Genomic DNA, 246,322 nt, shown 5'->3' with positions numbered 1-246,322 from the left:
CCCAGATGAAACTAATCAGTTAGCTAAACTTCAAGCATCCCTTAAGGACATAAAAACCTGGATGACCTGCAATTTTCTGATGTTTTCTAGATGGCATTCCCGTGGCCTCCAGTACCACCGTAAGGAACCTCTGAGTTATCTTTGGATAACTTTAGAGTCTCCAAAAGTAGATTGGGAGCCAGAGTCTTCAGTTATCAAGCGCCTCTACTGTGGAATCTGGTCCCAGTTTGGGTTCAGGAGGCAGACACCATCTCCACATTTAAGAGCAGGCTTAAGACCAAGAAAATGTTTTTCTTCACCTCTTGGAACAGTTCTGTCACAACTCTCTGGGACGATGCTAAGTCAAAAGTGAATCACACAGATGCAATACAATTAAAAACCTTGATTGCACTAAACTTGCATGAAATTGCCAATCATGTACATGTATGTCAATCATGTATGTTAGTGCATTGGGGAATAGATAGTGTCATTCTTTCTAAAGAAGAAATATCCAGCAGAGAACACAGAAAGCTACTGCAGTATATATTAATGTTTTATCTTGTTCCTTGTAATAATTCAGCCAACTGCTTTTTTTAGAAACTAATTTCCATATTAAATATATTCAAGTCTGAGGTGCCTGCAGTACATGAACAACATCCTAGGACTGTAGTATGGTAGCTTTCCTGCAGAGAGCCAGTTGGGTGTGGGTTCACAGTGTTAAATGATTTCAGAAAAGTGCTCTCTTGCATTAAAACACACTTTAAAGCTACTATGTTAAGGTAGAATATGAGGCATACAGTGGTAGTGTGATACATAGTTGCAAAGAAAACTCTCTACTTTCATTACATACAGCAGAAAAAAGACACATATGACAACAAAAGATGTGACATGAAACAATAGAACTGGACTGACCTTAAATAAGAACACAAATTACTTTTCCCACACCCACACTGTTGCTCACCATGGGCCAAGCACAGAACCAACAAACACTGACCCAACACAGCCCTCTTTGAGTGTAAAACACAGTCCCAAACAGAGCAAAAGCCTCAAACACTTTACATCTGACACAACCATTTAGTGTAGACAAAGGTGGGCAAATCAAGCAGCTCCTACTCAGATCTCCCAGCAGTATATATCGAGAGATATACATCAGCTAAACCCCAAAAACCAGCATAATAGACAGAACAGAATTGTGTTAAAACAGGAAGAGAGGGACAGTGGGAAGAACTAGTGACAGATCTATGAAAATAGAAAAAAGAACCAGACAGACAGAGAGAGATGTTAGTCCATGACCAGTAGACACAGTGAAATGATGTGGCTGATGTGAAATGAGGCAAGAGAGGGCAAAGGGAAAGCAATGGGGAGCACTTTGGCCTGCCATCAGAGTAGCTGCTGGAGCTTTTAAAAGCCTGAATGAGGGGTGGCGTAACTTCATTAGTGTCCCTGAGCAGCAGTGAGAGCAGGTGGGGAGTATGGAGGGACTCGAGGGAGGAGGGATGATCCCATCTGCAGCCAAACAAGCAATTAGACACTCTCTGCCGCCTGTCTCAGCTGTGACGAATAAAAGGTGGATGAAGATTGCAGTGTAATTATGATGGCTATCTAAGCCATCTATTTAGGTGTGTGTGGTGTAACTGTGTTGTTCATGTTTGCTTTTCATGAGTGTTTGTGTGTGTGTGTGTGTGTGTGTGTGTGTGTGTCAGAGGGATTTTATTATTCACATGTGTGCATCAGAGTAGCACATCAAACTACTGTCTACAACAACAATGTGAGCACAATGAGGACACTCATTGATCTGGACACTGTGGACACACACGCGCGCGCACACACACACACACACACACACACACATGCGCACACACAGAGGAAGTTAACTGCGTGGAATGGAAAGATGGAAAGATTGCCTATTTGTTGCTATAACAACAGTTTGATTAAGGTCTTGCCGCTTAAAGAGTCTACTCAAAAATACAAATGTCCATTAGTACGTTTCCAGTAAGCACAACAAGAAGTCATAATAGATCATAGAGATCTCTGACATACCTAGGAAAAAAAACCTTTCACTAAGTATCAGCTGGATACTTAGTCATTACTCTAGCAAAGAACCCATCAAAGCTTTTTGGTCTAAGAAATGTTCAAGTAAATACTCAGATGTAAGGTTACAATAAGAGGCCTCGAGGTAAATGCAGAGACGCTGTTAAGGGCATAAACAATATTTGATTGTTTTAGCTGAAGAACCACAACAATCAAACCCTTAATTAACTTTGCATCTACAGTGACTCTTCTTAAACTGTTCAGAGGAAACTTTTGTATGTAGTCTATTTTTGTCTTTAGCACAGATTCACTTTTGAAATTCAAAATAAAAGGAACAGGTTTATATAGTAGGGCTGTTGATAGAGTGCTCTAAAGGTCTGTTTTTCTGTGGCTGGAGCAACAAAATTGGGTCACAGGTCTGTTTTTGTTTGGTGCCGTCATGAAGGGTTCAAATACAAAAACAATCTCTTGTAACTGCTCTCTAAGATTCAATGAAGGAAGCTCAGGAGCATTTAAATCTTATGGATTCAGTGCTGTAGACAATACTGTATTTGAGCTCTGGAGGACTTACATATAATTTGTGAGACCCACAATAACATTTCTAAACACATGTAAACCAATTGCCAGGATGGCTCACTGATACTCTTGAGTGTGTTTTGTCTTGTAGCATCATCTGGTGGAAAAGTATTGTCATAGCAGCTCAATGTCTCTGTTTCTAAAGTTAATTATAATGAATGAAGTGTACAGTGAAATGATTGTACATGTGTGATTTGCAAAATCTGATTAGGGGGATAAAAATACCAAAAAAAAAAACATATAAGGGTCATATATAGGGACATATTTTGACAAACATAGCTAGACATAACAAAAGGACATATAGCATCAGAGACAGTCACAGCCATCACTTAATAGATTTGAAGATAAAAGTTTATATTATATTATTTGGTCTTATGGAGATGGTGGTGAAGGGCATTGTCTTACACGTTGGTCCAAAATCTTTCATGTGTGAAACTGGGTTGAGATCTGGTGGCTGTAGTATTTTATTCACTATTTTATCATTTTCATATTCAGCAAACCATTCAGTGAGACCTGGTGCATCTGCATTTAATATGTTCCTAAACTCTTTTATTCAGGTTTTTCCTTTAATTTGTCCCCTGTCTGTATGTATGGGTGCTTTCGGAATAGTGAGAGATTAATGCAGTGACATTTTCTTAGGTTAGATGTACTCTGACCTAAGTAAATGTCACTGCATGCTTGGGTGACTCTTTGCGTGAAGGCAACACAGAAATAACAATGTAGAACTGAAAAGGAAGCTTTAAATTTTTTTTTTAGGATAATTTTTTGTTTGTTGTTGTAATACTCAATTCAGCCAAAATAGGCTGAAGTGCACCACTACCCCATGTTCTAAATAGGACTAAAAGCATATATGTTGATGTTTTTTACCTGCCAAAACTTTTTTTAATGATCCTGGCAAAATTCATTTCCCCAGCTGTTTCACAGATGAACATTTTTTAAGGACCTTTGAAAGATTATCCTGGCAAAACCTTTTTTTTAAACCTGTACTTAAGTCATAAACACAAGAGAGAAAACAATTTAGAACAGACTTTTTTGTCTCTCAGGGCTTCCATAGCTCTTCTTGCCCTTTATTCTTTTTATTGTGCGTATCACACTGTGTTCTCTTTCCTCTTTAATTTTCTTCTTCTTATTATTATTATTCCATACTACTTGCACATGCTCTCAGCTAGAAACTTCACATTTCACCACATTCAACTTTTTTTTATATGTACTGTGGTTTCTAAAATAATTAACTTTTTCAAACATGTTATATGGGCTTTTCCCAAAAAATGTTCTCTAAATGGTGAAGGAACTATTTACTGTATGGCACGCAGATATTTGACAATGATACTAATAGTGCCATCATGTGGCCATTGATAAATAAATTTACATTTTGGCTTGCAATTTCCTGACAGACTGTAAGTGCACTCCACTGGGTGCATTATCCACTACCTTTGTGCAGTCATACTGTCACAGATATGACTTCTATCTTGGTGGCTTATTATGTGGTCAGTGCAGCTTCAGAGGAAAACAGCCCTCACCTTCAGTTTTGACCAAAGACCACTAAAAGGTGGAGTATGTATTAAATACAAACAGAGGTTACCAAGATTTAACTTTGATTCTATGAATACTCCCCCCCCAGTTGTTCCTGGTTCATTGAGTTTAAGGAGTGAAGCAGCAGACTTGCCAGTCATCTCTATACAGGGCATCCTACCAAGTGATTGGGCAAACCAAGTGAAGTCTGTTCAAGCACTATTTATATACTAATAATAATACGTAACTAGTTACATACAGATAAATTCTGTTTACGTATGCAGGCATTTTCTATACAACCAATGGCGCCACATGGAAACAGCATTTAAATAAATAGTCACAGTATTTTCCCCATGTGAGTAATCAATCTGAAATGAAATACATTATGAGATTAATTGATCGGTAAAAAGACAGAAAAAATAAAGTCATCATTCCTAATTTGCATGTAGGCTACAGTTTGCAGACTAGTGATGCATGTCCTCATCTTGTGTCATTTACTCACATATGCATGAATGCTAAAATAGACCCACATGCAATGCACCTCTCGTGTAAGTTTCAACACACAAATGCCCCAGCAGCCCCCACTGCACACCCGCTCAGTAACAGTGGTAAACCATGTGAAAATCCATTGAAGCAAAATAATGTGGTCTTCTTAATATATTAATCATAATCATAATTATAATATGAATGCACATCACAGGATAATATGGACAATTTAAATTAGAACCTTGGTACAAATCATCAGGTGCAACTCTAAAAAATCCTTAAATCTTTTGTGAATCATCCATGTAAAAATGCATTTAAAAATGGATACAATGTGAGCAACAATGCATTTGATTGGCAATAATGTTAAGATGTCCTGTGGCATTCAGGTGTGACTCCCCTTTTATCAAGGGGCCCAGTGTTTCTAGAAAACACCGCTCAGACTGTCACACAGTCTGAACGACATGATCGATATGTTCTTGCCTGCAAGGCCTGCTGTTAGCTTGTTGTTAACTGGATGATTGGCCATTCTTGAGACCCGAGGGAAACTGAACTGCAGTTCCTGAAGTCGAATTGAAACAACTAGCAGCTACCGCTACTATGATTCAATTCAAAGGCACTAAATTCTTTTGTATTGTTCATTTTAACTGTACACAGATACAATCTTTGTCTTATTAATCTAGTCTGTAGATGTGGTTTTAAAACCTGTCTTCTCTCCATCTGCACTAGCTGAAGTAAATTAAACATGCAGTCAATAAGAGATTATACTGTTGGTTGTACCTGGTCCGTGGCTGTATTTAATAAAAAATGCAATGTTTTGTAAAATGCATATCATATTTTATTTTATAGAAATGTTAAACTTAAGAATCCAGTGTTGGTGATTCCCTTGGAAAGGCTGAACTTTTGCAGTCAGTTTGTAAATGTAGCACATGAATGAATCAGTGGGTGGCCAGTTTTTCCAGCTGTATAGTAACTTAATTTCTAAATGCCAGAATAAAGACAATGTACTGTACAAGTCTTTTATATATGTTCTGTCAACTTGCAGTGAATTTAAGGTTCGGCTGTACCCCTATATATATCACTACAGTATGTATTGTTATCCATGATATGATTGTATAACTTGTGTGTAGAATGTTTTGGTAGATAGTTTTGCACCCAAACTCCTGTGCATTCATTGTACTTGGAAAATAAAGAGATACTGACCCCCAAAACAATCAACTGATCAATATTTAGTTTGAAATGTTTTTAAAATCATGAATAATAATGATTTACGTGCTGTGATGATAGTGGTTCCACATGATTTAAGAAGTTTGAGTAAATGTGAGTAAATTTATTATGTGTTTTAAGTATTAACAAATACTCCTGTGATCACTCTATAAAAATCTTTCTGGTGATATCATAGATTTGCCTGTTGGTAATATAATGAAAATACAGTTGGTCATTGAATTGAATGCAGAAGTAAATTTAATGTTGTACATCCCGTTTCACATTTGGGCCAGGTGGAGGTCAATTAAGTTGTGGGAGCTTTAATCCAGAGTATGGATACTCCCCAGTTTTACCATTTCGGATTTAACCTTATCATTGGCTCATGTCTCATCCATGCTTGTAAGGACTTTTCATGAAATGGAATAAAAGGAAGGTTGCTACCTTAGAACGGGTTGTTTTCATATTATTATTATTATTTGTTTTGCTGTAAACCCAGCTTTGTTATTTAATTGACCTTTTTGCTGCTATCTTATTGAAGGCCCCTCTGGCCTTCACACAATAAAGAATATTATAAGGAATGAACTACAGAAAGAAAAGCCCCCACAACCACACACATAAACACGCACACACAGATTAAGAGGTATGATGTATGCACTTATCACCACCTGTGCTCATGGCTCTCCTTTGTGATGAGAACTGTGATATAGACAAACGCTGGCACCCACGCACACACACATATGAGGTCTGGCTGTATTGAACTCTATTCCTGTTTCTGACAGCTACACGCATCACTGGCTGGTTTTGTCTGAGCCAATCAGCAAATGGCTCACTGGGTGTTTCCTTTTGCAGTTAAGAAGAGCAGGGTAGAAACAAATGACTGAAAAGGAAAAAGAAATGCTGAAAGGTGTGTGTGTGTGTGTGTGTGTGTGTGAGAGAGAGAGAGAGAGAGAGAGAGCGAGAGAGAGATCAGACCACTTACTACAGTGACGTAAATTTGTTAACTGTACGTCAAACAGGAGAGCAGTGTCACACTGGATGGACCAATAGGGGGCAGAGAAATGGGGCCACTTATGACATCAGTGCTGGCATGGGATGAGAGTTGCCTGCATGAGGGAGCTTTCCAATGAGTAGACAGACGGAGTGAGCATACAGTGATACTCCAGTCATCAGCAATACAAAAACACAACCCATATGCTTTATGCTTTACAATCCATGTTTGGCTCATTTTGCACAAGCCAAAACATTTTCTTTTTTCATTCACGCTTATGTGTACATATAACATACAACAACTTGAAAAACATTCACAGATGGTGATTCCTGCAAAACATTAGACACTGTGGATATAGCATGTCTGCTCTGTAAATGTGCTGATCCTGCCTGAAAATTAAATTTCACCACATGGACAAAGTGAAGCTTATTGTTAATGATAGTGATATGGTAAAATCCCTCATATGAAAACTGAAACCATATCCCATAGAAAACATATTCATGTGCAACTATTTTGCATATGAATGCATGCAGAGTTAAGCATAATTGCAGTGGGATGTCCTTTTTTTCAACATAATAGGCAGAACATTCATATTAGGACATATGCAAAACGTTTCTCCATTGTTATTCACACAATATTCAAATAAAGGGAAGTAATGTAGGGTTAAAGAGCAGTAATGGTCAAGAAGCTAAAAACCACTTAGTTAAGGTTGTGGAAAGATTGTGGTAATGGTTAAATAATTAATTAAATGTTAATAAGTATCACATAATTTTTTTAGGCAATAGCCATTCAATGTATTTACATTCTGTATTTACCTCGCTTTATAGAAGTTTATATTTTTTGTGGCAGAGTCTGCCATTGTAGCGCTGAATTCAACATGGTGTTATAATTATTTTGTTCTCATTTACTTATTTATAAAGAGCTAACTAATTATTATTCCTGGTGGAAATTACAAATTAACTTGCTTTTTTTTAATGAATATCCCTGCATTGTAACATTCAAGTGATTGTTTCTGCTATTGAAGTGCATGTTCAAAATTGTGTAATAAACTTTACTGCAAGTTTAATCACAAAAGCAAACCAAAGGTCTAACCTTGTAAGGCATAGCAACAGAAAAAGCTGAAATACACTCCTCTGGACCAAGGCCACAGATGTTATACAGATGCACCTTGGAAGCCCTCTAGTGGATGGTTTGTTGGGCAGAATACGAAACCGTAAGGCAAAGATCTCTACTCCAACTTTGGGATGCAAGACACACAAGCATAGACCTAATGCAGGTTTGTGAAATAGATACACTTGCACACATACACATAAAGGACCATGGAGAAATCCAGGTAGCAAGATCATGTTTCTTTCCAACAAAGAACTCTCTTTCTGTGTCTATCTCTTTCACGCACACACACATTGCTCATGCCATCCACATTCCACAATCATGTTACTCATCAAGAACAGAGCAGAACAGAGTATTAGTTGTAGGTGGTAATTCTGCTGTGTAGTGAAATTACAACAGATTATTGTTAATTTAGATTTTTTTCTTGGGAGGGCTCAGCCCCCCTTAATGACCCTTGAGCCTCAGGTATGTATGCAAGTCTGTATGCAACGCAAATCTGAAGGCATGAACGTGTGCACATACATCTTTCAAGAGTATTGATGGACATGTGTACACATACTAGGTGTATAGTATGTACTCTATGTTAGGTAATTCAACAGTCCCAACACTGGTGATGGTAAAATTTTGTTGATCCCAGACAGGATAATATAGAGGGACATGTTCCCATTCACAAACACAAACACACCTTGTGAATAAGCTCTGAATGATCTGAGGCCTTCACTTCTGAAGATATGGAAATCACTAACAACTTTTAATGATTTTTAAATCCTACCTATTATGCAGAGATAAGTAACGTGTTACTCCCTGGAGTACTGAGAGTGACACTCAAACATAAATGCTGTACTGTATGTCTTTGTGTACAGACACAATACATGCATGCAAACACACACTCACTGACACTTTTCTGGTCTCACTGAGCCCCACAGCAGGGATTAAGCACTGGCCTAAAGAAAAATGTGTTGGATCAACCATCTGCATAACAAGGAGAGTTAGATGACTAGTGGCCTATCAGTACCATATCAACTTTAAGGCTGACATATTTAAAAAGGCATCTTTTGTGGTTCATTTGGTTATTCCAACCACATTGGGCCACCATTTTCAAACACCGAAGACATAACTTTTGGAAAAAGTTCTCCAAAGGGAATACATTTTATCTCAGATCTGCCACCTACTCCATCCAAATACTCCAACTTGTGGATGAGGTATGTGATGCTCTACGAAAATGCTGGCTGTGACTGTTATTTGAGTCATGAACAAGCTGCACATTCAAAGTGTGCTGATGCACTCCATTCTTTAGGCTCGGTCTGCAAGCAACAAACTTCACCAGAAAAACAGCAGAAAGCCATTTGAGAGACGTGGTGTAATGCTGCTGGAGTGGCCTGCAAATGCTCATATCAAATATCAAATTAATCCACATTAACAATTCCTAATATTCACTATTCATTATTATTATTATCTTTTCATAACAACCTCATCACCTATTGCAAAGAGTGTAGGAGGGGATACTGCTATAGGCGGCGTGTCTCTCAGGAAACAGCAATGAGAGAAACATTTAAAAATTTAGCATAGAAATACCTCTGGGAATTGAGGGAAATGTATGACGTCATGACAGACTGCTGTGAACCAGCCATTCTTGAAGGACTTGCAGAGTCAGAGTGAGGCTGGGATGTGCAATCAGAGGGGCTGGCCAACATGTCCACTTTTGTTCCCACATTTTTTGACGTGATGGGCATTAAAATGTTCTAATACACAACATGAATTTGAAGTGTAGGGAACAAATTGCACATTGACCATCTGGCTGCACTCATGCTGGTAAAAACAATGTACATTAAGCCCAGACCGACTTCCATATGTAAAATAATGATGTGAATTTTCCATGGGTACTTATTTGCCCAAGCTGCTGTGATTGTTACAATCTCCTGGGATTTTACTGTACATTAATCTTTCTTTCTTTCTTTCTTTCTTTCTTTCTTTCTTTCTTTCTTTCTTTCTTTCTTTCTTTCTCACCCTCCCTCCCGCTCTCTGTTGCTGTAAACTCACAACTCCTATGGGAAGGTGTTGGGAAGATAAGAAACAGACAGTCTGGAAAGCAGGGAGAGGCAGGAAGGGAGCGGGGGAGTGGAGTAGTGGAGCCTTTTCAGCTGTGTCTAGTGCTTTATTCTCTTTCTATTTATGATTCCCATTCCGATGTTTATTAGGCAAATCCTGGTTTAGTGGAGGTACACATGCACACAGACACATAACGCACATTCCAGCATAAATTGCTAAATATAAATACAAATTACATACAAATTGTATGTTAGAATTGAGTTAGAACACCAGGTGGTGCATTTTGTTGCATAACTTTGACATTGTGCGTTGTTCAGGGACTACTACTACTGAGAAAAGAGGCAGAAGGAATGAAAGAGACACAGACTTTAAAGAGAAACAGGAAGAAGCATGTGAGGTAATGACATCACCAGTGACTTTGTAATATCTTTATTTATCCAGGTTAAAAAGCATAGTTACCTGGAAGCTGCCCAGCACAGCCACATTCTTTTACCATTTAGTTAGTGCCATCATGATGGTAGCTGTGAGGCAGCGGGGAGTGTTGCTCATTTACTCATCATAGCTTCTCTGTAGCTTTTTGCTGCTGTTCTGAAACGTCAAACCAACGACCTTCTGGGCACAAGCCCAGTGCTGTAACCTTGTGTCTACCTTCAACTCCTACTTTACAAATTGTAGAGCATTAAATCCTTTATGTCTGTGTGTGTGTGTGTATGTGTGTGTGTGTGTGTGTGTGTGGGGCATACTCTTACTACAGATTGCAGACACAAGATGGAATAATACAAACCACACAAGCACAAAAACAAAAACAAGACTTGCTAGTAAACACTAATTTATGTGGCTGTGGAGTATATGTTCTTCTCTTACATCCTCCTTGTCTCACTTACTTAAAAGCTGCACTAATTAATAATTTCATATTTGCTCACAATGATAGATAATTATTTGACTCTGCAGTTCCCTTCAGCTGTTTTTTTTTAAACTTTTTTCAGCTCACTCGTTTTTTCAGTATGCCACATGCCCAGCGCCAAACAGCAGACAGACAAAGTTAGCGACTAGCTTGTGAACATAGTGGTAAACATAGTGGAGCATTTAGCAGCTAAAGAGACAACCATTTCCCTCAAGATTTGGTGGAAACCAAAACAGAGCTAAAAGGAGAGTGAATATTGGACTTACATTCACCAGGTGGCCAGAAAAATGACTCTAAATCAATGCTAATGTTGCTAGATGTCTAAATAGTAAACTGTTTGCTAACATCCATCCATCCATCCATTTTCTACCGCTTGGTCCCCGTTAGGGGGTCGCGGGTGACTGGAGCCTATCCCAGTGACTTCGGGCCTTAGGCAGGGCACACCCTGGACAGTGGCCAACTCGTCGCAGGGCGAACACAGACACAGACAAGGACAGACAACCATTCACTCACACATTCATTCAATACGGGCAATTTAGAGTTATCAATTAACCTACACATGCATGTCTTTGGACGGTGGGAGGAAGCCGGAGAACCCGGAGAGAACCCACGGTAACACGGGGAGGACATGCAGACTCCACCCAGAGAGATTGTGTGATGTTGGTCCGGTCCGGGAATCGAACCCACGAACCCACGATCTCCTTATTGGGAGGCAGGAGCTGTAGCCGCTCTGCCACCGTGCACCCCCTGTTTGCTAACATGTTCACCATAAAAACTTAATAAAGTGATAAAATGTTAATGTTATGTTTACAACTTCTACTGCTTCCAAGTGGAAAATTCGATGAATTCAACTTTAATATACTATTAGAGAATCATATCCAAATAAGATTTTTCATTGTTTTTGTTTTTGCCTCTGAATGTCCTGAGAGAGAGATAGAGAGAGACCTGCTAGCTTGAAAAGATAGTCCAAATTTTTGTTTGTAATTTCTACACATCTGCAGTAAAGACAACTCATTGACAATTACAATTTTGTGTATTATTGTGCTGTCTATGTGCATGTATGTTCTCCTTCCATTACATCTTATCAGAAGATATAACATTCCAACTCTGTTCAAAATGACTTTCAAGGGTCTTTCTCCTCATCTCTCAGTGAGGTGGATGCCCACTGCTGGGTTTATGGCTTTACAAATACGCAATTACATGTGCTTCCGGGTACGCCTGCTCACTGTGAGCCAGTGTGACACTGGTACAATGGGCCAATAATGGCTCTCTTGCTGGGCAATAAGCCCATAAGGATGATGACTAAATGGACCAAGCGTTTCCTTATGCCTCTCCTCCACTTGCTTGCTCTCTCTGTCTCGTATTGAGTGTTTCTATGCATCTGTGCATACAGCTTGGGTATGTGTACATGTGCATATCAGTATGCATACATGAATGTACAATATGTAAGTGTGCAAATGTATATGTGACTTGCCACTGTTTTTAGAAAAAAGATTACCTCTGCATCACATGCATGTCTGTCTAGCTGACCCTCTTACATTAAACCTGCAGATTCTTGTGCGGTATTAGGCAATTTCCAGGCCAGCTGGGAAATGTAGTTCATCCATTTTGTCCCACATTTCCTCCCAATTGGTTGTCCCCTCTGTATCTCTAGTGAGGAACCACATGGGAGCCTCTTTGTCAATTGCCTGAAGAACAGAAACAGACCAGCACGCCTGCAGGGAAATCTCAGTTGGGCAGTGTGTATCCACAAGCTCATTCTTTTGGTCACTACCTGGCACCACTATAGCCACTTAATTGGTGATTCATGTCACAACACGCCTCACTGTCACTTGAATAAGTCAGGTTATGCTCTAAAAGAACTAGTTTGTACAAAATGTTGTCCCACCTTGTCGGATGGCAAAAGTGTTTACAGCTGTCCCAAGGGGGGGGGGGTCCTTCACTTGGGATAAAAGTCTACCCTTCCAAGGGAGGGGAATGCCCCTGTTTTCTCAGTTTGGATGTGCCAGAGCTGCTCTTTATCTTGACTGTATCTTAGAGATCTTAGTCCAAAAATACAAGAATGCAAAAGCCACCCTGATGAACATCAAAAATGAGAGAGGGGATAAGGCAATTTCAAAATTCTGATAGCTACCTTGAATGTCATTGAGGTTGTGCACCAATTACCAGGATGGAGTCTGCATCATTAATTTGGAATCTGAGGCTCAGCATTTGACCAGAGTACGAATAACATTTATTTTTCAACAAAGACATCAGGTTCTGTATATGTTGTGTAGAGAGTAGTTCCATATTATGACTGATAAAAGATAACTGTAGTATATATATATTATTATGCATCTTCCTTTCTTTTAGTAGAGGTTGTCATGGTATAACAAATTACTGTAATAAATAACCATGCATATGCATTTCAAAGCTCTCATGTGGCAAAATGTGGGGCAATTGTTAAAGCCCCTTGAGGCAAATTGTGATTTGTGATATTGGGCTATATAAATAAAATTTACTTGACAATGTGACAAATAAATTTAATAGAGTAGTAGAGATGAATAAACACAAAAGAAGAATAGTGTTTTCTGCAACATCCAAATAGTTCTACCAGATTGTACCAGAAAGTCACTCATTAGAAGGTCATTCACTCTACAGATTTGGCCAGTGTCGACCATCAAAGCCCTGCTTGCTTCCAAAGAGTTGACTTTTTTTTTTTTTACTGACTAATCTATACCATACTAGTATTGCTAAAAGTCTGATCCACCATGGCAGAATTTTACGCCTGGAAATCAACTAATTTAAAACATCCGTAGGCCAGTTTCATAGCAGTGCTATTGGTTGCTGTCCAGAATAGAAAGTTCTGCAGAAGCTTAACCACTACACTGTCCCTCAGGAATAATTTCTATTTCAGTGTAAGAACACTGTTTGCCAATGGATATGGATGAGATGATTGGAGGGGGGTTGTAGAGGAGAGAGACAGGAATATTTTATCCCAGAGCGAACCTGTTTGGCAAGTCCTTCTGGCTGTTAAGCTTTGATCGGCTTGTGCATCCTTGATTGGAATGCTTAGAGCTGAACAGAATATATGTATGATTTGGTACAGTACAATAAGGGAGATATAAAATATTAAAAAGCGCAAAAAGAAAACTACTTTGTTCTCTTTTATGTCACAGTGTGAGGCAACACCCCATAAATTCCTGCTCCATTGTAGCTAAAGAGCTCCTCTAATCTGATTTAAAGATGAAACTTCTCCTTTTTTCAGTTACACATTGATTCTGACGATCATGACATATGAACTTTGCATCACTTCCCAAGTCTTATTGGAGCATTAATTAACTTATCACCTCTCTTCTTCACTCTATCCAACATGTATGTGACTGTGGCTGGAGTCATTTTCAAAGCAATATAGTAATAGTGACCTGTAAAGAAAATCTAATTCCTATTTTGCCTGTTTCAGTAAAACAATAAAATACCCTGGCTTTTCTCTGTAGAAGTTGCACTCTGACCCCTATTTACTAGAATCAATGCAATTCATAGAAACCACTAGTTGATGTAGTGGTAAATAGATTGCCCTAGGAGGCTTGTAGCATCCCTCAACCTCTGTATTTACAGAGGAATTGAGGCAGCCTGGTGTATAGCCATGATTGCATTTTTGTATTGTGCCTGCCATTCAGGATTTCAGTTCTGGGCCCCTCGTTTCATTTTAGCAGTTGTGATAAAGCTTGCAGTGGGATGGGTTATGGAAATTAGTAATAGCTTTTCCTGGAACTATTTTCTTGGAATATGGATGAGAGTGTGTGTGTGTGTGTGTGTGTGTGTTAGCAGTGTCAGTGAAGTAAGAGCAATGTGTGCTAACATGCTGTAAGTGCCATGGTGCCACATGGGGAGGGTTGGACGTGAGTGGGTGAGAACCAGAGGATAACAGTGGAGTCAGTGAGGTAAGACAAACGAGGACAGGGAAGGGTCAGCATTGTAAAGACGGACATGAAGGCTTGGACTGCTGATCTGACTTGACCAGAGTTCAACCAGGGACAGCAAGAAGGGAGGATACGATGTTAAGATGAAGGGAGGATTGAGCTAAATGGACTGGTTCAGTCACTTACAGTAAGATCAGCAGGGATGTGAGGTCTGGGCCTTCTCAGTGAGGATGAATGTTGTCTGAAAATATCCATGCCCCCATACATTATTATCAAAAGTTAACAGAAGAGGAGTTATACATTAAAACCTAAACAAAATTACCATAGCTGAAATAGCACAACAAAATTGGACTCTGGAAATGTGGACTCTCAAACATCAGATCTCTGTCATCTAAACCTGTACTAGTGAACGATTTAATATCAGAGTATCATATTGACTTATTTTGTCTTACTGAAACCTGGCTGGGTCATGAAGAATATGTTAGCCTAAATGAATCCACTCCGCCCGGTCATATTAATACTCACATTCCTTGAGGCACCGGTCGAGGAAATGGAGTTGCAGCCATCTTGTTCTTAGTTTTTCACACCCAACCTGGAAAACCACACCCATGATCTTGTTCTGTTATATAGCACTGAAACTGAACATTTAATAGTCTTTCCACAGATGTTACAGACACGCCAGGTTCCCCCATCAGCCAGCCTCAGCGCATTCCCTCAACAGAATACTAATCATACACACCTGCTCCCCATCAGCACCTAATCACAACCGGGATAAAAGCACTCCACTCACCTCTGTCAGTTGTCTGGTCTCGTTAGTAACAAGAAGGACTCTTCTCTACTCCACTCCAGCGTGGTCCTTCTCCAGCATGTTTTCACCGTCTCCGCACCTTCATCGTCTGTGTGGGATTCTCCAGCCTTCCTCGTGTGGTCTCCTGGTTCCCTATCAGCTACCCATCCACTATCTCCAAATCAGTAAGACAAAGGACAGCATCTGTGGACAGTCTGCATCCTATTTGTAACCCATAACCTCTCCTCGTACCTGCATACTGTGTTGACCTTGCTGCAATCCAAATAAACCAACATCTGTTTCCATATCAGTGTCTCCTGCCTCTCTGTCCGTAACAACAGAATCCTTCATTATCGGACCATTATTTAATAACTTATGAACTTCTATTACTGGACTACATGCTATTAGGCAAAAACTCCTATTCTAGATGTCTATCTGATAGTGCTGTAGCTAAATTTAAGGAAGCGATTCCATCAGTGTTTAATTCAATGCTATGTCTCAATATAACAGAGGACTCCTATGCTGATTTCAGCCCCTCCCAAATTGACTAACTTGTTGATAGTGCTGCAGGCTCCCTGCGTACGACACTCAATTCTATCACCCATCTAAAAAAGAAGAAAATAAAACAAAGCAGGTTAGCTCCATGGGATCCAGGGGTTTTAGCCAACTATAGACCTATATCTAACCTTCCCTTTCTCTCCTTGAGATCCGTCAGAAAGCAGTCGCCAATCAGTTGTGTGACTTTCTAAAACAATAGTTTATTTGAGAATTTTCAATTAGGATTTAGAGTGTATCATAGCACAGAGACAGCACTGGTGAAAATTACAAATGACCTTTTAATTGCATCAGACAATGGACTTGTCTATGTACTTGTCTTGTTAGATCTTAGTGTTGCATTCGACACCAATGACCATCACATCCTAAACTTTCATTGTTATGCGGATGATACACCATTATATCAATTGATCAAGCCAGATGAAACCAATCAGTTAGCTAAACTTCAAGCATGCCTTAAGGGCATAAAAACCTGGATGACCTGCAATTTTCTAACGTTAAACTCTGACAAAACTGAAATTATTGTACTTGGCCCCAAACACCTCAGAGACACGTTATCTAAATATATAGCTGCTCTAGATGGCATTGTCCTGGCCTCCAGCCCCACCGTAAGGAACCTCAGAGTTATCTTTGATCAGGATATATCCCACATGAAACAAACTTCAAGGACTGCCTTCTTTAGCCTATGTAACATTGCAAAAATCAGGCACATCCTGTCTCAAAATGATGCCGAAAAACTAGTCCATGAATTTGTTACTTCTAGGCTGGATTATCGCAATGCCTTATTATCAGCCAGCCCAAATAAGTCCTTTAATAAGTCTTTGCAGTTGATCCAGAATGCTGTAGCATGTGTACTGACAAGAACTCGGAAAATAGATCATATTTCTCCAATATTAGCTTCTCTGCACTGGCTCCCTGCATAATCCAGAATAGAATTTAAAATCCTTCTCCTCACTTACAAAGCTCTTAATGTCTTAATGGTCAGGCACCATCATATCTTAAAGAGCTCATAGTACCTTATTACCCCATTAGAACACTGAACTCCCAGAATGCAGGGTTACTTGTGGTTCCTAGAGTCTCCAAAAGTAGAATGGGAGCGAGAGTCTTTAGTTATCAAGCTCCTCGCCTGTGGATTCAGGTCCCAGTTTGGGTTTGGGAGGCAGACACCATCTCCACATTTAAGAGTAGGCTTAAGACTTTCCTCTTTGATAAATCTTATAGTTAGGGCTGTCTTGGGTGAGTCCTGAACCATCCCTTAGTTATGCTGCTATAGGCCTATACTGCCTGGAGACTTCCCATGATGCACTGAGCTCCTCTCTCCTCCTCTCCCTCTCCATCTGTATGCATTTTTATCCCATTAATGCATGTTACTAACTCGACATCTTCTCTCTCCTGTAGTTTTGTGCTTTCTTGTCTCTCTCTTCTCACCTTCTGTCGCTTTCAGCAGGTATTTCTGCCTCCAGAGCTGCAGAGTCTGGATCTGTCATTGTGGGCCACCTGCTGCTCGAGAGCTGCTACTACAATTGTTATTATTAGTCATGTTGTTATTATTATCATTTGTAGAAAAGGTTTCAGTCGTAGTCATCTGGAGACTGTTTTCAGAATCAAGACGTTTCGGCTCCCATCCGGAAGTCATTCTCAATTGTGAAAATGGTCTGAGAACTCAGAAATGTATTAACACCATGTATTAACACCATGGTCAAGCCAATCATATGCTAATCAGGTACTTAACATTGATGAGGGAGGTGCAGCCAGAGAACAATAGGCCTGATTACTGGGCCATCATGGAAACAAAAGGTCAGTTTCAGGTGAAACTAGGCAGGGTAAACAGCAGACACTCAGGAAGACTCCTCCCTCAGGGCAGGGCCTAAGAAACACAGAGTAGCTTAAATTTCTGAGTTCTCAGACCATTTTCACAATTGAGAATGACTTCCGGATGGGAGCTGAAACTTCTTGATTTTGAAAGACTCCAGATGACTACGACTGAAACCTTTTCTACGACGGAACACTCCTGGACGAATGAGGGACTACACCGTATTATTATCATTATTATTCCGATCACTATCATTCCTATTATTATTATTTTATTAATATTAATATTAATATTACCACTACCATTACATTATTATTATTTTAAAATTCTAGGTGGAATTTGCATTGTGCTTCCCCTTCCCCTGAGTCTGGTTCTGCCCAAGGTTTCTGCCTCTTAAAGGAAGTTTTTCCTTGCTACTGTCGCCAAGTGCTTACTCGTGGTATGATTTGTTGGGTCTCTGTAAATACTATTATAAAGAGTATGATATAGACCTGCTCTATAGAAAAAGTGCAATGAGAACTTCTATTATGAATTGGCGCAATATAAATAAAATTGAATTGAATTGAATTGAATACACACACAAAAGCACACATGAACAAAGACTGTCTGGAATCAACATGCCAACTCTCTCTGTAAGGATAATTGTTACTGTCATGGTTTTGAGTTTGTGTTCAGCTATTTCCTGTTTTATTTTGTAGTGTGCTGCCTCATGTTTCTTGTGCATTTTTACTTCCTATCTTTGTTTGATAAGTTTCACCTGTGTCTCATTTTCCCCCTCACTTGAGTGTATTTAAGTCTGTGTTCTTCCTTTGTTCTTTGTCTTCATCCATGTGTTGAGTGTTCCAGGACTTTCCCTGTGTTATTTGTGTTTGGACTTAGAACCCTGGTTTTTGGATTTTCTGCCTGATTGTTTGATTTTTGTTTACTGGACAATCTGCTTGGCAGAATTTCGGTTATTTGCCTGGATTTTACGTTTGCCTGTTGGACTGCTTCCCTGGTTGTCACCACTGCCTGCCTGTATCCCATGTTAGGCTTTTCACCATTAAATCATTGAAATCATCCTGTCTGCCTCTGCTTTCTGGATTTGGGTCCTTCCCCTGTTCCCTGCTTGACACATTGTGACAGTTACGTAAAGACATACGTTTAGCATCCAGGCCCTCGGCTGTTTCTGACCTTACAGCAGGAGCTGTTTGTATTGATGCTGCATCTCCATTTTTTTTTCTTAGAGAGAGTGTGTGTGTGTGTGTGTTGTCTCCACATCTGTGTGTTGTTGGCTGTGTATTTGTGTGTACTGGTGTTACTGTTCAAACATGTGCAACCATGCATAAACAAGTGTTTTCCCTGTCTGCCTGAATACATCTTAATTTTAGCACTTGGTCTTTGTCAGGAAATGCTTCAGAACTACGATCGCCTGCTATGACTTCATCATGTTATGGGGATTATTTTCATTGGACATTTAAGGGAAGATTTTTGCACCTTGTTGGAACATTGTTAAAGGCAACCCTTCAATGATAATAGAGTTATTATAAAAGGAAATTTGAGGGAATCAAGTTACATGGCTAATAGGTTGCTTTTCATAATTGGACAAATCACTGATGGAAAATTAGAATATATTACAACCACTTGCCCCAGTTCTGCTGTGGGGAATAGGCAGTAGTAGGAAGGATGTGATGCAAATGAAAGTGCCCTCTGAGTAGTGGATTTTACAAAAACTGATCAGTGATAACCAAAAGTAGTAGTAATGATGTTTATCCAGTGTGTGTTTGTGTGCATAAGTGTGTATGTGCTTGGGCAGTATGTAAAGGACACCTCCTTTAGGCAAAGTGAGGTGGTTTGATGTTAATCAAGCTTGGCACTGTTACACTAACTTCACTGGCAAATGTTACTTACAGACTCAATGATAATCCAGCTTTGTTTTGTCTTTTGGAATTTCATATGATTTTGTTTGATAAGGCATTGTTACATGTTTCAATGAAATTGGTATTGGGAACTGTTATAATTATTATAATGTTATGCTCTGAGTAGTGAAATCACATTATAGGTAAGTAATGACAATTATTCAATCAGCTGCTCACATACAGTGGAATATGCTGGAGTGGGACAAACAACAAACAAAACATTGTTGTGAATAGCAAACCGGTATAAATAGAATATTAGCATAAGGTTCAAAGCAAAGAACAACTCACACTAGATGGGATACTTGTCTGGAGGACAACAAGAGGCCCTTGGAGTTGCACACGTAAATACACACAAACACACAGAGATGTAGCCTATGAGTCCCTACCATATCTCTCTCCTGCTTGCCTCATCTCTTTGAGCCCAGATTAACCCAATTTGAGATTTTGTGTTAGGCCACTTAGACACATGTTCCAAACAAATGCTAAATTTTAATTTTCATATTGTAATGGGAGAGTAGGTGCAGCATATTGTTCATGTTTGGTTTTGTTGTATTAATGAATTGATGTATGGTATGTGCTGTTGCTTGCTCGTTGCTTGTGTGTGTGTGTGGACATAAATTTGTTTACACAGTCACATTGTGGAGACTTCCTTTTAGGACAAAATGCAAGTTCCCATAATGTAAATCATTCAATTTCAGGGTGAGGACTTAGTTCAAAGTTAGGATTAAGGTATTTATAGGGCTCTGGCTCAGGTTATCTTTCTATTGTCAGTTTTCTACCATATGGAGTAGATTTATGGAGTAGATTTAGGGAGAAGTGTACAACTAACGAGACCAAGATAAAATGAATAAGAGAATAGGGTAAGGCAAGTAGTTGTTGGAGTATGTCTCCAGGAAATGAACAAGGCAATGTGATGTCCCCTGAAGTGATGGAAACATGCGTGTGTGTGTGCAGGATGTGTAAGCAAGATGTAGCTTAGGCATATGCTTACATGCATGTGTGGTCATGCGTTTGTATGATTTACGTGTTGACATAAACATGTGTTTTGGGGAATAACACGCGTGCTCTCCGATATTGCACTACTCTCTCTAATCAGATGGAAGAATAGGAAACAGTCACTTTCTCTTCCATCATTCTGTTCACTGTGAGGTGAACTCATAAACAGCTATCTGCATGTGTGCACACACACGAACACACAATACATGCGTGTACTGAACCCTTACAGATTTTTACACCAGCAGCTCTGTTCTTTCATGATGACAAGCTTCAGTGTAACAAGCCAACACAATACCAAGGCATCCCAAAAAAGGAGTTTCTTGCAAATACTTAATTTTAAATGCAACTTAACAATTACATTTAGGCTCAAATTGCATTATACTTTTGGAACTATGCTGGATAGACAAGAGAATGTGACATTTAAACATCAACTGCGTCCTTCTATCAGACTTTAAGCAGCTAAAATAAATATGTTTATGTTAACAATGGATCACATGACTACTTGTAGGTGTCGCTTGCAGTGACAAACCCACAGAGAATTACCACCCGACTCTGCAGTTCCCCTCAGCTCTAAAGATCTTTACAACATCTTTCAGCTAATTGATTTGTTTTTCCGGTCCGCAACATTACTGCTTACATCGTTTTTAGTTACAACAGGCAGTTGTTTTCAGCGAAAAACACCACTTTAAACCCACTGTAGGCTACCTGCTCAGCACCAGACAGACAAAGTTAGCGATTAGCTGGTGAACATAATGGAGCCTTTAGTGGCTAAAGAGCGGGATACCTCCCTCAGGAGTTGGTGAAGACCAAACCAGAGCTACAAGGAGAGCAAACATTGGGCTTAGATTTATCTCGTTGACACAAACAAGACTCCAAATGAATGCTTATGTTGCACTCTATCTGCTGGATGTGGCAACTGTTTGCTGACAAGTTCGCCATATTAACTTAAAAGGATAATATGTCTGCAGCTTTTTTCTGCTGCTCCCAAGCAGCCAAAACAAACATCTGTGTAGATTTAGGTAACAGTATTCTTGTACCTTGTTCATCTTAGCTTACTCATCTTGGAGTAAAATTCATTAATCCTACAGATTCACAAAAGACTCTGCACTACCCCACCAGGCCTACTTGATAAAAACACACTGATCCTTTTCTTTTTCTTTTTTTACATTTACTTAAAATATCGACACATTTGGATGGAAACATGACTTGTGTTTGTGAGGGCCTCATACTACATAAAATAGTAAAAACTGTTCAGCAGCCTCATCCTGTAGTATCAGCAGTCTGATCTTGTAGCTAATAAAGGGTGACAGGCCTTGCTATATAATTCATTGGTATTTCCTATAGGCAGCCACATCTCACATCTCTTCAACTCAAACCACCAATACTGCCACACCAGGTTAGACCTTATATTTGTTCTGTTTAAGTGGGATTTGTAAAGCACAGTGGGATGAGTAGCCTTTCTTTGTGTGTGTGTGTGTGTGTGTGTGTGTGTGTGTGTGTGTTTTATCCCAGCGGATCACAGGGGTTTGTCAATACCTAGACAAACACACAGCGAGAGAGGGTCAGTCAGAGGTGGCAGATGTAAGAGGGAGACACACAAGAATGGAGGGAGTGTGTGCAAATAAATTGGACTGAGACCACTGTTGAGGTACAGGTACAACTGCTGATAACACATCTGTCCTTTTCTCTGTCTCTTAGTACAGTGAGGTCACACAGTACCATGCATACAAATAAAGGAGCGGACGAATAGTCACACTCTAACCACATCTCCTTTCACCTGTAATTCTATAGATACTGCACACATATGACATACCTACATACATGCAAACACATGTGTACAATGGCAGGCATGGAAGTGCTCTGAATTTCTCAGAGTCAGGCCCTTTCCTGTTCCCAGACCTTTGAGTTAAAGTCACACACACACACACACACACACACACACACACACACACACACACACACACACACACACACACTAAGGCCGCTATCACAGTCCTGATAAGCAGGTTTTTATCCACGGATTCCTGAAGGGTTAGCAGACACAGCTTATCATGCTGCTGACGCAATGCCATCCTGCTGCCCAGTAAAGAGACTCTTTCTAGTTTGACCAACAGGGACAGACTGGTTTGGTTGTGTTTCCTGCTCTGGTCTGATGACATCAAGCAACAGCAGGAGCCTGTATTAGGCTGGGCGCCTGTTTCAGTTTGACAGAAAAGGTTGAGCAAAACATACTGTGGCTGTGGAGTCACAGATTTATTGAAAGTTTTTTCCTCCTTGTGAAACTTACTGGTGCAAACAGGCCACTGTTGGAGATTTATCCCTGGTGGAGAGTAACAAACAGGATATGGTACATTTTCTGCTCATAAACAACTCCTAATCTATCATATGGCAACAATTAGGGAGAGACCAAGCTAGACTGAACAAGGTGTTTGTATGTGTGGGGTGCGGGTTGGGGTATTGCATGTGTGCATATCAGTGTAATTTTGATATTTTCCTGTTTAGCAAAGCAGTTCCAATCAAATGAAATCAAAATAAATTCCATAGTTTGGCAGTGATCCCACCGAGTAATTTTGCATTATTTGCCATTTAAAAGACAACCACATAATTGTAGATGTCTCAGCTAAATTAAGGCTCCACGAGGTTGGAAAATGAAATGTTTAATAGATTTAATAGAATAGGTCTAAATCTTATAATACAGTGCATGACTTCTGGAGGACATAACAATAATTAAGCTTCAACTACAGCTACAAAACAGATGTCTATCATTACTTCATTTTTAAGGTACCAGTGTATACAATGCCATAATAGCTGAATAATAATGAAAATGAAATTTCTACCATGCATCCTGTTCATCTTGCTGTCTGTGGAGAATCAGTGATGCCAATCTTCCTATAGTGCATTTATGTATTTTGATTTTCTGTATCAGATCTCAGGCAATATTGATTAGCTAACTGAGGTATATGTAATGAGGTATAGGTAATTTAGTGTCATTGCTTCAAAATGCGTGGGACGTAATTATCAGTAATTGAGTGAAAATCAAAGAAAGGTTTAATGTGTCTGGCCATCCAAACTATAATAGTACAATCTCATCATTGTAGCTGATTGTAAAACTGTGAGTAACAATTCCTTGACTTTTTTCACAGGTTATCTGACATGTTTACTCTCTAAAAGAAAGGAAAATGTTTTCATGATCAACAGATTTCTGGCTCTCCAGACTTTCTTCATGCTGTCAGTTTCGCATCACGTGCATTTTCAGCTGCTCAGAGATGGCAGATGGTGCTAGTGACCACCATCACAACACATTTTGGTGTCGAGCCAAAAGGAAGATGACATGAAATATTACTGCACTTCTTGCCTAGATGGCTCAGTTAGTCACTCTATGCTGAAACCATCACTTTTATATTCCATTTCTGTGAATAGCTACTAAACAATATTATTTTTATCTTCCTTGGTTAATGATAAAGAATCAAAAAAATAATAACAAATCAAATGACTAATCTTTATTGCCCCCACCCCACATACAAAAACAAACAGAAAATCATTATAACTGCACTGCCCCCCCCCAGGAGCAGGAAAGGGTCAGAGCAGCACCTTCAAATAACATTTCTGATGTTTAACCAAACACGGGGGGGCAGAGGGAAGAAGTGAGAGAGAGCAGTCATCACTGCTGCACAGCCCCCAGAGACACATTTACACACACTAAAATGCATGTGAGTCACTGGTATATATACACACATATGCACATACAGGGGCAGCAGCAAGGCCTGCGTTCTCCTTCAACAGGCGCAAGCACAGGCAGTCTGTTGTCTCTGGCAGCCAAACAACTGGCCAATGACGTCTCTCTGGCCCAGTGTGTCAGAACATGATGAATAGTTTTATGTGCCATTATCCAAAAAGGTTATGACAACGGGAACACATTCTATAATATATAGTATGTCTAAAAAGCAGAAGTTTATTCAAGAATACAGTGGGACGAGGCTGTAAACTTTACCCATGTACTTTTGATTAGAATTGGCCCATGACCCTGTAACATTCCTCTTGGTGTCCTTCTGTGTAGTGCAGAGGGTATTTTTAGTTTCTTAAAATACGTAACACTGCATCTCTCTCTGCGCGCGGCCAAATCTTCCGAGCCCAGAGGTCTAAGTTAACCATGACAAAGCTAATTAGTCAACCATAACAAAATAAAAAAAACTGTTATCATTATGAGTCACGCCATAATTTGGAAACTTGCAGTGTTAAGAAAATTCTGGCTGTTTTATAGTACTATTCATGCTCATGATTGCACCTGGTATACTTTTTATCCACTTTCACTGTGTTACAACAATAAATGCGAGCCATGTGTCAAGAAAATATTTGGAGTTCTATTTTTGGGGGCTCTTATTTTTGAATTATCTTTAAGATTGTAGAGCTACAGCATACAGCATATACCATAGACATTACAGCAGCTTACTGGAACATTCTGTGAAGAAGTCCTGTCATCCACTCTGATAGGTCAGAACAACATAAACAAATACTATCAGGATGTATAAGTGTGGTTGTGTAAGCAACCACAAACAGATAACCTGATGAAAGCCAAAAATGAAATACACACACACACACACACTCACACACACACACACTCATATCCAGTTCTCCTCAAGCATTTCACAATGATAGATGGCACTGTTACAACACTTCCTCAGTACAGCTTGAGGACTGTGTCTGGACAACGTCTCTGATGGCAAAGGTCAGAGAATGTTATTATCATGGTTACCTTTGCCAAAATGTGATTTACAGTGTGTTAATGTTGATGTACAACAAAGACAGGGCTGAACACTGCTGGAGCTGGTCCAGAGTCCACTCCTTTATTGCACCTGTGGGTCACCATGTATAAGACCATGTCACAGTTCAGTGATTTTCTTTTTTCTTGTGACTGTAAAGTAATTTGTCACTTTGGAAAGTTGTCAACCAGTATAAAAAATAAAACAAAAGAAAGCTAAAACTTTGGCCTCTTAATGTTCCTCTCTGAACCCCCCTGACATCCATACCAGGTTTCTACAGAGCTTGAATAAGAATGAGCAATTCATACTGGGAAATGTCCAATGTCCATTGTGATGGGATGACTAAAACATGAGATTTATGCCCTGATTGCACTCACACTGATTGTACTGACCCATGTTGTATCACACCACTATAATAAAACACGGTTCTTTTGTAATCATAACTACTAATGGGGGAAAGGATAGACCTCATACATTTCTGATGCATATATACACAAAACGAACTATACATGATCTATTAGACAGATGTTTTGACAGATGTTTTTGATAATTCAGACATAATGCAGCATTTGTCAAGTCAAGTCTATTTTATTTAGAGAGCCTAATATCACAAATCACAAATTTGCCTCAAGGGGCTTTACAATCTGTACAGCATAGGACACCCTCTATCCTTGGAGCCTTGATTCAGATTTGGAAAAACTCCCCAAAAAAGTCCCTTTACAGGGACAAAATGAGAAAAGAAACCTCAGGAAGTGCAACAGAGGAGGGATCCCTCTCCCAGGTCGGAAAGACATGCAATAGATGTTGTGTGTGTACAGAATAGACCAACATTGTAAAATTACAGTATGGACAATGAGGGTGACAAAATTATAGATAGATTCTTCATATATTCTTCATATGAAGAATATGGATCATGTAGGAGGTTGAGCAATTTCAGGTATCCCGAAACAGACCTGAGCCACATGACCTCCTCTCCACCTGGAAGACCTGGAAGAGGACGGACTACACAAACACACAAGAGGCAACACTCAAGCACACCATTCACACAGACAGGAGAGAGAAAGGAAACAAACACACACACACAGACACAGAGGGAGAGAGAGACAAGGACAACATGCACACAAAGGAGAGAGAGAGAGAGAGAGACAAGAGGAGATACTGAATCTCCTGGAGGACGAAGCTCCAAATCCAAAACATCTGGAGAGAGGTACCGACAGCCAGGAGGGAGAGAGAGGTCCCGGGATGGCCGATGGTCCAGCACAGAGAGGTCTGAGTGAAAAGAGAGGACACAGAGGAGAAACTAGGGAGAGAGAGATTGGCACACAGATTGGACGCTCATGTACTTGTGGGACACAAACAAACAGGGTTAGAGAGATGCAGTGGTTTTGTGTACAGTTTTCTCATCTGCAGGACAAACATGGACAATAGTACTAGGCTTAATAGATTCATTGAGACTGAGACCAAGATTACCAGATAATGGTAACAGGTACAAGTCATGAAGTAATCAAAGAATAAGCAACTAACTGACTTGGGTAGGGAGCCAATGAAGGGATGTCAAAACTGGTGTAATGTGATCAAAGTTTTAGTTTTAGTTGAAATTTTAGCTGCAGCATTCTGAACCATTAGAAGACTTTTAGTACTAGCAGGCCTGAGAACAAAACATTACACAAACATTGTAATACCTTTCCTTTCACAGAACCAGTTTATATGATTTAGTTGAATTAATAATACTACAGAAAGAGATGACAGACTTGAAATAGCTTTCTGTGATTGCAGCGCATCCTTTTAAATCCTCTCATAAAATGTAGGGCAAACAGGTGAAGGCTTCTAACTTGTCCTCAGCCAGTCTGCCACACAGGAGGCAGAGGATGATGTGATTTAGGATTTTAATCCAGAAAAACAAATCATGGGCAGCAAGATGATTACTACTAGAGCAAAATTCTGCTCTTTGTCGTTTGTAGGATTGTGCTTTTCATTTTATGGTGTGTCTGATTTTTTGGAGTACATCCATGAAAATGGCCACTGGGTCCATGTCACCAGGCTGAAGGAAAGTGAATTAGCTTCCTGTGGCAGTGAAGACACTGGGTAAATAATAAATTCATCATACAGGTTTCTATGAGTAAACATGTGAGTTTTGAGTGACCTTAGACTGATAAATGAATAGTCCTGTGGTACCAGTATTTTGGTCTCCTGTCATATTTATACAGTGGAGTATACCTCTAAAATGTATTACAGGATTACTGTAGTTAATTCACATAATAGGCTGCTCCATCTTCCAGAACAAGCCAGGAAATCTTCATGTAAACATGGCATCCATCCACTGCAAAGTGAGTCACATCCAGGGCAGACTGCAACTTGCTGAATTAAGAGAAACAGGGGAAGAGCTGAAACGTGGAGGAATCACCGGAGCGGCACAAAAAAGGGATAGTGTTTAGTGGGAGGGGAGAGAAAGAGAGAGAGACTATATGGGGGAGTGGAGGCAGTGGCCTAGATGTGTGAAACGCCAGGGGTTGCTTTTTTGGTTCACTGGTTGACTACCAGGGGCAACTCAATAGTAGACCAAATGTAATGGGGAAGTTCTGAACCACAAAACTAAAAGAAAAGTTGTGAACCCCATAATTTGACAGTTTGAAAATTATATGTGTAGCCTACTTATTGAACTTTTGTTTTGGAGGCAAGCATCACTGACCAATAGTTTGGTGTCAGCTGCGCGCAGAAAACATGCATTATCATGGGAATTATAGGTGGAACATGTAGACTGAGACACTCACACAGAGGCTAAGTCTATTATTTTCCCGGCCGATCAGCGCACCATTCCGCTTGACTGATAGCGATGGCCTTGGAGGCAGACAGCGACAGAGGTTCATCAAGAAGCGCTCATGAAAAATATCCCCGGGCAGCGTTGGAGCGCAACGGCTACGTGAAGACATGTGTCACCCCGTTGTACCAGGACGCAGGGAGCCAGTCGTGGCTAAGACTCGCCGTGACATGGACTTGCCGAGGAGTGTCGTCTGCGGTTAACGTTGCCTCCGTCTCCGTTATTCTCGCTCTGCTGCTCAGATTGGTCGACTGGGATGCAGGCAGCAGCAGCAAAGGAAATAGCAGCGACTCCGGCTCTTGTCCTCATTTCGCGGCGGGCTGCGCTGTGGAGCTGCTTTTGACTGTGTGTTACTGCGTCTCCCCCGTCTTTACACTCGTATGTGCCTTCTTCTGGGTCGGGCTCTATCTGCTTCGCTGCGGGGTGCTCATCCGTACCGCGTTTTTTTTGTTAGCGGTGTGCCACTTGGGCGAAGCCGCGGCGCAGTCCCTCCTGCGCGGCGCCGAGGAGCAGCTGCTGTCCCTCCCCGCAACCCTGGTAGTCCTCGGCTGCCTGGGCAGCGGGGCTCTGCTGGTCGTCCGGCTGCGTCAGGGAGTGTCCATCCTCGTCTTTATTAGCGTCATCAGGGCCGTTTCCCTCGTCTCTCTGAGCAGAGTCCGGGCCAGCTGGAGACCTTACCTGGCCTACCTGCTGGGGCTGCTGGGGGTTTTGCTTGCGAGGTATGCTGACCGGCTCCTGCCGGCCTCAGGGACCAGCGGGACGGGGTGCTGTGGCTCTGTGACCGGGGCGAAGGAGGAGGACATCCCTGTCTTCAAAAGGAGACGGAGGTCCAGCTCCATAGCGGCCTCGGAAATGATGGCTCACAGTCAAAGCAACAGCAAGTCCCACCGCAGGACTTCGCTGCCTTGCATTCCGCGGGACCAGGTAATGCATGTCCAACTTTGGAACCAGTTCCTATTGAATGTTTTGTTATTGCTTTGCTTATGACCTTTCAACTACTGTAGACCTGTAAGGATTGGTGTCCTCTCTCTTTCGCTGATGGCATGTGTGACATCTTTACGCGCGGGTGCTTCATAGCAGTGGGATAACATAGCTTGTAATAACAAGCTTTATCATTATGATACAAATGATTTATTTGCTAGACTTGCATCTACAGTTCCCGAGACCCATTACCAGTGTAGTATTTTTGTGAATTACGCCTGCTATGGCGTTTTGAATTGCAACATCGTCTACAAACACTGCTGTTTACCTTCGCTCTGACACTGCTGTTAATTTGGTCATCATCATTGTACTGTGCGCTGTGTTTGTGCTGCTGATAAGCAAGTGGATAGTGCACTTAGCATGCCAAGATACTGTGTGCCTGTGTGTGTGTGTGTGTGTGTGTGTGTGTGTGCGCGCGCGCGTGCATAGGTGTGAGGTCACATCTAAATATTTGTAAAAGTCAATGTTTATCCTGGGTGCTGACCAGCGGTGTGGTGCACGTGTTCCCAAACTTTACACATGATGCAGCCACATTTGATACAACTGTGTCCTCTTGTGTTGCATGTTATGATTATAGCGTCAGTGGAAATAACAGCAGAGAGGATTGTGAATAGTCATATCACTCTGTTCTTATTCTGATGTGTCAGTTAAAAAGAAACCTAAGTATCCCTGTTATTTAAGTAATTGATCCTGGAGGTCCCTGGACTTTTTTTGGACAACTCTCAGCGTAGAGAATGGGTATATGAAGATGAAGGTGTAGTGATAAGGGTTGATGTTTACAGTGTGACCCATGATAATTAGCTGGATGTGACCAAAAATCCATGAATGAGGTGTGTGTGTGCTCTGCCTGCCCTGAATACTGGTTCAGTGAACTAACTTAGAGCTTGAAGCTCATCTATGTTTTTTATCCAACTTGAGCTGCTCACATCCCAAAATAGCACTGATTTCAGCTTCTGAACATTCAATTGTGCTGGTTTACTTTTCTTTGAAAAATGTTTATTTTTTGGCATGCAAGTGTGACACTGTTTAGGATTATTTTCAATGAATCAGGGTGTCAATATCGGGTTCATGTTCTGATTTAAATGCGCAGGTGTAAAGATGTGTATGTTACAGAGCAATCTCTCGTCAAATGCTTCTGAATATGTTTGACTCCTGGTTGTGGACTGACTGGCAGACCATAACATAGCTATATTTATGGTTTACGGAGAGAATTGTGCTTTCATGAATGCTGATTGCTTTGCAGCCTAATGGATACTAGCCATATAGAAAAAATAATGCTTTTTAAAACTGAATGGTACATCTGTTGCCTTTCCTCTGCATATTCAGCTTTGATTTACACAATTTATAGTAGCCTACATGTCCTATATACTGAGGTTCTTTGCCTGTTGAATCTACAATATTTAGCTTAACCTCAATACTGAGCCTCTACTGACTATCCTTGGACTACCTAAAATGCAATTACGGGTATCAAGTGAAAGTTAGAACACTTTTTAGTCTGTTTTTGTCAGAAAGTTGAGTGTTCACTAAAAAAGTGTGACCCAAAAGCACTTTTCAGACGTGGCATGCCCTGCATGTATTTTATAACACAAATGTGTGGAGGGAAACTTAAGACCATAAATACATGGTTAAAATGAAAAAAGTAAGGAAAACATTAATAATCTTGTAGGCCCAGCGTGTGGTCCATGATTTCTGTTTTCAGCTTATATTAAAGCATTTTTCCACAACTGACAATAGCATCTGCATGGCACTCACCCGCTCACTAACTCACTTACTTTTGCATATCATGAAACTATATCAAATCGTATTTGGATATGTTGTTATTTGCAGCCTCTTGCTGAAACAAACATTGCTTCCCACTGATCATCCTTTCATACCAATGAATGCCCCTGCACTGAAGGTTGTCCTCCTGCTGTCTTTGCCCCTAATTGTGCTCATGCCCTCTAGTGACAAACTCAGATAAACACCAAGAGATTTGGGGGGAATAAACAAGGAGCTGGCAAAGTTGTTGCCACATGGGAGATAGAGATGGTGATCCACACACATGCACCTGTACAGTGGGGATTCACAGCGATCATCCTGAGTGGGTGAGCTTGTGTCGTACTCACCCATGTATGGCTTAGCTAAAGAAGCAGCGTAATCCTAATTGATTACACTGGTCTTTTTCCTCTGTTGGCAACTTTGCCCTGATCTCATTTGTAGATTTTGAGACCAGACAGGGAAAGAAAATGTGAGAAAGAAAAGCTTAATAGCAGTAATTACATGGCTCATCAATTATCTGCTTTTGATTTGTGGTGTAGTTGTAGCTGACAGGGTAAATGCTCAGGGGTATATACACCTCACAGTGGGATGATGGGTTACTCTGTTCACTCATTGTTAGAAGTGGGTATGTTGTGTGTATCTGCATACAAGCCTTCACACATTATAGCTACTTTAAAGTTGCTTTATAGCCTTGTCACTTTCCTCGATATTTAAAAAGAAGCAAATCAGATTCAAATCGATCAGATTTTTTGCATTATTATTATTTTATTCCATCTAGATTTTTGTATTATTAATTGTCTTAAAATGTGTTTTTCTCATGCTTTTTAGTAATCAAAATATTCACAGATACATTTCCAAGACCATAGAGTTAGATTTAAATTTATGAAGAAGCCTAAAAGTTAGTGTTTCCATTGTAGATGCAGTTTACCTGAAATTGCACTAGTCTGCATGGGTGATGGTGAGTCACCAATGGTCTACTACGGCAGATCACATACACCTTTCAGAGTGCCCTGATCTCACACATATTGTCCCATCTCACAAATTTAATTCTCTCATTTGGAAAATGGAGCTGATCCCACATCAGCTGCCCGACTCTTAATGCTTGGTTGTTCATTGCTAATTGGTATCCAGGGAACGCTGAGTTAGTGGACTATCTGTACTATTAGAACAGCTCCATTACCTGTTCTACCCCATCATGTCTGGAACAGGACTGATGACAAATTAAACTTTGAAACTTAAAAAAAACTCACAATTGACCAGATGCTGAGGACAGCGTGTCCTCCTGTGGCCTGTCCTGTGTAATCTGTAGGACCAGTGAGCGGAACATGGAGATTGATGTAGGGCACATAGAGAGAGAAACACAAACAAACCGATTGCACTTTGGGTTTCAAAGTAGTTAAAGCAGTGACTAAAATGGTACAATTTTCTAGATGATTGATTGATTGTACTTACAAGTTTTTGCAATAAGTGTAAATATAAAGAGTTTTATAGTATATATAATACAATAATACATGACAAGGGGTGCTGATATCCAAAAATCATGGATGATTCCAGTTTCTGGCCCCTTGACGAATGGAAGTTCAATGTAAATCCTGTCCTATAACTCTGTTATTGTCTTTACCTTCCTAGACATTCTACATTCTTCACCAGCTAGTCGCGAACTTTGTCCGTCAGCTGTGTGGTGCCGGGCAATTAATATACAGTACTTTGTCAGAGCAAAACAATAAATGTGCAGTCTGTAAAGCCACAGCAATTAGCAAATCTTAAAAGATGCTAGAAAGTTACATAGAGCTACAGAGTTGGGTCCGTGCACATGAGAACACAAAAAACGATTCCAAACGATTCCAAAAGACTTTAAACTGCGGATGTTGAAGTGGACCAAGTAACATTGGGCACAGCAGATGCCTCTGCACGCCAGTGAAGTGGTTGAGTTAAACTTGTAATAATTCCAACCTCCTACTAGAAAAGACAATGGAACGCCACTCAAAGTCAGAGTTCCTACTTGTAAACTCGGGGCAAATCCATCTACCCCAGTTGACGTCACACAACAATGGCAGGACCCATGGAAGTGCACATTGTAAATGGTAAACCATCTGCTAGAAGGCCACGTAAAGTATATTTGTCTGTATTTAATTTAAATAAGTAGTGTAAATTGATGTCAAAATATGTCGCCAGTGTTATTAGGTAGCTGGTTACAGTAAACAATCTCTGAAAGTCATCTTCTCTGCACAAAAGGCTGCACTGCTGAGAGTTCATTTTTGTGTACACTTGCCAAAGAAACATCAGTTTGTCATGGTCAGCCATGTTTTTTGTTAACGTTTGTTGTCGTGCACCTGGAACGCTTGGAGGTCAGAAGTTGGAAATTTCAACTGGGAAATTCCGACCTCCGACCCTGACTGGAATGCAGTGTTAGACCTAGCGGTGCTAACCAAATGTAAACAAACCAATGGTCCGCCATTGTTGTTGTTGTTTCAACGAGGCAGCCAGCCAGGCAGGCACGGAAGTGAAAGCAAAGTGGAGGAAAAACTGTTATTGTGTGTGTGTCCAATTTCCCAGAATTGTATAACACAAGTTTGCGGTTGTATTGAGACCTCGAGAGGAAAGCTGTATCTAGGAAACACGTTTCCAACCAAGTGGGCGTATCAGGTGATATTTAACAGGTAGCTTTTATGTAGGCAATATTTGTAGCCCGTATAATAAACCTAGAGCTGCTGGAAACAACAAAATGCCACTCCCTCAAAGTTTTGAAACCCCGCCTATTTTGCGCTGTCCTCTGCGACTTCCCCGAAAACCCTATCAGATGAGAGCTGAACCCAACGGCAAGCACAGTGCAAATCGCGTTGTGTCTGAGAGGGCCTTTAGAAGGGTGGTTAAATCATACCATGGTCTTCTGTGACCATGGTATGATAGAGATACTATGTATCAAAAATAGCAATATTATCACATAGTTAGTTATAGTTGTAGAAATATTCTATGACCCAGGCTGTCTGAAATCCTTCCCTATTTGCTTCCTAGTGCACTAGATCTACTTGACATAATTTTATTTGAGTGTCTAAATTGTAAGTGTAAAGTATATTCAATATATGTTGTCCTCAAAAGTTTATATAATGAAGTAAAAAATATGTACCATGTATATTACTTTTTGCTAAGTATTCCATAATGCAATTCTTACTAGATGTGTAAATTAAAGTTATGCAACACTACACCTGTCAGTGACAATGCTGTAAAATGATGATGATTCATTAGTGTCAAAAAATGTGCTGCTCACTTTTAGAGTACGCTACTGAGTGTTTATTATGAAGGGAATGGTGAATGAGTGAACAAGGGAGTGTTTTCAGACGCTATCTGCATATCCAACCACCCCATTTGGGATCACGACAAAGTAAGAAACGCTGCCACAATTATCTATTAATGCTTCTTACTACTGCTGCATGTTGTCAAACTGAAATGACTGTACCTTTGCATGAACACACTTAAACACACACACACAATTTATTTGTGTGGTCTAGTCAGTCATGGACCATTTTGGAACCTGCCATTTATCCATTTGCTTGAGGTATTACAGAACAGACATTTAAAAACAATTAACAAATTAGTCAAATCAGTTACTCACGTTTTCTTTATCTTCTCCTTCTGTCTCTCTTAAAGTCTCTTTCTGACACAAACACACACAGTTTGTAGGTACAGTTTATCCATACTGTAGATAATGAAGCTCTCCAGAGTGCAGTTGTACCTGAGAGAAGCAGGGGTTTTCACCAAGCGTTGGTTGTGCAGTATTTATGAAGCAAGCTGGTGCAGCCTGCCAAGCCAGAGGCAAGACAGGCACTCTGCTGAACTGGAAGCTGGAAAATAGCATCGGCTCGGCTCCGTGGCTTTATTTCTGTATTTTTTTCTTTTTAAGGTGAAAGAGATTTATTGTTTTGCTGTTTTACTGCTATGCAGAACAAATGAGCTTCTATTAATGTAATGAGAGGTTTCTCAACATGATGCGATGTTGAGTCTTAATATTGGAGGATAATAACATGAAATTTACTCCGTTATGATCTTTCTGGACTAGCTCCACACAGAGGCCTTGTGTTATGGCAGAAGTTGTTTGTGTTTCAGCCAGAGTCTCAGTGGGATGGGGATTTCAGGGGGAAAAGGCCTCTGTTAGTGGTTTTTGGGTCACATGCATTTGAAAAGCTCCTCGCTCTATACAAGATAACGACAGCCATAAATAGAATGTCTAAAAAAAGGAACAATATTTCAAAGTGTTTTGTTTTTTAATGTTTCATCATACAGTTTGCTTTCTCTCTCTATTACACCGTCACAATAGTCCATTACAGAAATCTCAGCACTTGTTTCATCCAAGGCCATCACATGGCAAAGTTATGATAAGTTGCACTACATTGTAAACATGTCAGTGAACAACGCCTTAGCAGGGTGAAACACATGAGTTTTCTTGTAATTTTGAAATCTTTGGTCATTTAAAAATGGAGGTCAGACCTTGAATAAGGTTATACTGTGTTGCATAATGTATTCATCATCGCATCATCATATACAGTATCTGCGTGAGAGAGGAGGGGGAAAGGAGGGAGGGAGACAGATTTTAAAGCAGAGACATGTGCTCAGAGATCTATTTGAGGGAAGGCCCACATTCTCTCATTGACGCAAATACATTTCCAGGGAGACACGCAACCTGTTCTGATTGCCAGAGCTGTCTGACTTTGTGTGGCACAGAGGCTTATTATACCTTTAGTGAGATAATGGACAATATTGTTCTTTATTTCTAATGAATACATAACACAGTGAGGTTTTAACAACCCTTTTCACCAGAGAGAACTGTGATATTGAACGATTCTACAAAACCCAGGATTGCTTTCAATGACAACATTTTTTAAAAGTTTTTTTCCTACAACATCTGTGCATTGCAACTACGACTAAGGTTATGGTTAGATAAACACTGTGATTAGGGCAAATAAACTATGGTTAAGGTTAGGCAACTAAGACACTTTATAGAAACATTATGGTTACAATTAAAAATAGAACGAACATCAGTTGCAGGTCTGTGACCATATAAATGGCACCAAGACCACAACTGTGCATTGTTTGTATGGTTGTATATGCTGTTACTTTACCACACTGTACATCTAAACAACAAAACAGCTTAATTTGTTTTTGTAATGTTAGTTTTTTTATATCGGAACTGTGGCAAGCACCATTTCATCTGCTGGACATGGTCATGTTTAGGTTGTCCAGTTACTGTGCAGAAACACAGTAACAGCAGGAGTGAAAGAAGACCTAAAAGTAGTGGACTTTTATTTTCATGAAATTGGGCACGTGAATGCATGAATGCATACAAACAACATAAGGCATTCCTCATCTGCATATTGTAACCATCACACTAAGATATGAAGGTATGAAAGGGACATGCATCTGCTTGTGTGCGTGTTTGTGTGTGAAACGTGTGACAAACCCAAAGAGACAGAGAGAAGTAAGGAAGGAGATATCTTTACATATAAATCACTGTATAGTAGTCAGATATTTTATGTGCACATGTATGGAGTTCAACTAGGCAACTAATCTCATCCTTTATATATATCATGCATCATGCAGTTCTAAGCCATCAATAGAGGTGTGCTCTATTGATGGCTTGGAACTTGGTCTCTCACTCAGTATGAAACGGATGATATATTTGATATTTGATTATATATGATATTTTCATCCAAAATACATGTAAATCAGTTTTAGATAAAACTCCTTGTATTAATTTATGAGTTAAAAAGACCAAAAGCAGCAGTACATAATCGGATGAAATATCAACTGCCTGCTCTGTCCTACTTGATTGTTCATTGCTAGAAGAAGGGAATGCATACAAATGTGAGGTAGATAAAGTGAGCCTTCAAAGAGTAGTGTTGAGCAGAGAAAAAGGGGGAAAGCAGTGGAGTTAGATGTGCAGAAATTAAATGAAAATAATAGTTAAAAAGTAAGAATTTAGTAGCCAGGTCTGTATTGCCAGAAGTGCAGCTGTAGCCCTCTTGAATGGATCATTTCATTCAGAAGAAATACTAAGAAAAACAGGAAAGGTAGACCAAAGATAGTGGAACAGAGAAGGAAAGATGGGTTAAAAAGAACACAATGGCACTAGCACAGGCTGCATCCAGCCCCAAGCAGCCGTCACATAGCCAAATGTGTGTGAGTGAGTGTGTGTGTGTGTGGGGGGGCAAACTAGCTTGAGGGGACCTAATGCAGGAGCTACTGCGTGAGAGAGGAGCAGGGAGGGAGGGAGGGAGGGAGAGGAGGGGAAAGATAGAGTGTTGAAAGATTTGCTGGGGAGGGTGAGGAAAAGAGGGGGAGTGAGAGGAGGTTTGCTGCCAAGCACAGCAGAAGTGTTGATGGTAAAAGGACAACTATCTGGTCCCTGTGTTCAACCTCTCTGCTGCCGTTCTTTCACTGTTGAGGCAAGTTTGTGTCGATCGCATACGGTTTGTGTTTTGTGTGTTTGTCTCCATGTAATGTGAATGTGGCTCTATGCCATATGCTCCCACAGAGAGAGGAGAGGGGCCGGGAAAGAGAGCAAGAACAAAAAAAACAAAACAAAAATGTGTGTGTGAGAGTAGCCTCCACAGCTTGCTTCTGAAAGGCAGCAGCAAATAATTTTAACCTGGCCTGGCCAATACTGTATACACGTGCTTACACATTCACACACACACACACACACACACACACACACACACACACACACACACACACACACACACACACACACACACACACACACACACACATATACAGTGGCTTCTCTGCTGGCTGTCCACATGAGGTTTGGTGGCCTTGGACAAGGATTGCCTTGTTACTCGATTCAATGGTGTGTTTTAGCTCCAAAATATGCTTGGTGAGAGGTGAAGGGGGGAGGGTGGTTGGCCTGGGCAGGGGGCAGCATCGACGAGCAAAATCTAGATCTGTCCATACGTCTGTCTGTCTGCTTTTCTCTTGCACTACAGTAAACACTCTCACCCATGTAGCGGACAGTCAGCAGGTGAGAGTTATAAACAGTTCTGCTCTACTGTTCTACTGTTTTGTGTGACTGCTTTATTTTCATTTGTCAGTTGGAGCTTTTAAGAAAATCAAAAGTGCAGGTCTCATTTCACACAGCATAGTTATGGATTCCCAGTTTGTACCTATTCTTTTACTCTGTGGGCAGTTTGGGAACACTAAAATCAGTTAGGGGAGAAGAGGCAACACTTATTTAAACTGTATTTATGCAGGAATGGTTGGAATTTACTTCTCTGTGTGTTGTTTCACAGCTATGCCCTTGGTTTGCAGACTTAGTTAACACCTACTGACCTACCTGGGAGCTGCTCAATAGCTACAGTGTAGCAGTGTTACTCACTAAGCTACCTAGCATAAAATAATGATTTTATTTGATATTTTTTATAATAATCAGCAAATCCCCTTAAAAGACCAAAGATTCTATCCTGTTAAGCAATAGTAGCCACATACCATACATACCAGTGCCACTGTCATCCAAAAACTATTCAAAACACATTAAAGAGCCATTACATTGCACTGCGTTTTTCTTCTATGATGAACATATGTATTTCCTCTACTATATGGCACTGTTGGTCCACGCAACCACTCTTTCTTCTTGACTGTTGTTGAACATAAGCTCAAGGCAGCTATAATAAGTAGGAAAACAAAATAGCAAAGCACTGTAAACAATGAACACCATCTCTGAGCTTGGGCAACTCAACACGGAAATGCTGTACCTTACTAAGATTAGACATTCGCTGTTTATGTTGGTTTTCTTTCATCATGAATAAATATGTCATCCATATGCCAATAGGTTTTGGAAGACAGTGGAATTACATGTTATGGAAGAAGCTATATTAGGCTGTGGCTACACAGAGTTGTTAGCGGGATAAATTAATTATTTGTTTTTGGTATTTTCATGTGTTTTGTTGAAAAATAAAAAGATAAAACAACACCAGCCTAATCCTTTAAAAGCACAACTAGTTGATCTTGGGGGAGAGGGCATTACTTATTCAGTAATCTGACACCATTTCGGGGGACATTTGCAAGAATCCTCATTTAAATGTAGAACCAATTAACAATTCTGCCTTTGGCCTTTATTATCCAGCGTTTTTTGACGTCAATTTCTCCAAACCTCTGTTCCAGATTATTTATTCACAACACTTTAGCACTCCCACCTCATTTGGAAAGTTTAAGCAGCATTACTTACGTCAGTGTTTCAGTAAACTTTAGGACCACTAGTGAGTTGAAGCTGTGACTCTGTTAGTCCAAAAACATATGATTGAAACCAGGATGACAGAAAAAACATCTCAAGCCTGAGACTGGACTCGTGTGCTACAGCACTGCGTGAATGGAGCTACACGGCTAAAGTGACAATTCATGAGACTGTGAGACCTTGTTCCCTAAAATAATGACAGCTGATATGGTCCTAGCTGTCATCATTTAAAGCGGCACTAATTAATCTTTTTAATAGTGGATCAAATGACTAGGCATAATGTGACGGTATTGCTCGTAATGACAAACTCACTCACTTCCCCTCAGCTCTATGGGGAAATTTTAGTATCTTTTAGCTCATTGTTTTGTTTTTACATCACACAACTTTACTCTTACTAGCAGGCAGCTGTTTTCTGTGAAAAAGCTCTGTCTGCTGGATACTTTATAAGGTGATAATATGTCAGTGTTGTATTTACAGCTTGTTCTGATGCCTCCAAGTGGCTAAAAAAAGCAGTGATTGATGAATAATTGTTCCCAACACATCTTCTCCAAGCGTGTGTTTAAAACACTCTATTCAAGAGATTACACCACCTTTTAGATGCTTTGATTTCTTTGCAATAAGCACTTAAAAAGATAAATTCCCTTATTTTATCTTGAGTTAGTCATTAATAGTGAATTTGTATAAATCTATAGTTTATTTTATACATACTGCACTTGAAGCACCATCTATTGGCAACTTAAAGATAAACCTCTTTCCTTTACTAGACCCTATTTGGTGTGAATTCTGCACAGCTAATGATGCGTGTATAACAAACATTGCACAAAGTCACGTGCGGACACAAACTGTACACACACGTGCACACACACACACACACACACTGAGTCTGGCTTTGGTGAAGCTCCCAGATGTGCTGTGTCCTCGTAAAGCAGGACCTCTATTCAGATTGAGTTGAAGTGTCATTGTGGGTTAGATCACTGACCCAGTCAAGCGATGTCTCTCTCTCTTGGTCACACACACACACACATGCGCGTTCACACACACACACACACACAACACATGCTCTCAGCTGCCAGCCTCATATGTACTATATGTATGTTTGTCACAGATGTTGCAATACAATCAGCAGCTCAGTTTCCCCAGCGGCCTCCATAATACATAGCTTCCAGGAAAAACACACTCTCTTTCCCTCTACCTCACACACACACACACACACACACACACACACACACACTGTACTGTGCATACAGACGACACACAAATACACATTTCTTGTGATGAATACAAATCACTGCTGCTTTCATTACTGCCTTTCTGCTTGGCGTTCACTATATCTATGCATCGTTGAGCACATACTCAAATACAGGTTTGTGTGCGTGTGTCCCCTTCCTAGTGGTTTACGCTCAGTCAACAGTCTGCCGACAGTGTGTTTGTCTTGGACGCCTCGAGCCTGCCTGTAGATTACCCAATCAAATAATCAAGGGTATAATTGCATCACATGCATCTCGGAGTGTTTTTCCCTTCCATTATCCCTCATAATGCACACATACACCTCACACTCATTCACACACACACACACACACACACACACACACACACACACACACACACACACACACACACACACATGCTACAGAGACACATAGATGACGTACGTACAGCAGCTAATTGCCAGAGATTGTCTGTGTTGAGAGACAATAAGTCCACTTGTGGTCTCATCTGGACATAAAAATGCAAAAGCTGCATCTTTACATGCTGTACTCTGTTTTTACAGGAGAGCATCACTGAGAGAGACTCTGGCATACCTGCTCCTTTGAAACTGGGTATGAAGTTATTATAATGATGGGGAAGTGGACCGTGAAATGATGGATAAGAGAGTACAATGTTACTTTGCCTCTGATGTTTAAAATAACTCGCTAGGGATATTTTGGTATGAAATGGGCCCTATTTTCTAACAGCTGATCCAATGGACTAATTTTACTGATGATGCATTGTACTATTGAACTACTGTAGGTTTTTACACAGTTTTTTTTAATAGTTTTTACATTTTCACCATATGGTCCCTTACTGGAAGGCATTTATTACTGCAGTTGGATGCTTATCTTATCACATGCATCATTAATTACCAATTTAATGTCATTTTCTGATGTAATGTAATTAGCTTAGTAGTGTATTAGTTTGATGAAAGTTACATAACTTTATTATTAACTTCTCATCCCATATAGGGAATAAATGTCCAAATTGTCAAAGCCCAAATCTTGATACAAATGAAAAAAGAGGGAGCTTCACCACAAAAACACAAAACACAGGATTGGAACCTCATTCCCAAATCTGTTGGTAGGTCTTTTAATACTGGGACCAACACTGGGATATACACAAAAGTACTTATTTGTTCCCATGCATATTACACACCACTGTAAACTCAAAATGTACCTTGCTGATGTAAATGCAGAGCAAAGCTAAGCAGATATTAGATAAGCCTACATCAGAAATCCCTATGGTCTAAGTTGGGATCCGTCAGATCTTATGTCTTAAAATGAAAAGGAAGTGCTTTTTCAAGGGGACATGCAAATTAAAACTGCAATAAAGCATTTATGAGAAGTAATTTTAAATGAAAAATTTGCATGGCCCAAATTTGTAAATGAATAGCGTTTCCCCAGTAACTACATCTTGCGTTAGGGGAAATGCACACACCTGAATACATCCAGCCATTTCTGAGCTGTAAATTGGTTGTTTAACAGTGGACAGAACATGTTGGGAAGATGCCGCTCCATATATTTTTAGTTTCTCCTTTACAAACCTTGATTTGTGCTGGAAGTGCGGATACTTTAAGGCTGCTTACCATAACATTTTTTGAGCATCTCTTATTCATTTGAAACAAAAGAGACCAACCAGAGACAAATTTCATCCATACATTATCTGACACAGTATGCTTAATATATTGTTTGCATACTATTGTTCCTTTTTTAAGTGTTTTTAATTTGATTGCAAATCTATCATCCATGCAATATAGTTGACCCCTCCCCCCGATAAAAATATGCAAACCTTACCTCAAAGGTTACTTAGTTTATATTTGAGTGTGAACTTGCTTTAAGCTTTGAAGGGTATTCAAATAGTGCATGAACTATAGGCATGTAAAAACTTTGGCGCATTATTTAATGGTGTTGAACTGCAGTACATAGTCTAAGGGGAAAGGCTGTAGCGACTCTTGATGAAATAGAAAACTGAGAAGACACGAAAATGACTGGATTGCAGCATTAATTTGGGTAATATTTTCCCTTGGGGCATTTTGCCTCAGGCCATGGGCATCTGTAGTCAAAAAAATCTCTCTCTCTTTCTCTCTTTGTATCTCTTTCATTCTCTTAGCCTTTCTCTGCCTCCCTCTTCACTCTCTGTCTCTTTTTTGTCTGCTTGTCCCTCTCTGTTTTCTCTCCCACTCACCCGATTTCCTCTCTGTCCAACTTTCACAGGACAAATGCCAAAGGCAGTATTTTTGTGTCCTCAGCTGCCATCACTCACTGTGTTATGTAAGACACTGCTGATGTGTTTGTGTTTGCGTGTGTGTCTGTGTGTGTGTCTCTTTGTGGATGAGACATTCTGAGGCTCAGTAATTTAAAAATTTTTTTTTACTGTGCAACATGAAAGAAACCTTAATATTAATGAATTTTGTCATGCTTATTATTATTCTTAATTCTAGTTTTATTTGGTAGATAATCATATATTAACTTTTAATAATAAAGTTCCCATAAGGCTTTGGGAGATGTAAACAGGAAGTGTTGCTATGTGAGTTATGCTGTGGGCTACAACTTGAGCCCATTTTTTTAGCTCATATTTGTTTACATTTTGGCAAATTGGTACCATTAAATGTATGCTGAATTAGCTATTAGCAATTCTTGTTTGCACTGTAATCATGGATCTACAGACAATTTCATATTCATACATGTTTACGTGGCAGCATGGTTGCTGAAATTGCTTAATTAATTGGGAATATTAAGGTTAAGAAAGGGGAATATAGATAAAAAAGGGGGAATATAGATGTCACATTCAACTGCATTATAAAATCATTTGTTTTAATAATGCACCACTTTGCACCAGTTAAAACTCAAGATCAACAGAGACCATATCTGCTATGTGTTTTATCAGGACTTCGCTTTCAGGGTATGTTTAACCAGTAATGGAGCAGAGAGTTTATTTTAGGTCAAGTTTTTAATATTTAGAAATAATTGGATCTGTTCTATAAATGGCACCCTGTTTCTCTGAGCAGTGGTAAAGCATCACGAACTGAAGGCTTGGTTCTCATCTGAAGAGCAGACGAAGGAGTTGGCCTTGGGCTGTGATGTGTATACAGGATGGTACACACGCTCTCTCTCTCCCTGTCTCAATCGCTCACTCACACACACACACACATACAGAGCCACACACACACACGTATGTGTGGCCGGTTTGGTTCCTTTAGGCCTGACGCAGCTTGTGCTAATGTCAACATGTTCCCTTATTTCATTCAGCTTATTTTCTCCAACATCTTTCTCTCCCTTTATCCTCCTAACCACTTTTTTCCTTCTCTACCTCTCTCTGGCCAATCTCATTCAACAAGGAATTCAATGAGCAAATCCTTATTGGATGAAGCTGCTCTGGTGTGAAACATGCTGAGCGTCTTTGGTTTAGCCTGAAGACAAGGCTACCCAGAAGAGCTGCTTTCTTTCTATGGATTTGTTCTCCTTCAAGTTTCCTACTTGGTGTCTTTCTTTTTGTTGTTGATCTCTCAGACCAGTGTTTACTAAGTGTTATCTTTTGTGTACACACACAAAACACACACAAACACCAACAAGAGTCATAGCCTTTGTATGGACTATATACCAGCCCCTGTATGCATCAATGGATGAGACAAGGACAGCATAATGAATCGATATAGAGAAATAACCATATCATGTCATGTTTTTTAGTGGATACTTTGCATTTACAAGCCTCTATTAGGGGGTCTGAGTTAATGTTTCCCAGGAGAAATTACTCAGATAGCCAGCCATAAAATGATTGTTTCCTGTGGGTTTTGCAAATGGCAAAAGGCCTAAAATGGTGTAAAAGGTTTTTGTTGCAAAGATTATTGGTTTAAACAGTTTATAACTTTGGATATAGACAATTTTTTTGGCTTAGATATCAATAATATTAAACCCTCTACACATCCATTGTCCACCTACACAGGTGCTTTCAGTTATGTTGCCTGACTAGACCTCCTCTCAAGACTGTGTGGCCGTGTACGGACTGCGCTTGATTGACGGCTCTCTCACTCTTCTGTTCGCTTAGTTTGTTAGTTTGTTATTAGGCCATGGCATAGCTCCACCCAGCTTCAACCTGACTGGAGGTCTAATTAGCCAGAGTAATTGAAAACACCTGTGTGGGTGTGCAGGGCCTTGAAGTAATCCAAACAATTTACCACACAATGATCCTTATTTACTTGTATTTATTTATACCCAAGGATTTCAGTTTTAAACACAAATCATAATACTCTTTGTATATAGCAAATCCTCGTAAAATCATACATTAATGCAAAAAAGAAGGCAACATACACTGTGTAATTTAAATTAGAATCTATATATTGACACAAAAAGTTGAATTTAAGACTTAATGTTGTTGATCAGAGAGCTTAGTTCAGAGTATAGCCAATCCTTTCCCATCATGCACTGAGCTCCTGCATTTGATGTAACTGACTCTGAAAACTGCAACCACCATAAGTAAGATGAACACAAATGTTTTACTGGCATACATTATACTGAGCCATGCACTGGTGATCGATTCTAACAACCAACACTCTCTGCCAGCTCTTTTTGCATGTCTCATGATTCTAAGCTTTTTATTTTATTTTGCATCATAAATCAGAGAGAAAATAAATACATAAATACAAAATATTTACATAGCAAGGCTACTGTCAATTAAGGGGTCTAAAAGACCCTATAGTAAGTCTAGTGGCAGTAGGGAAATGTTTGTGGAGGGTTTTGATGTGGTTTTGGTTCTTCCTCTTATCATTGCATCCATGTGATTGTGCAGGTAGCTCTCACACACTTTTTCCACCTGCTTTTATGGTCATTACCATCATTGCTTTTACATACTTTTTTTAACCTATTGATTATGTCTGTGTTTTTAATAGAACAGCGATCAAAATACTTGTTTATTTAGCTCAAAGCTGAAATGTTTGCACCACAAATCTAAGTCTAAATCTAATCTAAAAGTATGGCAGAAAGTGTTCAGCTGAAAATGTCTGTTATCAGCTATCTTCTTTTAAAAAGTATCATCTGGAAGATTTTGGAGGGGAAACACGAAAGAGCAAAAGTACAGACAAAAAATGGGATGTAAGTCATTACGCATGCAGCTCCAAATGGAAGACCAGTGTCTGGACGCTTACGTTGTTCCCATGGGACTCAGCCTGAAATGCTAACGCCCGCCAACGTCAGTGTCAATCAGCAAGAGCAGGAAGCTGACAGAGAGAAGTGGGTTGTGGGAGCTGTGACGCACTCCCCTCTCACAGTAATAGGAGTAGAGAATGACAAGCTGGCGTCAGTAGCTTAACATGGGTACAACAACGCGAGGGAAAAACACTCCACTTAGCCGTGGAGCCTGGGGGGGTGGGGTGGGGGTGTGTGTGTTTTAGATGAGTTTTGTACATGAGGGCCTGTTTGCATGTGATGCAGCTTACTCAGTCAAGTAAAGATGAGAAGTAAATGGTACAAGAATATAAATGCACACTGTTTCATTTCATTCTCTCTGTTTGGAAGGGTATACATTTAATTTGATTTGTTATTATTATTAGTACTCTTATTATTATGCATTATCATTATTTAATTCATTCACTCACTCATTTATTCACTGTAATACAGTCATATCAGTTGAACAGGATTTAGTTGTTTTGGTGTTAGTTTACTATTGTTTCCTTAGTAATATTTTGTTTAATTAGTAATACCAAATACTTACCATGGTATATGTAATTTGATATTGCAGTAGTGAGATATCATGATATAGTACATCTGGAAATTCAATTGAGAAACATTTTACAGATAAAATAACCAAATGGAAATGTCTGTTTTTCGCTAATCCAGTGAATTGAAACTCTGGAAAAAACAAATATTTCATGCAATAATGCTTTGAATCTACTATTGCCATAAAGCAGTCCTGCTCATTGATTTGAAACATTGTCCATAATTAACATAATAAAACTAGATATATTACATAGATATTGGGGAAAATGGTGTAGCAAAATCAATTTACTGATTGGCACATAGTGTCATATTGCATATCAATATGAAAATATGCTAAAAACTTAGTTTAGATACAGGGGAAACCTTTAAGGCACTCACTGTGTAGAAATTACTTTGAAATAAATTTCTTGGAGCATATTTATCAACACAAGTTTCTCCCCTTCAGTCCAATTTGTCTTTCTTCTCTGATTTTTGTTTGACATTTTAATGACATCTCCATCTTCATAATATGGCTGGGGGGTGTTTTCTGGTAACTTATTAAATGGTCCAATATTTTCTGGCGTTTCTTTCCCCGTTTATTCTGTCATCTCCTGAAAAACATCTTTTTTTTGTTTTGCTAAATGTTTGACTTTCTTTACCAGTCCCTTTGGTTCTCTGCTGTGTTAGCTTCTGTGCTGGGAATGCATGGTTTTATATGAAGCAGTATTGTGTTGATTTTGTTGGTCCAGATAACCAACCATTTAGCTGAAACTGGGTGTTGGGTGTTGATTCTCAGTTGTATTGACAATACTAGTAACCCTTTAATTTGTCAAGTATCACTTCATTCAATGTTAATTTAAAAATATACCACTTAATACATCATTAAGTGCAGTGTTAAGTGGTAAGGAAAAAGGTGTGTGTGAAAATTACAAGGATAGTTTTAGTGAAGCATTATGAGAACTTCTTAAGCTTATTGGTCAAAAATGAAAATATCAGTCCGATATGCATTTGGGAAATAATTATTCCTAACCTATAAGCTTGAATTGACTTTTTAGCTTGAATTTACTTTTTAAAGTGAAATATAATTAGTAGAAAAGTTTTACTAATCTCAAAAAGTACATTTAAATTCCCTTTTTTTAGCAGTATGGCTGCCAAATGTCAGTCAATTGCACTTTGGTCCAGAAAGTCCAAATACTTTATATCAACAACTTTTGGATGGATTGCCATGAAATTTTATGAAGACATTCATGGTGCCAAGAAGATGAAGCCTGCTGACTTTTGTAATCCCATGATTTTTCCTATTGCGCCACCATGAGATTGACGTTTGTGTTTTTTTTTTGTGAAATGTCTTGACAACAATTGATTGATTGATTGCCATGCAATTTCATTCATGTCAGAGGATGAATTTCTGTATATTCTAATAACATTGGTGATTCATTAACTTCTCTATCTTGGCCATAATCAGGTTGAAATTTCACTTAGCCCAGTACTTTGGTTTATGACCAAATAACAGCAAAACTAATAACATCAGCCTCTAGGGGATAGGGATGGGACAATATAAGACTTCATCACAGCTTGCAATAAAAAAACACTCAAGATAAGTTGATTGTGGTGAATTTCCATTATCGGGATAATCTGAAATTGGGATAATCATGAATATCCTCACATGAGTGACTCATACTTGCTAGCACTCCGTTTTTCCTGTGTTTCTCCCGTATTTCAACACCATCTCCCGGTGCCCTCTCGTTTTGTTGTTTCTCCCAGGAAACTCCTGTAATTTGCATGGCCCTCAAACTTTATTATGAATAATCATCATACTCGGATCCAAGTTTTGTTTGTCTGACGTCACCCAAGTTGCCAGATTGTCTATGAAACACAATCTACACACAAAATCCAGACACTAATTACAATTTCAACCCATCTGTCAGCGCAACCTGGTAATCCACAATCCGATCCAAGGGGTGTGCGCAGCTGCTCTCTGTGCAGGCAGATGGGCCAGCTAACTTAACGTCAGCAAATTAAATTTTAGCTATTGTCAAAATGTCAAGGCAGGACGACCCACCCCCAATTATTATTATTATTTACTGTGATGCAATAAAAATATTTGTTTCTTAATAAAATGTAAGGTAAAGTGATTCCAGCATGTTTTAGTGCCATTTTAAGTGTTTTAAGCATATTTTGATGATTATCATGAATCACAATTATTTTGGCCAGGATAATTGTGACATCAAATTTCCATATCATCCCTTGCCTATTAACTGATGAATATTAGTTTATGCCAGAGATTCAAATGCCAAATTATTCTGTATTCTTTCCTTAGAATTAAAAGTAAAATGAAAAGTATTTAACATAAAAATGCTGTTGCTGTGTACTTATAATTTTGTTATTTTCATTCTTTAAAAGTCACCTGAATGCAGGAAACAAAGTCTCAAAGAAATTTTTCGCATTTATTTTTTTTGTGTGCATTTTTTAAAAGAAATTAACTGTTTGTTTTGGTGGTCTCTCACCTCGTTGCTCGTTGCATTTGCTGGCCTAAGTTAGTGTCTTATTCTGGTTTCAGAGCTGGAATTGTCATAGGTTACTTTTGAGTAGCTACTATACGAGAGGACAAAGTTGGGCTGGTAGTTTGCATTATTTCTTGACGAGGGAAGGGGGGTCAGAGGGCCAAGGTTTAAGAGTCGGTTTGCTATTAAACCTAATGGTTGGAACATGTCAGCCTTTGCTTTTTATTTTCTCCAATACTATGTACCTTTACCTTTAGTGCTAATTAGCACATGTTAGCATAGCATGGTGACAGTGGTAAACTATCACCATCTGTCAACTGCCTCACATAGCTGCTAGCAGGGCGGCAGTCTTATTTCAGTAAATAAAACAGATTTTGCATGTTTTATATTGAGTACATGTTCAGATCATCCTTTGTTTTAAATAGCTGTAGCGTTGGGCTCAGTTGTAGAGCTCTGATAGATGTGTCAGTGGACCCCTCACACATGTGCTCACAGACACACAAACACTTGCTTGACGGAGAGTGACGTTAGCATGTAATGAGATCAATAAGCAATTGCTTGTGTGGTCTGGTTTCACAGTGCATTGACAGGACCCCTGATGCGCTGATTGGGAACAATTAGCATCAGTGAGCAGCGCTAACATGGTTTTGAGCGATGACGGTGATGGGTGCATGTCTTAATTCACGTGTGTGAGTGTGTGTATGTGTGTGTGTGGTTGGGTGAGTCATCATCATCCAGCCCAGGAGTGCCCCCACCCTCACACTCTCTCTCTCTCTCTCTCTCACACACACACACACACACACACACACACACACACACACACACACACACACACACACACACACACACACAGGCAAACCATGCATACACAGGCAGCTCTGCCAAATCATTTTGGCAAGCTAGCTGTGATGAGTGGGTAAACTGTGATTCTCGGGGTCACTATGAACCAGTTTGTATAGAAAACATTATGCACTGTACCATCAGTGAAACTATCTATAGGAATTAGCAGAATTAAGGTATGAGTATCAACACTACAGTACAAGCAAACTGACTTCAATGATGAGCCTTTGTCAGAAGCCTGAAAAGTGACATGCTACAACATGAAGCTGATTGGATTTAAGATGAGATGAAAGGAGATGTTCCCTCAGATCATCTCACCTTATCCTATCAGAGTAGAGAAGGGCAATACTTCAGTATGGTCGTATTATTGACTTGTGGTGAATTGGATTGTGACAATTCGATCATATCGTGTTATCATTCAACTTTTTTGTTTACATGTGTATTTGCCATATCATTGATTTCTTGAAAAAATATTTGTATTAATAGCGTAATACTTATTTTGGGCCATATTGCCCAATCTTACATTGCAGCTACTTGTTGTAATCAAATACTGGTTATTAAAACATTAATCACTTGCATCTGTTAAGGTAAAACAGAGATTTACAAATATCTATAAATACCACTATATCACCAGATGAGATGAAAAGAGGTTATTATTATTATTATATCCTGCTTCTGTGTCTGTCATTGTTTTCCGTTCAATTATTCACGTTATACAGTAGTTCATTATGATAATGTGATGATAGAGGAACCATTTATGTATCCATCTACTAAATTTTGATTTGTGATCATCTCTCTCTCTCTCTCTCTCTCTCTCTCTCTCTCTCTCTCTCGAGCTTTGTCTCTCCCTCCCTCCTGTCTCTTTTTCAGCCTCAGCTGGGATCTAGTAAGAACAGTTGCTGGCCAGTAGGGGTTTTGGTCTGGCTTGCTGGGTTCTTCAGGACTGGAGTGTCTGAGTCGTGACAAACGGAGAGCGTGTGTGTTAATGTGTGTGTCGGTGCACGTGTGTATTGTGCACTCATGTGTGCCTGTGCCTCTGTGTGTGTGTGTGCAAGTGTGTGAGTGTGTATGTGTAAAGACAGACTCACAGACATTCATCCAGGCAGATCTTTTGTCCCTTTAGCGCTTACATGGCTTTATCATAGTGCATCATAACATGGACACACACACACACACACACACACACACACACACACACACACACACACACACACACACACACACACACACACACACATACACACACTGCTGTTAGCTTAAATAAGAAGCCAGGGTTAAGGACAGTCATGCAGTGGTTATCAAACTTTTTTATGTCAAGGAACCCTAAAATAGACCACGGACCCATATTTAATAAGATTTTGAGCCAGGGTCCCCCATTCATATTACAGAAAGTGTATGAAACCCATGACCAAAATAGTCATACATTCTGTCATTGTGTTACTTATGGATGGAATTATAATGAAAATAAATGATTCCCCTTTTTTGCTGGGGACCCCCTGGAACCCCCTCAAGGACCCCTGGAGGTACCTGGATCCCACTTTGAGAACTACTGATGTAGAGTACTTAAAGAGCAGTTCAAGAAAAAAAAAAAGGGATCTGCCTTACACACATATACATTGTATTTACATGTTGCACCTGGGGTGGATGAAAGTTGTAATTTTTACAATGCAAAACAAGGATGTTTTCTCTAAACTCTCGTTTTATTTTTAGCTTTCAGGCATTTGCTTTTTATAAGAAGTGGGTCACACCATCTGAAAAGCTGCTTGATTATGGTTTTGAATTGTATTTATCTTGTTAAAATAATGAGATTTATGAAGAACATGCACCACTAGACCTCATTTAGGAGTAGTCAAGATTAACACAAGTCATTTATAATATAGATAATAGACTGCAGTGGTTCATGTATTATTTCTTACATTCTACTTTAATTGGGGGAGCCTGATCAGTAATGTGTCTCTAGGACAAAGCTCTAATTTGAAATTGATGACAATTTGGGTCAAGTTTGGATCACTGGTACTAGTTTAGTGTTTTTGCGTGTTTTAAAATTCCAAATACAAGTCAGGTGAAACTAAAGGTAATAAGGTATAGAGTTTTGGTGTCTGTGTTAGTACTATGATGGACTGGTGACCTGGCTGTCAAGGGTTCAGTGCTGTAGTCTGTCCAGTGCATGCTGGGATAGAATCCAGCCTCCTTTGAACTTGAAAGATTATGTGAATATAAGATATCAGATTTTCCTGTCTAATGACATTAAATATGTTAACTTGTGTGAATTCAGAGAGAATTTGTGTCCATTCAGGTTATGTATTAAAAAAAAAAAAATTGCACAATTATATAAAATAATGCTTGTTTTTATGTAGGGATTTAACACGTAGGGAGGCTTGTCCCTCTGAACAGATTTAAGTTCTGCATACCACAAAAACACCCGAGACCAGCAGTGTTCATGTAAACAAAAAGAGCTCCCCCTGCAGTGTGTAGTGTGTTTATGCATGTGTTGGCCATCCCAGCAAATTAAAACACTCAGGTGTGTGTGTGAAGATGAACTGTCCTTACTTGCACACAACGTTGACTTTTTTTTTGTAGCACAAATAGCTAAACGGATATGAAGCTATGCTTACATTTGCATAAGTGAAATTAGTAGCAGTCTACTTAAGACTGAATGATGGAGCTGTCAAAGATTATGTGGCTCAGACGTGCATTAGGCCTCTGTGATTTCCCAGCCTCTTATGGACTTGACATGAGAAGTGTATTTGAGCCGTAATGGACACTGTCAAGGGACAGCAGAGCACAACGGAGGATTTAAGGGCCAAATGATAGAAGCTGAAATGTTTAATATAGCACCTTGCTTACTGGCCTGACTTTTAAACAAACATTGTCAACAAAAAAAGGAATGGTACACATAGTATTCCAAAACGAAGTATACATTTACATGATCAAGGAGTTCAGTGTGATTCAGTATTACAGCGCTTTCATTCTCCCAAACAACCTTCCTCCCATCCTGAGGGGCTCACATAAAACATGAATCCGCTGTATTAGGCAGATTATCTCATCTGCCATTCAAGATGCAAAGTCATCTCCAGTGGATGACAGTTGCACTGTCAGGTCATCTTCTTTTATGCTATTTTATATATCAGCCTACAAACTATGACAGCTAGGGCTGTCCACAGACGCAAAACACACACAGACATGCATACTAGACCCATAATTAAATAGTAATTATTATTATCAAGAAGGAAGCAGTATTATTAAAATTATCCATTTATTTTTACAAGAAACATTCTGCACATTGACCTTATGACGTCAACTAAATGAAAGATAAAAGTAAATGCAATGTTAAGCGTCATTAAAAGTTCAGTATAAATAAATTGAATAGGGTACATGGTAGTCTTTATTTTATGTCCAGCTGAAAGTACAAATGAGCTGAATGACCAGCTTGAACTAATTAACAATTCTGTGAGTTTGGCAAGCTACAAAATGAAACTTTTTTGTCTAGTAAACTTGCAAGCCAGGTAGCAGTAAAGTATATTTACTGACTGTAGGTTTAACAATGTACCTGCAACAATGCTAGAAATTCATAATTTTTTCCACAACCACTTTTAAATGTTGCCATGATTTTTTTCAAGAATAATAATTAATATTAAAGGTTATATTGATAACATTTTTACGTAGATGAATATTTAAAAAATAATAATACATCCACAGAGCTTTTAGAAATGTGGGGAATAAAAGTATCACTTTTCCTAAAAAAAAAAATGCTTGTGAATTAATCATTTTTAAAATTTTGACGGGTCCAAAATTAATGTGAGATGTCTGACGTTTGGTTCCTGCTTCTAACAAGGCTTGTGAACTAATAGTATAACGACGTTGGTATCACGTAGTATAGTTGCCAGTTAGTTTGGAAAGAACGGACACTGACATTAGCACATATTAGCTATCTTAGCTTAATCCTCCGAACAAAAATAACCCATACAATTACAGTTCTGCATATTTAAACAAAATAAACAACAACTACCAGCAGCCATAGTCCTTAAAACCTTAACTAATGTGTTGTCACTGGTTAGATTGTCAGAATTAGAAAAATAACAGCGTCAGTCCCTGAGGAGCTACGTTAGCATTAGTGACGGGGCGTCTAGTTACAGTACCTAACGTTATAGTTCCCTCAAACAATGTAACATTGATACGAAGATGCGTATCAGAGGGGATTCAGAAGTGGGCCAGGGTCCAACATAAGTGATGGCCTAGGGCCAGTACAAGTTTATGCAGGGCAACTTGATTGTGTCGGACTGGTCCACTTACTAAAGACAGTCTTTAAGAAAAGAGTGGATGTAGGATCCCAATATATTACCAGTATGGCATGTCGAAGGTAAATTAAAGTTCCGAACTACTGTAAATCTGCTCATTATAGTGTTTAGACCCAAGACATGACTGTTATTGAGGGTGTCATCTCATATAGCAGTCTAACGTTAGCCCCATTATGCCTTATTATGTTGAGCTCAACTCAGCTATGTTACTCACGTTAATATGAAAATCTGAAAATACTGACATGATCAAACAGTTGTCCTTTCTGCCTGTAGCCATGGTTGCTGTGTAGCGCTTAGCTGTTTTTTATAATCCGCTATGAGATTATATTTTCAGCAAGAAAACACTTTGACTAATGTTAGGTCGACACTACGCGCTAGCTAACGTCAACTTTTACTGTAGCTGTCTGTCTAATGTCGAGTGCTGTGGGTTTTAATAGCATCCCTACAATGTACTGTACTGTACTATTTTACTGGATTAAAATTTAAATATTTACCTAATGTCTTATAGTGAAAGGATGATTGAAATGTCATTTTACGGGAAGTGTTGCAATATAGGGCCCCTGTAATTATTAAATAATGGGGGAAAAAAGGTAACCTAAAGCTAGCTAGCCATATTACAAGATTACCATAGATAACTTTACATGAAACGCCACAGCACAAAGTAACCTAAATCTATAGCTAATGTATAGTTACATGTTGCAAAATGAATTTATTACTCTATCACGAAAGATTAATCACTTGATATGACTAAGTCGGAGTCTCGCTCCACTGGACCATGAAATATGCAGGTTGTGCAACACACTGGCAACCAATGGAATGGAAGGGGGGAGGGAGAAGGGGAGTGTGCCATCTAGTGGCTGGATGTTATCAGTGTTATCAATAGCACCTTTAAGTATTGCACTAATGTACTATCTCACTAAATTAACTTTGTCACGATTAATTGATTTTTAAAAACATACTGTATATATATACATATTGTCGTGGCTCAAATGCACTCACATTTGAGCTACACGCTAGCAGGTGTCCTCTTGTGCAGTTGTCCTCCATGTTCAGTCTCCTTCACTGGTTCAACAGTGTTCACCCACAAAAAACTACAATGCTTGCATTGGCTTTGTTATTTAGTTGCAGTTTTAAATCTAGTGACAGAACCTTAACATTGTCACATGCCTGTGATTATTGTGTCAACCTTTGTTCTCAGTTGTGGTGAGAGGCCCTGTAAGACAAGGAACAAAAATAATTTAATGCAGTGTTTTTTAAAGCTGCGCTAAACAGATTGTTTTTAATGCAAAAATAAACTCATTTTATCTGTCCGCATCCAGCAATGGGGATGCAACAGAGAAGAGCATCCTGTCGACCCTAAATGAGTTGCCATAGCTTCCAATTTAACCTCTGCTGTCAGGTATGATTCCGAGTGTGAAGCCCTCTCATGTGTACATGAAATAATTAATCAAAACTATAGTGCAAAATGCTGAATGTTCTCCAACACAATTGTTAGTTCTTCATTCAGCCTGAGCTGGATCCATTTCTGGCTCTTCTTCACCTTCTTCTTCCCCACTACACCAGCTGTTAGTAATGAAATGTAGGTCAAAGTAGTGCATTCCCTGATTTCTGCATTGTCTTGAAGTGTACAAATTCAAATAGTTACCTCTCGCTGTCATTTGGGGCCACTAGTTGTCTACTGCAGCTTTAAATGATCCCTCTTATATTTTGGGAAATACTCTTGCTGGCCATCTTGTCAGTTGAGATTATCAGTTTCATCTTTGTGTGTAAAGTACAGAGATTTGTCTGGGATGTGTTGTGTTTAGTCTAGGTTAGCACAAACACTGCAAGCAGGAGGAAAGGGCTAGCTCTGTTAAAGGTGTATCCAAAAACTTCAAAGCTGTCGTATTCAGGGAAAGCCACTTGGAAACATACGTCTGACTATGAAATTAAATTACAGTTTTCTCTTATTGAACAAAAATGGAAAATCATTGCAGCGAGGGGACAGATAGAGGGTGGCTGTAGAGGGGAGCCGTATGTAGATCAGCCCTCCAGCATTAAGTGTGATGTGTTCTTTTCTTTTTCTTCATCAGCAGCGCCTGCTCTTCTTTTATTTTTAGATGGGTCAACGGAGAGAGGGATGAAGGGAGGCGGAAGTAAAGGAGGGACAGCAGAAGTAGAGAAAAGAAGTTCTGGGCTTAGATAGTACTGTATGGTGTCACATAGTGGACAGGTCTCTGACAGTAGCTTCTGTTTGTATGCTTCTATCTCCAGATTATGTGCCAGCCAGAATGGGACTACAAGAGAGTTCTGAGCAGATCCCAGGTCAGTGCAGAACGGGGAGGAAGGATGTGTGCGTGTTTGGCATGATTTTTTCTCAGCTTAGTGTAGTCGAATAGCACTTGACTCGTTACTGTGTAACATTTTTAAACTGCTCATTTTAATTAGTTTGTGAGTTCACAGATATGTTCAGATTTGAAGATTGTTTGGCTGAATAGTTGTAAAGTAGATTTTTGTTGTGGCAACATTAAGCCCATGAGCTTTTTAGTAGCCATTGTGAAGGTTCCTACTCTCCAAAGCCTTCTCCTCTTATGCCTTCTACTTTGGCTAGTGAATTTGACTCTCCAATCTGTACCTAAAACTCTTTAAATTAAATAGCTCTGTTTCCTCAAATGGGAGTTAAGTGCTCAGTGATGGGGCTTTTTTTCATTGTATAATTATTTCACTTTCAATATTTCGATTGCCATTTTGCAGCTGGAGGATCACCTTTTAATTCTGCCTCCTAGCAGCCAGTCACTAACATTAGTGTACCTAATTTTATCCAAACCTTTTTTACTTTAAACGATATTACCACAAATAACATTAGAACATTTTTGGTCATAAATGGACACTGTTTAAAGCTGTTTTATGTAATTTTTTACCACAAGGGGGCAGAAAAACATCACAACAAACTCACAATATTGTATGTAGCTTGTCGAGTTGTTATGGCTAATGTGTTAGCAAACAACTATCTACTTACACATCAAGAAAAAGTATAACTGTATAACATTGGCATCCGGTTAGAATCAGCTTTACACCTACCTATTAAAATTTAAATCCATCACTTGCCTTTTTGCCATGGTTTGGTTCATGAACTAATGAGGAAAATATTTAGCTTTTTTTGGCTTGCTAAATGGTTGAGTCAGTTATTTAGTCTATTTATGCCATTTTGTGCTGGGCAGGTTGCGAACAGTGTTATCTCATGTGTTGCTAGTAGCTGGTCAAGGTTTTAGACAAAGCAACATTGTTTTGGCTTTGGCTTTATCTTGTCCAGATGACTAAAATAATGAACTAAAAGTTGATGAAACTTGCATAAAGCAGCAAAGTCGGGTTTTGATTGTCAGTTATATCAGCAGTGCTAGCAAAACAACTGGGAGTCTGCTGATTCAATGTTAATATAAACAAATTACTTAATGTATTACTTAATTCAGTGGTTCATAACTGTGGGGCCTAACCCTGTGAGAGGCGTAGAGGTATTACAGGTGGGACAAATACAAGAGGGCTTTCACACTAGCAAGCCTATCAAGATTCAGGTTAGGAAAATTTAGAGAGAAAAATCACAGTACAAGACTGACTGATTTTTCACAGAGAAGAGGTGATGCTCAGTAAGGACACATGTCAGTTAAAAAGCATAATGATGAAAAATTATGATGATGATGGTTTACTGTCATTAATATCAGGAAAGCCTTGTGTCTTTTGTGTATGTATTTTCACAAATTTTCAAGGTAAAAGGAAACATGCAGTTCATCTTCATGATGATGCTATTTCAATAAAAAGTAATGGCTTGTTTTGTTACAGAATTCCCCAATATTGTTGGTAATTTTTTTCTGCATCCAAAGGGGGAAATGCAGCAAAAGTTTGAGAATGACTGGATCAGCTTTTTTTTATTAATTTCCTGTCACCTCTCATGGTTTTTATCACCTCTTTTGTATTGCCACATGGTTTGCATTGTGTCATATTTTCAGTGGGATTGCAAATTAAGTTTACCCCATTTTTTAAATTCCAATAACTGGTATTGTTATTGTTATTGCTGAAACACAAGAAGCTGCTTGTTGAACAGGCCATGCATCCCCCTCTCTGCTAATTTGGGAAGGACAAATTATTTAAATTGTCAGAAGAATGCAATGCAAAGTAAATACAGACCATTGGTTAAGAAAGAAAATCATAAAAGTTAATTCATACACATTTCGGGAAAAAGGTCATCAAAGAATATTTTTCACCATAGATGGTTTGATTTTTTCCACCAAGGTTCCCAGATTATAAAAGTCAGCATGATCTTTTCAACAAACGATTGACGACCGTCTTTATGTTATACTCACCACTTATGTATTATATTGGTCGATTTGATATTTAAATCATCCATCATTTTCTCCATACTGGACATGCAGCTCCAGCTTTAGCCATCAACAAACCTACCAGCTTAACAGACTTTTAATGAATCAATATGTACCTCAGTTTCCTGAAGTAGAAAGCCCTGTTCTGATAATACACGTTACTCGCTGCTTGGTGTCATGCATCACCTGCTATCACAGGAAACACTTGACAAGTAGTGGGCGTAGTATAGCCATGGCCAACTGAGCCACGAACAACTATTTTATGGTTCATAGACGAGTCACTTTGATCTTTGTCCCGATGTATCCTAGCAACCAGGTATTTTCAATACAACTGATTTCTGTGTACTGCAGGTCTTCTCATCCCTGAACCACCAGTGAACATTTGCAATTGGCAGATGCAGAGGTAGGGGCGGGTGAGAGGACAGAGGGAGGTTTATGAAGCAGCAGAGAAGAGGAGAGGAGAGGGCGAGGAAGTGTTTGTGGGCTACATTATTGTTAGTTGCTTTGGATTGAGATTTTAATGACTGTGATATTTGAACTAGGGTTAAAGGAAGGAAAGAGAGCATAAAGCTATTGTATCATATCTATAGGAATCTAGATAGCAAGATCGGGATTGAGTGGCTGTCTTCAAATTGAACACGAATGATGCAGAGAAGGCACTCAGCAAGTATCATGGGACGCCATCAGGACAATACACATCATCCTAAACAGGTTCGGTATTGGTTTAACTGGAGTCTCCCCCCTTCAGTCTGGGTGTGTGCTGTTGTATTTGCATGTGCATGTACATGCGCTTTGTCTGTGTGTGTGCGCACATGTGTGCAGAAAAAGGAAAGCCATTTAATCAGCAATGATGAGATGGTTTAAATAGGACAACTTGAAGCAATGTCTAAATTAAGCTTCTTGATACAGCCTAGTTTTAGGTCAATTACGCATGTGAGAGACTGGTGTTCGTAAGCAGGAGAGTGAAGCCACTGTTGAGAGATTCAGTGTCACTATCGTTCTTAGATGGGTACTATTTGTTGAGCAGCATGTCCTATAAGGGTGGCTGTGCATTAGGGGCATCTCACCAACAAAATGATTTGCATAGTTTCATTATCTTCAACTCAAACTTAAAGAGCATCGATGTCTATTGATTTTGTGTCAGCATCAACTTAGCACTTTGTGAATGTGAGAGAAAGGTAGATTTATTGCAAAACGAAAACAAATTTTAGTCTCTGGTGTTCATACATCTTGACCAGCTCAGAAAACGCCATTATTACCAAATCAATAGGTACATTTGTAAATGATTAATAGCTGTGCAACTGTGAGGCGCTGCTGCTCTGAAATCTTGCAACTGTTTGCAATTCTGCAACCTTCCTCCTGTATCCAGAACATGAACTTGGCCTCTGGCATGCTTTGTTGGCTACTACTGCTTCAGCATTAATTCTTAAAGCTGAGCGAGGTGTAAAGACTTTTCACATATTTTACACTTTTCTGTACTATTGGTGTAGTAGAAAAGAAACAATGGGCAGCTCCCCACTGTAGTGCTGTATGTACAGTTGTTGCAGATTAGGTTGTGGAGGAGCTCAGCTGGCCTGCTAGAGTGAGTTGTTCTCATTTTCACTTGACTGGCCACGGCCTGCCTGTGGACTCAGCTCCTCTCTTTCTTTGTGTCTATCACCCTCTTTCTCTCGCTCTATCTCTGTCGCTCTTTTTCTCTTTATCTCTCTCTCTCTCTTTGCTCTCACCATCTGCCTTTATGCCTGATCTGCCCACATATCCTCTAACGGTCTCTCAGGAGAGGGCTGGGGGTAAAGAGGTAAAACTAGAAATAGTGCGAAATAGCAGATATGAGTGGAAGAAGAGGAGTGAGAAAGGGGAATTGTCAGTGTCATTATATTTCAGAGACAGTGTCAGCAGTGAAAATCTGGTTTGGTATCTGTGTCATGTCCATTTGTTTAGAATTAGCTTCGAACTTGGGTTTGGCGATAGTGTGCATTCCCATGATAATAACACAGACATACATCTGTGCTCGAAGGGAATAGGCCCATAATGTGCGTGGTTCAGGCATGATAACCAAATTAAATTACAAGTCAGGCTACCTTGTTTTTTATGCATGTGTGGACTTCCTTATTCGAGTTTCTTGCACTAGGCTGCCTTTTATGATGATCAATGATCAAAGATTAAGGTAATTTAAAATAGAAAAATTATTATTAAGGGGATTTCCAGTGGATTTTCATTTTCATTATCATGGTAATTTTGTAATGTATATAAAATTTTAAGGTGTGACCACATATTGTACGTATCCGTCTAAATGCCCAACGCTACTCTGAATGGATATTGGTTAGTGAAGCTACATAACATTGATGATGTTATGTAGCTTCACTATCAATCCAAATCAGTAGTTCTATTCTTAGGAGCTTGATATACAGAGATCTTATTTTACTTATCTGTGTACATCATCATAGACCAGTGTTTAATATTGTCTTCTGTTACAGTGCAATGCATTTGTTGAGGGATTATGACCCATCGTACTGTATAACCCTGAAAGCCCGACAGACTGATGCCAAGTCGCATTTCTGGTACATGCATGCCTGTGTGTGTGTGTGTGTGTGCACATCTGCGTGCATTTGTGTGTCCACTGTTGATTTTCTCATTGACCATCGCTTCCCCGTGCTGTCTCCTGTGGGCCTTTATGCTGGGAGCAATCGATAACCTTCTCCCTCGCCTTGCCTCTCCACTGTGTCTCTACCAGAACAGCACTCTGTAGCGCTCCATCAGCTCAAATGCTGCACTGTATGGACACATACTGTAGGTTTTTAAATGCTAAAATATCAGAATTATAACAGAGAAAAGTACCATAAAAACAGCCGCAACCCACACACACACACACACACACACACACACAGGCACACAGACACACATTCAAGCTCTCTTTATCTCACTGTGTCCCTGACATTAGCTGAACAGAGTCCATTACTGCCAGGTAATGGGTGAATGTCACAATAGCAGGATGTCAGAAAGCTCTGGAGTGGTCTAATGGGTTTTGTTCAGGTTGAGGTGACACATGCACACTCGCACATGCACACATACAGACACGCTCTCTTCCAGGAAACTATCTTCCTGTGCTTGATACATTTACTCATCAAATCACAGCCCAGAGCTCTGACATGTTTAAAGAGCTAATACAATCTGTTTAACGAAAGCAAATTATGCGAATCATTTGTCACTTGGTTTAAATTCAGAGGGGTTCTTTCCGCTGTTACCTTATATGTTTCCCCCTCTACTCCACCCACATATCTTTATCTTTTTCAACCTAAGATTAAGCTCTGTATGTAAGCTAGAGGAACAATGATAGCTTGAGTTAAGTGAGGACCCGAATAGAGTGGAACTGTAGACAAACTCCCAAGCTCAGGATCCACTGAATGAAATCACAACCAAAGTGAAAAAGTTAGGCACAGATACAAGCAAAGTGGCAAAAGCAGAGGTTGCTGCCGGTCGCCAAGCCTAGTAGTCTCAGGGAGCAGGCAGATGGGAGAGTGAAGGCTTATGGATGGAGTGATCACGTGAGCTTATTTGCTTCATGTGTTAGCACAGTGGGGGAGAGAAGGATGCAGGAGGAGAGCAGGAGTGGAAGATGAGAAAAGATCCGGGCCAGTTTGAAATCCTCCATTGTTCCATGAGCTCTCCTCTTATTTTCATCTCAGAACCTTTTACATTTACATTTACAGCATTTTATGTTTGACTGTGATTTGTTTTCCACAATGGTGTCTAAAGTACAGACTGTCATCATTAGGCTACATAGTTTTTTCCAACAGATTTGTTTCCAATACTGAACAGCAAATGAGGAGCTGTTGATGTTGATGGTAAAACTGCCAAGTACTGAAAGCTGGCATCGAATGTGTGGTCAGATTTGTAATCTTCTTTACATATTTTTTGATCATATAGTTCATGATTTTAAATTAAAATTTAAGACTTAAATTTTAATTTTACAAGTTTTACTTGTTGCTTTACATTACAGCTGCTTGTGTTGAGACAACATGTAACAAGATTTTTTCTTGAATAAAAAAGGATTGTTGCTGTATTGGTACCAAGACTTGGGTATTGTATCAGCACTAGTAACGGCAAGCAAACAATGTCCAGTGCTAATGCACGTCCAGTTGATCAGAATCAGAAATACTTTATTGATCCCCAAGGGGAAACTTTTGTTACGGATGTTGCCAGTCAGTATAGAGAAAATTAGGCAGTGTGCAATGTTTAAGGATTCAAATGTGTCAAAAGTTTTGCTTTCTGGTCCAGTCACTGCCAGTCATTCCCATTAAAATGATTTTGAACATGTTTGGCTTGTACGATTGAAACTAGAAGTCACAGGCATGAGTGGGAGAAATAATAATAATTTGAAAAAATGTCTTAGACTGGCAAGTAAACAGAAAAATTGTGTGATCTGCCATGAGTTTGACAGTATTATTTTATAACACAGTTCATCCAGGGTTCAGTGGAGAGCCACAGCTCAGCTGACTCTTACAAAGTTCACTCACCGCCAACTCTCTCTGCAGTGTACAGTCCTTGTTGCCTCTGTCTCTCCTTGTTAACCAAATTGTGTCTTTTGCTTTAATTTTTAAACCGTTTCCACAGAATTTGCAGCAGAAATGTGTAAAGCTAAATGCTTTTTGCAAATACATTTCTGTTTAGGTACAGTCATAAGAGTATTTGTGTTCTGGCAAGGTTTTGGGGGGTTGCCAATTGACATACCTCTAATCACAGTTTACTCGTCGTCTAGTGTGTAGTCCGCTGTATCCAACCTTACTCAGTTGTTCGAGTTGTGCCTTTCTGTGGCTGAAAAATCTGTAAATTAATGAAAATAAATTGTAATGTGTAGGATGTCTAGTCTTTGTAGTTACTGTAATATTAATAATAATAATAATAATAATGTATTTATAGAGCACTTATCAAAACAATGTACAAAGTGCTTTACAGACAGAGAAATAAAATACCACAGTGAATGATAAAATACATAAAAAACAATAAAATAAACACACAGCTCAGGTAAAATCAGGATATGCCTTCCGATAAAAAGCGTTTTGAGAAGAGACTTAAAAGAAGACACTGACTCAGACAGCCTAATTTCTTCGGGCAAGTTGTTCCAGAGCCTCAGGGCCCTGCAAAAGCTCTGTCCCCTCAGGAACAGAGGAAGAGACGGAAGACCCCTTCCCGAAGATCATAAGGGATTAAAAAGTCTAAAATATAATCTGGAGTCAGGCCATGAAGAGCCTTAAAAGTAATCAGTAAGATCTGTTCCCCGCTTTATGTATTCAAAGGTTATCAGTGACATTATTACATTACTGTCCTTTTAATATATTATTGTTTTGGAAATACTGTCCATTCATTATTTCAGATTCTCTGATTTTAAACACTTGCCTTGCACCTTTTCAATGGGAAAAACTCTTTATGTTAATAACCACATTTTAGTTTTCAATGATTGTATTGTTGCAAGATTTGTGAATTACATCCAAAGGCTACAGTATCAACTCCTTTTTCTCCACATTTACATGCATTGACTTTGCTAATTACAAAAGCTATTTTTTGCATTCATGCACTTATATGCAAATATACATGTTAGTGTGTGTGTGTATGTGTGTGTGTGTGTGTGTGTGTGTGTGGACACGTTTCGGAGTGTGAGGTTATTGATTATAAGCTAAAGAGGAGCTGATTAGAGCACATGTTGACATTAACGGTGGAATCCATTACTGAAACCACACATGGTTGACCTTTGACGCTTATCGGTCAATATGTTGAATCAATGACAGCTAGGTAGGAGGGGGTGGCATGGGAGTGATGTGTGCTATTCTTTAACAGAATATTGTAGGATGTCTGTTAATGATGTTTTTTTAGCTATGATTTAACACTGTCATTACTCATCATCATCATCATTGCATGATCATCATGCATTATGCCAGAAAAGATGAACAAAGAATGATTATCTCATTCTCTATCTCTTCCTCTCCTTTCCTCTCTTCTTTTTTCCAGTCTTCCGGCACCAGCGTGGTAGTGGACATCGCGGTGATGGGTGAGGCCCACGGTTTGATCTCAGACCTGCTGGCGGACCCCTCGCTGCCCGCTAACACCTGCAGCTCTCTGAAGGCCGTCAGCAACCTCCTCAGCACCCAGATCAGCCTCCAGCCGCTCCACCGGCCTCGCGTCCCTGCAGACACACACACCTGCTCTGACTCCGAGGAGGGGCCTGAAAAAGCAGAGAGACTGGCCATTCCAAAGGTAAAGTTTGTCTTTCTTAAAAATCTGTTTTTGCTCATTCTTGTGTCTTTGGTTTGGCTAATTAATACAGATACAAAAATCAACACCTGGGCCATGTGTAGCTCCCCCATAGGATCCCCAAATAAATCTTAGGCATCACAAGATGAATGATTAAAGAAAAACAAGAAAGAAATTCTGTTACAATTTTTTTTTGGACGTTCCTCAATAGTAACAGTAAAGGAAAATATCTCTGATTTAGTGAGTTTAGATGTATTACCATAAGTGTGTTCATAGAAACAGAACCAGCTGTATCAAAGTTTTCTTTCAATTTTGTTTTATGCTGCCATACATGTCAACACACACACACACACATGCACGTATGCCCAGGTATGCCTCTTCCTGAATACATCACCCCCATTTCCTCCCTCATTGCTGGCAGAGTGTGGGGCTCTGATGTAGCTAACAATGACGCACAGGCTTCCAGAGGGCTTTTTAATGTTTTACAAGGCCAGTGCTTCAAAATGTATGTGCACTTAAGGCGGCAAGGAAACTAAATAAAGCGTGTGATGCAATGCAGGATAGCCCACCAGGAAAGTGACAAGCAGCTTTAACACTGCCTGAGTGCACTCAAATGCTTGACGCATGTAGTGGAACTCAACGAGATGCTACCTCATGCTACCCTAACCCTCATTTTAGCTCATTGAGGATTTTTGAGTCTGCATGTGGCAATGGGTTAAGTTGGTGATTCAGTTCATTTGTGCTGCCCTGTTGTATGGTTCTGAACTAAGGACAGAAATAGCAGTTACGTAAAGGCAATAAGAAATGTTGGTGACTGAGGTGCATTTGTTACTCAGGTTTTGACTTAGCTTAGCAGGACAGCAAACCACTTTGTGTCATTTCCTGTTAAAAGCTCTTTTTCTTGGTTTAACTCCAGTAGTTCTGGCTATTTGTCGAGTTTATAACAGCTTCCAGACGTTGAACCGTGTTCTGCTGCACATAATTGTTTTTCTAATACTTCATATCACAGCCAAACATTTTCCAAAGCATACCATTGTGTTATAATAATTTAGAAGCCGTGGTTTATATTCATTTCACTATAGTATGGACATAAAATTACAGAGCCTTAATGTAAAACTTGCAGCAATCCATCACAGCCAACATCATGTCTACTTATATTTTTGTCAGCTACATTATTGTTGCATAATAATATAGTGCAGATGTTTCAGATCTGCATTTCCAACTGCATTTCCACACAATAATAAAATGCACAATAGCAAAAGCAGACATGTTGTTCACAGTGATTGATTACCACCAAATGCCCTTTTCTCTCACTCTCCCCATCTCTATTTTACTCTCTCTCCTCCTCAATCATTATTTCAAACACTATTAGATGCCTTTGATTAGCTTTCCTTCACTGAGAGAAGTATACCACAGAGCAATGTAGGACTGTGTGTGTGTTTGGATGGCAATGATGCTTCTGTGTGAGTGTGTGTGTGTGTGTGTGTGTGTGTGTGTGTGCGTGCGCGTGTGGTTATCTGCCTGAGCAGTGAACAGACAAAGCTAGATGTTCATGGTTGTTTTTCAGTAGTATGTGAAATTTGATCCTCTGCTGCCCTCTATATTCATGTGTGTGTGTGTATGTGTGTGTGTGAGAGAGAGAGAGTGAGAGAGACCCTTTTAGAAAAATACACCAACTGTACAAAAATACAAACTGAAAAATAACTGAGTTTAGCTCATGGCTTTACAACAAAATTTACAACACTGGATAGATTGACACCACAGGGGATACAAGCATGACTCCTTTCTACTTACTATTCTGTCTCCCGTATGCTTTTAAAAAATAGGAAGGGGCTGGAAGAACAAATATGGCATCCTTCTAGTTTGATGTCTTTACTTTTTTTGATGGAGGAGAAAGGGAAGCACAGCAGTTGCTCTGTAGGAAAAATCATTTTAGTTTATTAGTTAAAACATGTGCCTTAGGCTGAAACATCACGTTTTAACTTCTAAAACGCTATTTTTCCATAGAGCAAGTGTGTTACTGTATCTGCCTTTCTTTTCCTGATGTTCTATTTTGTTGGCAGCACTTGTATGAACTGTGTGTGACTTTCTGGATCTTTTCACGTTTTTATGGTCATAGAGTAAATGTGACCCAAGCTTGTTTTTAACGTTACCGTCATTTTGGATTACGTCCAAACAAAGTTAGAGTTATTGTGACACTAAATGTTTAGAAGATGAGACAAGACTAGACTTTAATTACCTTGGAAATAATGATGGGAAATCAGACCATTGCAACAGCAAGTAAATCAAATACAAAGGTGATATAAATAAGAATGTAGTCACATTAACAATATTTACATAATATAAATGTAAAATTAAAAGTAGAGGATTAAGTGAAAGTTTACTGTATGTGAAGGAATTAGAGTAGATGAAAAGACAGCAAGTAAGACATTTCAGTACAGAAACTGCTTATGTAAAATTTACTAATATTAATTCACGTTTAGTGTTAGACATGTAGACACGCAAAGAGTATGTTCATTATTAGTCGGAGGTCTAGAAAAAACTTACATTATAAACATACAGGGCCCTATCTTTGTCGTTTCTGAGAAAGTGTCCAATAAGATGCAACTATTAGTAGCTTTTCATCGAAAATCCCCTCAATTTTGAGATTCTGTCAAGTGCCTGAATACACTAATGGTGTCCTAGTTGCCTCATCCACCCCTGCAAAGCTTTTGTGAGTGTGTCAACATGTGTTTGTTTATCTGCATTACAGCGTCTAAGACGGAGTCTGCCCCCAGGATTGCTTAGGAGAATCTCGTCAACTTGGACCACGACCACATCAGCTACAGGGCTGCCTACCATCGAGCCCGGCCCTGTTCGCCGTGACCGCTCAGCCAGCATCAAACACACCACAGACAGGTAGTTCTCACTCACTCACTCAGTCACTGCAGTCACAATAACTTTGAACAGCAACAGATCAAGAAGACATTTTCATTTTCTTACATTATATCAGTGAATCATGGAACAACTCAGTGATGATGACCATCTCAAAGAGTCGCTCCATGTCTGCCTCCTATGCTGCCTCTGTCACCTCCAACCACCTCTACAGCAAACCACTGGGAAGACCAGGTATGTGTGTGTGTACAAATCTACTTAACACACTGAGTAAAAGCCGAGTACGTTGAGTAAGTTACTTGGGTAAAATAAGTCTTTGTTTATACTAGGTTTTTTAAATTGGAAAATATTTTTACAAAAGAAAATTCACTTCACAATTCACTGCACATAGTTCCACATTTGACAAATTTAGGATTTTATAGTTGCTGATGTAAAGAAAATTTGTGCTGTAATTGATGTGAGAAAAATACTTAATTCAAAAGCAAAATATCTTAAAAGATAAAGATAGATACTTAAATACTTAAAAAATAATATCAAGAGTAAATTATGTTAAGACTGAAACATTAGAGTCAGTATTGCTCTCTTTTTCAGGTTTACCCCCCTCCAACGTGTCACCTCTGGGCTCTCCGTGCCCATCTCCTCCCGTCCAAGGCACTCCTGTCTCCAGCCCCACTACAAAGACATGTTCAGTGCAGCTTCCTGAGCTGGCTGGGCCCCTGACAGAGCGGACCCCTAGTTCTGTGGCCCCCAAGAGCCACCACAGAGCCTTAACTCACAGCCAGAGCGCCCCAAGCTCCACCACCCCTCACTGGCGTCCCCCGCCACTCTGCGGCAGGTAACATACATGCGATCACACACTAGATTAATTCTTCTGTTACATTTTGATGAGTAATTCTTAATATAGAAATTTCAAATTCACAAATATTGGAATATGTCTTCAAAAGCATCTGTGTCCATTTGTGTGAAAATTAGGGAAATGAGTCGCTTCATTAGTCTGTGCTGGGAGGACATGAACTGTTTCAACTATCAGATGAGAGAGAATGATAAGGATGGACTAGCATATCCTCTGACTGTGTCTGTGTTTCTCTGCTCTCTTTCTATCAGCTGTGGCAGGCCGTTCAACAATCGACTAAACCACAGGGTAGAATCTGTCGACAAAGGAGACGGAATACCCCATCCAGGTAAACAATCTGCAAGCTGTTGACATTAGCTGGAAAACATGATGATTTTTACAGGGAAAGTACTTCCTCATAGAGTTCAGTAAAAAAAAAAAGTAGTGTTAGGAGGGATTTGGTCATGTACAGTGTTTTACTAGCACACTAGTATTCCACAAACTAAACAGAGTAGAGGTAGAGGTTTCTGATATGAAAGAAGGATCTGTGAATCTTAATGAAGTAAGTGATATAAAAAGAAATGCTTCCAGAATTTAACCTGATTGATAAATATAGACTATTCTTCCATCTTATTTTCTAGGTTGATAATTTGATTCACTCACATTGACCTTCTCCACAACTGCCCTCATTGTAACTTTGGACAACCACTAGCATGGTTACATTAAATCGCACGTCTAACGTGTGCAATGTCTCCCCAGATGAGCGTGCTGTAGCTTCTTCAGACTATGACAGCACCTACGACAGCACCTATGAGACCAACCACAGTGACAGCAGCGACTTTGCACAGAATGAAGAGGAGGGAGAAGGAGGCAAGAAGCCACCTGAAGCCAGGGAAGGTTGCAGGGAGTATCTGTCAGAGGGCATCGTTCTTCACCCACTCCTGCCATCACCAGAGGTGAGCAATCAGACAGGCTTGATTTGGTAACGAGAAAAAAGTAATGTGCTTCAAATCCCTCCAAAGTCAACAAGAAATAAAGACCATGGAGCATCTCTTTCTCAATAAGAACGAATGAGGAATTTTAACAATTAGGTTGAATTTTTACAATGATTTAACATCCGTTATTTGCTGCCATTCGGTAGTTAAATTGCTTAATAAACAACAGAACATTTTGAAAATGCTTTTCCTAAATGCTGGAAACCAAGCAGTGGTGCAGTCTGATCTGTACATCTACAGAGCGAATTGTGAACGGACCAAAATTTGCCTGTTACTGACTATCAAACTGTGGTGACTGAAAAAGTGAAATGATGAAAGTTATTTTACTGTACCTGCAAGTATCTTTCTGACCTCTCCTCTGCACCCCTACCTTTACCTGACAGGACAAGCCGATCTTGGCCCCCGAGCCTCTGGTGATGTCGGGGCTGGAGCCTCTGATGAGTCAACTCAGCAACTGGAACTTTCCCATTTTCAGTCTAGTGGAGAAGACCCATAGCAAGACAGGCTGCATCCTCAGTCAGGTAAACACTTATTAGTGAGGAAATGTTGAAACCCATATGACATTTATTTAATGAAAACATATCGCTACTGATTCAATTAAAAGGAACTCATATTGACGGAAATGTTAACATGTATGTAATTAGCAGCTTAATGTGGTAGTGACATTAGCTGTTAATGCAGGCGGTGGGAAGAGTAAATTTGCATCTTAAGCTTGCAACAGCAACAACACTAGAAAATGAAAGCAAGAAATCAGGGATACACACAGTTTAGGTCAAAATGTTATCAGTTCCAAAAGCTATTTTGTGTTAGTGGATTCTAGCATTAGGCTGGGCGTGTGCTATTTAGAAATCCTTCTGTAACCTTTCCTATAACCCTTTAAAGGAACAAAAAGTGTGCTGGTGTGAATAACACCATAGCTCAGTGTTAATATCAATTAGGAATAGGTTAGGATTGTTCTTAAAAGGCATACCTATACATCTAAACCTCTGCAGAGATGAGAGATGATTCACGGCATGTTTTCCTCATGTTATGCACCAGGTTTCCTATAGGCTCTTTGAGGACACAGGTCTGTTTGAGACCTTCAGAATTCCTGTACAAGAATTCATGAACTACTTCCATGCTTTGGAGAACGGATACAGGGTCATCCCGTGTGAGTAGAGGATCTCCATGTTTATCAAATTGTTTAAGTGAATTACTGATATTCAGCATTACCTTTATCTGTCACAAGGTGGATGTATTGCTTAACCAGTTAAGTAAAGCACTATTAACAGGCCTACTTTCTGTTTCAGTATGGCATATTGTTCACAGTTGGCAAGAATATCACCTTTCCTGTTTGGTTAAATTTTGGTGTTTAATATCAGAAGATGATCATATGTAATTAACTATGGTGTCAATTCATGTTGAGACTGAAGATGAAGCTGACAGATAGCATGAGCTTTTTACAGCATCTAAAATCTTAAAGGTTTCTTAAAGGAATTTGAATGACAATATGTGACTGAAGTAAGAACACATATTAGTAGTGTTTTTGATTACATGATCTGTACATTTTAAATAAAATATTCATAGTTTTTTATACTGTAGTTCTTGTAACCAGTTTTATACTTAGCACAGTTTCAGGGGGACAACTATATATATGATTTGTTCAGTGATCTTTAGGTTTATGTTTCCATGGTCTACCATGTTCACTTCCTATTAAAACAGGAAAAAGAGAAAAAGAGTCCCTGCTCAGCTACATTTGTGCATCATATACCATGTAGATTTTACCAATCTCTTTTACAAAAGTGGGAGCTTTAGAAACATCCTGCTCAACACTTAAATTACAGCTTATACAATTTCAGTATCTCAATTTTAAGATAATAACAGCTGACTGCTATCAATCAATAACAACCCCTATCAAAAGTACAATTTAATCCATAAATGCTCTGCTAATTTTACATGTTGGTGCTATGTTTGAAAAGGACCCTGAGTGATTGCATTGCAGTGCCTTGAGGAGATATGACTATGAAGATTTGACAAAGCTACACAAGCCGCAGTACTTTTGTAAAAATGTCTGGACATTGGTGTGATGCCGGAATTACAGAACTGCTCTCCCTCAGACAGATGAGATAACAAGTAAACAGCCTCTTGGCCTGTACATTTACTGTAACTTACTACATTGTCTAGTCCTGTGCCAGATGCCCAATAACATGGGAGCATTTTCTCTATCCATTTTGTGTTCTCTCATATTTCAACATGGATCAACATGGAACTTTTCCATAAAATAGACCTATGTTAAAAGACAGAAAATCATTACTTCAGCAAGAATACAGATTCCTTGTCTGGAAGGGGCATTAGTGTATGTTGTTTTCCAGATCCAGCTGGGATTTCAACACAACGGTCTTACTGCCCTCCACTGGTGTGAGTTAGCATTTTATTTTACTCTCCCTAGATCACAACCGGATCCATGCCACTGATGTGCTGCATGCTGTTTGGTACCTCACCACTCAGCCTGTGCCAGGTCTGCCCACCCTGCTGACTGAGAATGGGATACACATTGGTGAGGACTTTTAATACATACAGTTTCCACTCTAGCAGCAGCATTTTGAATGGCTTGAGTGGTATAAATCATGGATGTCAATCACTGTTCTCTGTCAATGTAAAACAAATCCACCCTTGGTGTACCCCTTTGGCTCTGGGGGGTTAAGACGGTGACCATGAATTACAACGTCCCCCGGTTAAAATACTGTCAGGCACCTTTGTTGCCCATCACTCTCACTCATTTCCTGTCATCCTTCTCTATTATTGCCATGTAATAAAGTTATAAAATATCACAAAAAAAATTTGAAAAAAACAAACAAAAAAAAACACAAAACAAATCCAACCTCACATTTGATGATTTGTCAAATTTGTTTGTTTTCTCTGCCCCTTTTTGTGTTACTGTAATTGAGTGGGGAAGCTCAGTGGCGTGATAACGCTTGTGTTCAGATAAAACATGTAATACAGCAGTCATATTAGTGTCACACACATTCACAGGCTTTAAAAACAAACAAAAACTGCGTTACAGAACATACACACATTGTAGCATGACAGACAGTCAGGCATTCATTCAGACACACAGACAAACAGATTTTTTCACTGATCACTGAGTATCACAAGAATTCAATTTTAATCAGTTAACATATGTTTGTTTATTAATTTATGTTTCATTGTGTTAAACATAGTAACAACAACATGACACATTTTACATATGGTTGGAGTGGTGTAGAAATTTAGCAAACTTGGTTTGCTATTTAATTGATCCCATCCACTACTCTACTTTTGTATATACGACTGGCCCCACAAGACTAACAGCAGGATAAATAAGGGTTTCTTTGAATCTTTTCAACTTATTGGCCCTGACCCAGAGCCAGCACTCAACAATTTGCTAGTGTTTATGTTCATTCGCAATGACACTTAGCATAATAACATACCTCGTCCTGGTAATTTTCCTCCCACCTTCACATTTCTATACTGTATTTATTGCATTTTCTCTCCTGGTGTTGCTTGATATTGTTTTGCCACTTATGACTCATTTTACAGTCAACAACATCCTGGTGATAGCTACTGTAGAGCAAGTGAAATGAGTCAAAATGCTGAAAGTTTCTTCCTTAATAAACAGTCGTAGAAAAGGTTTCAGTCGTAGTCATCTGGACACTGTTTTCAGAATCAAGACGTTTCGGCTCCCATCCGGAAGTCATTCTCTTCTCTCTTAATAAACAGTCTGAGAGCACCAGGTTTTACAGCAAGTAATGAAGTGGCAGCGTTTGAACAGAGTACCATCAGTGACTGGGACATGAACTACGCTCTCTTTTCGCCTGTAGACTCAGAGAATGGCATTACGTCTGGTGCCACAGGCTTCCTGGTGTCCAAGATGAACTCTGTGCTGGAGGAAGGCTATGGCTCCCTGGCTGGCCTTATCCCTGGCCTGGAGCTCATGGCCCTGTATGTAGCCGCTGCCATGCATGACTATGACCATCCTGGAAGAACCAACGCCTTTCTAGTAGCTACCAGTGCACCACAGGTAAATAAATATAGATGATGGATCGACAGAGAGGTGGTACTGATGGATAATAAAGATCATTTACTGTTGGGTTCATAAAAACAAGGGAAGCTTGAATTGGGATTTCTTGTAATCAAGTCAATAAATTTTTTGTCAGTTAGTTGAAATAACCTATTACTACTACTGCTATATCAGTCAGCCAACTCATAAGAAATCAACAAACAAACAAATGTATTTATGTGAATACAGAGTAATAGTTAAGATAATTTCTTAACCGGTCACAACTACCTGATATGCATTAACAGACCCAAGACAACAAGCCAATGTTAAAAAAAACATTTTAAGCTCACATTTTAAGCCAGTTCTTCAAACTGGCTTGAAGAAGACAGTTTCTGTTTATGAAATGTTATGTAGCGTTGATAAGCAGCAGATCACCATTAGTGCATTGATGTGAGCTTACGGGTGGCTGCGTGTAGATAACATTTAGAACAGGAGGTCAGCAGTTTAGATGTAATTATGATATGAAGAAGAGTACAGCAAGCTGTCACATAAATCCATTGCTTTGAGCTGAAATACTTGTGTAATGCTAAATGTGAATGTGACTACCAATTCTATGTGTGGAAAAAAATGTCTTCCATGAGGGCAATATTACAGTAAAATGAATTTGAATGTGTGGCAGCGTGCAATACAACAGTATACAACAGTACACAAACAATACAAAAACCTAGGGAGAAACATGCCACAAAACACAAATATTCATATTTCACCACAGCTTAAAACAGCTTGAAATGATCACAATTACTGCCAAAACACTGCACCTAGGTCGAAGGCAACATTATAGCAAAGACCAAAAATCACCCACAATTAGAACTGCAGGATAGCGGAATATATGCAGATCAGAGTTGAGGATATTGCTGAAGACACTTTGAAGCTTGAAAAGTGACTACTAATTGTAATTTTAATTTCTTCAGCCCACATCACAATCTAAGTGATACATAAGACCAAATAGGCTCTTATGTGTTTCACATTAAATGTTAATTTCACTTTTTCCTCTTGGTCTTCCACTGTAGGCTCTTCTATACAATGATCGTTCAGTCTTGGAAAATCACCATGCAGCGTCAGCGTGGAACCTCTTCATGTCTCGACCTGAGTATAACTTCCTGGTTAACCTTGAACATGTGGAGTTCAAGCGCTTCCGCTTCCTAGTCATCGAAGCCATCCTGGCCACCGACCTCAAAAAGCACTTTGACTTCCTCGCAGAGTTTAATGCAAAGGTAAACATTCAAATCTGTAGAACAAAAAAGTGACCATCCATCATCCATCTGCATTTATTGTTGTCATTGGTTATCTCTTTTCAGCTCTTGTTAAATATTTTATTCTGTTCTTGTATTAAACATTGTCTTTTCTCCCAGATTGTCCTAAACCTAAGTTGACAACCAACCAGGAGGGAATTCTTTACAATGCATAACTGGGTTTCTCTTTACACAAACCTTTTTGTGCATATCTCTCCAGGTGGGTGATGAAGGAGTATCCGGTATAGATTGGACTAACGAAAATGACCGACTGCTGGTGTGCCAGATGTGCATCAAGCTGGCTGATGTCAATGGACCGCTGAAGTGTAAGGAGCTGCACCTGCAGTGGACAGAGGGGATTGTCAACGAGTTTTACGAACAAGTATGCTCATAAATCTCACCCATCACTTTCAAAGTTATTAGCACTTAGATAGATAGCAGCTCACACATAGATAGATGGCAGTGTACTGTACCGAGTACAGTAAGAAATGAATAATACCCACTGATGAAAATGTGCAAAAACTGTTGCTAACAGAAGTGAGACGTTGTAGTCCCTCGTTCCGCCCTCAGGAAGGAATCTGCCTGAGTATCTGTTAATAGCTAGCTTCACCTGAAACTGACCTAATAGTTTTCAAGATGGCCCAGTAATCAGTAATCAGGCCTATTGTTTTCTGGCTGCATCTACTTCATCACTGTTAAGTACCTGATTAGCATGTGATTGGCGTGACCAAGGTGATAATACACTCTGATAGACTTTGGGCAGATTGAATCTCAGACCACCATTTCTGTTCAAAGAGGGGTTTTCTTTTTTCACAAAAATGAGAATGGGGCGTCAAGGAAGCCATTTTTGTGAAAAAAGAGAACCCCTCTTTGAACAGAAATGGTGGTCTGAGATTCAATCTGCCCAAAGTCTATCTACGAGCTAACAGAAGTGAAAAACCAGAAGTGTAACAGTAGTACAAATCGAGAGAAGAGTCATTAATGTCAGTTAAACAACAATATCTCTCTTAAGTTTGCTAATATTAGCTAGCATTAGCCACCATAAACTATTGGTCATACCACACCAAATAAAGCTCTAGCTGCAAAACCCCTGAGTGTACTACATTGAACAAGGGTGCTTTTTATTGCTTATAAATGCAACATTTAATTTGTAAGAGAAAGAATGTGTTATATCATCTTTCAAACGTTACATAGCCTCACTTTAAAGCCTCTAAAAACTGTTAAAGTAAAAAATAATAAAAATAAAAAATAGAAAAGAAACATCTTTAGGTATTATTTATTAAGAGTTAACGGTCAAAACGCAGCTAATCTGCTTCATCAGGATGGTGTGGATGTGGTGTGATCAGATTTGATAGACAGTGACAAAACAACCCACCAATTGTCATCAGGCAATTTAACTTTTTGCTCACCTTCCTCCACCGCGAGGTCAGGGTCAACAGTACCTCTGCAGATGATAGGGATTTAGTTTCTTCCCTTCACTAAGGTTTTATGTGTGCAACTGGATGCTCCCTCTGAATAGAAATAGAATAGTCAAAACACTTACGTACTAGCTCATGAATTTGTTAGAGACTACTATAGATGGATGCCTGGCAACAAATCCTGTTCTTAACTAAACAATGCCTCTTATTGGTCAGTTCAGTTAGTGCAGAGCAAGTCGATAAAGATCAAATCTGATTAGCCAGAGAGATAGGATTACTTTCCAAGCAGCGACATGTTGTAAGTAGAAAAGCACTAATTTGAGACATTTAAGCCATAATTGAAGCTATTTTATGCACTGCAGTCAGTGGTATCCGTAATCCATAATCTTCTCAAAAATCTTTGTATTTTTACCCAGATATACTGGCTGTAACAGATGTTTGTTATCACAAGGTTCATTTGACAATCAGCAAACTCACTATCAGCATTTATTTTGTTTATTTTGTCATTTTTTAATGAAGGGAACTTGTGTACCAATGATATCAGAACACTGTGTTTAAAAGCTAGAAACCTCTAATCATATCAATCAATCAGTGCTGATTACTGAGTAATACCTCCCTCTTCTGATCTGTTTCTGAAGCTTAGCATTCTGCTATTCCTTTCAAACCTTCTGTTCAATTCTCATAATAGCTTTGAGAATTATGTATGTCCTTTGAGCGGGAGCATCAGGGAGGTAAGAGAGAGCGGGTGAGAGACAGAGGGTGTGCGTATGTTTTTCTCTTCAGAGGGGAGACGGATGACCTAAATGAGTCATCTTTGACAGCGCTCATTCACAGTCACACAGAGGAAGATCACAGGGATGGAACTGAGGCTTTCAGCAGCAACAGAGTCAGTACAGATGTGCACGCACACATAGATATTGCACACACACACACACACACACACACACAAACACACACACACACACAAACACACACACACACACACACACACACACACACACATATATGAATTTACATTGTAGTCTGCAATGCACCATTTTAATATTCAAAACTATTAGCAATTTCTGGTAATGATAAACAATTCCCTCTCTCTCCCCATTCATACTGTACACATACATACACACATACACACACACCTCTCACGTGAACCACTAGTGCAGTGCATTGACGCCATCCAGGTTTCAGGTTGCCATAGCAATGGGAGCCCTTGCCCCTCTGTCCTCCTACTGAATCCCTGACATCAGAAAACACACAAAAGCACTACACATGACTGTCACAAAATATGAAAGTACAACACAAGGTATTTCACATCAGACACTATGCAACATACACCACAAGCCACATGGAGCCACCTTTTATTACGAAGAAATGGTCAAAATAATGGAAAATATCCTAAAGTAAAAAAGTTCCTCTGTTGGGAAAAGTTCTTTTACATTCTGTTGAGAAAATCAATTCATACAATTCCATTTTTCATTTATTTTCGATTGGCTGCAATGTATTTTGCTAGAACGGGCCCTGAACAGGTGTATTTCGAAGGTTCCTATTCCATTCCATCAGGAATGTAATCAGCAGAATAAATCCAGACATGAGATTCCAACCATCTTGGTTGTCTGGTATATGCGTTCATCATAGCTCTGTCTTTGTGGACGCAAAATAGAAAAATGGAAAAGGGATGAATGACAAAAATCCCAAGGATGAGGAAGGAACAGCATGCATCCACTTTTCTTTATCCAGCCTCCATTTACAGTAGATGATTATATATGTTATACAAATGGCTCCTTCAGCAAATACGATTACAAACATCTGATATATTGTGGGAAGGAGACTTGGTTGTTGCGCCCTGTCTATGTTTAGTGGCCAAAGATAATTAGTCAGTATTTATTAATGGTGACCTTGTGGGTAATAAATACACAGATTATAGTCACCATTACTGAGGCAAATCTCTGCTGACAGTCTCATTTATATGATTGATACCTACAGATCAGCCATAGTTTGAAGTGATGTTTTTCTATTTGTAGTCTTCTTGACCTACTTTCAGGAGACTGTGCCCAGAGGTAGTGTATGTGAGACTTTCTGTGCTTGCCAGTGGAGCTGTACAGAGGACAAAATGTATATCTGAGTTTAAACAACTTGAGTGACATAGAGTACAAGTGCAAGCCTGATATGATAAGCCTTAATATGTATTAATATATTTAATATATAATGTAATGGCCATGGTGCAACAACAAAGCTAGAACACACATATGAAATATTCACAAACACCTCTTATAAAAAATGTTTTCTTATACACACTCACATATATATGTATATATATATATATATATATATATATATATATATATATATATATATATATATATATATATATATATATATATATAAAATCTTTGAATTAATTCCGTTGTTGTATGTTTTATGCTTTGTTACATAAATGTTTTATTTTGTAAACAGCACGTGGAATATGCAGTACAGTAACAAAGCAAACAGAAAGGACTGACCGATTTTTTAATGCATTTATCAGTTCTGCAGTGGGTAAATCTCCTGTTTTCTATCATCTATCACTTGCTCTGTGGCTCACCGAGTGAAAAGCTTTTAACATCAGAGAAGATAAAAAATAATAATACAAATAAAACAAAATATTTGTGGGATGATCAGCTTGATCAGATTTGGTTGTTGATTGTGACTTTAACTGGACAGAGCCTAAAAATCTCTACTTTATTCTCTACTAACTTTAAAGTTTGAATTCAAATATCTCATGAATTCTTAAGAAGTGATGTTCAGTGGACTGAAGAGACTGCAGGATTCATTTCAAGCCGCTAACTTTTTTTTTTTTGTCCTGGAGCTATAAAAATATGGGCCAGTGGAGAAAAATGTTCTCTCTCTCTTGAAATCTCATCATTATATAATATAAATGTTCCATTTTCCAGTACATTTATATTTGATCATTTCTGTGCATCTGACATATTTGCCATGTTCATATCCTTCTAGGGTGACGAAGAGGCAAGCCTGGGCCTTCCCATCAGCCCCTTCATGGACCGGTCCGCTCCGCAGCTCGCTAAACTACAGGAGTCGTTCATCACTCACATAGTGGGACCTCTGTGCTCTTCCTATGACTCTGCCGCCCTTATGCCGGGACGCTGGGTTGACCTACCTGAGGGAGAGACGGAGCTAGAGGAGGTGAAGGATGAACAAGATACAGAAGAGGAAGAGGTGGATATAGCAGATGATGACGCATCAACAAGTTCTGACACCTCCCGTATGTCAACCTCTTAATAACTCATTCACTCATTATATTGAGTTGTGTGTGACTTCAGTGAGTATTTATTCAGACCACGTCACTTTGTTAAAACTTTGAGATTAATGTCCTGTTGCTTGGTGGGAGATTTGATTGTTTTGGTTTTTTTTTGTTGTTTTTTTTTTTCTTTGATTGTAAATCAGCGCTGTTAGTGAAGTTTTGTAGGTTGAGATTCACAAAAGGAAATCAATCACTGGGCTTAGTCTGAGAGTTTCAGTGGTATCGACTGTCGATTTGAGACTTGGTTGATTTGGAGAGGAACAGGTGCAAGTTTTTAAGCCGATGTGACTCTGATTTTCACCTCTACTTTATTCACCATGTGCACCAAAATTTATTTGTAAAGGGGACGTAATGGGATAGCATTGTTTCAGATTAGTTTAAAGGTGAGCTGTAGATTTCAGAATTGCTATTGTGCAAATAGCATTTAATTTTCACAGTCTGTCTTTAATAGGAATTGATTTATTTACATTTAGTGGAAGGCATTTGTACCACTGGAGCCAACTGTGATATGCTTGGAAAGAATGCCAATAGAGATTGTGACTATGTGACTGAATGGTCCATTTGAATAAATAGTTTGACATTTTGGGAAAGACACTTATTCGCTTTCTTGCTGAGAGTTAGATTAGAAGATTGATACGACTCTCATATCTGCCCGTGATAATATGAAGCTGGAGCCAGGAGATGGCTAGCTTAGCTTAGCATAAAGACTGGAAATGGGGAAACAGCTAGCCAAACCTATTCAAAGGTAAAACAAAAAAATCTGCCTACCATCTCATCTTTTAAATCTGTACAAAAACAGTAACTTCTAGTCTTGTTGTCACTGTGAGGTTGCCAGGCAACCAGCGGCAACTTCAGGTAGTCACTGGCCCAGCCAATAAATAGTTCGGCACATAACCTCAACCACAACTTTTTACATTTAGGTTTTTGTATGTATTGAACTAACGAGATATAACTTGTTGATTAGAGGGGTTTAGAGGTGCTGCTAGCAGATTTTTTAAACTTTGGACAGAGTCAATCTAGTTTTGCCCTGTTTGCACTATTTCTGCTAAGCTAACCGTCTCCTGGCTGTAGCTTCATATTTAATGTACAGATGTGAGAGTGGTATCAATCCTTTCATCTAACCTATGGCAAGAAAGCAAGGTCATGGCCATCTTTCTCAGGAGTTTGTCTAACTGCTGGCTTTGTGTCTGACAGAGCGGCAAGAAACCAAAAAGGTGAGCAGAGGGAAAGTGTTTTGCCAGATCACACAGCATCTTCTGGAAAACCATGAAATGTGGAAAAGAGTTATTGCTGCAGAAGCCCAGGAGGAGGCCCAGAAAGAGGACCCGAACTGCATCAGCAGCCCCACCGATCCAATCACAGCCATTCATGAGGAAGAGGAGGAGCAAGCAAGCAAAGAGGAGGAGTCGACTAACGGCTTTGATGAAAGGGAAGAGGTGCCGGCTATAGAGGAAGAGGAAATCCTTCCTCAATCAGAGACTTCAGGGGAAAAAGAGGAGGAACCAGAGTGATATTTTGAACTTTGACCTCTTAAACCAGGAATCTGAACGTTGTCTAAAATGTTTTGTTTCTTTCCTAACTAAACTCTTGATATGGTAGCCAGCACATCACTTCGACACAACACTGTAGAAGATGTTTTGGGTAATATGTGCCTAACAAAAACTGGGTTTGAGGACAGGGATGATGCATGCCCAGTTCATCTGACAAAGGGAGAGAGGTGAGATGAGCAAAAGATGAAGTGACTGAGGAGTAGAGGTAGAAGATGAAAAAAAAGAGAGAATGATTGGAACTGTATTTGTTTTTGTTGTAGTGTTTGTTTTAGTCTGGATCTGGTGCCCTGCCCTCACCCAGGCTGCCCATCCTGCACTACCGACCAAGCACGCTGATTCACAGATTCACTCCAACAGTGAGTAATACACTGTCATGAGCCCCCCACCCCCACCCCCACCCCTTCTTGTTGCTCCCATGCTATCAGCACACTGTGGAGCCACCCAGCTAGTTGAGGATGTGCAACAAGCCCCTTCTCCTTTAAGACAATGAGATGAAAGCCAGGGAAAAAGCTGTGTCCACTGAGGTTCAGCCGTGTGGATTGCAGAGGGAGATGGAAAAAAGGGCCAGTTGTAGCACGTTGTGTATACAGACACACACCCACACAAGCTTCACAGACACACACATACAAACACAATGCTACAGTAGAAACACATTCCATACTTGGATTGGAAGTTTAACAAAGAACCCTGTTGCTCTAAAAGCTTTATTCTCGCTCAAAGAAAAACATACAAAACAAGGGTTTTTTTCATGTAAAACTATGTTTGTCCTTAGTTGCATGTTTTCTCCCTGGCTTTTGTTACTGAAACACATCTACACGTTTCCAGGCCACACAACTCAGGAAGCCAGAAACCCGTAGAAAAGAGACTTGCCACTGCTTTAAGATTTTCTTTCTGTGCTGTTTGAGATGCTATTGATTTACTGATATCCCCAGAGACATGTGGGGTTTTTTTAATCACAAAAGGAAGCACAAAGGGAAACAAGATTATTGATCACATTATACTGTATATCACAATTCTATTTCATTTCGTCTGCTCTCTCAGTGTCAGCCTCCCAAGGGTCCCTTTGCTATAACACAGCACATCATACTGTTAATCACATTAACACTAACTTGAGACACAAAACTAGGTAATAAGGTAATGTGTTTTGTTAGGTAAATATCATTTGTGTCCACATTTTATATCACTTCCCAATTTGTTTGCTTAATCTAGAATTAGACAAGAATTCTGTCTTCTTTGCAATATAATTTATAGCCTGGTATGTAGGCCAAATGTTTCAGAAAGTAAGCCAGTAAGCCATGGTGGCCCAGGCCAGAGCTGACTCACAGCTCCAGATCACCCAAGAGGATATACAGTATGTCAATAAGACATTTAAAAAGCTTCCCTGTGGAGCCTATTGCAATCCAGGGAGTGCTGTGTACCCACAATAATCTGCAAGCCTCAATAAGATCCAAATCATTCAGTCTTTAATTTCTTTGTTGTAAAGAAAATAAAATTGACCATTTCTGAGCCATGGAACCCAGTTTACTTTAAAAAACACAGAGAAAGAGTCACAGCTACATAAATGTATAATGAAAAATTAATATATGATGTTAATTATTCATTCATTAAGTCAAGTAAAGTCAAATTTAGGATTAATGTTGCTATCTGTAATCTTCTGTGACACTGTCAGGTTTTTTTTTACATACACTGAGGAAATCTAAATATTTTGTATATGTAGTCAATCCTCAATGAAAATTAAAAAAAAGGAAGAATGACAGATTTAAGAATTGTACACAACACAGATACTGATCTGCATTATGCACAGTTTCTTTTTACAGAAACATATTTTGGCCAAAAGTTCAATAGAGTAAGTGAAAGTTCCATTGAAATCTGATCATAGGCCAGCAGACCTCTCCTTTTTTTCACAATTTTTTTTCTCCATTTGTAGTGCTTACTGATGACATTGCGTATGGCCTAACAGGTTGTGTCAGTGCTCTTCTTCGATGTCCTCAGAGATTTAGATTGGCAGTGATGGAGAAAAGTGAGAACAAGGAGAACAGCCTTAGTAATGAGGAAGAGGAAGGAGAGGGAGAAGCCTTTTAGCTTGTGGCTGCTTATGAGCGGTCAGTGGGGTCTCAGATTCCTCTAGATTTAACTCTTTGAAAATGAGCCAGTTCGGTCGAATTCAAAATCATGTGATGATCTACGTTTCCAAGTATGTAGAATGTATTACAGGGATATGCAGTATAGTGTATTTGATCTTACATCGGAAAAGCAACGGGGCATGGATTCAGATCCAGAGATTAAAGGATGCTTTGTGTCTCCACTTATTGATCTGTAGCAGGTACTTTTTGTCAAAATTAAAAAGTGAACAAGGGTACATTTTAATACAATTGAACGACTTTATTGGATTTTGACAGCACTTTATGGAAAAGCTACCTGAGACTTAAGGCTGGCTCAAGATGTGAGGTAGATTTGGATAGGCAAATCAGAGTAGGGAGTAGTGGCACTAGTTGTCAGAGGCATTTAAGCAGCATTGATCTGTCATTTTGCTTCAGTTCTGTAGCAGGTAGGGAATTTGCAACATTGCAGTCCCTCAATGATTAGCTGAGGTGCACATGAGATGACACAAAATGCCCAGGAGTATTGGGATTTGTTAAGTCACCATAAACATTCAGAAACAAAATAGCAAACAGACTATTTTAAGTTGCGCAAGTCGTGAGTGCCAGGTGAGTTCCTGGGTGAGGTTTGACCACTCTGATCACTACCTGAGATGATGACATGGTGAAAAAAACTGTTTTAAATTGAAACAGCAACATTGACATGAAAACAGAAACCAAAAAGAGCATAAGATAGAAATACAAACATCCACTAAGGACATAAAACACTTTATGCAACCAGTACATTAGACATTATTCACATACGCTGGATAAAAACTGCCTAAGCAATCTATTAAACAGGCTTGTTTGCAGACACTGTCTAAGTTTTTACTGGCTGAACTTGCCCTACTGTGACCTAATTTCTTAACTCAAATAGAGTTTTGCTAATGTTAATACTGTCTAAATCCTCGGCTGTATCCGTTGCACTGTTATCAAAATGCCCATTGTGCAAAGGAGGGCTAAACTGTGCAACATAATGCCCTTGACTGCTTATTCCCTGTACAAAAGGGTGCAGTGATTGAGCTTGTTTTTACTGCTTGGAAAAAAAGCCTGTGCTAACCAAAGCCTGAGCTTATTGTTCGTGTTCAGTTCGAGCTCTTAATAGGTGTTCAAAGTCTGATTTTTTAAATTTATTTAATTACGATAGCTATTGCAGACATTCAAAGATGGAACTTTTATTTTGAAAAACTGAATTGGGTTTGGCTGTACAAACTGTAATCCAGCATAATTAATTAATTAAAAGCAAAATTACCTAATGTTTATTATGTTGCTGAGCAACAGAAAAAAGGAAAAGCAAAGTGATATTTGACCCCTGAAACAATGTGTGTCTTACCTGCCAACACAAATGGCAGCAGCGTATTTGTAGCGTATGCAGCAAGATGCAGTTGGATTTACAAGTCCCCTCCTGGACCAAATGTCTTCCAATAGCCTCTCCTTGCATTGGCTTGTGATGGTGATAATGATCTGTAAACACCAGCTGATACACCACTGGTCTGTGGCTCATGTAAGGCATCGACTGGGGTCTTTTTAGTTGAGCATTTTTGACACTCTGTACAGAAATGTAGCTTTCAAACTTCAGTTATTCTAAAAATAACTGAAGTAATAAGACTGTAAAAAGCTTTTGATGAAACATGAATGAGCTTGAGCTCCATGCACTGTAAATACCATACGCACCATACAGTATATCGATGCCTCACTTGCCATCTAATGTGCATACTATTGCAGTGGATTTTTTCTCATATCTCACACTTGTACCATCCCATGCTCCACCTCTGTGTTAGGGAATTTGTAGACTTTCTCACACTCCCTTCACTTATTCGCTTGACTTCTATGTGATCAGAGAATTCAAAGCTCACTAGGGATCAAGTTAGTCAAAATAGACGCTTCCCTCCTCTGATCTCCCCCTCCCAGCCCTGCCTCACTAACTGTGTACACTACAGTGCAGCAATCAAAGAGACTTAATCAAAGCTGTGATAGAATTTGGGGTCTCTATTTTGGTCATAAACAATCCAAAACATTAGAGCTTGTGTGTGTATAGCCATTGAGGGGGTTTGAAGTGAGATATATGGGAGTGGTCAACTGATCAAGTTTCATTTAATCTTTTAAGAACAGGTTTCTACGGAAGCCCTGAAGGGCAAGTGAGAAAAAACAAAAATTCTGGTGATTTTTCCGCCACCTGTTTCACAGATGAAAAAAATTGAAGGAACATTGAAAGATTATCCTGGCAACCCCCTTTTTTCACCTGTTCTTAAGTAATAAACACAGGAGAGAAAACAATTTAGATCAGACTTGGAAAATGGATCACCAGAATTTTTTTTCATTTACTTGCCTCACAGGGCTTCCTGCTTTTTGCAATGAAATTAAAGGACCGTACCAGTGTTTTTGCAATGTTTTGCTTCTTAACTACAAATCAACATATTTGCTGACCATTTTCAAATGCCATTGGTTTTCATTCATTTCTCTACAGTATGACAATCTGTTGGCACAGTCCATCACAGTGAACATTTATCTGCATTAATTTGCGTCGTTATACAGTTTAAGTGTAGATGAATTTGATGAACATGTGCGAAAATCAATGGAATGCCCGGAACGGTCGATAAAATATATCCAAAGTTGTAAAATACAACAGCATTTTTTGCTAAATGGTCACTTGTAATGTAAAGTATAAGTGACTTAGTAAAAGGGCTTTAATACCCTCAAAGGGTGTTAAGTTGCTCTTAAATACCTAAATATATTATTCTTGGCCACCACAGCATAAAAGCTCAAGTCATCTGTTTCGTTTTGGTCTGAGTCATCATGACAACATGGACCAGTGATTTGTATTAGGCAATCACATGGCATTCATAAATCTCGTTTTGCAATATCTTTGAATAAAAACTGTACAGGGTCTACAACTAAATTATGTCAGTTTATCAAAGCCAGTACCAGTGGTTTCTTTTAAATGACGAGAAGAAGGGGATTGCTGCACACTAGATTAACTTGTGCAAACCAAAGAAACTTTTTGAACTGTGTTTTTTGTGATTTGCACAAAATGAGCCCTAAAAAGGAGCATGTTTCTTGCATCTTCTTATTTGTCAGTGTTGTCCAGAACCGAGGGAGGATGTCTGGATATGCATATGCTTTGTAACAGTTCTCATGTGAGCACAGGACAGCTAAAAGCAACATAAGAACCGTCTTAGCATTCATCTAACAGACTGAAGCTCACGGTGTTGTCCATATGTCTTTAGTGTCTGTTATTATTTCACTGCCTTGTCAATAGGCAGCAGTAGCACTACAATGGAACTGACTAACCGTTCTGTTCTCAGACTAAAGCCCTTGTAGTTTCTTTTGATGGTTTGAACCAAAAACATTCCTTTTTGTATTGTTTGTTGTTTCAGCCATTTTATGCTCCTGTGCCATACCATTTTCACCTGTATGTATGTATACATTGTTTGAATGCTGTATTTGTCAGCTTTCCTTGTTTGTCACAAAGGAAACCAAAACAACCTTTTTTCACCACCTTTAAAGCAAGACAAACAAGACTGGTATGTTTTATCTACTATAGCAGGCGCTTCACAGACTCAATTCTTTTCTTCTCTCCAGTATCTTGCACTTAACACATGTAGCAATACCTACAGGATGGGGAAATTGTGTGATTCACCAGTATTTGTTTAAGTGGAATATGACATTTTATTTCTAGATATTGTTTGACTTTGTATAAAAAAATATATACTGTACAGATTCAAAAGTATATTATAACAAAAAACTTTTAGAAAAATATTTATTTTTACTGTTTTGTAATTTAGACACAATACTGTAGCTCCTCGATTGCCAGACTTACTGGAAGTGCCTCTCGATAATGTATTACAAAGTAACTATACAATATATTGGGATTATTAGAACATGTCACTAGCAGAGCAGTGTTGATGTTGTAATGTGAATATTGTTGAATAATAAGATTTATAAATGCTGCACACGTGTCCGTCTTGTTCTTTAGCCATTTCTTCAACAACTCGTGGGTCAAATTAAAATGACTACATTCAAACTGTGATTAGATATCACTGTAAAATTTGACTTTGGCTTCATATGAGTTGCAATTGTTCTAATAACATTGATCATATCGTTTCAGCTGGTAATGAGCAACATGTACTCTATATACTTGCTTTATTAAAGTATCTTTTCAAGTCCTGTTGGTCCGTAATTAGTAAACTTGACATACAGTATGGCCAAGCCTAAATAACATAAAGCACAGCTTTAGCCTATTTAATTGTGACTCTGACCATTTATGATGTTGTAATAAATAATGCTGTTAGATGTCCATGTATTTTCTGCTTGGCTGAGTCTTGTGTTTATAATTCTCAGTCACAGGAGGATGGAGCCGATCCACTATCCACAAGGCAGAGGACAGGACACACCTCTGGCAAGATACTGTCTATCAAAGGGCTAAAAAATTCATGGGCTCTTGACAGTCTCCTGTCTACCGTACTTGCATTTCACTGGAATGTGACAGAAAAGCCACAATACAGAAAGAACATGTAAACTTTCCACAGGAAGCACCAGCACTGGGAACTTACTGCTGCCACCACTTAGCCTTTGCGGCTGTGAGAACGAATTTGTTTTCACAGGTTGAGTTTGGAGAGAAAAGGCGGACAGGGAGCCACAAAAGATTGTGAACTATACATCTGATTTCAAGTGACATGTAATTGGTAAGTAAGTGAGTTTGCAGCATGACATTATTAACACCTATTCATTGATGGCTCAGGACCCAAATGTGCTACTTGCTGTCTTCAACCGCATAGTTCAATAAAGACACAAACATAATATCAATATTGGAAATTATTAGATAGTTAAAACTGATGCTGTCCTAAATCAGCTTAAACCAGTACTCCACAAATTTAGCATTGCACTCCTATAACATTATCATACTCACGATGGACAGTTTAAAAAAGGATCAAAATCGATGTAGCAGAACCAGAGACACTTTTTTTTCCCACACATTATTTTTCCTTGTCAAAATCTGGCGCCTACATTACCCACAATGCAATGTGACTGCCGACAGATCGGTCAGAGATTCGGGCGAGTTATTATGCTACAAGCGGCTAATGTAACTTGGTAAGCTCACTTTTTTCTAACTCCACACCCCCACATTTTTTCATTTTCAAACTTGTAGTCTTCAGCCCCAACTGACACCAACCACTTCAATTTATTTTGCTCACAGCTCCCTCTGGAGCCTCACTGTCAACAGACTTTGATGTGTAAAAGTGGTTGAGACAATGACAGTCAAAAGGTGAGCTGGCATGCAATTTGATAATATTGAGGTTTACCCCCTGTAAAGTACATTTTACCATATATTGTGTGGTTTCATTTAGATTTAAGCTGAATGAAATATGTAACACTTAACCGGGTCCAGTATACTTCATTGTGTTGAGAGATTTTCTGCCTGTCGAATTATGTTGATGAAGAATTATTTACTCCAGAGTCCCTTAAATCAACCTTTTTGGCCATGGCATCTTCCCTGTGAATACTGCTGTTTTGTACAGTGACATTTTTTGTTTGTTGTGTACTGCATACTACATGTATGGCAAATTAATGCTGCCTTCACTAGCAAGGACCACACAATCAACAGATGCGTTTAAATGATTTACTAACAAAAACGAAAGATTATGAGCTTGAACTCTTGTACTTCTTTGGTCTGTTGCTGCTTTGTGGGGAAGCTTTGGTAGAGAATCCGCCGTAGCACTCGGGCACGATGGAAGGAAGACATACAGAAGGATGTGTTTTATGTTCACTAAATTGTTGCAGTGACTGTCTTCTGCTTCACATCACACTTCACACTGCTTTTCATCCTGAGCCAGTTTTGGTTTTGAGTTTTAATGTGTACATAGACTGTCCCCTGGGTTTTGGAGCTTTTTTTGTTGATAATATTTCTAAACTTACAATGACAATGTCATCAAATTAATTCTTTGAGATTTTGGAAGTATTTTTGTCTTTAGCAATTTCGGTGTAGAGGATTTGATAAATTGACTATGTTCTGTCTAGTATAGATCGAAAGTAATCCCTTTGGTAATCTTGTTTTCATTGAAGCTGCCTTCTCCTTGAAGTGCTCTTGTCTGATCAATTTTGCCTTAGTCTTTGGAATTTACTAGTGGGTGTGATAAATATCAAGAGACATACTTTCCTTCCATCCACTGGGTGAACTAAGATTACAGGATAAATTAGTGCTGGATTCATACTTTGATATTGACATTTTGCCCTTCATCTTTATGTTAAGTTTCAATGATATGGTTTATGTCTACTTCAAATGGGTAAGAAGTGGCCCAGCTCAGTAGACTTACACTTTCCTCTGTGTATGTCATTGATTCTTCTACAAGAACTATATGTGCACACACACTGCTGGGAGACTCTTACCTTTTCAACGTCTCTCTGTCCTCCCAGATGTTACTGCTCATTCTGTGCTCTCTGTCATGATCTCTCTTTCCCTTCTACCGTCCTGTATCCATGACTATCTCAGAGCTTCACTTCCTCCACTTCATTCATTCCTCTCTCCCGATAATCTGTGCCCCTCTTAGATCTAACCTTGGGACGTCTGTGGATAATGAGCATGCATGGGAATCAAGTCTTGTGGGACAGGATGAAGGATCACCACCAGTCACATCTGCTCTTAGATCAACATGACTGGACAATGCACAGTCCCTCTGCAGTCTTCAGATTCTCTCTAAGGCCATGTCTACACCAGGCTGGCTAAATTTGAAGAAACAACCATTTCTTTCTATTTTGGCCTTCCATCCTCATTATTGTAAGCAGGTGACTCCAGCTAATCCAAAAATGGGCAAAGAGGTGGAGCTGAGGCGGGCAGAATGAAGCCTGGTTGATGAAACCACCTAGCGGAAAACCATCTGATAAGGCACCCACCTGTCACTCAAGGCAGCCAAGTCCTTAATTATGTGTAACTTTAAGCCGTAATATAATTTAAATGGCTGAGTTATAAAAAACTGTACCCCCCTCACAGTTGTCATGAACGGGGAAATTAACTATAGAGACCAAAACCGTTTTTTATACCAGGCTGTAAACATGTTTATTTCTGCTATAAAGTTAGCATTTTAACATGGGGGTCTATGGGGATTGACTGGCTTCTGGAGCCAGCCTCAAGTGGCCATTCGAGGAACTGCAGTTTTTGGCACTCCCGCATTGGCTTCATTTTTCAGCCCCGGAGGTTGCTGCTGACATGGCCTAATTAATCCAGTCCTGTAATCCCTTGTAAGATCTCAGCAAGGAATGAAATAAGGAAGTAAGCTGTTTAAAATAAGATCATACCAGAGCATTCTGACCTCACAGAGGATCCCTTTCATCTCACACATGTAATAGAGTTGATCTGATTGTCTGGCCAATGAGTAATAAAGTAGATCTAAAAGTAAAGATGTAGAAGTGTTTGTTCCAAAATAGTTCAAGGCAAGATGCTAACAACTGCAGACACTGAAGATAATTATCTGATATCATGATCGCTTACACATAAATTGCAATACTAAAAAGAAGGGGAAAAAATATCTTTGAGACAAATGACTAAGTCTACAGCCATGCAGCTCTGTGAGGCTGAAATTTGAGCTATATGCTAAAGTCAGCATGCTAACATGTTTAGAATGACAATGCTAACATGCTGATGTTTACCATGTTCATCATCTTAGTTTAGAATATTAGCATGCTAACATTTGCTAATTGGCAAAAACACATATTACAGGAATTTAGTCATAAAAGTATTGGAGAGATTTTGATCTGATGATGGCTCTAGCTGAAAAGTCAGGGGATCACCCAAGTGATTACAATTCATCCTGAGGGAGATATGAATATTTGTACCAAATTTCAGGGAAATCCATCCAGGAGTTGATGAGACATTTCACTCAAAACCACATGTCAACCTCACGGTGAGGCTAGAGGAAAAGTCAAGGGATCATCGCGGAAACATGAATGTCTGCTTGTGCCAATCCATCTTGTACACACTGAAATCACAGGATAAGTGAAAACTTTGACCTGCTGGTGTCGCTACAGGAAAAGTCAGTGGATCATCAAAGTATTTAAGATTCATCCTCAGGGGACCATGAATGTCTGTAAGAAATTTAATGGCAATCCATCAGATAGTTGTTGAGATATTTCTGTCTGGACCGAAGTGGTGAAGCGACAGACCAATCGACTGACATTGCCACCCCAAGAGCCATGCCACTAGCATTGCTAAAAACAGAGCCAGAAATGTTGGTGTCATTAAGGTTTTTGGGGGTTGAAAAGACTCACATGATGTTGAATTATCAAGTATGAAGTATTAAATTACTAAGTGAAGGAGGGTCAACTAGTTAACCTGATGTGTAAAGGAAAACGTATATTTCCACAAAAATTATAGACAAGAACTGCAAAAATACACATATAGAGGCCAACAGATGCACTCTATTTACATCAAAGCATAAACTAACTCAAATATGCTCTTACACACACCCAGTACTAAGGCTTTGTTTGACGTTGCACTTGATTTGCTATCAATGATGTGAACATGATGGTATTTGTCGGATGTGGGTCATATCAGTTATTTGCCATATGAGTGCTGTACCCTCCATGCTTTCACCCAAATGAATTCCTCAGACTGTAAATACACTTGAACTATTCAGTGTGTTTAGCAAATGAAAACATGTTGAAACAGCAGTATACCGTATAGTCATTATTCCAGCACAGGACAATGACTATTTACATGAATGTAAACCAGCAGTCTGTCATATGATATTACAAATTAGCTGTAATCCGTAGCTAATCACATGACATTGCTACTTATATATAGGCCAAAGTCATGGTCACACCACAGAATTCCACAGAGGAATTGTAATAGCAGTTCAAACATAATCGCCTTGATCCTTTCTGAGGCGTGTGTAATAGCAACTAGATATGACACAGAATATGTTGTTTGCTCAGAGTATCGTCCAAAAAGAAATTACTCACAAGATAATACCACCACCTCTAACACACACTGTCTTTTCATGCAGAAGAGGTTATATATTGTATCACATCTTCATTAAATATGTGTGTTAATTTGGCTCTAATTAGCCAACTTGCTGTTCATTGTGAAAATGTAGCTGTATTAACGGTCAGTTAAAGGCATTTTTAAATCTCATAAATGACTTTAAGTAACATTAATGTAATATTTTGCAGTAAGGAAAAACTATCATTTCAATTGTGCAATTAATGCAAATACATCCAGATTGGAATATTGAGAACACTATTACGCTTTAATAATTTAATTCAGTATCAGTTAAAGATTTTATTCTCGGTGCTGAAATCAGTGATAGTGAGGGTTTACATGTGAGGATTCTACATTTGTGCAACACTGTATAATGTAGTATCATACAGGACTAATGTAGCTGGCCTGGCATTATCCTATCTACCACGTCACCATGGCAACAGAGAAACATGCAAGATTTGTCAATTATGTGTATTAGCTGCAAACAAAGAGGAGCAAACACTATGCTTCCTTGTATTATTACTATTTTCTGTGTTTCTTGTATTATTACTATTTTCTACATGTGCTCTGTGGAATTCTTTTTTTGAAAATCATAGACTATTCTTTGGCTTTTATCACTCAGATTTAGCATGAATAAAAAACCAGATCATCAAAATCTGCTTTTGTCTATAACTTCAGGTTGTGTACAGAAAATGTATAGGCCATTACTAAAAAAAAAAAAAAAGAAATATTATTCTCTCATGATGGTTTTATAATGGTTTTTCAGAGCATACTGTGATCTTTATGAATGTCCTAATTTAGCTAAACTAGCTAAACTCCACATTCAGGTTATTAAAACATCACAGTTAAACATCTTTCTTAACTCTATGAATATTAAAACATTTGGGTCTTACAGAGTTAATAAACTCTCACTTGATGCCACTAGTTGGGGCAGCATTTCAATTTATAGACATTCTCAACAGCATCACAGCAGCAGACTAATATACATGCAAATGTTACATCTGGTCTTAATGAGTTAAAGACATCCAAGCTTCCTAACTGAAGTTAGACCAGGAAGAAATGTCTCTGCAGCCTGAGAGTGCTAATCTTCATTGGTCAGTGAATAAGTCAGTCCTGTCCACCAAGAGGAGGTCAGTACCATCCAGAAGCTGCACAAACCCCAGAAGTTCAGACAGATACTCAAAAAAGTCAGCTACCTTTTGTATTACAATAATTATATTGTAGTGCAACCATTAAAAAAACTACTGGAACCAGATATCAGCTGGTTCTGAGGACAGAGTTTGAATGTGACATTCAGAAAATTCAAGAACATGACAGTGTGTGGGCTTTTTGTAATGAGTACCATCTGACAGATGTGAGTGCCAATGCAATCAGAGACAGTGTGGCAGCACAGGTGGCACAAGAACATGGTGGAAATATGCTACCAGTCACCTTCTGTTTCCACATGCTTACCTAACACGGATCTGTCCTCCAGCAGTAATCAGATCTGGAGGAGGAGGTGAACACTATTGTCAAGCAGAAAAATCTGTCCACTTCACAGGGGAAAGTCACAGCACATAGCTGAGATACAAAACAAGATACAGATTCCCAAACTCTCTAAGATTTTGGGAACATGTCAGTGAATATATAGATACATTTAAGCCAACAGGAGACAGAAACTCCACTTTGAGCTTTCAGGTCCTCACAAACCAATGAGGAAATTGGTAAGACAGTAGCAACATTTTTTAAGCAAGGAGATTTATCATTTGATGTAATTACAACAGCAAAATAACATTCAAGACTAGCAAAATTCATACAAGGTGGAGATCAAGCAGATAGACCATTGAGAGGGCAGGAGAAACTAATTACAACTTAAAACAGTCCTTGAGGAAATCCACTAAAATCTAACCCCTTATTGCAAAACCTTAATCTTATTATTTGCAACTTTTTTGTTTTTCTAACCATGCTTTCTGTTTCTTTAGCTAGTAGACCATCGTCATCTATAGTCTTGTTAAGATTCAATTATTTATTAACTTAATCTCAGGTTTTCTTGAGTTAGTTAGCCTATTAGCTTTCTTTGCTCTTTACTTACTTACTTACCATGCTTACCAAGGGGTCAAAGTGGCAATCCTGCTTGTTGCACTTGCTGACATCATCAGTGATGCCATGGGTTAAACGATGAATGGGGGCATTGTCTTCGGTTGAATATGTTAATTTGATTTGAATTTGTTTGATTGTAAGAATTTTTCTTTACAAAATGGTGAGCCATATTTAAAGTCTTGTTTACACTGCAGATGTTAACTGATAGGCCTACAAGTAACATTTGTCATTTACCTGTTTTAGGTGTGAGAGACAGACACCCCTGAGAAAAATATGGTTCTGCATAAACTGATTGTGCAGCAGATTGAAGGGCCTATTTAAAGGTGTGGTATGTGATTCTAATCCAGTACATGTCTTTTTTGTCAAATGCAGCAAATATCTCCTCACGGTCCGCTAGCTGTCCGTTAAGTGTATGCACTGAAAAAAACTGTTTGTGTGTTTGTACACAGCCCTGGCTCTGTAAATGGGAAAAACAACAGTATTCCAGCCATGATTTGTGTGTCAGGTAACGTTATATGACTTGACCACGGACATTCAGCTTACTTTCTAGTTTGCCAAGATATGCTGTTGTTGTGATGTTAGCTATAGCAGCAGGCGAGTTGTGAGTATCGCTGTCTGGAGCTGCTGTGCTGGCTCTGGGAAACCGTCTCGTCCTCTCTGGCTGTTAGCTTCGCAGCAGCAACTGTAGGGACAGTTTGCTAACCCACAACCTAGCTAACGTTAGTTATATTACTTGCTGTGTTGTTGTTTGCTCTATATCATGATATTTGTCATGGTACTGGATTTCTCCAGAATCGCATTTTATTATATTATTATTATATTTATTAATTTTTGTTAGTCAAGGGGAAGGATGTCCATGTAGCCATGTGTGAGTTGAGGTTGAAGACCACTGTTCCATGTGCTTTCATGACATGTGGCAGATTTCTCAAATGTTTTCCTATTATAGATGCCCAAATACTAATAAAACAATCTATTAAAAAAACCTAAACCTGGCTAATTCCTTTTTTTCCCTGAACTTAAAGGTAACTTGGACCTTTTGGTCTAGCAAATAAAATGAATGTGAAATTAACAATAAAAAACTCAAGCATCCTTGTCTGATCCAGAACTTAATGATATAACCCCATCATGTGCTTGTTCTAAATTGGGCTTGAGTGGACATTTTATTACAGAAAGTTGTAAGAAGTAAACAGGACTTTTATGAGACTGTGCTGGCATGAGAAGAGAGAACACTGCTGTATGTGCAGAGCAACAAACAGACAGAAATAAATCAGCAAAATAAACTAATTTTTATGAAATAGACGAAGCTAATTATCTCCAAATTAACCAAATCAGGAAAATACATGTCATTACAAAATGCAAGCTAAGTGATCAAGACTCTTGAACCAAATCAAAGATGGTAAAACAGCAATTAGACAAATATTATTTTTAAAAAATCATTATATTTTCTGATCCTGAAGAGTATGATGCTTTCAAATGACACCGAGATTACAGCTGGTAAATAACATTACAGCAGCCTATTGGCAAATGCAAGACACTGTAAATGCTATATGAATCCAATAAAGCTCAGTTGAATTGTACAGAAATGAGGGAGAGGGGGCAGGGAGAGAGACAGAGAGTGAAAGGGAGGAGAAGGGAGAAAGAGAGAGAGGCAAGGAGACGGGGGGGGAGAGACAGAAATAAAGAGAGGAGACAGCGAGAGAAAGAGAGAGAAAGAGAGCTGCAGATTAAGACGGTCGTTTTTCTGTGAAAACTCGTTGTATTGTGTCTGCAGTCAGTCCAAGAAAAAGAGCCAGCGGGGTCACTTTCCGTGCGCATCTAACGCACCATATCTCCAAGCATCGTTGGTGAAGACATGTTTCAGGAGATACAAATCCCTATTTGATTTGGCTTAGTCTGCCCGAGAGTTACCGTGAAGTCGGCTGGAAATGAACTCTGAAGGTACATGTCGGTCTCATGATAAGAGTCGGCGCTTCTCCTCCTTCCCCATCCACATGAGAAGTTTGACTGGAGCTGGTTGAAAGGAGGCTACCTGTGTTTCCGATTGGCTGTTTAATCTTTGTAGCTCCAACAACGGGACGACTGTCATACAGGACGCTGAGGTAAGTGGTGCGTTTTTTTCCCCTTCCTAACATCCTGAGAATCTGCTGGATGATTAAGGGTGTCAAAGGAGTGTCTGTCTTTTCTAATGACAAATGGCTTTTTTGTTTTGTGTGTCTGCGGTATTACGTCGTCACATTATCACAATTATTTATTTATATGATAAGATATATTCAAATGCCACCTGTTGAATATCTGTGTTTAACTAATAAATATTTCATTAAAGCCAATAATTCATCTTTAAAACATTTCCATCCTTGTGAAGATTTTTTTTTTCATTGAAACACTGATTAATGGGCTGTGAAACATTATAAGTTTATGTAATGAACGGTACTGGTTAGCAGTGAACTGACTGTAAGATGTGTAGTGGAAAATTCTCCACAAGGCACCTGGTTGAGGAGCCTCACAGCAGCATCTTGAGGTTAAATCTGCCAGAGGTGTTTCCTGCATGTCAGATTCTTGAGAACTGTTCCTTGGATGAAGATTGCTTGACCCGCTTGATGAAGATATTTGCCAGAAGGCATCACTAGGTAAATTCTGGTCCTTAGAAATGCTACCAGACTGCTCAAAAAGGTCTTAATAACCACTTATGCTTTTATTCTCTCAATTGTAAACAGCTCTTTGGTTCCGTCTCTGCTCCCATATGTACAGTAATATTTGCCAGTCACCTTGAAAACATCGGTCTTGATACCTCTATTCTCAATGATGACAGACCCAAGTCTCAAGAACAAAAAGAGTTGTATAAAATCATAAAAAGTGGTTATTATTAATTTGAACTATTGCTTAGAGTCAATAAATCCTCTTGTAGCAACAGATACTTGGATGATTTAGCTTTTTACTTTTGCTAGACTGTAGTACCACTTTCATCAGTGCCAGTCATCTTAATTAGTTGTTTAAGCAAATGTGTGGGAATCATTAAAACTGTCATCAGTAACCATCACCAGTGTTGCCAGATGATTGAAATGATGTTCAAACCACAGCAGAGATGGTGGAGCTGATGTGGAAGGTTGCCTGGATGTCATCTACCGGATCCCAACCATTTACAATATCAGTCTGGATATAGACGGAAATAGCACATCAGACAAAAAGGAAGTGGCTGATGGTTCATGCTGTCTATGACTGACTGTGTGTCTGTCACTTACAAAATTGTTAAAAATATGGTACCAAAGTACTTAATTAATTATTTCTCACTACTAAGAGACAATCAGCTACTTTACAAGAGGTAGCTTGACAGACTTAATACCTTTTAGATTTTCTACAGTGCGGCAGTACAGTGGAATAATCTGCCCACAAATCTGATATTGAGTGTTTCACAGAGCACTTTTAAACTTGTTTGTGGCAGGTAGAGATCAGAGCAAATGAAGATCTGAAAAGGCGATTTTAAAATGATAGCTCATGCTATTATGGTATCTTTGTTTATAGAAAAGGGGAAGTAATGCGGTGACTATATTAAAATCTGAGGAGGGTGGGCATCAGTTCATGTTGGGTCCTGCTTGACATGGAATGAAGTAACTTTTACTGTTGTTATAGAGCGTACGACCAGGACAACCTATTGACGTTCACATGAACATGTATTTTTTAATATAAAGGGAAGATCTGTGAACAACAGCAAACATTCACACATGATGCTTTCCCTGTTTCACCTTAGGTATGGCATCATCTTTTTCTTCTACCTTCAAAGGCCACTGCCTTGAAAAAGCTAATATTAGAGGTGAGCTGACTAATGTCACTATATTGGAATTAAATTTGCAGCAATCAGTAGGGGCTTACATGTGATTGGAAAAAAACAGTTTGTTTTTCTTTGGTCTCATTGAGCACATTTTGTTTGACAGTAACACTAACTGAGAAGCAAAATATAGACAAAACACGATGAAGTGTGTTTAGTTTAGTGACCTCACCTGTGGTAGAGTGTGCGGCGGATGTAGCTTATTGGCTTTGTCAATCTACACAGAACCTTTTAATCATCTCGAGATACAGTTACTATGTCGCTATTTTTAAGAACTCGTTTGTCTCAATTCTTAAAAAGATAATTTTATAATAATAAATGATTCTGTAGCAGCAGCATGAAACATGTTGGAGCAAAGCATAACCAGCGCTATTGTGAGCGTATGAGAGCTTGCGATTTGAGCATGGATATTTATTCTTGACCTTTGGGAACATATATGGTAAAGATAAGCTCAAGTTCTTGCTAGCTTCAGAGCTTGCGTGAAGACCACTGGATGCACGTTAAAGCTCTGAAGCAAGTAAGTGGACCGTGGTGCTTAGTTCAGCTTCAACATACAGACTTGTGAAATATTCACATACTATATAATTTGAATATTTCATTATTTATACTGAGTAAGTGATTCTAGAACAAGTCACCTTATTAACCTGACGATCTAGTGGCTGAAATGATCCACTTCTGTGCTGTGGTGACTATGTTTGTTTGAGTCTAAATAAAGAAGTCTTTTTACCAGACACTACATAACAGTTTAAATGTTGTTTGACGCAGTACTGTACTGACTACGGCACAGTGTTTGTAGGAATGAGAAAAAGAGGTTCAAGTGAGTATACACATTGGACATAAGAAAAAGTGCCGGAACTATTGTTTTTTTTTTTTTTTGCTGCTTCATATTGGCCTACTTAAAGCTGATGTTGGTCTAATTCCTTGAAAGTAGGTCAAAGTTGCTGCGATTAACCAGCTCCTTTGGTCCAGAAAAATCATTCACAGAGCAAACGTGTTACATGTGGCACTAGTGGCAGTATCACTGACAGAAATGGTGATGATATTGTGTTAGTGTTCTTTGCTGCTTGCCACTAGCTCCGTGCCCTGGAGCAGTTACATTCATTGTTTCACATGACTACTGGAAATTCACTGCTTCACAGAAAGAACCTTTCTGGTGGTTAATAGATAAATTAAGACAAACCCCCACTTCCCCGTGAGAGCCTATATCAGAGCAGCAGTGCTGTCAGTTTTGGTGAGATTCTGACACACAGTATTTATCATTTATGGGGATTCATTTTGCTGAATATATTTTCACCGTTTACAAAACCTTTACAGTGAGTAGTTCTGGCCTCAAAAGCGACTGAAGTTCACCATATCAATCATAGCAAATCAAATTTCCTCTCAAGTGGATTATATATTATTTTAGTGCATTGAGGCTATTAGGCTTGAGATTATGGTTTTACCACACTTCACAACCCGGGTTTATGCTTCATTGTGTTTGGCCACATGATATCAGTTACTGGCCAAACAAGTTATGATATATAGGAATGTTTAGCTCAGATTTTTTGATACTGTGGCTTAAAATAGGTAATTGGAAATAAAAATCTTTTGTTCTGAAAAAGTGCACACGTCAACTGTGTCATTACAATGTTGACTTTGTAGTTGTGACTTAAGTCTTAAGATCTTTAGAACAAATACAGGGACTATTGTTTGTGTGTTTGTGTGTGTCGGTTTCCCCTCTGCTGCAGACATGTTTTCTGTTTGTGCGCTGAGGATGAGAAGTGGGTCACATGCTTGAATTATCCATTTGCAGGGTTGCATGCATCAGTGCCAAGAAATTGCATTACGTGGGAGACTTCTGTTAAGGAGACTCTGAGACATTTCTAGAGGATGGAGGTGGGAGCTGAGCAAGGACGCACACAGGTGAACGGACGCAGTGAGGCCACGGCCAGAGAACCACGCTCCTCTCCCTGCACCAGCCTGAAGGTATGCACACTAACATGTCTAGGATGAAAGATTTTCTACCCCGCTGCTGCGCAATTGTTTGTGAATGGAAACCTGTCTATTGGCACTTATCCCAGAATTCATTTGGGAGAATGCAAGGCTGTGCAGTGATGATTCTTCCTTCCTTTTGTTCACAAAACAAAACTCAACAGATCCACTCTCATTTACTGTTCTTTGTCAAAGACATAACAAAGTCTGAGTTTTAAAGTTCATTTTTGACCTTGGAAAAGCAGTTGTCAAAACAATCTCACTTCAAGGTGAGGGGTAGTTGCTGTTCTGGAGCTGTTGATTATATCAAATGATCTTCATCAGCAGATGGAGTTAAAAAAATCTGTTTTGTCCTTGCAAAGTTTCAAATAATTTTCCTGACAAAGACTGCTGAAAAACCTTTAAATCTATGTTTAGATCAACTTAAGACGTTTTTTTATTGTTTTTTTGAATGGCACAATCTTACTGTTACAAATACATTTTCCTAACAATACATTTCCTTACAATTCCTAAGCATAAAATGCACCATTGCTCAATTCAATACTACAGCCTTACTTGGTCTGGAATGACCAGTAGCATAGGGTGGCTAATGTTAGCTAATGTTGGACCTCCCTGAGTCGATTAGCTGACTTTGTGACTCTTCTTTTTGTAAAAATTTATTTTACGGGCATTTTATGTCTTTGTTATATAGCAGACAGTATAGAGTTGACAGGAAACCAGGGGGAAGAGAGAGGTGGGGAATGTCATGCAGCAAAGGTCCACAGCACGACGCAAAACGATGATGCTGTGGTTTGTGGTCAGTGCCTTAACTCCTAAGCCACCAGGGCGCCCCATTACTCTTGTTTTACTGTTGCTACTGAGACATCATTGTTTTAGCATTCACTGTTATCCGTTAATTGTCACTTGTGGCCTCCATCGCTTCTGTTTAGCAAAAGTTACATTTTCTAGTATGTGGACTTCTTGACTAAACCACAGCGCCATAGATGGCGCACATGGGACTGTAGAGCATCTACACCTTTTCAGAATAAAGATTAACTCATTTTCTAAAACAACCGTTTTGAAATGGCTCTTTACAATTAACTCATAATGTCTCCATAGCTGTTTTGCCACAGCCTTTGTGTTATGTATAGCTGTGAAAATTGAAGAGAAACTTTTTTCAATATAAAAAAGTTGTCTCAGATTTGCTCCTAATATAGAAAAGACTTCACCTGTCATCCCTGTTTTAACCTTATTTCTTCAACAGGCAACACACGTAATTCATCTTAACATTATCATATCAAACAGCTAGAGTAAAAAAACAAGGCAGATGTCTTTGTGTTCTTGAAGAGTACAAGTTGTTTTGAGATAAAGACTCTCGAGTTGAGCACACTTAGGCTAATGATTCTCTACTTTAGCAACCACATGCTTTTTTTCAATAATGTTACTCATGTGTCCTGTTGTTGCCATAGTGAAAATGTCTAAATGGTTATCAACGTTTCTTTCTGAGGAAAGATCGAAAAATAAGGCAGAACATGATATGAATCTCATATTGTTATAAAAAGAACACCTCAGTTTTTCCTTCTTTCTCTTTTCTTCCTCCCACCACAAACAACCTTTAAAAAGAAAAAGTCCAACAGGCTGAAAGCATGTCTTCTGCCAACAACATGAAAGTTAGTAAAGCCCTAAATGAGATCAGACACTCTTGTTACTTTTTCCCACATGAAAGTGATGTGAGACAATGGCGTTCAAGCAGCTTATCATAATACAGACTACAGTGGCAGGACAGACTTTTATTTCTTCTCAGAATTGTTTGGTTCCCTGACTGGCTGGGTGGGACATGGCACAGACCGTTTTGAATCTAATCCTGTGCTCAACGTTATTCTCTGCTTTTTGTTAATTCCACCAAGGAGACTAGAACCTTGGTGCTACAAACGTCCCAGTGTTTTTTCATTTCTCATTCATTTCTTGCTCCAAACACCATCTCACAACTCCCTAAACACTTTTTAATCATGTTGTGTATCGTATAATAAATAATTTTCTACTTTTGGACATCCCTCTCAGAAATAACAGAAAACCATGTGTGTGTGTGTGTGTGTGTGGCAGACTCCTGTGTTAGTCTAAGCGAATTAGGTGGGTGACATCAATGAGCTATGAACAAAAGTGGGTCGCAGGTCAGTCTTTATGTGACTTTCTTTTTAGTAATCTTTAATCACAGTGAGACCACTGCTTAGGCCACTTGCTAAAAACCAATTAAAAGTACAGAATGAAAATGTCACAATGCATGCCATTGTTACAAATTCCAAAATGAGCACGATGTTATACAGAAATAGTAATGCATTACTAATTCATTGCTTTCTTTACTCACGAATGACTTCGCCCTCCTTCTGAGAGTTAGATGAGAAGATGTATAACACCCTTATGTCTGTCCATTAAGATTAGATTAGATTAGATTAGATTAGATTAGATTAAACTTTATTGTCATTACACATGTACAAGTACTAGGCAACGAAATGCAGTTTAGGTCTAATCAGAAGTGCAATAAGCAAGTACAGGATATAAGTATGTGCATAAATGCAGGATAGAGCAATATTATGAAAATATTTCACAAGTAGTACTATGGACATTATATACTGATGGCATTACTATAAACAGAAGTATACAGATGGATATGTACAATAATGTATTGGACTGGACAGAACAGTAGTGCAATGAATATTCAGTAGTGCAAATTATGGACAGAAATAACAGTGCACTAGATGAGTTATTGTAGTATTCGGTACATAGTATTGGAGTGCAAATGATGCAGTATATGTATAAATAAATAGTCCGGTAGTGCAAATGAACATGCGGTACATGTAGCAAAAACAATTTAGCAGCAGCAGAAACAATATAGCAGCATGTAAGGCTACAACCAGCAGCTGGGGTTAGCTTAGCTTAGCACAAAGACTGGAAACTGGGGGAAACAACTAGCCTTGCTCTGTCCGAAGGTAACAAAATCCGCCTACCAGCACCTTTAAAGCTCACATTAACATGTTATATCTTGTTTGTGTAAGCCATACAAAGACCAAAGTGTAAAATGACGAGGGGTTAAGTGTCAGACTGAAGTCTCCGCTGAATGCCTGGCAACCTCATGGTGATGACAAGACAAAGTCGCTGCTTACTTTCAAGCAATAGTTTGAGGTTTAGAGCAGCTGGCAGGCAGACATTGTTACCTTTGGACAGAGCCAGGCTTGCTGTTTCCAGTCTTTATGCTAAGCTAAGCTAAATAGCTGCGAGCTGTAGCCTTATATTTAACGAACAGATATGAGAGTGTATTGATCCTCTCATTTAACTCTAGGCAAGAAAGCAAATTTCCCAAAAAGTTGAACTATTGCTTTAAGTTCTCTTCTCCCACACACGTGCAGCAAAAGGAGCTGAGGCAAAATAACTTTCCTTGATAGATATATAGACAGGAAGTTATAATTCTAGATGTTGGAGCATAGTTCTGTTGAAATGTTATATGCAGTGCAAATAAGACAATTTCCAGCAGGCCAGTACATGTATTGTAATTACAGAAACTTAAATAACAATGCATTAAACTGCTGCATAAATAGTTTCCCACTGAGCCTAATCTCTGAGAGACGATTAGCAAAAGACAGATTTTTTGTAGTTAAATTGAGAATGGCTATTAAATGCTACAGGTATTTTTTCTTTTAGCAAATTAACAACTACATTTGCCTTGACATTTTTTCTTTTGTTTTATATTTTGCCTAGATAGTCAGAATGGTTGGGATTGTACAGTGTACACATTAAGGGCTCTTTTCTTTTGTGAAACAAGGTGTGCAGATTGTGCAACTCTAAAAGACTTAAATAGGAGGAACAAGTAATGAATTTGATTTCAGCCAGTAACCTTTATCACGTTATTTCCGTCGCATGTTTTTTTTTTTTCACTCTACTGGAAACTGTTGAATGAGAGCAAAATGCCACTACAAATAATTTACAAACAATTATGAGTGTGAGGGCTGACATGCATCAGCCATCTGAAGCAGCTTTTCTGGAAATAGTAAATAAGAAAAGCCTTTTCCTTGCTTTGGATGGAAACGTATGTAGTTGTATTAATCCCCCCAGGAAATGCACATGTGATGAGCTACTTTTGTTAATGCCCCACAGCCAGCACTGGTGGTCAGCATGATCTCAACAGAGGTCTGTTTCCATCATATCATGTAAATGGACACTCTTGTACAAGGAGACATGCAGGAATAAGACGAGTTGTTACTCTTACAGTAAAACTCCTGATGATCTCACAATAGTTTTTGTATAAGCTGAATAGACTTCTACTTAGAACTACTCTTTCCCTCCCTTTAACTTTGATCATGTGGTTTTACCAGCACTGGTTGTATAGTCAGCTGCTTCCTATTCATCTACCACTAAATGGTCAAAAGGTCAAACTGTATTCTCACTGCTGATTATTTGCACTTTATGAGTGATTTTGTTGGGATACTGTAGGTTTATGCTATAGGTAAATAGTGCTTCCAGCCATTGTTCTGTTTGTGACCATGGTATGTGCTTGCCTGATCATTTGTGTAATGTGACTCTCATGTGCACTGCTTTTCTCACGTCAGTGGATACCCAGTAAGGGGAGAGGATTGCAGTACAAGAACCATGACCAACAAACCATTACTTATTTACAAGCACTCAGGGAGATGGAAAGAGATTATAGACACTTAGTGTATAGACAACACAAAGGTTTAATTATTTTCTGTCTAAACAAATTGGCAAGAAAGGAGCAAGCAGTTATATGAAGTGGATATAGAGAGTCAATGAGGAGGAGTGAGAGACATATAGAAGCACAAGGAAAAGACAAAGAGTTGTGTGGCCATGTGGAAAGGGGTGGATCTCGCCTGTGCCCACCACAAACACATAAACCTGTACACATGCTGAAGTAACAAATTACCATTACTATTGTTGTAATACATGAGTAGCCTTTAATGTACTTTTTCAAGTAAATATTGAAATAGTAATTTTGCTTTTACAAAGTCCAATTTTGTAGGTTCCCATAAGCATCATTTTAGAAACTGGTGTCTTGTAAGTATGTAGATGTATGTTCATTCTTAATAAATGATAAACACTAGTTGCTTATTTAACATTAGCATTAATTCATGCAGCTATAGTATAATTGCTCTCTCAGTGTCTTATTGATGTCTAGCTACATACACTGATTAAAATAATTGAATAATTGGGAATGGCATGTCCCAACTCTTATGATGTTATGCCAGGATTGTTGCAGTGGCTCCTGTGTGTCTGTGTGTGTAAAGTTGGAGCACCTTGTTGCATACAGTAAATAAGCATGTTGATAAATATTTTCTTTAGACTCAAATATGCTTGACAGACAGATTATATGATGTTGTGCTTTTTCTGACACATTTTGAAATTAAATTTAAAAAATGGAAGCTTGGAGTGAAATGAGTAGAGTGGACAGCACATTGTGCAGATTTCATTTTCTTTGTTTCATTGGACAGGTGGAAAGGTCACAGGAGACAAAGAATAAAACCTTATGGGGGGATTTGCTCCTATAGGCAAGCAGGGGAAAACGTGACTCTAAATTAGATTAAACTAGTACCATTCCTGGGCTCTGTTTTTTTTATGTGGATAACCGAGTTATCCAGATTAGAATGCTAACGATTTGACACGAGTCTGTGATTTTTTTGGGGTCTTTGAATAAGTTTAAAATGAATCTGGAACTGCTGTCAGGACAAGTCCTTAAACCCAAACCTGCAAAAGTGCAGGTTTACTGACAGCTGGATCATGACCAAGACATTGATCTGTTGGCACACACACAATTTAATATAATAACATTTTTATAATAATGAAGAGTCACCCATACTTACATATACATGATAAAATATACAACAAAATAGAATATAACCAAATATAGTCTGAGATACTGTGAGTAAAAAGACATAAACTCAACTAAAGGATTCTGACTGTTAAAAGACCAATGGCCAGAACACATAGCCTTTAATTTGACATCAAAATGTGTCATTTGAACACTGAAACGTATTAAATGATTAACTGCAGAACTCACTTTGCTGAAAATTGTTAATATAATTAAATCTGCTTTTTAAGAGATTTTAGTAAAATTTCATTTTCATAGCAGTCTTATGATTATCACTTAAAAGTCTCTTGCACGTCCACTGGGGAAAACCCCACCAATCGTGCATCAACATCACTATTTTTACTGTTTATTTTATTACTTTTCTGTATTTCATGTGTTTTATTTCTTTATATTTCGTCATTCACTGTGTTATTTTATTTTTCTTGTTGTGAAGCACTTTGTACTTTGTTGTGCTCTATAAATAAAGTTTTATCATTATTATTATTATTATTCTCACCACATTCATTTGTAATATCTAGCTGTTTAACAGTAGAACAAGATGACACTCGTAACAAAGCAGAAACACATAAAATGAGACTTGCTGAATGAATCAATTGCCCCAGTGAATGCTGGGAGGGTTCCCAACACACCTACCTCATGCTGCAATCACATAATCAGCACTCAGCCAATCATATGAATGCTGATCATGGTTTCAACTCTCATTTTACCTTTATTTTAAAATAAGAGCACACTGTCTGTTACGTAAGATAATGTCATCCAGAATTAACAAATCAATCATCAAACTGCTTTTAAAGAACCAAATAAGCTGGATGAGCGTAAACAGGATTATTTTAGCCTGATAACAGCATGTTAGCCTGAATTAGTTAAGCCACATTTGAAGAACAGGGCCCAGCAGAACACAAATTTGCTTTCATTTCTGACATATTTCACAGGAAAGTGGTTTAACATGCACCCAGCAACTAGCATATTTCAGCATAATCTGTTCCTTGACCAGTAATACAGTAGTCTCTTCCACAGAGGTAAACAACATTTCAATCAGAAAGTTTATTTTGTGTTCTCTTTAAGAACACTTTACTTCATGATAGACTGGGGATTCATTATCTAATTACTCAGTAAATACTAGATTCCAAATGTAAACATCCCAAAGCATACAATTGCAACATATAGTCATAAAACATATATAGAATATATATAGAACGGAAACTGGTGATTAGAAATCTCAAGGAAGCAGGGGAACTGTGGTTGGCCTTGGCATGGTGCCCAGCAATCACACAGTATATATTATTGTTGCGTCTTGTTGGTACTTGAATTGTTTTCATTGCTTTAGATGACTGCTATCTGCACGAGTAGTTCGCTACTGTGTGCAGACGTTTATGGGCCCAGGTTGGGAACCACTGATCTATGCCATAGAATGAGCAGATCATCATGATTGGCCGACAATGAATGCATTATGTTTGTTCAATTATGTCACAAGATTAAGTTAAGTTTGAAAAAATCTAAAGAAGTTGTGGGAGGGAAAAAAAGCAATACTTTGGGACACTGTCACTCTGAATATGGCTCGAGATGTCTGTTTCTCCTGCATTGGATGTCGTGTGGAGTGTGTAAGTAATTGAAGACGGCTGTATCCATCTTATAAAAGTCAACCTATTTTGTCATTTCATTCGTTTTTGTCTCATTTCATTTTGTATGAGGAACTGACATTTCCTACTCAGTGAAAAAAAGAAGAAGAAACAGCCAAGCTCGAACTAATTTGAAGTTAATGAGATTTGTCTGGCATTTTGGACCTCTGCCATCAGTGAATCTGTTTATTAGATTGCCTTTGGTCATAATTCTGTGTGAATTGGGCCCAGTCATTGTCAGCGGTGGCTCACTGCTTTTCAGTCTCATTATAGCACAAATAATAATAAAATCAAGATGAAAAAATTATCCATGGGGATTTCCTTATCTGTCTCAGCTAGGTTTGAACTGCCTTTCATTTTCCTATTTTCTGTCATGTATGGTTTTGACTTATTTTATTATGAGGAACTTCATGTGTTCTTTATCAGTAAATTCATCCACTTGTCTATCTAGCTGTCTTCACTCCAATGTAAGCCAGTTATTCTCTCATTGTGACCTACACTTTGTGTTCATCTCCATCCCTCTCCTCCAACTCTACACCCCTTCACTCATCTGAACCCCATTATTCCTGTGATGCTGGCACTTGTTAATTAGTGAACATTGGACCAGTGAAAGTAGGTTAATGAGGGGGGTTCATGCATCGTAGCATATTGATATCACACGAGTGCTTTTTTTGTGTCCATTCTCAGTGAACAAAACACAAGCGTGAACATCACACAATCAAGTAGATTACTATTAGTAGTAATTAGGTTCAAACACTGTATTTTCATGCTCCTGTGCATATTCATGTAAAATCCCTTTCTTTGTTTCGTTCTCCTTTTCTCATCTCACTCTGTTCTCCCAGATGTTTCTGGTGGCTTTGTCCTTTGCCTATTTTGCAAAGGCTCTGTCGGGGAGCTACATGAAGAGCACAATAACTCAGATGGAGAGGCGCTTTGACATCCCCAGTTACCTAATAGGTGTCATTGACGGGAGCTTCGAAATAGGTGAGTATGCTTGCCAGTCACTGCTGTTATTTTGTTGTTCTGTTAGCAGCCTCTTTGTCATGGGCTCCCCTCCCTTCTCTCTTTCTGTCTTTGGGACGGAAATATGAATGGGTCACAGAGGTATTCAAGCTGCAGATAAAGGATTCATCAGGCTTCCAAGAAGAGGACAGAGATGTGTGTGTGCGTACGTGTGTGTGCGTGGTGAGTCATAGTGTCGAGTAGGGACATAACTGACATAGCTTTCTTTTTGCTTTGGACTGCCGGACTCTAGAATTTGTAACGTATTGTTATGCAATAACTTTTCTATACTATTAATTTAATTTAATCAGCTGGCATTTACTAGCTTTTATCTGACATGTAAGGCAGCTACGAGTAGACGGACCCTTCAGGCAAATACCACAAATTTGTTGTTTAAGTGCAACACAAACTGCCCATCTTTATAAAATATCACATTCATCCTTTTCCTGCACTGCATGTCCAACTAATTTTTTCCACACATAATTGTTTCAATACAAAATGAGGCAGATGGTAAAAAAAAAACACACACACACAACAAGAAATGGATAAAAAATATTTTTCCTTATTTAGAGCCTGACTGATATTTTGGCATGAACCTTGTAACAGAACAGATGTATGAAACAACTGCTTTTAAAGGGAACACCACTAATTTTAGCTGCTACTAGCATAACACACCCAAATCTCTGACCTGAACTGCTGGCAGTCTAGTTGCATTGCGGGTAATGCAGGTTCCAGGTATTGACAAGGCAGAGGAATGTGTGGAATAAAAAAGATGATATCTCTGTTTCTACTGCATTGATTTTGATCTTTTTTTTTAAACTGTTTAAAGTGCTAAATGCTAAATTTGTGGAGTACTAAGTATACTTTAAGTATATACAGTATACAATGCCACAGGGAACACAATCATGGAAATATACATAAACATTCAATGCACTTTAAAAATCTAAATCAATGATTTTTCTTTTCCTGTATTTCAAGCTAATTCATGTTTTCAGTACCACGTGTCCTGTATGTTGTACTGTACGGTTGAACTACAGCAAGTTGAAATACTGGGTTCACAACACTGGTAGTCTGATATCACATAGGATAAAAGTTGGATTTAAATTATTTGAACAAAACCACAGATTTAATTTGTGAAAATATACAGCTAGTTAGTAGATCTGGTTTGCAGTACCACTGTATACATACCACAACTACTGTACATACTGTATGTAACCTGTGGTTCCTCTTAACACTGAAGAATTCTTGATAACATTCAGCAAAGTGTGTTCCCAGATTGTCCCCTGACCAGTTTCTAGGCCAGTTATGTAAGGCAATTGAAATGTCTCTTGTAGGTTATAAATCATACATAGCTTGCAGAGCAGGATGAAACCCAAAGAGACACGATTCAAACAAGATAAAAGGCATCATCCACTATCAGCCATTCTACTAGGCAGTTTGAGCCAATGGCGACACATTAGTAGTGAAGAATAATTAACATTTTAACCTTTTTCTTCAATAACATTATGGCGGAGTGTGCAACCTGCCGATGTTCTGATGGAGGTAGGGTGTATCTGCTGGAGGAAAAGGTGAGGATGTAACCTCCAGCATGGTCAGAGCTGAATACCCCGGATCTCTCTCCTTCCATTTCCCCATCTCTCCATCTCACGTGAAAGCTGCTTCTCTTGTGTGGCCTAGGCAACAAGCTTTTTCTATAGGACCGTTGCCAGGGTAACATAGAGGCAGAGCAGGGCAGTGTGAAGTGGAAAGAAAAAAGGAAAGGAAAGTGCAAGAAACAAGAGGGGGGAACAGAGCAGAGGGAAGACAGAGGAAGAGAAGAGAAGGGGGAGAGGAGAGAAATAAAGAAGAGAAAGGAGGGTAGAGAGTGCCACTGATGGATGCTGATCTTTGTAGTGAGAATGTCAGCCAGATGAGCTCAGCTGATGTATGCACGCATGTCTTTGTACATATGCTGCATGAATCATTCTTAGCATGTACTTAGCACTAGCTGTATATGCATATCAAAATCAAAAATGTTAAAACAATTAACGAAACATACAAAATGATCATAAAGAGAACATAATGAAATATGTTTATAAAGGAAACAAAGATATCCTGTTTCACTCTGGGAAAGTACCCACAGCCACTGTGTTTACTTGTAGAATACTATGTAAGATACAAGCACTTCTAAGAATTTCTTATAACCACACATAAAGGTTACATACACATTTATTCATAATTACTTGACATTTCTTAATGCTGGACTCTCTCTCGCTCTCTCACTCACACTCACACACACACGACAACAGCTGAAGGATTGTTAGAGGGTTTGATGTCATCCTGTCAAATGAACCTTTTCAATTGAAATAGGTCAGTCAGCATGGCATAAGCTTATCTTTCTAGGCCATGTTTTCCACGTTGTTTACAGTTTCCCTGTCTCTGATCATAGACAAAATGCACTAAAAGGTGACAATAGGGGCCATGTTCCCACCCAGCATTGTTTCATTTTTATACCACTTAACATGTTTGCTGCTATGTCCTGAAGATAATAAAAATCTCTTGGAGCATGAAGACAATGCATCACTTGTGAGAATACAACATCATCTGCCTTTCAAACTACGGATGAACACAACAGTCTAGATTTTAAGTTTTCATCTGATACTTTCACATAAGTCGAATGCAGAAGTCATCCTATATGGGCAGATCAAAATGTTTGGGTATACTATTATAATAATATATATCTATAGTGTATCAGAATAATATACTGGCTAAGGCATATAGGGAAAATAACAGTTTTGGATGATTTTCTAGCTTTTTCCATTGCATTTCTGTCTTTTCTTTTGCTAAAGCAAGTAAAAAAGACACATTCTGTATATATTTACACATTAATTTTGCATTTAGTAATATCAAATTTTGAAGCAAGAGCTCAGTCATTACACTAAATAATGAAATCCAAGCCTAAACAAGCCTAAGTAAAGTTATTATAAACCAGTCACATAACTGTAAAAAGCAATTAGTGACAAGTAGGTGGCCAGCATACAGAGCCACATCTGAATTACCCACACTATCACAAAAAAACTGCATAAAACAAATATAATGAGGCAATGATCTGTTCCTTCGCAAAGTGATTATTTGTTCCAACTCCTGCCCTTTCTCCATTCTGTGGGAGTGTACAGTAACACTCTAAATCCCTGATATTTCTGGCTGCCTCCATCCTCCCAGGCAACCTGTTGGTGATAGCTTTCGTCAGTTACTTTGGGGCCAAGCTCCATCGGCCAAAGATCATTGCAGTGGGTTGTGTACTAATGTCCATTGGCACCTTCATCATCGCTCTGCCTCACTTCATCATTGGACGGTGAGTAAAGAGCTGGGTTGTTGTTCGCCTTGAACTATAGATACAAATTTATTTTTAAATGTGTTTAAATGCATTTAGATTCAGTACAAGTAATGCTTGAGTTTCCAACACATCGATAACAGCTGCACAAGAGCTACATAGCACATTTGTTAATATGTGGCAATTTCCATTTGTTGTTGATGTGATATATTTTTGCATGTCCGTAGATTGAACCACAGATGAAACAGCCTTGTGAAAATGAAATTAAAAAACATGCTTTGGGCTTAGACAGAAACTGTTTAGTGAAGCTGTTGTTTCCATGTGCATCTCATTCATTTACATGCTGTGCCAAATATTAATGTACCAAATCATATCCACAAGACTCATTATACACTGTATCTCTAACCAATTAGATTAGGTTTCATTGACACAACATGAACATCCAATACATATGATGCACAACAATGCATCAATGTTGCAGGAGATTTGTGTCAATACAACAGGAAAACTCATTCTATTTTCCATTTTATGTACCTAGTATACCACTGTAGGGTCGGCCTATACCAGGTCAAACATTTTGCTGTTCCAATGAGTCTTGACTGTAGATGCGTTTTTCAGCAGAAACAGGAACTTCCTTACTTACTTATGACATCTACTTCCAGTAAAATTGACAGATTGTATCCTATAACCAAGTAACATGATTATTTAATCTCTGTGCCCTGTTTTTTTAACAGTTCCATTTGTGTTTTGTGTACAGCTATGAATTTGAAACGTCGGTGCGGTGGGTAGTGAACTCAACACTTAACCCCTCACCTTGTCCAGTGGGCTCACCATCAGACCTAACCAAAGATGGTAAACTGCCTGAAGTACCAGCCACAGGTGAGCATGTACACACACACACACACACACACACACACACACACACACACACACACACACACACACACACACACACACACACACATACACACACACTAGTATAGACAAGTAAAGATGTCTGATTACACTCATCTTGTCCTCCAGGTTGTGAAGGCGAGTCCAACCTGTCGATGTGGATCTATGTGCTCCTGGGAAATGTCTTGCGGGGGATCGGTGAGACGCCTGTTCAGCCACTTGGGATCTCTTATATAGATGATTTTGCTACTGAGGAGAACGCTGCTCTATATGTTGGTAAGAAAAACATCAGACAATGGTAGAGACGCACTTAAAAAGTAAACACACTTAAACGTTGACGATATTCCATGCAAATCATATGCAAAATGTAATTTCTTAAATGTGCAACTAGACTCCCCAGTTCTACTTTTCTCAACCTCATCCAATGTGTACAAATGCTTAAGAATAAGGTTTCTTATCACTGACCTGACATGGGGTGTACATTTTTGCTGATACATATTGTATATGATTAATAGTATTAGATCGGGGCACATAGCATCCTCAAGTCATACAGACACCAAAAATAAAGATATTTACCCTGGACTGTACGATTTACAACACTGTCGATATACAGTATATCTCTGTCATCTATTAAGTCATCTGTAAAATGAAGATATATATTTACCTTTAAAAAATTTGACATCACAATATATTTCAGTGTCGTAGACAAAGCTTATGTCCAATGTATGTTGTATGTTTTTACAGTTTATATTTCTATATCTATAAGAAGTTATTGTTCCTTATATGGAAGTTTGTTTCGCGCACCTGTTTTAGATGTACATACACAGCGATCAAACCATGAAACTGTAGTTCCGTAAACCTTCAGTTTGGTCTGGTTAGGTACAAGCTGCAACAAAACCTTAGAAAAACACATCAGTACATGTACATCATTAACTAAACAGTCCTGTGCTTAGCCAAGTACACTGTTACTCTATGCTATAGCCAGTTGTTACGTTACCCGTCCATGGGAGGGGAAAAGAGATGGCTTTGGTGTTGCTGTTAGCTGGCGGTCAGTCTGTTGTAGATGAGCCAAGCTGGGAAGAATTGTGGTTCTGCTGTGGAAGCATCTTTTGCTGTGCAGTGTCCGCTTGTAGAGATCGGAGGAAGCCGGTCACTCCATCTGTGGTTGTCCTCACAGAGTTAACAGCTTGGTGTTAACTTGCTTCGTGCTTCTGTTAGCATGTGAAGTGAGCTGGCAGGCTTTGTGTGTGACAGCCGTTGGCGCTAAACGTTGTTGCAGAGATCTAGCAGGCTCTCACGTCGCTGCAGTAAGATCAAAGACTTCGGTTCTGATGCAACAGTGAAAGAGACAGAACAAAGGTGCTCTTTGGTAGTGAACATCCAAGTCTCAAATGCACTCCGCAGTCAAAATTTGGCTGCAGCCCCTACATGAAGCAGCAGCCTTCTTCAGAGCACATTACAGCATCTCACAATAATACCATGCTTGCTGAAAGCTCTGCCATGTGCAACAGTGGTGTTTTGCTCAAATATGAGCAAGGCAGTAAATCCCTTTAGTGTTCTACAAGAGCAGATTATGAGTATTACTGAAAAAGAACATGCTTACTGAGCAAGTCTTTCCCAAACAAATCAAGGTTTAAAACATGAATGTTGTGTGAATCAATATGAATGTAAAAATTGTGGTAAAATGTTTGTGTCTACAGTGTCTCAGTTGTTAATACAGATAGCTAGAGTCCTAACCAGTGTGTGTGTTGTGTGTCTCTTTGGGTGTGTTTATCATATCCTAGGCTGTGTGCAGACCATTTCGGTGGTTGGCCCTGTGTTTGGCTACCTATTGGGCTCCCTTTGTGCCAAAATCTATGTGGACATTGGATTTGTAAAAATGGGTGAGTTTAAACATGCAGTACATTTCTCAGTATTTTAAGGCCAGACCATATGTAACACACATTTGATGTCATTAACCTATCATCCTAGACTTACAGAGAGCTCATGTGAATGCATTTGGAAAATATTTTCATCATACATCATATGGAAGCCTACCCTATCTTGTTGCATAAAGCAATGGTTTTGTTTGTTCTGTCAGTTTGTATTATATTTACCAATAAAAGACAAAATTGAAGATTGAATCTGACCAGAATAAGTTGGGGAAACCCTTTGTATATCTGGGGTTTCCCACACTTATTCTGGTCAGATTCAATCTTCAATTTTACAATACGTTCATAATGTCATAATTAATTATTAGGCTACACTACTCAGATGTAGCAGTAAAGCAACTAATGCCATGACAGCTGACAATAGTCGGTTAATAGATATTAATTTATTGGTGAGAAATAGTAAAGTAGGTCTTTTTCAATAAAGATTTGTCACAGGAGGAAAAGCACAGGTGTAAATAATTTAATTAATGATGGCTCAATATGCTTTTGGGGTTTTGGTATTGTGCTTGCTGGCTCACTGATTTACTGGGACACTTGAATACAACAGAGCCATCAGCAATGTTATTAGTAAAACTTGTATTTTTCCTACCATGACAGATCAAAATGTTTGCTTTTCATTCATAAAACTGAGGCATGATACTGTGTGTGGATCACAAGCAGTATATGTACTGACTCAGAACAGGTGTACAGGATTAGTATCAATTAGCTAATGAACAATGCATTGTAAGAGAGTGGAAGGATCCAGCCCTGCGATAGGCTGCAATCAAATAGAGTGCAGCAGAGGAAGAAGAAAATAGATAAGTAGAAGAAAAGAACCGAAAAGAGAAAAAAATTGGGGAAAAGACAGAAACAGGAAATTATGACAAATAAGAAAGTCATGTCAGAAGACCAATTAATAAACCAACGAAAAAAAACATTTCCCTGAATGATAAAAATAGATTAATTAAAAATAGCTAACCCAAGCCATAAAGTCTGGTATAAAGTATGATTGTCTTCACTTACTCATTGTGCAACTTCTGTTATGAATTGGTGCTATATAAATAAAATTGAATTGAATTCACTTACTGACCGCTCAAACAAAAAAGATGAGTACCTACTTTAAACCTCCATGACATGTCAGGCTTTCATTTGAGAAACTGTAGCAATGAAAAGGCTGACTACAGTTTGTTAGGGCTGTTCTGATGATCTCTGTTGTGACCTTAATGACCCTCAGTTCGCCACTTGTTCCTTCTTTTTTTTTGGTTATCCAGTCAAGTAGAGATAGTTCAGTAAGCTTTAGAAAACCTGTTGAACTAAGTATTCAAAAACTGCATATCACATTATAAAATTGTCCCGCTAAACCATACAGGATCTGTGTTAAACCATAAGCCACTAAAATGTCCCTATTTTAATGAACATGAGCACTGATTACGTCTCATCGTCTGTACCCCCAACACAGAAACTATCACCATCACTCCAGCAGATGCCCGCTGGGTGGGGGCCTGGTGGCTGGGCTACCTCATAGCTGGGGTCATCACCCTGCTCTCTGCCATCCCATTCTGGTTTCTGCCCCGCTCCCTGCCCATATCCAGGCCCCGGGGCCCAGAAAAGTGCACACCAGAGCAGACAAGTTTCATTAAAGACTCTCCTCTTCTGAAGCACAAGTATCCTGCAGACGATAATACTAGTTTCATAGAGATGGCCAAAGGTAAGGATGGACTAGAGGTCTGCAGTCATTTCAAAATAAAGTGTGACATTTTCTACTTGTCAGAGTGGGAAAATGATGTTATCTGGAGGGCTATCTGAAGTTCAGATTACATCAATGGTCCCTGTAGTTGTTCATAAATATTGATGGATGGAATATTTTAGAAGTGTAAAGCCCCTATATGTAGAAATGAATGGGCTGTAGAATGAAATGGCTGAAAATAACACCCAGACTGCACCATTTTTCACCTGGATTGTCAAAGTTTTCTACAAGCAAAAATGAATGCCATCACAATAATTCACAAAAATGCTATAATCACACAAAGAAATTGAGATTGCTTTTTGACAGGTCAGACTGTGGGAACTGCAGTCTTCTGACACTGGACACATTTACCAACTTTTTGTTCGTTTTTCTGTGCACAAACGAAAGTTATGTTTGCATCTAGTGTTTCTCACCAAAGCTGATTTTTTTAAAATTGTGCATTCTTTATATCCATGTTTGCTTGCTAGAAGTCTTCTTCACTGCCTTTGTTGGTGCCACCAAACGTCAGCTGAATAGTGTGAAACCAACAGCAGGGTGTGATTCGTGTCGCCCGCGTGTTTGTGTGTGTGTCCTTGTGTGCGTGCACGATACAAACAAAATGGGGACCCACGTAAAAATATTGCTCCATAGCGCTCCTAGTGGCCAAACTCTCCACAGGCTACCTTTTAATTTTAAAATCACTACATACTGTAGCTGGGATAGTGTTTTTATTGACAGTGGAGGGTCGCCAAAGTCAGAGTTTGTCCTACTGTCACAAGACAATATTCCTTCACTTCATGTACACAGAAAGTTCATTTCATAGCAGTAATTAGAGATTGTTACAGTCAGTAGTCACTATCACATAGAGATATTGCATATTTAACATTTTCAGACAGGTGTTTCATCTTTTTTATCCCTCTACAGACTTTATTCCAACCCTGCGGACTCTGCTGGGACACCCTGTGTATTTGATCTACCTGTGCGTGACAATCATCCAGCTGAACTCTCTCATTGGCATGGTCACCTACAAGCCCAAGTACATCGAGCAGCACTTCAGACAGTCTGCCTCAAAGGCCAACTTTCTGATGGGTATGGTACAATAAGAGCCATACCCCCCGTTAATTTATGGTGTTTTGCATTTGCTAACTGAAGCAGGAAAATACCATCGGAGACAGGATAATGTTAAAGAAAGGAGAACGGGGGTGGTTATGTTCTAATTCAGTCTACTAACCGCCACAGCTGCAGAGACGGGAGCTTTGGGAATGAAAAGTGCTTTGCATATGAAATGGAATATCTAACGAAGTTGATAACATAAGATGAAAGTATCTACGTACATGTGGGAGATGCACTGACCAGACTGGCTGCATATGAAAGAGAATGCATTATTAGTGACCAGAGCTAATGACATGGGTGTAGATAAAAGATCATGGCTTCATATTGATGTTAAATGAAGGTATAAGAGATGAGACTAAAAAGATAAAAAGCAAGGCTTTTTGGATCAAGTCTTGTGTTTCCTCTGCAAGTGTCGTAGTAGTTTACTTGCATGTGGTATGGGCAAGTATCAGAAAGATGATAGCCAAGCTTTGATGCAATATTAAATCGTATTGTCTGTCTTTGTTCAAATCCACATTTAACCTTTAAAGTAACTTCTAATTTCAGTTAATATTGATCCTGTGTTTTGCTGTTTCTCTTAATCTCAGGTGTGATCAATATCCCAGCTGTGGCACTGGGGATGTTTTCTGGAGGTCTACTGATGAAGAGGCTGAAGCTGAACATCATGGGGGCAGCCAGGTTTGCCTTTGGCACATCTCTGATCGGTTACATGCTGTCACTATTTTTCTTCGCAATGAGCTGCGAGAACGCCAAGGTAGCCGGGGTGACACTTTCGTACAACAGGTGAGTGATAGAATCACATTATTAATCCAAATTCATCACAACACAGTGCAATTATTGATTTAATATAATTGACAGGTCATTACTTCTGGGATCTGTACAACAAGTACATCTGGTTGGAAATAATAACAAAATGCTAATCAACTTTCTGATTGTTAATGTTTCATATCATGAATCATGTGTGACAAAAGTTAAACTAAATGTGAGAATGTGGACTAGGATCCAGGCAGAATTGGCACCAAATGGGCATAGGTTTCTGTGGGGGCCACACATGAAAGAAGAGCATGAGAACTGCTAACAGAACAAGCAGGAACATGTGGACAGCTGTTAAACACTGGGGCAACCAGTAGGTGATCACAAGCTGAAACCCAGGCAGGAATAACATTACAGACCAACAAAAAAATTCCCCCCTGTGTGTGGCCAATGCACCGCTGAGTATTAACACTCAGGTTCAACAGCAGACACAACTGAAGTGACACTGCTGACAAAACAGATTAAAAGCAGCCCGATGGGTGCAATTTGCTAATGAACGGTGAACTAATGATTGATGATTATGTAAAGAGTACTATACCAAAATGTATGTATTATGTAATAAATAATTGCCTCTCATTTGTGCTTTCTCATCCTTCCAGCATGGATATGATATCTTATGATAAACACTCAGTGTTCACAGCCTGCAACTCCGACTGTTTTTGTTCAGCGAGTGACTGGGACCCAGTCTGTGGAGAGAACGGCATCACATACGTTTCTCCCTGTCTTGCTGGCTGCACCAGCTCTGCTGGCTCAGGAAAAAACACAGTAAGTTGACAAGGTGCTCAAACTACAAAAAATATTACACATGGAAAATTAATTTATGTTATTAAATACCATAGTAGTATGCAGGAACCGTTTCCGCTAGCCTGCATAGCACAGCTTTGTCTGGTTCACAGCATCAGTCAAATACACTATTGTTGCCATGAAGTTTTGTGGATCAGATGTTAATATTATCTTAAAAGGAAAGGAAAGAGTGGCCGTTTTTTAAAAACTGAGAATGTTATACACATATTACTCTATTGTTTAGGCTCGTGGATTTATTTATTCTCCAATGAATGGAGTTAACGGTTGCCGTGATACGTCAAAATAAACATCTGTCATAATTGGAACTAATTTAAATGAACAGAGAAAAGTATTGATGCACCTTTCTGAGTTCTTTAACTTATTAATTTGATCCCATATAGTAGATTATGTGAGTGCTATCAAGGGATCCATGTCGGCTTTACCGGGCCTCCTTGGCTTTTATTTTTTAATTGATTATTAACGATAGTAGTGATTTTGGTGATCTACAGCCACATTTTTCTTCAAACTGAACTGATGAAAATGATGACAACCCTGATGTCATGGTAGCAGCTCCAGCCACAGAAGGCATCTGGTGGTGCTTTCACGTAAAGCTTTACATAAATTATGAATGGTGGATTGGCTTTGTAATTTGGTAAAATTGTGAATATCTCAAGGCTATGGGAATATTCGTGAATCTAAAATGTTAGTTATGAGATGTTTCATCCTTAATCTCATTACACTTCAGTACGTGCACCTCTCTGACAGGAAGAGACCACAGACACTCCAGCAGCCCGCACCCATTTCCACTTGTATATGACTGTTTGTGAATATACAATATACAGTACAATTGAATGTATTGCTATACATGTATTGTTATATGTGTCTATGTTCTGCTGTACGTGGTCATGTGTGTGCGACTTTGCATGTCTCTCCAGGTCTTCTCTAACTGTAGCTGTGTCGGTGTGGCTGGTAACTTTACGGCCAGTACAGGTCAGTGCCCTCACAAGGACGACTGTGACAGGATGTTCCCGTACTTCCTGGCTCTCTCTGTCATCACTTCCTTTATCATCTCCCTTGGGGGGACACCAGGCTACATGTTTCTCATCAGGTCAGATTTAAATGTAAAAAATATAATGAAAAAGGACTTTGAAGTAACTAAATTTTGCATATGTTGTAATGATTCTTCCCAGATTCTTCCCCTCAAGATATTAAATCATTTTACATTTCATGTACTGATGCAACTTTAATTTGGGCATAAATGGTTTGGACCCTGTTAGTTGGTGCTGATTTCAGAAGCTCTTTTGTAGCCAACAAATGTTGCTGACTGGCATTCAACTTAATATGATCCATATTTGCAGTGGTTATTGAGTCCTTCAGTGACATGTTAAGATAGCAGTTTTCATATAATGTGTTACTTTGATTCAGTTAGTTTGAAAGGAAAAAATCTTACATTTATTTACTTATAATCAATTTTTCCAGACCTTACGTCTGTCTGATCTGCTTATTTCCATGAATCATGGGAAGTGAATATTTTTATTTTGGTTCCGTAGGGATCAAAGCATTCAGAGACAATGATTTTGGCCATTTGATATCTGACTTACTGTGTGTCTTTGTGTCTGTGTATCACACATATTAACAGTGGCTTTGTCAAAGAAACTGTTTAAAAATAGTCTGTTTCCAATCATATGATTTCTTGAAGTTTAAATCTTTTGATATGATGGTACTGGGTAGGAGGACATGATCAATTGAGAATCACTTAAATCCTTGATGGCCAATTTCTGATCTAATGCTCACAAATGAGGTGAGGGAGACTGTTGAGTTACCAACTGCAAAGAAGAAAAAGCTACTGTTGTCTTGTTGACTTACTGACCTTATAGTATGAGCAAATTTTCTAACAATAATTGACAACTATGATATGCTCCTGAGAGCACTGGTAATACTAGCTGCGATAATAGGCATCAATTCCTACAAACAAAGCTGAGTTAAAAAAAAGAAGCTAGAATTCAGTTAGCAGTAGGTAATTTAGAAATCTCCTGTACAAAACCTGAGGATTTTCAGAGCATGAAGCTGTGAGAAGCTGCTGCTGAATGCATCACCCATTCAGTTTTTCAAAACTGAATGGGTGATGTTTTGTGGCCCTTCTGATACAGAAGAAATGGGTCGTGACAACCAGTGCTGTCTCTCTCCCACTCATTTTTCTCAAGGGGATTGTGAGGCAGTTGGTTGATCTCCTGTAATGGTATTGGTAAAAGGTCAAGTGAAAGAAACTGCCAAATTAGCATGACAGGGATGCAGCATTTTGTGCATAGCATATGTGATATGTTGTACATATGATGGAGGAACATTTTGGCTAGCTGACCAGAGACTGGCTATTCTGTGTTGTTGTTGATTTAATTTAATTTATACTATACTATTTTGTTACTCATCAGTGACGTTCATTTCTTCTTCATTTCAGTCAAATAGAGCAGTAATGTAAGTAAATATAAGTTTAATAATCCACGTGACTGATAGTTTGGAGGACATAGTTTCCTGACAGATGAACAAGTAGAGAATGCAGTTCATGGATAGGGGACGTTCACTCCCATGCCCCACTGATAATACAGGGGGTCCCTGTAGAACATACATACTGGAGTTTTTCCTGCCAGCTGCTGCACACCAGTGTTTGATAATAGAAAATAACAAATGAAAATATAGACATTTTGTTTATAAAATACAACCATATTAGGCTTTTACCATAAGTATTGCATTGGAGTACATACAGTATACATGTGGCCCAGCCCAAAAATCATGTATTATGAACTAGATATAGTTTCTTCTGCACCACAGCACCCTCTGCTGGCTGACACTCCACTTAACACAGAGACACCTTTTACTGATGAGACCTTCCATAGCACACCCTGCTTTTTTATCCTCTGCTTTGTTCTCCCTATATCTCTTTCTATATAACCAGTATGTATTCAGATTAAAAAGCCTTTATTGAGAGAATGTTGAAGAAATTACACCTACACATGACACATGCAGACACACACACACACACACACACACAAGATCTCCTAAAGCCATATCAGCTGATCCTGTTGGAATGAACTGGTCTCACTGTTTTTTTTTTTTTTTTAATAGTTATTTCTTATCATAATCATAGAGATTACTATGTTAACTGACCTTGAATGTGTTCTGTTTTGTGCTGGCAAACATTTTCTAAACAGTTTATGATGATATTGTCTGCAATTTGTCTTCATGCAGGTGCATCAAACCACAGCTGAAATCTTTGGCCTTGGGTTTCCATGCTCTGGCAACACGTACCCTTGGTAAGTCTCCTTTAAAACACATCATCTATCGAGCATGTTTGAGTGGCTCAGGGCTCAGAAGCAAACTTTCCTGTCACTTGAACTACCAGATACACTCCAAAAATGTCAGTGTTTGAGCCTTATTTAAAAGTTTATTCTGACTGCTCTGAACGGTATTTGCAGAATCTTATTGTGTTTCAGTTCTGGGGGATGTGGTTGTGAAAATATGTTTTTGGTCCTACAGCAGGGATCCCAGCACCCATCTACTTTGGAGCAATCATCGATACAACATGTCTAAAATGGGGTCAGAAGAGGTGTGGAGGCATAGGAGCCTGTAGAATCTACAACACCACTGCATACAGGTAGTACTCACATTCAGGCACATGCCATTCAGAGTTTTGTGGATCTCTCATTTTCAGTATTGTAGCATTCAGTTAATATCACAGTCTCAGAGCGGCTGGGCTCAGACTTTTTATATTATTATGTGGCAGGTTTATATTTTATGTGGCAATAACATACAAGAATTTTTTACAATGTGAAATTTTAACCAGATTTGAACAAAAACAACCACGAGCGCCTCAAGGTTGCTACATATTTGACATTTCTAACCAATATATTTGATCGCAATATAAAGGATAAATAAAAAAATCTATGTACTTGCTGCTGCAAAGCTGGCTCATTAGGTTACATCTGTGTATGTCTGCCATGTGCCTTTTGGTTACAGTAACTTGTGACTACTGTCCCTATTTGTTGATGCAGTTTGTGTGTGTTTGGCAGATGTTGTCATGATTACTGACTGCAGTTCCCTTTGACACATAAAATAATTTGTATTTATTGAGCTTTGTTAGTTGTACCATGTTGCTTTAAAAACTTCAAATGAAAGCACATATTTCCTGACCTCTTTTTATATCCTAATTGGCATTCAAGCTAATAACTTTGGTTGAGTTTGCAACAGTAATTTACTGAACTTCAAAGTTGAACTCTTTAACGTTTTCAAAACTGTGAGGTGCGTGACCCCGGGGGGAGGGGTGGAGGGAGAGACGTGAGACGAAGATACTGCGAGAGGTGAAAGCGAGAGGTGCACGCCAGTGATTTCGAACAATGGGAAGTGAGTTATTGTAGTTTGGCCCACTTATTTGGCTACTCACCCACATGGTCAGCTGTTGCAGCCACAGTGGCTGTAACACGCAGCTCATGGAGTACTTTAAAACTTATCACCAGATTGCAGCAATTTGCTTACATTCTTCTCACAGTCATAACTCAGTCCAAGGTTTCTTCAGTATCAAAATAATCCGGTCAAAGCTGTTTGTACATTAATGGGTAAATTGGAAACAGGAACTCCTAATATGTAATTCGGCATACTTTTAATGGTGCCACTTTGCCAAAATGTAAACAAATATAGACTTAAAAAAACTGTAACTGACTATATGGCAAGATTATACTTCCTGTTTACATCCTCAAAGCCCCCAAATTATATGAACTGTCTTCTGCCTTTCTGATAGCTCATGTAAAACCCTGTTCAAAAGGCCACCAAAGTCAAATTCTGCTGCTTTTAAAGTTGTGTTACGGTGCCACGATTTCTTTTGTCTTTTTTTTTGTTTTCTAGCAATTTAACAAACCAGTCATTATTTACTGTTTTTTCTGACGTGGTTCGGTAACATGTTTAACCATGTTCTTGATAAAGAAGCCATTGCACCATCCCATCAGTCATCCATCACTCCTCCATTTGTGCACTACTACTTCTTTTCCTCTCTGACTCCCAAAAGTTTGTGCTTCCATCTTGTTTGTTTTTCTAAATAGCCTCGACTTACCCTCAGCCCTTTCTCTCCTCCATTCAGTTCCTCCTCCTGTCTTATTTAATGTCTTGTCAAAAGAAACTTCATCTTTACTAAAATATATATATATATATATATATATATATATATATATATATATATATATATATATATATATATATATATATATATATATATATTTTTTTACATCTTAATTTCTCAGGATAGCATACCTGGGTCTGACTCTGAGCCTGCGGACTATCTCGTTCATTATTTGCATCCCGGGCTTCATTCTACTCAGCCGACAGCTGAAGGAGGAGGAAAGAAATGCGATCCACGGAGCTCTGGCCAACGGCGGTGCAGAGCTGGAGGAGCTCAGGAAGGAGGAGTTTGTGATTTCTAATTCTGACCAATCACAACAAACGTCAGGCAACAGCACAGACAGGGAGACACGGCTGTGACAGATCCAGAAGAATTGATGACCCCCCTCCCATCTCCTTCACACACACCACAGATGAACAAATACAACCACACACATACATATACACCCACAATATGTACAGAGTGATACTGTACACATACACACACCATCACACACAAATGAGATTTGCAGGGAATCATAAATTCTATATTTGTACTACTGGACCTGTGAAGGCTTTGTGAATTTGACAGAAATTTGATATAACTGAAATATTTCTTGAATGTACATGCTGTTAATTTTCTTTTGTCCTTTTATAAAGAAAAGTATAACAATATTTTTCTGTTTTAATAGTGGCACAAGAGATTAGATGGGAAATGTGACTTGTACAGGCTACTGCAAAAACAGTATCATTCTGAAAACCAGCACTTATAAAGGTGCCTCTTTTGATTTTCCTCCATAATGAATTTTTCCTTCCTGACACCACTGTTCAGAAGAACAGAAGAAGAGAATTGGCCTTATCAACCAGAGTAACGAAACTAAATTTAAATAAAAAGATGAAGGAAAATTAGGCCTTCAAAGAGACAGGAAGTGAGGATGTTTTTTTCTTCAGAATTTTAAATAGAGAAGATAAACAGTTTGATATGGAAATATATATTTGAACATGTATTTCAGTAACTTTTAGAGGGCTTGTCGGTTGTTGATTTGACGCATGTGCCTCATTCACTCAACAGTTACCTCTAAATCATTTGTGTGTCATCTGTCTTGCTGATAGTAGAGAACAATTTTGTCATGTTTTGAACAGATATCTGAATACTATTTCATTTTACTTTGACATTTCAGACTGAATTTAAGTCTTAACACTCATTTAGACAAAAAAAGGCTTCATTTCTGACTCACTCTAAAACATTTGTCTTTTACTTTAAGCCTGACGTCAGGTCTGATTGTATTGCAGTTTGTGTTGTGTACTTTCTGAATGTTAACTAGTTCCTTTGGTATTCATACTCACTAAAATGGAAATTGTATTTTAGTGAGATCTGCTTCCCTGTTTCAATATGGATGACATCCACAAGGAGGCAGTACTGTATTCTTATACTGTCAACCAGCACCAGCCCCATTGAACTCGTAACTAAATCTGGTATTATTCAGGAGAAAAATGTTTTATCAGGAATACACAACACACTAGACTTTGTCATGACACTGATAATTAGGATCAGACTGAATGCACCTCAGCAGGCTCTGGTGTTGGACAGCCATTTTTGTTTGAAACAGATGGCTGAGGTGAATGCTTGCTCTTGTGTCTGTCTGGTGGTTGCCATGTGTTGTGCCCTGGAAGAGGCAGAATTTGTATGGTTGCAACACCGATAAAAGATATACTGTATGTTTTCCCAGTCTTTAGGCAAACGACCCCACTGTGTGTGAAGTATCACCACAGGAAATGTGCATTTATGTTACTGAGGTGTATAAGTTCCACGTCTACAGCCATTGCTATGTGATATGTTTCACTGGTGAGTCTGTTTTTAGGTTATATTGGGTTTTTGTATGTATATGTGTGTGTGTGTGTGTGTGTGTGTGTGTGTGTGTGTGTGTGTGTGTGTGTGTGTGTGTGTATCTTTGCACATGCATGAACTCCTGTGTCAAAACCCACAAACAGAAACATCATGGTCTATTCTCAGGTTTTTCCTATCAATTTTATTCTCATAAACAGCTTCATCCCAAAATCAGAACCTTGAATTTCCTTGAAATTTGTCAAAATAATTTCTCAAAGTAAAATAAATCGACTAGCTGCTGTATCTCATGACAATTGTTTTAAAAAAAAAAGAATACTTTTGTCTTTGTAAATGCATAACATATTATTATGTAAGACTTTATTTCAAAAAATGGATATGTAACATGTTGGCAACTTACAGTATGTGGTGACTGTATTGTGTTTTGAATTCGGGTTCAGTTTCAGGCACAGGTACAGACTCAGAGAGGAACAGCGAGAGGTATAGAAGAAGAAAGTCATTATCTCAGTAATGTAACTGCATTAAAGAAATCAGAATGTAAATAATTTTCTTGGGATTATTTTTGTAAAATCTCAAAGGATATCTTAAATGTAATACTAAAATAAAACTTTTAATATCCAATCAAATTATGTGTCGGTGTTATTTATTCAAGGTGCTAATTATTCAAAACAAAGCACAGCATAAAGAGAGGTATCTTTATTAAACAAAATGTACTACATCCACTTAAAAGGCACTTCAATCGGATTTCTGTCTTAAACAGAAACGTCAGAACAACTTGAACGTATTTTTGCAATTTTATGAACTAAAAAGTTAACTGGTAAACCTTATCATAAAAAATTGGGGAACAATGAGACAGCTGGTGATCAGTCTCAGCTCCTTTCACATTGACAAGGCTCTGTCTGGATAACGAAATATAACAAAAACCACACAGCCCCTTTTCATGACACATACAGGACAACTCTTGCACTAAACCAAAAATGAACACTTGAAACACACAGTGCAACAAATATGCAACAATCTGGACCTTCTGTGGCTCAGAAACATAAAAAAGACAAATTTTAACTCCTTCCTTTGACCCATATTGAATCTATTTCATTTTAAACCTTAAGTAAGATCATAAATATTTGAATCCAATTTTTCTATCCCTACAGATACTCAGTTTTATTTATAACCACAGATAAATTTAGTCAGATTTTCAACTACATTTACATGTTCAAATTAAAGAGGGAAAACAAAAGAAAAGTGCTGGATGAAGTGCTGAATTCTCCAACCATTATCACTCACCACCACTACTTAGGTTAAAAAAGTACAGATCATCAGCTGGAATACAACAAAAACGTGAAGAAGACTTGTCTAAGTGTAACTGTACATGCAAACTATATTTGCAGTCATGCAAGCACAGAATGATTTTACATATTGTTGTTAAGCTCAACGTGAGTGCGGCAGGTGTCCCTGCTACATACAGCAATAAAGAAGCAAACCCTTGGTAGCAAAATACATTCATAGCTGTTTACCACAGTAATAGAGTGCTCTAGCTTATGACAAATCTTGCGCTCTACACTGTGCACCTGGCTAAAACAAATGATGCAGGCCGTAAAACAACACCCATCCTTGTTGCATATTTCTTTAACATATTAAGCGCTCTGTGATCAGACCTGGGTCGATTACTGACTGAATTCTCTCCAATTACCTTGCACAATTAATCTGCCTGATAGAGTGTGCACTTGAAAAAGAAATCCTCTTAGTCACACTGTGGCAGGCAGAAACAGGAAACCATCACATATTACTCACTCCATTTAAGCCAGTCTGGTGCCCTAATAAAAATTCGCCCCCATGCTTTAAAACCATTACTGAGATCAGCCAAAGTCTGTACCTCAGAGGAGCCAATCTCAGTTTTGTGATATGTGCTGTGACACAAGGTGTTATATGAAGGTAAAGCATGTGTTGCAGTAGCTCTCTCGTGATTGGGCTAAGTTGCTGTGTAAATACTTTACAATAACTAGTCATCCTTTTTGTTTCCACTGTCTTGAAGATTCTGGAAAGACAAAAAAAGAAAAGAAAATGTCAGTTAATATGTTGTTTCACTGTTTATTTTGTTGAGATCCTGGTAATTAATGGGATTTGGTGTCACTAGTATTAACAAACTCAAACTGTGTTCAATGTCTCAACAACAAAACATAGGCGATAGCACTTTTTCAATAGGCTTTGAGTTGATAATGAAATGGACAGCCTTCTTAAAACATGAATCATGGAGGAGCCATGCCTACAACCTGCCTGAGGTTGATTAGTTTGAATGTCACTCTGAAATTGTTGTATTTAGATAGTGAATGACCCAACAAGTCATTATCCTGTGGCGTTTAGGACTTAACATCACCTGGAGCTCCTGATGTTCTTTCAACAGTCTGTCGTACTCCCTGGCGAGGCCCTCCATCTGCTTCTTCATTACATCTGCCTCTAACTGGGAGTTCGTCAGGGCTGGAGAGGAAACAAGCAAACATCAGCACAGGGCATCCTCATTGTCTTTAGCTACTAGAGGTGACAAGTTTTAAAGTCTAGAGTTCTTATATCAACTTTTCTGGAGTCAGACTATAAAAATAATACTAACACATCTGTAAATGACACACAAATTGGCATGTGCACATGGATACTAACCATCTCTTGAGGTCTTCAGTCCTTCTTTCAGTTTCTCCACTTCTTTCCTCAATAGCTCCATGCCCTCTGCGGTAGCCTTATCACCCCTCCCTTCCATCAGAGTCTGAAATACATCGAATGACATAAAGCTCAACACAGCTCCTCTGTCTGTATTCACATCTAGAGGTGGTTGATGAGTGGAAGCAAACCAAGTGTGAGGGTGCCTATCTAAGTCTAAATGTAATCTTGACAAATCAGGGGAGTTAAAATTATTTGCAAAAAATGCAACAAAAAAGCTGGCACTAAAATGTTTACTTTTATTTGTCAGCTACATACAAATCCATTTAATTATTTAACAGTACAATTTATTAATTGTCTGATGTAGAGTGTGCAGTTGTCATTCTATCTAACAACAGTGATATCTTTGAGTCTCCAAAACCAATGTGGAGCATACCTGTTTCAGCATCTCATTGTCCTCCATGTATTTCTTGGCAGCCTGGTTAGCACAGTCAGCCTGCGCCTGAAGGGCAGCCGTAGTGCCAGACACTGATGCCAGTTGGTTAATCAAGGTGACCACTCGCTTCATAACCCTGCAAACAACACAATAAAATAACAGGGGTTGGAGAAACACCTAATTCAAGGGATAGATCTAGGTCTGCAACTAACTTATTTTCATTCATCAGTAATGTATTGATTTCTTTTTTGATATGTCATCCGTGTATCGATATAAGAGAGCAAACACTCACAGCCAGAGGAAGACAGTGAAACCAGAGATGTAGAGGTTCCTCTGGGCTCTGAAAAGCTTCATGTGCAGGTGATCAAACATGTTCGGTTGCAGCTTGACATCTGTGCCAAGATCTTTAGCTGAATATTTCCTCACCTCACGCACAGCATCTAAAGAAAAAGATGTAAACAATGAATAATAACCAAAAAGTTACACTTTTTCTACTATGTACCATCGTTTTAAAATGTTGTCCAGTCACATGGTCTGACTCTGTTACAGCATCCAATAGTACGCCAAAATCCCCCAATGTCCCTCAAGCTCACTGTTAATATTTTTCGAAACTCAGTGGTTCACACCATCTCAAGTGGTCAGTGAGCAGGTCACAGCTCCAACTTGGAGTTATTACCTACAGTATCTACAAGAAAAAAAAACAAACGGACACACTTGATGTTTCACTTACCAAGGAAGAGAACAATAAGTATTATGATCATTGTGAGAAACACTTTGTTCCAGAACCTCGCCACACAGCTCCAGATCCTCAGCTGGAAAATACTCTGCCACCTGCAACCACACACAAGGACACATAATCACAAGCATTTATAGACAAGCGGTGTGTAAAAGATGTCAGTGACTCACTCACTATGCAACATGCAATCAAGATCTTCTGCAAGATCACCAAAATTGACAGTATATTTGTCACAGCAATGTGCACCCCTTGCTCTGTGTTTTTGTTGTATTGATTATACGACCATGTTGTGGCAGTACAAACCTGACACACACACATATGATTCTGAGCGACTGTTAATTACCTCCTGGCTGAGATGAAGGGTAAACAGAGGATGACAAGAATGCCAATCTCCACATAGAGAAAGAGGGCCACAGCAGTCCATTGCAGCGTCATCTCACGCTAGGGCCTCTGAAGATAACCTGGCAAAGACAGGCCTTATAGAATCACAGGTAAGAACTGGGTTCTGAGTTCTGACCAGCCTGTCTGACATAAAAACAAAACAAAAACTATAAGGAACATAAAGCTCAGTCAGTGCAGTTGGGAGGTTTAGCTGGAGTGGATGGCTTTTCTTCCATTTGGACAACAATACAGCCTCTGTTGAGAAAAATGATAGCTTAAGCCCCTTAACCGCTCTGTTCGCAGTTCACATACCTTAACTAGCAATGGCTAACGTTAAAGTTAACTTAAGTTAGATTAGTTAAGTTAACGTTATTGTAACCTACAGCGCCGCCAATCACGAGCAATATGTGACAAAATATAGACAAATATCTATAACATATGCTTTCGCTTTTAATGATTTCGCTCTTTTCATCGTCTGTCCAACGTAAACTAACCTTAAGTTACCTTAACTAAAAGCTAACATTAACCTAACATGAGCGATTTAGAAGTAGCTAAGCTAACTAGTTAAACGATTTAAAATGGCAATAAGGTATCTAAGTTTATGTCAAAATTCAGGCATAAAGATACACAACTTACCAACAAATCGCCAAAATAGTGGCTAAAAAAAAGCGTAACTTTGTTTAACTTCTGAAATCAAAACCACAGCATAGCTTGTCCGTCTGCTTCTCTTCCTGTTCCAGCAAGCGCGTGTCAAAGTCCTAGCTTCCGGTCCGACTTTTCAAAATTAAACTAATTCCAAGATTATGTTAATGTTTAATATAAAACTTAATTCAATCGTTTTTTATTGGTATGTTGTTATCTAACATTAATATGGCATTTTCATTCATATGGAAATTAATCGTTGTCTGTTAATTTGTTTAGTATTAACTAAAACACATATTGAAATTACTTTGTAGGTACAATGGCATTACTTCCGGTCTAGTACTCTTTTATTAGCAAAACCAAATATATATTCAAATACAAAATACCTTGCTTTCCAAAAAGCTAGACGTTCAGGAAATGAATGATTGTACCAGTATCACATTGTAGTTCTTTGTAATTTGTTTTAGTCTTTTCTAACTGAAAAGACTCAATTAAAAAATGTACTGATATTTGTAATATTCTTCATATTTGATGATGATTTTGAGAATATTGCAGTATATGAAATGTTCACAATTGAGAATGACTTCCGGATGGGAGCCGAAACGTCTTGATTCTGAAAACAGTGTCCAGATGACTACGACTGAAACCTTTTCTACGATAGAACACTCCTGGACGAATGAAGGACTACACCGTCCTATATGAAATGTTCTTATAGATAAAACTTTGGGTGATCTGTGTGGGTGTGCAGCTACAATAGTATGTCCCATGTTACATGTGCTAAATATTCAGTGACAAAAACCAAAAAACAACCTCAAACCTCAGTATACACTTACTGTTTAAGAATAACTAGATATTCTATTTAAATAGCTACTTAATTACCATTTAGTCTGGACTGGACAAAATATAGCAATAAAGAAGACATACACCAGTGATACAACTATAGCTTTGCAGTTTTATTTGGCATAAAAATAAAATTAAAAAAGCTAAAATCAAATATATCACATTTCAATATGCTCATGATCATGCACTGACCCATATGTGTTCTGGAGGTAATCTATTACAGCTGAGGTACTGGATAGAGAATTGAACACTTTTCTCTCAGGCTGGGAGCTAACCCTCTCCAGCATGTAGATAAGATGGTGGTGGAAACAGGTGAATGGAGTGCCCTGCTCTACAGAGATGTCCACCCAGTCCCATATACACTCCAAAGGAGTATCCTCGTAGCCGGTGAACATGGCCGGGTTAGCAAGCAACCCCCGTGCAGCCATCACACCTAATAAGCAAATCCAAACAAACAATAAATTAACAAATTCTAAAGTAATATTGCCATTTATGCATCTGTCATAAGTTGATAAGTGTACTTTGATGAAAACAAACCTACCATCAACACCAGTAAGCTGGTGAGTGGACTCCACATCACGGAGGTACTTTATGTCTCCATTGGCAATGACAGGGACAGATACGCTGTCTTTGATTGTCTTTATGGCATCATAATGGACTGGTTGGTGGCGTTCTTCTGATGTACGGCCGTGGACTGTTATCCACGACACACCGGCTGATTCAGCCTTCTGGCACAGATCCACTGTCTGCCTCAGGTCCTTGTGAATTCTGTGGATGAAGTGAATTTCTTTATTATTATTATTATTACTAGTACTATTAATACGAATACTGAGCATAACATTTTACTGTTGAAAAATAAACTTGTCAGTACTCTCTGGTGGACAAACTATGTTTGGCATTTCTGTCCTGCAATTTTTTCGATATATCGGCCTCGCACATTTATCGGTCTAGCTCTAGTATAATGTCTAATTGGTTCAGGGTTTTTTTTTACCTTATTTTGATAGACGCTGTATAGTTTGGATTGTCCACTTGGTTTCTGACATGTCTGACCATGTCTTTCACAAGTTCAGGCTTGTTGATGAGGCATGCACCATACCCTGCTGACATAGCCCATCTGAAAACACAACAACAAAGCTAATCAAACAAACCACGTAGATAAAAAATTCGGGAAGATTTGCAGTCATGTTCAGGGGGCACAGGATTTAATAGATTTTTGTCTAATTATCGATCACGGTAACACTTATTTGGATTTGAAATAATAGGGATGAAAACAGAAACATATGATTTCCATTAGAAATGAGTAAGTCAAACAAACTGTGAGCTTTTGATCCTAAAATCAAAATGCTGAAATAACAGAGTAATAAAAAGTGACTGGAGGCCAAAATGTATCAGGGCCTAGTGTCAGTAGTTGCACCTTTGGGGACAGCCACAGTTAAGGTCAACTCCATCTGAGAAAGGTGCTACTACACAGGCTGCATCAGCCAGAGTCTGGGCATCATGGGAAGCGAACTGCACTATCAGGGGCCGGTCACCTGAGGAGGAAAGGATAAAACAAACAATGGTAATCAAAACTTGATTGACACCTTTGTGTAAAATGCTGTGTATTAGAAATGGTGGCGCAGCAAGACATTATGGTAGTACACTGTTACGGCTCATTTTACAGTGTTGCTTCTCACACTCATTGGTAGTGAATTCACTGTCTCTGGCTTTGACAGATCGCATGAAGTCAGCAGCAACTATCATTGGGGTGAAGCAGATATCACAGTTGTATTTCCTCACCAAGGACCTAAATGCAAGCCTATGGGGGAAAAAAAAGAAAAAAGCATAGTGTGCAACAGCCACACAATAAAGGGTATTTGTACCTACAGTACGTCTCGTGTTTAAGGTAGCAGAGCAGAGCAGTTGATGAAACATTTAACGTTATATGCATTAAACTTAAAAGTGTGTTTCCCCTTGAATTTCATGTGGTTCAGTACTGCACGAATAATTGAAGTAACCGCTGCCATTATAGAAATGAGACAGATTCCACTTACTTTGAATATCGAACCATTGGGGCACATATTTTCAGGACTTTTCCCTTTTGAAACATGTCCATGATGCTGGTGTTGCCGTTAGAAGTCTTCATTGTTCACAAGTAGCACAGTTAGCGAGCTAGCATAACACGCCAACGAGCTCAATATCCAAGAGTAGAGTTTCGTTTAAGGATCGGTTCCGTCGTCTGACATCAATTTCATTGTTTCAAAGACGAGAATAAACTGGACATACACCGTAAAATCCCACACTGTCGCATATAGATACATAGATATAGCTATGTTTACTTCGGAACAATATTAAACAACGAAGCTTCAGTCCCTCATGCGGGAAACTGTGGGCGTGTTTGAGACCGCTGAACCCATACGTCACACACCGCATTGTGTGTGTTTTATTGTTTTATTTTATTTTTTCAAATCATAAACATCCACCCACAAATGTAATTAGTTTATGATGTACAAGGCAATATAATTTTGTGTTAAAAAAAGTACTAAAAAACGTAGAAAATGGTGTTCGATGTCACAGGGATACACTACGTCATACCTATGCATGCAATGGTGCCTTCAAGGTCTGTGGGGAAAGCTTATTTCTCGAGCTCTCAAATCACTAAAGCACATAATAATATTGCATTCAGTTTGTGGAATTAGAATAATTTGCTGAAAAGGGGCTAATTATACACATGTAGGGACAGTAACAATTTCAATGTCCTCAAAAAGGGCATTACTGGTTTGATTTAAACCATACATTTATATATGTAGCTCCAATTTACATTCATTTTCAGACATTTATCCTACTATAAAAGATGTAGGCAACATAGAAATGTAAGACAAGATGGAGAAAATAAAATAAATGACAAAGGTTCAGTGCAAAGTTTGTTTATCTTCAATATTAAGCTGCCTTTTCTAACTGATAAACCTAATTCCTTGCAGATTGTGAAAAGCAGCTCCATCGGTGCAAAAGTGCATGGCTGCAATACCAAAAGGACAAGCCCAAGCTACGGGTCACATGAGTTGTGTGGTGAAAAGACAAAAAGTGAAATACACTGAGGCAGTGGTGCAAGAGGTCCCCCAATCAATACCTACTGTTCCTCAGCTTTCATCAGATCAGGACTGCCAATTGTGGAGGCATCTTCTGAGGAAACCCCCCTGGCACAGAAATGCTCAAGAAACGTTGAACTAATGGAATAAGCACTAATGCTACAGTAGTTTTTTCCACACCCTGAAGACAATCAGTAGACCAGATTAGAGATTAGAGAGCAATTATGAGTTGAATGTAATGTTTGTTATTTGTAGAATAAGTAAAAAGCCAAACATTACAAACTCCTGGCTGGTTTTAGAAGGAGGTTTCTGATATGTTTTCTCAGTTTGCCATCACAGTCATTTACAGTGCCTACTAGTGACAATTTTCCCAGATCCCACACTTTTTTTTTCCTAAGGGCTGCATTTGTAACATATGACCTACTCCAAGTGTACTATGTACTGATTATATATGGCATAATTTTGATACTATCTCAGTTGCATGTTATCTCAATCCCCCCCCCTTTTCCAGTGTCTCCATTTTGTAGCACCAAGTCAACAGGAAATCTTTGTAAACCAAAATTTTGATCTAGAATGCTGAAAATGTGATTTGAAGCACAGAATCAAGCCTGCTCTAGAATGAAAGCAAGTTATCTGTAGTACTTTCTCTCTCTGGCCACAAGAGGGCATTGAAGCAGCACAATTCTAAAAATGTCTCTCCTCGGGAGGAGTCTTTAAAGGAACAATTCACCCAAAATCAAAGTATATATTGTTTTCCTACCTCAAGAAACCGATAGCACAGCAATCTATCCAGATTGTTTTAGTGTGATTTGAATATTAGCTGCTTAAGTGGCATTTGATTTGTGGCACTCAAAGCATCAAAAACCTTCAGTTTAAGTTTCTCTTCTGAAGTGGAACGTAAACATAACTTGATCACAAACCACATGAAGAGCTTCTTTTTGTGCAGATATACCTGCCTTTCCCTTGGTGATGGAGGGTGTGTTTGTTATTTTGTAGGCCAAAATAATGAATAATTACCTCTGTCTGCTGTCATCTTTTAAAAAAAGGACAAGGACTATTTCCTCATAAAATACACAATTGTTGAACTAATGGACACTTTATTTCAAACTGGCACTGAATAAGTGACTAATATCAAAAAGAAGCATCAATAGATACATCAATAAGGCACAGAGGGCATCACAAAAATATCCCTTGCCATGACTGTGGAGAGACCCGTTAATCATCTGATAAAATCTCAGAATCTAAAACTTCAACAGAATAAATACAATTTCAGTCCAAGTCAAGCCAAAGAAAGTGATAGCAGTGGAATGCAGCTTCTTATTTTCACTAGTAAGCCAGTGAGTGATATCAAAAATGTATCTATCCACTTTTCTCCACACTCATGATCCATCTATACTACCTACTTAACCAGATTTTTTAAGCTTACAGATCACAATGAATAGAAAAGGTTCCTTAATATACCAACATTTACATAATACATTATGAATCGCAGACATAAACAGTGGCCAGAGAAAAGGCTTGGGAAGAGCTTAGCTTGTGTTAATGTTGTGCAGAAACACACAATACCCTGTGAAGAAACAAAACACGTGTTAAGTATTTTCACCACATCCTTTGTACAGTGTGGATAAGTTAGTGATTTCTTAGCATGCATCCACACTCCAGCACCACATTTCTTCTCCCTTATATACTAGTTGCTTTGAACCATATTATAAGTTAGCAGTTTTAAAAGCACTTCTTTATGATGCTAAACAATGATCAGCATCATTCAAATTTAAAACCGGTCACTCTGCATACTTGACCAACTTGATTTGACATGAGGAGAGTGACTTTGCTGAGGGCAAATAACTATTCTCCTCCTCTCAGTCCATATGAGTCAATCCTACAGCCAGTAAAAACAAATTAAATATGAGCATGTCTCTGGAAACCAACAAGCTAAAAAGTGAAGCATTTAATGAAATATCCATTCCAACAGACAGATCATCCATAAACATCAAGACAAAGACTGAATGGATATTTCACCCACTTTGTCCATGTCTACTCATCTCTGATATCTGTAACATTGCAGCACAGATGCTTCCTGTCCAGAGCTTGGGAAGGGTACTTAAAGGGATATCAGGCTACACAACTGTAAAAAGACAACACAGCAGGTCAATGGAACCCAGCCTTGGGGGAGCTACAGTATAGGGGCCATGGGAATAACCACCCTTGCATGTCCCCAGCCACCTGCACCCCCTCCTTACTGAGGTAGCTTTCTGTGGCCAGCCGCCTCCATCTCCACACTGGAGAGGAAACGTCTGGATAGTCGGTGGCAGTCGTAGCTCAGCTCTGTGGTGTAGACGGCGCTGGTTTTCTTGGGGTAGATGATGGTGGTGCTCTTGAAGAGCTGTGGCCGATGGCGAGGCTGGAACTCCAGCTGTGTCTTGTAGTGGCGCCAGGTGCTGTGGGGCACGGCCATGATGGTCTGCCTGCAGTGTTCAAGGCCCTGGCCCCATGGCTGCAGGGCCACGCCCTGGATGAAGTGGCGGTCTGAGTTGTAGTGGACAGATGAGGTGTATCTGTGGAGGAGGGAAAGTGTAATGGTTTTATTTGCTGCAAAATTATGCAGTGAAATGAGTCCGCGTCCCACCTGCACCAATTCTCCATCACACTACACAAGGTCTGTCCAAGTCCACTGTTCTCTTGCTTATGTACACACTTTGCAGTTGTTGGCAGTCTTGGTACATATTTAAGTAAAAACACCACAGCCTGCACGTCCTCACGGTGTGCCATTTTTTAAATGCATATTCTCACTCCTCCAGCAGGTCTAATGCTGCACAGAGGTCACATCAAAGCCAACCCACCTTATTTCCTTCGGTGGTAATGGATCAAGTGCTATGCCTTCCCCAAAGGACAATGGGTGTAGCTGCTGGAAAGATCCAGAGGGTAAAACTGGAACCTGCAATGCAAAAACAAGCCCCACAGTCAACACATAAGGAGACAATATTGAAAGTTCTCATAGGCGCAGTTCAGTGCTGAAGTGACCCACTTTGTTCAGCTGGCCAGAACTTGCAGCAAGTTCTTGCAGGGAAAGAACTTTCACAAACATTTGGTTTATTTAACTAAACATTGGCTTATAGGGAGTCGGCAAAACAGTGGACATGGTGTGTTTGGAAGCAACAGTTTCAGAGCTAACTTCATGTGTGCAGTGGCAACATCTATTCCAATGCAAGACAAACTGGAATTTTTGCAGGACAAACTACCCTGCATAACATTTACTTATGCATTTGTGGAAGCCATCAGGCTTTCATGTGTGTAATACTAAATTCCTAGTATTATGCCAAATCTTCCGTATCAAATTGCACGTTTTGGAATGTACTGGCATTTAAAATGACAAATGCTCAGCTGCAATTTGTGGTCGTCTGCCTTGCTCCAAAGGGAGTTCATATATTGCTTAAATAACAGCATATAGTCAGGAGGTAGTGTTACCTACCAGGGAGCCCCTTCCCTCGTCTTCAGACACCGGGCTCACGCCCCCGGGTTTCTCCGCACACACGGGCAGCAGCCAGGCGCTGGGGCTCGGGCTCGGGGGTAACCCAGAGTCCGGGCTGTCAAGTCCTCTATCAGCCCTGCAGCTCATATCCAGTGGATCCCCTTCACATACATTTGGCAAGTTCAACCTGCCAACCATTTCTGGTTAAAAGTTGCAAAACTCCTGCGAGTAAAACGCAGATTGCGAAAGAGAAATAGTTCAAGATCGCAGTTCCGTAAGAGGTTGTTTTTTTTTCTTCGTCCTTGGGGGTTTTGTTTTGTTGCAAAGTCCCACGGTGTAACCGCTAACCTCTTCCCGGACAGGATGCAACAGCTGCCCGCTGGAAATATCATCAACCGGGCGGTAATTTAATTCAGTTCCACGAACCCACCAAACCAGACCTAAAAAACACTTCAAAACAAGAAACTAAAAGCTGTCCTTTACTTTGACATTCAAAAATATCAAAGCATGACCCAGCTCCAAGGAGGATTGTGTATTCGGAGAGGAGTTTGTCCACTTGGGCTGTGAGGGACTCCTGCTGCCCGCGGTCCGACTTCAAACTTCTTTTCCCTGAGAGGGGCCTTCAGATCCTCAAACACACGAAAGGAAACGCCTTTTGGAGCATCAACAGTATCCTGATTGGATGGAGGATAAGTGGCAACCAGAGACGAAGCTGGTCATGGGAACTTTTCCAGCCCCTCATTAAAAATTGGACCCTGGTAAAAAATCAAGTTGATATTTTTTCCTGGTATTGTGCATAATGTGCAAATTGAAACAGTATACACCCATTTCATGAAGCACAAGGGAAAAAACTGTGGCAATGTTTTAATAGTGTTCAACAAATGCCTGTGTAACATACAATTCAGACAATACAAACAAGTAACATCTTTTACCCGAAGGCAGGAATGTGTACACTAATGCAGTTACAAGGACTTGCTAAACTGAGAGGCACTGGCATCAAAATCAGTGACCATAACCAGGGCGCTGACTTCAAGTAAGTAGCCGGTTTTCTTTTTCTTCCAGAGACTGTAATGTGCTGTACTTTACATGGCCGGGGACACGTGAGTGAGCAGCTTCAGAGACCCAGAGATCACTTGGTAAAGTATTTAGACAAACACATTTTGTTGCGTCTCAGTGTGTTTTCATGGCAAAAGATATTCTTCTCCAAACTATATGGAAGTTTGCACTTTGCCCTATGAATATGGAGGGATGGATAAATGGACACTCTCGCTGAAACAAAACCTTGTTTTCATGTCAATGCAAAGGAGGCAGAGGATTACATTTTTAAAGAATGTTTTGGACTGACTGCACACGTGTACTTATGTACACATATACAGTATATACCCCGTTACGCCCCCCGCCAGGCAACAGCCCAAGTTAAAAGACTTTAGCTAGCTGGTTCTAATTTCCAAGTCAACCTAGAGGGTTTTAAATACCAAGACAAAGCTGGCATCATGTCTGACTAAAGATGCAAGAAATCCAAAGATCCTCTTTGTCCCAGACTTGGGGACTCCTGGAGTCAGAGATTCATTTTAGGCCACTGTTCGTTCACACAAACAATCCCGACAGCTATGACGCATGTCCACTTTAATAGATGGCAGAGACGCACACAAATTTCATCCCGGTATCTCCCACTTCAAATTAAAACAGTGGCTATCCTTTAAATACATTTTGTTTAAACATCAATTTAAATTAAGATCATGCTGCCTGTAATCATCCTGGATTAGACATGTCCCAGAGAGGCAGCCAGAGGCTCTCTGAGCAGAATTTAGTTAACAGCACTACATTCGGTCTTCTGAGTGCAAATACACTGTGCAATAATGTACTAATGTTACAAAGCTCGAACATTAGTGTCATGAAAAGAAAGGTGGGAAACTACAGAAGCAAATGATGTGCAACAACAGCAAGTAGCAGTTGAGGACGTTTCTTCATAATCCAGCATCAGCTTGGGTTCATATTACTGTCAGTCAGAAAATTCAGTCCACTTTCTTATTTGTCCTTGATAACTGTATGGAGCATAATAAAGTCTTTGAGATGAATAACTTCAAGAGAGGTGAAGACCATCCCATTCTGTTGCCTTTTTAATTCTCAAGATGCAATTTCAGTGTGTGTCTGTTCACAGTCTCTTCTTGATGAGTTTCTCTAGTTTACGGATGCGGGAGGACTCCTGCTCAGGGGTGGGTGTAGTGAAGGACAGAGAGAGGCCGCCGTCGGCCCCGGAGGGTGGAGTGGGTAGCCTCTGCCTGAAGAGCTCCAGCATGCTGCTCTGTTCACTGCGCTTCAGACCCTACACACACACGCACACGCACACACAAACACACACACAAACACAGGGGAAAATCAAAAAGTATTAAAAAAACTCTCATGTGTGTTGGTACACAATAACAGGTTAGACAACATATGCAAAACAGAATTATGGGGAAACAAGAAAACAAATTTTCATGTTTAATTTTTTTGCTTTATTGCAGAAGGTTAGATGAGAAGATAAATACCCTAAGATCTATATGTTCTGTATGAAGCTGGAACTAGCAGATGGTTAGCTTAGCTTAGCATAAAGACTGGAAGCAGAGGGAAACAGCTAGCCTGGATCTGTCCAAAGGTAATACAATCTGCATACCAGCATCTCTAAAGCTCACTGAGATATATATATAAACAATGTTTAATTTATACAAAAACCAAAGAGAAAAAAAACTACAACTTGAGGTTTTATGGGGGGTTACTTGCATATGCTAATTAGTGAGCTTTAGGTTTGATGGAAGGCAGATTTTGTTACCATCAAACAGAGCCAGGCAAGCTGTTTCCCCCTGAGAATCTAAGCTAAGCTAACTGACTGCTAGGTCTAGCTCCATATTAAAGATACAGATATGAGAGTGCTTTCGATCTTCCCATCTTACTTTCAACAGGAAAGCAAATTTCCCAATATTTTGAAATATTCCTTTAAATTACTATTAGAGTCAAACCAACTGACCTTCATGTCCAGAATCTTCTGGAAGGTCTCAGGGTTGCCATCAGCCAGGAGCTTGATGTAGTTATCAACAAACACCACTGGTGGTTCATGTGGGGCCATCACCACCTGCGGAAGAGTAGAGTTTAATGTTGGTTTCACCCCTCCCTCCTTTCCTGTGAACCATCATGGGACAGCCCAAGAGATCTTTAAATGATCCCACATGGGGCAGATATGGTCCAAATGAGGGAAAGGGGGGCTACAACTGACAAAACCAAGTAGTTCTAGCTGCAAACAAAGTCGAGACTATGGTTCTATATTTAGGAGCCTACTCCTTACTCTTTTTTTCCTTTTACACACCAATTACTCCATGCATGGGCAAGAATTTGTTTCACCGGTTGTCTGGGCAAAAATCAACATTAGTCAAGAGCAGGCAGAAAAAGTTTAATGGGGCACAAGTCTTTCTGGATGGGACTCTTTTTTTTTTCTTCCAACAATAGTCTGGGTGGAAAACGTGGATTGGATAGCATTTCTTGCAGCCGCTGCAAAGCAGGCAGACCAACACATGGCTGACAGACCCTCACCTCCCATCTCATGCATATGCATGCACACAGGGATCATCTCACAAAATGTTTCTCCTTTCCTTCACTTCAAAAAATACCCAATCTGTCCTTTCAAGCTTTACTCCTCTCTTTTTTCTCAAGGTAAAATATATGAGAAGGTGAGCTGCACAGGGAGGGAGAGAGTGGAGGAATCAGGAGCAGGAGAGAAAGAGAGGGAAGAGCAGGCATGAAAGGCTCAGGAACGTGTGGAATTCTTTGCTTTCTTACTAGCCCTGCTGACTGAGTGATTTACTTAGCAACTGTCCTGGAGCCAGGCCAAGGGAAAGGTCTGTAGGGACCTTGTAAAAAAGGGAAAGGAAGGGGGAGAGGGAGTTTAAGAATGAAAACGGGCATAAATAAGGAGAGCGAGAGCAACGGGGGCATTTAGGCTGAACAAGGGTGGGGAAGGGGGTTGCCTTTTAAATACTCCACAGAAGAGAACTTCAGAGGTGGGAGAGTAAGCTGGAGTTATGGTGGGCTGGGCTGGAAGAGCGTGGAAAACAGCCACGTCTCACAGGCATTGAAACCGGCCAGGAGAGGCCGTCTCAGACAGACAGAAAGAATCCTATGTACTTTGAACATAACAGAACACTGGCTCACAAAACAGACAACCCAAATATATTCATCTTTAGCCCTCAAAGTAGATACTTTGATAGCTACATAACGATTTAAGAGATGGGATCTTAAGTGGAAACTTGAAAAAAATACAGTGCTTACTCTCTTCTGTGAATTGAAGCACCAGTTAATATTGTACCAGTTTAAAGCTGCAGTAATATATATTCTTATATTAACAATGGATCAAATGACTATGTGTAATGTAAAAGGAGTTACTAGTAATGTTGAACTGACAGATTATGATCACCCGACTCTGCAGTTGCCACATGTATTTGGAACATCAACAGCATACTTTTGATTAATGTGAGATCATTAAATCAACTCTAGAACCATATCACAAGATAAAAAATGTGCAGCTTTCTACATGACAAACAATTCAACACCAAACACCCTAACCTATATTTGGTGAACAATATTGTTTTGCTCAATTGTACACCACTGAAGAGAAAACAGCCAGCTCTTTCATTAGATAATTCTATGTGCTAAGAACAGCATTTAAATATTAAGTGTTTTGAAACAAATGCTTTTCTTACACTCCAATGTACCCCTCTGGACTATCTATACAAGTTCTACAGGGTATAAATCAAAACTTGCAAAAACAATACTGTTCCAGTTCAAAGAACTTATACTCTGCTTAATTATTTGAACCCTGCAGTGGGCTATCTGCTTAAATCTCAAAGTGAGGTTTGAAAACTTAAAGTGCTCCTTCAATTGTCCCAATGAATTGCAGTTTCTTGGTGGGGGTAAGCCAGAATTGATGTCAAGTCACAGTATCACAGAGTGTAATTTAAAACTATTGTCGAGGCTAGACAGAGGAATTCTTGTATTGACCTTCTTTTGATGGGTTTGTCTTTCAGAAGCGTCTCAGCCCAAGGTGGAAGCAACTACCTGTGAGGAATCATGATGTTGTACAAAGTTGATAGCTAAAATACTGGCTGTAGGGCAAAATCTTCTCTTTACTCATATAAACTTTCTCTTTCCAAGGTCAAAAGCGTTCACAGAAGAAATCTTTGTATGGCTCTTTGAACATCATATATATATTAAAAAAATAGTTTTCTTGATGCAATCCTTTTATGCCTTCTTGCTACCAGGGACAAAAGGTAATGTTTGATTGTATCATTATCTTGTGCAGCATTATTACTCTTCTAAGTTGTTAGGCCTGTATCATTTGTCTATCAATATAATTATTACTAAGAATCTTCTTCTATAGGATGTCTATTATCAGGGTTTTTCTTCTGATATTTATTGTAGTGTCAGATTTCTATCCTCCACAATGATTATTTTGTCTTCTGTTGTCAAAGTAATGCACACAAGAGTTCTGTGAGAGTTCTTCAGAAGCCATATAGATCACATTCCAGCTGAAGGGGCCCGCTGGCAGTCCAATTCAGAAAAAGCAGACAGTAGTGGGCTGATGTGAATGCATTCTATAATTCTATAATGTGAAAGCCCCTTTAATGTGTGGCAGATGAGTGGAAATTCATGTATATACATTCAGGACATTTTTCCAGGGAACAAAGACGGGCCTTACACAGGCCATATGGAACAGCGTGCATCCCAGTAGAAAACAATCAGAAGAGGCAATCGAATATGAAATGGTGAGAGGGGTTTGCTAGACAGTCAATGTCTGAGACAAAGCAAAGTTAGTGTGCCTGAAGGCCCAAGTCTAAGACAGGGTGTAAGACTGGTTACAATATAATACTACAAATTGAAAACATCAGCTGTCTGCCATTGATCCACCACAAAGGCAGGGCTGTCATAGCATGATTAGAGCAGGTCACACTAACTGCTATAAACATCAAGACAGTCCAGCCACGATCACTTCAGGAAGGAAAGAAGGCCTCCCGGGAGTCCAAAGGAAATCAAGGGACAGGCAGGCGTGTACTCTGTATGTGCATTTCTGTACACTCCAGGGACAGTTAATTAGGGTGGGGTTAATCTATGGCAGCCGCATACCAGTGTCCTCCAGGGTCTCATAAGGTAATTCTGAGGCAAGGCCAACTGGCTGAATCCTGTTTGCTCTCCTCACTGAAAACAACATCCAAAATACACCATGATATACTGACTGCACGTGCGAGTGTGTGTTTTTCGTGAGTAGACGCATGGTTGCATGCATTTACTTATTTACTCACTCACACCTTTCCACTGGCTCAAGGTCAACCACATACTGTGTTAAAGAATACGTGCGTGTGTGTCTTGTGTTGGCCCGTCTCTCAGTCATTAAACCAATAGTGCATGAGCTCCATTCCTATTCCCTCCCTTCCTCATGTGAGGTGGCTTATTTCATGAAAACATGCTCATAAAGTGCTATTGTGAGTAGGGTTAAAGACACAATTAAAGGGTTATTCTGCCCAAAAATAAGCTCTAAGTAGATAATCTGCTCGAGCGACTCAAGACAAACATTGTAATACTGGCTCGCCAGTCAAACCACAAAAAGGAGAAATGTTTGTTCAGACTATTGTTGCTTCTAATGATGGAACCTCAATCAGTGGAAAAAGCAGTTAGCTGCAGGTTGTGCCAGACTATTCTTGGTCAAGCGTTAGTGTCAACACTAAAGCTAATGTTTAACAGGATATGTCAGAGTTTCAACATTAAATTTGTACAATGGCAAACAAGCGATAAAGAAAACTCAGTCAGACTGCACTTACACAAAAGGGTCTATCTAAAGTTCCGAGCCTTTAAAGGTCAGAAACTGAAGCTTTTGGTTGTAAAAATGGCCAGCATGAATTTAGTCACCCAAGTTAAATGTCATAAAATCTGAAGTGTCCCATAAAGATTTAGCGGCTCTGATAATGTGTTTAAGTTGAACTATTTTGTATTTAGAGTTGATCTCAGGTTCCCATTAAAATCCATCAGTTAAAGATGCGAGCTCATTCGGAGTTTATACGTGAAAGGTAAACTGTTTAAATTTATCTCTACCGGGCTTAGGAGCAAGGTTGAGTGTTTTTCCAACATCATCTAGGGAAGGTTATGCTCTGCACCTTTACACACTTACACAGATTTGCACCTGAAAGCTGCACAGCCAAAAGCATCCAAATAGAGCTGCTGCACTGGAGTCAAGTTTGCATTAATGAAGTGCCCCCCTCCTCACCTTAAGGATCATCTCTGCACGGGTCATGCCTTTCACTACTATCTTGGTGTAGCTTGCAGGTGCCTTCCGGAGCACCTGGGAGCCTATGGAGGGCAGATCCAGCAAGACTGTCTTCAGGGAGTGAGTGTCAAGGAGGAGCTGGTGGGGTAGGATATACAAGACAGAACCTCAGGCATATAAGAACAGCTATTCAAGGTTAAACACGTATAGCAGTGCACATAATGAATGTACAGCATGAATTTTCTGATGTAATAATCATGTAATAGCGCACATACATGTACGGCTTAAAATATGCTTAAGATGATGACTCAAATGAGGCTTTAGGACAGATTAGCATAAATTAAACTTACTTGTTCAGCTCCCACCATGCTGATAGGCTTACATCTGAACAGGTGGTTGATAAATTTGGGAATGAAAGAACTAAGGAAAGAAAGAAGTGACAAACGTTGAGGAACCTTTAATTATGGCTTATGGATAGAACAATGATGTGTGTATGAATGTGTGTGTGTGTATGTATGTATTGTACTTTGTGAACTTGATGCAGAATTGTGTGAAGTATTTGCGTGTGGAGGCCAGATTGTCTCTGATGATCGGCACATTTTGCTTAATGTGCATGATGATTGATGTCACATAAGGACTCTGGTCACCCACGTGCTCCACACTCTGCCACGGCATCTGAGAGAGAGAGAGAGAGAGAGGAGAGACGCTGGAGCATCAAAGGCTACACACAAGTAGTGCTTAAATGTTGTTTATCATCAGTCTTATGTGACACTCCCTTTAAATGTATTACACATTTAAACAAAGACATATTTTTAATGTGGAAATTTTCAAGTGTCTGAATGATGGTTGGTAGCAGAAAATCTCATCAGAAACCATGTATTATGGCATCTTCTTACTGCATCTTGGGCAAAAAAATGAAATTGTTCACTTAGCTTTTTAATGAATGGCAATAGTACTGGATTCCAATAGCTTAAATACATATATGAGCTGAATGTGTGACTGCGTGTCCAACCTTGCTCATAGCCGTGAGAGCAGGGTCACAGGCAGCATCGAGATCTTGAACAAGTAGCTGAATGCTGTTTGAGATTACACTGAGAAAACATGACAGTAATAATTGACACTATTAAAACACACTCTTCTCATAACAAAAGGTAGGCTCTTTGTTATAAGAAAAAATAATTGCTGGTGTGCAGTTGTCACTTACGTGCTGAATGTATCCATCTCCCCAGTCAAATTAATTCTCTCCATCAGGACTTTATCTACTTTCTCCTTTAGTTTCTCTTCCAACTGGAACACATACAAAAACAAAAACGTGAATGCACACACATAAAACACATAAAAAGCTTCATTATTTAGAGAGCATCTATTCAAATGTGTGTTGGTTTATTTACTGACTTAAAATTGTTGTATGCGTGTTGCAAAAAAAACCCAGCATGGATGAAACTTTCAGGTTGTGTTGTAATCATAACTGCCACTGTGAGTTCCTTAAAACACTGATAAAACACAGGTCAAACATTCAGTAACTGCTAGATGATAAGCATCTCTTATGTTCCCTAGCATATACTGTCACTGCAGATAAACCTCTAGTTCAATTTAAGGCATGAATTCATAGATACGTCAGGTCTGTGCATCTGTGAGTTTGTATGATTATTTGTATGTGCGTGCCTGTTGTGTGGTAGCCAGGCAGTACTCTGCAGTGCTAAGGATGCTACAGATCAGGCAGAGCTCGTCCACAGTGAACTTTGCAGATTCTGAGCCTTCTTTCTCCTTCAGCAGACTGCTGATGGTAAGACCCCCACTGTTACTGCTGGATCTGGATAGAGAGATAGACATAACCGGAGAGAGAGATAAACAGCAGTAAAGCAGAGAAAGAGATAGAGACAGAAAGAGAAAGAGGGGTTAATGTTGAGGGCAAAAATGCTTGGTGACAGAAAATCTGCAGTTTGTGTTTCTCAACTGATCATAACTGAAAAAATATAAGTCTACTAATAACTAAGCTGTTTTATAGTGTTAGTACTTGTTTTAAGACATCTATCATTTTTTGAGTGATAGCTGGTTTTAGTCTTATGTGTTTTAAATGTTTGTGGTGGGACTTCACTTTGTTTACATTTGGATCATAGATTGCTGTATGCCTTTAAGTTATAGGCTGAATTAAACGGATTGAGATGAACCTCAAGATGCTCCTAAGACTGGCTGATGTGGACCCCCTTTGCTACTGGGCCTTAAGAAAAACTCTTTGTGGAACACATCTTTTTAAACCACAGGTAAAGAAGACCATTTTTAGTAACTGAGACACAACAGGCATAACTACAAGCAGACGCAAGTGTCGGGAAGCTGCGCCAATGGGGCTTTAACAGCGACCTAGTCATTAATAAACGTCATAACAGAGACATGTGGGTAAAACCACAACATAGTTCAAAGCCCCTTTCGAGGGCCCCTTTCAAAACCTTGCAAAACCAATTCACAGCACACCACATTGGACGACCGTGTCTGCATGTGTCTGTAAGTGTACGCACTTGCAAAGCGCTCGAGTGCATCTTTGTACAGTGTTTGTATACGGCTCAGAATATGGTATACATTAGTCAGCGAGTGCAAGTGTGTAATTAGTATGCATGCATATCTGAGACAGAAACAGAGCATGCCTGTGTGTGTGTGTGTGTGTGTGTGTACACCACAGCCAGTGATGAGTTCTAATGTGGCCAATGAGCCAGAGATGTTTTTGCTGGTAGCATATTAGGCTTTGGCACAACATAACCAACTCCAGATCCCTCATGGCATGCCATCTCAATCCATCAAACACAGCGAGGGTTGAAGACATTACGTTTCAAACTAAACTCCTAAAACAGCCCCATCACCATACAAAAAGAATGACCAAATATGGGCGTGACATGCTTGTTTGTGAAAAGTAAATCCCAAATAAATCTGTTTGTGTTGCTGCCCAGAAAATTTTATGATTCTCATGGATGGAAATTGTTGAAATACAAGAAATACTAGTGAGTGAATGCTAGTGAGCTAGTGAGTATGAGGGATTGACTCAAAATATACAGTGACTGTGTTCACTGTAATAAAAGTGCAACGATGTGGCTGAATAATGTGTTTTTCATTGTTTTTGGAAAACAATGGAGATCTATGGCACAGTGGAATACATAGACAATGCTTGTTAGTAGGATCAATTCATTAATGGCTTTGGTCTAATGGCTTTTCATGTTAATTGCTGAATATAAGAAAAAAATAGAAGAGAGCTATTAGAGCCAGCATCTACTGGCCATTACAGGATGTATTAAGCCACTTCCATATTGGCTTCAGCAACTGGCATAGCATAGAGTGTTGAAGCCAATATGGAAGCATTTGACAATGTCAGTAAAAAGTACAGTTAGTGTCGATTCAGCATGTTATAACAATGTTATGCTAGTACTTAGCTTTTATTACTACATTGAATCTCTCTTTGTTTTAATTCTACCATGGGATGAAGTTTGCTCACTGAAAACCAAAGGTAACCCTAGCTTCATGTTAAGAGTATAACTTCACTTATATGAGAAAGGACAACTCCAATATATGACTTTTTGTTTAAATGACCAAACCTGAACCAGTCTTACTTAGGCAGGTTGCCAGAGAGGATCTTCCAAGCGTACTCTCTCAGGAATTTCTGGAAGATGGTTGAGAGGGCGATCATTGGTTCTCCAGTGCTCAGTTGGGAGCACTGCACCATGCACTTCTTGTAATAGACAAAGAGGTCAGCACAGCTGGGCAGTACTGCTCCGCCCTCCTCCGTGCCCGCCTTGGGTGGGCCTTGTGCTCGGAAGTCAGCCACAAACCGGTCAATCAGTTCGCCCAGGTTCCTGCAGATGCCCGAAAACGTACAGCCAAACCCACACAGGTTCACACACACATGCACACACGGGTGGTTGGATTAGGGGCACATGAAAGGAATTAAATGAATCAAATAAAAACATTTAAACAGTAAAACCATATGATTTGTTCCTAACCCCAATAAATAAATAAAAGGATAAAATAACAGGCAGAAAGACAGAGAGCCAGATGGATAAATAGGAGAAAATATTCCAAGCATATCAAAATCCTCAGTACTACAGTCAACAGGTCCACAGTCAGTTGGTGTGGCCCAATCCTACTGAATCTGGGAACTAAAGCCAAGGACAAAACAAGCAGGCCACTGTTCTCTCCTGCTATGTCCCACTGGGTACAAGCTGATCTGGCCATTGCCTGTTTAAGGCCTTTGGACTGAATTGAAATGAGGTTGTAGCTGCAGAATAGGTCAATCCTGTTCCCTTGGACAGACAAACAGCATTTAACGCTCCAGAGAGCCAAGAGCCAGGGGCTGCATGCAAGCACAATAGTCCCAGAACTGTGTTCAGTCTCAAGAGCAATCACCATGACTGGGATTGGGGAGGGACTGATGGGGGAGAAGTGAAGGATGGTGGGAAAAAAAAAAAAAGAGGAAGGGGAGGTGAAATATAAGGCAGGAAGAAAACAGAAAAAAGAGACTGTAAGGAAAAGGGAGAGAAATAAAAGAAAAATAAGAACAAGAGATTGAGATGAAGAAAGGAGGAATTAAACAAAAATTACACAGAAACAAAAAGACCGGAAAAGGGGTACCAAAAAGAAAAAAAAATATATAAGGAGGTGGGAATGAAAATAGGCAGATCTGCTGTGGCAGCAACCTCCCTCTCTATTTCTCTCAGCGTCTGTGGTTGTGGAGCTAATGGGAAACATTTCTGCCACAGTGGAGACAGAGGCATGTACAGGAACAAGAGATGGAAAGACAGAAAAGGCAATGAAGTAGAATGGGAGGTGGGGGATCTGATTGATGAGTGGGCAATGGAAAAAGGATGCATGTGCCAGCTTTACACACAACCTGCTCCTGATTCTGGGTCTGTGTACCACGACCCAATTTGGCCTTGTCTGCTTGTATGAGTGTGTGTTGGCTCACTTGTCTTGGGATTCTATGTAGACATATAGATGAGGTTCAAAGCACTTGGAGACAATGCCATGGAAAGGGTTGTCCGGAGCTTTCGGCTTCCTGGGCTAAAAGAATGGAGGAAAAATGGAGGAATGAGTGAAATAACTGGTTTTAGTTGCAGCTCCTCTGAGTACCAATCAGTGAGTGTATGTTTTGCCTCCAAATCAGCAAGCAAAGGTAAATGTCAAAATGCAGAACACAGAAACAGTTTTCAAAGATAAGGCGGTGTGGGAGATTCTATATTTGATACAGTGCCACATGTCACATGTTAGAAACTGAAGCAATTGACTTTCAATGCATAAAATACACTCAGCTTCCACTTTATTAGCTCCAGCTAGCTTTAACTGATGTAGTTCAATACAACAGTCCTGCAATAAATCTGACGTTCATGAAGGTTATACTGTTCATTTTTTGAAACTGCTTTAAAGAGGTGCAGATTCAATTTTATGGTCATTTTGGAGGCTGTAGTTTGTGATAATGTTGAGCTGTGTTGTGTTTTACTGAGGTTTCTAACCTCATTGTAGGGCTGTTATATTAGAGTAGTTTTACCTATGTGTACCTAATAAACTGGCAAAAGAGCACATGTTTGGTGTCTAGTGGAGAAAATGGATTGTATCTATATGTTTTGATCAATTACCCCAAAATCAATAGTCTTATTCTTGATTATTCAAGCAATAGATTGCTCAATTCTTAAGTCAATCTATTGCTTAGTTAAGGCATGAATTAGAGGTGGTGCACCTTCATCCTTCAGCCAAGACAACAAGTATATCAGATAAGAATCATGTGTTCAAACTAATGCCACATAGGCACATGGTTGTAAGTTAAGGTAGTACATGGGAGAATAATCAAATAAGGCTGCTACACTACTGTTGCACTTGCCACTGCATTGCCATGAGCAAATGAGCCAGTCATATTCCCTTTAAGAGGAGCACTTTAGAAAAAAATGTATTCCGCCTAAAGAAAGCACATCAGAGGAAGCAACATCTGACAGTGCCGGTATGTTGCAGGTCAGGTCAGATGGGTTCATTCCAGGTCAACTCACCTTAGCCAGATCCTTGTCTGTGCCCACATCCTCGCCTGGCTCATCCTCCAAGAAGGGGTTAGTGGGTTCTAGAGGGCTCTCTGGCTTCTTTTGCTATAAAAGCACAGATAAAACTTCAGTATTTTTTCTATTGCTAAATTATTAGAGCATCATAAAGGGTTTGACTGCCACAAAGGCATTTTATGCAAACAATACTTTTGACTGACAGAACTGTTTCTGTAATTATTATTAACTCTAAAATAAAGTCCAGGTTTTGTCACTTTCTTCCATGTTTATGTAGATCATTTCATGGGAGGCTTTGATGAAACTGGAAATCCAATTATATAATTCCACTCAACCAAATCCCTGATTGAATTACAGAACCCAACAGGCATGGGTGTAAACTGTAGTGAGGACAAAAACGGTCTCTGTCCAGCCTAAATATGATCATTTCTGAACACGCTTGGCCTAGTTTTGCCCCAACAAAATAATAATCATAATCTGTCCATTTTCTGTGTATTGCTTCCACCTCCACAAGCCAACGTGACCTGGATTAAAAGGTTTCCTCAGGGTGTGAGACCAAGAGTACTCTTTGTGTGTGTGTGTGTGTGTGTAATACCACAACAAGCTACAAATTACCAGTTTCATGTAAGTGTGATTGTGGTACAAACAAAAGCAAGCAACATCAAATACATATTTTGCTTAGACTAAAACAATACTAAAAGTATTTCAGCCAGTGAGAAGGTCTCATTGGAGAATTGTGTATACATACATGTAATATTTTAAAAATACTGTGATTGAATGACATTTCAAGAAAGGTGTTCGTGAAGGGCAGCAGTGAAATTACAATCTCTGATCTAATTTTCTATTTGTTTCATTTTCAGCTTGAATAATTTCAAGCAGCTGGATTCAGTAGCCAATAGACCTGTATGCATTGTGTGTCTGTGTGTGCTTTTCTCACTCCAGGTACGTCAGTCAAGGTGCATCCTGTGAAGCGTTTGGCCAGGAGACCCTCGAAGTTTGTGGTCCTCTGAATAGCAAACAGAAGCAGCTTCACCTCAATCTCCTTAGCCCGTGTTCGCATCACTTTAGCCAGCTCCACCCTTACAAACACACACATACATTTTACAACAATTTTTGCCAGATGTTTTTTTATTGTCAGTTGCAGAGTTACACACAAATAATGGTCACTCTTTCTTCTCTCGTGTAGCTAAGGGGAAAAGACTGAGAAGTGTGGACACTAGGTCACTGCTCATGTAGGCCACCTACGTCAACTGCACTTAAAGTTGTACCAAATCACAGACTCATGCCAGACACGACATACCAGTGTGGTTCACTTGACAATGCAGAAAAGTCCCACAACCAATTTCTCAATTTTTGCCTTTTTAATTTAATTACATTTAATTTCTTTTCTTTTCTTCTCTTTTCTTGGGAACAGAGACACAGCATAAAATATGATGTTAGGTAAAGCCACATACCATAAAATTCATAGTCATTTGCAATGCTTGTTCCTAGATGTGTTTTTATAATATATGTTGTGTGTGTGTGTGTTTACCTGGTGATGTGGCAGAACTCCACCGCAATACGCTCCGTCATGCACCACTCCTCAGGAAACATGCGTCCATACTTCTCCTCATAGTCTACCAGCTGCCGTTTGATCCACGCATAGCGGCGATCGATCTTGTCAAGCCATGCAACCTGAGCAACAGAGTAGGATACTTTTTCATTAATACCTAGGTAATTACATATTTACTGAAATTAAATATGATCTGGCACATTATGGAATTCAAATTCTTACTCACATCTTGGTTTTCCTGGAATAATACCAGGTACTCTGAGAGGTGCTGCCTGATAAACTTTTTGATGATCTCCTGTTTGATGCGTGGGTCCAGCACATTTGCCACCAGACAGGCATCTTTCAGCACGTTACTGGGACCACCTGGTCTCTGGATTGTGTGAAGTAAAAGTTTGACATGAAGTTTTGTACAGGGGGAAAACAAGATATTGAATTTATTTGTCCAGAAAAAATTTAAACTAAACAAATCTGAAAATCCAGATTCCTATATAACATATTTACCTTGGAGCCCTGAGAGGGGAACGCTTCTTCAAAATCTGCCAGGATCTGAGTTCCCAACTCACTTTGTGCTGCCTTTACTCTAGATAGGACAAAAAACAATTACACTAAATTATTCAATGTTTTCTCAATCAGTCAAACGCCATATTAGAATAATGTCAATTTGTGGAAGCCTCCAATATACAACAGACTTTAGCCTCCTCTAGTGTTTGAATATTTCGGCTCACTAGCCACTGTAGCAAAGACTTTATATGGCTAACAGCCAGTGAAATGATACATAGTTTAATTAGATTTAATAAGAATTGCAGAGAAAGACACTCCAAGCATTTTAAAGCTATTAGCTTGCTATTTACAAGTTACTTGTGTCACAGCACTCGCTAAAGTTAAATCTTTCGAAAACTCCAAAAAAAAATTAAAAAATTAAAAAATTCATACAGAAACTTGATAAGAAGACGTCACCTGCCAACGTGTCTGGCAGACCTAACTGTTACCATTACACAGTCAATTATTCCCCAACATGTGTTAGGTGTTTTTCCAATCCCATTATTAGTACACAAGTTTGCAGGTGTCTTTATGTGCATGCATTGGTTTCTATGAATGTGAATATGCTGGTTTCTGGTCAGTAAAGACAAAGACATGTGGAAGGGAGAAGAGTTTATATAATGAAGTCGGCTTAAGACAATCTGAGTCTGTAGAGTCCTCGGAGAGTCTGTGTTTGCCCTGAAGGCATCCAGGTCGGGTTAACCAAGGACAGCACCCAAAGCCATGACAATCGTCCAGAATAAACAGGGGAGGGTAGATAGATAGTATCGCTGATGGATGCCAAATGAACTCGTAGCCTTCATTTCAAGCGCCTGCAGCTGGCTAAATACCTAACTATCCACCTCAGTCTGTTCAGCTACCGAGTATGAGACTCTAATCACACACGCTGCTCTACAGCTCCTGTTTCGGCTGTGTCTCACACTCTGAAAAGTTGATGAAATCATCAGAGTCTGGAGCTGTTTCATCTGACTGAGGACAAGCTGTCAGCAGCAGGTCTGACTGTGTCCAGTCTGTGGTTGCATTTTGTCCAATCGTGTAAGTGTATACACACAACATAGTGCTACACAGCCAAACATTATGTCTCACTGTCAGTCAGCTGAACTGTGACAGTCACAGTGTAGCTGAGACAGTGAGAAAAGCATGAAGTGATGACGAGAAAAAGCTTTATAAAAGATAATCAAAGTTGATCCTGTCCAAAGGTGACAGCTGCACTGACTCCATTTAGTCACGCTTCAAAGTACTGTCAGGACAAAAGGCTAATGTCTCTCACTGAATTAAAGAAGTAAAGGCAGGAATGGAGAAATGCCAGAAGGATGCTCTAATGTCCGTTAAACCTGTAACCCTGTGGAACTTTCACATTTGTTTAAAACTAAACTGTGCTTCTTTTTTTTTTAAGAAGTAGAAATATCCTGTGTAGGTTTTATTACTAAAACGTACACTTAGCTCTTATTTTTCAGAATGAGAAATGATCTGCTTTAATACTTTTGTGTCAGCCTACTTAATTATACCGTTATACACTGAATTGCCTCAATAAACATTCATATTTTTCTTTAAATATAGTCTTCACAATTAGATGAATCTGATGTTTTATGCTACTATCAAATAAATAAAACACATAATATTTTATTATCCCTGTTCATTTTTTAAATATTTCATTTCAATGTCAATTTGACAAAGATTTTTAACCTAACCCCTTCTCCCTCATTTAAAAAAAAACAGAAATTACTTACAGCTTACTGATTTAAAATGGGGCGACGATTCTGTTTGTTTGAATTTAGAAATGTGTAGTCTTTTAATTATCTTGCTATTATTAACTATACAACAATGTATTGTATAGGTAACAATGACAAGTAAAAATTTTAGCTCACTACTGCAAACATCCCTTAGCTACTTTCCCCCTGGCTGTAAATTTGCAAACTCCCTATCTGATCCTTCATCCTGCCTCTACATCCATTGTTGCCTCTGTTTGTCTGAAATATTGCTTATCTATGCATTTGTCTCTTGTCTGCTTCTCCTATCTGTAGTATTGTGGTGGCCGATTAGTCTGCCCACGTTTCTCACAGAGAGATCTTGATACTTTCTATTAACTGTTTGCGTCCAGCTGTCTGCCCTGTCTTCCCTGAGTCTCTCCTATCATCTGTTTCTCCAGCAGTCACTTCTTCCACGCAGCTGTTATTTGGTATGAACACTGTCTGCCACACCTCAGTCAAAACAGAACAGAAGGTCAACCTTTTTTATTTTTTGTTTTGTTTGTGGGGATCAGCACTACTTTGAACCTGAACATCAACTTGGCTAATGTGTCCCAAATTGATTCTGGTGTTCTTGGAAAATAACAGTAAAAATGGAAATTCAATCAGTCAGAGCTGTGGGAAACTACAGCATAACAATGCACTTTGTTCTGGGTGTGTTTGTGTGTGTAAATTTCTGTGCGAGTGCTTGTGTGTTTAAACAAAAGACCACATCCAGATATTGGCATGACTCGCTCCTAAATGTACCATTAATTAAAGTTACGCTGTTAGATTGATAGACATGTTGCAAGCACGAACAACCTCAAGTGCATAATGTAATAAATGCATCTTCCACAAGCACATACACAGAGATAAAAACACACCCTCAGAAAAGCATGCCCCTCTCACAATGGAAGAAAAGCTGGCATAATAAGACACTATTCAGTGGGTTTCCTTCCTGTGTGTTCCTGTACGTGTGGGATTGTGTGTGTATGTGTGAGAATGCCTGCATAAACAGGATGTAATACGCAAAATACCTCCAGCCAAATACTGTAACCACTTTTCAACAGTTCAGCTGATGAGCTGTGGAATATTTCAGCTGTAAGCAGAGATCGAGCTCTGAACTGGCTACTGGAAATGAGCTGTTCTTACAGCTATGCTCCTCACCAAACAGCCAAAGTGAGCATGAGCAAGGCACTAAACCCTTAAGCATTCAAGAGTTGCTGCAATGCAGTCAAGGAAAGTGTACTTTAGGAAAATATGTAGAGAAATAACCTTATGTAAGCACACACATCACTGGTGAATGAGTGAGTATGTGTGTGCATATTAGTTACCTCTCAGAAAGCTGTCTGATCTGGGGTATGCACATGTACTTGTGGAAATGTTCAAGCACATTGACCACTCCCTGCAGCAGGTTGGCCACCTCACCATACTGCCTCTTTCTGGTCATAGCTCTAGAACACAACACACATGTGAATGATTTCTATTCTATAAAATATATTTATCTTATATTCTCTGACTCCACTGTAAATGTGTTTATTCATATCATTCGAGCATCAATCTAGCTGTATATCTCTCATAAGAAATTCATTCCTAGCATGCTATAGGTGAGAAAACCACCCATTCCACCTTAAAAATAGGATAAATAATACAGAAGATTATGAACACTAGAAAATGAAATGATTAAGCCACTTGTGGGGACTGCACAGTATGTTTTTGTTTCCATCCATCTGAAACTGGGTGAAATTTTATGGGATTTTCTTCTTGTTTGCAGTTAAATCAGATGTTGCATCAGTATACATTAGCAGCGTTTACCCCCCAGGTTTTTCGATTTTGTCAACATTACTGAAAGCAGATTGCTGTTGAAACTCATAAATAAAATCATTCAGCCGATGGTTTGTGGGTTATATAAGGTTTGACACAAGACTTGCCTTGTACTGGCAGCAACTAATCCTTAAGTGTGCATCTCACAACTACAGAGTCTCTGAACAATTCCAAATGCTTTATCTTGGTCAAATAAGTTTTAGAGTAAATTGTGTTTTGTTCTGATCTGTTAAATGTGATTGCACCCACTCTAAAGAGTCAACACCCCCTGCCAACATGTGCAGGTGGTTGAGGGTGGTGATGGATGTAGTGAGGTGGCGCTTGGCATGGTCCAACTGCTTTATGTCCCTCGTAATCTCCTTGACCTGTGCAGGAAGAGGAACAAGTAAGACAGGTTGGTCATATAATAGAGAAAGACAAGGAGGAGGAAATAGCATGGGAGATAGGAGGAGGTGAAAGTAGAGAAACAGGAAATGAAGAAGCAAGAAAAGGTGAACAAATGTAGGAATGTGGTTCACTGGATGCAGCGATAGGAAAAAGAGAAATAGACCAAGATGGACGACACACCCACTGGTTTGAGAAACAATTGCTCCTACGTGCCTCCTGAGGGAGGGTCTGCTTACCAATGTCCCCCCTCATCCTTTCTCTACTCACCCAGCATACTGACCTTCCTCTGACTCTCACTGACACACGCACACACACTTGTAACAGACAGACACATGGAAGGTGCATTACCTCGACTTTAAATAACGCTCCCCATCTATTGTAACAGAACGAGGATACAGGCTGTATCTCCCCTGTGCTAGGGTCATATGCCTGATAAGCTTCAGCAAGCCACCTATGTGTGTGCATGTGTGTTTGTGTACATACCATTTGTTCAGACTTCTCTGCCTTGTCCTTGATGTCTTTGATTTTGCCAAAGAGCTGCTGGATGGCTATCTGGGCCTCTTCCAAAGCCTGCCCAAAACAAACAGGACAATATGAAACATACAGAGAATACACATTTTTAACAACTGTATAAGAACCCACTGATCATGTGTATATGTCTGTATGGGTATTGGGAGTGGGCAACACTACAAATCAGTGGTCTGAACGGCTTGAAAATGTGGGCTAAAACAGTACACAAGAAGATTAAAAGAAAGACATGCAATGCAGGTGTGTGTTCAAGCTCACTCACTTTAAGCTTACTGTACTGTACTGTATTGTGCATTAAATGCGAATGAGTCAACCTAACAAATGCACATTAAACTGCCTTCTAGTGTCTGTTGGAAATATCAAAAATGAAACAAAAGTGACAGTCCGGATTTTCTTTTTATCCACAAATTCACGGGCAGGGAAAATGGAAACCCTGTCAGCAGCTGATAAAAATTAAATAGATTTATTTCTTATCCTGCTTTAAATCAAAATGTATCACTCCAAACATAAAATATCAACTTCCCTTGAGATTTCCTTAGAAATAAATAAGACAGACTTCTAATAATACTTTGTTGTGAGAAGCAGGGCGGTGCGTGGAATAACTGTGTGCCAGTTGTGGTGTGCCAGTCTGGGTCAAATTTCCAGGGATATTTTTTTAATCCACGCTCACCACTGGCTTTGGTCCATGTGAAAAATTATTCTGCTTATGCCCGTTCCCAGTTCTAGAAATGGGGCAATGTCAAACTGACTAATTGGCCGTCTAATTGACAAGCTATCTAAATATCTGACATTGATAGGTCTTAGGTTGACGCATGAGCCATAATGCTAATCTCTGCATAAATGCTGTCACTATAAAGGCTAAAGAGATTATTAGCAGTTTTAACAGCCTATAAAACCAGACTGAATTAGGTACAGTTACAATTGTAAGATAGTTAACGTGCTATTCTATTATTTCCCCATCATCTGACATGGCAGCTGTTCTTTGATGGTCCTAAACAGAGATTGTGCGCCGACATCTGATGCCACAGTAATTGGCTTCACTTGGCCCGACACTGCGACACAACTTTGACCCTCCTCAGAGAGAGAGAGAGAGAGAGAGAGAGAGACACACACACACACACACACACACACACACACACACACACACAGAATGCTAACAGCCGGCACCAGCTGTGCAAGGAATTTACCACTTTTACAAGCACCTCTAAGAAACAGCGAGTGAGCAAACACACAAAAACTGTGCACATGCATACACACACAAACATAAATACAGCTTGCACTGACAGCCGAGGATTCAAAGAGCAGCACTTGGTGACAGTGTCGAGGAGACATCCATAAAAGATGGCACCATATGACCAGGACATAATTTCACAACAAAATGTTGACATTTAAACCTCCGAGGACAATTTTAACCTACGTGTTCTTAAACTAAGCTAAAACTTAATCTACTCTGTGTAATATTTTTTTCTGTCAAGAAGGTCTGCCATGGAGGAAAGACAGAGGGGAACTCTTCTTCAATCAAGATGAGCAAAAGTTGACTCTAGCTTGCATGCATCCTTCTTTCTTTTTATGCTTCAAACATGGTTGTTAGGTAACTGGATAAATAAATTGGAAAAATTAAGGCAGGTTAAGTGATTACTCTTTGATGTGAAAGTGAGGAGGAAGGGAGTGCCACTGAATCTTTAAAGAGGTTCCCTGGAGGAGTTCTTGAGCAAACAAAGTGCATGCAAAAGAGGCCAGAACCTCCAAGGCTGCAAGTGTCGCTCATGCAGACTCAGCTGAGTCAATCTGGCTCGCTTCCTAGCGCTCATTTCCTGTATTTAGCCTTGAGGAAAGCAGAGAGAGACCACTGCCCAGAAGGCGCCTCCATGCCTGAGATGTTATCTGCTCTCACACAAACACACACATGCACACCAGTGCATCCCTAACATGCAATAAGCAGCACATGTTCCATGGTACACATAGGCAGTATTATAGAGTTTAAAAAAAAGGAGTGGGGAGCTTCTTTTCAAAGCTTGAACTGGCTTGGGATGCGCTTCACTCCTCCCTCTGACAGACACAGTGTAGCTTTCTGAAGTAGAGGGTAGATTAAATGGTACTTGTGAGTTTGAGGCCAAATACAATATATCAGATCAACCAAACAGGGTTAGTTTAATAGTTGGAACACTGCCTGAGCACGACGCTTCATGTAAACATTTTTAGGGAGGCAATTTAGAGAGAAGAATGTTTCACTTAACAGAGAAAAGAATAACTCAGGAAATGCTTTGTATAGAATCACTCCTCATGTTAAAAAAAAAAGTTTTTTCACAGCTAGGCCTGACAGAAAATAACAAAGCACCATTTTCTAATGCATTCTGCTACACCATTTTCTAATGCATTCTGTAGCAATATGCTACTATGGTGCTACTAAGCTTTTCCTTGATTGTTTAATTTCCCCTTCATTTTCAGTCCAGGAAACAATACAACATTTTGGCACAGTTGGTGTTTGCAGATGATGTAATAGTCAGATTTAATAGGCTATACTGAATAAGTCACTAAACATAATTAAGGCCCAGACTGACAGAATTGGCAGTGTGACCCAGATTGTCTAAAGAAATACAAATACAGAAAACAGTTATAAATGCTGCAAAACTGTAAATTAGGAGACAAGAAAGAAAGTGACTATAAGACAGAGCTCTGAGAAGATAAAAGCACGGAAACTAAAACAAGCAGTGAAGAGCCTTTTCTAAGTTAAATTAAATATTTACATTAATGTCGATTCTATAGGAAGACCACCCGACACTGTATTTTCTAATGCAGCCCTCTAAATACCACAGTGGACATATAAAGTGTGCACACACACACACACACAAAAAATAAAATCACACACACAGAAAGAAAAATGCAAATACCAGGTTGTCAACCATGCAAGCAGCTAGTACATCCTCACTTTTAGGGTGTGTGAGTGTGTGGCTGTGTGTGTTTATACCCCTGTACACAGCAGTTCTCAATGGCAAAACATTTCTTAGGAATTGATTAACATGAATGCGAATGGCAGGCAGTAACTAATAACAAATGTTTGGTCCCGTTAGTGAGATTCTCCAACTCAGATTTCCACAAATAGAAAACTTCATTAGTACTATGATATTGAGCTAAGCTGACTGATGAGCAGGTGTGCATGCGGTATCCACATCGCCATGACAACAAGCAGAAGAGAACATCGTACAACATTGTGTGTGGTAGGAAACTCAGCTGGCACGCACAGATATTTTGTGTGTATGTGTGTAAAGTCGTGTACGCTTGCCAACACAGCCAGACTTGTCATGAGATTCTTACAATCTGCCCTCATCTTCACCCACCACATGAAATCATGCAGGTTAAAAGAATTAGTCTGGATTGGCCAGAAATGAGCCACATATGAGCACTGTCATAATTCCTGGTTGATGACAGAGTCCATTTCAATATAATTGAGTCTGTCGCTCTGCCACTGGACACCGTGTATTAAAGTCAATCATGCAATCACCAATTTGGCTTGTGAGGCTATGTGTGTATGCATCTGTCTTAATGCTCTGCAATAGTCATTTCAGTGTTTCCTGGGTATTCATTCACTGGTACCGCCCATAGAAAAACTATATGGATGCTTGGCAAATTAAGGTTATCTGCATGAAAGTATCTACAAGGTTTTGATGATGATTTTTACAAATTAAACAATTATAAAGATTTTTTGTTGCCAAGTAACCATCGACACACTAAATATCAGCTCTATTAGCTACCAGGGTCTGACCACTAGACAGTCACGTTTCCATACTCTCAGTCCTGCAGCATATTACTGTCGGATTCCCTACAGAAAAAACATAAGGGAAATCATTCCCCAGGCCTCCTCCACTTTCTCTCTCCTCATATCTTGCTCTCTCCATGCTTCTCCCTAAATGTTACCATCTTGAGTTTCAACCTGGGGATTGCTTTTAGCTCAGTGAGTGAGTTCAGTCAACAGCAGAAATGACTAAATTGCTGATCTTGTTGGTTTTATTCTATTGCTGTCTTTATGTTTCAATCACCATCCTGAAATGAACACCTCTCCATCTTTCCATCTGCTGAAAGGATTTTCCCTCTGGAAATGTTGGAATGGCACTGTGGGGTTGGAAAAACAAACTAAAATTATTGTGTGTGACTGTATAATGTTATTGGTCTGGAGGGGATTTAGAGCCTTTCCGCTACCAAACGGTAGCTAACTGGGAAAGACAGGGCCACCAGGCCAGACACCCTGACGACAACGCACACCTAATCATGTCAACTGGTCAGAACATACACAGCTCACCCATCAGGTGTCACGTTCCCTTTAAGCCACAACTCCTTGACAGAGCAAGGACCTGGATTAAATCAGCAGGGGCTGTTCTTTTCCGTCATGCTCCCACAAGAAAAGGCAAAGATTCAAAAGCCTGGGTTTAAAAGAAATTTATTTAAGTATTTACATACGGGAATCTATTTCCCAGACATGTTTTCCATAAAGAGGGGCAGTTTGAGCAGTGAGAATGGTTCTGAGTCATCTTGTCCTTTTCCATGGAAGCAATGTGGAGAGAGGAAAGAGCAGGCGAGCGGGAAGAACATGTTTTTCTGGGTTGGGAGCAACCTATGGCACCATTCTAACTTCAGGAGAAGGATGCTGTTTTGAACACCACAAGTGATGAATAGGCCTGGTGGTGCCCATGCAAGGTCTGCATACTTTGTTTCTACAATTGATTTTCCTTCTAACTTAGACTAACACACATATCGATCAGCCTTTGCAAACAACTCGTGCTCTACCACCTTCACCATAACAAAATATTATTCAAGAACTTCTTTAAAACTTAAATCCAATACCTAATGAAAAATATAAGCCATATTGCCAGAAAGATGATCAAATTCATTGCAGAAAAACAAATTCCAAGTCAATCAATTCTGTCTAACCACTGCAGTATGTTCCTCTAGGACGTGCAGCTCAACTCACCTGTCTGCCATCCTGGCCCACATTGGTCTGGCCTCTCACCACTGTCCTGATGTTGTCATCCAGGCGCCTATCAAATATGACATAAAAAGGCACATGGTCACATTGAGCGTAAAAAACAAAAACAAGAAATGTATTATTAAGTCATTGACATGAACTCACCGAATCTTCAGACGAATCTTGTTTACCACATCGTCGATATTAGCCAAAGACTGAGGGGAAATACGAAGACAGGGAATCAGGAAAACATGAAGCAACCTTTTATCAGACATCCCATAAATCATAATGGTTGAAAAATTCTGTGTTGTCACTTGGAACTGTCTGAGAGGCCAACAAGCCACATACTGTTTACAGGGGAGAATGGATAGACTACCCAGTTACACACACATACTCTTTTCTGAGTAACACCCTTCATTATATCATTCTGGTACCTGCTGTTTCATGTGTTGTGCCTTTGATGCTATATTTTACACAAAACATAACACCTCTGAACAGAAATATATACTTCATGGAATTGAATGCTTTTGTGCTTAAACACTTTGCTTCAAATTATACAGATATGTTCTATTACATCTACATGTCAAATGCAGGGCAGGTGTAACCCCTCACCTGTTAAATTATTACGTACAAAACCCAATTAGCTGAAAACGTATGCAAACTACTAGGAGCCCTTTAACAGTGTATTAGCACAAACTATAGGGTTACAGTGACCCCTCATGGAGATGGAGTATACATAGACATGTATATGGATAAAGTATACGGTATATACCATTTTTCTTTTAAGATAACGTGCAACACAGTCATGCAGGATTCACAATACACACACACATGGTCACATACATGTACACGTGCATATACATACACACTTGCAGACACCTGCACCTATTTATTAATGTATACACTGACGTGTGCAGTACATACAGACATAGACACATGCATATAAACATATACATAGTCTATTTTTTCTGTTCAGTTGTTTTTGTTCTAAATCTGTTTTATCCATTTGTCAAGGTTAGGTTGCAAATTAACTTCAGCTAGACACCCTATATGCATTACATCTGTTACATTAATTTTCTCTTGCTTATAATAGTTACCTGTATTGCTCCTGTTAAATAAAGCCAAATACATTTTCATCCATGCACAGATAGTTCCAATCTATGTAACTTCTTTGGTTTATGAAGTACATTAAGCAATTCATAAAGCAAAGATCAACAGGCCTTTTCACATAAGACATTTTGACATGGTACAGTAGGAAACGCACAGGTGTAATTAATAAAATGAGTGATGGCTGAATTTCATTTAGCTGCTTCAGTTTGAGGGTCCTGGTATTGTGCATGCTGGCTCACTGCCATTGCTTACTGGGGCACCTGAATAGAACAGGGCCATTGTTAATGTTACATTATAAGTAACACCTGTGCTTTTCCTACTGTGACAAGTCAACATGTCTGCTGTTATTTTTATTCACCTTGTGTCGTATATTAACTATTGGCTGGGCCACACTAAAATGGATACCAGCATGCACGTCACCAGCAGGGTAAGTCTGGCTGCAGATGTTGCTGTGTCACTTCACTGTACCTGCTCGGTGGGGAACAGTGTGTTGATGTATTCCACAGCATTGAAGTCTGCTCTGTCTAGTGGGTCTTGGCTGGGGAAAACCTTGTACACAAAAGGCAAACGTCGTTAGGTCAGAAAGCCATGGCTGACGGCGTTACACTGAATATTTGATGGTGTAACGTTACTGGGAAAAACTTCAACATGTAAACTGATGATGGCGGTATTCAATTGGTTTCCTGAAATAACTGTATCCAATCATTACTGAAAACCTGCACATACCTACACATGTTAAATGAGTCGTATTTTATTACAGATGCAATAGTATCCTAACATTCACGACGACAATCACCGAAGGGTCAAAGGCAAAGACAGCTTCGTGAACTAACGTCACGCATTATTTCCAGCTAACGTTACCGTTACTCCAAGAGTTGAACTATCAGACAAACTTTTCTGTAAGCTAAACACTTGTAATATAGTGGGAAAATCTATGTTTTATAGCTAGCGGTCGTAATACAGCAGTGTCACTGTCACATCCAGTGAGCCCGCAGGATGGGTTAGCCTGCTTACAGTTGACCGTGTGTTAGCAAGAACAGCAACAATGTTTAAAAAAAAAAAAAAAAAAAACTGCAATAGCAACGAGGTCAAACGTCTACCTGTTCAATGGCTAGTTGCACCTCTGGGGTTAAATGCAAAACAGCCTCCAAATCCTCAGCAAATTCAAATTCTTCCTCCTCCATCATTGTCAAAACAAAACCAAAGACCTCTCTAGCATAACACTTCCTGGTGAGGAGGCTTCTGGGATACCCGATGACGTTAGAGAAAACGGTGCTTTCGGGGCTGTCGGAAATCAGAGCTGACATTTGAGAGATAAACTTGAGAGATGGATTATAGGCTAATTACCAACATACATCTCTCGCTTCCTCTTTCTCCCGCATCCCTTTCCTTTCTGACATTGGGGGCAGATTTAATCTCCGAGTCAGATCCTTTCTACCTCTTAAAAGTGCACTTGAATGGTCCTATAAAATACTAAATACGACGAACATTTGGGTTTAGGGTTTTAGGACTATGATGAATTATTGGTTGCCAAGATGTGACACATAGGGGTAGGGAGTCAATAAGTGATGAGTATTATTAATTATAATTATTCATATGCATGTAGCATATTGTTGCCTGACATTAGTTTTACACGTTTACCAAATTAATACAGTAGTAGGAGTTTAGGAATTTTACTTCTGCCACAACAGCAGAAAGAGGTATTTTTCAAAACCCATAGATGTAGCTATTAAGCTACCACAAAATGAATTTGTTTGATTGGTCATTTTGTTTTTATTTTTGATCAAAAGAACTTGTCGAGCTCTGAATGTGTGGTTCAGTGACATAAGGGTAGTATTTGATTTTTTTATTGAAAACAATCATAAACACAAATACACACATTAATCAGAACAAGAAGGAGAAACATGGTGCCAGGGAATTAAATGATACGTTTTAAAACATTTTGCGTCTTCTCTGCTTTCTTATTTTGCAACTAAACTGAAAGACTAGCACAAAGCTAGTATCTCTATTGGTGTTGTTTGCGGTTGGCTTCACAAGATCATGATCTCCAACGTGCAGCGTACAGTAGGAACTCATGAGGAGGCATCAACATACAGTATTTCTTCTCCTGTATGTAAACAAACGTTCATAATAATTACACGTAAATGACATCAAATATAGATAGAAAACATACACTTTTCCCTTCTTATTCCACCTCCATCCCTTAAAGCCCTGCAGGAGCTGAGGTGATGAAAATCTCCTCTCAGAATATTTTAAAACAATTGTTTGCCTTCCACAGGCCTCAAAGCTCCTCAAAGCTCTGCTCTGATCTTAATATACTATGGTCTGTCCTGACCTGTAACAAGATTCCATTGACAGTGTGCCTGCTTCTTCTTGCAATGACAATTTTATAAACTAAAATTTTATAAACTCTCTATCACCCACCTACTGTATCAAGAAACTGGTCTCCTTCTACTGTAACATATTGCTCTGTGCACACATCGCCATTAAAGGAGCAGTAGTGCCCCCTGTTGTTACAAAACGAAGTAAAACACACACACACACACACACACACACACACACACACACACACACACACACACACACACACACACACACACACACACACACACACACACTTCCATACGCCTCAGCTTCTAAGCTTCACACTGTTCTGTTTTATTCCAAAGACATATAAACCCATAAGAGAACCTTTTAGTGCAGCATTTAAAGGACTAGACAGAAGAAGAGAAGATGTGTGGCAAGACAAATGAGAGGAGAGGAGAGGACGAAAGCAGTAGAGTGGTGAAAAAGCAGAAGATGATAGACAAGTGAGGAGAGTAGAAAGGTAAGAGAGGAGAAAACAGAAATGGCAGTATCAGGTTTAAGTGGATATTATTTATAGGGATGATGAAAATCAATAGCGTAGAGAGAAGGAGAAAATGGAGAAGGAGAACAAAAAAATTGCTAAACTTCATTAGCAAATAAGTGTTTTGTGACATTTTTAAATTATGTAGGAATGTACTCAAATGTAAAGGAGGGTGACAGTGGAACACAGAAGAGGTGAAAGAAAAGCAATGAGAAAAAGACGGCAGGAAGAGTGAAGAGATGGTGCTAGTGTATTGTGTTGGTGCAGGACAGAGCAGCTGTCAGACGGCCGATATGAATCTCTCCCACAGAGGAAACACCTCGTGTTGCACGACTCACCAGGGGTCACAACTAACACTGCAGACAAGCAGTGTGTTTGTGCATGCATTAGTGTGATGGGGATGTTGCAATACATTTTATGACAACTGTGATATGGAAATGGGATGTAATATCGGGTCATCGTTTGGTTAAGATGATAGTGTATGTGATAGGCCTAATAGATGCTACAAAAGAAAAATGGCTGCATAATCCAGCTGTGTAGACATCTGCTTACTTAAGTTAAATTACTAATACAACCATGTGAAAATACTCTATTACATGTATCAAAGGATTAGTTTGGCATCTTGGGAAACACGCTCATTCGCTTTCTTGCCGAGATTTAGGTGAGAAGATCAATACCACTCGCACAGCTGTACGTTCAATATGAAGCTGGAGCCAGCAGCGGGTTAGCTTAGCTGAACTAAGACAGGAGCCAGGCTAGCTTTTTCCTGCAGTTTCCAGTCTTTATGCTAAGCTAACTGACTGCTAGATCCAGCCACATATTTAAAGTACGGACATGGTATCAATCTTATTTTTGGCAAGAAAGCAAATAAAAGTGTATTTCCCAAACTATTGAACTATTGAACTATTTCTTTAAAATAAAAGTACTCATTCAGCAGAATGGCCCAAAATAGCCCCTGTGAGTGACATGTGTATTATATAAACGTATTATATATGTGTATCTATATTATTAGATTCTAGAATATTGATGCATCAATCTATAGGCAGCATTTTATTGTTAAGATAAATCTAAGGGGTCATTTGTCATAATCTTGTATGAATGTATTTTCCTTTAAATTTTAGCTTTTTTGTGAAATATTGGATCATTTTGCCTCTTTTGGCCTCAGTTAATTATTCAAATGAAACCATTAGAGAAATTTAGAGGAGAAATCTCTTTGGTGGAAATGCCAACAATTGAAGCATGAAGCAAGGGGCCTTAACGCTCCTTTTTTGTAAGGGGCCACAAGCCAGTAGGGTAGAGATAATCCCCTGGTTTAATATTTAACAATGCATTGTATTTTATAAGCTTTTCATGTACTTTTTATGTAAAATCTTAATCTGCAAAGTAACAAGTAACTATAGCTGTTAGATAAATGTAGTGTAGTAAAAAGCACAATGTCTCTCTCTGAATTGTAGTGGAATGGAAGTATAAAAAAGCAGAAAATGGAAACGTCCTTAGTTACTTTCCACCACTGGTATAAACACATTCAGAGTCAGACTGGGAAAAGCTGGGTAGACAGAATGAGTAGATAACCACAGTCATGATAGCACTTAATTAGCCAGACGGTTTCTGATAGCTTGTGGAAAGCCATTTGCTGCTAATGCCCGAGCTGACTATGCTGAATTGTTGTCACTAATGGCTTTTTTTCCTTCCCTGTTGGCCGGGCAGCGTTCAAGAAACAAGAGACTTCAGGTCAAGCAAAAGCAAGTGGTTCAGCAAGGTGAAGCATACTAGTCTCTGGAGAGGAAAAGAAAGGCAGATGAGATTAGTGTATGTCAGGATGAAGTCATCACAAGGTCTTGGGCTTATTTGTGGCGATGGACATTATGTCTTTCAGGGGTCGTGAAGAGGTCAAGATTTAGAGTACTTATGAGAACGGTTGTTTCAAAGTCCCGAGAAGGAGACCCTTAATATGTATACATGTCAACTTTGAGCTACAAACCTCATTTTATGAATCTGAACATGTGTTTTCAACTACTCTACAAGCATCACTGCACATCCACACAGTTCATTTCAACATACCAATATCTAAAATGAAAGCTGCATGTCTACATTTTTACCTGAGTGTCCACTTGGTGAAAATATCCAACAGTCAAATGAAATCTTAGTTGGACACTGACCTGAGAGCATCTGTATGTGTCACCACTTACTACTACCTCCACGGCTGTGTTTGAAAGCTTTCCTCCCCAAATCAGCTTTTTGGAATAAAAAAAAAACAAAACGTAAAATTAATTAGACAAATTCACCTGTTCTGTGCACTTGCATATGAAACATGCCATCTGCACAGCATTGTAAGAGCGGTACAAAAGTCATAAACATGTATCTTGGACACTCATTTTTATTATTTGCAATGGTGTTCCTAGACTTCATCCAAATAGATTTTTTACACGAGGATCTAAAACAGCTTGTTTGGCCTCTTCAAGATAATCACAATGCATGAAAAAGTGGAAACATGAAACAAACAATCCGCAAGCAATCCACTACCTACCAATATTACTGTAGGTGAGGAGCTGCTACAGCAGAGAAAAACTCACAAGGCAGAGATTCAAGGCTGGCAGAACTAGATGCTTTGCACTCCAGCCAGTCTTCAAGCAGCATCCAGACAGCTTTCTGATCAAGCTTGAAAACTGATCAACATGCAGATCTTGCCATGCGAGGTCTTTCTTTTCCCACTTGGTCTCCACCACTCATCTACAAATGTTTGTAATTTTAAATTAGATAGTATAAAAATGTGGTCCATGCTATCATTAAAGATGCTGTTCATTTAATAAAGGGTAAAGTTTGGGGGAAATAAAAATTAGAATAGGAAACATGATGTTCTGTCTTGTATATGTGTTGCCATGAGGCACAATATAACGTCGATATAAAAGATAATTAAAGATGAATTTACTTTATTGCTTTTGTTATGATAATCGAGTGATGAACATTTGATATCAAGACAGCCCTGGTATGCACCCTGCTTAAGTATGATTAAGCTTAGCTAAATGTCATCTTGAAATAGAACATCCAACCATTAGTCCTTTGTGGTACAGTACCTACATGCTCTTTGTGACACTAAGCATAATAGGAGCATATGGTTTTAACCTTCCTTTTATCAGTTAAAATTAACATGCAGATTTAAATGTCAAGGTTAAATTTAATATGAAGATTTGAAGAGCGCTGCAATCATCTTATTTTGCTAAGATTATCTGTCATGGTGGATTTAGAGCCTTGTTTGTCTTGAAGCTGGTGAAAGAAAGGACAGTGAAACAGAATGATGGTTAATTTTAACTCTTAAATGAATTCTGCAACAGGGATTTCAGTGTTATAATTGTCACAGTGGCAAGTCAATTCAAAATGATTTACAGATATGCGGTGCAGGAAGATGACTCCCTCTGTGATACAAATTATTTAATCACTAATGTAAATTGTTTTTTTTAACAAGAACATAGAGATGTTAGTGTTTTAGGTCAAAATTACAGATGTATTTAACACAATGTTTTATGAACTTTCATTGACACAGTTTAATTAAACAGTTTGACATCACAAAGTGATTTCTGCAAGAAATTTGGCACCCTCTTAGCACCATGCTAACAGCAGCATGGAAATGAATAGAAGCAGTACATCTTCCCTGGCTAACCTTCCCCTAGGGGGAAGTTTTGGGTGCTATAGCATGTTGGCTGAGAGCAGAGTCCTCTAATCATGAATTTGTGCTATAATAAGTCCTACCCGCTTATACATCATTCACACATTATTATTAAAGCACTCTATGCATCATGTTCATTTTCAAATGTTACAAAGTCCAACTGATTTGACACATTGTAGCCACTTATAGCACGTACTGTTCTCCAACATGTGTGTGCTAATCGAAGGGCAATATCATACTTGACCTAAGTGTGCCATACTAAAACCTTGCATCTGTATGCACTTGTATAGCATATGTGCAACATGAGCGTCCACATGTCGTTCTACAATGCAGGAGGAAAAAAAGAGATAAAATAATTTAAAAAAATCCACTGAACCCTAAAGACCCAAATGAACACCTTCCTCTTGTGGGTCTGTGTGCGCTGCGTGTGTGTAGAGTATGTGCATTTGTTTTTATGCTCATACCTTCACACACATGCTTGTGTATGCATGTGAGTGTGCTGGTGTGTGTGTGTGTGTAGTGACAGATGGTCCATTTAATAACCTTGCTAGCATGGTTGCCTGTGGAGTTGGCATGCCCAAGATGTGGGGAGTGACCTTGTTTTTTATAGACCACACAGAGAGCAACTTGTTACAACTGGGAGTGTGTATTGTATGTGTATGGTGCATGTGTGGCATCACCATCAATTGAAGGTCAAAGTTCAATACCCTCACTTTCTCAAAAGTGTAAAAATGAGGTGCTGGGCTCCATGAAGTCACTACGCCCGGCCAGGAGCTGTAGGTTTTTGTACGAATCAAACAAACGAGATATAACGTGTTAGTTAGTGAGCTCTAGAGGTGCTAGTATTTTTGGACAGAGCCAGAAGCTGTTTCGGTCTGTTTCCAGTCTTAATGATAAAAGCTAACCATCTTCTGGTGTAACTTCATATTTACTGTACAAACAAGAGTGGTATCAATTTTTCTCATCTAACTCTTGGCAAGAAACCAGTGTTTTCCAAAATGTCCATTCCAAAATTCCTTTAAGATTCATCATTTTTATTACACAAACCTATCCAAAATAACTGTCCTTCTCTCATTGTGTCAATAAAATATTACCGAACAAAATTGTGAAACTAGAAGGGACATTAAAATGAAAACTTTTATTGAATCTATCAAACCCACACAAAGACAAAAAACAAAAGCAAATGTAAGACTTTAATAACATTGCAAACACTGCAGGGATCTAAATCAACATGTCACCCAGAATGTGTTGTTTTATCTGCAAGAGAGGGCCTCTCCACAACCTGGTGTGGCATACAGTTGAGAGGGAATGAAATCCATTTCCTGTAGTAAAACGTGGTGCAAAATGAGACAGAGCATCAGAATTGAAGTGACAAAGATGAATCATGAGCATGTATCACAGGATAGACAAGAATCCTTCTTCTAACATAAGAAAAACTATTTCTGTTTCATTAAAATAAATCCTTTCAGGATTTTCTTTCCCCCAATCTCACTCCCCCATCTGTCTGTATTTGTTTGCAAATTTACATTTTCTCCCTTTTATTATTGTTTCATTTCTCCTCTTTGTCTGTCCTACACCTTAATAGTCCCTCCTTTCATATGACTGAGCTGAGAAGTGCTATGGCAAACGAGAGAATTATCGTGTTTGGGAGCGTGTATGCATGCAGGTGTGGGTGCCAATGACTGTGAAAGGATGTGTGTCTGACCAAGTGTGGGTTGCATGCTTGTGTTCCCAGGAGCATGTGTGCATAAAAGTGTCTGTGTGAGTATGTGTGTATCTTTTGTGGCAGGATGTGTAGGTCAGAGCACCCTGTAGTGGCAATAATAGTAGCAGAACACAGGACGTTAAAGCACACTAATCTTCCATCTTCCATCTTCCATCTCAATCTCTCTCTGAGTCTTGATTTCAATGTATGTCAGAAATCGACAGGGTAATTACATGCATGATTCTGTTGCTCTCTTTCATTCTGTCTCCCTGGGTGTTTCTTTCTGTCCTATTTTTTTTTTTTTTCATGTTCTAAATGTTTTTCCCTCCATGCATCTCTCAGGGTATTTTTGAGTTAGAGTGAGGCTTTGTGCCAATGTTCCTTTCATGGCATCGAGGCGGAGAACGTGAAAAATACGGAGATGATGTGGAGGGAGAGAGAGCATGAGACAATGAATCACATGTGGAGGGAGAGAGACCAGAAAAAGGAGGAAACAAGAAAGAAATCAAAGAGGGAGATTGAAAGAAAACAGGAAATACATGATGATGATGATTTTCATATGAACTTTCAATATCCTTCAAAATGAGAGACTGACTTCTAGCTCATTTCTGATATCATTGGCAAATTACACTCAAATGCTGCTCAGAGCATGTACATTGTAATCACAGAGTGGATTCCAGATTTAGTACTCAGATTTCTTGCGTTGAGAGGCATATGTTCATATTCAAACATTAGTTGGACTCTTCTCGATGCTAAAGAACAATAACTAGGCTTAATCTTTATGCTTCTAGAGTCCTAGAGGAGCCACTTTAAAGGCCACTATATGTGCTCCCCAAGGCTATATTGTTATACTGTGCATACCAATACTGTACATAAGTTTTGTTTGAAATACTATGGATGATTGAGGGTCATGCTTCTCTTCTCTTCTTGGGCATGATCAGTACCTGTAAGGACTAAATATTGATGAGTACATTACAGCTGTGTAATTAGTTCACTGGACTCTACATTTCCATTGCCAGATAAATGTGTCCTCGACCTGTTGCATTGACACACAGGCACACGGACACACAAGCAAACACACACACTTCATTAGACCGGATTTCTGGTGATCTTGAAGAAAATCCTCTTCTGGAATTAATAGCAAATGAGCTGAATGGGAGTTCTAGCAAGTAATGTGTGTGTTTCAAACATTACTACCATTAAACTATTGAACTGTACTGTGCCTTGTCCTGGTCAATCCACTGTCACTTACTATGTACCATAATCAAATTTCACTGTATGCTGCTTTACTCTGTCAAAACATATATTTCTGAAAGACAGACGCCATAACATGGAGCAATAAACTGTATATAAAATTAAGTACCTGTGCCATACTTTGATCAAGATTTTTGTGTTCCTGACTGTCTTCCAATATCAGCTGGCGCTAGCTACAGCCTTCTGCCCTAACGTGAAAGTTTTAGCTAACGACCATCGATTTGCCAGCTGAAATGATAACTGCTTGTGTTCATTTCAATCATCTGTAACTAATTAACATACGTTATTGGACAGCTTACAAAATGAAACTCTTGGCTGTTGTGTGGTTAATGTGCAATAACATCAGACATAAGACAGACTGCTGAGTCTTTCCAGAGTCCTGGTAAGGGTTAGGTCTGGTTAGGTCTGGTACCTGCAGTTACCTGATGGGTAGTCAGCAAAGCAGTGCTTCTAAAACATAATAAATATAAATTATTGATGGTTATGGACAGATGTATGCTGGCTACAGGTGAAATAAACAGGAGAAAGGAAAACAAAAAGTTAAATAATCATCTTTGCCAGCGTAATGTTAGCAATACTTGTCTTGGCACTTGAGGGAAAAGGTCGGCCGCTCACTGTTTCATAATTTCTTTGGGAACAGCTCACTGATATGTAGGTAAGCAGAGAAGTGCTCATTCGGTGGGATGTTGAAATATATATCTAATCAATGTGGGTACACACTGCTGTGGCAGCTGTGTGTAAATTACACAGTGTAGAGACTGCAAATGCAACGCACATATCTGTTGCTGTATGAGGACTTCAGATTTCATCGAATGAAAAGGAAATATTTACTCATTTCACACACAGTTATGAATAAATTTTGGTAAGACTCAACCATTAATCTAACCCACTACAGGTTACAAGTCATCTTTATGCGGCTCTCGCACAGGATTAAAAATGTACACCACAAAAAGAGGCAAATCTAATGTAACATTTTGTTTTGCAGTTTTGGAGACATGTGAGTCTGTTCTTTCTTAAAATTTTTTTTTTATTTGATAGCAACAGATGAGAGGAGTGCTGTGGTTCTGTCATGCTACTGTATGACTTTCAATTCAACTCGTGACCCACCTGTAGATCCTAACGTACACTCAGCCTGCTGACTTGTTAGTAATGACTTAATCTGTTCAAATCCAACTCTTCATTTTTGTCATTCCATCATCAACACTTTCTTTGCCACTCCCTCTTTCAAAGCTTTTCTCCTTTTTCCAACTCTGTCTTTGTCTCTATGGCACAAAGTAAAAATACTTTCAGAATTATGTAAAGCAAACAAAGAAAGACACAATTGTTTTGTTGCGCAGTGCCCTGTGTTGTTGCAGCTTGTATTTTCTGCTAGTTGGTGTTAATCTTTCCTTCATACATTTTTTTAATGCCCATTGTTAATCAGGGCTTCTACTGAATATGTCTTTGTGAACAACATACTGCTAAATGTCAACTGTTACTGGATTATCTGCTGCCTGGAACCCTGTGATAATGATATATGGCGTATGCATTTCTGTGTGGGTGCTTCTGAAACTGCGCATGCGTGTGTGTGATTGCGTGTGTGCATGTGGTGATTAAAACAGGCTATTTCTATTTTCCTTGCTCCCTGAATGATTGGCTTTTGAGAGTAAACCCTTTATTTTGCCACTTTTATTAAATCAGAGGGAGACAGAGACAAATCGCGACGAGGATGAAAGAGAGGGTGAAAGGAAGAAGGATACTAAGCCACAGAAAAAGAAAGACAGAAAGTGAGAAGGAGAAAGAGACATGAAGGCAGAGAAGGAGAGTTTTAGAGGGGTGTATAATCCTTGTACTGTTTGTTGTGGTTCCTGTCTGCAGGGTGGTAGAATTTGAATGCTCCATAAAAGCCTGGCTTGGGCTCAGCTATTCCAACTCACACAGCCGCAGTCTTTGCCATAAGTGCTTCATTCATTGTTCTGTCAACTTGGCAACAATACCAAGAAAAATGCATGAATTGAGAAGCAACCACACAAAATGATTAAACACTGAACAACCGTAACAATTGTCTGTATCAAAACATGTATCACATACAACAATACACATCACGTAACAACACTTAGGTAGATACACATCATCTTGCACACTAATAATCAGTGTGTCTCATTAAGTCAGGTTATTAGACCTCAGAGTAAATTGAGTCATTCTGCTAGATAATAAGGTTGCCTTAATTCCCTCTTCCTTCTGCCTTAATTTTTAACCTCCCCTTGATCTTTTTTCTCCTTCTTCTGAACCCAACTTTTGTTTTTCCGCCTCCTATTATGATTTCTCTATGTCTTTTTTCTTCCAATCTCATCATCTTCCTCTTTTTCCACTCAACCCCACCCCAATCGGTCTGCCTGAACCAACACCTTCTGTTTTTTTTTTACTTTGTACCCTTTCTTCCATAGTTTGTTGGTATAGTGTTTGTAGAGGCAGCACAGATAGAAGAGTGACCTCGGTGCAGGTGGGGTCTCCGCTGGTTCACGAACTGTCACGCCATATGCCACCTGTAGCACATACTGGATGTACCATACTGTACATACAGAAGAGCAAGTCAAGACACAGTAGTTGGCACAGAAGGAATGTGCCAATCTGGGGAGAAAATGTGACAAAACCATTGGCCAATTTACTCTTTAAGAATGATTTATTATGTATATTGTGTGTATTGTCAGTCAAAATACGAGGTGGTTCTTTTCAAGCATACCCCAACCCATAACCTTGTCATAGGCCCCTGGGCACATCCACCCATCATCCACCACAACCACCCAATGTACCTCTGCACACTTTGATCCTGGTAAGTGAAGACCCACCACATCAAAAGGTACATGTATTCAGCATAGAACAGTATCAACAGTGGAGACATCAGCTGTATATTCTGTCTTCTTATTAGTTTGAACAGTTGATGGGCAGATATATTTTATCTTGTTTGAGCATCAACTCCTCAAATTGAATTGCTTCCCCTATGAGTCCTTGAAGTGTTTACTCTGCAGCCTCAGTGCCAATGTGCAGACAGTTTTAGCAGAGGTAGAAGTGAATGTGTTTTATAAAACTAAACCACTCCTGAACATCTTGATGTGAGCTGTATCTTCTGTCCAGTGTGGCCAACAGGCTGTCAATTACAAGTGTGAACACCGACATGGAAAACCAGACAGTTACCACTCTAAATCCAGACAGTCACTTTTTGTCTTGTCACTTGCTGTGTGTCTCCTCCTCACAAACTATTGGAGACATCTTCCTCGCACCTACTTCAAAACTGACAAACTGACAGCAAAGACCTGACACATATTCTCATAAGGTCTACAGGGCTACACAGGTCAATTTCAATAGCTTGTAGTGCAGCACTCACTCAAATCTCGAGAGAGGATTTTCACAGGTTACCCAAAAATTCAGCTTGCACACTGTCATGTTTAGAGTCCATGCTTCATTATCTGTATTCACATTTTGGTTAATATGAAAATAAATGCTGGATATTGGCATAGTTCAGAGAGGGAGTGCTTTTGTACGTGTGGACCATCTTGTGTCAAACAGAGACATTTCTATCTGGGTCCTGTCATTAAGCCTGCAGTGACAGTCTGCCAGCATGAAGTAGGGTCAGTCAAAAAATTTAAAGTCTCCTGGCAGCAGTCTAGACTGTGAACTCCAACCACATGAAGTGTATGGACAGCACATGTACCCCCTCAGTTATGTTGTAATTTGGACTCCAATTCAAATCATTCAAGGTATGCTATGAACAAAAAAAACTAACACAAATATAAAATGATTGGTCCAGCAAGCCAATTCTTCTGCAAACCTTAGAGAATTTCTGCAAAAATTAAGAAACTCTTGCTGTCGATTGGTCTATGAGAAAAGGAGGCAATCTATAGGCACTATTATCAGGTTAATGGGTTTACCATTATCTAGCAATTTCTCTCTCCATTAGACATGCAAACTTCGATGCATGCATGCATCATATCCATCCATACATCAAACATGTTTTTTTTATATGAAAAGGTTTTAAGGAATACAATTGTATGAACATAAAGTGTTAAAGTGTGCAAGTAAGTACAAAAACAACATTAAGTTTTGAATATGAATGCACTCGCAAAACCCAGGACATTTGGTCAAATTATTAACTTAGACTATGGAGGTAGGGAGCCAAAAGCATGACGTTGACAACATTGCAAGCTTCACAAAAGTAGTATTTTTTTGCAGGCCTTTTTAACTGGATTGCATTATATTGTATAGGTGTTCCAACTTTTGTTTCCTGCCCCTCTGTATCAGTGGGTGTGAAGTCTCAGAAACTGAGGTTATCATGGTGAGATTTAGAGCGAGGCAGGGAGAGGGAATCAGAGGAGTAGCAATTCATGTCACCACAGTAGCAGTAATAAGTCTCTGCAGTGTGTGCTAGCGTGCATGTCAGTGTGTGTGCTATGTGTGCACGCACTCTACAGTAATAAGCTTGCTGGTGTCTCCAGTTCATTTATCTACCTCCATTCAGAATGACCTTCAGCCACACGGCTTGCACTCAGATGTTCTCCACAGTAATGCACACACACTCTCTCTCTCTCTCTCACACACACACACGCACACTGACAAACAGATAACAGATGCAACTGTAGACATACACATAGACAAGAACACACAAACACACACTTTAAGGTGCTAATCATCTCAACCACAATAAGCTAATTTAATGACTTTAGTCAAGTCCATTTTATTTATACAGCCCAATATCATGAATCACCAATTTGCCTCAGGGGGCTTTACAATCTGTACAGCATACGACACCCTCTATCTTTATATGAATAAGGAAAAACTCCCCCCAAAAACCCTTTAAACCAGGAAAAAGGTTTCTGAATACATGTAAACCTCATTATATGGATTGAATCCCACTCTCATCTATCATTATACATTTTGTCTTTCCATCCTTTGCTTTCTTTTTCCTTTCTTCTTTGTAATTGAGATAATAATAACTGTTACATTAGTCTTGCAACTTTGCACTGATAAATGGCCTATTTTCAAGATGAAACATTATGAGACCTGATTTATGAGCTTTGCTTGGGTTACTGAGTAGGTTAGGTTTTTCTGCAAATTTACATTATAAGGTACAGAGCTTGAAGAGCACTGAACATTGACACTATTAGCCCAAGTACAAGACAGCAAAACGTGTATAAGCCTAAAATGAATGGTGTTTGAATGGCTCTGCTTATAGTTAAGAAGTGATGTTACCTTATACATAAAAGAACCATCCCAATCACTTTAACACAGATGTGTGTAGAGTTTAAATTGAAAAAGAAAATGAGCACTGGTATAGCATTGGTACTTGGAATTGTCCAGTTTAGGTCTCAGAATTGGTATCTGAAGAGAAATAACAGATTCAGTGCCTTCCTACTGATAATAGGTATTCCTTATGTGCGTTTTTCAGTCATGCACTTGCACACTCTCCTGTCAAGCTCTTGGACAGGGGTCATTTTGGGACCATGGAAAGAGTTTCTCTGACTGTAACCATGTTTAATACTGTCTAGCCATCAACAAGCAATTCCGTGACACCATATTTCTTGGCTGCTTGACAGATGATTCTGGTCCATTTCTGCAATAAAGATGCTTTCCACTCCTCTGGAATTTATTTAGTCTGTGGCAGCATACAGTAACACAAGCCAGTAGACAACTCCTAAAGGTTAAACTGGGTTTATTGGAAGATTTGGGGCTCAAGGCAGGAACACAGACAGACAGGTAGAAACCAACCATAATACAAGACTCTCTTATGGGCTTTTAGACTTTGTTAGTTTGTTTATTTGGAATTAAATCATGCCAACAATAGACATGCTAGGTACACACCAGATAGCTGGATTGATTCAAATATACAGAATACCCCCACACAGACATCAGAACCCTGAATATAGATTATTTGCCTGTCTTGGATGTTATCACTGTAGACTATACACAGATGAGTGTCCAAATAATAATTAACAGAAGAGCTTTAATTATTTTGAATATTTAGTACTGAGGACAATGTTTAATGCATTTGTGTCTGTAGCAGTAGCCTCTACTGACGTACAGATTTGAATTTGTGCAGTATTTACTATGACCACAGTTTGTTTAATTCATGGTTTCAACCTAACAATTTATTTTTAAAGTAAATGACTGAAGGAGGTTAAAAAGTGTGGAAAATGTTTCACAGGCTTATGCAAAAAGAAAAAAAAGTATTTAATACTAAACTGATAGCAGTGACTTGCCAACCATTTGTTATAAGTTATAAATAAGCCAATAAGCCAATGTAGTTTGAATAACTAAGGGTTTGAATCCTAAAACACATATTTTATGAATTATTAATTATAATAATGAAACATCTGCTGTGAACTATTGAACTACAACATGACATAAATCACATTTCTTTTTATTCATTACCTGTTAATCATAAATAAGATCATTTGTACATCAGCCACTCACACATGTTTGATGGGAATTAATATGCACTGGAAAAAAGGCAATTGTTTGTAATGCCATACTTCCACCCTATCTCACTGTGAACTTTGTTGTCTTCAGTTTTGGGATAAATCTGTGAATAAATCTGTGAACCCCATACCACTGAACCCCTCCATATATCAGGCTGTAAATGTCATATATGTTTGATATAATGAGAGCAGCTCATCTGAATCTGTTAAATCTGGACACTACAATGGCATTTCATTGCAATCTTTTCCACACTTTGTTCAGGAGACCATGGTAAAATACTCCTTTCCAACACTGATTTAACAGAAAGATTCAATAGCATATTTTATTTACCAGTTTGAATGCAGTGCTTTGACTGGTGTTTATTTCCTCACTGCCACCCAGTGTGACATAAGAGATTATGTCATCTTCCCTTCACCATCTGATCCTCTTTGTGCTTTTTTTTACCCCTCTTTCTGTCAGTATCTCCTGATCTTTATTTGTCTCTTTCTTTCTGTCTTTTTCACTGCCAGGATTAACACTGTATTGATCTCTCTCTCTTTCTCTATTTGCCTTTAGCTTTTTTTCATGGCTTCATTGTCTGTTGTTTAAATGTGTTTTTTTTAGAAACCAGCTGTGCCTCAAGGGAAAGGACCAATTGACAGCCAGAGGAAGACAGGGAGAGGTGAAGGGGATGACTGACAGGAGAAGAAGATGGAGAAACCGCTGTTGACAAAAAGGAGGATGTGGAGAAAGGAGCTGGAGTGAGAAGGACAACAGTGAAAAGTAGTGACAGAAAAATAGAAAGGGGGGAGTAATGTAGAAATGTACAAATTAGTCACATATATCTTTGGGCTATCAATTCTATTCAGGACGACACTCAAAAGTCACAGTTTAACACTTTAAGTCCACTAGTACTGACATCCACAGGGGTATATTTTGCTGTGAAATGTTTGGAACATTTGAATAATGCATCGCCAATAATTGATGAATCAGCCAACATACTTTATGTGGTGGGGAAAGCTCCCTCAGTGCAGATGAATGCAGTATCCTGCATCCAACCAATTCCCGATATTATATAAAGCACCTGTTGGCCTGTGCTCACTCTTTTGGCTCATGTTCTCTGTCATGGCTGGTAGTGTCTGGTGTTACAGCTTTGATCTGACATGTGTGTTGGAACCCCACTGTTGTCCTGGCCACCTTTTTGAGTGATCCTGTGTGTTAATGCCCCATACCAGAAGTGGTTCACCTGCTGCTGTTTTGCTCCTTATTGTTTTGTTTGGCCTTGTGGTTTGTCTTGCCTGACTTATTCTTTTGCCTATATTGTCAAACCAACTTGGTTTATTTGTTTGATTCTTTTTGTATTAGTTTGCTTTCTTTCAGTGAAGCAGAGCACCATATTGTTGGGAGGCTAGACACCCATAGTGAGGTCCCTATGCATGTGAGTACAAGCACTGGGACAAGAATGTAGATAGCACCGTTTTTGCTGTGAGGATTGCTGTGTTGCACCTGAGGTAAGTAAACAGTAGGACTCCTGGGCACTCCTCCTTCTTGTCTGCCTTTCCACAAGTAGCCTCAGCTCAGTTTCCCCAGTTGTGCTTAGTTCATGTTGGACTGACAGTTTCAGATACTTCAGGGTTCCGTTGTGGTTTCATATTTTGTATAAAGGCCTTTTTAGCTATAATTGTATCAAAGCACTATTTTTATTTCCCTTATTGGTTTCAGTAACTTTCATTTGGCTATTAATATTCTTTCCTCCCCAGCAGCTCCAGTCCCTGCCTATTTGATTATTTTGGTTATTTCAATAAAACATTGTGAAAACACGTCTGTCTTGTGTCAGTAATGAGTCTGTGTGCCTTATCAAAAATATTCAAGGTTCTAGACAGTATTTCCTGGGGTGCAATTCCCCAGGTGGTGTTGTCTGTCTTTTCCCCATTTTCCTCTTATTTCCCTCGCTACATTTAGGAGTGTAAGCCTAAATGTTGATCTGGGATTTAAAATGGTTAAGATATTCCCTGTGGACTTGTAATAGCAACACTTTTCCCTGTGTGTGTGCATTGTGTGTGTGTGTGACCCATTTCTATAACCAACAAGGTATACATCAGTTAAAATGTAACATAATTATTACATTTGTTGTTAAGGGGTACTCCAGCAATTTAGTATTGCGCTTTCATAAATTTGGAGGACTCACAAGAGACAGGTAAAAATAAATAAATAAATAATGGTCAAAATTGAAGCAGGAGAGTTATCCTGACTTTGAGTCTCCAGTATGGGTCAAGCTCCAAAAACACAGGAATCTACATTTCCTATAATGCAACTCAGTTGTGTCTATAATTAAACCTCCCCTACCATCTAAATTCCCACTTGTTTAAAACCCCAGACCTCCACTTTGTAATGAAGGCTTTCTGTTAGAATTTTTAAGTCTCAAGCCCAACCCAAGACAACCTTGATGACATCATCAGGGTTATTTTTTCGAACTTTAGAAAGCTTCTCTAGAGCCACAGAAGACATACAGAGGATGTCGGACTGGATTTGGACTTGAGGCTGCTCCTGGTTAATGTCTGGTCTGGATGAAATGGGACTCAGTCTGGCCAAGCAACAGGAAATCAGAGACTGTTGTGCCCACATCTTTATAGAGACCTGCTCACAAATGTTGAACTTTTTATGTGAAGATGGAAACTATATTATCATCACTATCTCTATATGCTGTTTACATTTCAAATTCAAAAAATGCACTGTAGAATTATTTCCTGGGTGCAATATGTGTGTGTATGTATATATGTATATAAATAAAAAAGTGTATATACTGTTTAATTTTATTTATTGTGTTTATTTATGTTACCCTATTCTAATATAAATTTAAGTATTTGTTATGTTCTATGTGTGTAGCATGAAGGGATTACAAACTCATTTCATTGTACAACCTTGTGTTTGTAAAATGATAAATTCCCGTTTAACTTTAACTCATTATGTACAATCTTAAAAGTATAGTGTTTTCTTTAAGTTATACAGTTTTTTCTAATGGCTTGAGCACATTTTTTGTTACTATTGGCTATTTTTGCAAAACTCTACACATAAATAAGAAAACCCTTCACCAAATCAGCAAAACATTTTAGCTCTTTTGCAAAAGCTAATAAACCTTGCTTAACTCTTCAAACCTTCGTAAAAATGGTATTTTCATATCAAACAGTTAACACAAGCCATCACATTAATAAGCACACAATGCGCCAACTACACACTGATGGTATGAATAAAAAACACATCTGGCTTTTGCTTTCTCTGTGCACAAGCTATGTCAGTTTGAGGTCATACTTTTGTCATAGTTCTGTAAACATACAGGGATCCAAACTTCAAGTACTGGTGTTTATTTACACATATCAAAACAAAACAACAAGTGTTTTTTTCCAAGACAAAACACAAAATAGTAATTTCACTGAGAAAAAAAAAAATCAGTTTACATCGTGCCGTCTCTCTGGGTTCGGCCACAAAATTTTGTCTACATCACATGCAATGTCCTCTAGTCCAAGGCACCGGGGAAAATATCTTCTGGAATGCCTTATCCAGGCCTGACATGATGCCTGGTCAATGTCCCCACATGCCTCCTCCATTGCCTGTAAAAGGGCTATGCGTTGATGGGGATGACGGTCATAGGCCTTCCAGCGCCAGGCAGAGAAGAACTCTTCAATTGGATTCAAGAATGGAGAGTATGGGGGGAGGTTGAGTACAGTGAAGAGCGGGTGATCTGTAAACCAGTTGCGGACCAAAGCAGCCCTATGGAAACTAACATTGTCCCATATGATGACATAGCTGGTCTGCTCTGGTCTCTGAACATTAGTGAGCATGTCATGTAAGGTGTCCAGGAATGTAATAATGTGTGCAGTGTTATATGGGCCTAGGGTTGCATGATGGTGAACAACACCATTTGACTAATAGCTGCACACAAAGTTATGTTACCACCACGTTGTCCTGGGACATTGATTATGGCATGGTGTCCAATAATGTTCCTGCCACGTCTCCTTGTTTTAGTGAGGTTAAAACCTGCCTCATCCACAAAAAGCTGCTCATGACCCATGGCATCTGCCTCTAGCTCCATCACTCTCTGGACAAGACAAAACAAATGCAGCACAGCAGGCTCATGCACAGTACTACAGTATGCACTTCCAGATTCAGTACCAATCATACTATAGCTTACCTGCACATAGTCATATCGCAGTTGTTTTACACGTTCACTATTTCTTTCAAATGGGACTCTGTAGATTTGTTTCATTCGGATTCTGTTGCGGGCAAGTACACGACTTACAGTTTTTTCCAATTGCTAACACACAATTTTTCAAACTAGTCTGGTTTTATCAAAACACTTAACACAATTCACAAAACCACACACCCAAACTGCAAAATACCTCATACATCCTGCAAAATGAAGCACTGCAACCGAAACTACACATAGCATTATCAAAATCAAACTTTTGCATGAAATGGCACACACTTCATTCATATTACCAGATTTTTGCCTAACCACCTACACACTGTTGGGCATAATGAAAAGCACCCCCATCTTTAGTATGCTTTGCCATAATACTAAAAAATAAATAGAAATATTTGCAGATACACACACATGCTGTTGCAACATTTTTATTTTTTTTCCTTCACTACAGTAAACATGTCAGTGCAACACATGCACAGCAGACATATTTACATGGGACTGAACAAAAATATTCTTACAAAAAACAGTAAACTGAAAAGAAAATTTCTGAAAAAAATATATTACAGTAAAAAAAGAAAAATAATTAGGCAGCATCTTGCCGCAAAGCCGGGTCTGGCCACAACGCCTCGTCAACATCACAGGCAATATCTTCCCTTGCCAGACATCGAGGGAAGAAGCGCCTTGAGTGCCTTATCCATCCCTGAATTGCACCCACATCAATCTCATCACATGCCTCTTTCATGGCCTGCACAAGAGGCATGCGCACAAAGGGCTGCCGGTCGTATACCTTCCACCACCATGCCGAAAAGAATTCTTCTATGGGGTTCAGAAATGGTGAGTATGGTGGGAGGTATTGCACGAGAAATGTTGGGTGGTCAGCAAACCAGTTTTGGACTGGGGCTGCACGATGAAAGCTCACGTTGTCCCATACTACAACGTACCGGTTTCTTTGATGGTCTGCATCATTCATACACTCTGGTGGTATGAGAATGTTAGAACCCCTACCTCTCACTCTTCCTCCCCCTCTTATTCTCAACCTCCCTCTTCCTCTTCCTCTTCCTCTCTCTGCAATGTCTTCCATTGTTGTTGTAAAAAAAAAAAAGGTTCTCACCTGTGGTCTTTTCATAGTGCTTACATCCTGATTGAAGTGTTAACAATTAACCATTGAGGTGTTTGGCCAGGTGGCACATGTAATTGGCCAATTAGCTCATGTAGTGTCATTTTGAATGGCAGTGTTTTGAAATGGCAAACATGTGACTTTATGTCAGAATGTTGTGTCTTATACAGAGAACTGTGTTCAGTGCATTTAAAAAGTGCAATTTTGAAATGCAAAATGTGTGTAAAGCAGAAAAGGTGTTTAGACTTTTGGAGACTTGAGAAGAAGTTTTGCTCTCTGTGTGTCAGTTTAAATAATTGTGCTGTGCATGTCATTTTAGTGTGTTAGCAATTGGGAAAAACTGTAATACAGAAATGCTCACATTGTGTATGTTTTGGAAGGTGGTGTCATCCTCAATTATGCGCTGCTGAATTTCTCGTAGCCTTATGGAATTATTTGCAATCACCATATTATATGGGTCTCTTGTTCTGCAGTGAACATTCTTCCTCTGCCCCCAACATCTTGCGATTCTGTAAAGTAACAATTTCAGTATTTTTACATGTATGGTATTGTTGTGTTTCGCATTAGAGTATGGCAGTGCTACAAAACTTAGTGCAAAGTGACTGTACTAACCGATTTTCATTTCGAAATGTCCTTATGATGCTTGCTACAGTGTAGCGGCTCAAGTTAGGCTGAACCCGTTGGCCAGCTTCCCTCAGGGTCATTCCATAGTTGATTACATGGTCCGCTATTGTAGCTCTGATGTCATCAGTAATTCTATTTCTTAGTCTTCTTACCCTTCCTCTTCCCTCTCCTCGTCCTCCTCTTGCTCTTCCTTGTCCTCTTCCTCTAACTTCACCTCCTTGTCCTTGTTGTCCTCTCCCTCTTGCTTCTTCACCTTCGCGTCCTCTTCCTCCTCCTCTTCCTCCTACTTCTTCACCTCCACGTCCTCTTCCTCGACCTCGTCTAATTCTCACTCTTCTCACTCTTCCTGCTCCCTCCATGGTACTCCACATGAACAGCTTACCTGTGGCTTATTTATATTACTTAGGCTGATTGCAAAGTGAACTAATTATCTAAAACAGTTTTCACATGTGACAGTGTGCCAGACAGTTGGCAAAATAGTGTAAATAATAGCCATACATGTGTATAGTTTTGCTAGGAGTGTGTTAATCATTTGGAAATTTAGTGTAAAGCAGTGAGTTGCGTTTACAGTTCCGCAAAAAGAGTGCTGTGCAGTGGATTGTATCTACAGTTTTGCAAAGTGTGTGTTACAAAATTGCAAACTGAGTGCAAAGCAGTGTTTGTGCTTTTAGTTTTGCAAACTCAGTGAGTGGTTTTGCTATAAGTATTAATAGTTTTAGAAGTTGTGCTATAAGAATCAGGGTTAGGGTTTAAGCATTCAGAAAAACTGTAATAAATGAATCTTGAATTTAAATTTAGTAGCCTACAGCCTGCATTTGGGTAGTGAGCTAGCTAAAATAAGCTTAGCTACCTAGCCAGTGTAGAAATACTGCCCATCAAAAACTGTATCTATCCTTCCCCGTTTTTCAAGGATGAAACGTGAAGCATTAAAATGCACTTCTGGTTACACTCTGAAGTGTATTTTTGCAGTCATAGTTTCTTTGAGGTTGTATAGCTCTACATGGCTAAGCAGACTACCACTGAAGGCCAGTTTTAGGACATTGGCACTTGAGCTGTGGATAGTACATTGTGTACTGATGGTTTTTTCCAGTAGATGATTATCTAAATCAAGTGTATACTTAAATGTCCAATCTGTGGAAGGGGATCATACTAAGTTTCCCATTCAAGAAACATCTTACTAAGGTTTTCATCTTGCTTCCTTGTAACAGAAACAAGTACCATAATTTTAGTCTCTTGAGTGTTTACAACAAGCTTCTTATTACAGGCCCACTAGTGAATGGTCTGGAAAGGCCTACTCCACCACATCTACTGAAAGCACAGCTGCATGTCTTAGTTATCTGTTTAAAGACTCATTGGCAGTAGTATCAAATGCTGAGTGTTTTGTTGGACTATACATGAAGGAAACAATCTTTATAAACCTGTTACTCATTCTTACCTTCACTAGACAAAACAAACAGCTTTGTTATAAAGGATTCTGTAAACCACTGTAAATAATAGTTATTTTTGTCCAAAAGGAAATGGAATGGAATAAATGAAATAAATGGAACATGTATGAAATAATATCTCAAGTAAGACCACAGAAGATCTCAACCTGATGCAAACACATTGAAAAAACCTTTTTGCAAATATTTTCTTATGTAGGAAATGCATTCAACATGTTTAATAAAGCTTAATGACACGTGTTTCTCACCAAAACGAGTGGTGGAAATGCTGAATATAAACAAAATTCATTAAAGGGATGAAGCAGGAGAACTTGAGGCACACATCTTTTTGAACATTCTTCCTCTGATAGTTTTAAATGATCCAAAAAGTAACTCTATGCAATGTTATTATCCAGACCCAGCCATTTGTTGTTTGAAGAACAGAACAAAGAAGATAGGAACAGAACAACCAGACAAACCAGAGCAGAGCACATCAGGACAACAAAACAAAAGACACTAAATGAAACGCGATTAAATGTACAACAGAGTACAACAGAGTGGAAAAGATCAAAACCAACCAAAACAGAGGAGAGCAGACAGAGGACAGAGCAAGGACCACACCAGACCAGAATAAAACAGGGGAAGGACAGAACTGAGGAGAGCAGGGCAACATGGTTTATCTGGTGCAGAGCTGGAGGGTAGATCACACCACGGAATTCTTGTCAGTAACAGCTCTAAGTGTGTGTGTCTGAATCTTTGTGTGTATGTGCGTACTTGTGTGTGTGTGTATGTTTTTTATGTGTAACCACTTTAAAGATTCTTATCTGTACAAGTGGCCTTGGTACTGAATTAAATAATTTTCAGTATAGAACAAATATGTGAATACACCTGTGTATCTGTGCTTCCAGATCTGTGTGTGTGTGTGTGTGTGTGTGTGTGTGTGTGTGTGTGTGTGTGTGAGAGAGAGAGACTATGCACTCTATGCTGCACTTATTGCGATCACTTGGTGCATCTCTGGCCCAGAAAGCGCCAGAGAACTACTTTCTCAGCACACAGCACAGGATATATGTAGCTAGTGCTGCAAGCACACACACACACACACACACACACACACACACAGACACACACACACACACACACACAGATACACAGCCTGGGTCATAAAATTGCCAACATTAGGGTTTTTTTAGTCATCTTTATGGATCAGATAAACAACATTGTTGTTCAAAGTAAACATCAGCATCAGCACCATACAGCCTATAAGAAGAACACTGCACTGTTTCTGTCTGTGCTGAGATCTTAACATTTTATTACTGGGCACATTTGAATGTGCAACATCGGTCTGTGCCAGCAGGGAAATCATGGACTTTTGAAATTAATCTTTACAGTACAGGTTTGTATTCAGATTTGGCAAAATGTGTGTAGTTGGTGTAGAGCTAAGCCCCTGACATCTCTTTTAAAAAAATGTATCAACTGATATAAGAGTTTTTAAGAAAAGGTACAATTAGCACCACTTGAACAGGCATACTTCCTCCTAGGAAGGCATTCCTTCATTTTAGATTTGAACAAGACATTTCACTTAGGAGAGATCAATTTAAGACTAACAATGTTTACTATGAAGTTATGATGATGATTAAACTCTCTTAAAACATCTTACTAAAATCCATGCCTAGATTGCCCTGTTAGACTCGAGACACTGAAGAGGCTTCCGACAGTGATGGAAACTCCTTCTTGGGATAATACAAAGACCTTATCACGGTGCTGATCAGGGACAAGGTGGGTTGTGTAGCACTCGGCCTGAAAGACAGAATGACAGATTCAACAATGACATTTAAAGTTCAACATCCACCAGCCGATTGATTTGTTGAATGCAAGAAGAAAGCTGATTTGTTAGATATTGCGACACCTGGAATTTGTGAATGTGAAGCTTTGTGCTTTGATGGTATGGGGATGCAGGAACGTGGGTGTAAATTAAGTTAGATTGTAAGGAAATGTGAAAATGATATACTAGAAAGTAACAGCTAGATAAATGGTAAAAAGAAAAATGTTTTATTTTATTATTATTATTATTTTCCTTATTGAAAAAAAGGAGAGGTTGAAAGCTTGACATGAATTGAACATACTGTTTAAAAAGCATTGGTATGGGAATGTTGGGACTCCACAGATGAATTCATTCATTTGGGTGATTTGTTAACTGAACTTTTGTTAGGAGACTGCATTCTCTTTTGTCCCACAATCCTGAGAGCCATTGAATGCAGCATTGGTCAATCAATCTGACCGGTGACCCGGATGTCACCAGATCTATGAAAAGGTCAGCGATCATTGGTTCTGTCCCTCTTTCTCCTGGAATCCTTCACTGCAGTGGACAGCCACAACAGGAATAAGCACAGCATTCACTAATTTCTTTCAAAGACATATTAGACACAACCAACATGCCTGCATCTAAACAAACTTGATAATAAGTACAGTATTTCTTGATTTCCAGTTCATGATGATAGTTAGCACCATGAGGAGTGATCTACTGGTTTTCTTGTTGAAGTTGACGGTTGATATCTCTACTAGTAGGCAGAGTGAGGGGGACAGTGGGATGGGGCAGCAGAGTAGATGGTGATTTCTTTCCAAAAGTGTTGTACGGGTGTGCAATGTCAGCTAGTGTGGAAGTAGGTGTCAGGAGTGTTTTGTGTACTATGTGAACAAATTTCAGATTGTACCAATATCATTGGAAATACCATGTGTCCAGTAAGGTGAATGGATTATCTCGTATTGTATGAGCTCCATATTGATATTTTTACTCATAAAAAAGACGTGGTTACAGATTTGGTACCAGAAGTCAGCATTGGGAGTGGTGGACAAGACTTGTTCCCATTTTACTGATGGTAAGGATATTGTTTTGTCTGATTTTTTGAGAAGTAAATGGACTGTACTTGTATAGTCCCTTTCTAGTCTTCCGACTACTCAAAGCTCTTCACACTACATATCACATTCACTCCATTCACACACTTTCATACACTGATGGCAGGCGCCAACTGCTCATCAGTCCAAAGTAACTAATCATTCACACACACACCGAAGGCACAGCCCTCAGGAGCAATTTGGGGTTCAGTATCTTGCCCAAGCACACTTCCACATTGTGTGTGTGTGTGCTTTGCGAGTGAGTGTGGATCTTGCCTTTGACAATGTGTTATAGTGTGATTCTGTGGTGTTGATGATGCAATGTAATGGTACATGTTCCATAATATGACAGGGAGACAACAATGGACGCAGAGATACAAACAATGACAAACCACATAAAACCAAACAAAATGCAAAAAGCAATAGGGTGTTCAGCAAGGCGCACAGTGTAGAGTGAGACCTACGTCCATTAGGTAGAGTAAATACTAGAGTGAAATGTCCATTAATACTCTTTCAGAGGGCAGAATGAATGATAGAATGATATGTAGGTGTGTGTTTGTGTGTGGTGAGAGAGTGAGTGAGTGAGTCAGTGTGTGCGTATGTGTGTACGAGTGAAAAGAGGGCTACATTGTTTGTGTGTGTGTTTCTTTCTTGTATGTGTGTAGTGCCTGGACTTCTCTGTGCAGTACTTCTATGAGAGAAATTCTGGCATCAAGTCCAGAAAGTTAATTTTCACTGGGTATAAAGATGTCACTCACCTTTGTGCAGCATAATGTTTTCGGAGGGTTGGATGGAGATGTTGCCGAGCTGCTGTGTGAGTCTGTGTTACGTCCCCAAGAAAATCCAGTGGACAGGGAGAGTAACATTCCAGTGTTTTACCACTGCACCATTTGTGCAACAGGTTTGGAATAGTTAACCCCCAGCTGCGGGGGTAAAACAAACAAAAAAACTATTATTAAAATATTTATGAACTATGGTTAATAATAAATATTATTTTAACTCCTACAATGGACACACCTGCACATATTCTGTTTATTTACATGATTCTGGCTTTTCCAGAGCTCCCTTTGAAGAACCCAAAACTCTTTGAACTGACATGTTATTTTGCTTGTCATGTCTGTAAGGCAATCTTGCTGAGTTAAAAGTGCAAGAAAGAGACAGCCAGGGAGCGTTTGTATGGCAAAGAAAAAGAACAAACATCAAACTCTCACTTTATAATTCCACATCTAGTTCACAGAATCTAAAAGAGGCCCTTAGCTTTTGGGAACATGATGATCCGGATTCTCTTGTTCTCTCGTTCAGCCTCATTGTGTCATATCTTGGCTTTCACACAACCCTTCATGGCCATGTCCCAACAACCAGATTATGGAAAAGATTAAGCAACATTTTTGACAGTTCTAATGCAATCTGATAAGTGGATATGTTATGCTTATTTTCTGTTCTGTCTTGGAAAAGGGAACAGAAATGGAAACAAACAAAACATTTTATAAAAAAAGATATTTTGTGAAGGTAAAACATGTAGCTCTAAATAAACAGAAAACATGAAACTATATTGCCTGCAATAGTAAATGTGTTTACAGTGTGTAAGTATACAGTATAATGTGTGTTTAAATAGACAGCCTGGTGGGAGTTGATTGAAGTTAGTTTTCTGAAGTGACAGAAAATGGATGTGTTCTGTTTTCTGTGTAGTTATGTGTGTGTGTCTCTCTGTGTGTGCGTGTCAGAAAACAAGTAAATCCAAGGTAGTCAGATATGCGTCACTCCATCCTGAGAGCCTGGAGGGTCGTTTTTAGAAATAACAGACTGGTGAGTGTAGGAGGGTTTCTCTTACTTTTCCATTCTTTTCCCCTCTCACATCTTCTTCTTTCTTACTTTCTCTGTCTTTCTTTCTGACCACAGGCCCTCCTCTCACTTCCTCCCACTTGCATTTAAGAGGGAAAGCATCTTAAGAGAAGCTGTCTTCCTTTTCAGACCCCTAATCCCTTGTCTATTCATCTTCTTTTCTCCCATTCTCTCTCTTTCACCAGACACTGAAATGTCAAACACATGATTATCTGCCTTTCTCTCTCTTATCCCTCCCAGCTGCCCTTCTCTTCCATCTTTCTTTTCTCCCCACCCTCTACTCCATGTTCTGGTTAGTATGTCTCTGATGGTCTCCTCATTTAACCCATAAACAAACTATTTTATCTGGGTTTTCTAATATTTATTAAGTGTTGATTTTTGACTTGACAAGTGTTAATTGGAGTTTGGCCAATAATACAGCAGATATGGTTTTAAAGTAGGTGTTGAAAACTAGGTCAGACAAATATAAACACTGGCATTTGATTAATGCAGTTTCTACACACATGGAGTTAAACTACACTGATTTTGCTACATGTAAACAAAGAAAACTACAGATCCTTTATGTAAGTGGTCTAAATAGTAATGAACTCCCTGCAATGACCTCTCGTGGGCAAAGCCATTGGCTAATCACAAATACTTGATTAGTTTAGGGGTACAGATGTGGACTTGAGTCACAAGACTTAGATTCAAGTCAGGCTAGAGTTGAATGACTGAATGAAACTCTCGCAACTCATGAGACTATTAAGGTGTATTCATGGTTGATGAATGGGTTTAATGGGAGTCCCCCCATAGATACCTACGACATAGGTTTGATTTTCTGTTGATCACCTCTGCAGCACTAGACTGATTTATCATACAGTGTGTGATCAGGTCATATTGTGCTTAAATTATATTACCCAGTAACTATGTTTACATTCTTTAATTTACTTTATAATATAGAGTGACAACAGACTACACATGGATTTATAGCTGTTGTTACATCGAGGTAGCTTTTGTTTTACCCTGTGTAATTAATTTAAGTTCTTGCAGTCTCTACATGGTATCTTCGTAGCTGTAGCTCAGATGTGTAAGCTATGAACGTAGCACCATACCTACCCCATAACCCCTTATCGCACAACTATAAACTTGGTGTTAGATTAAATCTCCACTTAGGCTTCTAGACTCCTCCGTCACTCAGTCTGCTCAAATCCTGATTCACAAAGTGGTCAAACAATTGTGTCAAACTGTGTCCTGTTGGTGGCATTAGCAATAAGGTCAGGGTTCAATTTATAAATCAATAGGATTCATCCTTATGCCTAATTTATGAGGTGGTACCAGTGAGTAAGATAACCAGGTTCGGGCTAGATGTCGCAGAAGAACTGTCTTGTATTGTTGTTTCTAGCCAGACGATTTTTTAGCAACAGAAAAACCGTACTGTCGGACTCTGAACAGTACTGTATGTTGTTTTTGTTATAATGTGATAAATTATCCCCTCATGTCTGTTTGTGTCTCTGCTAGTAACATTTTTTGGCTAGTCAACCAGCAGAGAGGTTCTACATCAAACCTGAATGCACCAGCCCATACACCAGGCGGAAGACCTGGATGAACTTGAAAAATTCGGAACTGACAGAATACTATGGCAGCAAATTTTACTCATAACTTAAAACTGCATTTTCGTAAAGGATCTTCTCGTTCACAACTACACTGTAGCTGCATTGAGATCGTAAAGGTCTCTAGGTATCTGATGTACAGAGAAAGTAGAACAGTCAATAAAATGGCAGAGAAGAAGTAAGATGAGAATGAACAAAAAATGCCTAAGCAGAGGAAGCAATTCAAATGGTTTGAGAGGAGTTGTCCTTCATGGAAAGGCAAGGCAGTGGGGGGCTGTTAGGGAGCAAAGCTGGAATGTCTACACCTAAAAGATATGAAAGTATTCTGCAGAGCTGCAGCAGTCCCACAAAGCTTTAGAGGAGACGATAAAAGCTCTTGGTAACAAACTGAATGAGTGTGATATTGCCACAGTAAATCCTACCCAGAACCTTTACCAGTCAAGGTAACTGAAGTGATTGTTCTGAGGAAATTCAGACCTACACTTTTTAAATTAGCTTGTGAAACCTGAGGGTTCATGTGGAGGCTTGAACTGTTTCCATTTGAGTAAGATCATTGCTGATAACACGAGACAATGTAAGCCGAAAGACTCTGATGCTGAAGGCAGTGGCAATTCTGCATTAGTAAATTAACTAAAGGTGCTTAATGCAAAAATAGACCGTATGTGAAACACAGTGAAAAAGCAAGTTAACAGTAGAATTGATAGCCTGCGTGGACTGATGGTGAACTAAGAGAAGCAAGATACCTTGAAAAGGGAGTTGGAAAAAACAGCTAAAGAAATGCGATTGAATCTCGAGCTTGAAGTGGGCATTCTGAGCTCAAGAATGGAAAAGATTGAACTGAAAATAGCTGAGAAAGCTATTCAGAAAAAACGATTTGATCCAGATGTCTCGCTAATAATAGTGGGGTCACCACAAGTGGACAAAAAGGATTTAAGGCTAAATATTGCGCTGTAAAAAAGTATGGTGTGAAGAAGTATTATAGAATAAAACAACCATATTGGAATAATGAATTAGATAAGTTTTGGGTTAACTTGCGCTCAGCAAAGAAAACATTTCTTAAGTGTAAGGACCAGAGCAAGAGAACGAAATTAAAAAAATTAATTTAAACATTGTCAATTTAATTTTGATAGAAGGCTGATATTTTTCAAGAGATGGTTTAAGAGAGGACAAACTCTCGAATTAGAGCAATTACAACTCAGCAATCCACAGCAATTTTGGAGGGAAATACATAAACTGGTTCCAAAAAAGAGCAAGCTGATCCCAATGGAGATTCTAATGGTGAATCTTCTTTTGAGACTAACTAGATATTAAAAAAGCGGGAAACAGGGTATCGTAATTTGTATGGTTGCAACAGCCCTCCTCTATTGAAACCTGTACATTGAAACGTAGTCTTGAAAATGGGTTAAGTAATACAGCATTTTGCTCAAACCATATGCTGAATAGAGAGATTACACTGGAGGAGGTGCAGAAGGTAATAGAGAAAGCTAAATTAAATAAAGCTGTGGGTGTGGAGGATATCCCTAATGAGGTACTTAAAGCCCTTAATATGTTAAATATTTTACATTGTGTCAAATGTGCTTTCAGAATGGTATTATTTCATCTGTGTGGAACAAATCCATTATCAAACCCATCCCTAAATCTGCAAAAGCTGACCCTATAGTTCCATTAAATTACAGAGGTATCAGCCTGATTAGTACAGTTTCTAAATTGTATTCAGGTGTCCTGAATAATAGACTTAATAATTACCTAGTCTCATGTGGTGTTGGTAGAAGAGCAGAATGGTCTCAGGAAAAGCAGGACATGTATTGATCATAATTATGCCATATCCTCTGTGGTGAGAGCTGGACTAGAGGAGGACAAAAATATGTTTGCTTGTTTTGTGGATTTCAAAAAAGCCTTTGATATTTTGGTATTGATGGTAAAAATTTACAATGCTATCAAAACCTTGTACAAAGTCCCAGTTCCCATTTTTACAGTTAAATAATTTCAGGACTGGTTGGTTTCCTACTCCATTTGGGGTGAAGCAGGGAGATATGCTCTCCCCCACTTTATTTGCCCTTTATGTAAATGATTTAGCTCAAGAAATCAAGCAGGCTGATCTAGGTATACCAAGTGATAATATGAACTTTAGTATTCTGTTATATGCTGATGACATTGACATTGATGAAAATATATTATTTTCAGAGGGACGTAAAGTATTGTCAGAGTCAGCAGGAATAGTGTTAGGGTTTGTGATGACTAAAATGAAACAGTGTCCTGACCTTGGTTTTTCAAGATTTTCAAAATTTTATGATTTAATGGTTGGCTCACTTTTATTTTATGCTGCAGGAATGTGGGGTTTTAAGGTTACCCCTGACAGTAATGCTATTCAGAGTCGAGCCATGAAGCGGCCTATTGAAGGGGACATGGGATGAGTCTTGTGTCTTGTAAAGCAGAGATGTGAAATAGTTCAGCTGTAGAACCGCATGGTCCAGTTGCCAGAGGAAAGGCTAACCAAAAAAGTTTATTTAACTGGGACAGACCACACGGTTACCCTTGATCAAGAGAGGTCTTTTTTATGTTACATTTTATTTTCAGCAATAATTTGCAGTGTAACATAAATATAGTCAAAGAAAAACTACTATAGATCCAGAAGGAACAATGGAAGGATGAGATTTGGAATAAGGATTACTACACTGAGCCTTATATACAATTAAATTTAGGGAGAGGGCAGAGGTCCCTGTGTGCTCAGTTAAGAACTGGTACCTTGCCCCTGATAGTTGAGGTAGGCAGATATAAAGGTATTCCTAAAGAGCAGCGTTTATGCATTTTTTGTGACCTTAGTGTTGTTGAGGGTGAATTTCATTTTGTATTCCATGGCCCCATGTACAGCGACTTGAGGAATCATTTGTAGGAAAAAATGCAGTTGAGGAAGCGTGATTTGTTTTGGTTGTCTGAAGGTAATATGTTGAGTTGGCTCTTTAATGAGCAAGATTTATAGAAAATAGGAAACTAAGACAGAGAACACTATTTCCATCATAATAAGACCTTATTTGTTATGGAAAGTGGATGTTCTGACATCTTGAATTTGTGGAACTATATGTTGTGATTGGTCATGTGGCCATCCTGGTTGTTGTTGTCTTGTAAGCCCATACAGGCTGTGCGCCATAAGGTGCAGGACACTCAAATAAACAAAAATTAATCTACACCTATGTTTTTGTAGTTGAAGGAGGACAATGTGACAAGCTCTGGCTCATACACCAACCTGATGCAACAGAGAGAGTCACAGGTCATCAAGGCTTTAATAAGGTGTGTCCTGCTTGAAATAAAAATGGATTTCACCCAGCCATAGAAAACACATGAAAGGGACATTACAAAGAAGATGACAACCTACCAAAACCTCTCTCAAGGCAGTCATCACAAGCTCCTATGTCACTAAATAAGACAAACCTGATCCCCAATTCCTGTCTACCCAGACCCAGACTTGCTTCACAGGAAGGACTTTAACAGTGCTCTAACAGCGCAGTAATGGTGAGCTAGCCAAATAGCTTATGGTTCCAGATAGCTCACCCCTTCCAGAGAGAAATTAGATAATTTCCGTCCCTGAACTTAGGTAAGATAAAGTTTCAGACACTGAAATAGGTAATCCGTGAATGCTGTAGATGCTTAACCATTGTCCTTAATTTGCAGTCTTTGCAGAATGTGCTTACATGCCGTAGACACTGACAGTAATGAGGTTAAAAACTAGATGAGTTATGGTTTAGTTAAGTATCAGTCAGACAAAGCAAAAGAAAATAGTATACCAAGATTTCCAGTAAATTTTAAAAGGTATATACGAGTCAGTCCACATGGTCACATGTCAGGATGCAGTCAGAACAACAGATCAGGGCATCCTAGAGCAACAAACAGAACAATCACCACTCCTGAATTCAGTCTCATTTAATGCACCCCAGGAACACACAGAAACACAGGGTATGCTCACCACAGTTCAGCCATTTTCCAAAGATGAGATGCAGACAGCACAACAACAAGATCCTTTGACCGGCAAAATATTTGACTACTGAATGAGAAATAAGAGACCTGTTGCACACACGCTGAAAGGTGAGAGTCATGAGGCTGTAGTCAGGAAGTTGGGCAAGCACAGTGTGATTAGCATAGATGGGACCATACAAAGGAAGAATCAAACCAAATGGCAGCTTGTGCTTCCAGAAGAGCACTGCACTCTCATTCTAAATGAGCTGCATAAACAAAATGGGTCACTTGGGCACAGAGAGGACATTAAAGTTGATTAGGGTCTGTTTCTTTTGGCCCAAAATGCAAAGACATATAAACCTTTTTCCACAAATGTGCACAAGTGTCTCAAGAACAGAAAGCAAACAGACAGGCATGTGCACCCATGATAAGAATTTACACCATTCCACTTGGTTTAACTGTGCATCTTGTATCATCGCTGTATTTGTGGTTATTTTGAGCCACTTGTAATAATGAACCATTACACTTAGTGTGTATGTCTGAGCAAATGCAAGTACCAGCTAATGAGCAAAGTTTAGTTTTTCAGAAATGCTGCGCCACAACTCGGGATGGGACTAAAAGCACTCTTTAGTATCTGCAGGTCTCAGGCCAGCCCATATCACTCTCAGGGGAATGGACAAAGAGAGAGATTTAATGGAATTGTTCTCTATATGTTAAGAACACTTACTGATGAGCAGAAATGGGAATTGTAAATTCACTTCTCCCCCAAGATCTTAGGCGCCTATAATTGCACAGCTAATGAGGCCACAGGCATTCAATATTATTACTTTCCATGCATTCAAGTTTAAGGTATAAGGAGGTATAATTGAGTGTTCAGGACAAAAGTGTGGGAGACAGGCTTCATTTACATTTATAAGGCTGTTTCACAAGTAAATTTTGTGAATTGAATTAATATAAATTGAGTTAATTAATTTTGTTTTGGAATTGCATTTTCTCCATATATACACAAGGTTTATCATCCTTTTTTTAATTTTAGGTGGGTAAACATGGGTTTATCCTCTTACACATAATGAAGTGACATACCACAGTCCATATGACAGATGAAAAGAAACTGAGTGCATTTGAAATACTTGTGTCGTACAGATTTGACAAAATTCTGCTTTGGGGATTATAGAGTAATCATAAAGTTTAAGGCACACAGATGACATAATGCTGAAAATACAGGCAATGCTACTGGGCGAAATAAAGAAAACTCAAAATATCCTCCACCTCAGCACATTCCTACATGTAGTCTGCCAGCTTGAAGGTGGAGAAATCCATCAGTGGAAGTACTTTCAGGTTCTACAGATATGATGTCTACCAGGAAAATAAGTGGTTCTTTTGGCAAGGATTTCAAAGCATAGTCTGAAATAGTTCCAACATGTTGAAAACAAAGATTGTGATGTGATTCATGACACGCACATTAACCTAGAGGTACCAAGCTTTGTGCAAGCATGGTTTCTTAAAATCAAATTAATGACGAAACTCAGACACATTCTTATTATTAAGGGCCCAATTGAATGCAGGACCTATTCTGACTTGAGTTTTATGATAGACCACAGAGACTGATGGTAGGTTCAGATCTCTAGGTATGGCTGTCAGACAGCTAACTTAAGCCTGCTGTCAGCTTTTCGATAAGTAATAGTGCTCTGAGTTCTTTTTTAGCCTCATTCTGCATCTGCCTCTCTCTTTTTGCCAGACACCATTTACTCTCAACAGCTTTGATGTTTCTCTCTTCCACTCTTCCCTTCTGTCCTTTATTCTAATCCACTTAGTCTCCCCTTTCTGTGTCTCTCTTTCCTCCCTGGCCCTCCCTGTCTCTCCACAATCCTTTCCTCTCAGTAAAATTCAGGTGAAACTTCCCAAGTTAAGAAGCTGCTCTTCTCCGCTCCTGTCTTCCTATCATCCTTCCCTCCCATGCTTGCTGATTAGCAGCGGCTCTTCTCCACCTTTGTCCTTCCCTCTCGCCTCCACCACTGTGCTGAGGAAATTACTCTGACTTAGAAGGAAGCATGACATTTCAAATAACAGCTGAACTGAGAGAATGAGAGACAGAGGAAAGACAGAAGGCAAGAATACAGAAAGGGAAGAAGAGAAGAAAGTGGTTACTGATGAAATGACAGAGAAAAAGACACAAAAATCAAGCTGTGCAGACACCGACAAGGAAATTGAAAGGATAACCAGGATCAACAAAGTTAAATGCAGACAAGTAGTCAGACTGACAGAATGACTGAGAGGAAGACAGTTACAAGCAGATACAGACACATAATAGACACAGACAATAGAACATGAAGGGAACAGACTGAAAGAGAAACATGGAAGTGGCAGAAGGACATTTTTAAATTTACAGTTTCATATTTTAGACACATAGCTGAGGGACTTAAAATGACTGCAACAGTAGAAAAAGCCCCAACTAAAGTTCCAAAGATAAAGACAATAGGCATGCATGCAAATGGATATACAGATGTTAATGGCAAAGACAAGTAGGCAGGTAGACAAACAAGGTGCCATACTGTATTCAGATTGGCAAATAAGTAGATAGACGGACAGGAAATTGTACAAAGTGAGAAAAGAGAGACAGGAATGCAGAACATGCGAACAGTCAGACAGGAAGATAGGTTTGGCAGACGGGCTCCGAGGTGTGCAAATATGCAGGCTTCTGGGTGGGCAGACACACAAACAAACAGAGATGCAAACAAACTTTGAAATGAAAAGGCAGCTACACAGACAAGTAAGCAAACAGGCACAATGAAAGACACACAGACAGAGAGGAAGAGGAGTAGAGATGGGGGGGAATATCTACTCTGCATCTTATGAGATGACATACAGCCAAGCAATCCAGTGCTTACCCAGGCATGCCAGGCTGAGTGCCATCAGGAGCCAGGGGGAAGCAGCATGCAGCTTACATACATACACACACACACACAGAAAGAAAAAAGTCAGAGAGAGCATTGACATCTGTTACTGGCTCAAGCTCAGGCAAATCTACTTACGCCACACTAAACAGAACTCCCATATGTTATTCCTATGATGTGAAACTGTTCATTCAGTATTTCTCAACAACACCAATCTACCACGACTCGAAACCATGGCGCAAATCAAGGCTCCAATGAACATAAACGGAAATGTGAAAACAACTATTTGTGATTTTAGAGGTTTGGAGCTATTTCTTACTTCTGGGCAGCTACTGTAGCGCGGGTTGCCAGATATGGTAGGTGAGCACAGATTTTGGTAAGAAGGTACAAAACCTGGCAATCTCACTGAGACAACTAGACTCTGGGATACTGTGAAAAGTCACTGTACCCAGTTGTTGTTTACCAAGAAATAGAGCACATAAATCTCCCTAAAGCCACAAATTGCTGGTTTTTACATTTCTATTTATGTACAAGTTAAACAATCAATATACAATATGTTAATCACCTTTAGAATTTTAATATTAGCAGGTGTATTTTTTTTTTTACTTGGGCCAGACAGCCAGTCTAGATGTTTCCCCTTGTCTAGTCTTTGTGCTAAGCTATGCTAAACACTGACTCCAGCTCTGTACTTAAAGCTGCACTCTATATTTTTTATTTTAATAATGAATGAAATAACTAATGTGTGAATTATTATCTGACTCTGCAGTTCCCCTCAGCTCTACGCAGCGTTTTAGCATCTTTCAGCTCACTGTTTATGTTTTGCATCTCGCAACGTTACTCTTTTGGTTCACTCTTACTGCTCTCATCAATGCTAATGTTCTCCCTGTCTGCTGTATATGTAAGTAGGCAACTGCAAAAATGTTCACCACAAAAACTTGACCACAATGTGTTGTGCTGCCCCATGTGGCCAAAAATTAATAAATGCAGGTTTAATGCACAGACAGTGGAGGCTATTTGATCCTCTCATCTTACTCAATGAAAGAATGCAAATAAGCATATTTTCCAAAATGTTGAACTGTTCCTTTAATTGATAAGCTCTGTTGGATTTGAGTATACTCAAATATAAATATAGATCAGCGGCAGGATCTTTCACACTAATGATATTGAAGGTCTCAAGAATTTCTCATTTTGGTGCTTTGGGAAAGAGTGCTCCCTGTGCTCAACCCTGATTTAATTCAAACTTTATCCTGAACAGTATAGACGGTATGTCGTATTTCTAGTACTCTTATAGACAGTACTGTATATCTTATTTTATTGCTGCTGCAATGACCCAATTTCCCCACAGGGATCATTAAAGTTTTATCTTAAAATGTAGAGCTAAATTTAGGGATACTGGCATATGCTTAGAATATACACCTGGTTAAGCTGCAGCTGTCACTGTGCTCCATGCTTCAACACTTATCATATACACATTTAAAAAAGCTGTCAAACTTAGTCACTAATATGCTGGACTATACCACACTGTGCCTGAACCCCTTTGCTTTGCTGTGTTTGTCAGGTTCAGCTTTAACATTGTCTAAGAAGAGATAAGGGAAGACTGCAAGGTTTCTTACTCGAGTCATGCCTTCTTCTCTAATATTGCTCACTTACACCATCAAATCGCTCCCTCTTTAGTTCCCCTCTCTGTATTCCTCTGTAATTTAGGTGTGAACTCCTACATTTGCAGGCGTTATGTTCTGCCTCGCCTTCTCCTTTATGCCCATCTCCCTCTTCCTCCTCTCCTCCCTCTTACCCCCTCAGGCACAGAAAATGATCCAACTTAAAATGAAAGTGTGACATTTAAATGAGCAAGAGCAAACAGAAGGAGTAAAAGAGAGAAAGAGGGTGAAAGGGGTAGAAAAAGACTGGGGGAAAGGGCTGATTAGGTAGAAGAGGGAATTACTTGTCAAGATTTAAACGTAACTAGTAATTTAAAGGCTCTATACAGGAGTGGGTGAAGATATAGTTAAAGCAAAGTGCTTTTAGCTAGCTTAAGTCCTTAAATTCTCCATCACACCATAATGTTATTTTTAGTAGTAAATTTGCCTGATCTTTGATAAAGAATTCAATATTTTCCTCTCCTGATAGAGGAAACCAGGATGAATGATGAAATAAATGCATTGCAATGAAAAATGGCGTTAAAGCCATTGGTTTAATTGAAAAGCCCTTGGCTAGCAAATTAGTGCAAATGTATGTTGGTTAGACAAAAGTGTCTCTCAAATTAATAAATGTAAATATAAAGAATATATAAAATTATACAAGCACATGGTGTGACAGTAAAATTACTTTAAAATTAAGGAGGGGCAGGAGTTTTGTCCCTTCTGAATGTGCATATGTGACCATGTGATCATCAATATGTTTTCCATGTGAGACATGTCTAGGCTGTAAAAACAAATCTCCCCCATGGATAATAATAAAAATTACCTTTTTATCTTTGACCAAAACCAAAATTATGAGGAAATGCTGCATTATTGCATAAAAGTGCATAAAAATTTGGATATGTCATTTGAGCTATGGTCAAGTTTATTTATATTGTCTGCATCACATGTATGTCTCACTGGGCCATACATAACAAAGTACGCGTTACTTACCACACGAGATTTATGTATGCTATATAATATAAAATACAAAAACTGTAAGTAAATTATTGTTTTAACTTGCTGCTGAACAAGCAGAACAACTGAGCAAATTTTCCCTTGCTGATGAAGACTAGGATATGTGGTTGAAAGCCCTGGGAAAAACTAGCAAACCTTGAGTTAAGACTGTTTTGTCAAACTTGGTTCTGTATTTGATTTGTATTTGCAAAGTAGATTTCCTGGCCTCAGTAATGGACAAACATGGTGGCAAGCCACAAACTAAATCCATCACAAAAAAGAAAGAATATTACTCTGTAGCACCAAAACTGGATGACCCTTCTTTCTATCAACCAATGATCCTTGTTCAGGCCCAGCAAAGTTGAAAGAGAAAGAACACTCAGAGAGCTCTTTAAATAATTGCTCATGTTCCTTGTTATATTTCACACAGTGAGGTAAAACATGCTCAACTGTCTCAGGTCTCCCACACTTACATAACCCATGTGGATGTTTCCTTATGATTTGTACTTTACTCAGCCAACAGTGTCTAAGCCTAAGTGTGGTAATCTTGACAGCATCTCTCCTCTCATCTGACATATCTTTCCTTTTCAGCAACTTCTGGATTGAAAAATAAAGTCTTTACTTCCCCTCACTGTTCCACCTCTTCTGCCCATATCAGCGAGCTCACCAGCTGACACACCATCATTTTAAATCACATGTGAAATCGCATCTGGAGAAAATGTTGCTTTTGATAAATTCTAGATTAAAAAAGATTTTGAAGGGTGGGGCATTATGTATTATAGTACAGTATAGTATAAAGCATTGGGATCACGGTTGGTGTGAGAAGGCTGGTATTTGTAATGGTAATGGATATATTTAATAACTAAAGATACACTCCCTAGGCAGTAATGAGTAAAAATGATTTGCAGTTATTGATTAATAAATGTATATCATGACATACTATATTGAGATATTCTCAAGAATTGAGTAAGAATGTTTTTTGTTTTCAAAGTGACAAATGGTTTGTTGCCTAATTTTGTGACTTAACAAAAACCAATAAAAGAGAATTTTAAGGGGAGTCTTTGTAACTCAGTAAACTAAGACACATACAGTATATGTGCCATGCTGTGGGTGTGATTCTGGCATACAATCTCTGGTAGCTGTCCTAGAATGAGCTGCTATCTAAAACAGCAAAACATACTATAAAATAATCTTAACCTACTTTGGTGGATGACAGAATGAAGAACTTTTTTCAATCCAGTAAAGTTTTGGGAGCTTTAATCCAGTATGTGAATAATATCCATTTTTTTTCTCCCACTCAGAAATAATAGCTTAGTAACATTATCCGTGAACACCCAAGGTGCCAGAAAGCCGCTGAACACACTAGCTCATTTGTTAAACAAACAAACAAAGTTGAATCTGTATACCCAGTTGTGTTTTTCAGGTTTTCATGGTTTAATAATAAAAAGATAAATAATAAATAAATTGTGAATCTTTAGATGCCTAACCTCAAAACCGGACTGACTGACATCTTTTATTGTTGATGTTTACTTCAAACCAATGCACAGGGAATGTGTCTTAGTCATTCAAGCTGCATCTAGAAATACATTTATAGGCTTCTAAATATAGTATAATAATAATAATAATATAGCAGTTAAGATTGAATCTCAGAAATATAAATGTCTGTACTTCAGGCTGTCATCTGTAATTGTAAAACCACAAAGACGGCTCTCATTCTGTGATGTGATAATGTCTAAACAGAAGATAACTGGTGTTTCTTTCATTCTATGCATTTGACACATGAACTTACAACAGAGTATTAACCAGTTGGAAACTAGAATCCTGGACACTCACACCCCAACAAGTCGTTTGTTAATTTTGAAACTTCTAACATATAATTTCACTAAACCCCTTCCACAAGCACAGCTTATCCAGTCATAGCTGGGAAACTTAGGCACACTGGGCCTGATAAGTTTTGGATCTCTCTGCATGTCGAAGCAGTATAGATCTGTAATAGGAGCGATACTGCGTATAAAGAGTTTTTTTTTACCTCTCTAAAACCAAAAATACAGCAAAAGTGTAAGGAATGGATTAAACGGTGCGTTTATCTGCTCTTACATAAACTGCAAATGTTAGCATGTCTGGCTAACTAGCTTACTGCCTACAGTAGTACCCTAACCCAGCGTTACTTCCGTTCAGGACTTGCACATCCACTGTGTAGGCGTACATTTGCAGCTTTGTGGTGCTGTATTAGATTTGGAGAAGTTTACACTCCAGCAAAACTTGTTATCCGAGATGGTGTTACATTTACTAAACACAATGATTAGTCCTTATCCTAAAAGCCTTTTCTCTTGCTATGTTGAAATAATATATAACACAAATCTGACCATCTTCCACTTTTCCTTATCATAAATAATCAGAATCAGAAATACTGTATTGATCCCCAAGGGGAAACTCTTTTGTTACGCCTTGGGGATCAATAAACGCTATAATATAATAATAATACTAGGGCTAACTGGCTCTACACTGCAATACAAGGACAAAGTTGCTTTTTATTTCCATGTCTTCTACATCGATCACCAACTGGTGAGGGTGTTGACTTTTTGCCCCAAACATGCAGCTCGAGCAATCTTTTAGCACAATATCATGTACTGTATGTACCCTTTACAGGTTTCTCATTTTAAAAAGAGGGAGCCTGAAAGATTAAAAAGTTATCCGGAGCTGGAGCTAAAATTAGCTTAATTATCTAACTAGCTACAGCTGATAAAATCTGCAAGCGACAGTTGTCATTTCAGCAACAGAATCATTAATTGCCACCAAGAAATGAAAAGTTAGCTTTAGTCTCCACTGTCTGAAATCAAGGACTCATTATTTCAAAACCTTTTCACTTCATTACTAAGAATTTCAAGTGGTAAATCTGCCACCATTGTCAACACATATGAGCCATGCAAGAATGGAAAGCTTGAAAGGCGTAGCAACAGTAACTAAGGGGTTGGGTCTTTGGAAACGGTCAATTAAATACAGTGGTGTGAAAAAGTGTTTTCCCCCTTCCCGATTTCTTGTTTTTTTGCATGTTTGTCACACTAAAATGTTTCAGATCATCAAACAAATTTAAATATTAGTCAAAGATAACACAAGTAAACACAAAATACAGTTTTTAAATGAAGGTTGTTATTATTAAGGGAAAACAAAATCCAAACCTACATGGCCCTGTGTGAAATAGTGATTGCCCCACCTGTTAAAACATAACTTAACTGTGGTTTATCACACCTGAGTTCAATTTCTCTAGCCAAACCCAGGCCTGCTTACTGCCACACCTGTTCTCAATCAAGAAATATTAACAACCTTCATAACCTTCAAAACTGCATTTTGTATTTACTTGTGTTATCTTTGACAAATATTTAAATTTGTTTGATGATCTGAAACATTTTAGTGTGACAAACATGCAAAAAAATAAGAAATTGCGAAGGGGGAAAACACTTTTTCACACCACTGTATATAGTTGACCAAATCTCTTAGCTACAACACTGTTCCACAACACTGTCAGTGTCTGTAAAATTGTACTCAAGTTGTTTCACTTGTGAAATATTAAAGCCTTCACTGGTTCTGTAGCTGCAGGGTAAAAGTGTATATTACATACAACATAAATTTGTGTTGAGATAATTTATGTGTCATAATGAGTAGGCTGATTTGGCAAGTGCAAAGAGGAAATCAGTTAGCTTGAAGACTTTTAAAAGCATAATCCAGAGGGTTTTTTTCATGTTTCTTTTTCTGAATTTAGGGCGTATTCTAATGCCTCTGACATCCTAATTATGTCTTGTTCCTTATACTCAGTCAGAGAGTATGTCAGTTAAAGAAAAACAGTGTTTTTAAAAAAAATGGATGTTAAAATAGTTGTGAGCAAACAAAATACATAAATACATGAATAGTTTTGTTTCTGAATGAAAAAATACAGGTATCCACTAATAGTGACAGGAGTCTTCTACAGAACTTTCATTGATCTGCTCTCAGATTTCTCCTCTGCTCACGGATTTTTTGTGCAATAACCCTGTGTAAATCCCCCAACTAATGGAATACCAGGTGTAGTGTGGACCAATGAAATGATCCCTGCCTCATTGTGGGTGTGTTTGCTTTACTTCTTAGAGCGTCCCATACAGGCAGTTACTCTTTAACTAGGTTCATCCACTCCTGCCCTCCATGTCGTTATTATATATACTTCCGTTACTTTCTTTACAACTTTTGGAACACAAGTACAGTTATTACATATACCAGTGCCCATACTTTTTACTATGATAGCTAAATACTTTGTAGGGAATCTGTGAAGGTACATCACGCCTTGTTGATGTCACAGTTATGCCAGGCCTCACAGCCTGTAATCACCCACACCTGCTCCCAATCACACTCCTGCTCCCCATCAATCCCAATCACAGCCAGTATAAGAACACTCCACTCACTTCAGTCAGTGTCCGACCTTGTTCGCGTACAGGACTCTACCTCTTGCATAACACAAGTGATCTTTGTGTTAGTATTGAGTGTTTTTCCCCTGTTTCCAGTGTGTCTCCGGTTTCCTGTGGCTTCACCAGTCCCCCGTGGCTCCTCCAGTGGTTCCCCAGTCTCGGCTTACCTCCAGTGACTTCCCTACACCCACTTCCCCTATCCTAACCTTCTCCACTCCTGGCTGTCACAAAATAAAGTTCATTCCTGTCACCCTTGTTGTTCTCCGCCTGTCTGTAAACCATAACAGAAGGTTGGACCTCGGAACTGGAGGGCGGCGGTGGCGGCTGGAATTGTAAGTGACATTTACGCTGCCGTTTTACTCAGGTAACAGGTACACTGCTAACATTTTTTACTATATATCTCTGTCACATAATGTTGGTTAGTTAGTATTCATACCTGAACTCTCTAAACATACTCTTTATTTATGTTTGTCTTAACAGGTACATTGTAAGAAGTGACGAACAGAGTCCAATGACGTAGAAAGTTGGTGTGAGGAGATAGAGAAGTAATGTGTTAGCATTTGCATGTAGCATAGTATGCTAATGTAAACACTTACAGTAATTACCGGGATGTGGGGGTGGAAAGTACGATATGAAAAAATACATGATGTGAAACATTAATCAAGCATTTCTGGTATAATAAGTACTGTAGCCACTGCCCCCATGTGTTAACCTGACTACACATTAGTTCAGTCACACCAGTGACACCATAATGAGGCAGCAACCTGCCTGGAATAGACTTTATCCTGTATGTTACTGTCAAAATTACTGATCTTATAAAGTAAGTAGCTTATTTAGTTGAAAAACTACTCCATAACCAATGTATCGGCAGCTGTTGTGAGGACTGTACTGTCTATGTTTCAGAGTAACTTGGATCTTTTCACTTGAGTTTTTACTTGTCAGACAATTATTTTGTTTTAAAATGTTCGTCAAAGCTACAGATTATCTGTGTGACACCCTTTCACAATACTGTAGAGAATATTGTATAACTTGTACTGTAATCTGTCAACATTGTAATAAAGTTCATCTGTAAAACAGAAATGTCGTGTGTCGTAGTCATTATTTACTACCTGTAGTAAAGGATTAGTGGGAAAACTCTTTCACATTGGCAGAGTCAGGATGTTAAAACCAAGTTTTTTGACCCTCCTAAATGCAAGTTTTTTTTTTTTATATCACATATTTAAACACTGAAATTACATAAAACCTTTGTGAAAGAACATGTTTCTCTAATACCACACTTACTACTAAAGTCAAAAATGACAAACTCTCCTTTTTTTTTTTCTTTTTAAAAAAAAAAGCATTTTATTCATAGCCAATGAAATGGAAATATAAATTGTGTACATATAATGCACAAAGTAGCAAAGCCATAAATTTAAACTGTCCAGATCATGTCCTCCATTGAGGTAAAGGGTTACTGGTATACTTAAGTGTCAGCTAAGACTTTTCTGATACTGCTGGTCGCTGTGTTGTCTCCAGGTCGTCTCTTGACTTGGCATCACACCTGCCAAGCAATAACGTCCTCCTCTGAGTTTCCCCTCTGGGATCAATAAAGTATTTCTGATTCTGATGGGTTCAGGAACACCTGAGCTTTATCAGAATCTGTAAAACATGCCAGATTCAGTGTTACTTGTAAGACAAATACATAACAATATTACAGTATATGTACAACTACTAAAGGCTGCAACAACTCATTGTAGCTCAGTAGTCCTAATATATTAGGCTACAAACCTGCACTTCTGATATGAGGCTGAAGAGTTAGCGTGTCTCTGTGGTGGGTCGGTCTTGCAGGCAACATCCCTTGTTGCAGCTAAATGTAGTGATGTGTTGGCCTGTATGCAGAAATAAGTTAGAGGATACATCAACTTCAAATGTGTAGTTATGGCAACAGCTACACACAGTATAATAAATAATTTTTCAAACAATTATTGAAGAGCCTGATTACACAGAACATCTACACAGAGTAACTTGTGTTGTGATATAGCCTAGCTACCAAAAGCACGTAAATACAGCCTATGACTCAATGCTGATGTTTTTCAAAGTTTTGTTTAACAATTGGGCCAAAAGAGGAGTGCCACCTTACCTCTGCAAGTACGACTGTGCTCTTGAGGTTTGCTGGTGTCTGACTTAGCTTGTGAATTAGCAGATCTTACACCCAGCCACTGCAAAGCATCTAGGGATTTTTCTATTTTTCTCCTTTTCTTTCTCTTTTGCCTTCTCTATTAGATTTGACTGATTTAACCAACGTTTTAGCCCAACAAAAAAAAGAAGCAGAGCAAATCTAAATGCAAGCAGGGGCTATTTGAGTATGAGGGCAGGGCTTTGAGGGAAAGCATTACAAAATCTGAACTGAAATCAATAAGTCATGCTCTCAAATTAAAAGAACACACGCCTATCTAAAGATAGGAAAATAATCCCATATATGTCTGTGGTAACTAGACTTCATCCCCATTCAGACTGTCTTGATTCAATGTAGATGAGGGCATGTCCTGAAGTACTGATAAACAAAACAGAAAAAAAGCATGTCATTTGTGATAAGATGCAACCTGCACCGTGAGAGTGACTCATGTGGTAAAATCCTGACTCTCAGGCATTGGCACATCTGTGCTTTAGTAACCAAGAAAACTTAAAGTGGAGCAGCAATCAGGCTTATAGAGGCTTTATGACTGTGCCATAATAGAAGATATAGTCATTCAAACATCTATGGATGATATCAAACATTGCAGTGATACCCAGCTTTGTACATTTGCAGATGTGGTCCACCATGAAAGCAATCGATATGGGCACAAATGATGTCTGTTTTTTCAGCAACAATAGACAGTGGATTAGTCACAAGAATGAATGTAACATCTACACCTGCAAAAATGTATGTTTAATTACCAGCTTCCAGGCCACATGTACATTTCTCACAATGTGTTTTAACTCAAGAGCCTGCTTTGTAAGGCTCTCTACTGCATGGCTCTCAGCAGAAAAAACTTACTGAAAACATTGACAATCAAATACAAGAGGTAGGCAAGTAAGAAAGTATGTTGTTAAGACAACAATCTCAGGGAACATAAGAGAAAAAGGGGAATGGATGAGGATATTCCGATAAAGTTCACTGCAGAGACAACCAATAGTGACCCAGATTCATATTCTTGTGCTCTCACCTCTCTAAGCCTTAAAGGGGATAAGGAAATTGAGGTTTTTTTTATCCAAACCCATACATGAAGAGAATAACATTGGCTTCTGGCTTTAACAGAGTTCCACTCAACTGTGTATCTCTTGCCTTGGACCCTCTGAGAAAACTCTCATGTGTTTTTACTGGGTGTAACAGGTGAGCTCACTGGAGCTTGTTGAAACAGAGCAAGATAACCTTAAAATACTCTTCTCAAACAAATGGGAAAAGCCAGCTAAAACATTATTTCAAGTTACGAATGACAGCAGAGGCACTTTTATCTTTGAGACAGTTCCATTTTCATGTTTGTTCATTTCTGAGCATAATTTTTTCTTCTTTAGATTTCTATGACACAGTACTGGAAAATGCAAATTAAGCATCATAAAAGATGCCACAACATTTTGTAACTCATGAGTCACTAGTGAGGCAGCGCCCCCTACTGTGCTGAAGAAGTGCCCCATTGCTGACTCGGTGCAAATCAAAAAGTATTTCAAAGTCCTACTAAAATGTACAGAATATTGTACACCTTGCATTTTCTCATCCTTTGACGCACCAAGATCAGAGCAGATGCTGAGCATTAGTTAGCAATATCCTCATGTCACAGCAAATGGGCAGCATCAGACACAGAGGCATCATTTTATCCATTCAGTGGTTCCCCCTGATCCCAGCAAGTCCCTTTTATGAAATGACATTCAGAGTATAAAGCAAAGCCAAAAGTGAAAATGTTGCGCTTTTCCATAATTCAGATGTATTATATCTTGTAGGCTTTGATTTTATTTGTTATGTCTCAAGTGACAGCACGCTACTACATCATGTGATGATAAGGTACGAAGCAGCTGTTAATAAATGTTCCTACTGGTTGAAAAATTAGTGGTCTGGATGATCAGTTCTCCTTAACAGGCCTGTTTCTGTTGCAGAGTTACTGATACCCCTCTCTATGTAGCCATTCAGAACCACACATTCAGCTAATTAGCTTAGCACATTTGCAATTTGGTAGCCTTATAAAGGAGCCTGCTGCAACCCACTGAGGGAAACCGAGACACTCTTTTTGCATGGTTTTACCCTCTTTCCTTTCCACTTTGTGTCCCAGTAATTGTCTTAATAGTGTGTTTCATTTATATCTGTGTTATCTCCTCATTTCAACATGTTTCTAGGCAATGCACTCTGCTCCACTAGCACAACCTCTCAATTCTTTAAATATTTAGTCAGGTTTCCCAGGGCAATGTGGAGAGAGAGAGAGCTTTGGAGCTCTTAGTCAGCAGTTCACTACTTTTTTTCCCCTCAGCAGTAACTTGCTCTCACTGACACATGGATACATCCAGACAACACAGCTACAGCTGCTTCGCTTTCCGAAGCTTATACCTGCAGTCTCTCATCCAGGCTTTCAGGCTGGTAGAGCAGGTTAGCTCACTTCCATGAAGTGTAAATTCCTTGCTCCACACTCACTTTTTCTTCATTTTAAAAGCGATGCTGGTCCATGCTGTACCGTATTGTATATGTTGCAATATGCTGCAACATAGGAGAATTACTGTCCTCTTAAGGCATTAAATTCAGAGACTATTATCTAATTACATACACCCTGGTGCTGTCAATAAAATATCTTAAAGGGTACAGTATTTTTTAACCTAGGCCCTATTTCTTTTTTACATATTTTGGGGTCTAAATGACCAATAGGTACAAAAAGTTTTAGATTTGGTCCAGTAGATCACCATAGCCGGCAGCTGCAAACCAGGCTGCAATAGCTGCAATGTAATCCTTGTGGGCAGTTGTGCCTGTCAAAAGTACGTCCACTAAAAGTGCTTGTTTTTGCCACTGACAGGCTCAGATTGTTATTCTAAGTGTCTGACAACATTATGGAAAGAATCCCTATAGAGATAGATGTTTTTGTTAAAGAGTGAGATCTTTTTTGTTTAAGTCTCGCTCAAGGAGAAGTCTCACCCTGAAATCTCTCGAGATGTAAGTTGTTGCAGGAAGACGACGGTGGAAACGTGAGTGGGTAAGTCATCTTACTCCTTTGCTGGCATGTCGTGGCCATGAAATGTAAATCTCACACAGCAGACAAAGCAGTAATTTACACTTTCTGGTGAGGTTCAGGAGTTGTATGAGCAAACATCGCAAGTGTTCTGCATCAGAGCTGAGGGCAGCAGAGTGGCAGGTGAAGAAAGCGAAAGGTGAAAAGAAAATGCAGGAGAGCAGGACAAAATCTCTATTTTAGCCTAACTTGGAAATTATCATCAGCAACATCAGCAGCTACGAGTGGCACGTTTTACCCTTTGCCACAAATTGTAGCCCCTGTGCCCTTCAGCAACACATCGTGGACCAGAGAGCGTGTGAGATGACTTTTAAGTTGTGGTGGAGAAGAGTTTCTGTGTAGACAGCTGCTGGGAGAGCCTGTCGTCATCCACTGGAGCCAAGCAGTTGGTAGACAGATTAAGAGATGAGATGTCCTTGTTACTGCCGGGTTTTAAATCCACCAGTGCTCTTGAAGTGTGCATAGTGTAGTGAAAAGCCTGCCAAAGAGGCCCACTCCAACAGCGTAAAGATTTGGCAGTGACAAGATGGCCAGAATAGATGAGTCCCCCACATAGGCTTGAAATAGATGTGCATGGGAACATCATCCATTCCCACAGGGAGAACCCTAATGTGTGGCATATCCATAAAGTAATGGAAATTCAGTATTATCCCGTGGAATTAATTTCACCATTCTCAGCCATGCCCTTCTCAGAAAAGTCTAGCTTTTCTTGAACAAACCATAAGTACTGGGTCACCCTTGTGTTTCTTATCAGTCCCTGAATGATGACAATGTTACTGTTTTATGCTTTAACGAGACTGAAATAATCAATTTGGGGTACAGCAATGACAAAGTTTAAAATGTTCTGCTGCTGCCACCCCAGCTCTTCTATATTCCCTTTGGAATTAGATGCATATTACAAGATTTGACCTTATTTAGCTCTAATTAGTGTAACTTTACAAATTTAAATGAGTGGGTTGGAAATTGCTTGAAAGAACCAGCAATTTTTTATCTTAAATATTTGCTTGGACAGCTAGTTCTGTGCTTGAGGCTTGTTAAGCTTTAGTGCAAGGTCCTGGCATGTTTAATAGTCCAGTATAGACCAAGCCGCTGCAATATGCCTATACTTAAAAGTTATGATAGATGCAGAGGCATTTCATTAATTAAAGGTTTCCTGTTGAGCTAGGGTACAGTCAGAGCCAATACTTCCTGATAAAAGACGTCACAGTTCTTTCAAAACTGTTCAAAAGACTGATTGATAATGAAAACTTCATAGCTACAGAAGTCCATAGTATGACCTGACTATTCTAGCACTTGGAACAAAACAACCCACAGAATCATTTTGCATGCCTCTCTTCACATGAAACATATTCATTATTAGCTGGTTATGTAAGGCCATTTTCATTGGCATTTGCATGGATTGTTATTTCTACAGTAAATCTATGAAAAATAATAGTCTTGATTTAACCAAAACAGTGATAATTTCAGAAATGTCAAAAATTATGATTGAGGGCACGGCCAAATTTGGTCCACTATTATAATCTAAAGTGTGAGGCTAAAACAGAGGAACACAGGGTTCTGAAGGCAGTCGGTTCAGGAATAGGAACAGCTGACCTGAATCACAGGTGAGACAGAGAGATTGGTATTAGGTCAATGGCAGCATATGTGTCAGTCTTTGAAATCAAAGACAATCTGCAGGGATTCTGTCTGGTACAGACAGTAATTCACCTGTGCGTACTGCAAGGTGGTTTCTTCTCTGCAAGCTAGTTTTGGAGGATAATTGGAGTAAAATTTAAATCAGTGAGATTAGTTAAATGTAAATTGATGGATTTAGTTATTTCAAATCTGGTGTAAGTAAAGAAAAAAAAGTTATCCTTTTAAATATACATGGATGTGAATGTGAACCATGAAATGGTACATGGACTACACTTACATAGCACTTTTTTTTTTACTTTTGTTTTGTTTATTTAACAATACTAACGCAAAAAAGGACTTATTTCCATTGTGGTCCTTGTTGTAGTTAAATGTCGTAGAGGTGTGTGCGTGTGAATATTTGCATATGGAAATAGTGGAGTATGGCATTAGCGGCATATAAAAGCACAGAAAACATCAATATACAGAAAATATTCATATTGGGCATCAATAGGCATTATTCTGACGGGATATAATACACACTTCCTATTATACTAAAATTGGTCCATTAAATGAGTTACATACAACCCTGCCTACACAACTGTTTTACAAAGGTAGGTTATTTAAAAGCCAGTGTTTCTGTTTTGCCTTAAACGTGAATGGGTTTGTAGTTTGTTTAATGCTATAAGGAACCTTATTTCAATCTTGGGCACCCAAGTATCTGAAAGAACTTTTACCCATCTGGCCACTTATTCTTAGCAGCATCAGATTTGTTACACTGAAACTGGTGTTATGCCTGCAGGAAGAAATTTAGTAAGTAATTTGGGGCTTTAAGAAAATAGTGTTAATGTAAAGATAAAAATTGAAGATTAAAAGAAAAGTATTTAGCAGCAGTTTTACCAGCTGTACAGTATAGTATGGTGGTAGTCTAATTAATTGCAGAATATCAATGTAAGTCCAGACATACATTGCAAGGTAGAGATTCCAAACATTATCTGAAATGGAATAAATGTTATTTCGCATGATAATGATGATAATGCAGTAGCAGAGAGCAGTTCAGGGGTACTGGAGAGGAGCTTACATCGACTATTGGTAAAATAAAAAACTGGGGTTAGAACCTGTTCTACTTTTTCACACACAATGTATATTCATGTGTGCTTTATGCTGGAAGAAAGATGCTGAAAAATGTTGCTTGCTATAAAACCTGTGTTGTATTATGGATGGTGAAACACTTATTCCATTAACTCCAAGATGGGGTCTATCATGGGTCAAAATTGAGCAGTCAATATAATGGATGTACAGTAGGAGGGCTAAACAAATGAATGCATGAACAAAATAACTGTGGCTCTGGTGAGAGCTTGGTCCAGTCACTGAAAATCATTCATACAGTGTTGAGGCACTTTAGTTTACAGCGGTGATGGACAATGCTATCACCCTCTGGAGGTCTTGTTTGACCTCTGTCAGCAATTTCATGTTTTTTGTCCTGTCTGTCTGTAAGAAGACCGAGACTTGTCAGGATCAGGGCCTCTGCGTTTTATTACATCACCTGCTCTAAGCCAGTATGAGTGTTGAATTTGACCTGGATTCTACAAATTTGATTTATGTGGATCCACATTAGACGTAACCAATATCAAAATAAGGTAATAAACTAATAAATGAACATTTCTACTGGTGAGGAGAAATACATCTATGTGTTGAGTTTTTTTTTTAAAACACAATTACTTGGATACTTTAACTTCATTTCTTTTTCAGCCAAACCTTAAAATCAAAAATACATATTTTAACTCTTACCTGTAGTGCTATTTATCCATCTAGATTGTTTTGGTGTGAGTTTTGGAGATATCAGCCATAGAGATGTCTGCATTTGTGGAATATAATGGAACTATATGGCACTCGGCTTGTGGTGCTCAAAGCGCCAAAAAAATACATTGCAGACCTTGTTGTGTTGTTCTTCGGTAGGAAGAAAATAGTTCCTCCATGAAACTGCTCACAACAAATCTGTGGATTATCTTGAGTAACTGGGTCATGATTTCTGAAAAGAGACATTACTGTTGAGCTTTTCAAATGTATTTTTTTTTCTTTGAGCACCACAAGCTGAGTGCATAGTCCCATTATATAAAAAAAATGCAGACATCTCAACTCATACCAAAAACAGTCTAGATGGATAAATAGCACTACTATGTATTTTTGATTTTGGGGTGAATTGTCCCTTTAACCTGAACTCTAAATATAAAATTCCCAGTTGTTATAGTAAATGCCAATAAAATTTCCCAACATCTGAGAAAATTCCTGTCCTCTTCATCCTTGTCAGGACATTTGGTATTAGCACATACGCACACACGCAGAAAAAGAAGGCAGCTTTCATGGTTTGAGAAGCGTTGATAATTTGAGTTGAAATGAGCTTGTCTTCATTAATGACAGTCACTGCTAAACTGTTTATCTTCATATACCCAGGTTACTGTGCCAAAATGACTCCCTCTATGCAATTCCTACTAATAGCTGTCTTTAATGTCAAAGAGAGAGCACAGCCTCGGAGGAGAGTGCTTTCTTTTGGTCTTTGATACATTTAAAATATACATGATGCACACATGTGAAGAAATGTTGTCTAAAGGTAACACTGAAACACAGCAAAGCCACGGACTTGTTTCTCTCCAGGTCCTGGTTGTCCCTACAACCCATGTAAGGTGATGACAAGTGTGAGCTAATTCATGTAATTCAGTCAGCTTGAATGTGAATCAAAGTAGAAAAGGATACAAATGATGAGAACAAAGTGAGCTCAGCATGGTCATGCATGGGGACTTGGCTGTGCTAAGCAAGGAACACAGTGTATAAGCTTCAATTGCTTGTTTATGATTAGAAGACACAGGCAGATGCTAGTACCAAGAAATATTAATATTGTTTTGTGTGACTGTGTGTTATGATATTACAGATGCAATGAGTTCAGTGTCTTTCACATAGTTGCTACAGTATAAAAAAGTTTTTAGCATATGCAGCTTTTCATCCTTATTCTCGTTATTATGCATTAGCCATTAAGAAAAAGATAGCAAATGCATAAATAATGACCCATATTGCCTTTACAACTGCATTAACCATACTGTATTAACATACTGTATTAACGACAGCATAGAGTTGATAGAGGATGTGTTAAATATGAAATAGACAGAAAACCACAGTGCTGAGTCCTTTAATGTCTGTGGAACAGAGAATATTAACAGGAGTGTGGACAGCACGCTCAACAATGGACCTCCAGCAAAAGATTCTAATCTTGGGACCCTTAAAGTGGTAAAACACTTCAATACATAGCTGTGCAGCTAACTACTGTAACAATGCAGTTGATTCTGGATATTTCAAATGCCAAGAGTCCACACTAAACTGTTTAGGATTAAACATTTTAATTGCTCAAGTAGTGCTCAAATAAACATGGTTTTAAGGCATTGAACACAAATATGGCTTAATACGAAGTCTACACAGGTGACATTTTTTTGGCTGAAGCTCAAGGCAGCATCAAATATATGTGCTTTCATGTCCCTTGAAATAGACAGGGAAACGACAAAAGAGTGAGTAGTGCGCCAAATGCATAAATTATGTGCAATGAAGTTTTTAGTCATGTACTGTATGTAAACAATAGAACAAGTGTAATACAAAAACATATAGAATGATTGCATGGAAATATAAACAGCATAACAAGGCAAAAGACCCTCAGAGAAACCTGTTCCCAGAATTAAAATCCAAAGAGCCTCAGCTCTTATATATGTTCATACAGTAGATGCTACCTCTAATGGAAGGTTTTTGAATCTTGTGCTTTGTGTTTCAAAAAGAGGGGTTTTGTCTGTTGATGCTGCTTTTGTGCTCTGTTATCCATGTTGGATTTGCCAATGTGCAGTTTGGGGACAAGGACATTGTATTTGTGTTATAGAACTTTTGAAATTCTTTATATAGCTTGTAAGAGGGCAAATGCAGCGACATCCACAAGGCTGATGTCCCAGTGTTGGGGGCAGGTTATTAATGGTGGTTTGATTCTGAATGGGTACTGCATGGTGTGCATGAAAAAAAAAAAATAGTCCCTGAGGTTTGCATAGTGTCAATTTAATCATTGGCATTTTCTTGAATATGCTGGGTGTTTCAGTAAAATCCACATTACTGACTGTGTAGTCATAGTATAAAGTACAAATGGGATGATCACTGGTAGGATGATTGTGTTTTGATTACACTCTTATTGTGTACATACTGTATGTATAAAAAAACATCTGGCATATCTTGTGTCTTTATAATGTATTTCCTTTAATGTCAAGTGGAAATTTGTTCCAGTTAAATTATGTTTTAAGAATAGCATGTAAGGAGTTATGCTGACTTTGCCTTAAGCTCTTAAGCTTTTAGTTTTTAAAGACGAAGGCCAAGACCCTGTATACCGGTGGCACTTATCTATTTTCATTAATCTTCTTGCTGGGTCAGGCTGAGACACAGCTTGCTGTTCAAACAAGTAAACTCACAATGTTAATGTCAGTATTTTGTCACAAGGCAACATACAGTCTTTTTATCGCAGTGCAGCCAAGAAGGCTGCAGCTGTTTGTCTCTGGTGAGTTCCAGGTAACATGCTCAATGAAGTTCTAGTTTAGTGGTTCTTAATTCTGGTTCTCAAGGGGACTATAGCACTTCGATTTTTCATTCTTCCTATCAAATCAGGAAGTGAGTTACACCTGGGACACAAGGTGAATGGAATTTACTACAGTACCCAACAGGATTGGAGACCAGCAGTACTCTGATCCCCAGGGATCAGGACTGTGAGGAGCCAGTGTGTGGGTAAGTTGGAGGACCAAATTGAGTTTTTTTTTAAACTAATTTCCATAATTTCCTTTATACTTAAGATGTATGTAGACAAAATATGCAGGTATTCAATTACACATTAAGACCTTTTAAAAATCCTGTTAAATTTTGCAAAATGGCAGCAAGTTTCACGACTTGAGTCAGAACACACTGGCCCTCTGACATGCACCAAGACAGCCACCCCATAATAGCAGCACTTTTTTGAGACTTGCTTCCTCACTTGGCACATCCTGGTTATTGGACCATGACTTCTGCTCTTGTCAGGTGATAGCACATCCTCTCTAGTGCTCTGGTAGCTGTCACGATTAGAAGGAAGAGAAACTCATTGTTGAAGTGGAAAAAAACCAAGCCTCTGCAGCCGACACTATTAGATATTATAAAAAAACATTGTTTGGTGAGCCATAGCTGGAGAGACTCTTCAGGTGAACAAACAGTCATATAACACAAACAAGATGCACTTGCGTCAAGTCTAGACTTTGCTTAGAGATAAGATCATTTCCATGTCAAAGTAAGGTTTTATAAATAACTACTTATATGTGGTTTTCTGCATAAGTCATACTTAAGATCAAAACTGAATGAAAGTCCGTTTTATAAATGAGGCCCCAGGTGTCAAAAATGCCCCATTTTCCACTGCACAACATTGAGAGTGAGTGACCCACAAGTGAGTTGTGGAGTGCACAAAATGAATAAAATATCAGCAGTATCAGTTAGCCTGATATGACAACGTGCTATTGCACATGAGCAGGGCTGCTTTGGATAAAATAAATATATACTTAAGCAAAAAATTTCAGTGATCCACTGTATTGCAGGTGCATTACACTTCAAGGATGTTGCTGTTTTAAATCCATTTGAACTTGCAGAGTGGCCATGCAAATCCTGTCCAAACCACATCAAATCGACTTTGATACACTTGTCTTCAGGGTTACTAAACCGAAAACTATATAACACCATACAAAATATTATAGGATACCAACAACGTACTTTATATTTTCTTCATGAATATCTATATCAACCGTCAAAATTATTAAAGTTGCCTTAATAATTTCAATTTGGGCCAACTGTATGCTACTTGTGTGCTGTACAGCTATTATATAGGAAAAATAAATAAAAATATAATGAATATAAATATCACAAGACTCAGTATTGGGAGATATTCAGTAGGCTATTAAAGGATGTTGATTGGGATCAGGGAAAGTCTCCAAAGTCCTCCAAATTAAACCACAAAATACATTGTTTGTCCATGCCCTCTAGAAGGACATACTGAATATAAGCATTTTCTGATCTGATGCCACTATCGACAGGATAACATAGTTTCTCAGTGCCTTCCAAAGCACTTACTTAAGTACTTTTTAAGGTAATTTGTCATCATTGTTACATTAACAACCATGGGGTTGAGGTTGGTCATGATTAAAAGAAACCTGGCATTGAGTCCAATGTGTCAGCGGCCCCGTAAAGCTCATTGACACAGTGTGTGTCAGACTGGGTTATACAAATACACTTGAAGTGAGATTAAGCGGTGGAAAATAGCGTAGAAGCTCTGGTCTGAATTCCTGAGCAGCACAATTAAGTTCAATACCAGTTCCTGTGAAAAGAGACAACGAAGAAGAAAAATGCTCAGTCAGAGACTTCAGAGGAAAAAGAGACGCAATCCATTGCCCATGTGAGGATTGCATTCAGCTATAATAGAACTGAATTTGATAAATATATGGGTAACAGAATGAAAGCTGTTGTAAAATCATTGTAGGGAGATTATAACCAGCTACTAAAGAAACAGTTCTAGTTTTTTTGATAGTGGGTAACACTACGCTGTATGCAACACAGGCAGAGCAGCTTTTATTGATTTCAAATGAAATCATTCTTTCATTGGATGATTGCAATGTCTAACACCTGCTGTCTGTAATAGAGCCGGGGGGTTAGGGTTTGGGACCACACTGGAAGACACACTGGACAGGAACATCCATCAAGCTTATGAATTATTCGCAGTTTCAACTTGATCAAATCGTCCACACAACAACAGAATGCCCTGAGGAAAAATCAGTCCTTGTTTTCTTCCCGCTTCCCAACAGGCACATACTGTATGCACATATAGGTATTGTCTTTCACTGGAGACAAGTATATGTCTATGCTAACCTTTATCTCACTTGTAAGCCCCACTTACATATCATACAGATTTTATGAGTCAAAACATTTTCTGGTAGTCTCTGTTCTATATTATTTACTGTGGATTTTTCCCCCTGTAGGCCTCTATGCTACTAATTGGACTTGGTGGAAAAAGTGGTATTAATAATAGCTGGAGGCTCAGTAGGTGAGGGTGTATATTATGTATTTCCAACATTTAGGGTTGAAATCCTCATAAATGCATTAATCAGTATTATATGATAGGGGCTATACATATTGATATAATGTCAGTTCAACTTGCAAATAAGTTTAAGCGCTGATTTTCTGTATACACTCATTATAACTCTTCCTCAAACTTCAGTCCTCATTTTTTAAAAGGTCTCTCTCCAGTTAGGTGTACTTCTCCATTGCCAGCAAATAAATGTATTGAAATTTCTTGGAAAATCCCCCAAAAGGCCTAATGTTTGTGACTGATGATTTTCTAATCATACAGCCAGGGTTGGGATTAATTTGTGTATAAAGCAAACATTTCGAAATTTAAATTGAAATCAACATTCTTTTCAATGTATTTCCTAAGGTGTTAAATAACATACCTAATAAGTTAGTTACTGTGTTTGGCCACCTCTGCTTTTCAGCTAGTGAACCTATAGCTCTCACCATCAGATGTGACACTGATATTAAAATGAATCAAATTTGACTCCAATAAACACAAGATATCATTATATGCAGATTATCTCTTATTATACATGACTGGCCCACTGAACTTGCGCTGACCACTATTAGAGTGTCTGACAGATTATTGTGCATCCTCAGTTGAGATTTATATGTGACCTAGGGTAACTGGTAATTCTAGGTTTCCAATGTAGCCATATTTAAAGAAAGTAAAGACCCTTCCATTTAATATTCATGATAAACATGTTAAATCAATCACATTTCCTTTAAAATAGTCCCCTGATGGTTTAAAGCACTTGGTCATTCAGGCTGGACATGAATTTAGTGAGGTATTCTATGTTCGAATGGTGGAGCAAACAAAATTGGATATAAAAAATGGAAAAGATGGCTGGATTTACCACTATTTAAAGTTAACCTGAAGAAGACAGACAATAAAAATATTTTTTGTCAGAATTCTTCCATGTATTTCAGTGCATTCGCTTTAAGTTCCAAAACATTTTTCAAAGAATTAAATTACATAATGACCACCTTCTGATAGCATAAAAATTAAAAGTTACAAAGTTAACTTTGTATGGTACAGGCCCCCTGTGCTAAACGTGGTTAAAATTTTCACAGTTTCATAGGGGTAACCTTACAACTAATTTCAGACCAATAGGATAGTGAAATCAGATTCTTCTCTGATTTCCAGTATTAGTCTGATGATTTCTAATTAATCCCTTAATCCTAACTCATTTTCTCTTTTTTTTGTTAGGGTTTTCTTTCTTTGTTTTTTTTCTTTTTGCCTGCATATATTTTTTTCTTTCATCTTTTTTTTGGAGTGATACTGATACTGAGACTGTTATAATAGTCAAGTCTAAACAAGTCTAGTTTTGCCAGACTGCCAGGGCAGCCCATTAGTAAGGTGTACTGAGTGACCTAAACAAGTAAACCCTGCAGTTTTGACACGTGCTGTGAATACTATGCAATCAGTTACCTGTTTCAGTCTCTCCGCTGTGCAGTCAACTGAATGTGCTGCTCTTTTCCAGCTCACTGAACGCAGGTGTCAACCCAGAGACTCACAGTGAGCAGAAGGACTGCAGATTCACTGACCAGTACTGTGACTTTATTGGAAAGAAGCTATCATGCCCAAGAAGTTGCATTTTTATCCAGGCCATTGTGAAATTAAGTTTCTAAAGGGTTGTTAAAAGTAACCACATCTAGTGGCACAGTTGCTTAGTCGTCAACACTAGATCCAAGTGTGCCCCACTGTGTACCCTTGAAACTGTTGTGTGCTAATCAGACCTTATTGTGTGTCTTTTGGGTTTGATTTTTCTGACAGTTTAGCTTGTAAATGTAGTGCTTTTTTGCAACCAACTGTCACATCTTAGATTTTGTGGCTTCTCAGCACATGAATGCACCATAAGTTAGCTGTCAACTACATTACCAAGAAAAGCAAGACAGAGATTAGTTAAAAGTTAAAAAGTTAGTAAGGCCACCTTCCTGGACCACTGATGCACTGATGCACAAATTTCCTAACCTCCAGCCTGTTTAAAAGACTTTAAATGACAGAAATGATAATACTACTCCTGTGCTTTGTCACATTTCGTTCTTCGGGACAGTTTTTCAGCCGAAAAAGCACAAAGCGTCAAAGCACAAATATTCTGTGTAAAAGCTTACAAAAATATGTATCCCTGTATGGATCTTAATATGTGACTCTGTTATTGTACATTATGCAGCAGCATTACTGTACACCTATTCATCCTTTTTTAAATTTTTTCTCTCCTTTTTCCTCACTGCTTTCCCCTCTCTTTTAATTCCTTCAGCCCTTGTCTTCCTTTCCTTCTCCTCCTTCTGTCCACTTTCATCCCTCTCACTTTCCTTCCTTTTACTATTTTGCTCTTTCCTCCCATTAACACTCGCATTCTCTCTCCTTTCTTTCCCCAACCCTCTCTGTCTGTTTTCCCCTCACACTGTGATTCCAGTCTGAGCGGGAAATACTTAACCTTTGACCTGCTCAATAGTCTCTCTCCTCAGTAGCAGCCAGTTGCTACATCAATAATCATTGCTCTGTAGAACACTGCATGGTAAATTGACCTTTTCAACTGGGATGATTTTTGGTAACAATTCAACCAAAAATGGACTATCAAAATAATGATACTCGACAATGGGGAATTATTGGATTTCACCACTTCACAGTACCTGTCAATGAGGTGACATACTCATCTTTGTACTCAGCAAGTCCCTACAGAGCCAATGACCTCCATTCAAATCTATTGCAAAATTCCGCAGTATTGACAGTCTGAACTTGAGTTTTAAGAGGTGTTTAAGAGCAGACTGTCAATTGTGTTCTGCAGATGGAGCTATTGGACTTTACCACTTTAACATCAGGAAATCAGTACAGCTAGAAAGTACTCCATTACTCTAATACTTCATCACACACAGGACAAGGGACACTCGAAATAACTGATTTAAAGATGTTGCAAATTGTGGCTGTGTCTTCCAAAATAGCACTATACAGCAGGGACGTTTTGGGCTTCAACGATTCACTGAATAAAAGAAAGCCATTATAGGTTAAAACCATTAAATATCAGGAAGCTATTACATTTTCACTGTGTTAGAACATTTTCAGCATGTACATGGGGTTCAAGAGAAGCCAAACTCCAGCATAACTGCTTTTTCCTCTCTTGTCTCACAATATCAAAAAAACTTTTTGCTGTATTGTAAGGTAAGAACCTTGAAACAGACTGAAATTATCTTTGAATCATTATGACTGATGACTGTTAGGTAAGAAATAATATCTCCAAAATTAGTTGATGACCATTTATGGCTGTTTAATTCAAAAGAGATCCGGTATGTGTGCTGAAAAATGAAATGTAAGACCAAAAAAGCCTTATTGTTGACTAAAACCCTTCATAATAAAATCATCTTGGATTTTTCTGAAATCACGTATATCCGCTATCCACTTCAGACATGAAGGGTAGCTTCAGAGTTAGGGGATCAGCATATATAAAATAACAGCCAACCTTTCCTAACTTTAAAGTTATACAGATTTTCATGAAATTTTTATACTATTTGGTTGGCATTTTTTCTGCAATAGCTATTCAATGTATTTAAATTCAGTAATTATTTATCTAGTAGTAGTTTTAATTAATATAATTTAGTTAATAGTAGTTTTTATTTGAAGTGGCGAAGTCTGCCATTTCCATGCTGGATCCAGGCTGCCAACCTATGCACAAGGGATTCACAGGAAAATGGTGCACGCATTTAATATAGCACAGTTTTATCTCATTGATAACAGCCTCACAATTTACTGTTCACTCTCTTTACACCGTATCAGAGCTGTATGAAGTTAAGAACATCTTACTGCCGCTGCTTCACATTAAAAACATTCACCTGGCAAAACACGGGGTGGCTTTTATTATGAAGAAGCCACAGGAAACATAATGTGTTTTCCCATCGCAGTTAGCACGGCAGCAATCGGTAATAAAAAATGCATCTCTAAAAAAACAATGGTCATTTTCAGCATTTTTCATCAGTGGATCATTTTGAATTAATTAGGTGAGTAATGGAACAAGAAGAAGCTCATCGTAGCTGAAATAATTTTTGACTAACTTCTTTATTAAAACAATGTGAGTTTGTTTGTTTGGTGCTGTAAACAGATACGTCAGTTGCTCTTCTGTTGTATTTCTGACAAAGTAGCTGCTCAAGGAGTGTTTGCTGTAGTATTAAACCACACTTGCTGTTACCACGGTAACCACAGGTGTCTCCAAGTCAACCAAGACTAAAATCTTAAGGATTACAACTTTAAATATTGGGATCAAACTTTTTTTCTGAAAGATGCCCTTAAGTTAAGTCCAAGCTAATACAAAACTATTACATAATGCAAAAGCTCTAAATGTAGTTTGTTGATTCTTAAACTAAAATTTTTATTGGAAAGAAGTTTTTCAAACAGAAACCATGGTTTATTAACAACATCTGTATAAAGTAAAGCATTTAACTCAGATGACAAAAAAAAGAATGAATGAGGTACACAATATATTGGAGTCACAGTATGTGAAACATGACACATGAGAAAAAAAATAAGAATTATGTGACACAGTCATGTTATAATGAGGAGACAAAACAAAGAAATAAAGATGAAATCAAATTCCTGCTGACATCTTCAAGACACAGGAGATGCTGGTCGAAATTAGAATTTATTTTAGGTGACAGCTACTGCAGAAATGTGTGCGTGATGTGAATTTCCCCCATGAGTATATTTTCTTTCTTTATTTCCAACCCAAGAGTAGATTCATCACATCAGATTTTGTGACAAATTGTCAAAACAGAGGCCAGTGAGTCTCCCCATTAACTACAGTTTTATAAATAAGTCCAAATTTGAATCCCTAGCCAGACTGACAAGTGATGAATTTGACAGACAGCTGACCACAGTGGTCTGTTTTATCTGAGTAAAGGTGATGAGTGAAGGGTGAGGAGGCATAGACTGGTGACAACACTGTCCTGAAAAGGTGACATAAAAGTGTCACAGAGAAAAATGGCAATAAGAAACAAGAAAATAGACTTTTAAACTCCATTTAAACTGTTACTAAGAACATAATAATGAACATAACATTTCATAATGGGCTTTTATAATTTATTGCTTAATTTATATAGTTTTCTGTATTTCCTTATGATCATTTATTTCACAATGTTTTATTTAACAGGTCATTTTGGAGTACTGTAAAGGGGGAAATTGTATGGAAGGACTGACAGGAGGATGGATGGATAATCAGATTAACAGAATGTCTAGATGGTTAGAAAATCTGAGATTCTGGAGAATTGTTGACAAATCTTATCTTGGCCTCTCTCACACCATCAGTGAAGTTAATAGAGCTTGAAATGGTCCACTCAACCAGCCATTCACTCTGTAGATCACATTTATTGATCACTTTACATCCTTCTAGTTCAGTTAAGCCACTTTCTTTGGTCTTAATAATATAGACATTTGGGCTTTTGTGTGTTAGCTGGGGCATGGCTGATCATTTAAAGGTTCAATATGTACTATAAATACAAACAAAATGAAATCACTGCTTTCACTGACATGCTATTGAATACAACACATTTGTATTCATTTAATTCATTTTCCATATCATTGAGATTTATTTTTTAGTTTCATAATTTTTTAAAATGGAGGAAATCCAAATCTTAAATCTTGAAGCTAACTCCAACTAATACAGAAACTCAGAATCTCGACACAACAACTCATCATACTGGAAACCATACAAGGTACTGTACATTAAAAGATAGAGTTCACCAACATTTTGGTGTAATTGTAGAGGTGTGAAACCAACAGGGTTACCTTGAAAGCAGATAGATACAATACATTTCCTAAAATGCATCATAGATGTTCAAATCAAACGAACTGCTATTATGAAATACATATAAATACCTGACTAAATAAATCAATCATGTCAGATCATAGATTAAAAAAACAGAAATTATGCAAGAAAGAATACACTGAAATCATAAAATGGTATGTTAACGGTCCGTGTACGTTTTGATAATTTGTTTTTTTAATTTGAACCAAAAAAACGAAAGAAACGGAAATACCATGTTTTTTCGGGTATAAAACCAAAAATGGAAAAACAAAGCAGTTTTCCCGTTTTTGTTGTTGGTTCAAACGAAAAAACTATCTATCAAAACGTACATTGACTGTTTTTGGCAGTAAAAATGGCTTTTTGCTTTAATTCTATTTCTGTTACCGTTCACTTTAACTTTCAGTTTCCAGGATGGAGCATTTTGAAAATATAACTTATTTAAAACAAAACTTTGAAAACCACTGACATAGATAGAGGAGGGTGCTTTGCGCAACCACAAGGTTGCACGGGAAGGAAGGAAGGGAAACCATAACTGTGCCAACTATAGTACATTTTGCTGAAAAGCTCCTCATTAGACCCAATGAGAAGCCCTAACAGTTTATCATCCAGCAGTGGGGGCAAAGAGCTGTCAGTCACTGACTGATTGGATCATGTTTCTGTTCATGGGTAAGACAGTGATGGAATAATTCTTCAGTCTTAAACATTTGCCTGGAATATGCCACCATCTTTTTATGCACGGTACTAATGTCAATTTCACTGTTGTCTGGCAGGGTAGAAAATAATGGGAGCATGTTCCAAGCCCTTTTCCTTATTCCCTTTCCAAGCTATCACAACATATTTCTTAAGTGTTGTTTTTTAGATGACATAAAAATGTTGCATTGTTCTGCATGAACAAAGTAAGAAAAAGTACACAATATAAAGAGTTTGCAACTCATGCAGGACCTAAAAATATGCACAACCAGACTTTGACCTTGAATTCACAAAGACATTCACATACCCAGTAATGACTTTGTTAACCAGAATACATCTGCCTGCAGGTGTAGGTGAGAGTGAGCAGTGCCTACTTTCATTATGTAAACAACACTCAATATCAGACCCTTTAAAAAACACAATACAGTATAAACACAGTGTAAATGTAAAGCCACATAGACAACAGTATGTTAAGGGCATGAAATAAGAGGTCTGCAATCATACTCACTTACCTATATGAAAGCAATCTAATGTTCTGTGGACCTTGGGGATTAGGGTATTTGTCCCTTGTGTCCAGACACAGTATTATAGCTCTCTCTGCTTACTCATGGCTGATTTTGAATTGACAGCAGAGCACAGAGCCTGAACTGTAGCAGCCTGTGGGTCAGCAAGGGCATAGAAATGCTGTGCAATACACAACACCCCATCATTGAGAATGTGCAAGGGCATGCATGTTTCTGATAGAATTTTAACAGGGTAAAGATCTGATACTCTGAAAGAAACACCTCAGAACAATTCAAACTAGCATGGGCAGACCAACCAATCGTATGTCACCCACAAATAATTTTGAAGGTACTTAGGCCAATCAGCAATAGAAATCTGTGAGCAGCAACACAGAGATATAGTGGAAGGTTGTTGTGCTCATGAAGACTATAAAGTCTCAATTCCTGCTTTAAAGAGCTGGTCCAAACTAAGATTTTTAGCCTGTGTATAGTTAAACCTTGATCATACTTCAGTACAGATGCGGATGCAGACCTCCTGACACTAGCACCTCCTAGCACCCCACATGGGTCAGCGCACAGATGACGAAATTTATGTTACGCTGACCAACACGGACCCTCGTGGCCCACGTGGAAACCATGAATTGGCCTTTACTCTTTAAAGTACTCAGAATGGTGCTGTTATGGACAGACAGGCGGGGGACACCGATATGAAGACAGATAGTGGTTTATTTGGTTAAAGCCAGATAGGACAGGTGTGCAGGTATGGAGATGGGGGAGTCTGTTGGAGGGAAGACTCGCTGGTGTGGAGATCGCTGGAGAGGGAGCTAGGGGATATGCAGAGTAGCATGGGGAGTCCTTGTTTCAAACTAGGTCGGACACTGGCTGAGGTGAGTGATGGGTTTTTATGCTGGCTGTGATTAGGTGCTGATGGGGAGCAGGAGTGTGATAAGGAGCAAGTGTGGATGATTAACAGATGGTGGAGCCTGGCGTATCTGTGACAGGTACAGACCTTTGTCAAGGCCTAATCTTTCCAGTTAGCCATTAATACTGGACTGAGCACATGACAAAATGGTTATACGAAGTTGGGTAGGGTGTGGCAGGATGGCAGTGCTGGAGCCATAGGATCACTGATATCAATACAATTATGTCTATTAGCAGGGCTGGACTGGCCATCCTCATATTCCCAGGGTGCCAAATACAGAGGTTTTGTCACGCCCCTCGGCAATGTATACAGACACACATGGTAGCCTTTAGCATCTTTAGGAGATGCCTTCATAAACTACTTTAGTGTTTGTAGGAGACACTTTCAGAAACTACTTGGTTAGGTAGTAGGAGATGTAAGTCATGTGACGTGACTCATGACATAACGTAACTTAAAACTTTATAATAACTTTAACTTTTGGTTTCGCACGGGACACGAACCCCGGTCTTCTGGGTGAAAGTCCTGTGGTTGTTTGACTGACACCATATTCATTACTGGAATATCAGATTGGAGGAACACCAGCGTACAGAGGAGCACGAAAAGAGCTTTGCACACCAAATCTGTGCCGATGCTTATTTCCTAAGGTGCTCAAAAGCAGATATCAACAGCATGTTTGCTGGCAGTCAGATGTCCGCTCATAGGGAACAAGTGAGAAAGAGAAGTCAGGTTTTGAAGCGTGTAGTGGATGTGGTTAAAGTGCTTGGGAAGAGGGAGCTGAGCTACATGCAGGTGGAGAATGAGGCAGCATATATGCTGGATGACAACACCATAGACTATCGAAACTTTTTGGAGCTCATCCCTTTATGAGGAAAATATGATGTCTGCATAACAGGGAATCTTGATGATTGCATAGAGAAGAGCAAGAAATTACATCAATCCAGTAGAACAAGAGGTAGAGGGTCTCTCATCACCCTACTCTCCAAAACTACTGTGAACTCAGTAATAAATACCATTGAGCATCTAATTCAAGAGAGTATCTCCAGTGATGTGCAGTGCAGTAAGCTGGATTGTTCTCTGTTCAGTTGGACACAGCACAGGACATAACCTCTCAGGGTCAGTGTTCAGTAATCTTAAGGTGTGTTGTAGAAAAGGTTTCAGTCGTAGTCATCTGGACATTGTTTTCAGAATCAAGACGTTTCGGCTCCCATCCGGAAGTCATTCTCAATTGTGAAAAATGGTCCGGGAGTCTTCCTGAATATCTGCTGATTACCCTGCCTAGTTTTACCTGAAACTGATCTAATTGTTTCCATATTGGCCCAGTAATCAGTAATCAGGCCTATTGTTTTCTGGTTGCACCTCCCTCATCACTGTTAAGTACCCGATTAGCATATGATTGGCGTGACCAAGGTGCTAATACACTGTGGTAAACGTTGGGCAGATTGAATCTCAGACCACCATTTCTGTTCAAAAAAGGGGTTTTCTTTTTTCACAAAAATGGCTTCTTTGACACCTCTTTCAAACCAACTGTTCTCTCTACTTAGAATCTTCACCTCACTGTCTTCAAATGTGTGGTTTGTAGCTTTTAGATGCAAATGCACGGCACTCTGCAATCCTGAGAATGTTCCACTCAGACCCATCGTGTGTAGCACAGATTCCATCACATACAATGTACCCAAACATTTGACTACAATCTTGGCTCCGTTGGTGGGGAACACAGAACATCATGTGGAAAACACACAGAAATTTGTGGACAAAGTGAAACATCTCCAGTTGGACCCAGATGACGTAATGGTTTCGTATGATGATGTGTCCTTGTTCACCTGCATTCCGACCTCAGAAGCAGTGACAGCAGTGAGGAGAAGACTGCAGGAGGACTCCACCTTGCAGGAAAGGACCAAGCTTACACCTGAACACATCTGCAAACTATTAGACATCTGTCTTAACACAACCTACTTCCAATTCCAGGAACACTTCTACAGACAGTTTCACGGCTGTGCCAGGGGCTCTCCGGTCTCTCCCATCGTGGCCAACCTATACATGGAACAGTTTGAGAAGAAGGCATTGTCCTCGTTTCCGGGCACACCACCAAGTCATTGGTACCGCTACGTGGATGACACCTTTGTGAAGATCAAGAAACAAGACTTGGAAGCGTTCTCAGAGCATATCAATACTGTGGACCCCAACATCAAGTTCACATGAGAGGATGCCAAAGAGAACTGCCTGGCCTTCTTGATTGTTCTACACTCAGAGGAGAGGACGGAAAGCTCCAGATAGAAGTGTACAGGAAACAAACACATACGGATCAATACTTGCTCTTTGACTCACACCATCCATTACAGCACTAGCTGGGTATAATCCGGACATTACAACATAGGGCCCAAGAAGTGCCCACCGGCTCAGAGGGTAAGAAGAAAGAGGAAAGGCATGTCCAGAATGCACTCTCAGCCTGTGGTTATCCTACTTGGGCTCTCAACAAAGTTAAAAGAGCCAAAAAACAGGACAAAAGGGAAACAGAACCAAGAAGGAATGGTGTCTCTATCCCTTATGTATCTGGACTGTCTGAAAAACTACAAAGGATCTTTAGACAGCACAATGTTCCTGTTTTCTTTAAACCAGGCAACACTTTAAGACAGAAACTCATTCATCCTAAGGACAAGATGCCCACACAAAGACAGAGCAATGTAGTTTACTCAATTCAATGCAGTGAGGAAAACTGCAAAGAACAGTACATAGGTGAAACTAAACAGCCACTTCACAAGACTTTATCAGCACAGACGACACGCTAACTCAGGATTGCAGAGCGCCGTGCATTTGCATCTAAAAGCTACAAACCACACATTTGAAGACAGTGAGGTGAAGATTCTAAGTAGAGAGAACAGTTGGTTTGAAAGAGGTGTCAAAGAAGCCATTTTTGTGAAAAAAGAAAAGCCCTCTTTGAACAGAAATGGTGGTCTGAGATTCGTTTACCACAGTGTATTAGCACCTTGGTCACGCCAATCATATGCTAATCGGGTACTTAACAGCGATGAGGGAGGTGCAACCAGAGAACAATAGGCTTGATTACTGATTACTGGGCCATCATGGAAACAATTAGATCAGTTTCAGGTAAAACTAGGCAGGGTAATCAGCAGATAATCAGGAAGACTCCTTCCTCAGGGCAGGGCTTAAGTAACACAGAGTAACTTAAATTTCTGAGTTCCTGGACCATTTTTCACAATTGAGAATGATTTCCGGATGGGAGCCGAAACGTCTTGATTCTGAAAACAGTGTCCAGATGACTACGACTGAAACCTTTTCTACGATAGAACACTCCTGGACGAATGAGGGACTACACCGTCTTAAGGTATGTTACTGATGCTGTGCACAAGAGGCTTGTCGCTGTAACGAAGTGCCATACATCTACTGGCAATACTTTGTGAACATGGAGTGTCTGAAACTGGACAAAGCCATGTGTATAGGGAATGCAACAGTTGGGTCGTCCAATATACAGGGGCAGAACAAAGGTTTTTCAACACTGATGACATCCCAGTCTCCCACTCATGTGCATGTGTGGTGCTATGCTCACATACTTAATCTTGTGCTGGTTGACACTACTCAAACTGTCATCGAAAGTGGAACACTGTTCAATCTATAGTTGTGTTCACCAGGGAGTCCTATTTGACCAAACCACTCCACTGTCCAAGCACCTCCAGACAGAAAGGATGGACATCCTCTCTGCCCATTGAATGGTGATTGCCACACAAGAAAGCCTCAAAAGCATCGCCGGGATTTCACAACTGTGAAGTCAGCTGCAGACGCATTTGTCAAATGGACAAATGAAAACACTGAAGAGGGAGGAAGGAACAGACATTGAAGTAGAGGCTGCACTGCCACAGAAAAGAAGAAAAAAAGCAGGGCCGGAGAAATGGCTCAAGTTTATGTACTAAGTGATGCTAAGAGAGCATATGAGGTGAATGTACACAACTCAATTCTGGACACAACTATCAAGGCCATCCACAGAAGATTTATGACACATGGCACTCTCTTTGCTGATTTGGCATGGCTGGACCCCAGGAACTTTCATCAGATCAGGACCACTTCTCTTGCCAATAATGTATTCCAAGACCTCAGTAAATGTCTGATCAAGTTTGACAGCAGGGCTAAAACAGGACAATCTACAGTCAGAAGTAAAAAGTTTAGCTGGAGAGTGGGACAGGCTTAAAGCATCACATGTGGATGAATACAAGACCAGAACGGTGGATGATGGAACTGCAGGAAAGGAAGAGATATTGATATCTGATATTGTGAATAAAAGCTGTGCCTTCTGCAAAAATTGCCCACTGTGCTGCTATCAAGTACTCAGGAGGTTCAACATGTTGTCAGGTACGTATCATCTCCTTGGGCTTGCATACAAGTTCCTGCTAACCCTTTCCCTGACTCAGGTGGCCTGTGAAAGAACGTTCTCAATGCTCAAACTCATCAAAAGCAGACTTAGGAGCAACAGTGGATGCCACAAAATGTGGACAGTCTTCACATGAAAATGGCAGTGTACCTCTGGATTGCCAGTGACACGCCCATATTGTGCTTCTCCTCCACCTCTACTCAAGTCATCAAAATATGAAACAGCAGCAAGCAAACTGCTTTAGGGAAATGTTACTTAATTGTCACAAAGTGCAGCTGCACTTGGAGAGAGCCAAGTTTGGCTCCATTTAGGAACGGTAATAGTAATAAAAAGAGGAAAAGGCATTCATCACTTTTGACTTGTCAATTTAAGTGCATCAATCTGGGCATAGCTCTAGTTGCAGGAGCTCCGTTTCAGGGTGTAAAGCTGAAAACTGCAAGGTAACTTGAATGACCTGGATTAGGACAAAAGCCTTCGTTCCATTGCTCCTTGCTTGGGCTATGTGGATGTGCAGTGCACCACTGCTGGGCCATTAGTGCACCCAGCCAGTTCAGCACCTCAGTGACTGTTTATTCCCATACAAACAAAAGCAAGTTGAAGTGCTTCCTAGTGTATCTAGAGGAATCATTCTGCCATGCGCAGACTTGCTCTTGCTTCTTCTCAAAGCAGCAGCAGCAGAGCTGCGCGGAGGAAGAGTAATATGGAGCATATAAATGTGGCTTTGTGCATATGGATGAACGGTCAAACAATCTTACCTCCAATGGTTCACCTACCCGGGCATGAACTTGAAGTTTTGGCATCCATAATCTTACTGACCCTTACTGCTTTTTATTCATCATCCACGCACTGGTATCAACAACAGCTGAATGATTATGTTTGACAATGAACTTTTTTCTGACATCGTGTGAGTTACGGCACCATGTGGTTTTCCTCACAATCAGATAATTTCAGGTAAACCTCCCTCTTGTCATGCCTCTTGTTCAAATGTCAAACTGTCTCACCATGTCAGCCTCTCTGCTGCAGCATTAGCCTGTCAGATGCCATGTCAAACTCTGTGAAGTCCCATCAACCTCTGTTTCCCTTCATTCGCTTCATGTCCCATGTCCCTTATGGCAATTGTCTTTAACTCTGGTTTCAGATACTTTTTTTAAAGTAGATTGGTTCTTCTCAATCTAACAAGATATTCTCTTATTTACTTGTGTAGTTTATAAATTGCCCTCGATAAGGAAGTTAAGTTGACCTAAATTATGCAAAACCTTGAGATGTTTTTGGTTTTCTCCCCAAATGCAGTTGATGTTCCCTAATGGAACTTAGCTCATTAAGAAGGGAGCTTTCCATCTCTATTTCCCTTCTCCTGTCCCAATCTTTGCCATTGTCCTTATCTCCAGTTTGGTTCCCCTCTCTGTCTTCATCTTCTTCACTTTTCTCTCCTTCTGATGCTTCCTTTAGGCCAAATCCTACAAAATAATAAAGTAGCCTACCATAATTATGCAGATGACACGCAAATTTACACTTACACCAGGTGACTATGGACCTGTTGAATCTCTGTGTCACTGCATCAAACAAGTTAATGACTGGATGCAGCAACATTTTCTCAAACTAGATAAGACCAAGATAATTGTCTTTGGAGCGCAGGAAGATAGACAGAATGTCGGCTATTTCAATAGCCATTTGGTAACTTCGTCAGCTTACTACCACCAATATTGTAAGAGTCAGAGGAATAATGTCCAAACATGCCATTATTTCCAGTAGATAGAGCTGCAGTGAGATCTGACATAACTATCAGATCAAGAGTAGAATCAGGAAGGATGGGGGATAAGAACATTCAAGAAAAACATATGGGTTCACTCACAATGTTCGTCTAAAAGTGGGAGCATTTCTTGTGGTCTTATATGTTTTTATTGCACTTGATTTGGACTGCACTAGTTTACTTTTTAAGTCTTTTATCTTTTGTATCTCTTATCTCTGTACTTTTGCACTTTATAATCGTAAATTATTTACCTTTACTGTATTTTTATTACTCTGTAAAGCACTTTGAATTGCCTCAGTGTATGAAATGTACTATACAAGTAAAGCTGCCTTGCCTTGCCTTCACATCGCTTGTTATTTCATCTCCTCTCTTTACTCTCTTGACTCTCTTGATTCTCCTTTATTCCCTCCTCTTATCAGATATTTACTACTGGTAGATATCTTTCTCTCGCAGGTTGGGATCAGTGTTTTCCCTCTTCTTAATTTATTCCCTGCTTATGTTTTATTTTGTCAGTTATTCAGGGATTCTGGTAAATATTTGCATAGAGAGGCCTGCCGGTAATCAGCCAGTTGGCGTATCATCACTGTGTGTCAACTGGAGCAGGCCTGTGTGTGTGTGTGTGTGTGTGTGTGAGAGAGAGCATGTATTACTCATGTTGTGGGGACATAAATCTGTTTACACAGTCACATTGTGGGACTCTCCTTCCTTTTGGGGACAAAACTCAAGTCCCTATAATGTAAATCATTCAATTTCAAGACTCAAGGTTAGGTTTAGGTTTAGGTTTAGGTTTAGGTTTAGGTTTAGGTTAGGGTTAGAGTTAGAGTTAGGCAAGCATGGTAAAATTTAGGGTTAGGATAAGTCTCCAGGAAATGGATGTAAGCCAATGTAATGTCCTCTGAAGTGACGGAAACACGACTGTATGTGTGTGTGTATGTTTGGGAGACTGTGAGAGATTGCATTATAATGTGCATAAGAGAGCACTAGTGTGTGTGTGTGGCTGTATTGCACGGGTTTTGGCTGAGGGTCAGGGATGAATTCAAGGTCCCAGAGGGAAAGAGAGAGAGATTCAGCAGTGGCAGCAGACTGGTATCGATTAGATGTTTTATAGAGCCTTCCAGATAGAAAACAAACTGTGTGAGGAAAAAAAATTGGAGCAAACAAATACCCTCACTTCTAATAAGAACAATGTTTTTGGCTGACCACATTTACAGAGAGTTAAAGAGGGAGAGAAAGCCGAGGGGAAAAATCAGAAAGGGGATAGAGAGAGGGGAATAGAGAGCAAGGATTAAGAAATAGCATGATTCAATAAACTCATGTACTGTATGTTACAACATCTCATATCTATTCTTGAAATGTCCCAATAATGGCCATGGCTTGATGTACAAGCATTTTTAACTGGTTACATAACAATATAATTGATGTTCTGAGGAAATCCATCTTCCTAAATATCCCATTTTAACATGCTTTTGTGTTACAGTGACATAATAGGACAGTGACAATACAACTGTAAATGGTACAGTGCATTACACATTCATTTGTTAATGGAAAGAGACATCTGTATTATTTATAATCTGACACCTACTTAACAGGTTAGTTATCATCTTCTGTTAAAATGTATATTTTCCATCTTAATGACCTGCACTGTTAAGGTAGTTTGTTGATTCGCTGTACACCAGAGTCAAGTGTTGGACTGGGTTTCGTGCTCTACCAGCTGCATGGCAACATCAGCAGTGGCTGTTTGTTTCAATACAAGCTGCACTCCAGCTTGTGTGGTGGGGGATTAAGATGCTTAAGATGGATGCGTGTGTGTGCAGGATTGCTTAATCAGCCAGGTTATTGTATTCTACCTATGCACATTGTGACTGTGTATTATTATAAAGCATGTATTCTACAGGATTTACAATGCAAATAAAGCTTTTTACATCTTTTATGACTATATTGTACTTCTAGGTACAGATAATATTTATCATAATCATAATGATGAATGAACACTTTTACCAGAGCTCCAAAACTGTGAAAAATTACAGCAAAGTTATTAAGCAGAGATAGTGAAGAACAAAAGACCAGTGTTTTCTGACATGACGATAAAGGTAAAGATTCATAATTCCTCCTTCAATATGCAATAGAGTGGCTCTATGCTTTGGGCATATAGTATTGGTGTTTCATTAGCTCCACACACAGAGTCCCCATTGTATTACCCCCAGTAATTACTCAAGCACAGTGTTGGAGCAGCATGTAAAACAACTTGAAAGTGGTGCTTCAACAATGACTACAGCGGTGCACATTTGTCAGGTATAGATTGAATATTTAAACAACATAGTGGTTATGGATGAATGCTGTTTTTGAACAACTGTCTGGATAGGTTAAGTGTTTGTAAGAGTAATAATTATGTGATTTCAAGAGAAAATCGCAAAAAAAGTTTTCACAGCTGGCTGAGATGGAAAACTTGGGGTATTGATAAAGAGAAGACTCAATAAAGGCTGACAGAAACAATGACATTGCAGTACCTGCTTTGGTTTTTTCGCCTCCACACAAACAGAAAGCTCCAAAAAATAAGAACGAAAAGGTGTGTTGGGTAACCTCGCGGTCTTGGACATAATAGCCTATTACTCAACTGCAACATGCCTGGTTGGAGATAGGCCAAAGGCACCCTTTTTTCATCCCTATAGCAGCTGATCAGAATGGTACTGGTTCTGTAATGTATCCTGTGATTCTTTACTGGTTATGTAACATTGCCACATCCACTTGGGTATATTTGCATAATAGTAGCTGATGAAAACATGCACTGATTAATATTTTACGTTGCCAACATTTGCAAAATTAGCTTAAAACATTTAATTGTTGTTTGCTGTTGTTTCAGATGGGACATTCTGATGTTGCATCACTCTTGCAAGCTAAAAAAAATGCTAAAATATAGCTGCCCAACTTGCCAGCAGGCAAAATGTGTCTTTTCATGCTTTGCTGAGACAGCACCACAGGTTTGAGTCTACTCATCCATGTATGGACATGAGTGCCTAAAGCCTATAAAGTGTCATTAGAAGATAAAGCCTGTTTCCCGTTTTGTATGTATAATAACATATGGTTTCGTATAAAAGATAATCACTACAGGCGGACACAGAGCAGAGCCAATATTTACCGCGTGCTTTGTCCACACGTGTTCACATGTGTGGACAAGGCTATAACCTAACTGTATAACTGTATGCCGGAATATCTCACAGTACTTTCAAAGTACATATTTTCACAGACTTAAGCAGAATTATCCTTGTCAAGATTGTGTCTTTCTCTATCAGTCCCTCACTTCTCACTCTGCTTACCCCTCTCTCCCACACTCCTCGTTTCTCATTTCACTCTCTTTCTCCCCTTTTTGTCTAATTAGAGTTATTCAATACAAAGGGACTGAGACCTTGAATCAGTACAATGAAAGCTGAGGGCCAAAATGATCAAGCTTTGAGATACTATAGAGTACTGTATACAGTGTTTGTATGTGTAAGGTGAAGAAATAATGAGAAATGTAAAATGTTTAAAGATGGGTTATGCGATTCAAATCCAATTCACGTCTTTTTGTCAAATTCAGTGAATACCTCTTCCCAGTCCGCTGGCTGTCCATTCAGTGTGTGCGTGCTGAAAAAAACTCTGGTGTTTGTACACAGCCCTGGCTCTGTAAATGGGAAATAAACAAAGTGGCTCGGACCGAACCACACAACACTATTCCAGCCATTCCAGTTATGATTTGTGTGTTAGGTAACATCAAATGACTTGTCCACGGACATTCAGCTTACTTTCTAGTTTGCCAAGATATGCTGTTGTTGTGGGCTCTGGGAAAACGTCTCGTCCTCTCTGGCTATTAGCTTCACAGCAGCAACTGTAGCAACAGTTTTGCTAATCCACAACCTAGCTAACGTTAGTTACATCACTTGCTGTGTTGTTGTTTGCTCTATATCATGGTGTTTGTCATGGTATTGAATTTCTCCAGAATCGCATACCCCACCTTTAAGTAGCTCCTCTTTGCAAGCATACAAATCCCACCACATCTAACTGGTCCATAACTAGTTCTTTGTTCCTTACCTATTTATACTATACTTTGACTTTTGTTCATATTTCTTCTGTGGTCAGTTCTGACACACATTGGCAATAACATTTAATACTTTAAAACTGGAGTTAAGACATTTATAGGCATGTTGTGCAGACACTCTCGTGTTGCATTGTTTTTGGAAGCTAAAAGCATTTCTAAAATATAACTGTCAAACCAGCCCGCAGGCGAAATTATAAAAGTTGTGATGATAACCATGAGGCCCATCATGTTTACTTCTTGTCACTTTTCAATCAACCTTTCCCTGAGCTCCTTAGATCTCCCTTAGATACTATTGCTATGCATGTCAAGCTTTCTATTGTAGCATGACTCTTATACAGTTTATAGAAATAATGGTGGGAGATATACCATTCAAAATTTGTAGTAATTTCTGAAACAATGGGTTTTCAATTTTTCACAGAAGTAAACATAAACAGGCTTCTGATTTCTAGCCAACAACCTTTGATTTTGTCAGCTGAAATGAAAACTGTGGCCAACAGATTTTATTAGCTCTAGTTAGCTTTTTTTTTTAAAGTGGTACATTTTGTTGAAACTGTTTTAATGCAACAATGGCGCCCAAGCTGGCAACACTGTTTAGCATTGTGGTCCTGTATCTGCAGTGGAAGAAATCCCTACTCCACTTGTGGAGCGGAACAGGCTAGCACTGTGCTTTAATTCATTTCAACTGAAACCCAAAATATGCTTGGCATATACAGCTCAGCAATAAGGACAAAGTCAGTTGCATTCAAAATCAGATATGAACTGCTGAGGTGTTCCTGTAAGAAATTAATCAATTATGTATATATTGACTGGCTTTTTCTGTTAAAGTGAATAAATCATAATTGCATTTAAAGTTTAATGTGGATTTGTTTTTCTTCTGTTTAAATTAGAACTGCTCATTTAATGCTAGTTGTGCTTGCACATGGTATTCCATAATAATATGGTACAATATCTTTATTACATTTTCCTTCTAACATACTTGGTCATCTGGCTCACTTTCCTGTGACTGGTTGCTCCATCAGATTGCAGTATACTACATTCAACACTGTCATCCCTTCTAAGATAATCACCAAACTTGGAAACCTGGGCATTAACACCTCCATTTGCAATTGTATTATGGACTTGCTGACAAACAGACCTCAGCTTGTTAGGTCAGGCCACAACTTCTCCACCACCATCACACTCAACACTGGCGTACCACAGAGCTGTGTGCTGAGCCCCTTCCTCTGCTCCCTCTTAACACTCGACTGCAGGCCTGTGCATGAATCTAACGACATCATCAAGTTTGCAGACGATACTACGGTGATTGGTCTCATCAGCAACAATGATGAGACTGCCTACAGGGAGGAGGTCCAGCACCTGGCCACATGGTGCTCAACAGTAACTTCCTTCTTAACACCTCCAAGACAAAGGAGCGCATCGTGGACTTCAAGAAGGAGAGAGGAGGCACACATGACCCCATCCACATTAACGGGATGGCTGTTGAGCGTGTCTCCAGCTTCAAGTTCATATTTTGGAGAACCTGTCTTGGACCACCAACACCTCCTACCTGGTCAAGAAGGCTCACCTCTTCTTCCTGAGGACACTGAAGAAGAACCAACTGTCCTCCGCTACCCTGGTGAACTTCTATAGCTGGACAGTAGAGAGCATCCTAACCAACTGTGTCAACTGGTATGGGAACTGCTCTGCTGCAGAGCTCAAGGCACTGGAGCGGGTGGTGAAAACTGCCCAACGCATCACAGGGACTCCACTTCCAGCCATTGAGGACATCCAGAGGAAACGCTGTCTGCGTCGAGCCCGCAGCATTCTTAAGGACTCCTCTCACCCCGCCCAGAGACTGTTTTCTCCCCTGCTTTCCGGCAGGCGCCACAGGTGCCTCCGGACAAGGACCAGGAGACTGAGAAACAGCTTTTTTCCCCAGAGCTTCCTACTGAACTCTGCCCCCCGCTGATTCCACTGTCCCCTCATATACCTTAACCTTAAATGCTGCTATATCGTTTCTGCTGCTGCAAAACATTTTATTGCTACATGTACCACATGTTCATTTGCACTACCGGACTATTTATTTATACATATACTGCATCATTTGCACTCCAGTACTATGTACCGAATATTGCAATAACTCATCTACTGCACTGTTAACTATTTCTGTCCATAATTTGCACTACTGAATATTCATTGCACTACTTCCATCAGTATACTTCTGTTTATCGTAATGCCATTTGTATATAATGTCCATAGTACCACTTGTAAAATATCTTCATGTAAAATATCTTCATAATATGTTTTTCTGCACATATTTTATATCCTGCACTTGCTTATTGCACTTCTGGTTAGACCTAAACTACATTTCGTTGCCTTGTACTTGTACATATGTACTTGTATTTGTAATGACAATAAAGTTGAATCTAATCTATATACCAAGATTAACATGCCTCAATACAGCACATACCTCCCACACTAACAACGCACACTCACACAAACATCTATTTGCCTATCAATCTATCTCCATCAGATTATTCTTCACGGTATACGTCAAAATTAACACACACCTAAAATACATTACTCCCACGCTTACAACACACACATAGATGCAAACAAACAGGCACACACTATGTTTTGCACACACACCAACATAAATACATTAGGGTTGACAAAATAAAATGAACCCTATATGTGTGGCATTTGCTCGACAGCTCTGCAATAACTATGTACAAGTTTCGGTATATAACGGAAATGGAAAAACGAAAATAAAATACAGAAATTAAACCTTTGATGTGAAGATTTGAAATATAATTGTTACTACAGAACAGTGCTTAGACACTGATTGACGCAGTCAGTGGTAATGCCTTTCTAAGTTTAATAGTGTAACCATTTACAGCAGCTATCTGGTAAGACAAGGAACAGGAATTATCATTGTCTGAGGAGGCTTGACCAAGGTTAGATATAATCTGATCCCCTACATACAGTACTGTAGCTGTGTGGCTAATTAAGCTTTGATTGATTTGGCAAAGTGATGGAACATACTGTACAGTATCATTGCTGTGTGTTTCTTTGTGTGTGTTTCTGCATGCGCACATCTTACAGTATATTTCAAGCTTACATATTCAGTTATCATTTAAAAAAACACCTCTGTTGGGAGTTTTTCCCACTTGTGTGGACTGACCTAGAAGCTACTGCTGTTACTGTAATGACACATTTATTTAACATTTGCATTCCCAAGATGATATGGTTGTAAGTCCTCTGTCTACTTCTACTTCAGACTAAATGCTGGGCATTATTACCCATTTCTACCAGTAAACAGATCACTCATAGCTATTGCACTGTCTCTACAGGGGCAAATTATTGCAAACACACATTCACACACAAGCAGGGAAATGGACAAATACAGACAGGGGGACAACGATTCAACATTGCATGGATGGATACACATGTAACCTCTGCCGTCATGATAGTCATGTCGCCTGGTGGAGGTATCACCATCGTTACTGCATTTATCCTGGTCCTTAGGGTCAGCATGGAAGAAATCTGCTGCAGGTGTTGGATTTACAGATGTATCAGGCAGTGAGAAGACACCTGCTGCTATAAGGCCAGTGAGGCAGGAGGGACACTAACTCATGGAGCTAAAACTGTTGGATCATACAAATGTTGGGCCCTGAAGAACAGTGAATGTAGAAATAGCCTCAGCAAGCAAAAAAAAATTGTAAGTAGTCCTGACAGTCCTGAGAAAGCAGCAAAGAGGAGAAAAAAGGTGTATGTGTGTTGCCCAGACAAATATGGTGTGCAAAAGTGTGTTTGTGCTTGGTACGTGTCTCCTGTCACGCTTCATCCTCCTTACTGACTTGCTTCCTGTTTCTTAATGCCTGTGGCACCATGGCAACATGGTGACCATGAGATGATGGATGTCACTTTCTCTACATGTATCTATTTGTGTGTGTGTGTGTGTGAGAGAGAGAGACAGAGAGAGAGACGAAAGGAAGAGGAATGCACACGCCTGTGTGAGTGAAGAGTTTTTAGGGGCTGTATTGAGACAGGTGCTGCCGTTGTCCTCTGTCTTGTTCTCTTTCTCTTTCACACATCCTCTCACCCATGCTCTCTCTGTATCTCGCTGTTTGTTGGCAGGTAACTATGACAATGCCAAGAAACAGACCTGAAATTGAAAATAGCACATCTACATCATCATCCTCGCAGCAAAAGCCTCACTACCTCCAGAGACGGCAGCCTCACTGCACAGGAGGCAGCAAGGCTCCTGTACTTGTAATTCACTTTCATTCAGGAGGTTAATCAAATGCAACCACTCTGGAAACATTTTGGTATTTTAGGCACCAGCCACAATGTCTCAGTAGTTAGAGATTACTTCTTTGAGTGCTTTTTATAAGTGGAGAATATTGGTTAAAACAGAATGACATCTGCAACTTATTTTTACTGGTTAGGTTGACAGACTTGTCTCTCATAAAATCTTTTTTTCAAGATCAGTGGCTTTCATTTGAGTAAGAGGAATAAGAAGTATACATTGTGTCATTTTTATGTGACTGAACTGACTTACTGGGGAGCCCTTCATCAGTGAGTGGGACAGGTAACTGTCAATTCTCAGTATGGTGTTGGTGATCTTTGCCCAAACTGCAAAAAATGTGGCTGGTGAGAATTAAATTCTGACTTAAGAGTTAATAGATCTGGAGACCTGGCTTAGTAAATGACTGTGAGGACTGGTGAGAACTTATCAGGACCATCCTGTTTTAACTGGACATTACCAACTCTTTACAGCGTAATACATATAATATCACTGTAGAGATGAAGGTAACTCCAGAGAGGAATATCACTCACATTCAGACACAGAGATTTGTGTATGGAGTATTTTCAGCATCCAAATCAGCTCAGTGCTAACACAGTGTGTGTAAAATGTGCAGTAGCTTTCATTTAAATTGATGACTGTATGTGCACAGCCTGTACTGTTCATTGCATTATAATGGCTCTAAACGTTAATGTATACATGGTGTTTTAATGACTTTATGGCATGCAATTCTGAGTTATGGGCGGTGTAATCTAATACTGCTTATGCAAATTAAACTCACACTCTCTATCACACACACACACACACACACACACACAGATACACACACACATTCTACCAGAGATCAAAGTGGTCATGTAACTCCTCGAGATTTTCTTTGAGAGTTGCAGTGCATTACTCTTGCCTGATTGACCAAGCTGCTGTTGTGTCACCATCTGATGGTGGTTGTCATTGTTACTTCTCTGATTCATCACCATCAGGCTTTCATCTGTTTCCATCTTGCTTTATGTTTTTAGTAAATTCTACATCAGTGCCATCCCTGTTTTTTTATCCGTCCCTCAAAACTGCAGTATTTTTGGCTTTTTTCTTCCTCTTCTGGTGCTACATGTAGCATTGGTAGCTGCCATTCAAATCAGGGGCATTGTTATTGCTAGCACTTTTCAAAACGAATTAAGGCAGTCTAAAAGATGTTAACTTCAGTTCTGGAAGACAAAACAAGTAAAGTGTACAGAGGATATGTGGTGCATTTTTTGGTATTTATCAAGGTCTGAGGTGCATGCCACACTTGGAAATGGTATTTAAAAAATCCTCATAAATTCAAAGTGAGCATATAGTATGGGCTAGTATCAATCATTGGCAAACAAATCAGCTCCTCTCCTCCCCTTCAAAAACCATGACAAACTGACAGTTTGGTAATGGAGTGGAGAGTCCAGCCCAGCATCATAAGGGAACTAATATTTTTGCCCTGCAGTTGTAGAGTCACAAGTGCAAATATACAGCAGCCAAATATGAATTTTATGGCAGCACAAATACATCACCAAGGGTAGATCATTTTATGCTGCACTCACCTCTCTGGACATATTGAAAGCAACAACCACACTTATTATTATCTGTTGTTGCATAAACTGATGATTCCTGTAATCATCCTGTTTACCATCCACAAATAATTGTAGATTTTTTTTGTTCCTATATTTATAGTTGTTTTCTGCCCAACTGCAATAAAAGTTATCCAACACAATTCTCTCTATCAATGGTCATGATTCTGCCCTTACACATCACATCATATTGTTAATTGTTGCCTCAGAACTCTTGCAATTAAAATGCAATGCTTCGGGCACTACTGGCCAGACCTGATGGAAAGGAGGAGATGATGCACGCAGCTGTTGCAGTCCGGTGACCCGCTGCTTTAAAATGTGCTAGGACACAGAGAGAGGATTGGTAGGATTTGGCAGTCCTGAAGACGTTCAGTGATGTAGAGAGGGGAGATTTTTAATTGCCCTTGTATTTTTCACGGAATTGTGTATGTGTGAGTGTGTGTATGTGTGTGTGTGTGTGTGCATGTCCAATGATTCCCTGGTTTCAATTCTCCTGATAATCAACACTGCATAAACTGGAAAGAATGCCAAGTCATAACCAACTGGTCTGATTTCAACAAGAGCACAGGAGTTTCTGTGCCTGCTGCTGGCTGCATGAGATTTAACCATAAAGGATCTAATGGTCATTAAATCGTGGTAAATCTGGTATGCCTAACTGTGCTTTGACAATGCACCTCACCTGTGTGCAGTGCATTGTTGACCTGGTCTGGCAGGTGGCAGCAAACAGAGCAAAAAGCAGTCAGTCTTCTCACCAAATTGTAGCGTGCTTCTGGTATGCCAGTCACAGATTCTCACTTTTGCACTAAGCTTGCACAAAAATATGGTCCTCTGTGTCAGTTTTAACATTGTCAGTTGCCAAAGTTCCAAGCCCCCGATTG

At 39.1% G+C, this 246,322-nt stretch overlaps 5 protein-coding genes and 2 long non-coding RNA genes across 16 annotated transcripts; 3 read left to right on the top strand and 4 right to left on the bottom strand.

Annotated features, from left to right (window-relative positions):
• Nucleotides 1-24,279: 24,279 nt before the first annotated feature.
• Nucleotides 24,280-28,454, bottom strand: LOC122879579. The gene is made up of 2 exons (XR_006378741.1): nt 28,321-28,454; nt 24,280-27,907 (listed from the first exon to the last, which is right to left on the bottom strand). It is a non-coding gene; the product is annotated as an uncharacterized LOC122879579 (long non-coding RNA).
• Nucleotides 27,892-89,979, top strand: LOC122879578 (cGMP-inhibited 3',5'-cyclic phosphodiesterase A-like). 6 transcript variants are annotated; one of them, XR_006378739.1, is made up of 19 exons: nt 27,892-29,291; nt 56,173-56,223; nt 64,278-64,523; nt 67,273-67,418; nt 67,513-67,628; nt 67,986-68,229; nt 68,499-68,575; nt 68,986-69,182; nt 69,605-69,742; nt 70,260-70,371; nt 71,650-71,757; nt 73,061-73,260; nt 74,310-74,513; nt 74,752-74,913; nt 78,938-79,205; nt 80,439-80,961; nt 81,055-81,150; nt 87,274-87,617; nt 89,481-89,979. XR_006378739.1 is itself a non-coding variant. In XM_044203857.1 (16 exons), exons 1-16 carry the CDS (start codon nt 28,383-28,385, stop codon nt 80,753-80,755), a joined length of 3,495 nt encoding a protein of 1,164 aa, XP_044059792.1. In that variant the 5' UTR covers nt 27,892-28,382; the 3' UTR covers nt 80,756-86,883. The 6 variants fall into 6 exon arrangements, 2 of the variants coding, with proteins under 2 accessions (XP_044059792.1, XP_044059793.1); XR_006378737.1 differs by having other exon boundaries at nt 80,439-81,150; XR_006378738.1 differs by lacking the exons at nt 87,274-87,617; nt 89,481-89,979 and having other exon boundaries at nt 81,055-86,883.
• Nucleotides 89,980-95,622: 5,643 nt separating this feature from the next.
• LOC122879574 (solute carrier organic anion transporter family member 1C1-like) lies at nt 95,623-125,896 on the top strand. 2 transcript variants are annotated; one of them, XM_044203851.1, is made up of 15 exons: nt 95,623-96,084; nt 99,601-99,773; nt 108,095-108,236; nt 111,456-111,588; nt 112,325-112,446; nt 112,591-112,737; nt 114,246-114,344; nt 115,831-116,079; nt 117,022-117,186; nt 117,798-117,993; nt 118,623-118,788; nt 119,703-119,914; nt 122,050-122,114; nt 122,338-122,455; nt 124,092-125,896. In XM_044203851.1, exons 2-15 carry the CDS (start codon nt 99,678-99,680, stop codon nt 124,327-124,329), a joined length of 2,148 nt encoding a protein of 715 aa, XP_044059786.1. In that variant the 5' UTR covers nt 95,623-96,084; nt 99,601-99,677; the 3' UTR covers nt 124,330-125,896. The 2 variants fall into 2 exon arrangements, with proteins under 2 accessions (XP_044059786.1, XP_044059787.1); XM_044203852.1 differs by having other exon boundaries at nt 95,624-96,084; nt 119,742-119,914.
• A 579-nt stretch (nt 125,897-126,475) lies between these two features.
• LOC122879575 (tRNA-dihydrouridine(20a/20b) synthase [NAD(P)+]-like) lies at nt 126,476-133,874 on the bottom strand. Of its 2 annotated transcripts, XM_044203855.1 has the most exons (12): nt 133,512-133,871; nt 133,155-133,276; nt 132,893-133,010; nt 132,470-132,592; nt 132,000-132,246; nt 129,959-130,056; nt 129,610-129,710; nt 129,172-129,319; nt 128,880-129,015; nt 128,447-128,549; nt 128,169-128,269; nt 126,476-127,829 (listed from the first exon to the last, which is right to left on the bottom strand). In XM_044203855.1, the coding sequence occupies exons 1-12, from the start codon at nt 133,601-133,603 to the stop codon at nt 127,794-127,796; spliced, it is 1,425 nt and encodes a 474-aa protein (XP_044059790.1). In that variant the 5' UTR covers nt 133,604-133,871; the 3' UTR covers nt 126,476-127,793. The 2 variants fall into 2 exon arrangements, with proteins under 2 accessions (XP_044059790.1, XP_044059788.1); XM_044203853.1 differs by lacking the exons at nt 126,476-127,829; nt 128,169-128,269; nt 128,447-128,549; ... (2 more) ...; nt 129,610-129,710; nt 129,959-130,056 and adding an exon at nt 131,571-131,911 and having other exon boundaries at nt 132,020-132,246; nt 133,512-133,874.
• Nucleotides 132,905-136,006, top strand: LOC122879577. The gene is made up of 2 exons (XR_006378736.1): nt 132,905-133,039; nt 134,439-136,006. It is a non-coding gene; the product is annotated as an uncharacterized LOC122879577 (long non-coding RNA).
• rflnb (refilin B) lies at nt 135,627-138,307 on the bottom strand. Its single transcript, XM_044203856.1, has 3 exons — nt 138,016-138,307; nt 137,387-137,481; nt 135,627-137,101 (listed from the first exon to the last, which is right to left on the bottom strand). Exons 1-3 carry the CDS (start codon nt 138,211-138,213, stop codon nt 136,783-136,785), a joined length of 612 nt encoding a protein of 203 aa, XP_044059791.1. The 5' UTR covers nt 138,214-138,307; the 3' UTR covers nt 135,627-136,782.
• Nucleotides 138,308-138,864: 557 nt separating this feature from the next.
• On the bottom strand, nt 138,865-165,217 carry vps53 (VPS53 subunit of GARP complex). Of its 3 annotated transcripts, XM_044203848.1 has the most exons (22): nt 165,055-165,216; nt 164,423-164,503; nt 163,010-163,059; nt 162,851-162,917; nt 157,840-157,926; nt 157,219-157,334; nt 156,480-156,599; nt 153,380-153,458; nt 153,105-153,248; nt 152,858-153,000; nt 152,264-152,405; nt 151,324-151,416; nt 150,252-150,346; nt 148,900-149,142; nt 146,969-147,116; nt 146,508-146,590; nt 146,316-146,394; nt 145,830-145,978; nt 145,654-145,723; nt 145,304-145,441; nt 141,023-141,127; nt 138,865-140,341 (listed from the first exon to the last, which is right to left on the bottom strand). In XM_044203848.1, the coding sequence occupies exons 1-22, from the start codon at nt 165,139-165,141 to the stop codon at nt 140,171-140,173; spliced, it is 2,490 nt and encodes an 829-aa protein (XP_044059783.1). In that variant the 5' UTR covers nt 165,142-165,216; the 3' UTR covers nt 138,865-140,170. The 3 variants fall into 3 exon arrangements, with proteins under 3 accessions (XP_044059783.1, XP_044059784.1, XP_044059785.1); XM_044203849.1 differs by lacking the exon at nt 156,480-156,599 and having other exon boundaries at nt 165,055-165,217; XM_044203850.1 differs by lacking the exons at nt 164,423-164,503; nt 165,055-165,216 and adding an exon at nt 164,313-164,417.
• Nucleotides 165,218-246,322: the final 81,105 nt, after the last annotated feature.

This window comes from Siniperca chuatsi, linkage group LG7 (genome assembly GCF_020085105.1).
Source record: "Siniperca chuatsi isolate FFG_IHB_CAS linkage group LG7, ASM2008510v1, whole genome shotgun sequence".
Classification (NCBI taxonomy): Eukaryota; Metazoa; Chordata; class Actinopteri; order Centrarchiformes; family Sinipercidae; genus Siniperca; species Siniperca chuatsi.
This window is presented reverse-complemented; position numbering and strand designations above follow the sequence as displayed.

Bases quoted from the DNA above. Each gene is read 5' to 3' on its own strand.
- LOC122879578 (XM_044203857.1), top strand. From the start codon at position 28,383: ATGGCCTTGGAGGCAGACAGCGACAGAGGTTCATCAAGAAGCGCTCAT. The intron at 69,743-70,259 runs GTAAACACTTAT...GTTATGCACCAG, and splicing joins CAGGCTGCATCCTCAGTCAG to GTTTCCTATAGGCTCTTTGA. The intron at 73,261-74,309 runs GTAAATAAATAT...CTTCCACTGTAG, and splicing joins TAGCTACCAGTGCACCACAG to GCTCTTCTATACAATGATCG.
- LOC122879574 (XM_044203851.1), top strand. From the start codon at position 99,678: ATGGAGGTGGGAGCTGAGCAAGGACGCACACAGGTGAACGGACGCAGT. The intron at 112,447-112,590 runs GTGAGCATGTAC...CTTGTCCTCCAG, and splicing joins GCCTGAAGTACCAGCCACAG to GTTGTGAAGGCGAGTCCAAC. The intron at 112,738-114,245 runs GTAAGAAAAACA...ATCATATCCTAG, and splicing joins GAACGCTGCTCTATATGTTG to GCTGTGTGCAGACCATTTCG.
- LOC122879575 (XM_044203855.1), bottom strand. From the start codon at position 133,603: ATGAAGACTTCTAACGGCAACACCAGCATCATGGACATGTTTCAAAAG. The intron at 132,593-132,892 runs GTGCAACTACTG...TTGTGTTTTCAG, and splicing joins AACTGTGGCTGTCCCCAAAG to ATGGGCTATGTCAGCAGGGT. The intron at 129,711-129,958 runs GTAATTAACAGT...GTGTGGTTGCAG, and splicing joins CCCTTCATCTCAGCCAGGAG to GTGGCAGAGTATTTTCCAGC.
- rflnb (XM_044203856.1), bottom strand. From the start codon at position 138,213: ATGGTTGGCAGGTTGAACTTGCCAAATGTATGTGAAGGGGATCCACTG. The intron at 137,482-138,015 runs GTAGGTAACACT...TTTGCATTGCAG, and splicing joins ACGAGGGAAGGGGCTCCCTG to GTTCCAGTTTTACCCTCTGG. The intron at 137,102-137,386 runs GTGGGTTGGCTT...CCTCCTCCACAG, and splicing joins TTACCACCGAAGGAAATAAG to ATACACCTCATCTGTCCACT.
- vps53 (XM_044203848.1), bottom strand. From the start codon at position 165,141: ATGATGGAGGAGGAAGAATTTGAATTTGCTGAGGATTTGGAGGCTGTT. The intron at 164,504-165,054 runs GTAGACGTTTGA...TTTGTGTACAAG, and splicing joins TGCAACTAGCCATTGAACAG to GTTTTCCCCAGCCAAGACCC. The intron at 163,060-164,422 runs GTACAGTGAAGT...ATTTCCCCTCAG, and splicing joins CACTGTTCCCCACCGAGCAG to TCTTTGGCTAATATCGACGA.